Source organism: Lynx rufus, unplaced genomic scaffold (assembly GCF_022079265.1).
Source record: "Lynx rufus isolate CCGP_SWC_20201006 ecotype Redwood Valley unplaced genomic scaffold, mLynRuf1.p SCAF_10, whole genome shotgun sequence".
Classification (NCBI taxonomy): Eukaryota; Metazoa; Chordata; class Mammalia; order Carnivora; family Felidae; genus Lynx; species Lynx rufus.
Genome location: NW_025814824.1, coordinates 28,283,619 through 28,547,838, shown reverse-complemented (window position 1 = coordinate 28,547,838; position 264,220 = coordinate 28,283,619). Strand labels below are relative to the sequence as shown.

Sequence of the window (264,220 nt, the reverse complement as noted above, 5' to 3'; positions counted from 1 at the left end):
CACGAGATCGTGACCTGGCTGAAGTCGGACGCTTAACCGACTGCGCCACCCAGGCGCCCCTTGCTTTTATTTGCCCAGCATCCTCCCTCTGTCCCCTTTTTCCTGTTAACAGAATTTCCTTCTTGGGCTTCTTTCCCAAACTCAACCCATGGTCCCAGGGCCAGGCCATCACATTTTGCACAAGGCTACTCCAGGACCCATGTGGGACCAGATCCTTCTCTGGGATTTTACATACAGATGAAGGCAGAGACCAACCCCTTGCCTCTGGGTTCCAGTGGCCTTGTGCCATGTTCCTCCCCTGTGACACTCTTTTTGAAGGAGGAGAGAGTGAAGTGACCTTTCAGGATGGAGGCGACACAAAAAAAGATCGTCCACTCTTCCAGAGTGACCAAAGCTTCTATCTCAGTGCCATCCTTTCCGGGCATGTCAATGTGCAGCTTTTAGTATCATTTCATTCATTTTTGTTTTTTTTTTTTTCTCATTATAACATAGACCATTTTTATTGCAGACAATTTGGGCAAGTCAGAAATAAACAGTATTCCCAGCCCCACGGAGAAAATCATCGTTACCATCTTATTTTTCCTTCTAATCCTTTTTCCTTTCTTTAAACAGTCTTCAGGTTTTACTAAATCCAGGTTTTGTCATTGAGCGTTTCCATGCAAGTCAAAGCTGGCATTTCCAGCACATGGCCTGGGCCGCAGGCTCTGTCTGGAAAGAAGGGCAGGAGATACGAATCTTTGGCAGTAGGTTTTCTCTTGCTCCTGTGGGCTGGTCCCCGCACCTCTGTACAGACAGAAAAAGCTCCCCATGTGCCTGGCCGGCACTCAAGGACTCCAGTGGTGTTGGGTCACCCAAGGACAACGGAAGTGACTCCCTTCTTCAAGTGACAACAGTGTGAAAACCATCAGGGCTCTTCCCGCTTCCCCCACCATCCCCAGTTTTAGTACTAATGCCCCCAAATGAGCCGGGTGTTTCCACATGGGAGTTTAGGTTAACTGACTTCCTGGACTTCAGTTTGGTTTGCCCTGCCATGCGGGGTTTTGGCAATTGAAGAAAAAAGAGAGAAAAAGGATTCCTTTTGAATGAAACTCCAACAAACTAATGAAACAAGGGACGTTTTATTTATAAAAAAATGAAATAAAAGGAAAAAGAACAAAAAAGAAAAATCAGCAACTTATTGACTACATCTTATAGATTAAGTAAACTTAACCTTATTAATACACGTATATACACATACTGCATGTAGATAGATAAGTGATAGATGCTATAACATTAAAATTACACGCTTCTCAGGACAGAAGAATTAGGACGTGTTCCCTCACTTCAACCTAAAACTCCATCACTACTTAAAATCACCGCAGGAAATCTCGCTTCCTCGCCTTCTTTGTCGGACTTCACAGACAGGAAGTCATCGAACCAGGATCCACATGTGAACACCATCTGCTCCGCGCAAATGACAGCGGACTGCCACCGAGCAGGAGTCAGGGGTCTGCTGAGTCCTCCCGCAGACCTTCCTTTCCTGCAGCTGTGTCACCTTCTACCTGAGATGAGCGGGAATGATCAGCGGACACTCTGCGGGTTCCGCGTGGACGCGCAACGTTGACGTTTACACAAGAGCAGCAAGGACGTGTCTTACCATGAAAACAACACTGTGTGTGAAATCACTCTAGAAGAGGATTCCTTCCTCCCCTTTCCGTGTGAAATGAAACACAAAAATTTCTGGAAAAACCACAACTCGGGGGGAGCACCTCAGGCGGTGATCAGCAGACAGCAGGGGACAGAGAGGGAGCGTTCCCTGGATGGTCTCAGACACAGCCTCTTCTGCAAAGGCCTCACACGTTGTCTGTCAGTCAGACAGTGGGATTCCACACATGGGAGTCTGTCCTACAAATATCAAAGGGATAAGACGAGGACATGGCCTGACAAGGAAAAGACTATAAGAAACACATTTGGGATAAGTGTGCTTTTTTTTTTTTTTTTTTTTTTTTAGGACAATTCATACAGTAGTTAAAAAAATTTCATTGAAAAGTTAGGAATTCCAGTAAAATTATCAGTAAGAAGCAAGGTGCTGGCGGATGAGAGATGATCTAGGACACAGGGAGGAGGGATACTGGCTTCTCAATTGGCCAAAGGACAGTCTGCTCTGCAACTACAAAGACCATTCACACACAGTGGAATGTGTGGGAGGAGGGAGGTAGTGGCAGAGAAACTGGTGAAGCAGGAGGGAGGGCGGGGACCTTCAGGATGTGGGCACAGGGAGGGATGCCGGAATTTCTGCCGGGACTATGGGCTGCATCCCCCTGCTCTGCAGTCCGAAGACACCCTGCCCAAGCCAAAGGCTGCCCTCACCGGGACACGACGGAGCTGATGGAATTATAAGATGTGCCACTGTTACAGCTGGAGTCATAGGCCTCCTGGCCATTGCCATCGAGGTTGATTTTGAACACTGAGGATGCCTTCAGTAGAAAGTCTGCTGCGTCCCGACGCCCCAGCTCCCGCAGTTTGGACATGAGGACGCCGACCATGCTCTCGGGGTAGGAGGCCCATTCCCGGAGCAGAGCGTGGACCGGGCTTGGGAGGAACTCCTTGGAAGCCCCGTTACTGGTGTTGTACTTTGCCACAAGGTCGGGGAGACCCAAGTTCATGGCCAGAAGGCACCAGTCCTTCCCCATGGGGTCGGGCGGGTCCAGCAGACGACACAGTTTCCTCCGGGTCAGGAGGTTCAGATCTGATGCATGGATGTCCATCCCTAGGCTGGCCTGTGAATACACGTCGTGACACCCAAAGCACATGATGCTGCTGAAGCTTTCCTTGTACCCACCCATGGTGTTAGTCAGCGAGGTCTCCTTCAAGGTCTGCGCCCGGAAGAAGTCCCGTGGCTGGTAGATCATGACGGGCTCATGGTGCTCCCTCAGCTGCTGGGGGCTCAGGTAATGCTTCACTGTCAGCAACCCTGGGAGAGTGGTGGCCATGACGTTCTCCATGGTGCTGCACACGGAGTCCAGGAGGAGGCAGCACTTTATCTTTTCCGTCTCCAGCCCTCGCTCCTGCACCTCCATGCCCTGGCTGTGGTTGACCAGAAGCACCAGCAGCTCGGTCCTGCGATTGGCAATCTTGCAGTTGTTTACTTGTAGACCCTCTCTTCATCCTCCTTCACCATCTAGGAATGGTGTAGTTTGTCTGTTTTGATCAGGTTAGGGATGTCCCTCATGGTCCTGCTGCTCAGGTCCCAGGCACAAGTGTCCACGGCATCTTGGATCGGCAGCAGCTCCTCCACGTGGCTGTCAGGCACCAGGTGTTGAACATCCTCCATGGTGTGGCGGCGACAGTAAGGGTGCAGGGCCTGTGGGGTCTCCACGGAGACCAATTTTAATATAGAAGTACACATGGAGGTTTCTGAAATCTCTCCCCCCTGGCTGATGCGTGCATTTTCACTTGTCACCACCAAATGATGATGCAAAGGCAAGTGGCAGGCCCAGAGCACTGCCCCAGGGAAGGCAGCTGCCATCCACCCAGCAGGGGTGCTCTCCAAGGCTGGCTGTGTTTCTGATACAGAGAGGGTCTGAGGAAGAAGTGAGTGCGAGTTGCTCCCGTCTAGCTCTGAAGGTGGGAGAACACCGATTTTTGGAGGGAGAACACAAGTCCCTCTGTGCTCTCTACCTCCCGGGAGCCCCAAGACCACCTGTGTCCTGGTGGTCACAAAACCCTGTCTGGTCAGACCTTCCTGAAGTAACGCCTGGGAAGGGAGGAGCTGGGACTATGGTTGTCTATGCAAAATGAGCAAACCTTTTAGAATTTCTAAAGGAAAAAAAGCAAGTTTTATTGGAGCCCAAGATAGGACAACTGCTAGGAGACACAATCTTCTCAAAGAAGAGAATGCTCCCAGAAAGGAACATTTAGTGTAGGGTCTTATATATATAATATATAATAATAATATATATATTTATATGTTAAATACATATTATAAAATATATTTACATAAAGAGTTACTAATTATCATGATGAAGGATATTCCAGAAAGTTACAGACTTTATCTTATGTTTTTAGCATATGCCAATCTTCATGATTTTAATCTTATGGGAGGCAGGATTTTTATTCTTTTTCTTATTTTCATGTTCGGAATGCTTCTTTTTGGTCATTTTGCTAGCAAAGAGGATATATGCTCAGGGCAGGTGTGTGCTCGGGGCAGAAATAGAGCCTATGCTTTGAGGTTTTGCTAAGTCACTTTGACTTGGTAAATCTCAGTATAGCTTCTCTGTGAGCCCAGAAGCAGGGTCCACAAAGGTTAAAAGTTGAAAATTGTCTTTATTCCTAAATTCTGGCTCCTGCCTTGAAATATTCTCCTGTGTGTTCCCCCACTGCCTTCCCCAGGCAGGCAGGTGTGGCTGGATGCAGAGGTGAGGCTGGGGTGTGCATGGCTGTTGGCCTCTTGCAGGGGAGGATGCCAGGCTTGTGAAGAGCTGGAGAGTTGGGGGGTGAGGGAAGAAGCAGCAGGGAACTCGAGGAATCAGAATTCTAAACCAGTCCTGCCTTCCAGGAGGTCAGATAGTGTATTTATGTAAGTGGGAGTCAAAGCATGAGCTATTTCCCTGTTTGTTCACTCTAACCTTGTATTTTACGTATTTACCCAGGGATGGGGACCTCCTTTGCACTCCTGCCCACGGCTCACAAAGTATCTGAGCCTGGATAACCCCATCCAAGTGCCCTCATATCTCACTGGCCTCCAAGATCACCTTCTACCTGGCCTCTCTGGGCAGTGGAAGGGAAATTCTTCAAACCAGGGTCAGATCTTGTGCCCACCTGCTAAACCCTCCTGGACCAAACCCAATCTCCTTACCTAGGTATGTAAGGCCCCCTTCCTTTCTGATTAGATCCCCTCAGGCACCTTTCTCCCAGACCACCATGCTCAAGCCCTGGTGCCAGCACGCATCAACCCTCCTTTTGGTTTGTTTCCTGGGTGACACCCAACTCCCTACTGCCCCAGGCCCTTTGCACTCACTGTTCTCTCTGCCTTCCCCAGCCCCTCCTCTGGGTGCCTCTACTTTCTTGTCCTTCACATGTTGGTTTAAATGTCACATTTGGAGAGGGGTCCTGTGGGCAGTCAGTGGAAAGTAGCCATGGCCCCAAACTCTTTCTCTCATTTCACCCTGTTTGAATCCGTGCACTTACACCAGGCCAGCAATCCTCTCTGTAAAGTGACTGGTGTTCTCAATTGTGAATGCCATGTCTCCCAAACCACTCATAAACAATAGGAAATGAAACAGGTGTTTTTGTTCCAATAAAACCTTATTTACAAAAACAGGTGGTGGGCCAGCTTTGGTTCATAGGCCACTCTTTGCCCACCCCTGACTTCCCCCATCGGGCAGTTTTCTTATTTGTTTACAAGTTGAGTCTTGCACACTGTGGACACTGTGCTCTGTGCTCACCATGGTCTCTCCTGTGCCTGGAACAGTTGTTGGCATATAGCAGACACTGTGGTTATCTTTGAAGCCCTGGTGAATCTGTTTCTTCTACTTTTCTTTTAGTGCTTTTTCTCACTGGAAACTTAGCTCCACTTTCTCATTAGCAAAGATGACTGAACCTCAGCAGACCGACATCAGTATCTGGGAAAGCCAGAGGAGGCATGGAGAGCTTACATTGCTTTCCCCACAAGGCAGGATGCAATGGGTCCCAGCATGGAAGGAGCAGCAACTCTTAGTGATGCAAATGCAGCTTATTTGTGCTGAATTTTAAATTTGGGGCAAACTCTACACCTTGTCTTATTTTCCAAAATATTCCTGGGCACCTTTCTTCACTGTGTTGTCTTAGGCTTAGAGAAAGTAACTACTCTAACATCAGCTTGCAAACAATCTGATTAGGAGGCTAATCAAACAAAATAAAAATAAAGTAACTTCCTAATCATCCCTCAGACTAGGATGTTAAAATCAGATCGGAAGGGCACCTGTGGTGATAGTAAAACTACATGAACTCATGACATCTACCTGTACTCCCTCCTTGCCATCCTAATAAGCACCCCTCGTCTTCCTGGGAGGCAGAATTGGTCTAAGCAACAGCACACTTCTGGGCACGTCTGGGCAGCTGCACTGGCCTGGTCAGTTGTGGGGGGGCATAGAGCAGAGTCAAAGGAGCCGCTCCTTTTGTAAGAAGGTGGTTCCCACACCCCAAGGTGTGGCTGTGGGGCTCCTGAGCCCCCAGAGCAGGGGTGGGCTGCTTCGCCAGCTCGCTGGGGGTGAACAAGCCTTGATTTGCAGCACCGGCTGCTTCCTGGGATGCAAATACTGCCACCACGGCTGATTCCAAGCCCCCAGTGTGAGGGCACTGAACACGCAGGTGGGAAGAGACACGTGTCGTGGGCTCTGCGGGGGGCACCAGAGGCTCCAGCACACGGCTGCCCCCCAATCACTTCGTGGTGAACTGGGTCACAGCACACCTCGCCCAGCTCAGGCCTGTCCCGGCTTCTTCCTTTCCCCACAAGCTCTGGCCTGGCCACCCCCACTCCCACCCCGCCCAGATGCACTGGCTGCAAGGTCTCATCTCCCCAGGGTCAGCCCCCTGAGCTGTCTCAGGACCCAAGTAGCCGCTCACTGTGCTCTGGCCAGTCCTCTGCTGCCCCCTGCAGGTCAACAAGATGACTTAGGTTGTATTTCTGGAACCGGAAGCCCGTGGCTTCTTTAACCATGTTTTTTAAAGATAAATTCCTGGCTCTTCTACGTGATTAGAGGCAAAAACAAGGGGGTGTTTCTGTTGCTAATTTGGCCCACTGGGAAACCTATGGAATGGTCAGGCAATTTAAGGCCACCCCCCTCCCCCCCAAACCTGCTGTGCAGATACAGACTTCTCCCCATGAATATGTTTAGGATCCACAGGAGGGGGTCTTGACAGAGGAAACGTGTAAAATCAGTTTTTGAGTTCAATGAATGGGGGGGGGAGACTATAACTGGAGCTGCTTGGGGTCCTCATGTCCTACAAGGACAGGAAGTCCCACTGCACCCTGGTGAGAAACACTGGGAACATCAAGAAGAAATGACATGGAAAGGAAATTTGTGGAGCGCAGGTGTGGTTCTGTGGATTGAACATCTGACTTCGACTCAGGTCATGATCTCGCGGTTGTGAGTTCGAGCCCCGCGTCGGACTCTGTGCTGACAGCTCAGAGACTGGAGCCTGCTTCGGGTTGTGTGTCTTCTCCTCTCTCTGTCCCTCCCATGCTTGTGCTCTGTCTCTGTCTCTCAATAATAAATAAACATTAAAAAAAAAAAAGAAAGGAAATTGGTGACAAGATGCTCCTATGTAGAAATTGTCCTCTTCCTTTCCCTTATCCGTGGTTCCTAGTGTGATTACTCTCCCCCTCCAGATGACCAGACTTATCACTGCAAATTCATCTACTGTCTTGGCTTCTCTGCCTTGGCTTCTATTGCCTGCTCCTCCTGACAATCTACCACAAGTCCTTGCTGACGTATTCTCCAGGGTCGCTCCTGTGACCCTCAACCACTTTCAAGAACCAGATTCCAGGACCGGGTGTCCCCAAACCCCAAGCAGTTACTTATTTGGGGACTTATTTACTAAAAAAAACTAAGAATGTGGCAGCCAACTCCTCCCTTTCCGGCTCATCAGGAAGCTGAGTCTAGAACCTTCTGAGGGAATGACTGTAGCAAACAAATCACGGGTCTCAGTGAGCACGGAGTCCAGGAGACTCTGCTAAAGGGAACAGGCCCTGGTGACCCCTGGAAGGAGACTGTGGCTCACCACACAGCATGTGAGCTCAGCACGGGGGAAGGCTGGCGAGGAATCAGCACTGAGCCCACTGAAGGGCACTGAGAGACAAATCAACCCGCCTGGAAGTGTGTCCTCACAGTCAAACCTATGTTGTTTAACTGTCAACTGTATTAGAGAAAATTTGGGAAAAATACATTACCATTTAAAGAAGAAAGTGTTAATCACAGTAGTAAAATCCCAAAACACCACTGTTAACATTTTGTTCCTATGCTTATTTAAAAAAATTTTTTAACGTTTATTTATTACTGAGAGACAGAGCATGAGCAAGGGAGGGGCAGAGAGAGGAGGAGACACAGAATCTGAAGCAGGCTCCAGGCTCCAAGCTGTCAGCACAGAGCCCGACGTGGGGCTCGAACTCACAAACCACGAGATCATGACCTGAGCGGAAGTCTGACGCTCAACCGACTGAGCCACCCAGGCTCCCCCTATGCTTACTTAAAAAACATAGGTGGGATTATAATGTGCCCTTAATATTATCTTCCGCTTTGAAGCCAGGAACAACCTAAGCATTAAAGTCCTGCTGCTAAAACCTATTCAACAATATTTTAATGTCCCCAAACCATTCTATCCTGTAGCTGCATAACAATTTACTAGACATTATTGTTGGTCATCTGATGTTTTTAATTTTTGCTACCATATTATAAATAACACTGCAATGAATATCTTTGCACATAAAACTTTTTCCCCCTACATTTCTTTAGGATAGAGTTCCAGACATGGAGTTCCTAGCTTAAAGGGTGTGACTATTTTAAAGACTCTTGATACACATTCCTATGATGTGGGCAGGAAAGACACCCCTGCATTTACTAACTTCTGTCCTGTATCCTTAAACCTTAGAGTCACAGTGTTTCCTCTACTGGAGTGTATCATGTGATATCTGGGAGCTCAACACATTAAGAAGGAAAGAAGCAGTCAGCCTTCTCATTTCCTGTCTACTTTGTGGGGACGGTTATTACAGAGAGGGCGGGAGGAGGGAAACCAGGCATAACAACTGTAAGGAGGTCACATGATTTCCATGTCCAAACATAGAAGAGGAAACTGATAGGTAGCTGATGTGTTGACGCTAACTGTATGCAAACCACAGGACGGGGGTGGGGGTCTAATGCCTCACTTTGTTCATCTCATCGTTTACAAGGAAAAAGAATTTTTCACGTAAAAACCATTTCAGACCAATAAACAGAATTTCTGCCTTGCAAGCAGACCTGCTACGTGCTCGTACTGTTCTGATTTAGCCAGTTCTTCCGCTGTCTTCCCATTCTGTTGGAGAAAGAGGATTTGTTTCTTTCCTTCGCACAAGGGCTGCTTGTTCCACGCACTAGTTCTGCCTTCAGAGGCAGAAACAAGTGCAACGGGCGCTGGAAACAAAGAAGGTGGACAGAGCGTGTCCTGGATTTAAAAAAAAATTTTCTTAATGTTCATTTATTTTTGAGACAGAGACAGAGCACGAGTTGGGGAGGAGCAGAGAGAGAGAGAGAGAGAGAGAGGAACACACACAGAATCTGAAGCAGGCTCCAGGCTCTGAGCTGTCAGCACAGAGTCCCATGTGGGGCTCGAACTCATGAAGAGCAAAATCATGACTTGAGGGAAGTTGGCCACTTAACCGACTGAGCCACCTGCTTTTTTTTTTTTTCTTTTAAGATTTTATTTTTAAGTAGTGTCTACACCCAACATGGGGCTTGATCGCACAGCCTCGAGATCAAGAATCGCTCGCTCTACAGCCTGAGCCAGCCAGGACCCACCTAGATTCTGTGTATGCACAAACCTCAGCACTCATTTGAGGCTAGTTACTGGTAATAACTGTGCACTTCAAAGAAAAGGCTTAGTTTTACGGACCATTTTGACCTAAAGAGTTTCAGCGAACATAAAAGGAGGACATTAGAGTTCACAGCACCTTTCAATTAGAGAATTTTCATAGGGCTGCAGTTTCGTAGTTTCGTAGCGAGCAAATTCACTTCCATTTCTGTGCCATGAATAAGCACGACACCAGCTAACATGTACGGAGCACCTCCCGGTATCATGCGCCTGGTCCAGCTCTCGGGGCTGTGCCTGCACTGACCCTCGGGGTCGCCCTGGGGGAGGCAGGGACGGAGGCTGTTCACGTGCCCCCAAGGAGGAAATGGAGGCTTAGGAACTGCAGTTTTAAAGTCATTACAAATTCGGAAGTCAGAAATTGCAATTTCCATGCCAATAAAAGCAGTATCTTTTCAACAAGAGTTAGAAGCATCTCGGCCCCTCTCTCAATGTTTATCAGTAACAGTTAAAGTTCCATTCCCACGGAAGCTCACGGACGCCCGAATCTGATTCACAGCACATCGTTGAATTTCTCAACTCGAGTCATAATCTGAGCCATGCGCGGGGTTTCATGAGACCAGCGTTTCTCAGCCTCAGCACTGTTGACGTCTGGGACCAGATCAATCTCTACTGTGCGGGCGGGGCTGTCCTGCGCATGCGGGATGTTTAGCGCATCTCTGGCTTCCGCATCAGATGCCAGCAGCATCGCCTTCCCAAACACGTGACAACCCAAAGTGTCTTCATGAGACAATATAGGGAAAGCAAAAGGGACTTAACTCCTATAAAGCCACTGGTCTAAGGCAAGGGTTAAATGTTTCCATAGGCTTAGAGACAAAAATCTCCTTCTGGAAGGGAGAACAAGGGAGAGATAAGAGCCATTAGGGAGTAAAGGTGGTCTGGGCAAAATTAGAAGTAGCAATTTAAAGCCTCCTTGCACAAGTATTTCTGTTTTCCAGGAGTTCTAAAGGAACGTTGAACATGGGGAAAGGCATCCTGTGGTTGTCTTGTATCCACTAAAAAGTAATAACCACAAGATAATGACTGTGGGACTGAAGGATGCTTCCCCACTGCTTGCTCTCACCCTTTGGAAACGTGCCTTTATAAGCCTTGCATGCTGTCCCTTCTGGGAGCAACATTCCTCCTGCTTGTTGGCTCCCTCATACACAGGCTATCTCTAATAAGTTCTGCCTACCTACTTTCTCTCAAGTTTATGGTTGAGACTCAAAAACCTGGTCTTGGGGGTCCAGTAACAACATTCAGACATTGCCAAGCGTTCCCTGGGTGGTGCGAGATGGCCCCGGTTGAGAACCACTGCCTTGGGCCGAAGCTGGAAGCTCACGTGGGTGCTCCAGGGAGGCAGTCTCCCACCCTTCTCTCTCTCTCCCTTAAAGTCCCCAGGTGTCTCCAACGGACAGGTGAGGGCTTCTCATTTGCTTTGGGGTCAATTAGGGATCTTGTCGGACACCACGGCCCAACCAGGAATTCATGCCCAACTGCCCAGATCCTTACTGACATAAGAAAAGGCTTCAGGTTAGTGGTTCCCAAATCTGACCGCACACTGGAATCGCTGGGGTCCTTAGCAACTCCTGGTGCCTGCACATGTCCACTCCCTCTGGACACTCTGCTTCTCTATGTCTGGTTGCCACCTGGACACTGCGGTTGTAAGTGTTCACAAGTGATTCCATCGTGCAGCAAAGTTTGGGAACCACTGTCCCCATTGAAAAAATCTGAGCCTTGACTAAAGTTGTCTTTTGGTGTTTTTGGTGATAACATTTCTCTTGGAGACCCAAGATCTGCATGGTACACAGGCAGAGGAACTTCAGTGACAAAGGTCCTTCATGGAGCCTCTGCAATGACAAGAAAGCCAACATCAACCAAATGACCTCCACTTGCCCAGCATTTTATAGTTTGCAAAACACTGTGCCCTAAGAAACACTACTCAGGCTCCCAAAAGAAAGGCCTGTCAGTGTAGTGGAAAGTTTGAATTTTGGAGTCAGAGGAGTAGGTCGAACTCCTGAATGTACCCCTCACCAGCTGTGTGGCAGTCACTCGGCCTCCTGGGCTTCTTCACCCATAAGATGGAAACAGACACCCTCACAACACACATACTTGAGCAGATTAGAGAAAACCGAGTGGAAAGAACCAGCAAAGTGTCAGGCATAGAAAAAGAGGGCTGAGATTTCCCCCCAAATTCCCTGGCTTTCTGTCCAAGAAGAAAAAGAGTAGGAGCTGAATGTTTGCATTCTGGCCTTGCTCTACTGTGTGCCCCTGGGCCAGGTCCTAACTCCCTGGTAGTTTGTCATGAGGAGCAGACCATACCTGCAGAGAGGCCAAGACAATAGATGTATTTGCAGCTATAACTCAGACCATCTGGAAGAGGAGAGTGATCACAATCAGTAACCATGGATAAGGGAAAGGCAGAGGGCAATTTATACTTATTTCCTTTCCATGTCACTTTTTCTTGATATTCCCAGTGTTTCTCACCAGGGTGCAGTGGGCATTTTGGGGTGGGTGGGGCTTCCTGTCCTTATAAGACATGAGGACCCCAAGCAGCTCCAATCATAGCGCCCTCCTCCATTCACTGTGAAATCAAAAACTGATTATACACATTTCCTGACACCCTTTGGGGGAGCTACTCTCTGTAAGACCCCCTCTTGTGGATCCTAAACACATTCATGCTAGAAGTCTATATCTGCAAAGCAGGGGGGTGGCCAATAACATAGGTTTCCAAGTGGGCTAAATTAGCAACAGAAAGACCCCTTCTTCTTGACCTGCAGGGGGCAGCAGAGGACTGGCCAGAGCACAGTGAGCGGCTACTTGGGTCCTGAGACAGCTCAGAGGGGCTGACCCTGGGGAGATGAGACCTTGCAGCCAGTGCATCTGGGCAGGGTGGGGCTGGCGGTGGGGGTGGCCAGGCCAGAGCTTGTGGGGGAAGGAAGAACCCGGGACAGGCCTGAGCTGGGCGAGGTGTGCTGTGACCCAGTTCACCACGAAGTGATTGGGGGGCAGCCGTGTGCTGGAGCCTCTGGTGCCCCCTGCAGAGCCCACCACATGCGTCTCTTCCCACCTGCGTGTTCAGTGCCTCACACTGGGGGCTTGGAATCAGCCGTGGTGGCAGTATTTGCATCCCAGGAAGCAGCCGGTGCTGCAAATCAAGGCTTGTTCACCCCTAGTGAGCTGGCGAAGCAGCCCACCGCTGCTCTGGGGGCTCAGGAGCCCCACAGCCACAGCTTGGGTTGTGGGAACCACCTTCTTACAAAAGGAGCGGCCCCTCCAACTCTGCCCTGTGCCTCCCCACCACCCCCTCAACTGACCAGGCCAATGCAGCTGCCCAAACCTGCCCAGAACTCCCCCACAATGGAGTCCCAAACCCTTAGACACTTCACTTCCTGGTTCTTCCCCTCTCCGATTCAGGGGCTTATTTTTCAGGCTTTGCAATGAATATGCGCCAAAAAACTGATGTCTCTGCATCACTTCAAGGAATGTATATTTGTTCTCATCAGACTAGTTTTTGCCTTGCATGGGCATAGGCAAGGTCTGGGTAATGCTGTAACCTCTGTAGTCCTTAGCCAATGAGGAACCAGGGGAAGGACTTACATGCTAGGAGATAAATTGTCTGCTGTAACTGCCTTGAGTGTGCCTGTCTAGGAGGCACCCACTCTTGCAAGATGTTGATTAAAGCTTTGCTTCATTGTGCTCTGGGTCTTCGTGTCCCTCCTTTGATTGGGTCAGTGGGCTTATTTCTCACATTTGGGGGCTTGTCCAGGATGGACCTTGACCTGCAGTGTCCAGGTCCTCTTGTTAGAGGAGAGACACATCCCACCCCGGTTTGGGTGGTCTTTCGTGGGAGGGCCCTGTCCTCCGTGGGGTCTGTGGAGCTTGAGATTTTTTTCCTTTGGAGACAGAATAAGTGACACTGTGGAAAGGGTAAAAGGCACTGCAGCGACCTGGTAACTCTGTGCATAGACCAAGGTAGGAAAATTGGACTCTAAGTAGTGCCTTTGTGGTCAGGAAATCCTCAGGCTGAGTGTGTGTGGCTGAGATGTATCCTAGATATGAAAGGAATGCAGTGTCTCGATCTGCAGTTCCCTTCTCCTGCAAGGGAAATGGCTGGAGACAGATGAAGCAGGTTCTGGAGAATGCAAGAAACCTCCATTAAGGTGGGTTGAGGGAAACTCAGGAGCAGGAACTAGCCTGGTGGAAGATGGGGAACAAAAATTCTAGGCCTAGGGGTAAGGGAAGAGATACACAGAAAGAGGTCGGGTCTCTTTAGATTCTCCCAGAGAGTCCTCTGGGGCAAATGTTACAGTACTGGGAGGATGCTTCTTGTACAAGGAACAAGAACAAACATAAAATAATCAAATTCTGTTGCTTTGTTTGGATTAAAGACCCAATTAAAGGGCAGTCTGCTTTTTGGCTCAGAGGAAGACTGATTCTATCAGGCTCTAGTTCTTTATGTGAATGACAAAAGTTCTAGTACATTGGAGGAAAGGGGCTCTCTGCTGGTTATGATTGTCTAAACAGGCCTCCTCTGAATAAACCCAGGTTGCTGGAGTAAACACAGGGCATCCCTTATGAAGGGGACTCTGATACTCTCACTGTTCCTCCTTCCTGATAGACTCAAGTTATTCTAGCTGTATGTGGGGGCTTCTCCCTCATTCATTTCCTGGGTTAATGACTATGATAATTGGAGCCAACTGTCTCTAGTTAGTCTACTTTAAGGAATATTCCCAAGCAGCTGCCAAACTCCTTCCTTTTGTTTTGGGGAAATTCCCTGTCTTCTCTGGCCTGACATAGACTCCATATTTCCACTTTGGTAGGTAAAAAACATGGCGTCTGCTCCTCTGTCTGAGCTAACAAGATTTAGAACTGGGAATCTTCTTTCTCTGCTTTCTGCTAGCACCTCACCTCTTCTGCCTTCCCTTCCCCCTCCTCCTGTTTCTGCACCACCTAGGGTGTGGCCATGCATAACTGATTCCATACCCTCCTCTGTGCCTCAGGCACCATTGGCTGCTCCTCTCATCCTGGATGTCAAGGAGGGAAGAGCACCCAGTTGGACCGCCTACTTCAGATTCCCCCAAATGTGTCCCAGGAAAAACTGACAATGGGGAACAAGTGATTAACTTTTAAGTGGATGCAAGTGGAATATATTCAATGTTTAAACTAACTTAAGTTTGTTGGTTTAATTAAGATAAACATGTATTTAGAGTTACCAGCGTTAAATATGAGACTTACTTTCCTGGCTAGGTTGGTCAGCCAGCTGAATAAAAGTTTCCCAACGTAGACCCTAATTAGGACAATAATGATCCTGGGGACAGGATTAAGATGCAGGATGTAAGAGAGCTAATAATCAAAGAAATCAGGGAATCGGCTCCAAGATATCAGAATGTTGGCAAGCTTTTTGAGATATAGCAAGAGAAGGAAGAAACCCCAAATGTTTTCTTAGAGAGGCTTAGGGATCACATGAGGAAATATCCAGGTCCATATCCAGAAAGTCCAATGGGGCAGGGTCTCCTGAAGGTTAATTTTGCCACTAGAAGTTGGCCTGATATTGCCAGAAATTTACAGAAGATGGATGGATGGAATGAGAAGCAGATAGAAGAACTGCTCAGGGAGGCACAAAAGATAAAAGGGATGAAGAGAGACAAAAACAGAAAGCAAAGATTATGGTAACTACTGTGGAGAAGATGACTGAAAGGAAAGGGGGAAGTAGAGGACCCCCTTGGGGAGAAAAATGATGAGGAAAACAAAGGCAAGAGAAATGTAGCTTAAATAAGTCTCATTACAGCTTGCAGCCCACTGATAGACACCTGAAAACATGCAGAACGTGACCTTCCTTGAGGAACTCATGGCTGCCTTGGTGCCTTAATGTTTTTGTTTTATTACCTAGGTTTTCTGAAGGTCAAATAAGCTCATGTTATCTCTGTTGCAATTTGTTAGCAAAATGATGACTTAAAATGATGGCTTCTCGAAATTTTTATGGATGAGTAATTGTAAGATCGCTTTCAAAGTTTTTGATAGTCTGAAACTTTAAAGTATTGCTTGCATGATAAATGGGATTAAATTCATTGGATATCTAATGAGATAAATGCTAAAGCATTGATGACCAAACATAGATTTGTTTTTAATTTCTTATTGCAAAGAAACTAAGGCCATTTGGGTCTGTTGGTAAATATGCTTTGTGCTTAATAGATCCATAAATTTGCCATTTAAAAAACGCTGATGTAATAGTTCACAATTGGTAACCACTTAGTTTTCACTGGAGACTAAGGTTTCTAAGAGTTAAAATTCTGCTAAATGCAGTTAAGACCGATGGTGAAAGAGCAGACCTAGGCCGGCCGACTCCATTTTGTTCTGTGTCCTCCATCTTGAGTGACTATGTCCCCGACATGGCCACAGAAAGAAATTCCCGCTCAAACCTCAGACCATGCCTCCTCCCCTTGAGGAGGAGCCAACTGTCCTCAACAGCCAACAGTTTCCCGATCAAACCACACCCGGCACCTGTGTTATGGGACTCTGACCCTTCCCCAGCCAATCGGCTAAGGCCACGACCATTACCTACCTCACTGACTACCCCTAGACCCCTATAAAACCTTTGTGCTTTTGAAACTCGCTCTCTCTCCAGTATCTCACCGCTGTGTCAGTGCAGGTAGGGGATTGAGCTCAAGCTAGCTCGAATAAAGGCTCTTTGCTTTTGCATCGGACTTGGCTCCCTGGTGGTCTTTGGGGATCATGAATTCTGGGTATAACAATGGAAATAAGAATAGCAACTTTGTATGTAAAAGTAGATATGTAAAAATATATACATATATGTACATATATAATGGAAATACATTTTTATTGGAGGTAAAAGAAAATAATTTTGTGCTAAATGAGACTGGTTGTTTGAAGAGGAATGGCTGGAGACATGATCTAAATGCAAAGGTGTAAGGGTTAAATTGTACTGTAGGGCTAACGCTTAGCTTGAAAGATAACAACTTTGTTCTGACACTGAAGGTCAAAAGATAACAAACTTGCTTTTACTCTTGTAAATCATACTTCATACTTTTGTGAATCAGGCTTTACCCATGAAGGAAACAAAAGCTCAAAAAAGAGCTTCAGAGACAAGGTCAAGGAGATCCACTGGTTGCAACTTAGCGGCAGAAAGTCTAAAATAATCACCTCATTCGATAACTGTTTCTGACTCATCTGGTAACTGTTTCTGACTCATCTGGGAACTGTTTCTCTGTTCTGTTCCCAGATAACGATAAAACGATGTGATTGGCTTTAAAAATTCTGTACCCCGGCTGTTCGAGGCTGCACTCTTATCAAGAGTGTTGGTCCCGATCGGTCGGCCTTGCCTCTCATTGTAATAAACTTTATTGTGACTGTCACTGGTGCCCATAGCATTCTGTTTCAGGAGTCGTGTGGATGCAACAAAGGAAAGTTGTAGAATGTTTGTGAAGGGAAATCTTTGGAAAGGAATTTTATGTGTGGTCAGGATGGACTGAGGTTAAAATTTATGGATTTTAAAAGTACACGGATATAAGATTAAAATTATCCTTTACTCTCTGTTAAAAAAAAAAAAACAACTCTGTTAAAACTCTCTGTTAAAAAAAAAACAAGTTTTCTTGGATTGCTGGTCTGTTTTTGATAAAAAAGGTAAAGGGTTTTCTTTCTGCTTTGCCCAAAAAGATGGAAAGAACTATGATTTTAACCAAAAGGGCAGGACAATATGCCCTTTTGAGTTGTTTTGCTCAAGGCTTTGTTGAAAGTGCCCCCCCACCCCTTTGATCCAGAGGCTGGGGAGACGGTGGCATTGTCCTTGCTGTTGGCCTCCAAATGCTCCATATTTGTGTTGTTTCTGGAAAGCATAAGAATAGATGCCTGTGGCATATGAGGAATGGAGGACTGTGATGTATGAAGGACTCTTACTGGGATACATGGGAGCCATTTTGCTACACTCAGCCCAGTGTATGCTGACTTGTACCAATCTAGAGACCTTAAAATGGATACCCACATGGCTGGAACATATTTATGTGGGCATTGACAAAACAAGGCAGGGGAATAAACCTCGACTTTGGCCCTTTTAGTTTCCCTCAATGGCTGATTTTAGCCTTAGGAAAAAGAAATGTTTTTGCCAGCCTTTTAAAATGTATTTGTAAAGGGGCGCCTGGGTGGCTCAGTCGGTTGAGCATCCGACTTCGGCTCAGGTCATGATCTCGCGGTCTGTGAGTTTGAGCCCCGCATCGGGCTCTGTGCTGACAGCTCAGAGCCTGGAGCTGCTTCGGATTCTGTGTCTCCCTCTCTCCCTGCCCCTCCCCCGCTCATGCTCTGTCTCTCTCTCTCTGTCAAAAATAAATAAAACATTTAAAAAAATTAAAAAAAAATAAAATGTATTTGTAAAGAGGAACAGTTTGATTATGATCAATATGTAAATTACTGTTGGGCCAAAATAAAATTAATGTCTCCCTTGACAACCAAGGGAATCTTGCTTGGTCACAGTCAATACCCCCCGAAGTCCCACAGGCAGGAAATGGAGGGGTAGGAGAAACCAGGGAAGATGGTCAGCTCTCAGAGGTAGTGAGAGAGACTACTCCCAGCACTTCGAGAGACTTACAGTGCTTTTGGCTACCAGTCTATTTGCCAGTCAAAATGCAGGGCCAAGAGATGAGGCTTTTCCTGACTAGCTATAGGAAATTGAGATAAAGGATGCCTTTTTCTCCTTTTTCCTATAGATGGGCAATTCCCCAAACAAGGCCAATACTCCTTCGGTATGCATTCTGAAAAGTTGGGATGATTTTGATCCACAATCCTAAAGAAAAAGCAACTCATTTGCTTTTGCACCGAGGCTCAGCCCCAATACAAACTGGAGGAGGAAAACTGGCCACCAGAGGGAAATATCAATTACAGTGCTATGCTACAGTTTAACTTGTTTTGGAAATCTGAGGGGAAACTGGGAGAAGTCCCCTATGCTCCGTGTTTTGGGGGTCTTAAGAGAAAATTGAGATATGTATAAGGTCGATCTTGGCCTATCAGCAACCCTTTTCAAGGGTTCACAATGATGAAAGGAGGGCACCAAGGGTCCGTTGCCTGTACCCAAAGCAGACCTAGAGAAGGAGGAAGGGAAGACTTCCACCTCAACCTTCTTCTCCTTGGGTCCTAGATCTATATATATCCAGACTTAAAATATGCACTTCTGCTCCCTGCTGCTCACCTTATCTAGGCTCTCCCCGTCCGTAATGTAACAGGCATGTAGTCCCCATAAGAAGCTAGAGTGTCAGAAGGAGAAACAGAGGGAGGCAACACCATGATAAGATTACAAGTAGCTTTTTCATTGTGAGATTTAAGATGACTGAATTAGGGACTATAGTGCTACTAGATCCAGATGGATAAACAATTGCCTGCACTTATAGTAATCTGGGTATGGAAGATTGATATTTCCTTGAGGTAAAATTAAATGCACCTCATGGAGTTGTTCCTATGGAAACTGGATGGGCAAAGGAAGATTTGAGGATTGAGAACCAAAACTAGATCAAATCCTTATTTATTCTAACCAACAATATCACAAGATCCAAATAAATATGGAAGAGGGAGGAAAAACTATAGTTAAACTTAAAAAAAAAAGAAAATGACTAGACATGTCAGGTACTTTTTGGATGGCTACAATGCAACTTTCCCTTCCATGATGTTGTGACCTCCTCCTTGGAAACATTGCATTTGGAATATTAATGTTTGTTGGTCTAATATTCTATTTATTTATGTATGTATTTATTTATTTTTAATTAATTTTTATTTTTTTAATTTTATTTTTTAAAATTTACATCCAAATTAGTTAGCATATAGTGCAACAATGATTTCAGGAGTAGATTCCTTAATGCCTCTTACCCATTTAGCCCATCCCCCCTCCCACAACCCCTCCAGCAACCCTCTGTTCTCCATATTTAAGAGTCTCTTATGTTTTGTCCCCCTCCCTGTTTTTATATTATTTTTGCTTCCCTTACCCTGTGTTCATCTGTTCTGTGTCTTAAAGCCTCATACGAGTGAAGTCATATGATATTTGTCTTTCTCGGACTGACTAATTTCTCTTAGCATAATACCCTCTAGTTCCATCCACATAGTTGCAAATGGCAAGATTTCATTCTTTTTGATTGCCAAGTAAGACTCCATTGTATATATATACTATATCTTCTTTATCCATTCATCTATAGATGGACATTTGGGCTCTTTCCATACTTTGGCTATTGTTGATAGTGCTGCTATAAACATTGGGGTGCATGTGTCCCTTTGAAACAGCATACCTGTATCCTTTGGATAAATATCTAGTAGTGCAATTGTTGGTTCGCAGGGTAGTTCTATTTTTAATTTTTTGAGGAACTTCCATACTGTTTTCCAGAGTGGCTGCACCGGCTTGCATTCCCACCAGCAGTGCAAAAGAGATCCTCTCTCTCCTCATCCTCGCCAACATCTGTTTTGCCTGAGTTGTTAATGTTAGCCATTCTGACAGGTGTGAGGTGGTATCTCATCGTGGTTTTGATTTGTACTTCCCTGATGATGAGTGATGTGGAGCATTTTTTCATGTGTCAGTTTGCCATCTGGATGTCTTCTTTGGAGAAGTGTCTGTTCATGTCTTTTGCCCATTTCTTCACTGGGTTATTTGTTTTTTGGGTGTTGAGTTTCATAAGTTCTTTATCTATTTTGGATACTAACCCTTTATCTGATATGTCATTTGCAAATATCTTCTCCCATTCCATCGGTTGCCTTTTAGTTTTGCTGATTGTTTCCTTCACTGTGCAGAAGCTTTTTATTTTGATGAGGTCCCAATAGTTCATTTTTAATATTCTTTTTATATGTCATTTGTAGAAGCTGTCATATATGCCAGAAAAATAAGACATCCAAGAAAATTTTGCTAGTCCAGATGTTCCAAATACCCTCCCATTATTTTGAACCTCTGGATTGACCTCTGACCCTGCCCTGACTGCTGTGCCCCTGTTATCGCTCCCTTTCAGCAGGAAACAGTTAAGATTGGTCATCATCTCAATTCCTAACAGTAGTTAGGAGTCATGTGTTCAAAGAGGGAATATGATAAGAAAGGATGGGATTCGGTAGGCAGAAAGAGAAAGGTTAGGACCTGAGTGGAAAAAACAAACAAACAAACAAACAAACAAACAAACAAACATATTTTGCAACAATGCTGGGAGCTTCTGACCACAGCAGACTGTCTTGGGCTTAAGGTTCCTCTTAAGAAGCAAATGTCTGTGCCTTATGCTCAAAATAACCTATATATGAAAATGGAATTAATTTAGAAAACAAGAGGAGGGATTGTAAGAAGTAAGGGAGATGATTCATTTTCAGAAATACCAAATAAAACTGTTGTCTAATTAACAATAGGTTTACAGCGTATTGGAAATATGTATGAACCATGTCCCCCCACAATGGAGTCCCAAATCCTTAGACACTTCACTTCTGGTTCCTCCCTTCTCCATTTCGGGGGCTTATTTTTGTGGGATTTGCAATGAGCATGCGACAAAAAACTGAAGTCTCTGTGTCACCTCAAGGAATGTACATTTGTTCTAATCAGACTGCTTTTTGCCTTACACATGCAAAGGCAACATCCGGGTAAGGGTGTAACCTCTGTAGTCCTCAGCCAATGAGGAAACAGGGGAGGGACTTACATGCTAGGAGATAAATTGTCTGTTGTGACTGCCTTGAGTGTGCCTGTCCATCAGACACCCACTCCTGCAAGAAAGTTGATTAAAGCCTCACTTCACTGTGCTCCGGGTCTCTGTGTCCCTCCTTTGATTGGGGCAGTGGGCTTATTCCTCTGATCTGACTTGAGCATCCTAGTTTCAGGGGGTTAGGAAGTTAGCTCATTTTTGTTTTGTTTGATTATCCTCCTAATCAGATTGTTTGCAAGCTGATATTAAAGTACTTACTTTTTCTAAGCCTAAGACAACACAGTGAAGAAAGGTGCCCAGGAATATTTTGGAAAATAAGACAAGGTGTAGAGTTTGCCCCAAATTTAAAATTCAGCACAAATAAGCTGCATTTGCATCACTAAGAGTTGCTGCTCCTTCCATGCTGGGACCCATTGCATCCTGCCTTGTGGGGAAAGCGATGTAAGCTCTCCATGCCTCCTCTGGCTTTCCCAGATACTGATGTCGGTCTGCTGAGGTTCAGTCACCTTTGCTAATGAGAAAGTGGAGCTAAGTTGCCAGTGCGAAAAAACACTGAAAAAAAGGAAAAGTAGAAGAAACAGATTCACCAGGGCTTCAAAGATAACCACAGTGTCTACTATATGCCAACAACTGTCCCAGGCACAGGAAAGACCACAGCCTATAAGCAAATAAGAAAACTGCCAGACGGGGTAAGTCAGGGATTGGCAGAGTGGCCTATGTTCCAAAGCTGGCCCACCACCTGTTTTTTTTTTTTTTTTTTAATAAAGTGTTACTGGAACAAAAACACCTCTTTCATTTCCTATTGTTTATGAGTGGTTTGGGAGACATGGCATTCACAATTGAGAACACCAGTCACTTTACAGAAAGGATTGCTGGTCTGGTATAAGTGTAGGGATTCAAACAGGGTGAAATGAGAGAAAGAGATTGGGGCCATGGTTACTCTCCACTGACTGCTCAGGGGACACCTCTCTAATGGTGACATTTAAACCAACATGTGAAGGACAAGAAAGAAGAGGCAGCCAGAAGAGGGGCTGGGGATGGCAGGGAGAATAGTGAGTGCAAAAGGCCTGGGGCAGTAGGGAGTTGGGTGTCACCTAGGAAAGAAACCTAAAGGAGGGTTGATGGGGACTGGCACCAGGGTTTGAGCATGGTGGTCTGGGAGAAAGGTGCCTGAGGGGATCTAATCAGAAAGGAAGGGGGCCTTACATACCTAGGTAAGGAGATTGGGTTTGGTCCAGGAGGGTTTAGCAGGTGGGCACAAGATCTGACTCTGGTTTGAAGAATTTCCCTTCCACTGCCCAGAGAGGCCAGGTAGAAGGTGATCTTGGAGGCCAGTGAGATATGAGGGCACTTGGATGGGGTTATCCAGGCTCAGACACTTTGTGAGCCATGGGCAGGAGTGCAAAGGAGGCCCCCATCCCTGGGTAAATATGTAAAATATAAGGTTAGAATGAACCAACAGGGAAATAGCACATATCCTGCCTCTCACTTACATAAATACACCAATATGAAAACTTGGAAGGCAGGACTCGTTTAGAATTATGATCCTTGGGTTCTCTTCTGCTTTCCACTCTTCTTCCGAAGCCTGGCCTCCTCCCCTGCTAGAGGCCCACAGCCATGGACACACCAGGTCTCACGTCTGCCTCCAGTCACACCAGCCTCCCTGAGGAGCAGGGACACACAGAGGAATATTTCAACGCAAGAAGCAGAATTTAGGAAACATCATGGTCCCAGCTCCTCATTCTCTGGGTTTACTGTAGGAAGGTCTGACCAGGAGGGGCTTTTTGGCCACCAGGGTACAGGTGGTCTTGGATCTCCTGGTAGGTAGAGACCACAGAGGGACTTGTGCTCCGTCCAAAGAAATCGGTGCCTCTCACCTTCAGAGCTAGCTGGGAGCACTTCACTGTCTTCCTCAGGCCCTCTCTGTATCAGAACCACAGTCAACCTTGGAGAGCACACCTGTCAGGTGGGTGGCAGTTACTTCTCCTGGGTCACTGGTCTGGGTCCCCACCAGTCCCTGTGCCACCACCTGCAGTGGGAAAGAGATTTCAGAACCTTCTGTTGTACTTCTGCATCAAAATCTATTGCGTTCAGATTCTCCAAGTCTCTCTATAATTCTCAAAAGCCTCTTATGAACAGAGTGAGTGAGTGAGTGAATCTATGAATTATCCTGCTTCTCCCTGTAGGGCTGAGAGAGAACAGTGGGAAGTTTATGGGGTCCCCGGCCCCACCACAGCATTTGTGTTTGTATTTCCCGATGCCTCTTCTGAGCATCTGGTGCCATCACAGTGTCATGACGGAACAGGACCCCTCCACACAGAGGAGCAGGTGTCCCTGGGCTACCCTGACAGGCTGACCCTGGGTGCCTTTTAAATTGAGGGCTTCATGGGAGTTCCTCCAGCCCATTCCTGGTGTATCAAAATACTTGGACGCAGGCACATCCCTGGTGACAGAGAGCACATTGGTGGTTGCCAGGGGCCAGGCAGGGAGAGGGGGTGACTGGTTATACTACGGAGCTTCCTTAGAGGATGGAAATGCTCTGGAACCCAGTCAGTGTTGTGTGTACACACTGTGCATGTAGTAAAGCCTCAGAGCTTCCGTCCACCCTGAAATGGCTAAAATGGTCAATTACCTGTTATGTGCACTTTGCATGAATTGTTTTTGATGCAATGGGACAGAATAGAGCATATCTGCATCATGGGTAATAATCGCAGACCAGGGTACAAACCTTCAGAAATACAACAAGTAAGTCTAGAGATGTGATGTACAGCATGGGAACTACAGGTAATACTGTGCCGCGCATTTGAAAGTTGCTAAGAGCATAGACCACCAAAGTTCTCATCACAAGAGAAGAAACGTTTCTAAGTATGTGTGGTGAAAGATGTAAACTAGACTTATTATGATGATAATCCCACAATATATACAAATTATGAATTGTTATATTGCATATTTGAAACAAATAAAATGTTATATGTCAATAATACCTTTAAAAAAAGACAAAAAGAATTGTAGACCAGGAAGGAAGCAGCCAGGGATTCCAAACATGAGAATCAGCAATGACAATCTGCTAAGGGCCTTCTCTTTTTCTGTGAGTAATACACCCTCTGTCACCTGTGTTTAGGATACATACTGAGGACCCTTCGTCCAGCAGCTGAGACCCACATAGAACCTCCAATCTTGAGTCATAGTGAAGCTTCTGGGCCCTTAGGGGTCTGGGAAGACCACTCTGGGAGGATCTCTCAAGTGTGGGCTGCTGAAAACCTTCTTCAGAAGATGCTGGCCCAGACTCTCCTCTACCAGCTCTACAAGGTTCCCGCCCTCACCCCTATCATCCAAGCTGGCGAGTAGGGGCCTCCTCCCTGGCTCCTTTCTCTCCACTCCATGCTTGCTTTTGTGCTGTCTCCTGGCACAGTCTAGGAGGAGTGCTGGCTTTGTGTTGGTAGCTTGGCTCATGTCACCTGGGTCCCAATATGTTGGTGGTCTTAGGTGTGGTCAGCCCCATGGTGGGCTCTTCTTGGCCTGTAATCGAAGATGCCTCTGCAATAACAAGGACAAGGCCTCACCGAAATCACGGTCATAGTCGCAAGGGTCCAAATTGCAATGTTGCCAGTCGCAGATGGTGTTGGGTTCTTCTTGGGGACTCGGCCCCCAGAAGACACAACAAACTTGGACAGCACAGTTTCCAGATTGCACAGATCCCCAATATTGGCCCCAGGATGGGTCCTCCCCTTAGGCTTTCTTCTTGGAATTCTGGGCACATCCAGTGACTTGAGAGCAGAGAGCAGCACAGTTGGGTTCCTGTGGAAGCACGTTCCTGGGCGTCTCAAAATTGGTTGGTGGTTTTGAAAGGCTCCTTGATGATTTCACGAATGGTCCATGCACATGCATGGAGCCTGCTTGGGAGGCTGGCTTTGCTGTCTTCCCCTCCTTCTGCAGACACGATTATGGGTGGATTCACATCCAGAACTGCAGGGTTGCCCATGGATGCCTAAGAAACATCCACAGGGACCAAGAGGGAATTGTGCCACCTGGGAAGTTATTTTTCCTGAATCCCCCTAGTGAGGGAATTCCATTTTGTAAAGATAAGAATAGAGGCCTTCAGAGAGTTTCTCACACAATGTCAATTTTGAAGTTCACTCCAGACCCAACCACAGGTGGGGGTGGGGGTGGGGGGCAGTTATGAGATGGTGTGTGTGTGTGTGTGTGTGTGTGTGTGTACACACACACACACACACACACACACAGAAGGTGGGGGAGAGGGAGAGATATCTATTTAGATCTATGATCTGGACTTTTTCTAAGTCCTCATTGGGTATGAAGATTATGCCCCAGAAGCCTAGGAGTTACACTGAATCAGCTACACATCAAGTGATACGTGGGTTCCCAGGAGGGTGAGATTTTATCCCCTGTATTCATCTTCCACATCTGGAAGAATCTGGAAGTAGATTCTTGATAAAATGAGGCTCAGGAAGGCCAGATTATCAGCCAGGGTCACGGTGTATAGCAGCGTCCTTCAGGCAGTGCTGAAGGAGACTTGGTCATGGGGCTCAGTGACAGAAGATTCTGTTGAGGATGAAGTCTACTCTGGACAGCACGCGTGACGGGTCCACAAGGCCCAGCCCCAAGTAGCAGGGGTGGGGACAAGAGTGTCCTGGGAAGGGACAGGGCATGGCAAGGTGGGAGGGGCACACACACACACACACACACACACACACACGCCGCCGTGGGGCGGGGTCTCACTGCCTCCTCTCCGCCTGCAGGCTCCTTGAGCATCAGCAACCTGTACCCGGGCTGGGAGCATGTGAGCATCAGGAGTCGCAGCATGATGTTCGGGCCGGGTCTCACCAGGGGGACCCTAGAGGTGGTGGTGGCCCCGCCCCAGCACCCGCACTGCGCGGCCGATGACCAGTCCACCAAGGCCATCGACATCCAGAACGCCTATCTGAACGGTACAGTAGCCCCCCCATCGCATCGGGGAGCGCGCCCAGAGTCCCTTTGCCCGGACTGTAAATCCCCCCCTCCCAGGGGGCCTCTCCCGCTGCATGTGTCACAGCCCCACGAAGGACAGAGGAAGAGCCGCACAAAGTGACCTTGCGATGGCCCAGTGAAGCGTGGCTGGTCAATACCCCTAGTGAAACCAGACACCCTGCTGTCCTGGGCACCTAGCAAAGCCCCAGGCACACAGTAGGTGCTTAATAAATGACTGCTGAGTAAATCAATACATTTTCTAGGCAGAGCCAAACATCTACTTGGATGAGAAAACTTATAAAATATAATCCCATTAGCAGTTTGACAAATGCAAGTACGAGAAGAGTGATTCTTGAATACATCTCCACTCATGGCTGATGCTATGATACAGGCCAGGCAGTTTTTTCCCACAGGCAAAATTTCAAGTGCTCTCAATCATTTCCAAGGGGGTGAAGCTTTAAATGTTACCAGGGAAGGTTTACTATCTCCATCAACCACTGAATCCTTGGTGCTGCACCTTCCGAGCTCCCAGGAACCCCATTTGGGCCCATGTCACTTGAACACCAGCTTCTGCCATGTTGAGATGCAGTTTAGAGCAGGGATCAATAAATTTCTTTGAGACTCATCTGTGAAGACTGTATGAGTCCTTGTTTATTCAAGCACTTGGTAGAGTGTCTGGCATAGTGGAGGCATTCAGAAAATGGAAACTGGAAGCATCTTCATGATATTTTGTTATTTCAAAAAATAAAGTGGTTATCATAGGGAGACGAGGTTTGGCTCTTTTCTCTTTCGTTTGCTGTTTAATTTTCTTTTTTTCAGTTTTAATCCATATATGAGATGATGCCATAGTCCTTTCATGACTTTAGATTCTTGAGGGCTTAATCAGGCCAAATTGTTTATGAGGAGTGAGGTTATCTGATTCATTATCCCCCAGACCTTTGCTGAGCACAGGGGCACAAAGCCAGGTGACCATATGGCTGTTTACCCAGGCCCATCGTTGGGCTCAAGTCAACAGTACCTGAAAAATTGGCTCTGGGGGGTTATTTTCAAGATTGGAGCTGTATTTTGGGTGAGTTAGATCAGACTTCATCTTTGCAACCAAAGGTCACGTGCTTCTAAGAGGCTGGGGCCTCAACCCCCTCAAACCCCTCTGGACCCAGCAGCTTCCAGACAGGGGCCAGGACCGGGATGGGAGCGCAGGTCCCCGCTGAACATCCTGGAAAGGAGGGCCAGGGAGGAGCCCCTGGAAGGGGATTTTAAGGAATGGTCAGCCCCCTGTCATGGGCACCTCCGGAAATGTGTGTGTCAGGAGCGGGAAATGGCCCAGGGGACAGCTGCTAATCTCCCAGAACCCCAGCCTCGGATGCTTGCTGGTCGTGACTATTGCTCACAGGGCCAAGTCTTCGCTCGGAAAGGATGAAGAAGAGTGTGGGCATATGGAGGAGGGGCAGGAAAGAAGTTCCACAAGTTTCTACAGCAGAGGTTCCCCTGAGATGGGGCTGTGATGTGCCCTCCCTCTCAGGGCTGACATTTGGTGAGGGGGCCTGGCCGGGTGCCCAAGGCTGTGACTCCAGCCTGCGATGCTCCTGTCAGGGACACAGTGAAAGGCCTGAGACCAGCTCTGGGTAGATGATGTTCCTTGTCCCCCTGAAATCACAGAATTTACAACTGAAAGAGACTTACAGATGGTTTGCTTCAACCTCAGTCTTGGGGTCTGGAGACAAAGGGTTTAAGAGATTTAGACAAAACTGTACCATCAGTTGCTAACAATTCAGACTAAGTGTCAGGCCATCTGCCCACACCTGGGGGGGGGGCTGTTATTCTCCTGTGCTAAGTATTTATATGGTAAAGTAGTGTGTGTGTGCATGTGTGTGTCATGGGTGTACACTTATATGTGTATACTGTGAAAGTTGAGTATGCATACGTGTGCATGTGTATCTTATGTGCATAAGTGTGTGTGTGTATGTGTGTATGCACATGTGCATATGTGAACTGTGTGTGTGTGTCCCCATGGGTAAGGGTATGTGTGCCTATATATATATGTTTGTGTTTTTGTGTATGTATGTGTGTGATGTGTGTACTGTGTATAAATGTGTGTGTGTGTGTGTGTGTGTTTTCATGAGGTAAAGGATTCTCTGTCCCTAAAGACCTGTTCTCCCGGCCAAAAGCCATGACCCTCACCGATCCATCCACGAGTGCCTGTTCCCCACAGTTAGGGAGACTCACAGAGCAGGTGAGGACTGTCTTCTTCCCCCCAGCTTCCCACCATCCCCACCCCTGTGTGAGCCCCACGGGGTCCTGCAGAGCCCTCAGGTTGCATCACAGCCTATGCTGATGATAATCTTTCTGTCTTCCAAGAAGGGAAGGCCAGTCACCCGAGAACGAGGCCAGTGCTAATTCTGATGAATCATGCGAATCCGTGACTGTACTCTTGTGGAAAGGAGAGGCCAGGCATTTTTGGTGACAGTCCTGCCTCTGCAAGTCAGCAAACCAAAGTCTTTCAGTACTGGCCGTCTCTGAAGCTCAGGCAACACCCTTGGCTTTCGGGGCCCTTTGATGCAATGAAAGTTTTATCCAAGATAAAAAAAAAGTTTTATCTTTTTTTTTCTGACATATTTTCATATAACTGAAATCATGCAAAATGTACAATTATATATACCGCTTTTTTTTTTTAAACCTGACACCATGACAGCTACTTTTCAATGTTATTGGAAGCTCTCCAGAAACACCAGTTTTTATGGCACATAGGACAATGGTGTTGCCTTATCTCGATTCACGTAACTGTTCCCCACCAGGAAACACTGAGGCATATTTCCCTGTTATAAATAAAGATGGGATCAACATCTGTCTGCACAATTTCCTTTTTTGTATTTTTGATTGGACATGGAACTCCTTTTGTGTGTATGGGTTGTCGCAAGACAGTTAAAATTCAAGGAGAGAAGCATTTATTGCTGTGCACAAAATTACATGTGTGTTTCTCTAGATCTGTTTTTTTTCCCCCTGGAAAAACATTATTTTATTAGCTGTTGACCCACCTTATAATACTCTCACTACAGTTTTTTGCTACATATAACAACTTTGAGAATATCACTATTCCACCATCATCATTGTTAATATATAGTTAGTGATAGTTTTGAAAACGTTCAGCTCCAAAGCTCATTATTGGTAGTGCCATATAAATATTTAAGATTATTTTTCGATCTGGGGAAACTCTATCCAGTTTTTTAAAAATTTATAATTTTAACGCACAATGTTGTATTAGTTTCAGGTGTGTAACATAGTGATTTGACCATACTGTACATTATACAATGCTCACCACCGGACATGTACTTCACCTATCACTACACAAAGTTAATACGACATTATTGCTATATTTCCTGTGCTGTACTTTCCGTTGTGGTGAGGTATTTATTTTGTAAGTGGGAGTTTGTGCCTCTTAATCCTTTTCATCTATTTTTCCCATCCCCCCCCCCCTTTGTAGCAACGGCTGACTTGTTTTCTGTATTTATGGGCCTGTTTTGGTTTTTGGTTTGCTTGTTTGTTCATTTGTTTTGTTTTTTAGATTCCACATGTAAATGAAATCATATGGTATTTGTCTTTCTCTGCCTGACTGATTTCACTTAGCATAATACCTTCTAAGTCCATCCATGTTGTTGCAAATGGCAAGATCTTATTCCTTTTTATAGCTGAGAAATATTCCATTGTGTATATATGTCACATCTTCTTTCTCCATTCATCCATCAGTGGACACTTGGGCTGCTTCCATACCTTGGCTATTGTAAATAAGGCTGCCATAAACATAAGGGTGTATATATCTTTTTAAATTAATGTTTTCATCTTCTTTGGGTAAATACCGAGTAGTGGAATTATTGGATCATATGATATTTCTATTTTTAATTTTTTGAGGAACATCCATACTGTTTTCCACAGCGGCTGCACCAGTTTTCATTGCCACCAACAGTGCATGAGGGTTTTCTTTTCTTACCAATACTTGTTCTTTCTTGTCTTTTTGATATTAGCTATTTTGACTGGTTAGGGGTGATATCTCATTGTGGTTTTGATTTGCATTTCCTTGATGATCAGAGATGTTGAGCACCTTTTCATGTATCTGTTGCCCATCTGTGTATCTTCCTTGCAAAAATGTGTATTCAGTTCCTGTGTCCTTTTTTAATTCTGATTATTTGTGTGTTTTTTGATGTTCAGTTGTATGAATTCATTACATGTTTTGGGTACCAACTTCTTACCAGATATCTAATTTGCAAATCTTTTTTTTCACATTAAATAGGTTGCCTTTTCATTTTATTTATGGTTTCATTCACTGTGAAAAAGCTTTTTATTTTGGTGTGGTCACAATAATTTCTTTTTGCTTTTGTTTTCCTTGCCTGAAAAGACATATCCAGAGATGTGTTGCTAAGGCTGATGTCCAAGAGATTACTGCCTATGTTTTCTTTCAGGAGTTTTATGATTTCATGTCTTTAAAGCTATTTAGTTCTTTAATTCATTTTGAGTTTATTTTTGTGTATGGTGTATGAAAGTGGTCTAGTTTCATTCTTTTGCAGGTAGCTATCCAGTTTTCCCAGCACCATTTATTGAAGAGATTGTCTTTCTTCATTGCATATTCTTGCCTTTTTTTGTCATAGATTAATTGACCATATAAGCATTTCTGGGCTTTCTATCCAGTTCCACTGAATTCTGTGTCTATATTTGTGCCAGTACCATATTGTTCTCATTACTCTACATTTGTAGTGTATCTTGAAATCTGGGATTATGATGCCTCTAGCTCTGTTGTTTCACAATATTGCTTTGGCTATTTAAGGTTCTTGTGGTTCCATATAAAGTTTAGGATTATTTGTTCTAGTTCTGTGAAAAATACTATTGAGATTTTGATAAGGATTGTATTAAATCTGTAGATTTGTTTGGGTAATAGGGACATTTAAATAATATTTGTTCTTCCAACCCATGAGCATGGAATATCTTTCCATTTGTTTGTATTGTCTTCAATTTCTTTATCAATGTCTTATAGTTTTTAGAGTATAGGTCTTTTACCTCCTTGGTTAAATTTATTCCTAGGTATTTTATTTTATTTTATTTTATTTTATTTTATTTTATTTTATTTTATTTTATTTATTTTATTTTATTTTATTTTTTGGGGAGTGCAATTATAAATAGAATTTTTTTCTTAAAAATTTTCCTGCTACTTCATTATTAGTGTATAGAAATGCAACAGATTTCTGTATATTAATTTTGTATCTTGAAATTTAACTGAATCTGTTTATTAGTTCTAATGGTTTTTTGGTGGAGTCTTTAGAGTTACCTATATATAGTATCATGTCATCTGAAAATAGTGAGTTTTATTTCTTCTTTTCCAATTTGAATGTCTTTTATTTTTCTTCTCTGATTGCTGTGGCTAAGACTTCTAGAACTATGCTGAATAAAAGTGGCAAGATTGGACATCCTTGTCTTGTTCATGACCTCCAGGCACAAGCTCTCAGTTTTTCACCATTGAGTGTGATGTTAGCTGTGGGTATGTCATATATGGCCTTTATTATATTGAGGTATGTTCTTTCTAAATATAAAGAAAAGAAAAAGAAAGAAAGAAAGAAAAAGGAAGGAAGGAAGGAAGGAAGGAAGGAAGGAAGGAAGTTTAAAAGAAAAAATAGAAAAGTTAGAGTCTTAGGATAATGGACATTTCTTTCAAAGGAATAATTTAATCTCAGAAAAAAACCTATCCATTTGTCCTTATTTCTATATTTCACTGCAGTAATGACCACTTAGTTGTGGGCAGTATGGCTTTCAAGTTTATTATTGTTTTGTTTGTCCTGGCAAAGCTCTATACTGTGTATAGAAGTGTGGAGAAAGCCCCACAGGCCCCTTCCCATGAAATATTTCATGGTCGTGTGGATTCTATCCCCTGACACTATAAAACTCACCCGGTGTTCCACAGGTCCAAAGTGGCTGCACCAGTTTACTTTGCCACCAACAATGCACAAGAGTTACCTTTTCTCAACATCCTTGCCACGATTCTTAATTATTGTCCTTTTGAAAATAGTTGTTCTAACAGGTGTAGGTGATAGCTCATTGTGGTTTTCATTTGCATTTCCTGATAATTAATGATTATGAGCATCTTTTCATGTGCCTGTTGGCCATCTGTGTGTCTTCTTTGGAAAAATGTCTGTCCATATCTTCTGACCATTTTTTAACCTTTTTTTTTTTTGCTATTAAATTGTATGTGTTCTCTATATATTTTGGATATTAAACCCTTATCAGATGTGTGGTTTGCAAATATTTTCTCCCATTCGGTAGGCTGGCTTTTCATTTTGTTAATGGTTTTCTCTGCTGAGCAGAAGCTTTTTAGTTTTCTATAGTTTTCCCACTTGTTTGTTTTTGCTTTTGCTGCTTTTGGAGTCAGATTCAAAAAAATCATCACCGACACCTATGTCAAAGAGCTTGCTGCCTCTGCTTTCTTCTGGAAGTTTTATGCTCTTAGGTCTTACATTCGAGTTAGATTTTTTTAATGGTATAAGAAAGTGGTTCAATTTCATTCTTCTGGTGTGGTGGCCCAGTTTTCCCAACAGCATTTATGAGGAGATTATTCTTTCCCCATTGTATATTCTCACCTTCTTTGTTGTAAATTAATTGGCCATATATTCATGGGTTTATTTCTAGGCTTTCTATTCTGTTCCATTGATCTGTGTCTATTTTTATGCCAACAAAAGGGACATGGGATTTCTCTATATTATTTTTACAAGTGCATGTGACTCTATAATTATCTCAAAAGAAAAAGTTTAATGAAAGAAAAAGCTTCTCTGTATGTTGGGAAAGCTAAGGAGCAGTTGCTGTGTTGAACAAAGGCTATTTCTTAGGCACCAGCATCCATTTCCTCTTGTCCTGGTAGGAGCAATGCAATCTCTTCTCTTCTCTTCTCTTCTCTTCTCTTCTCTTCTCTTCTCTTCTCTTCTCCTCTCCTCTCCTCTCCTCTCCTCTCCTCTCCTCTCCTCTCCTCTTCTTTCTTCTTCTAATTTCTTTTTGAGAAATCATTATATGATTTCTCCATTATAAGCAGTCTTGCTGGGGCTATAATCAAGGTGGCATGCCTTTCTCTAGACGCAGATGGGATATTAACAGATGTTGTCTTCCAGATCTTGAATCTTGAGCAGAGTTATGCAGGATGGAAGAAACAGTGTGAATCTATTCATTCCAACAGCTGAGCCCCAACAACGCTGCTGAATATTTCCTGCAACTCAGATGCCATTGTTGCCCTGGATTCTGGTTGTTTTGGTCCTGACATCTGTTTTTCTAGCCTGAGGTCAATTCTGTGAACATCCCAATATCTCTTCCCAAATGCCTTTTAGAAGAAGTTCAATTGGTTCGGCTTACCTTTCATGTGGTCTTCAAGGAGATCTCACAACCACTTGAGCTGTTACTCAGGTTTCACTCAGCACTAACTCAAACTCAAAGATTTTTTGTTCTTTGCATACACTAAATTAGAATACCCCCCACCACCCTCCAAATTTAGATTATTGGGAAAGGGAGCAAGTGTTCAGAGGCTCTCTCACAGAGAAGTTACTATGGAAACAAATGCAGTGATATATTTTAACTATTTAACAATACTTAGCATATCATAAGTGTTGACGAATGCTACCAAGGTGGTGATGATAATGATGATTGTAGAATATCTGAATTAAAAGTTGCAAGTAACTTGTTCTTGTTGCTGATAAAGTGAAACCAAAGTGAAGTGGTTATTTTAGTAAGTCAATGATACACTTGTAATTTTCTGGTCATTGGAATGCAGGTAGTAACAATTAATGAAAAACCAGCTGCTATGACTTTACACCAGTCAAAATACATTTCCTGCCCATATCTTACCGAGGTTGGGGGGAAGTTGCCTGCTAAAGTCACAAATGCTCACTGTGAATATCTTTTTCAGTTACTGTTAAATTGTCTGGAAGTGATATTTTCCCCCTATTAATGGATCATTCTGGTGCTACTAGAAAGATGTGAAATATTTGGAAACTATAATGGATGTGATATAAAATAATAGTGTGAATTCTTAAAGGCCTTGTAATTTCCAATAATTTGGAATAGTGAACTGGACAACTACCCTCAATAAATGGTTGGCTAGACTAATACATTTTTTCCCAAGATGCATAAACATATTGTAAATCTTTGAAAGCAAGCACTATTGCAGAGTTTTTATTTTCTATAGAATGATTTAGAGCATATAGCTTAGTAGAGATGAGGTCCCTCATAGCAGAGCAGAAAAACAAACTTTTCAAACAGAAAAGTCAAATACAGAAGAAAAAACAGCTTTCCCTCTGAAGGAAAGTCAGTTCCCGTGTCTCCCCCTCTTCTGCTCTTTCCCAGCAGGTGCACACATCTTAGTTTCCCTGGGAGATGTTCTTTTTTTCTTTTTTTTTTTTTTAAATTTTAACATTCATTTATTATTGAGAGACAGAGCATGAACAGGGGAGGGGCAGAGAGAGAGGGAGACACAGAATCCAAAGCAGGCTCCAGGCTCTGAGCTGGCAGCACAAAGCCCAATGCAGGGCTTGAACCCACAAACTGCGAGATCATGACCTGAGCCAAAGTCAGACACGCAACTGACTGAGCAACCCAGGCATCCCTCCCTGGGAAATGTTCTAATGCTCTACTTTAGAAACACAGACTAAGGATCTGGAGGACATTTTTATTGTTTTACAAATAAATGTGAAATCAGTAACTAATTGTTCTCTTGCAGCTTTAAAGATGAAAGAATGGTATTTAAATCCTGTGTCAGCTGAGTATTTTAGAATAATTTACAGAAGAAGAGAGTAAGGCCTGGATGGGTGGACAGACTTCCCAGGAGCTCACCCTGAGTTTGGACCACTGGGTCTGCTGACAGCTGCCCTGTGGCTTCTGGTGAACCCAGGCTGCAGGCACTGGTGACCGGAGAGGCTGGAGGTCAGGCTTTCCTTTCCCAACTGCTTTTCCGAGGGAGGCTTACTGTCACCTCTTATTTCTACCACATCAACAAGCACAGTAATCTTACTTGGGGCATAGCTCTAAGGCCAATAGAAAGATCTTGGCTACTTTTTTATAGTTTTTTTTCTTTTCATAGAAAAGGTGGGAATCTGCTCAATATCCTGATAGAGATTTCTATTTTTTACAATGTAACTTTCCTTTTTTGCCCTGATCTCACGAATTTTATGGTAATGCAGTTTCTATTGAGGTAGAATTTAACACAGATTAAAATTAACATATCTTGGGGCGCCTGGGTGGCGCAGTCGGTTAAGCGTCCGACTTCAGCCAGGTCACGATCTCGCGGTCCGTGAGTTCGAGCCCCGCGTCGGGCTCTGGGCTGATGGCTCAGAGCCTGGAGCCTGTTTCCGACTCTGTGTCTCCCTCTCTCTCTGCCCCTCCCCCGTTCATGCTCTGTCTCTCTCTGTCCCAAAAATAAATAAACGTTGAAAAAAAAAATTTTAAAATTAACATATCTTAAGTGAATTGCCTGGTCAATCTTGACCAGTATCTACACCCATGTAACTATCCCCAGGATCACAATATAGAAATCTCCATCCTTCTAGAAAGTTCTCTCGTGCCCCTTTCCAGTCAATATTTCCCTTGCAGGTAACTGTTGTTCTGATATCTATCACCATAGATTGGTTTTGCCTGCTCAAACTTCATATACTATGTTCTTTTCATATGTGCCTTCTTTTACTTGACATAGTATTTTTGAGATTCATGTTTGCTGCTGCACATAGAGATACTTTGTTCTTTTTAAATTGTTTAGTATTAATATACTACCATGTGTTTACCCACTCTCCTTGGATGGACACCTCTCCATGTGTTTCCAGTTGGAAGTTATTATGAGTAAAGCTTCTGTGAACATTCTCACTTGGGCAGATCCTAACACTGGAATTGTTGAGCCGGTGGGCAGGTGTATAATTACCCTTATAAGAAGCTGATGAGCCCCTGTCCAGAGTGGTTTACCTTTTACACTCACTAGTAATGTCTGAGAGTTCCTGTGGTTCTGAAACTGTGCCCCATAGTGTTTATAAAGTTAAAACTGTCACCTGCAGGCACCCACTCACCCTCATTCTTCACAGGCATGTTAATCTTTTATAGGCAAACAACAGAAAGAGCTTTAGCTGGCCTAGACCACTTTGGGCTTGATCAATGGCAGACTCATATCTGTGTGGATGGACCTTGGGGTGTCCAGCAGTTACCTCTGCCTCATTATAATGTTAAAATATCCACCCAAGCTTCATTAACATAACATGTATAGGTATTTTAAGTACATCTGTGCAACCATCTGCCTGCCTTTACATGGAAAACAAAACTCCCTTTTCTGAATGCTCATCCTAACCCTACATAAAAGAAACCCTTTTATCCCCACCTAGGGACTCATGGCTTCACAAAAAGACTTCCTGTGATCTCCGTATTTGATGCAAACACAGTTTTCTTTGTGGTAACAACTCCACTTGTAATTCACTAGGGAGCAAACTCATGTTATTTCAGTTACAGTCCCACATCTCCACCCACACTTAGTATTGCACCCTTGTCAATTTCATCCATTCTGCTGGGTATGAAATGTCATCTCCTTGTAATCTCATCATTTTTAAGGAAACTTGAGCCACCTAAGCACCTTCAAATGACCTCCTAAATTCAAATAGTCAAGAAAAGCTACCTGTAATTTACAATAGAACATTATCTCTAGCATGATGGGTAAAACAGAAGACAATGAATTTTATTTTAGGTTCTGTGAGTGTAGTCCTAAGACATGTATGAGTAATATATCATTGCGGAAGCCAAATTTAAGAATATTACTACCTGTATCTTGGCTTGTAACATATAAGCTTGCTCACCACTATACTTTATGGTTCATTTCACCAATCTTGTGACCTGGCTCGTGGAAAGTAAAAAGTAAGTAGGAATTGCCTGTGTATGAAATTCTTGAATAACTGTCTTCTGAAATAAGCAAGGCCTCTGGAAAGATTTTGTCTTTGACCTCTTAAATAACAATTCAACCAAGTAAATTGGAAGATCTATATTGGCTTTATTAAATGATTCATGAATTGGGCAGCATTCCACCTAGCAAATAGAGGGAAATTCCACTGAACTAAGCAAAAGAAACATTTTAAAAGGCAGAGAGAAGATATTAAAAAAAAGAAATAAAAAAAGAAACAATCAACAAAATTAAAAGACAATCTACTGAATAGGAGAAGACATTTGTAAATGACATATCCAATAAAACGTTAATATCCAAAATGTAAAAAGAACTGATAAACTTAGCACCTAGAAACCCAAATAATCCAATTAAAAAAGGGGGGCTGGGGAGAAGGGAAGAAGACACAAAGAGACATTTTTCCAAAAAGGACATTCAGATTGCCAACAGACACATGAAAAGATGCTTAACATCAGTCATCATGGAGGAAATGCAAATCAAAACTACAATGAGATATCACTTCACACTTGTCATAATGGCTAAAATAAAAAATACAAAAAATGATAAGCATTGATGAAGATGTGAAGAAAAAGGAAGTCTAGTGCATGCACTGTTGGTGGGAATACAAACTGGTATAGCCACTGTGAAAAATAGTATGGAGGTTCCTCAAAAAATTTAAAATAAAACTGCCATATGACCAAGTGACTGCACTACTCGGTATTTACCCAAAGCGTACAAAAACACTAATTCAAAAGGATATATTCACCTCTGTGTTTATTGCAGCATTATTTACAGTAGCCAAATTATGGAAGCAGCCCAAGTGTCAGTTGGTAGATGAATACATCAAGAAGAGGTGACGTGTAGGTATGCATTGCCATTCTGGGAGGCTGAGAGTGAGTCTCTGAGCACATAGAGTTCATCTTGTCTGAGTTTCACTCAGCTTCTTGAATATATAGACACAGACCTTACACCTTCTGTTTTAAAATTACTGCCATAAAATAGGTACAAAATTTACTAGTTATAAACGCTGGATCTGGGTTTGGGTTTTTTAGTGGATGGAATAAGTTAAGGTTATTGGTCTAGATGGCTAAAGCTATTTTTTGAAAAAAATTTGTGGAGAAGAAACTTAAAATTGTATTTCTATTTGGAGGGTCAAATTTTCATTGGCCTTTCCTCCTTGTTTTTACTTGAGAAGAAATATCTTCTTGGAATTTTTATCTTAAAGAGATGGGCCATAAGGAGTTCCTGGAGAAGACCAGGCTGAAAGCTAAGTATTTACATTTGTAAAGGCACTGGGAAAAAAATACAAACACTTTCTAGAAGGACGTTTCTTCTTTACAGTACTTATAAGCCTTTTAAAATAAATAAGGAAGGTGTTGGGATTGGTAAAAAGGATTGGTGGTCTTTGAATTGTTTTTGAAAGCACACCTCTGGTCCTGTAAAGCCTGGGTTCATAAAAGAAGTATAATGGAACTAAAGAGTGTTTGTCCGCCTAATGCACTGCAAGCCAGTAAAGAAACGAACACCCAGCTGTTGCAGTGAAGAAAGATAGGCTATTTATTGGTGTGTTGTCACCCAGGAGAGCAGGGAGCTAATGCTCAAGGTCTCAAATTGTCCCCTGGTTTACAAATGAGGATTTTTAAGGGCAAGAATTATAGCCAGGGTCTCCGGGTGGAGTGGCATTCAAGGACTGTTGGAGAATGAAGTCACATTCTTAAGATGCTGTCTTCTATCCTTTGCTTACCTGTCTGATCGGGAGGGGTCTGTTCTACTTCAAAGACTGTAACTCTGCAAAACGTCTCTATTGTACGTCAGTGAGTTAATAAAATGTAGTGTACTGGGGCAATATGTCCTGTGATCTTATCGATAGTATTTTGTTACCTTACGTGATTGTGGAAGTGTTCTCTATTTATAACTACAATTATTTTAAACAACACATAGCTAAAATTCTGCCACAGTGATCAATAGTGACTTACGTGTAGCTTAACAAATCTGCCTTCTGTTCCATTCTCTGCTAGTATTTTTCCCAGTTTCACAGGGACAGCAGTGTTTAGTTTCTCAAACAATTGGTTGTTGCCTAAATAATATCAAAGGACTGACACACCCATCTGCCTGTAGAAAGCCTTCTTTTTCCTCTGAGTGCATTTTGCTTAAGGGAGAAGCTGAAAAACAAAAATCTATCAGACTCTGAATACCAGCTTTTAATTGGGCCAGATTTCTGATTATAAAGCTATTAAATTAAAAATAAATATTTTGTTGGGTTTTAGCCAAAACACAGTAAAGATTTCTGATTGTATTAAATGATTTCATGGAGCCAAGAGGTATCCTTAAAGAGGGTGTAAAAGATACTATTTTTACAAAATCTAGACCCACTCCCAAAGACGGCCAAAGAGAGAGCTGAGGCAAGTGGAAAGCCAAACCATGTTCTTAGGATGTAAAACAAAAGGAACAATAAGGAAATAGTTTTTCCCAGGAAAGAAGGATTCATAGCCAATAGGTCTGGAGTTGGAAAGGAAGGGATGATGTGAATTTTTATTTCCTTCTCTCACCTGGGCTCAGGGGGAATCTATTTAAGAATAAAACAAATAAACAAACAAATGAAAACTCTTGAGGACCCTGGCTGTGTTTATGAAATGTTTTACTGTGGGCCTTAGTTCAGTCTTTGACCAAGGATGAAAGGCTTCTCAGAAGGACCACCTGTAACCTCAGGTGGTGTCCTGTAAAAAAGGTGGGTGTCTCTTCAGGTGGAAAGGCACCTGGGATGGGAAAATGGCAGACACAGAGTTCAGGGAAAGGAGGGCTAAGGAGGTGGAGGACATAAGTCAGTTTTACAGTCTTTGGTCTTAAGCACCTCTCGTGTTTCTAATTGTTTGGTAGCCTTTTGTAGTGAATCTTTCACTGGAACTATTTTATAATCTTGAAGCCTTTTGGAGGCTTCTGCATATGAATTAAAGTAGGCACCCCACTCTGTTTATTTAGATTGGGATGCCTGACTTTCATGTACACTTCTTAAATGAACAATCTGGCCTAACTGGAAGGTTCCTCATGGTGGCCACTGTAATTCTAGGTTATTTTTAAGAATTTTTTTCCATTTTGTTAGATATCTATTGCTATCTACTGATATCTAGAAAGCTATATATCTTGCTGATATAACTTCTGGGACCATAGTTTTTAGGCACAAAATAAGCAGGTGTGCTGGAAGCTAGCACACCTGACTCTTTAGAATTGAAGGATCCCTTCAATTTGGCTTTCTCAGAGGGGAACTAATACCTAAGAGGGAAGTGCCACAGGACTGGGGATAGTGTGTGTTTTACAGGGTATTTTTATTGCATGGAAGTTTTCTTGAGCTGGAGGGTGGCCTAGTGTCCATCTAACCTATTCTATGACCAACTTATTCTATCATGGCAGACTTCTTGAGGTGGCCAGAGCTCTAGCAGCCTTTAAATGCTAGACCCTTGCCTACCAATATTTGTGGCTTTTTGGCCTCCAAGATCTTGCTAGCAATAGCCTTTATTTACACAAACAGGACAAACATGTTCCTTCATATATCAGCAGCACTGTGTCCCGTCACTAGGAAGGCCCTATGAGCACCACCATCCATTCCCTTGGGAACCTCTTGGTGAGGAATGTGGCATGAAAGGCAGGGGTTGCCTCAGGGAGACCCTTCTGTCAGCTCAGTGGAAGTCCTGGCAAACACACCAGCACCACTGGGCTCCTGGCATAACCATCTGCAGCTCAAGCTGGCCTGACCTGTAATGGATGGTTAATGGGATCAGGAGCTTCAAGGCAAAGTTAGAGACAAACAGAATGGACCTTTGACCCAGAGGAACTTACCCATAGTGTTAGGAAAGAAGGAAGACCTTGAAACCATGCCTCGTATTTCTCCTTGTCCTGAATGCTGCTAGAAGTTTACTCCAGAGCTTGTTCTTGCCACCAAATCTGTTAAACTGTACAATTCAGCCAAGTAAACTTGAAGAAGTAATTGGCTTTATTAGACAACCCATGAATCAGGCAGTATCCCATCTGGCAAGTAGAAGGGAACTCAGCTGAGCTAAACCAAAGAAAGATTTTAAAAGACAGGGCAGGGGAGTCTGGCTGGCTCAGTCAGTAGAGTATGCCACTCTTGATCTCGAGGTTGTGAGTTCGAGCCCACGTTGGGTGCAGAGATTACTTAAGAATAAAATCTTAAAAATAAATAAGAAGCAGGGGAATAGCCAAAAGAGAAGAAGGAATTTATTAGCAAGGAATGCATTGTTTGGACAAGGTAGCTCTGCTAATGAGAGCAGAAAGGCTCTCAGTAAATTCCCCAGTGTAGACCAGGAAATTGACTCTTTCAGGGTTTCCTTGCTAGGGGTTGAACCTGCAGTTGGGTTAGGTATTAAGTCTTGGTTTCCTGACTTGGGCCCTTAACCTAAGTGACACCATTTTGGGCCTGTGGATTTCTGTTCAACAGCCTTCACAAGGAAGCAGTATTAAATTAGCCCTACTGTTGCAGGGCCTGAGGGGCCCACACGGAGAGAGCTGCAGAATGGCCATGCTGGCCCAACCCTGACTCCAGGTGGTGTTCAGAATCCCTTTGACAATGGCTGTCCGGGAGCATAGAAGTCCTGAAGATGTGTGAGGAAGGTCACTAGGGTGTATCATTGACATAGGTCCAGAGAAGTAGGTGGTGTAGACCTATGGAAGCGTGTTTCTAAGGAGAGCAAAACCGGTCGTCAGACAGCAAATTCATGGTTTCCTGATAAACGCTGTTTTGCTAATTTTTCTTAAAGTTCTTAAATCTCAAGAAACCAGGTTGGATACTGAAGAGGTAAATGTAGTTTCTAGATTCTACTTTTCCTCCATTTCTTTAAACCATTTCCCCCCCTAATAAATAATACGTTACTGTTGGTTTGGAGAAAGGTTTGAGAGGGAAGAAGAATTCTTGACAGTCAGAGGTAGGACAGGAGCATTACAAAATGCCATGCCTTCCCTGGACACCCCTCCTGTCTGCCCCTTTTTCGTCCAAGGATTTGAGCCTTGTCCAATTGCGTCCTGAGTTTTCATTTCCAGTCCACTCCAGAGTCTTCCCAAACTCAGAGCATCCCTTCCTGTAACAGTGATAACACATCCGAAAGTGGGCATTAGCCACTTCGTCTACCTGCCCCACATTTGCCTGGAGTAAACAGGAACCACTAGACTAGATTATCCTGTTCTCAGTCCTCTGGGAGATTTTTACCAAAAATTCGGTGACTAAAGGACATGCAGGGTGACGCTGAAAACCCATTTAGGCTTCCTTATGAACTACTTTTCGTGAGCCACTAGCCAGCTCATGGATTCAGGGTAATTAGTTCATTCGGGTCCCCAGGCAGGCGCCATACACCACCACTGCGCCCTCCCTCCTCAGTCCTGTTCCTGGTCCCCCAGCTCTCCTGGCCAGGATACCACTGAGACGGTTAAGACCTCCCCAGGCAGGTCAAGCATGAACCCAGCCACGTAGCAAGACTGAAGTCCCAGAGCACGGAGGTCCCGCCCACATATCGGCTCAACCAATCGCGGTGGGAGCAGGTGGTGGGGGCGGGGCCCTCCAGGCAGAGTCCCAGGCCTTAAATGCACCTAGGATGCACTCTTCTCCCTGGGGAGAGTGGGAAGCCCCCGGAACCCACACCTGTGACTGCACCTGCACAGTTGCACCTGTCACAGGTGATTTTCCAGCGCAAGACCTGAGCAGGGGGTCGGGAGGGACACTCTCGGAACCAGCGCGGCCTCCAGCCTTGGGAGTCGGGAGTTTGGGGCTCCCAGGAAGCTCTATCTGCAGGTCTGGCCCCTCCAGCCGCGGCCCCCTGATCCCCGCCGGTTTTGCTGCGGGGCCCTCCCCCCTCCCTCCCTGCCCTGAGATCCAAGTCCCCCGGAAGAAGCGGAGGTCGCAGGGCAGTGTCCCGCACATCCCACATCCTCAGACTTCCTCCTTCCACAGCTCTGTGGAAATACTCGGGAGGATAAATTCAATGTTTTTACTTCACCGGGGTGGCTTTTACATCTCAGAAAAAAGGAGGTTGGTTTTTCAGACAGCTTGGCCTGATCAGATACTCATTTCTTTTCCCTTCCCAGGTTTTTGAAACATGCATCCTTTACTCTTCCTGGCTGGCCTTTGCTTGGGGGTAGCCTCAGCTGCTCCACAGCTCTATCAGAGCTTAGATGCACGATGGTCCCAGTGGAAGGCAACACATGGGAAACTATATGGCATGGTTGGTAACATCTAAACTGCCCAGTGAAAGTTGCAGAGAATGTTCCACGCTGGTGGGAGTTCATAACACAGAGTAGCTTGAGTCTGCTCTTACCAGCTCTTACCAAGGCAGTAAGCAGGGCACCTTGACTGTACACAACGTGGGCATATGTCCTGCTGTGTGGTTGCTGGAGAACAGCTCACAGAAGCATCAGGCCACCCCTGGCTGTGGTTTCTCCTCCTTGCTGGGAGCACATCCACTTGGTGCAGGTGATTTGCTTTCAAATAGAAGTCAAGATGATAAGATACTTGTTTTTCTGCAGGATGAAGTATGGAGGAGAGCAGTGTGGGAGAGGAATATGAAAATGATTGAACAGCACAATCGGGAACACAGTCAAGGGAAACACACCTTCACAATGGCAATGAATGCCTTTGGTGACATGGTGAGTGTGGCATGGATTGCTGAATGTTATGTGTGTCATCCTCACAATATCATTTATTTATTTATTTATTTGTTTGTTTGTTTGTTTATTTTTTGTTTTTTTTTATTTTCCTCACAGTACTTATAAAAAAAATCTCATGCTTGTCAACATTCTATTTCCTTTTCCTTGAAGACCAATGAAGAATTCAGGCAGGTGATGAATGGCCTTAAAATCCAGAAGCGCAAGAAGTGGAAAGTGTTCCAAGCACCTTTCTTTGTTGAGATCCCCTCATCTGTGGACTGGAGAGAGAAAGGCTATGTAACTCCTGTGAAGGATCAGGTGTGACAATATTCAGCAGGTCCCTCTCAAGAATAGAAGACAGGGGCACCTGGGTGGCTTGGTTGGTTAAGCGTCCAACTTCGACTGAGATCATGATCTCGTGGTTTGTGAGTTTGAGGCCCACAATGGGGCTGACAGATCAGAGCCTGGAGTTTGCTTCAGATTCTATGTCTCCCTCTTTCTCTGCCCCTCCCCTGCTTGTACTCTGTCTCTGTCTCTCTCGCTCTCAAAAATTAAATACAACATTAAAAAAAAAAGAATAGAAGACAAAAGGAATTAGTGTCCTTGCTATGGATGTTGAGGAAGAATATGCAGTTTGTTGTTTTAGGAAGTTTTAGATCTATGGGCAGTTGTCAAACTCTTACTATTTATTTTGTAGACTAAGAGCTTTTCAATTTTGTTTTCAGGGTTATTGTCTTTGTTGTTGGGCTTTTAGTGCAACTGGTGCCCTTGAAGGACAGATGTTCCGGAAAACTGGCAAACTTGTTTCACTGAGTGAGCAGAACCTGGTGGACTGCTCTCAGACTGAAGGCAATGAGGGCTACAGTGGCGGCCTAATTGATGATGCTTTCCAGTATGTTAAGGACAACGGCGGCCTGGACTCAGAGGAATCCTATCCATATCATGCACAGGTAAAGAGAGCTTCTTGTCTTGTTATCCAAGTTGAACAGGTTCAAAGACAACAGCTACCATATTTATATTCACATTTTAGATTGTAGACTTTGTATCTGCAGACTGTCAGAACTGTCATTAAAATTTATTAATCCGGCATAGTTCTCTGCCTTGATGGTTACCATATAGTTGCTCCTACTTCTATGTTATGTGGAGGTAAGTACAGTATACCATTCTGTATACTGGTATGGATTTCTCCAGATTGAAAAATTTCTTATGGACAAGGAGACGGAGAGTGTGTCATTGAATAGACACCTGCTGATTTTTCAATTTCAAAACAACCAATAAATAGCATTTCAGCTCCTGGGGTGCATTATAACAAATTTGTCTTGAATTCAGTAAGTTTCAAACTGTTTTGAACTCATGTTCCCCAGGAGGTGGATGGTAGTAATCAAGTCTCTTCCCCTTTACCTTTGAAAGGGAGACTCCTGCAAATACAGGCCTGAGAACTCTGTTGCCAATGTCACTGACTACTGGGACGTCCCTAGTAAGGAGAATGAACTTATGATCACATTGGCAGCTGTGGGGCCCATCTCTGCTGCTATAGATGCAAGCCTGGATACCTTCCGCTTCTATAAAGAAGGTAAGCATTTGTTCATATGGAAATTTAGGTAGAAAAATGGTACCATGACGTACCATATAATTGACTAGTAGGTATTTAGAATACAATGTAGAATTTTGAGTGTGTTGATTAACATGGATGTTCATTCTGTACATGTAGTATTTGTGCCTGTTGTTTCTGTGTGACATTACTTGAATCATATCTTCATGATTTTAAGCTTGTCATAAATATATTTAAATGGCTACAGAATTTGATTTGGTATAGCTCAATTTACGTTTTTTTAATTATCAGACCTTTCGAAATTTCTAAGGAATTGTATTAATATAATTGAAACTAGAAAAAAAAAAAACCTCTTGGCTCACATAATTTTGTATTTTGTGCTGTATCCCCAGGCTGACATCCTAAAAGTAGAATGACAAGGCATCAATAAGCGGTCATTTATGCTTCTTGGCAAGTTATTTGGAAAAGAGTTTGTGCCAACTTGTATTTCTGGTGGCATTAGATGAGGGCCTAAATCTCTAGCATATTAAAAAATCTTGTTTTTAAAATCTCTCTGGATTTATGTTATTTCAATATTTAATGTAATTTATGTAATATGTAATTTAAATATTCATTAAATATTTAATGAAGTTTGATATGCCTACCAGCATGTTTGATAAGCCACATGTCACCCCAGCATTGAATTTTACTTTTCCAGGCATTTATTATGATCCAAGCTGTAGCAGTGAAGACGTGGATCACGGTGTTCTGGTGGTTGGCTATGGTGCTGACGGAACAGAGACAGAGAACAAAAAATACTGGATTATCAAAAACAGGTATAAAAAGCCAAAAATACTTATCTTTGAAATTGAAAAGGGAATCCTTTTTGGAATTAGTGTCTGGATGCAGGTCCTCAAACCCTTGAGCATGCTGCTGAAGTCGCAGAAGTCTTTACCGCACGTGGGGGGAACACAGACATATTCATTGGATGATACTAATAAGGTACTGTCTCAAGTTTGCTAAGGTCCTTGCTATAGTTTTGGTACCACTGCATTTCTAAACTTGAAAATTTTCTTATTTCTGAAATACATCTTGCCCTGAGAGTTTCTTTTTCCTGTCTCTCATTTTGCAGTTTCGTGAAAGGTTGGGGGAATAGCTTTCTGTGCAGGTTTGGAACGTAAACCATGAACAAGAACAGCCTCTCCTGATACTTTCTGAATCTGTCTTGGCCTCTGGTGCACTGCTCAGTATCAAGTCCCATTGTTAATAAAGACAAATGTATTTGATTTATTTGAATGAAATGGCAAATGCTGTCTTCTTTCAGCTGGGGTACAGACTGGGGCATGGATGGCTACATAAAGATGGCCAAAGACCGGGACAACCATTGTGGAATCGCCTCTTTGGCCAGCTTTCCTACCGTGTGAGATGATGGTGGGAAGAAGACCTTGATTGGCAACAAGACATCCAGAAAATGAATTTTAAAGCTGACCACACTTTATTATGTGGGATAAAACACTTGAACCTTTGAGGATACAAGTTGTGATTTGATTCTGGAGTATTTTATACTGGTAAAATGTTACTACTTTGCTTATTACTGCCGTAAACAGCTTTGTATGATTGACTCGTCTAATATGTTGAAATTTTATTGTTTTAAAAGGATGTATGAAGTTTTACCTTTTAAAATAAAGCAATTAAAATTTTTCTTTATTTATTTTTGAGAGAGAGAGAAAGAGAGAGTGAGCAAGGGTGGGGGAGGGGCAGAGAGAGAGGGAGACACAAAACGGAAGCAGGTGTTAGCACAGAGCCTGACAAGGGGCTCGAACTCACGAACTTTAGGATCATGACCGGAGCTGAAGTCAGACACTTGAGTAGTAGTGAGGAGGCGGGGGGGGGGGGGGGGGGGGGAGGGGGAGGGAAGGGAGCCAAGTGATGGACATCTTATCATTTCTTCTTTTTTCTTTTCCTTTGAATAAATGTCACCTTTTGAGGCAAAATTAAAAATAAAGTGGTAGTGGGGAAGTTTCTAATAACTTTTTGTAAAGTCAAAAATGTGATTGGGCTCTAGGGATATAACTGAACGTGCCAGGGGTCCATTAGGGGAAAGGCTGGGTGGCCTCTGGCTCTTACAGTTGTAAATATGCACATCTCATGTCAGCTGCTCTGTCACTGTTTGACTCAACCCTTAAATGGGACAAAATGTGACCAATGATCTATAAAGACAAAGGTACACTATTTTAATAAGGAAAAAACTTCACATTTTAGAAAAGTAAATACACACATAGGATTTCCAAAATAAAAAAGTGCACTAGATATCATGGTCATTTGACCTTAGATGGTTACAACCCAGCTAAGTTACAGGACGGATGTCATAGAGTCAGTTTTGGGTACATTGTCCCCACTTGCTAGTGAAGACTACGTCAGTACTTTGCAGGTGAGGAAAGACCGAACACAGCGGATTGCCAGGAATTTGTGTTGTGGGTCCACAAGGATTGAGGGTAAGCCCCTAGACATAAGGGGTGGATTCAGAAATAATGCTGGGGTTTCAGAGGTGGCAGAAAGGTGACGGCATCCAAAGTGATCATCTGAGGTTGAATTTACCTAACCTCAGAATTTATTAAAAGAAGACAAATTGCTTACAGTCTGCAGGCTAAAGAAGCACATAGTTTGATTTGCTCTCTGAGTGTTCAAAAGTGTCAAGTTCCCACTCAGGAAGTATAAGGAGAAGGTGGAAGTTAAGAGACCCCGTAAGCCCTCAGGAGTGCGTGAGGTGGAGGACGGTCTCAAGCCTACAAGTCCCCCTGTTTCTTGATTCCTCTCTCTCTCTCTCTCTCTCTCTGTCTCACTCCCTCCCTGTATCTCTTTTTTTCCTTTGTTTAGTTTCTTAAATTCCACATAAGAGTGAAATCATATGGTCTTTCTCTGGCTGACTTATTTTGCTTAGCATAATAGTCTCTAGCTCCATCTATGTGGTTGCAAATGGCAAGATTTCATTCTTTTTTGTGCCTGAATAATATTCCATTGTATATATACCACATCTTCTTTACTCATTCGTCTGTCGATAGACACTTGGGGTGCTTCTTTAATTTGACCACTGTACATAATGCTGCTATAAACACAGGGGTGCATGTATCCCTTTGAATTGGTGTTTTTGTATTCTTGGGGTAAATACTCAGTTGTGTGATTGCTGGATTTAACTTTTTGAGTAACATTCACAGTGGCTGCACCACTTTACATTCCCACCAACAATGCACGAGGATTCCTTTTTTCCCACATCCTCTCCAACACTTGTTGTTTCTTGTGTTTTTGATTTTAGCCATTCTGACAGGTGTGAGGTGATACCTCATTGTAGTTTTGACTTGCATTTCATTAATGATCAGTGATGTTGAGCATCTTTTCATGTGTCTGTTGGCCATCTGGATGTCTTCTTTGGAGAAAGGTCTGTTCATGTCTTCTGCCCGTTTTTTAAGTGGATAATTTGTTTTTTGGGTGTTGAGTTGTATCAGTTCTGTACATATTTTAGATATTAACCCTTTATTGGATATGTCATTTATAAATGTCTTCTCCCAGAGAGACAATGGATCTTTGAAGAACTGAAAAAAATCAGGAAAATTTAACTCCCGGAGATTCAATCAGTAGGTAATTCTGAACAGGATTTGGACTGGGTGCGAAATTAGGAATAAGTAACAGGGTTGTTTATACAGCCTTCTGGGCTCTGAATCCCCTTCTCTGGTGACCAGAACGTCTCTGTCTCCTGGCACAGGGAGGGCGCCTGCCACAGGGAGAGTTCTTTCCTGCTTTCAGGGGAATGGGGGAGGGTCTGAGTGTCTTAAGTAATTTTTATTTATAATAATCAAAATGCCAAAGTGGCACATTTCTGGCAGCTGCCCTTGGCCCCTACACCTTCACGGCGTGACCCTGGAAAAGCCCCTCCAACATGAAGGGCCGGCCTGGCTGTTCCTGCATCAGCAGCCGCTAGATGACAGCCGGGCTGTAGAACCCGGAGGGATGTCAGGGGAAGTGAGCCTCAAAGTGGAATGCCTTCCTTGAAGGATACAACGACGACGTTTCCAGTTGCGCAAGATGAGAAACGTTCTGGAGACGGCTGGTGGTGGTGGTGCACAGCAATGCCCACGTACCGGCTGCCTCTGGGCCGCGCAGGTACATATGACTAAAATGAACAATCTTATTTCATGCTTCTTTTACCACAGTTTTTAAAAAATGAAGTCAAAAAAGATAAAGCTGAAACCTAAAAGTATCCGGGAATATTTTAGCTTGCGGAGGAATATGCAAGGTTGCCAGTTGTGTTTAGAGAATACAGCAAAGCAGGGCCCCCAAAGAAGGGGATGGGGATAGAAAAAATGATAGATTGCTGTTTTGGAAGAACTTGGTATTTCAGAAACAACCTTTAAAGTGGTTCTGTAGGAAAAGAAGGTAAGAATTTTGTTTGGCCTCTTTATCTTTTGTTTGCTGTGAATCTCCCCCCCCCCCCCCCCGTTTGAATGCATACACGGGATAAAGGCCATAAGGACTTTGGATTCTTGAGGACTTAATCAGGCCCAATTGCTTATGAGGTTGTCTGATTCATGGTCCCTAGACATTTGCTGAGCACCTATCATGGGCACCAGCCCCGGGCTCATGACAGGGGCACAAGGTGGATGACAATGTACCTGCTCACAGAGCCAGTCATGGGGCTCAACTCCACAGCTGCCTGAAAAACTGGCCCTGGGGGGTTATTTTCAGGGATTGGAGCTGTATTTTGGGTAGCCACCTGAAAGCAAGATCAGACTTGATCTTTGCAGCCAAAGGTCATGTGCTGCTGCGAGGCTGGGCCCTCAATCCCCTGAGGCCTGGGACTCAGCAGCTTCCAGACACAGGCCAGGACAGGGACGGGAGCACAGTCCTGGATGAATACCCTGGAGGAGGGAGAGGGAGGAGCCCCTAAAAGGGGATTTTAAGGAATGGTGAGGCCCCTGTCATGGGCACCTCTGGAAATGTGTGTGGCAGGAGCAGGAAATGAACCAGGGGACAGCTGCTAATCTCCCCAAACCCCAGCCTCAGTTGCTTGCTGATCATTACTGTTGCTCACAGGGCCAAGTCTTTGCTCCTAAGGAATGAAGAAGACTGTGAGCGTAGGGAGGAGGGGCAGGAAAGAATTTCCACAAGTTTCTAGAGCAGAGTTTCCCCACAGATGGGGCTCTGATGTGCCCTGCCTCTGGGGACTGATGTTTGGTGAGGGGGCCTGGCCGGGTGCCCAAGGCTGTGACTCCAGCCTGCAGGGCTCCTGTCAGGGGCACAGAGAAGGGCCTAAGGCCACCTCTGGGTAGATGATGTTCCTTGTCCTCCTGAAATCACAGAATTTACAACTGAAAGAGACTTACAGATGGTTTGCTTCAACTCAGTCTTGGGATCTGGAGACAAAGGGTTTAAGAGATTTAGACAAAATTGTGCCATCAATTACTAACAACTCAGACTAAGTGTCAGGCCATCTTCCCACACCTGGGGGCCTGCTATTCTCCTGTGCTAAGTATTTATATGGTAATGTAGTGTGTGTGTGTGTGTTGAGTGTACACTTATATGTGAATACTGTGAAAGTGTGTATGCATACGTGTGCATTTGTCTATAAATGTGTGTGCATGTGTGTGTTGTGTGTGTGTGTATTTTGTGTCTGTGTTTCATGAGTCAAGGGTTTTCCTGGCTCTAAAGACCTGTTCTCATGGCCAAGAGCTGTGACCCTCACTGATTTATCCATGAGTGCCCATTTCCCACAGTCAGGGTGACTAATAGAACACCCCGAGAACTTTTTCTAAAAATATATGAATTTGTTAATTAACTGTTGACACACTTTATAATGCTTTTTTGCTACATTATCTTACCATATAACAGCTTTTATAATGTGAAGTTTTAGTAGGAATGGAAAGAAAATTCAATCTTCCTACCATGATGAAAGACAAAAATGATTAGTCAATATTATAGTTGTTGATATTTTTGAAAACCTCCAGCTTCAAAACTCACTATTGGTAATACTGTAAGAATTTTGAAGATTTTTTTCAAATCTGGAAAACTTCTATCAAGTTAGATATTTTTTTCATATGTAAGCTTTAGAATCTTCAGACATGTGAAGATTTCTCATCTAGTGACCTATTTTGAGTGTTCATTGATTGTTGACTCTCATTAACCACTCTTATGGGGGTTTGCGTCCTTCATCTGGTTTGAGGGGCTGAGATCCTTTGCGGGCTCCCCTTGCTGGGGATGCATTTTCACTAGTGCTCTGGGCTCTTCTCCATATGAGACTCCCTTGCCACCTGGCTGAGGTCCCCGTTTCTCCAGCCTCCTCATGTCTCTGCACCTGGGAGCCTGCCATCCAGCTGGGCCCTGCCTGCACTCCCATTGGGAAATGACTGCAAGACTTTATTGGTCAACAGGGGCAGTGAATAGTGAGGACCCCACGAAAGACCCTTCCGTATAGAGAACACACAGTCCTAGGACAAACATGCAAAACTGGTTATCTTCTAGAATGTTCCGATTGTTTCTCTAGGTGACATCTAACTTACGCCCCATAAACTGGACAAAGTGCACTTACAACTTGATTAGGTGTCATTCATCATTTTGGCAAAATGCTGTCCTGAAGATAAATACAAATAAATTTTACTACCTCAATTCCCAAAGTGTGTAGTTTGAGTCTGTTTTCCAATGAAGATGAGCTTCTCATTTACTGACTCTGGAACCCTGAGCAGCTCTCCTGTGTGTCAGAGGTTCCCATACTTTGGGATTTTCATGGAATAGTAAAATTTCATGGAGAACATGGAGACTGAGACTTCGTTTTGCAAAGTAAGACTGCTTACAAAGAGCAACGGGTACCAGGGTGTGTGGAGGGCTCAGTCGGTTAAGTGTCTGACTCGATTTCAGCTCAGGTCTTGATCTCAAGGTTTCTGCAATTGAATCCCGTGTCCAGCTCTGTGTCGGGCTCTGTGCTGACAGTGCAGAGCCTGCTTGGGATTCTCTGTTTCCTTTTCTCTCTGCCCCTCCCCTGCTCCCTCTCTCTCTCTCTCTCTTTCAATATAAATAAATAAACATTTAAAAAAAAAGAAGAGCAACAATTCCTATTTCTTTTGTCATCACAAAGCATGTTTAATTTTAATTACTTAAAGTAATTAATTTTAGTTAATTATTTAATTATTTATAATGTCACTTTAAAAAAGACGAATAGATTGAAAAAATGAGGAAAGTTAGAGTCTGGGAATACTTGGCTATTTCTTTAAATTGAATAATTTAATCGTGGGCGAAAAAATAATCCAGTGGCTCTTATTTCTGTTTTCTAGATTTGTGACCAGTTTGTTCTGGGCAGTGTGGTTTTAAACTTCATTGTTAGGCTTTTTCCAGAAAAAGCGGTGTATAGAAGTACAAAGAAAGCCCCACAGGCCCATTCCCATGGAATATTTAGAGGCCATGTGGGTTCCATCACCTGATGCTATAAAACTCACCTCCTGTCCCACAGGCTGGACCTCCCTTTGGGAAGCACAGTGATTCTGGCTGCTCTTGAAACACGCTCACAGATCTCAGCGTTAGCAGGAAACCTGGAGTCATGCACATGTCAGACCACGGCCCTGTCATGAAACACAGGGGTCAGTGCGTCTCTGTTCCATAGACACGGGGATGGAGAATGGGAAGAACAGGTTTTAATCCCTGAGTATCCTGACACTTGCCGTCTAAACTTCCCATCCCTGTCCTTCCTTCCACATTACATAGAAGCCTGGAATCCTCATCCGTGATAGCCACGTAAACATTTGTTAACACAGTTATCATGCTGCTTGCTGACATCTTTCATTTCCTGAAGACGAGCACAGTGGGAGACAAAACGATTGTGAGTCGGGATGGCCTAGGTCCCACCCAGCTTCTCCTGAGCTTCTGGCATTTGGAAGGATGGTTTGTCCTTCCATAAAGCCTGGCTTTTTATTGAAAGGCAAGAGCTCAAAGCCTAAATATTTGACTCTTATTTTCATCTCTCCTTTACTACACGTCCCAAGGCAATGGATGCTTCTGGTGAATCAAGGGTGGGTTGCATAAAATAAAGTCAATAAAAATGAACACAAGCCTTCCAAAAATGTTACCCTCATCACAGTTGAAATTGGAGGGCTGGGAGGAAAGGGGAGTGGGGAGTTAGTGTTTCATGGGGGCAGAGTTCAGTTTGAGATGAGGAATGTTCTGGAAATGGATGGTGGTGAGGGTTGCAACAATGTGGCTGCACTAAATGAAAATGGTTAAAAGGGGTCAATTTTGTTATGCGTATTTCATCACAGTAAAAAGCAATTCAACTTGCTTCCCAGTGAGCAGGTGAGTGTGGGAAGTGGTTTCCCTCTCTCCTGGAAAAAGAACAAGCAACAAGTTGGGCACGATGGTGGCATGTGGTCTCAGGAGGGCAGTGCTGACCTCCTGGGGTCCAGCTCCCTGGTGCAGTCCTGTGAGTGTGACCAGCCAGCTGGGACCTTCTGCTGCCTCACCTGTCTGGATCACAAGCTCTGAGCAAGCAGGGGTGCAGCAGGCTGTGTATCTTCCCTGCAACAGCATATTTCCTGTCCGGCCCCTGGAAATGCATGTGTGGTGTGTAGATTGCCCTATGGTGCCTGGAAAGGCTGCTGTGGGCCCACATTTCACCTGTGTTCAACCCAAGCCCTGTGTGGCTGGGGCGGGATCTTCTCCTGTACAGGTGATTATAGGCACCAAGCCTGACGTTTCTAGTAACACCATTTGGCACAGCTTGGATTGGATATTGCCCAGGCTGCTGGGATTCCTCTGAACTCATTGAGCCTCCACTATGTGAATCAGGGGGCATCAACTGAGAACAGTTCCCTTTGCAACAGGAAAGCATAGAAGTCAGGTGGAGGAGACTAGAGGGTGGGGAAGTAGTCCAGACACAGGAACCCAAAGCTGAGCGCACGTGGCTGGTATGACAAAAATGTCTTAACCCATTAGAGAGTCTGACATTTTCTTTAATTGTTTGTAAACCTTTATCCTTGTTAATGGCTGAGTAGAACTAGAAGAGAACTATCATATTTCACTATTCTTCTTAAAATAAAATGTGACTTGTAAGTACTCAAGTAAAATCTAGTCTCTTTGTTTCTTTAAGGAGCTTCTCCTCCCCATGCCTGTACAAGTGTCCTGGGGTCTTAGGGACAACTGTATTTGCTGCCCTTTGTCATCCCAGGATGTGTGACCTGATCATTTTGTGGCCAAAGGCAGTGACTGGGAATCTTCCAGAGCCACCCGTTCTAGGCCCAAGCCATGCACAGCCTGAATGCAAGCAGACTCCTGCCCTTGGCCTTTGAGAACCCCCTGCCCTTTCCCAGTATTGGGGAGACACTTCTCCCTTCTCGTCCATAGACAATGGACACTTCATACCTTGATGACAGTGACCTTAAAGGACATTTTCCTTTTGGGCCCTGGGATTAGGACACCCTTTTTCTCTCTTCAAAGCTTGGTGCTCAAGACTCTTGTGGACTCAGGAATTGTATTCAGGATGTCAAATGCTGAACAGTGACTCTTCCCTCTTTTTGTTCCTGCTATTCAAATCCTGATCTTCTGTGGGACAAAGATGTCCCTGACTGTAGAGGGGTCATGTCCCCAGAAAAGAAACATAAACCTGAAAAGAACACTGACATTTCTGAAAGTATCACTGTCATGTATGACATAGGTCTGCAGGCCGCTACAGGGCCTCTCTCAACATCTGATACAGTCTCCCCTCAGCCCTGACAACCACACCTCAGGACCTACTCTAGAAGAAATAACTCAGGGGTGGAGGAGTTTTCTGCTAGGAGAAGAGAGTTGTGGCTCCTGGGGGGAGAAGGGAGGATCTCCCCATGAATCAGTGCAAGTCACAAAGGAGGCACTTTCCAGAAATGTTGAATGGACACAATGGCAGAGGGTTAGAGACTGTGCCTGGGGTAATGACATGGGGCCCCAGGGAAGACTGTGGTCCCTTGGTTGCTGTCCCCAGGATTGCAGCATAGAGCATTAGCTGTTGTCCTCTGCATTCTCTTTGATTATCTTTAATGACTGCCAGCCTTCAATCCCGGGGCTGGTACTACCGTGTGGTCCCCCTAAGGAAGGACACTATGTGCTATGTGCTGGCTAGTGCAGAATTAATTCTATGAGAGAAGGTAGGTTGCTAATATTCTATCAACATGATGGTAATTTTTATCTTTGTTTGCAAGGCTTCAGGACTCCTTCACTTAGCTCCAGAGTTCTTGACCATGATTGTGCTGTACTGGCTATCAAATATTATGCCCTCAAGTTTGATTTTAGAGGCCTTGATCATTAAACTTCTTTGTCTTCAGTGGGACTTCATGGCTAAATGTCAGCTCACCTTTCCACACATCACTTCTGAGACAATCCTGGGTGATCCTGATAGTTGTTGACCAGCAGAGTGTGACCCCAAATCCAACAACCATAATGGGGGCCTCTCAGCCCTGGCACCTCTGGCAATCAGATGATACCCATGGGTCCTGTTTCACAATAATGCTCTCAAATGTTTGAAATAAAATACATGTACTAACAAGGTAACTGGATATTGAAATATATTTATCAAAATATATCAATCAAATTGGGTAACATGATAATATGTGTACCTCCAGTGGGGGATCTTCTAAGTGTTCTAACTTCAAAATAGTGACAAGAGTAAATACTTTTATAAGATATCTAGACCAACCATAATTGATATGAAATATCTGATTTCCTATGATGACAAAGTCATGGGTACTGTAAATATTACTCTGATTTGTTGGTGACATATATAGTTGAAGGGAATGCTAATTTTTAGTCAAGAACAGTAAAAAGAATCATTTCTTCCCTACAATTCATGGCCTTTGTCATGAATTGTATTCTGCCCCAAATTCATATGCTAAAGTCTAATGCCCAATGTGACCTTGTTTGTATATAAAGCATTTTAAGATGTAATTGATGTCAAATGAGGCCATAGGGTCAGGTCCTAATATGATAGGTTGGTAACTTTGTAAGAACATGAACAGAAACAGATCTCTCTTTCTCTCTCAGTCTGTGTCTTCCTAGCTCACATAGCAAGGAAAGGCCATTTGAGAACACCACAAGAAGCTGGCCATGTACAAGACAGTAAGAGAGCTCTTACCATAAAGCCAATCCTCTATCACATTCAGCTTGAACTTTCAAGCCTCCAGAACTGTGAGAAATAAATTTCTATTAATTCAGCCACCCAGTCTGTGATATTTTGTTATGGTAGCCTGGCTAGCCAAAGACAGTTTAAGACAGGCTAAGACTAAGAAAGGACCCACCCTTATCTCCTCTCTTTGCTTCTAGACCTGTAAATAGAGTCTAGTCCCAACAGGCCCCTAAAGGTGAGGTATGAAGTGTGACCCATGAGGAGGTACACTATACTCCAAAGGAACTACTCGAGTTTTCTAACTTATGTAACCAACTCTGGGGAACATGTGTAAGAATGGATTTTAAGGGAGTGAGGCAGTGGGGAGAAGAACATATACTTGGATAAGAATGAATTCATTGATGTGAATTCATATCTCTTCTCCCTAAGAAGAGGTTCTGCATTTAATGTTGCAGCTTGGATCTAGCAGTTTGTTTGGTTGGTTGTGATACACGGACCAAAAGGTCCATAGTGAGTGAGTTGGAAATGCCGGACCTGCCCTGGTTTAATGTAGAGGCAGGGATTCACAGGTATAGGAAGGTTGGAATGTTAGATTGGATTTATCACTTAAGACATTCACACCCACACTGGGAAGATGCAGAAGACGTATTTTTACCACCTTGTGAGAAATGAATTTGTGACAGGCCCAGTGGCAACACTCAGCAGCCCAAGGCAGGGCCAGTGCCATCACTGTGATGGACAGTAGAGTCAGAGCAGCAATCAGAATTGTCTGCCTCATGCACACCTGTGGTGTTGGCTGGTTGATCACAGTGTTCCTAGAACTAAAATAGATAAAAAGACTGCTAAATTTTAATGAAGCAGAAAAATTCCAAGTCAAGTGAACAAGAAGCTACCCTGAATCACAAAACAGAAGATAATACCTCTCAATCATTTCCAGACTTGAGTCAGTTTATAGACCCAGAACCCTTGAATGAAGGGGAGTCTAGGTCCCCCTAAGGAAGGACACTGGTACACTACCAAAAATTATCCTGTTTATCTTTCTACCAGCTATCCTCAATGTACCTATGGCATTTTACCAGGATAACTCTACATTGGAAATAATTAGACCTTCTAGGGACTACTAGACACTCTGAATTGGCACTAATTCCAGACCTCAAATATCACCATGGTCCAATAGAGTATAGGCCCATGGAAGTCAGGCAATCAATGGGGTTTTGCACAGTTCCATTTCCCATTGGGCCTGATAGGTCTTGAAACCATCCTGTGGTTATTTCCCTGGTGCTAGAATGCATAACTGAAATAGATATATATAGCCATATATCTGGCAGAATCCCCACATTGGTTCCCTGACGGGAAGTGAGGATGATTATGGTGGGAGAGTCAAGTGGAAGCCACCAGAACTGCCTCTACCTGAGAAAACAACCAAAAGCAACATCACATTCCTGGAGAGGTTGCAGCAATTAGTTCCACCATCAAGTAATTTAAGGGTGCAGGTGTGGTAATTCCCACCACGTCCCTATATGCCTCTCCTATTTGGCCTGTGGAGAAGACAGATGTATTTTGGAGAACATGGGTTATCATAAGCTTAACTAGGTGGTGGCTTTAGTTGCAATGAAAACCAAATGTACTTGCATTAGTTGAGCAGATTAACACTACTCCTGGTATTGGTGAGCATCTTTGATCTGGCCAAATGCCCTTTTTCTTTTTTCTTTTTTTTTAAAAAAAAATTTTTTTTTCAACGTTTATTTATTTTTGGGACAGAGAGAGACAGAGCATGAACGGGGGAGGGGCAGAGAGAGAGGGAGACACAGAATCGGAAACAGGCTCCAGGCTCCGAGCCATCAGCCCAGAGCCCGACGCGGGGCTCGAACTCACGGACCGCGAGATCGTGACCTGGCTGAAGTCGGACGCTTAACCGACTGCGCCACCCAGGCGCCCCCCAAATGCCCTTTTTCTAATTCCTGTCATAAGACCAACCAGAAGCAGCTTGCTTTTAGCTAGAAAGGTCAGCAATACACTAAGCGTGTCCTACCTAAGGGATGTATACACTTTCCAGTCCTATGTCATAGTTTAGTTTCCTTGGATCATGATTACCCCTCCTTTCCAGAAGATACTGCTGTGATCCATTACACCTGTGACATTATGTTTATTGGACCTCTGAGCAAGAAGTAGCAACTTCTCCAGACATATTCATGAGACTTTTATGTGTTAGAGGATGGGAAATAAATCAGACAAAAAATCAAGAACCTCTACTTCAGTGAAATTTCTGGGTGTCCAGTGGTATGGGGCAGGGTGAGATATCACACCTAAGGGGAAGGATAAGTTGTTGCTTTTTTTTACAACCAAAACAGAGGTACAAGGTTACCTTTGGATTTTAGAGGCAACATATTCCTCATTTGGATATGTTACTCCAGCCTATTTGCTGAGTGACCCAAAATACTGCTTCTGTGAGTGAGGTAAGAATAAGGTTCAGTTGCTATTCAGGCTACTTGGCCACTTGGGTCGCATCCAATGGTGCTTGAAGCATCAGTGGCAGATAGGGGTGCTCTTTGGAACTTTTGCCAGTCCCCTATAGGTGAATCACAGCACAGACCCTGAGGATTTTAGAGGAGAGCCCTACTCTCCTTTTGATAAGTAGGTCTTGGTCTACCTTATCATGCCTTAGTAGAGACTGAAAGTTTAACCACAGGTCATTAGATTACAGTGGGACCTGGGATGCCTATCATTCATGGATGTTATCTGATGCACCAAGCCATAAAGTTGGACATGCACATCAACACTCCTTCATCAGATGGAAGTGGTATGTGCACAATCAGGCCTAAGTAGGCCCTGAAGGCACAAGTAGGTTATTTACCTTAGGAAGGGGCCCAAATGCCCATGTACCCAACCTCTGCCTTCTCTTTCCAACCTGCACTTATGGCCTCACTGAGATCTTTCTATAGTCTGTTGATAGAGAAAGAGAAGACTGGGGCTTAGTTTACAGTTGGTTCTCTATGATGGACAAGCACCACCCAAAAATAGACAACTGTAGCACTGAAGCTCCTTTGGGGCATATTTGAACAGTGGGGAAGGGAGATCCTATCTGTGGACAGAACTTCTAGTGGTGCATGTAGTTTTTCCCTTTGCTTGGAAGGAGAAATGCCCAGACATGGGATTATATTCTGACTCATGAGCTTGGCTGATGGTTTAGTAGGATGACCAGAGACTTGGAAGGACCATGATTGGATAAATGGCCCCAAGGAAATTTAGGGAAAAGGTATGTGGGTAAACCTCTCTTAATGGGTAGAAAATATGAAGATATCTGTGTCTCGTGTGAATGCTTACCAAAGGGTGAACTCAACAGAGGAGGATATTAATAGGAGGAGTGGGTAAGATGACCTGTTCTATGAATAGCATTCAGCTTCTTTCCCCAGCTACCCCATTCATTGCCCAACAGGCCCATGAACAAAGTGGCCATGGTGGCAGGGATGGAGGTTGTGCATGGGCTCAGCAACATGGACTTCTACTCACAAAGTAACCTGGCCATGGCCACTGCTGAGTGCCCAATCTGCTGGCAGCAGAGACCAACACTGAGTCCCTGATATGACACCATTCTCCAGGGTGATCAGCCAGCTACATGGTGGCAGGTTGATTGCATTGGACCACATCTGTCATGGAATGGGCAGTCTTCTGTTCTTCCTGGAACAGTCTGAATACAGCAGATTTGCCTTCCTTGCACAAAATGCTTCTGCCAAAACTACCATCCATGGATTTGTAGAATGCCTTATCCACAGTCATGGTATTACACACAGCATTTCTGTGTTCAAGGACCACACTTTGCAGCCAATGAAGTGCAGTATGGTCCCATGCTCATGGAACTCATTGGTATTATGTTCCCTGCCATCCAGAACAGCTGGCTTGATAGAATGGTGGAATGACCTTTTGAAGGCTCAATTACAGTGCCAACATGGTGGCAATACATTTAAAGCTAAGGTAAGGTTCTCTAGGAATTTGTATGTGGTGTGAATCAGCATCCAATATGGTGCTTTTCCCCCAACAAACAAGATAAAAAGGTCTGAGAATTAAGGGGTGGAAATGGAAATGGCACCACTCACTATTACCTCTAGTGACCTACTAGTAAATTTTTGTTTATTGTTCTTATAACCTTATGCTCTTCTGGCCTAGATATCTTAGTTTAAGAAGAAAATAGTGAAGCCACACAACAGTGAAGCTATTGGTGTGGAAGTTAATACTACCTCCCAGCCACTTTGGGTTCCTCATGCCTCTGAGTCAACAGGTAAAGAAGGAGCTCATTCGTGTGAATGTTCCTTACTTGCTACTCCGCAGTGGGGGTAAGGAAGGGTATGTCTGGAATACAAGAGATCTCTCTGGGTGGCCTATGATTAAGGTCAATGGAAAATTACAACAGTCCAATCTAGGCAGGACTAATAATGGCCTGGACCCATAAGAGATGATGGTTAGGGTCACCATATCGTGTAAAGAACCACAACTAGCTCAGGTGCAAACTGAAGGTTAAGGAAATACAGAATGCCTAATGGAAGAAAGTAGTTATAAATACCAGCTATGTAGGACCACGTGACCAGTGCCAGTGATGGAGACTGTAATCGTCATGAGGATTTCCTTTCTATTTTGTTATGAATACATTTCTGTTTGTGTATATGTGCGTGAACATAGAATATTAAAATTTAATTTAATTTAATTTTTTAGAGAGAGAGCAAGGGAGCAAGTGTGGGAGTGGGGCAGAAGAAGAGAGAGAGAGAGAATCCCACAACCCTGGGATCATGACCTGAACTGAAATCGAGAGTCGGTCACTCGACTCACCCAGACACCCCTTTAATTTTTATTTTAATTCTAGTATCATTAGCATACAGTATTATATTAGTTTCAGGAGTACAATATAGAGATTCAACAATTCTGTATATTACTCAGTGCTCATCAAGATGAGTGTACTCTTAATCCCATTTACCTATTTGACCCAACCCCCCCACCCACCTCCCCTCTGGCAACATCTCTTTGTTCTTTATAGTTAAGAATCTTTTTGGGGGGATTGCCTCTTTTTTCCCCCTTTGTTCATTTGTTTGGTTTCTTAAATTCCACATATGAGTGAAATCATGTAGTATTTGTCTTTCTCTGACTGTCTTATTTTGCTTAGCATTATACTCTATAGCTCTATCCATGTTGTTGTAAATGACAAGATTTCATTCTTTTTTAATGGCTCAATATATTATGACTTAATATATACATATCTTGAGTCATATATGTATATATATATATATATATACACACACATCCATATATATAAGTTTGTATTTATACATATTATGTATGTATATATTTATATACATATTATAAATATATATATAAAATAGAAGCAGCCCAGTGTCCACTGATAGGTGAACGGATAAAGAAGATGCAGTACACAACAGTGCATGAGTGTTTTTTTTCCTCCACATCCTCATTAACGCTGGTGGTTTCTTGTGTTTTTGATTTCAGTCATTCTGGTAAGTTGTGAGGTGATATCTCCTTGTAGCTTTGATTTGCATTTCCCTGATGATGAGAGATGTTGAGCATTTTTCCATGTCTGTTGACCAGTTGAATGTCTTCTTTGGAGAAATGTCTGTTCATGTCTTCTGCCCATTTTTTAAATCAGATTATTTGTTATTTGGGTGTTGAGTTCTGTAGGTTTTTTATATATTTTGGATACTAAGCCTTTACTGGATATGTCATTTGCAAATATCTTCTCCAATTCCATAGATTGCCTATTAGTTTTGTTGATTGTTTGCTTTGCTGTGCAGAAGATTTTATTTTGATGTAGTCCCAATAGTTTATTCTTGCTTTTGTTTCCCTTGCCTCAGGTGTCATATGTAAAAATGTCAGTGAAATTACTGCCTGTGCTCTCTTCTAAGATTTTTATGGTTCCAGGTCTGGTATCCATTCAGGACCTTAATCCATTTTGAGTTTATTTTTGTATATGGTGTAAGTAAGTGTTCCAGTTTCATTCTTTTGCATATTGCTGTCCAGTTTTCCCAACACCATTTGTAAGAGATTGTTTTTCTCATTGCAAGTTCTTGCCTTTGTCAAAGATTAACTGACCATATAATCGTGGGTTTGTTTCTGGACTTTCTTTCTTGTTCTATTGATCTATGTGTCTATTTTTGTGCCAGTACCATACTGTTTTGATTACCATACTGTTTTGATAACTACAGCTTTGTAGTATAACTTGAAATCTGGAGTTGTGATACTTCCAGCTTTAATTTTCCTTTTCAAGATTTGTTTGGCTATTCAAGGTCTTTTGTGGTTCCATACAAATGTTAGGATTGTTTGTTCTAGCTCCGTGAAAAATACTGTTGGTATTTTGATGGGATTGCATTAAATATGTAGATTGCTTTGTGCAATATGGACATTCAAACAATATTTGTTCTTCTGATCCATGGAATATCTTCCATTTGTTTATGTCATCTTCAATTTCTTTCATCAATGTTTTATAGTTTTCAAAGTAGAGGTCTTTCATCTCCTGCTTAAGTTTATTCCTAGGTATTTTATTGTTTTTGGTGCAATTGTAAATGAATTTGTTTCCATAATTTCTTTTTCTGCTGCTTCATTGTTAGTGTATAGAAATATGACAGATTTCTGTACATTGATTTTGTATCCTGTGAATTTACTGAATTCATCTATCATTTCTCTAGTAATTTTTGGTGGAGTCTTTAGGATTTTATTATGTCATCTGCAAATAGTTAAAGTTTTACTTTTTCCTTACTGATTTATTTCTTTTTCTTGTCCGGTTGGTGTGACTAGGACTTCCAGTACTATGTTGAATAAAAGTAGTGAGAGTGAACATCCTTGTCTTGTTCCTGACCTTAAGGGAAAAGCTCTCAGTTTTTCACCATTAAGAATGCTATTAGCTGTGGGTTTTTGTACATGACCTTTATTATGTTGAGATATATTCCCTCTAAACCTACTTTATTGAGGTTTCTTTTTTTTAAATCATGAATAGATTTACTTTGTCAAAGATTTTCCTGCATCTACTGAAATGATCATATGGCTTTTACCCTTTCTCTTCTTGATGTGATGTATCACATTCATTGATTTGTGAATATTGAACCATCTTTGCATCCCAGGATTAAATCCCACTTGACCATGGTGAATGAGTTTTTATGCATTGTTGGATTTGGTTTGCTAGTATTTTGTTGAGGATTTTTGCATATGTTTATAATAGATATTGATCTGTAGTTCTTTTTTTTATGTGTGTGGTGTCTTTTGTTTTGGTATCAGGGTAATACTGGCCTCATAGAATGAATTTGGAAGTTTTCTTTTCTTTTCTATTTTTGGGATAATTTGAGAAGAATAGGTTTTAACTCTTCTTTCAATGTTCAGTAGAATTCACTGTCTGGTCCTGGACTTTTTTTTGTTGGGAGTTTTTGATTATTGATCCAATTTCATTATTGGTAATTGGGCTGTTCAAATTTTCTATTTCTTTCTGATTCATCTTTGGGAGGTTATGTGTTCCTAGGAATTTATCCATTTCTTCTAGGTTGTTTAGTTTGTTGGCATATAATTTTTTGTAATATTCTCTTACAATCTTTTCTATTTCTGTGGGATCAGTGGTTATTTCTCCTCTTTCATTTCTGATTTTGTTTATTTGAGCTCTCTCTCTTTCTCTCTGTGACGAGTTTGGCTAAAGGTTTATCAATTTTGTTGATGTTCTTAAATGAACCAGTTCCTGGTTTCATTTATCTATTCTATTGTTTCCTTGTTTTTAGTTTCTATTTTGTTTGTTTCTGCTCTAATCTTTATTTTTTACTTCTTTCTACTGGTTTGGGGTTTTGTTTGTTCTTCTTTTTGTAGATCCTTTAGGTGTAAGTTTAGATTATTTACTTGGAATTTTTCTTCCTTCTTGATGTAGGCCTGTACTGCTGTAAACTTCCATCTTAGAGCAGCTTTTGCTGCATCCCAGAGATTTTGGAATGTTGTATTTTCATTTTCATTTTCTCTATGTATTTTTAAATTTCCTCCTTTATTTCTTGGTGAACCTGTTCATTGTTTAGTAGCATGTTATGTAAACTCCATGTATTTGTGGTCTTTCCAGGGTTGTTTTTGGTTTTTTTTTTTTTTTTTTGTGATCGATTTCTAGTTTCATAGCATTGTTTTCAGAGAAGATGCATGGTATGACTTTGACGTTTTTGAATTTGTTGAGACATATTTTGTGATCTATTCTGGAGAATATTCTATGTGTACTTGAGAAGAATGTGTATTCTGCTGTTTTAGGATGGAATGTTCTGAATATATCTGTTAAATTCATCTGGTCCAAGGTGTTACTTAATGCCACTGTTTCCTTGTTGATTTTTCTCTTTGGACGATCTGTCCATTGATGTAAGTGGGGTGTTAAAGTCCCCTACTATTATTAGATTACTATCAATTAGTTCCTTTATGTTTGTTATTAACTGCTTTAGGTATTTGGGTGCTTCCCTGTGGGGTTCATACACATTTATAATTGTTAATATATTCTTATTGGATTATTCTGTTTATGATTATATAGTATCCTTCTTTGTCTCTTGTTACAGCCTTTGTTTTAAAGTCTATTTTGTCTGGCTTTCTTTTTATATCCATCTGCATGATAATTGTTTCTCTATCCTTTCACTTTCAATCCACAGGTGACTTCATGTCTGAAATGAGTCTCTTGCAGGCAGTATGTAGAAGGATCTTGTTCTTTTATCCACTATGTCTTTTGATTGGAGTGTTTAGTCCATTTAAATTCAAAGTAATTATTGATAGATATGTACTTATTAGTATTTTGTTACTTATTTTATGTTTTGTTGTTGCTGTTTTTCTCTGTTCTTTTCTTCCCTTGCTCTCTGCTCTCATGAGTATTTGGCTTTCTTTAGTGATATACTCAGATTCCTTTCTCTTTATTTTTGCTTATCTATTACTGGTTATTAATTTGTAGTTACCTTTATTCTGCATATAGAAGTTCATATTAAGTTGATGGTTGCTCAAATTTGAACCCATTCTTGACTCCTCTCCCTCCACACACATTTTAGGTATATGGTGTCATACTTTACACCCTTTTATTTTGTGAATTTCTTAACTGATTTTTACAGATATACTAATTTTTTACTGCTTTTGTGCTTTCCACTACTCTTACTTTTACTTATGGTCTTTCCTTTTCACTCAAAGAGTCACCTTTAACATTTCATGTAAGTCTAGTTTAGTGGTTATGGATTCCTTTAACTTTCATTTGTCTGGGAAACTTTTTATCTTTCTTCTATTCTGAATGATAGCCTTGCTGGATAGAATATTCTTGACTATAGATTTTTTCCTTTCAGCACTTTGAACATATCATATATCATGGTATTTTTTGTTGATTTTCATTTTACTATTTACTTATCAAGGAGATAGATACATATCATTCCAGAACCTTATCTCCTCTTTGGGGAAAGGAATTAGTGCATTTTCGTTGCATCAGCTTAGTTGAGCCATGTTAGGCAGAATTATGCCTCATATTCCAGGAAGCTTTCCTGCCCCAGGGCACAGATTTGAGGTCAGGGCCACATGACCTTACAAACCTTATGCTCATTTGTGATAGACAGACGCTTATGATATTACAAACCTGCAGGAGAAACTGGCTTTGGGGACCATCTCACTCTGTGCTGCTGCCATTCTAGCCCCTGCCATCTTGATGACCCAGCTGACTGCCTACAGGCCCCCTCCTTCACTGCAGGCTCCTCTCAGTATTGGTTAAGGGGACAGAGCCTTGTGACAGGCCCATGGCAATGACAGTCTTCATGTGACTATCATTGCTGTCTGCAGATGTGGAGATATTGCTAACAGTCTGATTTCTGGATACCTCACTGGGGGGTTAATAATAAATAAGCAATAATACATTTGTGCTCACAGTTAATAATAAATAAGCAATAATACATTTGTGCTCAGAAAAAAATCATGTGATTGGGATGTGAAGGAAGAATGACACCAGTTCATATTTTCCTGAGACTGCTAGAGAGTTGTTCTTCATTGAACCTGTATACATCTAAAATAGAGATAAGGAAGAAAAGAGGAAGACTATATGTTTTCTATTCACTTAGACTGGTTTGTACATGGCCACTTGTGGCAAAAAGTGACATGCCACATGATTCTATTTTAAGAATTGATTACCCACTACAGATCATTATAGACAGTACTGATCTGTTGTTGTTTTTTTTTAAATATTAAAGACAAAGCAAAAACACTCATAATGAATTGAGTTCTACCATAGAGAAGTCCTCAGAACAATTTGAATCTGTAGATTCCCAACTAACACATCCAGTGTGAGCTAGGATGGGTGTGTGGGGGAGAACTCTCACACACTGTGTGAAGGTATAAATTGGCTTAGGATTTTTAGAGGGCAATTAGAAGATATCTGCAAAATTTTAATGGGAATACTAATTGATTTAGTATGTTCCCCAAGAATCTAAAGAAGTATCCACACACATGTACAAGAATATTTGTACAACACTTATATTGGAAAAATATCAATCTGAGGACAGGTCAACATCCCCCACCAGATATGTCCCCGTGGTAGAATTCCACATAACCATATAAAAGAACCACATAGATCTACATGTACTGACATAAAGGATGAACATGCTATATGATTGAGTGAAAGAAAGTGGCATATAAGTTTTAATCTGATATACATGAAAAAAGAAATCACACAGTTTAATTTATTCCTTCCTTAGGCAATGGATTACATAGAAAAAAAGCCTGATAAACATTGTACAGGCTTTTTTTTTTTTTTTATTTCCACTAATCCCTCTGCTGCTCCAAGTTAAGCTTTGATGTCCAGAATCCCTTCAAGTTTTTTCAGCTTCTATCCTGTCCGGTGGAGAAGAGCAGCCATCTTCACCTCTCACGCCAAACAATCCTGTTCTTGGGCCTCAAAAGGGAAGCCCAGAAGAGTAGTGTTGTCTGTCCAACCAGCCCTATGGAGGCTTGCACCCATATGTGGAAATCAGGACTCATCTCTTAGCCATGCATAAAGTCTGTCTTAGTTTGTGCAAGTGGGCTGTTGGCAGAGTACCATTGGCTAGGGGGCTTATAAAGAACAGACTTTCTTTCTCAAAGTTCTAGAAGCTGAAAGTCTGAGATGAAGGCAGTCATTGAGAGGCAGACAAAACCTGAAGTTCCGTCACCTGGGGAAACACATTTGTGCCGAGTGGCCCGAAGGAAGTGTCTATCATGGAAATTACATTCCTTTCAGATTTGGACTAAGTGTCCACCCAAATTTACTTAAAGTCTGCAGGTTTTGTTAGTGTTTGAGTTTTCTGGAATTAAATATTGAAAGGCATTTATATAATTGACCACAACTCAAAATTAACAACTGAGCACTTGGAGCAGAATTATCCAGCAACCCTGCTGATTGTGTTGTAAGACACCTACACAAGTATGTCAGCCATCATGAAGCAGGCACATAAACACCAGTGAACAGTGTACCACAGAAATGGTCTCTGCTTGATGGAAGCATTGGGACAAAACTGAGAATAGATTAATTTGAGGTGAAGTCTTTGAGTCACAGCTACCTTCAACTTTCTTAGGTGGTCAAATTGAGATTTAATTTAAATTTTGCTAAGGTGTTCCCTTCAGGGTACTTGATCTCTTCTCTGCTGCTCAGCAGGAATTGATTGTCCTGATCATGTACCCTTCATTCCAAATGATGGAATCCAGCAATTTTGCTGTACTTTCTCAGTGAATGAGCCATAAAGAGAAAAGCCGTGTGGCTGGCATTTCCATCTCACTAGACATTGCTTTAGAATAGGGAATAAATTACAAAGAAAGTGATCAAGGATTATAAGACCCCCATCGAGTGGCCAGATGACAGCATTTGCTAAGCCTCATTTGTCTGGCAAATCTATAAAGGTGGTGTGGGAGATACAGGGAATGGAGGGTAGAAGGATTACAGACACCATAGCATAGAATTGTAATCACAGTGCTGCCTTCAGAATGCACTGGGATAGGGGTACCTGGGTGGCTCATTCTGTTAAGCATCTGACTCTTGATTTCAGCTCAGGTCATGATCTCGTGAATTTGAATCTCACATCAGGCTCTGCACTTTGTTAGCTTGGAAACTACTTGGAATTCTCTCTCCCTCTCTCTCTGCCTCTACCCCACTCATGGTCTCTTTCTCTCTCAAAGTAAATGAATAAATAAACTTTAAAAATTAAAAAAATCTCTAACCTACTTACAACTCACACCAACAAATGTGAATTTAACTATGTACTAGTTGTATAAATGAAGGAAACAGCTTCAAATACCAGATTTCTGAACACTTAACATTTTTTAAAAATTCTAAAATATTCTGAGAAACAAGATTTTACTTAAAGGATTCACTATCTCCAATAATTTGGTGTCCTGGACCATATAAGTAATCTAAATAAATGGTAAACATTTTAAAGAAAAATTTCCCCAAGATGCATAAACATTATAAATCCTTGAAAGCCAGCACTATTGTGCAGTTTTTATTTTGTATGGGAAGACTTCGGTCATATAGTTCAGTAGAGATGAGGTCCCTCACAGCAGAGGAGAGAAACGGGCTTTCCAAACAGAAAAGTCAAATACAGAAGAAAAAACAGCTTTTCCCCTGAAGGAATGTCTGTTCCTGGGTCTCCCCTGCTTTTGCTCCTTCCCAGCAGGTGCACACATCTTAGCTTCCTTGGGAGATGGTCTAACACTCCACTTCAGAAACACAGACTAAGGATCTAGGGGAATTTTTTATTGGCTTACGAATAAAATGTGAAATCAGTAACGAATTGTTCTCCTACAGCTTTAAATATGAAAAAATGTTATTTAAATCCTGTGTCAGCTGAGTATTTTATAATAATTTGCAGAAGAAAGTAAGGAAGATCCTGAGCTTCACAGGAGCTCATCCTGAGTTTGGACCGCTCTGTCTGCTAATGGCTGCCCTGTGGTTTCAGGTGAACCCAGGCTGCAGGCACTGGTGACCAGAGAAGCTGGAGGTCAGGCTTTCCTTTCCCAGGTGCTTTTCAGAGGGAAGCTTACTGTTGCCTCTTATTTCTACCACATCATCAAACACAGATAGTAGTCTATTTGGAGCACAGCTCTAGGGACAATAGATTCTTGGCTACTTTCTAAAGATTTTTTTTTTCATAGAAAAGGCAGGTGTCTGCTCAATATCCTGATACAGATTTCCAATTTTTACAATGTAACTTTCATTTTTGGACTTGATCTTCACAATTTTGTGCTAACAAAGTTTTTATTGATGTAACTATCATTTGCATAGAGTAAAATCAACAGAGCTTAAATGTATAGGTTGTTAAGTTTTGATAAATGTATAACACCCATGGACCTGTATCTTCCACATCAAGGTATAAAAATCCCCATCATTCTAGAAAGTTCTGTTGTGCTCATTTCCAGCCAATACTTCCCCTGTAAGTAACTGCTGCTCTGATATCTATCACCATAGATTAATTTTGCCTGTTTAAATTCCATTTAAGAGACTTCTATAGTATGTTTTTTCTCGTATGTGCTTTCTTTTTCTTGATATAGTATTTTTAAGATTCTTCTGTGTTTTTGCATATAGAGATAGTTTGTTCTTTTTATTTTTATTTTATATTTTAACACGTATTTATTTATTTATTTTTTGTTTTGAAAGAGAGCCAGAGTGAGTGTGTGAGAGGGGAGGGGCACAGAGAGAGAGGGAGAGATTGGATCTCAAGCGGGCTCTGCGCTGTCAGCATGAAGCCTAATGCCAGGCTTGAACCCACAAACTGTGAGATCATGACCTGAGCCAAAATCAAGAATGGGATGCTTAGCCAACTCAACCACCAAGGCTCCCTGATAGTTTGTTCTTTTTAATGTTTGAATATGAATGTACTATAGTGTGTTCCTTCATTCTTCTGTGGATGGACACCTCTCCGTGTGTTTCTAATTGGGAGCTATTAAGAATAAAGCTGCTGTGACGCTGGTACAGGACAGCCCACTTACCGGGTGGTGTACCTGAAGTGATGCCACATTATGTCACCCAATAGAACCTGACCCCTGTGGGCTACAAGATCATCCTTGGAAGCCAGGCACACATCCATCCCAGTGCAGTTGATCAAAGCTTTCCCTTCTTATGGTTGCCCAGAGTGGGGCAGTGGGAGATGTGGGCTCTGCCTAACACCCCAAAAAGATGGGGTAGTCTGGGAAAGAGAAATGAGGGTTGCATCCAGGTGGCCTCTGGGCCTGCAGTGACCTTGTCTAGATTTCCCATCACCCTTTGTTCCCCAAGTCCCACAGACCTGCACAGGGTTCCCCTTTCATAAAGGATTTGGAAGTGGCCACTGCGGAGAACATCCTGTCGTATGGAGGTTTCCTGAATGTTTGTGGCGGGTAATGAGGCAGAAGGGGATAAAGGTGACAGTCCCTCCCCCACCACTAGGTACATCCTAGTGCACAGGACTAAAAGGAGGTTTGGCTGCACGTCTGATCAAACACAGGCTTTGATCATTCAGAGTCTCTTGTCCCAGGGCTGAGCGCACAGGCTCAGGGACCATGAACATGGCTGGGGCTGTCCCTCTGTAGCTGGGAACCACCCACCCCCAGATGGATGCCAAGGAGCAAGGGTAGAAGAGGTGCTCTGTCCTCTCCTTTCCCTCCCAAGGCCCCACCTTCCCACTGGGCACCCTGAGAAAAGGGACAGCCTGTGCATGTCCTCGGCAAGCTGGCAGGTAGAAAAGATGAGCACCTGTGGGGAGGCAGAGAAAGAATGGCAGCATCAGTGGTCATCGGTGGCTCCAAATGGGCCCTTTGGTGGAAAAAGACACTCAAGCAGCTTTAGAAAAAATAAAGTCAACCTCTAAATTATTCACTAACTTTAAAGAAATGCCAATGACCAATATGAAATTATAACAGAATGCACTAATAATCAAAGATGCGAACCTCAAAAGTGTTGCATTAAGTGGAAGAAGCCAGGTACAAAAGAAAACAGACCATATGAGTCCATTTATATACAATTCTAATAATGGCAAAACCATAGTGACAGAAGGCAAATCTGTGATTGCCAGGGGCCAGGCTTGCGGTTTGTGGCTGGGTGACAAGGGATAGGAGGGAACTCTGTGGAGGGATGGATGTGGTGCATATATCACTGGACACATTTGTTAAAACTCTTCAAATGCTACATTAAAATTTGGTGAATTTTACTCTTTGTACATAATATTTCAGTAAAGCTGACATTGAAAAAGAAAAGATTTTTAATTTAAGCAAACTCATTATTTTAGACATTTTAACCCTTTGAAAAGATTTGACTTCTAGTCCAAGTCCTTCCTGTTATATTCTGTAGTTTATGAATGTGGGTATGGAGGTCCAGAGAGAGAAGACGTGACTTAAGATCACATGTCCTGCTGGTGGTCAAGCCACATCTGGATTCCCCAGACCTTGTGTCTTATTAGCCTTTCTCTTCTGCCATCCTTCCCTTCACATGTAAACTGTGAGCATGTCATGTCTCACATTGTCACCCAAACAAGTCACAGGCACCATAAAATATCTGGCAGATACATAGTCCTTAATGTTTGATGTATAGTAGAAGAGGAAGATAGTATTATTATATAGTATTATTTCCATTTTTCTATTGGAAGAGTAGAAGCACAGAGAGCTCAACTTACATGCCTGAGGGCACACAAGTTAGTCACACTTCGATTTTCAATTGTACGATGGATGAGTAATTCTTACCTCATATGGTTGTTGCAAGGAGTGAATTAAATTAAATAAACCCTGTATGTGGAGTGCCTGGCGCATGAGTTCTCAATATACCATAAATGATGTTAACAGCAACATTTACGGTAATGAACATGATAATTGTGAACACTATGGTGGACGTAATAATACTTGGATTTTATGATAGTAAAGTTGAAATTAGAACACTTTCCGAAGATATGCAAATGAACTGGTTTACAAGTTGTGAGGAAATGGACATTCTCAATTACTACAGTTGGGAGTGCACATTGGAATAAATACTTTCAGCAAGTAGTTCCGTTTTAAAATTGTTTTTAAATGATGTTTGTGCACATCTACAAAGATACATGTGCAAGATATTCATTATAGTGTTGCAAAGGAAGAACAAAGATGATCTAAATGCTCATCAGGAGGTGAAAAGGAGAATGTTAAAGGAATGCTCTCTGTATTGAGCTGATGGAGAGAGAGCATGGACCAGGAAGGATGTCCATGCTACAGTACTGGATCTGAAACGGAAGAGTTTGTAGAATTGATACCATTTATGATCCTAGACATTTTGCTAATTCCTTCAGTTGTGGGTGGGAGATGGATTCTGTACCCATTATGTTCAAAAGAACATTTATTCCCCCTGAGAAAGAACTCTAAGGTGGTGATGGCGTTTGACTAAACCTTCAATGACTGAGGGGCACGTGGCTGGTTCAGTTGGTGGAGCATGCGACTCTTGATCTTGGGGTTGAGTGTGAGCCCCATGTTGGGTGTAGAGATTCCTTAAAAATAAAATCTTAAAAAGGACCTCAAAGCGTGCACCAAATGCCACTGCCTGTCCTCTAGGATCAGAATATCAGCCTCTGTTTTCTCTGTGAACACAGAGGGACCTGCAAAAGGTGAATAGTGAGGTCACCACAGGGACTCACTGGGTGGGTGAGGGGGTCAAGGAGTCCCTTCACTTGAAAATTAAGACCACACAGCAGGTAACAAATGAATGGGCTAGAGCGGAACCAGGTGGCAGACACTGGGTCCTGTGGCACATTTGATCCACGAGGGAGGGCATTACATAGCCTTGGTTGGAATGTCTTCTATTTCACGTGGTTCAGGACTTCTCTTTTTTATGATAAAATCTGGAGCCTTTCTCAGGCTCCCCCTATCACCCTATCAGGGGGATGGGATGGCTACATTGAAACCTGGGGACCCACAAAGTGAGAAACTGCCAAAATTTTAGGTCAATGCTGTGGAAAGAAAGTGTAGAGCTATATATTATCTAAAGGGAATGTTTGCCTGCTGCTCCACTGGATGCAAGCTCCCCCAGTGCAGGGAGTGTATCAGTGTTTGTTCTTCTTTGATTCCTTAGTGCAGGGCTAGACATAAAAGGGACTCAATAAGGATTCATAGAATGAATGAATGGCAAAACATCATTTCCTGCACCCAGTCATTGTACTGTCATTATCCTGAGCTCCTGCCCTTCCTTCTCCAACACTTTACGCAATATCCCCAGGAGGAACAGAGTGCAGGTCATTTGCAAAGGAAGAGATGGAGAGGGCCCCCAGTCCTGCTGATCTGGCTAGAGAGCTATTGGCAAGAGCAAGGGCCAGTTGTTTATGTCATTCTGAGGTCAGGCCTGGCACTCTTGACCCCTGCTGTGTAAATTAAGCCTCAACTCCTCAAGATCCTTGTCTCACACCTACCACTTTCCCTGGGATGGAATGGAAACATGTTTTACAATTCTGTCACCTTTTTGGGGGGATTTCAAATCCATTTACAGGTTCAGGTGAGCACTGAGGTCATAATGAGATAAAACACCGAACTCCCCAGAGCCAGGCTCTCCACTTGGACTTTGATGCTTGCGCACCTGGCATCAGGCTGAAAGGAGAAGACAGGTGAGCCATGCTGGTGCCCTCAGCTGGACCTCCACATTTTCCTGTCCCACCAGCTTCCAGAGGAGTGATTCGATATTTCTTGGCCTAATTTTAGATGTGGGGCACATTTGGTATAAAAAGAGGCCATACTGTCTCCAGTGCATTTGTATCACATTCCAAGAAAGAAGGAAGGCCATTCTTTGGAGCAGCCCCTGCCACCCAGCCTCTTGTTTGGCTGTTGCCTAGGCGTGCAGGTGTTCATACAGTGGCAGCTTAGTCCCCCTGCACAATCTTATGGAGCTGGGCTATAAGGACAACTGTAAAACCCATGTATCAGCACATGTACTTAGAGATCTTGAATGACTGAATGTGTTGAAGTCCATGGTACATTAAAAATTTTTATGCTTCTGGGATTATGTGGGGCCTGAACTTCTCCACTGGCACAGGTCTGTTCATGCCAGCTCGCTCCTGCCTCTGTGTCTGCCTCCATTGAGTGGGAGTTTGAGGAGTTGGATGCTCCAAATTGCTGGCAGCATCTGTATCTGGAAATTGGTGATGAGTCCCATGACTATCCTCATAGAGTGGCCATGTTTCCAGAACACAGAAATTGAAACATATGCAGAGATGTAAGTGCATATGATCACAGTCGTGTTAAGCTGCAAAATTCTGAAAATGATTATATTTATGGCAGATTAGTTGACATAGAAGAGGTGCGAAGGACTTACATCTCCACATAGGGTTCACTTCCTAATACAAGATCCACTTCTGGCTCATGGTTTGGTAGCACTAAAGCAGTTGTCATGCTAAACTGAGTTGTGCAGAAGGAATTGGTGAAAGGTGCATGGTACGAGCCAAAAAAAGACAACCGAAAGACAGAGTTTACATGGTGCAGTAGTAGGGAGACCCTGGGCTTTCCTCATCCCCCAAACATAGCTATATTGAGGTCAGATCCCATGGAACACCCGGGAAATATATCTGTGGAGCAGCAGAAGGATCTCCACAGTTGGAGGGAGACAGTGTGGCAGATGCAAGGTGTGGGGAGAGAAAAACAGCGGTGCCGTGGAGGGAGGAAAGCCTTTCTGTGGAGAGACAAAAGGGAGAGAAAGAGAAGAGTTGAGAAAGTGTGGCGCCAAGTTTGCACAAGAGGAAAATCTCTCTGGGCCATAGAATGGGGAGCAAGAAGTACGGAGTGTCTGCAGGGTTTTTTTGGTGTTGTTTTGTTTTTGTTTATTGTTTGTTGTTTTTTGTTTTTTTCACACAGCATTTGGAGCTCAAACTTTGAGGTTTTGGAGCATGACTTTCTCTGGAGGGGATTGTGGCATGCGCTTCTGGGGAGGAGGGAGCCAGCCCTGGAGTGTAGAAATCTAGAAATCTAGAAATCTCCGGGGTGCACTGGGAGAGAACAGTCCCCTTCCTGGAGTGCTTTTAGAAGAGGGGTTATTGCCTCCCCAGGGACAAAAGACCCCGCAGGCGCCAGCCAAAGGACTTTCATTAGCACCCAGAGGGAATACAACCTTTGCTGCTTTCAGCAGTGCTACACCATAGTTTCTGCACACTGTGCAGGTGTGGGGACAGCATGGAGGGGCTCTACTCTGGAGGAGGGGAGTGGATCCACACCATGCCAAGTTCTTTAAGACTTCAGGTTTTGAATTCCAGCTGTGGGCCCAAGAAAAAATGCAGGAGAGTTGTGGTCTGTGAGGGCTGCCTGAACAGCTGGGGGGTGGGTGTCAAGATCCCTGTTCCTGGGAGGAGAGATTGGGGTGGTGCCATTCCCCCCCCCCCCCCCCCGCACAATATCAGCATGGTGGAACTTCAGAGAGTGACACGGAGGCCCCCAGTGCAGGCAGGAACCCCCAGTGCAGGGGGGATCTGCTTACACCAAACCCTGCCCCCCACCCCGTGCCTGGCAACTGCTTAGTTACTGGGGCAAGACTGCTCTGAGCGGAGGCAGCAACACAGCGGATCTCTCCTCCAGACCAGCACAGCCAGCACCGCGCATGCCCCAACTGTGCAGAAAATCAAGTGTCTCAAAATGATACCCGCACTTCTGGTGGAAATAGGACCAGGCTTACTTTTTATTCTTTTTTTTTTTTTTCCTTTGGAATCAGGCAAATAGTTTCTTACTTTCTTTTTCTTTAAATTTTTTAATGTTTATTTATTTTTGACAGAGAGAGAGAGAGACAGAGCATGAACAGGGGAGGAGCAGAGAGAGAGGGAGACACAGAATCCGAAACAGGCTCCAGGCTCTGAGCTGTCAGCACAGAGCCCCCCGTGGGGCTCGAACTCACGGACTGTGAGATCATGACCTGAGCCCAAGTCGGACGCTTAACCGACCAAGCCACCCAGGCGCCCCTATGACCCCTTTTTAATGTAGCATTACTTTCAGGTGCAGGAAGCGTCAAGAGTTTTTAAAACACGCAAGAGACAGAAACTTAGCCAAAACGGCAAGATGGAGGTATTGTCCCCGAAAGACAACCGAGAGATGTTGTTTAAAGAAACAGGCTTCAGTGTGAAGTTCTAGTCAGAAGATGTGAAGTCCTGTTATGCAGTACAGCTACTGCAACTGGAAATTATCAATAGCGGTGAAACCACAGCAATACCTCATTGTCATTATACTACCTGGCCAGATTTTGGAGTCCCTTAATCACCAGCCTCATCTCTCAATTTCATATTTAAAGTGAGAGAATGTGGTTCCTTGAATCCTGAACACAAGCCTGCAGTAATCCACTGTGGTGCAGGCGCTGGGCAGTCAGGCACCTTTTCTCTGGTAGATGCTTGTCTTGTTCTGATGGAAAAAGGAGATGATGTTACCAGAAATAATTGTCACTAAATGTGAGAAAATATTCAGTGGGACTTATTCAGCCACCAGATCAACTCAGATTTCCATATGTGACTATCATAGAAGGAGCAAAATTTATAAAGGGAGATTCAAATGTACAGAAGCGGTAGAAAGAACTTTCTAAGGAAGACATGTCCTGCTTTTATCATTCACCGACCAAAATAATGACTGAAAAATACAGAGGGAATAGGATAAGCCTAGAAGAAAAACTGACAGGTAACAGGTATACAGGACTAAACTCTAAAATGCAGGATACTACAGAGGAGAACAGCACGAGTGTTCCACAGAAACACAGTCAAGAGGACCAAAAAACTAACATGGCTCCAAAGGTGCAGCAGATGAAACAGAGGCTAATGAGACCGAATGTAAAGGAAAAATTTTTCCCAATTTTAAAAAGAAAAACAAAGAAACAGAAGTTTTCCCTAAAAATATATTCGAAGGAAAATTCTCACTTGGAGAAAATTCTCCTTATTCTACTTACTTGGACATGGTCAGGCCAAGACGGATAGACACTTAAATGGTCGTTACTTGAGTATATTCTGCAGCTATGAATTTTGAACGATTGATGTGCAAAGACCAGAAACAGACTCCAGAACCTACCTGTAGATTGCCTCCCGTTTGCCCGTTTTCAAAGTAAACTTTACATCCAGGGAATGAAGAACACCACCAGCAGAAGACTTTGCAGAGCCCTCTAAGTGGATGTACTGGTAAGTTTTTTAATGTGTGTATGAAATGTAGAAAGATGTAAAAGAAATAAATCAGGAGAGACTACTTTGTACTGTATTGCCATTCCTACTGTATTTTTATACTTTTGGGCAGCATTAAGTACTTTTATTAAACAGAAAAAACATTTTTGAGCCTCTAGTCATTTCAATGCAATGTACTTTTGTAATCACATAAGAACTTCAGCCTTGGGGCACCTGGTGGTTCAGCTGGTTAAACGTCTATCTCTTAATTTCAGCTCAGGTCATGATCTCATAGTCTGTGGGTTTGAGCCCCATGTCGGGCTCTGCACTGGCAGCGTGGAGCCTACTTGGGAGTTTCTCTCTTTCCCTCTCTTTCTGCCCCTCCCCCACTCACGTTCCCTCTCTCTCTCAAAATAAATGAATGAACTTAAAAAAATAAAAAGAACTTCAGCCTCAAGTGTGTTTGAGGAAGAAGAGCTTCTGTTTCCTCAGAGATCTTAAAATGAAATTTTTAATGAATCGATTTTTAAAAAATCACATGGGGTTGCCAGCACATTTCAGTAGGGAAAGAATGCTCTTTTCAACAACTAATGCTGGGGAAATCGAATATCCACATACCAAAGAATGAAGTTGGACCCCCTACTTTACACCACTGCAGAAATTGATACAAAATCGACCAAAGACCCAAATGTAAGAGGGAAAATGATAAAAAACTATGACACAGACATAGAGGATGAGCTTCATGATTTTGGATTTAGTATTAATTTTTTGGACATCACTCAAAAGCACAGACAACCAAAGAAAAAATAGAGAAGTTGTACTTCATCAAAATTAAAAACTTTTGTGCATCCAGGGACACTACCAACTTGATGAAAAAGGGAATTCACAGAATTTGAGACTATCCTTGCAAATGACAGCAGACTGGAGCCCTGTCCAATGCTGATAGAAGTACCAAAGGGTGCATCCACTGTGGAACACAGGAAAAAAAATGAAACACAGAGTTATCCGATCCAGGAAAGCTACTTCTGGATTTATACCCCAAAGAATTCAACACATGAACTCAAATGTTTGTACCACAACATTGACAGCACGTTATTCAAAATAGCCAGATGTGGAAATAACCTCTGTGTTCACGCAGCAATGACTAGAGAAACTAAACAGGGCACATTCACATAATGGAATATTACTCACCTCGAAAATAAAAGAAATTTAGACACGTGACAACATGGATGAACTCTGAAGATATTGTGTTAAGTGAAAAACTCAGGCAAGGACAAATAGTACAAGATTCCACTTAAGTGTGAGGTACATGTGTCAAGTTCATAGAGATGGAAAATGCCATGGGGGTGCCAGGGACTGGTGAATGGAGAGTTATTGTTTAACTGGTACACTTTCAGTTTGGTGAGATAAAAAAGATCTAAAGATGGATGGTGGGGATGGTTGCACAGCAATGTGAGTGTACATGGTGCCATCGAAATGTACACTTGAAAATAATTAAAATGGATATTTTAATGTTATGTACATATTACCCCAGTAAAAAAATATGTATGATTATACTTCTAAAAGGTTTGTTAATTTAATCTTAAACAGAAATTAGATTCCTAATCCACATAAACTATGACTCCATTTTTATCAGAAGATTTCAAAATTTGCACAGAGAAAAAAGTGATGTGGGAAGGGATAGGAGGTCATGATGATTCTTTTTCTTATGGGTATTTTATATAATAAATCCATCTTTTAAGTAATAAAAAAGGACAAACATGTATGTTTCTGGTTTTGTTCCTTAAATTCTTAATTATATAAATTAATATTTAATGTATGTGTTTTCCCTCCATCTAAAACGTTTTCACAGATTGTCATTTAAATCTTGACATTAATCAAAATGTGTCCACATAGTACTTTATCAACGATGGGTAGAACTGTTTTTGTGTGATTGTAAAAATTCATATCTAATAAATAAAGCCTTGCTATCTAAAAAAAAAAAAGAATTTTGAATGTAATGCCACTGAGTATATGCTTGCAAATATTACAAGGATAAGCGTTATGTATATTTCTTCACAATAAAATTGTAAAAAATAAATAAATCCTGACATTAATTGTAAATTAGAGTAAAAATCATTGAAGTCGAAGTCATTAAAGCAAAGTTCTTAAATTAAATCTTTGAAAAAATACATTGGATACTGAGGAACATAACACAGAGTTGGGAGGAAAAAGCAGTTTCTACATTCTGCCTTTCCTCCTTTTATTAAGCAGATTTTTCTGTAAATAACTTGTTTCTGTCGGTTTTGAGAAAGGCTTGAGAGGGAAGAATCCGTGACTGGGCGAGGCAGGACAGAAGCATAACAAAATGCCACGCCTTTCTTGGACACCCCTTCTGCCCAACCACTTTCCTTGCGAAGATTAGGTCTTGCCCCTGGCGTCCTGTATTTTGGGGACTTCCACTCCACTCCAGATTCTTCCATAACCCAGAGGCATTCATCCTGAGACATTTGATAACATCTCCCCCTGGTGGGCGCTGCGTTCCTCTCCCTGACCCACCTTTGCGTGGAATAAACAGAAACCACTAGACTAGATTATCCTGTTCTCAGCCTTCCTAGAGATCTTCATTCCAAACTCTAGGACTAAAGGACACGCAGAGTGACGCTGAAAACCCACTTTGGACTTCTTGCAAGCTTCTTTTCGGTGAACCACCGGCAGATCCCATGAATTCGGGGTAACTAGTAAATCCGGTCCCCAGGGAGGCTCTGGACCCTCTGTTCCACCGCCTCAGTGCTGTCCTTGGTCCCCCAGCTCGACTCCCCTGAGTGCCCTGAGGCAGGCTCAGGCTGCTCGGGGACCAGGTGGAATCCAGTATGTTGGTCCTTTGATCTGAATTCCAGGGCACAGAGGCCCCGCCCACATGCCAGCTCAGCCAATCGTGGCGAAGGAATGTGGTGGAGGCGGGGCCAGCAGGGTAGAATTCCGGGCGTTAAATGGGAGGTTTAGGACCCACCATCAGGCTGTGAGACCCTCGGATCTGAGCCTGTGATTGTGCCTGTCCAGTTGCAGCTGCCACAGGTGATCTTCCCACGCCGGGCCTGAGCAGAGGGGCCACTCTGGGAACCAGCATGGCGGCCAGCCTTGAGGGTCGGGGGTTCGGGGGCTCCCAGGAGGCACTGTCCCCTGGACTGGCACCACCAGACCCGGTAGCCTGATCCCCACAGTACTGGCTGCGGGGCCCACCCCTCCCTGCTTCAAGATCCAAGTACCCTGAAAGCTGCGGGAAGGTGACAGGTGGGGAGGAGGGCAGCAGGCCCCCAGAACATCCCAAACCCCCAGCCTTCCTCCACAGCCCTCTGTAAGGCACTTGGGAGGATAAATGCAGTTCCACTTTAGAGGCTCTAACATCTCAGAAGAAAAGAGTATGGCTTTTTAGATGGTTTGGTCTAATAGGAAACTCATTTCTTTTCACTGCCTAGGTTTTTGAAACATGCATCCTTCACTCTTCCTGGCCGCCCTTTGCCTGGGAATAGCTTCAGCTGCTCCACAAGTCGATCCAAATTTAGATGCACAATGGTTCCAGTGGAAAGCGGCACATGGGAAAATATATAATGTGGTTGGTAACATCTAACCTGTCCAGGGGGACCAACAGAGGACAATCTGTGCTGGTGGCAGTTCGTAGCAGAAAGCAGCTTCTTGAGGCCGCTCTTAGGAAGGCAGTAAGCAGGGCCCCATGACTGCGCACAACGTGGGCATATGTCCTGCTGTGTGGTTGCTGGAGAACAGCTCCCAGAAGCATCAGGCCATCCCTGGCTGTGGTTTCTCCCCCTTTCTGTCAGCACATTTACTTGGCACAGGTGAGCTGATTTTAAAAAGACATAAAGATGGTAAGTTATATGTTTGCCTTTAGGATGAAGAAGGATGGAGGAGAGCAGTGTGGGAGACGAATCTGAAGATGATTGAACAGCACAATCGGGAATACAATCAAGGGAAACACAGCTTCACAATGGCAATGAATGGCTTCGGTGACATGGTGAGTGTGGCATGGATTGCTGAACGTTTTGTTCTTTCTCTTTTCAGTACTTTGCCAAAAAAATCTCATGCTTGTCAACATTGTTCTTTCTTTTCCTAGAAGACCAATGACGAATTCAGGCACACAATGAATGGTCTTAAAATCCAGAAGGGCAAGAATGGAAAAGTGTTTCAAATACCTTCGTTTGTTGGTATCTCTGTACCTGTGGACAGGAGAGAGATGGCCGATGTAAGTCCTATGAAGAATTGGGGGTAACAACTGATCAGGTCTCTCTTCAACAGTGAAGCCAGAAAGAAAGTGGCCTCTGCTATGGCACACTGTGGTGCAGTATGCAGTTTGCTGTTTTAAAAGAGTTATCAGATCAATGGGCTGTTGTCAAAGTCTTGCTATTTGGTTTGTAGACTGAGAGCTTTAGAGGGTCAGCATGGTTCTTCTTGGGCTTTTAGTGCAACGGGTGCCCTTGCAGGACAGAAGTTCCAGAAAATTGGCAAACGTGTTGCAATGAGTGAGCCATGAAAAAGGCATTTTACAAATAGATGATGTGGCACCACTTTTGTAAAAGTAAAAAAAAAACAAAACACATAATTAAGTACATGCATAGATAAAGAAAAAGGATAATTAATAGTTTCTTGGAGGGGTGCGGATAGAATAAAAGAAAGGGATCCTTACTTTATCTTTGCTGCTTGACTCTTAAAACTGTGAGAATGTGTTCACATATAAGTTGTGTACATCATTTATTAATTCAGTTGGGCAGCAGATTTTATGATGTGCCTACCCTGTGCCAGGTCCTGTCCGAGTGCTAAGGACGGAGAGGTGAACAAAACAAAGATTCATGATCTGATTCACGATAGATTCAGTGCTGCTGTGTGGAGAGACACAATAGCAGCCTGAACAAACATAATGGAACACTATGTCAGATGGCAGCCATGCTATGGGAAAAACAAATCGGGGAACGGGAGAGCAGTACCAGGACAGGTTGTGTTAATTTTAATTCTGGGAAAAGACACACTTCTTGGAGAGGGTAACATTGCAGCCAAGGTCAGACGGAGGGGTGAAGCCTTGTATACATCTTGACAGGGAAGCAACAGAAAATACATAAAAAGGGCATTTAAACTAAAAGAATGTTTCTAAACATTAAAAAATACTATATACAAGATATCAAGCATCCTTTTCTAGGATCTCACTCTCGCCACCTCTAGGAATGGTCTGACTCACACTGGAGAGGTGGGCAGGAAAAGATAAGGGGGGCTGCCCCCCTCTCTGGTGAATGGCTGGCCCCACCTGAGACTGTTTTCTGGCCTGTTCCCCAACAAAAGAGCTTCTCAAGCACAAGAGGGCTTTTTGTTTGCAAATGCAGCTCATGTCCCTGGAAGCTTCATTTGTCCTGCAAGTTAGGTTGACACCCAGGGCAGTGTGATGATCATGTGACAAAGGATCCCAGACTTCCTGGGACAATGTGGATGGTGGTCCAGGAAGTACAGGCCAGGATTACCCTCCTGCACTTGAGTGACCAAAGGAGAGCCAAGCTGCCCAGGAGACCTGACTCTGGGGGCCAGCCCTGTGGCAAGAGGACTTGTCAGAAGTCAAGATGTCAGTGACAAAAGGCCATCAGTATCCCCAGTATGAGGAGGGGTCTGGTGCCACAACCAAGACCTCCATGGTCTCCCGGGTCTCCCTCCATCTCTTTCTCATGCTCTTTTCTCCCTCACAGGGAAAAACAGGGGACACTTGATGTCATCGAGTGAAAGTGGCACTGAAGAGTAAAGAACATGTGAATAATCACAAGTTAAATAAAAAGAGAAGGAAGCAAAACATGTTTGGAGTGCATGTTTGTGTGTGAGGGAATGCTTCTCTGTCAGGTGTCCCTTGTCTCTGGTGTGGGACCCTGGCTGGGGCCTCACTGACATGGCAGAGGACTGGCAAGGGAGGGAAATGGTAGCAAACCTTCTGGAGTTCCCTTTTCTGCTTGGCAAATCCTTAAATCCACTGCTCTGGTGACACCTCTGGTAAGCCATGTGGGTTTCTTAAACTTCTCTTACCTTGGCCTGCTGATTTCCCTGGGAGCCCAGCATCCTGTTGAGCTTGTGGACTCCTGAGATCTAGGTGGACACTGTGGGGGTATAACACAACCTTGCGGCCCTGGTGGGTGGCCGAGAACCACTGTGACTGTGGGGATATAACATGGTCTTGCGTCCCCGATGGGTGGCTGAGAACCACTGTGAGCTGACAGGTGTCTTACTCTTCCCACCTGGATGTTCAGTGAGTCTACTTGTCCAGGCTGATCTTGACTGCATGAGTCCAGTTGTGTTCCTGGGTTGCTGATAAGAGCACAAGGCTCCCTGTGTAGACCAGGTATGGTCGTTTCCTGGGGCTGATGAAACAAATGACCACAAACCCAGTGGCTTAAAGTAAAGGAAATGTGTTTTCTCACAGTCTGGAGGCCAGAATCCAAACCAAAGTGTCTGCAGGGCTATAGACCCTCTGAGAGCTTCAGGGGTATCTTTGCCTCTTCAGCTCTGATAGTAAGTTTATTGTTAGGTTTCAGACAAGACTTTTAAAATTGAAATTTGTTTTCAGTGTTATTTCATGGCAGTTGGCTTCTTTTCAATGTGCTTCTATGCATGATGGCCTCTGAGACTTTTCACAAGTTTAAATAAATATAAATGTCTTTGAAAAATGCAAGAACTTCTAACTTCTGCTTAATCATTTAGACATCGGGGAGGTCTCCATGCACTCAGCAGTGGCCATTGCTAGGTTGTCCTTGTGAACAGAAGTCCATGTTGCTGAGCCCATGACTAACCTCCATCCCTGCCACCATGGCCACTTTGTCCATGGGCCCATTGGGCGATGGCAGTGGTGTCTGTGTAAACAGGCTGACGCTATTCACAGAATGGGTCACGCTACTCACTTGTCCTCTTCTGCTGAGCTCACCCCTTGGTGACATTCTCTCGGGACACAAATATCTTCACATTTCACCCATTTAGAGATGTTTATCCACATACTTCCCCCAAAATTTCCTTGGAGCCTATTACCCAATCATTGTCCTAAGTCCCTGGTCATCCTGCTAAACCATTGGCCAAGCTCACGAATCAGAATATGATCTCATGTCTGGCCATTTCTCCTTCTAAGCCAAGTGAACAGCTAAGTACACAGCTAGAAGTTCTGCCCCTGGTTAGGATCTCCATTTTTCACTGTCCTTCAGAGACGACCCAGAGGGACATCAGTGCCACACTCGTCCACTTTTAGGGGGCATCTGCCCATCGTGGAGAACCAACTGTAAGCCAGGCCCGACTCTTCTCTTTTCTCTGTCGATAGACTGTATTGATTCCCTATCAGGCCATAGGAGCAGGTTGGGAAAGAGAAGTCCAGGGTGGGGGTGGGGTGGGGGCCCCTTCCTAAGGTAACTTACCTGTGCCTTCAGGGGTTACAGGGATTGGATGGTGCACATACCACCTCCAGCTGATGCTGGAGTGCTGCTGTGTGTATCCAACTTCATGGCTTTGTGCATCAGATAAGTTACCTGCCTGATGCCGTGTGTTTGCTGTTGTTGCTGGTAGCCTGCAAACCACTCTCTGAGTCCCAGAGAAACATAAGGATTTCCCTGTGGTGGCCCCTCCTGTGACCCAGCACCCAGGAGCAGATGTGGGAGTGTCAACAAGGCAAGTGGGCCCCCTTGAGAGCCAGCGTTACAACAGCCATCATTCAACCGTCCATGTGTGGCAGGTGCTGTGATTTTACAACATCCCAAAGATGGAGACGTTCCTGCAGGAAAGCGGGGCTCAGTGAGGCTACACACACGCTCATCAGTGCAGCACCCAGAATCAGTCCTGAAATAAGAATGTCCTGTGGCCTTCAGTGGGCTCCGGGCTTCAGTGCCAACTCCTCACGAGCTGTGGGGTGGGGGTCCATCCCCGTGCTGAGCTCACCTGCTGTGCGGTGAGCCCGATCTCCTTCCAGGGGTCCACACGGCCTGCTCCCTTCAGCGGAGTCTCCTGGACTCCGTGTTCACTGAGACCCATGATTTGTTTGCTGCAGTCATTCCCTCAGAAGGCTCTAGACTCAGCTTCCTGATGAAGCAGAAAGGGAGAAGTTGGCTGCCATGTATTTCTAACCACATTCGTGTTTTTAAAAATAAATACATCCAAAGGGTGCCTGGGTGGCTCAGTCGGTTAAGCGTCTGACTTCAGCTCAGGTCATGATCTCACGGTCCGTGAGTTCGAGCCCCGCGTCGGGCTCTGTGCTGACAGCTCAGAGCCTGGAGCCTGTTTCAGATTCTGTGTCACCCTCTCTCTCTGCCCCTCCCCTGCTCATGCTCTGTCTCTCTCTGTCTCAAAAATAAATAAAAACATTAAAAAAAATTTTTTTAATAAAATAAATATATTCTCAAATAAGTAACTGCCTGGAGTTGGGGACACCCGGTCCTGGAATCTGGTTCTTGAAAGTGGTTGAGGCGTCACAGGAGCGACCCTGGAGAATATGTCAGCAAGGACTTGTGGTAGGTTGTCAGGAGGAGCAGGTGATACTTACAGAGAAGCCAAGACAGTAGATGTATTTGCAGTTATAAGTCGGGTTCTTGGAGGAGAGTGATCACACCAGGATCCGCGGATAAGGGAAAGGAAGAGGGCAATCTGTACATAGGAGCATCGTGTCACCAATTTCCTTTCCATGTCATTTCTTCTTGATGTTCCCAGTCTTTCTCACCAGGGTGCAGTGGGCATTTTGGGGTGAGTGGGACTTCTTGTCGTTGTAAGACATGAGGACCCCAAGCAGCTCCAGTTATAGTCTCCCCCCATTCATTGAACTCAAAAACTGATTTTACACATCTCCTTACCCTCTGTAAGACCCCCTCCCCTGGATCCTAAACATATTCATGGGGAGAAGTTTGTATCTGCACAGCGGGTGTGTGTGTGTGTGTGGGGTGGCCTTAAATTGCCTGACCATTCCATAGGTTTCCCAGTGGGCCAAATTAGCAACAGAAACACCCCCTTGTTTTCGCCTCTAATCACGTAGAAGAGCCAGGATTGTATCTTGTAAAAACATGGTTAAAGAAGCCATGGGCTTCCTGTTCCAGAAATACAACCTAAGTCATCTTGTTGACCTGCAGGGGGCAGCAGAGGACTGGCCAGAACACACCGAGCGGCAACTTGGGTCCCGAGACAGCTCAGGGGGCTGATCTTGGAGAGATGAGACCTTGCAGCCAGTGCATCTAGACAGGGTGGGGGTGGGGGTGGCCAGGCCAGAGCTTGTGGGGAAAGGAAGAACCCGGGACAGGCCTGAGCTGGGCGAGGTGTGCTGTGACCCAGTTCACCACGAAGTGATTGGGGGGCAGCCGTGTGCTGGAGCCTCTGGTGCCCCCCGCAGAGCCCACGACACGTGTCTCTTCCCACCTGCGTGTTCAGTGCCCTCACACTGGGGGCTTGGAATCAGCAGTGGTGGCAGTATTTACATCCCAGGAAGCAGCCGGTGCTGCAAATCAAGGCTTGTTCACCCTCAGCGAACTGGCGAAGCAGCCCACCCCTGCTCTGGGGGCTCAGGAGCCGCACAGCCACACCTTGGGGTGTGGGAACCACCTTCTTACAAAAGGAGCGGCCCCTCTGACTCTGCTCTGTGGCCCCCCTCCAACCGCCCCACCCCCCACCCCCCAGTGAACAGGCGAGTGCAGTTGCCCAGACCTGCCCAGAAGTGTGCTGTTGCTTAGTCAGACCAATTCTGCCTCTCAGGAAGACGAGGGGTGCTTATTAGGATGTTGGGGAGGGGGTACAGGTAGATGTCACGTGTGCATCTAGTTTTACTATCACTGCACGTGTCCTTCCGATCTGATTTTAGCATCCTAGTTTGAGGGAGGAGGATGAGGATTTGGCTAATTTTTATTTTGTGTGATTGTCCCTCTAATTAAATATTCCATAAACTGATATTAAAAGTAGTTACTTTTCTTAATCTGAAGATGAAGATAGTAAAGAAAGGTGCCCAGGAATATTTTGGAAAGTGAGATACAGTTGGGAGTTTCCCCAAATTTAAAATTCAGCACAAATAAGCTGCATTTGCATAATTAAGACTTGCTGCTCCTTTAGGGCAGAGTCTAACTGCATCCCACCACTTGTGGAAAGCGATGAGCCCTCCCCACTCTCTTATCTGCCTTTCCCAGATACGGATTGTCTTTCCTGCCAATCTGTTGACGTTCAGTCATCTTTGCTGATGAGAAAGTGGAGCTAAATTCCTAAAAGGTGCAGAAAGAAAAGAAACTAGTAACCAGGCTTCTAAGAGCAATGCAGTTACCAAACAATATTCACTTAAAAGATATTCACAGTGTCTAGATATGCCAAGACCTGTTCTAGGCACAGGAGAGACCAGAGTGAACAAAAGAGGCAAGATTGCTTCTAAACAAATAAGAAAAATGCCAGATGGGGTAAGTCAGGGGTTGGCAAACAATGGATTAGGAGCTAAAGCTAGCCCACCACCTTTTTTTGTGAATAAACTTTTATTGGAACATAATCACCCCTTGACTTCCTACTGTCTATGCGTGGTGTGGTATACGTGGCAGTCACAATAGAGACCACCGGTCACTTTACAAAAGGTTTGCTGCACCTGCTGTAAGTGCAGGGATTCAAACAGTGGCAGCTGGTGGAAGGCAGAGGGAATAGTGAGTGCAAAGGGCCTGGGGCAGTAGAGAGTTAGGTTTCCCAGGAAACAGATCAAAAGGAGGGTTGATGGGGCCTGGCACCAGGGCTTGAGCATGGTGGTTTGGGGAAGAATGGTGCCTGAGGGATCTGATCACAGACTTGGCTGCTTGGCCAGGTCAGGAGACTGGATTTGGTCCATGGGTGTCCTGCAGGTGGGAGCAAGATCTGACTCTGGTTTTAGGAAGCCCCTTCCCACCCCAGGCTGCCCAGACAGAGAGACCAGGTAGAAGGTGATCTTGGTGGCCAGGTGAGATATGATGGCACTTGGATGGGGTTTTCCAGGCTCACTTACTTTGTGAGCCGTGGGCAGGAGTGCAGATGGAGGTGCCCATCCCTGGGTAAACATTTAAAGTATAAGGTTAGAGTGAACAAACAGGAAAATAGCACATGTCCTGCCTCCCACTTACACAAATACACCTTCTGACCACCTGGAAGGCAGGACTGGTTTAGAATTTTGATCCTTGGATTCCCTGCTGCTTTCCCCTCCTCTTCATAAGACAGGCAGCCTCATCTGCTAGAGGCCCACAGCCACGGACACCCCAGGCCTCACCTCTGCACTAACCACAACTACCTGCCTGGGGAGGGCAGGGGGGACACACAAGAGGATATTCCCGAGCAGGAGCCAGAATTTAGGAAGCGCCATAGTCCCAGCTCCTCACTCTCTGGGTTTACTGCAGGAATGTCTGAAAAGGCAGGGTTTTGTGGCCACCAGGGCACAGGTGGTCTTGGGGCTCCTGGTAGGTAGAGACCACAGAGGGGACTTGTGAGCTCCCTCCAAAGAAATCGGTGTTCTCCCACCTTCAGAGCTGTGGGGCGGGGGGAGGGAGGGCAAACTCACTGTCTTCCTCAGGCCCTCTCTGCGTCAGAACCACAGTCAGCCTTGGAGAGCACGCCTGTCTGGTGATGGCAGCTGCCTTCCCTGGGACACTGTTCTGGGCCCCACCAGTCCCTGTGCTGCCACCCAGCGGTGACAAGAGAAAACGCGCCACCCACCCTGCAGTCCGGGAGAGACTTCAGAACTTACTTATACTTATACTTGGTTGTGTTGGGATGTGGGGGGATAGTTGACAGAGATTAACATGCTCATTTCAAAATTTCTCTGAATACAAGAGTACAATGGAAGCTTGGGGAAGAAGTATGAACCAACATGAATTTACAAATAGAATGATTATAATATTGCTAACACATATCTCAAATACTTACTGAGCACTAGCTGTGTGCCAGGAGCCCGGGACCATATGGTACGTGTGACACCTAATTTAAACCACACTACAGCCTTAAAGAGTATCTTCATCACCCTTTTACTGAGGCCGTAGGGGTCCAGTCGGCTGCCTGACGTCACACAGCTGGCGTTTCATGATGTGTCTGGCTCCCGAGCCAGGGCTTATTGAAGAGTCTTAACTCTGTCTAAGGGTATTCTCATGCACATATTTTCCATTTTCCACTGTGATTTTGATCAATTTGGGCATGTAAGATAGGTTACAGCTTCTCTGAAGCCAATTGTTTCCCGCATGTGATGATTAGGTTCACCAAGGTCGGTTTTGCAGGCAGTTTTTGGTGTCACCGCTGGAGGGAGTCAGCTCTCTTCTGCTGTGGGTCAGGGTCACTCCAGTCTCAAGCACTAAAGGAGGGAAAGTGGTGGAATGAGATGGTGTGTGTGTGTGTGTGTGTGAGAGAGAGAGAGAGAGATAGAATGAGAGAAAGGAAGACAGAGACAGAGACAGACAGGAAGACATTTGGAGAGGGGAGAGAGAGACAGAGAATGAGAGAATGAGACAGAGAGAGATCTATTCAGATCTGTGTTCTGGAATTTTTACAAGTCCTCATTGGGTATGAAGATTATGCCCCAGGAGCCCAGGAGCTACACTGAATCAGCCACAGGTCAAGTGATATGTGGGTTACATGGAAGGGATACATTCTATTTTCTGCTCAACCCTTACCCCACAGAAGTAATGTCTCCATTCATCTTCCACATCTAGGAAACTGGAAGTGGCGTCTTAATAAAATGTGGCCCAGGGTGGCAGGATTATCCACAAGTGTGGATGACTTAAAGTAATGGTTAACTTTGTCTGTCTCAAGCTTTCATGGATAATTGTCAAGATAGCTTTCAAAGTCTTTGGTAACCTAAAATGTTAAAGTTTTTGCTTGCATAATAAATTGGGATTAAATTCATTGGATATCTAATGAGTGAGATAAGAGGCTAAAGCACTAATTACTAGATGTAAATCTGTGCATTTGACTCGTTGCAAAAAACTAAGGCTATTTGGATCTGTTGACAAACATGTTCTGTGCTTAATGGATTCATAAGTTTGCCATCTAAAAAAAATTCTGATGGGCATAAACATAAAGATGGTGGTGTAGGAGGATGCTGGGCTCACCTTGTCCTGCTGATCACTTAGATTCCACCCACATCTGCCTAAATAACCCAGAAATCCACCAGAAGACCAGCAGAATGGACTCTCCAGAGCCAAGTGTAGACAAGAGGCCCACAGAAGAGGGTAGGAAGGTTGGAGAGGCAGTGCATGCTTCATGGACTGGTGGGAGGGAGCCAGGGCGGTGGAGGGGCAGCCCACTGGGCAAGGCAGAGCCCCTTGCAAGAGTGGAGGGGCCAGACTGCATGAGTTCTGAAAGCCAGGGGGACTTAACATCTGGAATGTTAAAAGTCAACAGCTCTGCTCAGAGAGCAGGAGGGCCAGAGGACACCGGGAGGGAGAGGTGTTGAGCCCGGGAAGACAGAGCTCAGCTGGGCGGGGAACAAAGGCACTGGCCAGCGCCATCTCCCTCTCCCATCCCCCAGCTGAAATCCCAAAGGGAACCAGTTCTCGTCACCGAACTGGCTTGCACTGGGCAAACACCCAATGTTGTGTCTCTGTGGATCCATCCCTCCATGGGTCTGCCTGCCTCCCTCCCGGTGCTGCAGGGCCCCTCCCACAGGGGACCACCAATGGGAAAGCGAGCTAAGTCTGCCCCTTCTGCCCCTGTGCACTTGCGGACCCACCCCGGCTAATACATCAGATCACATCAAAGCAGCACCACAAGCCTGGCAGTGTGGAAGTAGCCCAGACAGGGGTCACACCACTCCACAGTGAGTCCTGCCTCTGGGAGAGGGGAAGATAAGGTACACACCAGTCTGACTGTGGCCCCAGCGGTGGGCTGGGGACAGACATCAGGTCTGACTGTGGCCCTGCCCACCAACAGAAGTTACTCCAGACAGCACAGAGTAAGTGTCCTGCAGTTCCGCGCCACCCCAGGGATTACCCAAAATGACGAAATGGAAGAATTCTCCTCAAAAGAAACTCCAGGAAGTAGCAACAGCTAACGAATTGATCAAAAATGATTTAAGCAATATAACGGAACAATAATTTAGAATAATAGTCATAAAATTAATTGCTGGGCTTGAAAAAGCATAGAGGACAGCAGAGAATCTATTGCTACAGAGATCAAGGGACTAAGAAATAGTCATGAGGGGCTAAAAAATGCTATAAATGCGGTGCAAAATAAAATGGAGGCGGCCATAGCACAGATTGAAGAGGCAGAGGAGAGAATAGGTGAATTAGAAGATAAAATTATGGAAAACGAAGAAGCTGAGAAAAAGAGAGATAAAAAAAATCCACGAGTATGAGGGGAGAATTAGAGAACTAAGTGATGCAATGAAATGGAATGATATCCATATAATAGGAATTCCAGAAGAGGAAGAGAGAGAAAGGGGGTGAAGGTGTATTGGAACAAATCATAGCTGAGAACTTCCTTGATCTGGGGAAGGTAAAAGGCATTGAAATCCAAGAGGCACAGAGAACTCCATTCAGACGTAACTTGAATCAATCTTCTGCACAACATATCATAGTGAAAGTGACAAAATTCAAGGATAAAGAGAATATTCTGAAAGCAGCTAGGGATAAACAGGCTCTAACTTATAAAGGGAGACCTGTAAGACTAGTGCAGACCTATCTACTGAAACTTGCCAGGCCAGAAAGGAATGGCAGGAAATCTTCAATGTGATGAAGAAAAAATATGCAGTTGAAAATCCTTTATCCAGCAAGTCTGTCATTCAGAATAGAAGGAGAGATAAAGGTCTTCCCAAACAAACAAAAACTGAAAGAATTCATCACCACTAAGCCAGCCCTACAAGAGATGCTAAGGGGGATTCTGTGAGTGAAATGTTGCAAGGACCACAAAGTACCAGAGACATCACTGCAAGCATTAAACCTACAGATAACATGATGACTCTAAACCCATATCTTTCAATAATAACACTGAATGTAAATGGACTAAATGCTCCAACCAAAAGACATAGGGTATCAGAATGGATAAAAACAAGACCCATCTATTTGCTGTCTACAAGACACTCATTTTAGACCTGAGGACACCTTCAGATTGAAAGTGAGGGGATGGAGAACTATCTATCATGCTACTGGAAGTCAAAAGAAAGCTGGAGTAGCCATACTTACATAGACAAACTAGACTTTAAATTAAAGGCTGTAACAAGAGATGAAGAAGGGCATTATATAATAATTACAGGGTCTATCCCTCAGGAAGAGCTAACAATTATAAATGTCTATGTGCCGAATACGGGAACCCCCAAATATATAAAACAATTAATTACAAACATAAGCAACCTATTGATAAGAATGTGGTAATTGCAGGGGACTTTAATACTCCACTTATAACAATGGAAAGATCATCTAGAGACAGGATCAATAAAGAAACAAGGGCCCTGAATGACACATTGGCTCAGATGGACTTGGCAGATATATTTAGAACTCTGCATCCCAAAGCAACAGAATGTACCTTCTTCTTGAGTGCACATGGAACATTCTCCAAGATAGATCACATACTGGGTCACAAAACAGCCTTTAATAAATATAAAAGAATTGAGATCATACTATGCACACTTTCAGATCACAATGCTATGAAACTTGAAATCCACCACAGGAAAAAGTCTGGAAAACTTTCAAAAGCATGGAGGTTAAAGAACACCCTACTAAAGAATGGATGGGTCAACCAGGCAATTAGAGAAGAAATTAAGAAATATATGGAAACAAATGAAAATGAAAATACAACAATCCAAATGCTTTGGGATGCAGTGAAGGCAGTCCTGAGAGGAAAATACATTGCAATCCAGGCCTATCTCAAGAAACAAGAAAAATCCCCAATACAAAATCTATCAGCACACCTAAAGGAAATAGAAGCAGAACAGCAGAGACACCCCAAACCCAGCAGAAGAAGAGAAACAATAAAGATCGGAGCAGAAATAAACAATATAGAATCTAAAAAAATGGTAGAGAAGATCAATGAAACCAAGAGTTGGTTTTTTGAAAAAATAAACAAAATTGATAAACCTCTAGCCAGGTTTCTCAAAAAGAAAAGGGAGATGACCCAAATAGATAAAATCATGAATGAAAATGGAATTATTACAACCAATCCCTCAGAAATACAAGCAATTATCAGGGAATAGTATAAAAAATTATGCCAACAAACTGGACACCCTGGAAGAAATGGACAAATTCCTAAGCACCCACACACTTCCAAATCTCAAACAGTAAGAAATAGAAAACTTGAACAGACCCATAACCAGCGAAGAAATTGAATCAGTTATCAAAAATCTCCCAGCAAGTAAGAGTCCAGGACCAGATGGCTTCGCTGGGGAATTCTACCACACACTTAAAGCAGAGATAATACCTATCCTTCTCAAGCTATTCCAAGAAATAGAAAGGGAAGGAAAACTTCCAGACTCATTTTATGAAGCCAGCATTACTTTGATTCCTAAACCAGAGACAGAGCAAAAAAAGAGAACTACAGGCCAATATCCCTGATGAATATGGATGCAAAAATTCTCAATAAGATACTAGCAAATCGAATTCAACAGCATATAAAAAGAATTATTCACTATGATCAAGTAGGATTCATTCCTGGGCTGCAGGGCTGGTTCAACATTTGCAAATTAATCAGTGTGATTCATCACATTAATAAAAGAAAAGATAAGAACCATATGATCCTGTCAATCGATGCAGAAAAAGCATTTGACAAAATTCAGCATCTTTCTTAATAAAAACCCTCAAGAAAGTCGGGATAGAAGGAACACACTTAAACATCATAAAAGCCATTTATGAGAAGCCCACAGCTAATATCATCCTCAATGGGGAAAACTTGAGAGCTTTCCCCCTGAGATCAGGAACACGACAGGGATGCCCACTCTCACTGCTGTTAACATCAGCAATCAGACAACAAAAGGAAATCAAAGACATCAAAATTGGCAAAGATGAAGTCAAGCTTTCATTTTTTGCAGATGAGATGATATTATACATGGAAAACCCGATAGACTCCACCAAAAGTCTGCTAGAACTGATACATGAATTCAGCAAAGTCGCAGGATAAAAAATCCATTTACAGAAATCAGTTGCATTCTTATACACTAATAATGAAGCAACAGAAAGACAAATAAAGAAACTGATCCCATTCACAAGTGCACCAAGAATCATAAAATACCTAGGAATAAACCTACCCAAAGATGTAAAAGATCTGTATGCTGAAAACTATAGAAAGCTTATGAAGGAAATTGAAGAAGATATAAAGAAATGGAAAAACATTCCATGCTCATGGATTGGAAGAATAAATATTGTTAAAATGTCAATACTACCCAAAGCTATTTACACATTCAATGCAATCCTAATCAAAATTGCACCAGCATTCTTCTTGAAGCTAGAACAAGCAATCCTAAAATTTGTATAGAACCACAAAAGACCCTGAATGTCCAAAGTAATATTGAAGAAGAAGACCAAAGCGGTAGACATCACAATCCCAGACTTTAGTCTCTACTATAAAGCTGTAATCATCAAGAAAGCATGGTATTGGCACAAAAACAGACACATAGACCAATGGAATAGAATAGAGACTACAGAATTGGACCCACAAAAGTATGGCCAAGTAATCTTTGACAAAGCAGGAAAGAACATCCAATGGAAAAAAAGACAGTCTCTTTAACAAATGGTGCTGGGAGAACTGGACAGCAACATGCAGAAGAATGAAACTAGACCACTTTCTTACACCATTCACAAAAATAAACTCAAAATGGATAAAAGACCTGAATGTGAGACAGGAAACCATCAAAACCCTAGAGGAGAAAGCAGGGAAAAAAACCTCTTTGATCTCAGCCGCAGCAATTTCTTACTTGACACATCCCCAAAGGCAAGGGAATTAAAAGCAAAAACGAACTATTGGGACCTCATGAAGATAAAAAGCATCTGCACTGCAAAGGAAACAATCAACAAAAGTAAAAGGCAACCAACGGAATGGGAAAAGATATTTGCAAATGACATATCGGACAAAGGGCTAGTATCCAAAATCTATAAAGAGCTCACCAAACTCCACACCCAAAAAACAAATAATCCAGTGAAGAAATGGGCAGAAAACATGAATAGACACTTCTCTAAAGAAGACATCCAGATGGCCAACAGGCACATGAAAAGATGCTGAATGTCGCTCCTCATCAGGGAAATACAGATCAAAACCACACTCAGATATCACCTCACGCCAGTCAGAGTGGCCAAAATGAACAAATCATGAGACTATAGATGTTGGAGTGGATGTGGAGAAACAGGAACCCTCTTGCACTGTTGGTGGGAATGTAAACTGGTGCAGCCACTCTGGAAAACAGTGTGGAGGTTCCTCAAAGAATTAAAAATAGACCTACCCTATGATCCAGCAGTAGCACTGCTAGGAATTTACCCAAGGGATACAGGAGTACTGATGCATAGGGGCACTTGTACCCCAATGTTTATAGCAGCACTCTCAACAATAGCCAAATTGTGGAAAAAGCCTAAATGTCCATCAACTGATGAATGGATAAAGAAATTGTGGTTTATACACACAATGGAGTACTACGTGGCAATGAGAAAGAATGAAATATGGCCCTTTGTAGCAACATGGATGGAACTGGAGAGTGTGATGCTAAGTGAAATAAGCCATATAGAGAAAGACAGATACCATATGTTTTCACTCTTATGTGGATCCTGAGAAACTTGACAGAAACCCATGGGGAGGGGAAGGAAAAAAAATGAGGTTAGAGTGGGAGAGAGCCAAAGCATAAGAGACTCTTGAAAACTGAGAACAAACTGAGGGTTGATGGGGGGGGTTGGGAGGGAGGGAAGGGTAGGTGATGGGCATTGAGGAGGGCATCTTTTGGGATGAGCACTGGGTGTTGTATGGAAACCAATTTGACAATAAATTTCATATATTAAAAAAAAAAAGAACTCACCAAACTCCACACCCGAAAACAAATAATCCAGTGAAGAAATGGGCAGAAAACATGAGCAGACCCTTCTCTAAAGAAGACATCCAGATGGCCAACAGGCACATGAAAAGATGCTCAACGTCTTTCCTCATCAGGGAAATACAGATCGAAACCACACTCAGATACCACCTCACGCCAGTGAGAGTGGCCAAAATGAACAAATCAGGAGACTATAGTTGCTGGTGAGGATGTGGAGAAATGGGAACCCTCTTGCACTGTTGGTGGGAATGCAAACTGGTGCAGCCACTTTGGAAAACAGTGTGGAGGTTCCTCAAAAAATTAAAACTAGATCTACCCTATGACCCAGCAATAGCACTGCTAGGAATTTACCCAAGGAATACAGGAGTGCTGATGCATAGGGGCACTTGTACCCCAATGTTTATAGCAGCACTCTCAACAATAGCCAAATTATGGAAAGAGCCTAAATGTCCATCAACTGATGAATGGATAAAGAAATTGTGGTTTATATACACAATGGAATAATACGTGGCAATGAGAAAGAATGAAATATGGCCTTTTGTAGCAACATGGACGGAACTGGAGAGTGTTATGCTAAGTGAAATAAGTCATACAGAGAAAGACAGATACCATATGTTTTCATTCTTATGTGGATCCTGAGAAACTTGACAGAAACCCATGGGGGAGGGGAAGGAAAAAAAAGTTAGGGAGGGAGCCAAAACATAAGAGACTCTTAAAAACTGAGAACAAACTGAGGGTTGGTGGGGGTGTGGGAGGGAGGGCGTGTGGGTGATGGGTATTGAGGTGGGCACCTGTTGGGATGAGCACTGGGTGTTGTATGGAAACCAATTTGACAATAAATTTCATATTAAAAAAATAAATAAATTCTGACATAACAGAGTTCACAATTTGTTACTACTTAGTTTTCACTGAAGACTAAGGTTTCTAAGGCTTAAAATTCTGCTAAATGTAGTTAAAACTGATAAGAAAAGCAACTCTGTATGTAGAAAAGTAGGAGAAATAAAAGAAAGATATAAAAAATAGAAATATATTTTTGTTAAAGGTAAAAGAAAGTAATTTTGTCCCAAATGAAATTGGTTGGAGAGAAATGGCTTGGGACAAAATCTAAAAGCAAAGAAAAGTTGTAGAAGATTTGTGAAGGAAATTCTTAAAAAAGAAATTTTATGTGTGGTCAGGATGGACTAAGGTTAAAATAAATGGATTTTTACCTTGGTGTTGGCCTCCAAATCCTCCACAGTTGTGTTGTTTCTGTTCAGCAGAGGACTGGATACCTCTGCCGTATGAGGGACACTCCAGAGGACTGCATACCTCTGCCGTATGATCTGTGAAGGGCTTTTACTAAGATACATGGGAGCCATTTTACTACACTTATCCCATTGCATGCCAAAAATGGATATCCACATGGCTAAAACATGTTTATGTGGGCATTGTTGAAAAAGACAGGGGAATAGACCTTGACTTTGGCCCTTTAACCCCCTCCCTCAATGGCCAATGATCAATATGTAAGTTACTGTTGGGCCAAAATAAAATTAGTACATCCTACAACAACCAGAAAAGTCTTGTTTGGTCACAGTCCATACTTCCACGGTCCTGCAGGCGAGAAATGGAGGAGTAAGAAAAAAAAGGAAAGACCAGGTCAACTCTCAGAGGTGGGGTCAAGCTTGGGTAAGAATGACTACTCCTAGCACCTCCGAGATTGACAGGGCTTTTGGTTGCCAGTTGCATAGACAGCCAGGAGAAATCTCATCTCTTGGCCAGCTCTAGGAAATTGGGGTAAGGGACAACTTTCTTCCTTTTTCCTATAGATGGGTAATTCCCCAACCAGGGCCATTACTCCTTTGGAATGAATTATGATTCATTTTCTTTTGCACAAAGGCTTGGCCCCAACACAAATTGGAAGAGGGAACCTGACCGCCAGTGGGAAATATCAATGACAAAACTATCCTACAATTGGATTTGTTTTACAAATGTGAGGGGAAATGGGGAGAATTCCCCTATGTTCATTGTTACTGTACCTTAAGAAAAAAATTTGAGATATATGTAAGCAATGTAAGGTGGATCCTAATTTAATAGCAACCCTTTCTAAAGTCCAGCAATCAGGAGGGAAAACAATTAAGGGCCCCTTACCTGTACCCAAAACAGACCTAGAGAAGGAGGAAGGGAAGTCTTTCTCCTCAACCTCCTCCTCCTCCTCGGATCCTCAATCTATATATATATATAAAAATTACAGTTCAGCTCCTTGCTACTCACCTTATCCAGGCCCTTCCTGTAATGTAACAGGCATGTTTCCCTTACAAGAAGCTAGAATGCTAGAAGAAAAAACTTTTACATTACAAGATTTAAGACAGATAAAAGGAGATCTGGGTACATTTTCTGATCAGATAAGTATATAAAGGTTACGTATGTTTTTGAGTTGACTTGGAAAGATATAATGCTTTTGTTAAATCAGACTCTTAATGAGACAGATGTTTTGAAAAAATTAGGGAAATCTAAGATTTAGCCCTTAAATTATGCTAAATTAGCCACTATTTTACAAACACGAAATGAGAGCTCAATGGCCTTCCTGGAGAGGTTGAGGGAGGCTCTCATTAAATATATAGCTATCTCCCTATATATAGCTATCAGTCTTAAGGCTGAGATGATTTTAAAGGACAAATCTGTCACTGAATCAGCCCTAGATATTCAGAGAAAATGCAAAAATTGGCTCTTGGCCTTGAAGGGACCCTGGAGGAGTCATTACGAGCTGCCAATTGGGTATATTACAACCAAGATCAAGAAGAAAACAAACAAACAAACAAACAAACAAAAAAGGAGGCTTTAAAGAAAAAAAAAATCTGAGGCCTTAGTGTGGCCTTGCGTATTATGTCAGACTGGACTTCCTGAGGTCCTAGCACCAAATGCCATTTATATGGCCTTTCAGAGCACTAAAATGAGCATGTCCTCAGAGGGGACAACCAAAATGAAAACCCCATAAGCCATGCCCGTTATGTAGAGACAATCACTGGAGATCTGAATGCCCTTGGGGACCTCTATCTGTGAGGGCTCAGATAACCAATGTCCCTGGAAGGGACTAACCAGGGCCTGGACTCTTCACGGTGGCTCCCCTAAACCAACTATCAGAGACCTGGAGCCTCGGGTACTCTAAATATAGAAGGAAAACTGGTTGATTTACTTCTTAGCACCAGAGCTACATTTTCTGTCCTCCTTTCCACTCCAGGCCAACTATCCAAACACAGCATGACGATTAGAGGCATCTTCGGAAAACTTCTAACTAAATTTTTCTCTCAGCCCCTGGGAGACCAGGGGAAACCTAATTTTTTCTCAGTCTTTCCTGATAATGCCATAGAGCCTTACTCCCTTGCTAGAAAGGGACATTATAACTAAGTTAGAGACTATGGTGCCACTACCTCCAGGACAGATAAACAATTATGTGAGTTTTGGGAAATTACTGGATATTGTAGGCTATAGATACAAGGATTCAGGAAAATAGTTTGCCTGCTATATCAGTTATTAAAGGAGACTCAATCCCACTTACTCCCCCTCCCAACAAAAAAATAAATAAGCTCCAGCCCTTGGAATGGTTACAAACAGAGCAGGACAATTACTATTACCAACTCACAGAGCTAAAACATCATTAAAACACAGCATCAGACCTTTCATTTAGGGAGGGACAAAACTTATTAAATGGCCCAAAGGATGTTTACTGGAAAAAAAATTGCCAAGGACAGTTCTGCAAGTAGTATCAGCCTGTAAAGTATGTCTTAGAAACAATCCTTTCAACTACAAACTTGCTCTCCTAGACAGTCAAGGAACTGGAAACTATCCAGGAAAGACTAACAATTAGGTTTCACTCATATGTCAAAGGAATTCCAACATCTGTTGGTATGGATTAATATTTTTACTAATCGAGTAAAGGTCTTCTCCTGCAAGACAGAAAAGGCACAAAAATTAATAAAAGTTCAGCTTTATAAAATAATACCCAGGTTTGGCTTACCTAAAAATTTACAAATTAATAATGGTAAATGGCTGCCTTGACTCTTTCTCTACTAGAACCCCTGGCTCTTGGAAAAGTTTTACACCTCAAAATAAAGCAGACTGTCTGCTTATACTCAGCAAAACTCTAAATAACACCTTACAAGCATTAGATGCTTAAAAAATTTTTTTAATTCAGTTAGGGCCAAACTCTTGGAAATAGAGCAACCACGGATTACTTACTGCTCCTGCTCCTCCATCACCTGGGTTATGAGAGATTCTCTGACATATGTTGTTTACAAGGTCAGGGTCTCTCCTGGGTTGTTTGACAGGTTTGAAAACTGGGGACATTATCTTTAGATACCCTTTTGTTGATCAATATAATCTTTACTTTGTTTTTCTCTTTGTGTCTGTTCATGCCTGCCAGCCTTCCTATAGAACTATATACCTTGGGCCACTTGACCGACCCTTGGGTAGACTCTAACTGCTGTACCCCCACACCATCCCTTATCAGCTTGAAGAAGCCAGAATGGTCATTGTCCCTGTTCCCTAACAGCAGTTACAGGCCCGATTCCAGGGGAGAAATAAATAGGAAAGGGTTAACATTAGGCAGGAAGAGATAAGGGACCTTCAGGGAGGCAGACTGCAGCTACAAGTGGGAGGCTAAAGGAGCAGATGGGGTTCTGCCCCCATTATCAAGGGTATAAACAGGGGATATAAATGAGATAGACAATCTAACTCTAAGGGAACAGATGCGGGCCCTCGCTCTACCCTAACCCCCTTACACTACTGGATCAGGGAATGATTACCTGCCAATCTGACCACAGACGCTCACCCCTTTAAACCAGGAGATGCAATATGGATAAAGGAGTGAAATGTCCAACTCCTAAAATCCCTCTGGAGGGGCCTGTTCATTGTCATTTTGTCCACCTCAATTGCAGTAGCCTAAGTGGGTCCCTGGATTCACTACAGCAGAGTGAAGCCGGCATGTTGAAACTGGGAGTGCATTCCTCATCCATCAATGCCATGCAAGCTTACCATATGGGAAAAGCAACCTGCAGCTCCAGAGGCTCCAGGAGACTGTAGCTCTGCTTTAGTCACTCTGGAAGCTGACTAATCTATGCATGGCAGAAGCTTGAGAAATCGGTGGTCTTTTGAAACAAAAGACTGTTCCTTATTTTCTAGATCTGTTTCCTTACTTTGATGCAATGTCACACCTTTTTTCTCACTATTATTGTGATTCTTGGTCTACTCTTTGCCATAGGTTTGGCCAAGGCCACCCTGGCCAGCTGGAAATGTGGTGACAGGTTTCTGTTAACACTCATCTTCCTTTTGTGGATAGGATACTTTGTTGGTACCAACATGGGGAAACAATGGCGATAAGAGACTAGAAAATTAGATCCCCACAAACCTATAGTAAAACAAAATACCCCAGTACTACTACCAGGGTTTGGCTTCTCAAAAACTCAATTATTGGGAAAAACTATCTTGCTTAGTGGGGAAAAAGTTCATCATCGTCTTTGTTAAAAACTTAACGTGCCTAGGCCAAAGATTTTATAACACAACTGTCTGAAAAATCCAATGGTGGGGGCCCCAGATCACCCTGAGTCAGATCCCCACCCCTTGTCTAACTTCTCTCATCTCTGAGAGGCCTGGTACAATGTCAACACCGCCATCAAATGGCGAGCCCTAGGTGGACTATACTAGATATGTGGAAGGACAGCCTCTATAGGACTTTCCTCAGTCTGGTCAGGGTCATATGTGCTGGAAACTATTCATCAAACTTTCTTCCCGCTCCCACTTGCCAGAGGGAAACATTTGGGATACCAAGTGTATGGGGACAGGGGACTCAAAAAAAAAAAAAAAGCTGTGTGCCTTACAAATTGACAATTAAAAAGATGATAAATGGTCTCCAATGTAATCCAATATTATGGCCCTGCCACCTGGGGCTACTGCACTCCCATTTACATGCTAAATCGCATAATAAGACTACAAGCAGTTATAAAAATTATAACCAATAAAACTGCCAGAGCTCTTAACTTACTAGCCAAGCAACAAACCAAAATGCACAATGCTTTCTATCAAAATCACTTGGCCTTAGATTACCTACTTGCTTCTGAGGAAAAAGTTTGTAAAAAGTTTAATCTAAGCAACTGCTGCCTACAGATAGATAAGAAAAAAAGTCATAAAAGAGATACAAATCAAGTGAAAAAGACTGCTCATGTCCCCATCCAGACCTGGAATGGTTAAAAATGCAGGGAGTTATTTAGAAAATATTTTTCAACTTTCAGGGGATTCAAAACTCTTATAAAAATTTCCTCCTAATTGTGGGAGGTTGCTTAATCCTACCTTGCTTAACTCCCCTGATCTGTCTCCAGTCTGATCGAGGCCATGGCTTAAAAAGGATGACCACTCATGTAATAATGTTATAAAAATATAAGCCTCTAAACCAAAATGATGCTCTTTGACCCAAATTTCCCCCCTTTGGGCATCAAAGGGGGGAATGTGGTAGGGTCCCTCTTTAAGGAAAAAAAAAGACAACCTTCAAGGCAACCTGGTTATATGCATACGTGACAATATCCCTCATGACCTTGTTACATGAGACCACTTAATCAGACTACATGTCTGTATGTTACCATATATGGGAGACAAAGAAATAAAAAACATATATAAAAAGCTATGCCATGTGGTGTTCGGGGCTCTGTTCTTTGGGTACGAACCCAACTTGAGGGGTGCCGGCAGGAATAAAGAAAGAAAGAAAAGCCTCAGTGTCATGACTCTCTGTGCCAGAATTCTGCTACAATTTCACACATTCAAAATTGAGCTGGTATTGTTCCCTCTCCTTGAACCAGTCTCTTTGTTCTGACAATAGGTCAGTTCAGTTAAACTCATTTCAGGAGGTAGTGATGCAGGTGTGTTCTCAAAGTTAGGCGTATGGTTTAAATAATCAGGTTATAAATAAGAGGCATTTGTAGGAAAGCAAAAGAAAACCAGTGGTTAGTAATTGAATCAGATTATAAACAAGTTTCTGGGGGTGCCTGGGTAGCTCTGCTCATAAGTTTGAGCCCCAAATTGGGCTCCATGCTGTCCGTGCTTGGGATTCTCTCTCTCTCCCTCTCTCTCTGCCCTCCCCCACTTATGCTCTCTCTCTCTCAAAATAAATAAATAAACTTAAAAAACAAACAGAAAACCCCAAAAACAAAAAAACAAAACTAACCAACCAACCAAACAAACAAAACCCCAGTTTCTGAGGATCGACCATCAAGAAGATGTCTAGATACCAGGCTTGAAGCAACCTTCATAGAATGCAGACAGTGGCGATCTGACAGATCTGGCTTATGGTTTGAATGTCTCTGATGATCCTTTCGAGTGGCCTCCAGAGAAACATGGTCTTATATAGGAGCTCTTGTGTTAATTTCTCTGAAGAAACAACTTTTATGTTAAGTTGTTTTTATTCAGTTTGTGGGGCTTCAGGAAAAGGAGCAGTTTTAGTTATCAAATATTTCCAAGTCAAAAGGATGGGAAAAAAATGGAAAATGTTAGTTTGGAGATGTGTAACCAAATTTTGCCAAAAATTTGGCAGAAACCTCAGGAAATCAGGATCTAGTCCAGTTTATAATAAACTTTTAGAATATAATATCTATAAAAGTATGTTATTGAACATATTTTTCTCTCTATAATTACCCTACCCTCATTTTACCAAAATATCCAAATTAAGAGGAATTTGCAAAACAATTCTAGTTTCCAAAAACTTGATCTGATTATTTACGTAAGTGCAGTAAGAATAATGATTGATCGCATAGTGATTGATCAATAGTGATTGATCACAGTGATCATAAAGAATCTCTAGATTGAACTTTTAACAGCCTCTCAAGGCCAGAAGCCATGCCAAATACTTGCCATCAGATTTTGCCTGCAATACCTACAGATTTGGGTGAATTCTTGTCTTCTTGAGGTTCCCCAAATATCCTGAGGTTCCTATACCTGTCAGGAAGTGAACTTCTTTACTCACCTAGTATGGTTATCAAGCTTCTGGTTTTAGATTTTTGTTTTTTGAGTTTTTGTTGTTATTGTTTTAAATTTTTGTTAAGGGGCTTTATTGGCTCTATGAAGTCAATCTTTGTTCCTGAAAGCTGTGTGGCCACCTATCAATATATGCATGTCTTTGTGAAATATGACATCCCAGCCAAAGCCTTGGTAATGTCATTGGTGCTTTCAATTGTGTCCTGTTCCAAGGAGAAAAGATTCTTATTGCGCTTATTCAAATGAATATATTGTCATAAAATATAAGGATACTCAAGGAGAATTTTTCACTTCTGAAGGGATCAGGCAGGGAGAAAAAGATATGTTTCAATTTGTTCACAAAGGTGTAAAAGTACATTTTATCAAATTGTTGTAAGTCATACTTAGTGTAAGAGAAGAAGTTTTGTTAAATGTGGAAAAATAAAACTTTAAATTTTTTTTCAACGTTTATTTATTTTTGGGACAGAGAGAGACAGAGCATGAACGGGGGAGGGGCAGAGAGAGAGGGAGACACAGAATCGGAAACAGGCTCCAGGCTCCGAGCCATCAGCCCAGAGCCTGACGCGGGGCTCGAACTCACGGACCGCGAGATCGTGACCTGGCTGAAGTCGGACGCTTAACCGACTGCGCCACCCAGGCGCTCCCTTTTTTTTTTTAATTTTTTTTTCAACGTTTATTTATTTTTGGGACAGAGAGAGACAGAGCATGAACGGGGAAAACTTTAAAAATCAGTATTGTTTCTAACACAAATGTCATAAAAACTATAATCATCCCCCACTGTTCATTCAGTCCCATGCTATGAATTCAGTTCTACTTGAGTCCAGTTTTTCCACCAGTTCCAGAAATTCTCACCCAGTTCAGTTTTATGATCTTAAGGTAATCGGAAATCTGTATTTGTCAAATGTCCTTTTCATGAATTTCTCTGAAGATGAAACACATTTGCAGGAATCTTGTAAAAGCATCTGAATACAAGTATAACTGTTTGTAAAATGTGAAAGACTTAAAAATGGCCATGTTTAGAGATCTGATGAGAGTTCATGACAATGCAATTGACAAGGACATTTGGAAATTTCTTTGGCACACAATATTTCAAGATAATAACATAGAAGGACATATCAGATTTCAAGGAGTTTTACATAATTCTTAGAACACTTATTATAATAAATTGTATCTACACAAATATAATCATTTATTTGACAATCCTTCCCAAATAAGCCTAATTAGTTTAATTTCTCACAAAATCTTTGAAATGCTCCAGAGCTTTCTGGACAATTTCAGTTAGACTGTCATCAAAAGACTTTATTTTAGAATTTGATTTTGGGAAGTATGTCAAAAAATATGAAAAGAGTTGAACATCTCATTAAATAGGATCACAGATGATTATGAAATAATACTTAACCCAAGTGACAATAAAATATTTTAAAGGCAAATACAGGTTACATGATTGTGAACAAAACGTAGTTATTTTAGTATTAGCAAGACTCAGTTTTCTTGAATAATTAAAGGTGTGATGAAGTCAAAACATAGATACTTTGTTTTTCTAGGTAGATTACATTAAAGGTAAAGAGAAAATTTGTTCACAACTTTTTATCAAAAGCAAACCAATAATCTAAAGCAATGCTTTCTCCTTTTAACAGAAAGAAAATCCAAGTTCTAGTTTTGCACCAGTGTACTTTTGAAACTAATACTTATTTTTAAATACATTCATTATAATTTTTATCACAAGTGACCACACATAAAGTTCCTTTCAAAAGTTCTTTTTAAATAAACCTTTATAACTTACTCTTTTTTGCACTCAGATTTTATGTTTTTTTCCTCTTTAAATAACCAGACTTACTTTAGGGCAAAACTATTTTCTTTTGTCTCAACAAAAATGTATGTTTATTTCCCGTACTGTCTTACCAAAAATGTACATCTTTCTTTCCTTGCATACAGAGTTGTCTCTCTTATTATTTTAGTAGATTTGACCCTATATATGAATTTAGAATTCTTAATTCTCAGAGACTTTAGTTTCTAGTGAAAAATAAGTAGTAAGCTCTTGTGAACTGTGTCACCAGTATTTTTGTAGATTGGTAAATTTATCAATATATTTCATTATTTCTAGAAACTTGTGCTTCCTCACAGTAGAATCTTTCAATAAAGCACAAAACATGTTTGCTAACAAAACCAAATTTATTTTTAGTTTCTCTACAATAAGGAAAACAAAAGTTAATAAACCTATGTTTGATACTTAATACTTGTTATTTTATCTTATCTGCAAATGACTTAGATGTTTCATGAATTAACCACACAACATAGCAAAACCCCAAGGTTATCAAAAATATTTTGAGAAACTATTTTCAAAAGTTTACCTACAACCTTTTTTCAAAATTGACATCTATTCATTACTTCTTTTCAACAATTGTGCTCAGATCACCAATAACAACTTCAAGAGACACCACAGGAAGTCACTCATCCTCCTATGCTTTTGTTTCTGTTTGTTTATTATTATAAACTTTTGTAATGGAGATGACATCCATTTATTTGACTTTAAGTAAACCCAAACAGGATAAAAGATTTATTTTATTTTATTTTATTTTATTTTATTTTATTTTATTTTATTTTTTTAAATGTTTATTTATTTTTGAGAGATAGAGACAGAGCATGAGCAGGGAAGGGGCAGAGAGAGAAGGAGACACAGAATCTGAAGTAGGCTCCAGGTTCTGAGATGTCAGCACAGAGCCCTACATGGGGCTCAAACTCATGAACAATGAGATCGTGACCTGAGCCGAGGTCAGATGCTCAACTGACTAAGCCACCCAGGCGCCCTGACAAAAGATTTATTTTTAATGCTGATAACTTTAAAGACATGTCTAGTTTAATTAAGCCAACAGCTTTAGCTTTAATGCAAAGTGAAGGGGTTGAAAAAAGTAGGTATTGATTTTTAATGTGAACTCTGTTTAGTATTTGACTCTGTCAGTAGGTGACCACATTTCCCCTTTCAAATAGTCATTGGTCTTCCAAGTTACTGCTTCCAAAAAAAGGCTCAACCCAAAATTTTAGAATTTTATAGCCATGATATTTCCAATTCAAAATTTATCCAAAATAAAACAAAAGCTCTCTGAAAGTAACTGTCAGTTAACCATATATATTTAAATACACTGAAAACATATATATTAAATATATGTGTCCATTTCATGGGAAAGGAAATGAATCACTACAGGATAAGACAATAGTTTCAAATTTTAGGCAAACTAAGACAAATTCTTAACTAATCTCTGGAATTTTTGCCCCCAAGTAGGTAGCTGCCAACTCCCTGGCTGACAGACTTGGAATTGCATCCCTATTATGTACTGTTCATGAGAGAAGACAAGTCAAAGTTGTTCTTTTCACATGTGGATTTTTATTTTGAGCCTTTCACACTGAGCACAAAATTGCCTCTGGCTTCTGGACCTGTGATGAGCAGTTCGCTGCTGCTGTTCATGGGTGTGATTCAGGGGCTTTGCTGTTTGTTACTCATCACCACTGTTTCCATTTATCATTAACTTAGGGTCCTGTATGCTCCAGCAACTAGCTTAGGAATTGAAAGATTATGTAAGTGAACATTTCTTTCACAAGATCCCCCAAATCTTGACCCAGTGATTGAACTCATTTAATGCAAAACTAATTAAAGTAAGAGATAGCATTCTGTAACGAACTTAACAGAAAAAGGAGGAGGTGGAGGAGGAGGAGGAGGAGGAGGAGGAGGAGGAGAAGGAGAAGGAGAAGAAGAAGAAGAAGAAGAAGAAGAAGAAGAAGAAGAAGTGGGAGAAGGCGGGGGAGGAGGAGGCCGGGAGGAGCAGGGGAGGAGGAGGGGGGGAGGAAGAGGAGGAGGACGAGAAGAAGAAGAAGAAGAAGAAGAAGAAGAAGAAGAAAGGGGAGAAGGAGAAGGGGAAGAATGAGGGAGAGGAGGAAGAAGGGATGAACAGGGGACGGGGAGGAGGAGGGGAAGGAAGAAAAGAAGAAGAAGAAGAAGAAGAAGAAGAAGAGAAGAAAGAGGAGGAGGAGGAGGAGGAGAAGGAGAAGGAGGAGAAGGGGAAGTGGAAGGGAAGGGGAAGAAGGGGGGAGAGGAGGAGAAGGAGGAAAATAAATGAAGGGGAGCAGAATATGCCACTCCAAAATATGACACTTTGACATACTGATTACTTTGAATTCAAGTTACTTGAGAAACAGTCAGTACAAGGATGTTTTGACCCTCCTTTGTCCCCCAGAAAGCAGGAAATAAATCTCCCATGTGAAAGATACTGTCTGTGTACCAGGAAGAAGAGAAACATCTTTAATGCCAGAGATAGGGACTTCAGGGCCAAGAAGGCTGTATAAACAGAACTTGCTGCTTCACTAATTTGCTACCCCAAGCCCAAACTTCTTTGTCTTGTTAATTCTTCACAAATTTATTGTTTCTTTGTCTAAGAGGTATAAGAGCTGCCTGCTTTGATAACTTCTTTGAGTCTCCTGTGTACAGAAAATTAAATTTGATTTTCTCCTCTTAATCTGTCTTACATTTACTTATTAGGCCTGCCAAAGTACCTAGAAAGAAAGGACAAATGTTCTTGCCCTACAGTACAAACAATTGTTTAGTAGCTCCTTGAAGCTTCTTCTTGGCTTACTATGGTTCATGGCCCTTTTATGTTTCCCAAGCACCAGGACTTCTTGAACAATAGCAACCTTTGCACTTACTGTAAGCAGTGTTTATCTGCTGGAAAACTTGAAAACAACTTAGAAATCATTCGAAGCAATAGATCAATATACTGTAAACCTCAATTTCATTAGTCCCATAATGGAAAAAGTATTTGTTCAGAAAGAAATAAGTCAAAGGTCATGATTTTCCTCAGTGTTGGGCATAGAGGGTAAGGCATGAATCTGATTAAAATGCTCCTTTGGGCAGGTTTGTTTTTCCCCATTTAGTACCCCATCTAAGATTTCTTTGTCTAATCTAATAATTCTCTAACAGTGCAAGGGAAGACAGAAACTACTCAGGGCAGGCATCTAGTGTTTTGTGTTTGGACAGTGTTTAGGATTAATTCAGCATGGTATAAATAATGACTAGTGACAAGCTAAGGCAAGCTTCACAATAAGTACTTTGTTTGACAAAACAAATGTATAAGTTGTAAAGAATGGAACCCAAGCTAGAGTGAGTAATGGATCAGAGCTGAGTAAATACCAACAAGATCAAAGACACAAGCTGCTGTTCTCCTGAGATTTAGAAATCTGGTTGCTCAAAAAAAATTAGTTGGTAATATTTAAAACTTGGACAATCTTTCATAAACAAATAACATAACATAACATAAACCAATTTGAAAGATCAGGAAATGTTGAGTTTGTGTGGCCACAGCAGTGGCTGTCCATCAGATAAGATGTCCTCCAGGTTGTCATGGGAACTGCCATCTCTATATATTTGGGGTTGGCCTCACTTGAATTAGATACTCTCTGACCCACACATTCTGGTTTAGGAGGTTTGCAAAGCATAGGAAAGTGACTACTAGAGTCTTCTAAGGAAAGAAGGAGAAACCCGCAGCATTTAGGCTTGGATGAGACCAATAAGAGAAATTCATCCAACAAAAGAGACCGAAATGCAATAAAAAAGCAAGCACTGTAGGGGATTCCAAACACTGAATATCATTAGATGGCATGCAAAATCTGCAATATACCCTTCTAGGTAAGAACATGAGTAGTACTCTTCAGAAATTCTGTGTAAGCTCAGCTCAATTTTTCAGCTTCTTATCCATGTCTGTTACCATGAGGATACCAAAATCAGGAAGACAGTCTCTGTCCTAAGGAATTCACCAACTGAAGCAGGAGACTAGCATATATAAATGCATAAAAATACATGAATTTATAATTCTATAATAAAAGACAAATATCCCAATTAAAATAAACAGATAAAGGACTTACCTTACATCATGTAATAGATTAACTTACAGTGGATGGAAGAGGTAAACATAAGAGATAAGACTATAACACTCTTAGGAAATGTAAAAGAAAATCTTGATGATTTGGGATTTGGCAATGGTTTCTTTGATATGACACCAAAATCACAGACAACAAAGAAAATACTGATAAATTGCCTCCATCAACATTTGAAACTTTTGTGCATCAAAGAACACTACTATCAGCAGAGTACAAAACCAACCTACAGAATGGGGGAAATAACTGCAAATTATATCTGACAAGGATTAATAGCCAGAATATACAAAATAATTCCTACAACTCAACAACAATAACAAAGAACCCAATTACGAAATAGGAAAAGGATTTGAATAGACATTTCCCCAAAGAAGTTATAGAGATGGCCAATAGGTACATGAAAAGATGTTCAACATCATTAGCTATCAGAGAAATGCAAATTAGAACCACAATGAGATTTCATTTTATACCTATTAGGAAAGCTATAGTAAAAAGACAGATAGTAATGAGGGTTAATGAGGATGTGGAGAAATTGGAGCCCTTGTTAACCTCATCCACTGTATAGGAAGAAACGTTATTTTAGAGATACTAATTCTTCCTAAATCAATTCATAAATTCTGGCAATTTATGAAAATATCAATACACTTTTTGGGAAGAAACTTGAAAGAAAGGATGTTAAATTTATCTGGTGAAGTAAATCTGAACATTTGTGAAAATGAAGAACAAAGGAAGCCCAACTCTACCATATCAGAACATATCATGAATTAACAATATTTACATATTCAAATTGAAGAAGAAATGTAAACACCGACCAGTAGATGAGAATAGAGCCTGGCCCTGGGCCTAAAGATAGATGAGAAATGCATTTATGGTGAACAGGACTTTTCAATCAGCATGGGAGAGGATTATTTAGAGAACAGCACTGGGCTAGCTGCTTAGAAAAGAGGTGTGTGTAAGATCCCTACCTCATTCTTGCTAACCAAATTACTTCAAGATGGAGAGAGACTTAAAAGGAGAAAATCAAAAAAAATTAGAATAAGGCTGTCCAATGAAAATCTCTGTGATGATAGCAACATTTTTTATCATGACTATCCAACACGGCAGCCACTAACCACATGTGATTGTTGAGCTCTGGCAATGAGACAAGTGTAAATGAAAATGGAATTTTACATGTTATTTAATGTTAATTAATTTAAATTTAAACAGCCGCATGTGGTTAGCAGCTATTGAATTGGACAACACAGAAGAAGGAAACATGAATACATTACTTTTTAATTTGGTACACAAAACCCATTAGATATTAAGGAAGATAAATCTATTAACATAAAATTGTAAACATCTCTATGGCATAAAAAGTTGAGGGGCACCTGGGTGGCTCAGTTGGTTAAGCGTTCAACTCTGGCCTAGGTCATGATCTTACAGATCGTGAGTTTGACCCTATGTCAGCAGGCTCTGTGCTGACAGCTCAGAGCCTGGAGCCTGCTTTGGATGCTGTGTGTCCCTCTCTCTCTGCCCCTCCCCTGCTCATGCTCCGTCTCTCTCTCTCTCTCTGTCTCAAAAATAAATAAACATTAAAAAAAGTTGAAAGCCCACACATATTTCTAAATGAACAACAACAAAAGGTCAGCTTCCTTCATTTACTAAAAGCTTATACAAGGCAACAAGAAAAAGATAAATAATGCTAATTAAATACGTGCAAGGACAGAAATTTATCAAGACGAAAGTAGGTGTTCAATAAATACAAGGTAAACTGTACAACATAAATCATAATTGAACAAGTGCAAATCAAACCATGAGGTTCATCTTTTACCATCAGATGGCCAGAAATGTAAAAAGATTCACCACATCTAACACTGTCAGGGATGTAGGGAAATGGGTACTTATGGTCCTGGAGACTATAAATTGATGCAACTTTTCTGGGAGAATATTGGGTAACACAAATGTTAAGTGCTCATATACTTTGATCCAGTAACCCCAGTAAGCAATGTGCTGTGCACATCTACTTGCACAAGGTCATGAGTGGACACATTTGGGCATCTCCATTGCAGCTCTGGGTCTCCTGGTGGAAAATCAGAGGCAAGCAAAACTTTTCTCCATAAGGAATTAGCTCATTCTGTCCTCTCAACACTAAGGCTGGGCAGCACCTTCAGTCAATGCCACAAATCTGTCTGTGCTTATGTAGAACAATCTTCAAGTCATGAAAGAGAAAATCAGGTGAGACTAATATGCTCTACCTGATCTGCTGAAGGGGATGAGGGGTAGATATGGAGATGGATGTGCATAATCCCTCCTGCCGTCCCAGCTCAAAGAATAGAAGCAACACCGAGCAGTGGTCATCCCTGGAAAGAGCAACGTGACTGGGGGTATGGGAGGGGGGGAGGCTTTTGCTTTTAATTTTGTATATTTCTGTATGTTTTACATTTCCTCATCTTAGATCACATTTTAAAATTGAAGTAAAATGCACATCAGATAAAATTAACAATTTTAAAGTGCAAAATTCAGTGGCATTTAGTACACGTTCATAATGCTGTGCAACAATGACTGTCAGATTACAGAACATTTCCGTCACCCAAAGGAAAACCCTACACCCATTAAGTAGTCCTTGCCCTCCCCTCTCCCAGCAGGCCCTGGCAACCAGTGATCTGCCTTCTGTATTTATACGTTGACCTTGTCCTTGCATCTGGCTCCTGTCACTCAGCATAAATGTTTCTGAGATCTATCCATGTTGTGGTATGCATCAGTACCGGATTCCTTTTATGGCTGAATAATACTCCTGTGTATGGATGTACCACCTTTTATTCATCCATTCTTCAGTTGTTGGACATTTCACTTGTTTCCACCTTTGGCTATTGCGAATAATGTTGCTATGAACATTTGTGTGCAAGTTTTTTCTGTATATCTGTTTTCCATTATTTGAGGTATATACTGAGGAGTGGAATTGCTTGGTCATATGGTAATTCTGTTTAATTTTTTGAGATATATTACCTTAAAATTTTTGTTAACAAGAATGGAAATTACAGTTTTAATCAGTTAGAAACATTATAGACTCTTTAGTGTCTTCCTCTTTCTTTCTGTATTAAAAAATAGCAATTAAGAGTACTTAATAAAAGAAAGCAACAGTTTCACGCCAACACCCACCAGGCCAGCCTCTCCTGCTTTCATTTCTGCCGCTGTCTCTTCACAGAGATTTTCTGTGGAAGGGGGCGCAGATTATTTTCCCTAGTTTCCTTTTAGTCTTTTTAAGAGATCACTGCAAATTTCCACCACAGCCAGGAGGATGCCCACCCCCCTGTGGAGGGTATCCCCATTTGTACAAAATCAAAATCCTTTTGTATATAGGTGGAAATTCTAGAAACCAATTTTGGGTTTCATTGTATCTCTGTTTGTCTTATCAGTCAGAATTGGATACTCCTAACACCATCCAGAATTTTAGTCAAAATAATCGTTGTTTTTACATCAAAAAAAAAAAAAAGTCTCTCCCTGGACTCTCAAGCATTTCCTGAGAAAATTATCAAGCATTCACCCTGGTTTCCTCTTGTTAAATGTAGACTAAAGTTTCTGGGGCCAGACTGACTAATCCCTAGTCTTCAATTTATGAAACTTATAAGGGATTTTATGTAAAAGAAGCAAGCAAAACAAAAACCTCCAAAAGACAAAACAACTCCTATTCTAGGAACAGATGCATATTAAATCTCAAGTTTCATGTCAAAAAACGACTGGTGAATTCTGGAGAAATGCTTTATGTTGGGGAATATGTACTTTCCTTTGTTGTTGAGAATTCTTAATTTTTAAAAAGAGGAAAAAAGAAGGGTCTCACTTTTGAATCAGTATTGGAATATTGATTAATATGTTGGGCTCGGTATTCCAACATTTCTATGATAAGAGAACGCCGACTTTCTATTTTTAAGAGGGACTAGTCCACTGACCAAATGTTACAGGGTGAGGAGAGATCAGAATAACCTGCTGTCTAGACCATACCACACACATCCCACCTGTTCCATGTATTGGGTGCAAAATTGAGGCAGCCATTTAAGGGGTATTTGAGTAACGTTAACCTATTCTGTATCTAACATATACACTTCCCTTTATTTTTATTTCACTGTCTCCATTCTGAACCCATAGATTAATTTTATGATCTAGTGAAATGTCTACGAAGCTGCCCAGTGCAGCACTTTTTCAAAGGGTGGATAGAAATCCTTTAATGGGCCATAAAATCCATTTAATGGGTCATTACTAATATGCTTTTTTTGTTTTTCTAATGAAATGCATCTAAATAAATGGAATGGGACAGAACAGAATGAATTAGATCAGATCAGAACAGAACAGAATAGATTTGAACAGAAAAGAATGAAAAATATATCTTAGAACACAGTAGACAGGCAGTTGATTTTTGTTTTGGTGGGGCTTGTGCATGTGTGTGTGTGTGTGCGTGCTTGTGCACATATGCTCTGAATTAGATATAAAAAGCATCTGTAATTAATAGCCACAGTCAAAATTCTTCCAAATACTAGCCTAATGGATCTTTCTTATTCTTGGGAAACTGTGTAGATCCCGTAAACTTCTGCTTCTGCTCTGCTTTGTAAAGTTACAAAGTGTAGTTTTACCTTAGAATAAGTGTCTTTCTTCTAGCCAGAGAAGCTGGGCTGTGAGAAAGGATATGAGAGAAATGTATATATATTTTTAAGATCAGAGAGTATTATTTAGGAGGAGAGAAAGTTAAAATGGAATTGGGAAAGACCTTAAATATCTTGTAAGAGTTCCAGTTTCACTGAGAGGTGAAGAGGAGAGAAAGTTAAAATGGAATTGGGAAAGACCTTAAATATCTTGTAAGAGTTCCAGTTTCACTGAGAGGTGAAGGGACTGCACAGTGTCACCTGCCTGATTCCCAGTGAGACTAGAACATAGACCTGACTCTTACAGCTGGAACCCTCTCTCTGGGTGACACTGAGCCAGGAGGACCTCCCTTACTCCCAACCCCCGGGGTCTGTGCTATCCAGAAACAGGAGGGGAGGAGAGGGTGTGTTATGCCCAGAATTCGTGATCCCCAAAGACCACCAGGGAGCCGAGTCCAATGCAAAAGCAAAAGAGCCTTTATTCGAGCTAGCTCGAGCTCAATCCCCTACCTGCACCGACGCAGCGGTGAGATACCGGGGAGAGAGAGCGAGTTTCAAAAGCACAAAGGTTTTATAGGGGTCTAGGGGCAGCCGATTGGCTGGGGAAGGGTCAGAGTCCTGTTATGCAGGTCGCTGGGCGTGTTTTGATCAGGAAGTTTGAATGGATGAGAGGGAGGTTACTCAAGGGGAGGAGGCATGGTCTAGGTGAAGGACACAGAACAAGATGGAGTCCGCCGGCGTAGGCCCGCCCTTTCAGGTGAAGGGAGAAAGGAGACTTCTTTTTCAAAACAGAATGATCTATTTTCTTTCTTTTTACTTTTGGTGCAAAGGTGAATATTTATTTAAAGCAGAAAAAGAAATCACAACATTTTATAATTTTTAAAAAGCTAATGCTATATTAAACATTATAAAATCTAGAAAAAGAGTACACTATTTTTGTTAATCAACTACCTGACAGATTTTCTCTTGTTAATTTATTTGGTTGCATACTCTCTGTGTCTGAAAATGACAATGCTTTTGTAATACTTTCTATAGAGAGAATTGGAATGATCCATTTTCAATAACACATGGTCATTGCACATATTCACACAATGCAAGGATGTGAACAACCCTATAATCTCAACTTCTAGAAATCTCTATCAAGATGACACATTCCTAGAAGATGCTTTATGCATATATATACTACATATATATAGTGTATGTATACATACACACATATTTGCATGTAGTATATATACTTGAATGTATGTTTATATATGTATATATTAATATATGCATATACATATTTGTGTTCATAAATAGTCACATGTCTATGCTTGTATATATGAGAATATACTCATTCTGGAAAGCTTTTCTTTCACTCAATATTTTGTGGCCATGTTTTGCTACTGATGTGTGAAGAAGGATAAACTTTCTTTTTTTAAAATGTTTTCAGTGTTTATTTATTTTTGAAAGAGAGAGAGAGAGAGAGAGACAGAGACAGAGACAGAGTGTGAGTGTGAGTGGGGGAGGGACAGCGAAAGAGAGAGAGAGACACAGAATCCAAAGCAGGCTTCAGGCTCTGAGCTATCAGCACAGAGTCCAACGTGGGGCTCGAACTCACGAACTATGAGATCATGATCTGAGCCGAAGTTGGACGTCCAACCAACTGAGCCACCCAGGCACCCCAAGAAGGATAATCTTTCTAATGAATGAACAGCTGTGCAGCACAATATGTACCCAGAGTATCGTGGATATCCCAGAAGACATAAACCAGCCCCTATGGATGGATACTTCAGTTATTCTTCTTTTTTTTTTTTTTTTTTTTTCAACGTTTATTTATTTTTGGGACAGAGAGAGACAGAGCATGAACGGGGGAGGAGCAGAGAGAGAGGGAGACACAGAATCAGAAACAGGCTCCAGGCTCTGAGCCATCAGCCCAGAGCCTGACGCGGGGCTGGAACTCACGGACCGCGAGATCGTGACCTGGCTGAAGTCGGACGCTTAACCGACTGCGCCACCCAGGCGCCCCTGTTCTTCTTGTTATAAACAATTCTGCAACGACATACCTTTGTGCATTTATCTTTCTTTTAGTTGAACTATTATTGCCTTAGGATAAATTCCTAGGGGAATTCAGGATAAACTGCTAGGTCAAAAGCTGTGGGTATCTAATATTTGAAATCATGTTGCTAGATTGTCCCCTGGAAAGGTTGTGACATTTATATTTCCATTAACGTTTCATGAGAGTGCTTATTTCCCCCCTTCCCCATCATCAAGCATATTCATCTTTTAAACTTTGCCGATCTCTTATGCATTTCAATTTGTGTTCCCTTTCTATTAACATTTTCCCATTTGCTGGCTGGACACTTGTGTTTCTTCCCTGGCTTGTGTGGTCATTCCCTTCACTGGTTTTCCATTCGGGAGCTCATCCTGTGGTAAGATTGACAAGGGGTCCTCGTGTGGTCAAGCCTGTTCACCTGCTGCTGGTCATTCAGGGCTGATGACTTTTTCCTCCTTTGAAACCTCTCTTTCAAAGAGATTTATGGTATTTTTCATGTAGGAGTTTTATTTATTTATTTATTTATTTATTTATTTATTATTTATTTATTTATTAGTGGTAACATAAATATCTTCCTTCATGGGCTCTCCAGAAGGACTTTTTAAGCGTACAATGGAGCCACTATGAAACATCTCCAAGCTTGGAAGCATGTACATAATTTTAACTTTATCAACCTCACAATTCACATCCTGTGACTTTTGCCCTCAAGACGTCGGATGGTTTGTGTGGGATGACAAAATGCAACCCTCGGAGAGGTACAGGAAACTGCACTTTTGAGAATTTCATTTAGGAAACAAATGAAAGAAAGAAGAAACCTGTCTGAAGTTTCAGTTTGGGGCAGTAAAGGCAGTTCCCTGGATCCTGTTCATTGACTGCCACTCGGTCACATGGAATCATGAGCTCTTTCTCCTTGGAGGTGATGAGGACTTCTGGGGATGGCCAAGCTGGCACCACACCACACCACACCACATTATCCATCACAGGATAATGGTGTCAATAATGACACCCCCAGAATTTGGTGAGAGAGGGTCCCACTTGCAAACAAGCTTGTGCTCCTCTTCCAGCTTACCAGAGTTTACAAACTTGATCTGGAAATTCTTTGACTCTACTGACTGGAGTGTTTGGACTGTATTAATAGCCACATGAAGTCCAGAACATGGTAATCCTGTTGAGAGACGAAGAATGTCCTAAAGCTTGGGGTAAACACAAGGCCCTGATATTAGGGCATACAAATGGGACTTTCAAATAGAATTATTCCATCTAAAAGCAAATGTAAGTGAGTGACCAGAATCTACATAGGTGGTAGCTCAGCAAACAAATGACTCTCAGAGATTCAGGCCTGAACTTCTGAATTTTGAAAATGTGATCTGTTTTTTTAACAAACAATTTTTCCTGGGAAAAACTAGCTGGGGAATATTATCTTTAAAAAAATTTTTTTAAATGTTTACTTTTGAGAGAGACAGAGTGTGAGTGGGGGAGGGGCAGAGAGAAGGAGACACAGATTCTGAAATAGGCTCTGGGCTCCGAGCCGTCAGCACAGAGCCTGACACCTGCCTCGAACTCACGAACCAGTGAGATCATGATCTGAGTTGAAGTCAGCCACTTAAGTGACTGAGCCATCCAGGTGCCCCAGGAATATTATCTTAAGCAAGTAAGTTTTAGCTGTAAAAGATGTTGCCTGTTTATGAAGAATGGGCAGAGTCCACACTCTCATACCAACCAGAGCCAAGTGGCACCTACCTCTGTCAGCCAGGCCCCCAAAGCCACGACCCAAACAGAGACCCAGTGAGGCAGCATTGTACTGGTTCCTGCCTTAGGCTTCCTTCACTCACCTCGGGAATTTTTTTTTTCTGCACATACTTTGAAGTGGCAGCCTCAAAATTCTTGGGACCATAGGACAGAGCAAGGGCTCCCTCACTGACACACTCTAGAAACAAGTCAAACCCCACCTTCTTCATCAATCCCCAGACCTGTCCTCTACTTCTCAGAATGTTTCTGGATATTACAAAAGTTCAGGATATTGGAACCAAATTGTCCTGTACTTAAGAAAAAAAAGGTAAAATTGAAATCACAATTACCCTGAAACCTTATAGAAAGGAAAAAAAAATTACATTCTTTCTCTGTCCCTTAAAGTTATAACTCTTATTACCTTCAAAATGCAGCCCATAATCACCTGAGCCTGAAGGGGAAAAAGCGGGGGAGGGGGGAAGAGGCCTTTTTATAATACAAACTTCAAAAGGGCTTGTCTGGGAGCAAGAATTCCTTTTTCCTCAAAGGTCCTTCTAATTGGACTATGAGTCAAATTGACATGGAACAGTTCAACAGAAGAAAATCAAGTAGAATAGCATAAGTATGGGGATACACACAGATACGAAAATTCCAAAGACAGACAAAATAAGGCATATAGGTCATTCTGAACTAAGGAGAAGGAGATAGGGGACTGGGACTTCAAAGGGAAGGAATGCACTTCACAAGAAAACAAAGAGTAAGTATTTGGTAAAGAAATGTGTGCCCTGCCATATAGATGGGTTACTTAGATAAAATTTGTCTCTGGTAATAACCTTTATTCTGGAAAGATCCTACAATTTAGATTCCTCTATGTAGTTAAGGGAGAGGCAAAAGTTTCTCTTGAACCCACAGGGTCTCAGTTGCCTTCAGCTCAAAATAAATCACAGACAGAAATGGCTCATTTGGGGCAACCTGCCCTCAGCCCCTGCGGGCTCTTGGGCCCAGGCTCTAACACCTCTGAGAAGAAGCCACTATGTCCTAAGAAGTCCATCTTGGGGACAAAAAAAACTTTCTCTATGCCTTTGTGATGCAAATTTTCTACTTCTTCTCTAGAACCCAAGAGCCATTCTGTAAAATGCAAATTTTAGGGGGTGCCTGGATGGCTCAGTTGGTGGAGCTCAGATCATGATCTCATAGCTCTTGAGTGAGTTGGAGTCCTGCTTTGAGAGCCCAAGGAGACTGCTTTGGATTCTGTGTCTGCCTCTCTCTCTGCCCCTCCTCTGCTTGCTCTCTCTCTTTCTTAAAAATAAATAAACATTTAAAAAAATAAAAAATAAATAAAATGCAAATTTTAGGAAAAAGTTTCTCATCAGAGGAGAAAAAAAACAGGGGGAGGTATTTGGAAACTGGGCCTATAATGTCCTTTCCATAAATATTAGTAAAAATACTATAATATTTTTAGTTATATCTATGTGTACATATCTGTGTCCATATGTGTGTTGTAAATGTGAGATATTTGCTCTACCTCCAGATGGTATTGCTGAAATTAATTTGTAAAAGAGCTCTATTTAGTTGGTTTAAAGGCAAGCACTGTAAAGACTGGGCAATCTAAAAACTCAGAAAGCTAGAAACTAATCCAAATGTTTTCCAAGTTTGTGTGATCTGAAAAATTATTTGATATTAAGGCTAACTTAAGGTTGTTGGTATAAATAACGTAGACATGTCTTCAAAGTTATGGCCATTAAAATTAAAACTTTTATTCTGCCTGTGTTCACTGAGAGTTCAAATAAGTTCATGCTATCTCTGTTGCTAAATTTATCAGAAACAAACCTACTTAGAACAATGATTGACTTTGTCTAATATCTCATGAAGTTTTAGGGTAGTCTAAACAATTGTTAAGAATAGGTAAGTTGAAAAGATGTGAATAAAAAAAGAAGTGTTTAGGTAAATTTTACAAATAATTTCCTCAAATTCTTTTGGTAACCTAAACCACATTTGGCTAAGTAACAAGTTAGGTTGAATTCATTGAATATCTAGATTATTTCCAAATAAGATAAAATAACAAACCATTAAGCATTGAACATAGGATTATATACTTTTGTCTTATTACTGAGAAATTAATGATAAACTTGGGTCTGTCAGCAAAACATGTTTTGTGCTTTATGAAAAGGTAGTACTATGAAGAAACATCTTTCTACATTAGAAAATGTATTATAAAATGTATTTGCCAATTTAAGGAATTTCAATGTAACAGTTCACAATTGCTTACTATTTAGTTTTCACCAGAAACTGAATTTTCTAAGAGTTAAGAATTCTAATAAATGTAATTAGGACTACTAAAAGTAACAAGGGAAACAGCAGTATGCAAAGAAATGAAGATGTGTTTTTGGTAAGAAAAAGCTTTAAGGAATAAAACCACATTTTTGTTGAGGGAAAAGAAAATAATTTTGCCCTAAAGTGAAGCTAATTATTTACAGAGGGAAAGCTAAGGACAAAATTTAAAGGTAAAAAAGAAAGTTGGGGTGCCTGGGTGGCTCAGTTGGTTAAGCGCCTGACTTCAGCTCTGGTCATGATCTCCCGGTTTGTGACTTCGAGTCCCACATCGAACTCTCTGTTGACAGCCTACAGCCTGCTTCAGATTCTGTCTTCCCCTCTCTCTGCCCCTCCTCTGCTCGTGCTGTATTTCTTTGTCTCCCAATAATTAATAAATGTTTACAAAAATTTTTAAAAAGTTGTAAAATTTTATGGAAAAAAAACCTTTGGAAAATGATTTTATGAGTGATCAGTAGTAGCTAAGATTAGAATAAATTTATTCAAAATGTGTTTTAACATCAAAAACCCTGAAGCAAAATTAGAATTTGTTTTTTCTCTCTGTTAAAAGAAAAAAAGTTTTCTTAGATTATGGGCTCAGGTTTTTATTAGAAATTGTGAACAAAGTTGCTGTTTTTACCTTTAATCAGCTTAGAAAAACAAAGATTCTCAAAAAAAATTTAAAAAAAAGTGGGGGGGCGCCTGGGTGGCTCAGTTGGTTGGGTGTCCGACTTCGGCTGAGGTCATGATCTCATGGTCTGTGAGTTCCAGCCCCGCGTGGGGCTCTGTGCTGACAGCTCAGAGCCTGGAGCCTGTTTCAGATTCTGTGTCTCCCTCTCTCTCTGACCCTCCCCCATTCATGCTCTGTCTCTCTCTGTCTCAAAAATAAATAAACATTAAAAAAAAAAAAAGAAAAACAAAGATTTTCTTTTGTCTTTAGCAAAACTTTGATTATTCAAGAAGACCGAGTCTTAATATTAAGAGCTAAATTTTGTTTACAACTATATAACTTTCTGCATTTGCCTTTAAAATCTTTTATTGGGGCGCCTGGGTGGCTCAGTCGGTTAAGCGGCCGACTTTGGCCCAGGTCATGATCTCGCAGTCCGTGAGTTTGAGCCCCGCGTCGGGCTCTGTGCTGACAGCTCGGAGCCTGGAGCCTGTTTTCAGATTCTGTGTCTCCCTCTCTCTGACCCTCCCCCGTTCATGCTTTGTCTCTCTCTGTCTCAAAAATAAATAAACGCTAAAAAAAAAAAAAATCTTTTATTGTTACGAGTTAAATAAATATTGTTTCATAATGATCTGTGATCCAATTTAATGAAATGTCAAACCTTTTGATATTTTTTGACATACTTCCTAAAGTCAAATTCTAAAAATAAAGTCTTTTGACCACGATTTAACTGAAATAGTCCAGAGGGCCTATAGAACATTCCAGAAGATTTGGGTGTCCTTATAAAAGAAGATATTACCCTAATTAGGCTTATTTGTTATGCTAAATTATATGAGAAACATTGTCAAATAAGTGATACTAACACTCAAATTACATTTGTGTAGATACAACTTATTAAAATGAGTGTTCTAGAAATTGTGTAAAACTCCTTGGAATCTGGTATGTCTTGGTATGTTTTTACCTAAAAGTGTTGTGTATTACACAAATAGCCAAATTTTCTTGTCAACTCCGTTGTAGTTATCTCTCATCAGATCTTTAGCCAGGGCCATTTTTAAGTCTCTTGTCATTTATAAACAGTTATACTTTTACTCAGATACTTTTACAAAAGCTTCCTGCAAATATTCTTCATCTTCAGAGAAATTCATGAAAAGAATTTTTGACAAATACAGGCTTCTGATAACCTTAAGATCATAAAACTGAACTGGGTAAGAATTTCCATAGCTAATGGAAAAACTGGATTCAAGCAGAACAAGAATTAATAACATGGGACTGAATGAATGGAGGAAAATTATAATTTTTATGATATTAATGCTTGAAACATTGCTGATTTTAAAAATGTCTTGTTTTTCCAAATTTAAGAAAACTTTTTCTTTTAGGCTGACAGCAGTTTGACAAAATATACTTTGTGAACAAATTAAAATGTTTCTTTTTCTCCCTCCAGGACTCAGAGAGTCAAAGTGAGTCTTCTTATATTTTCATGGCAATGTATTTACTTGCATAAGTTCAATAAGAATGTTTTCTCTTTGTAACAGGACACCATTGAAAACACTGGTTATATCACCAAGGCTTTGACTAAAATCCGTATTTGCGAGACATGCACCCACTCAGGTATAACCAGACTTCTTTAAATAAGTACGGTTGACTTTATGGAGCCTATAAAGCCCCTTGAAGATGTCAGCCCAGTACCTTGCTTACAGATTTCCCAGAAGCCTTATCAGGTCCAGAGGGTCTATGGAACATTCCAGAAGATTTTGGTGTCCTTATAAAAGAAGACATTACCCTAATTAGGCTTATTTGTCCTTGTTATTGACCTTATAGAAGGTCACTTCCTGGCAAGTGCAGGAATTGCAGGATATTTTGGGCACCTGGAGAAGAGAGGCATTTATCCAAATCTATAGGTATTGCAGGTGAACTCTGATAGAAAGTATTTGGCTTGGCTTCTGCTTCAAGAGGCTTTTAAAAGTCTAATCTAGAAATTCCTTATAAAAAGATTCCAACAAAGCAGATTTAAAGGAACCTAGAGGATCCATTGCTCTTTTGCCATACTTATATAAACGATCAGGCCAAGTTTACTGAAACTAGACTCACTTTGCAAACAAATTAGTCTCAATTTGGCTATCTTTGGTAAAAAAAAATGAGGGTGATTATAGAAAGAAAAATTAAGTTCCAATAACACACCTGGGTAAATATTAGATTCCAAACTAGAGTTGATCCTGATTTCTCTCTCTCTCGCTTTTTAAGTTTATTTGTTTATTTTGAGAGAGACAGAGAGAGAGCAAGCTGGGAAGGGGCAGAGAAAGAGGGCGAATCCTAAACAACTTCTGCACTGTTAGCACAGCGTCCAAGTGGGGCTGGAACTCAAGAAACCCTGAGATCATGCCCTGAGCCAAAATCAAGAGTCAGATACTTGGCTGACTGAGCCACCCAGGTGCCCCAATCCTGCTACCTCCAGTTTCTGGAAGCAGCTCTCAAACTACTTTTTGATTATTCTCCCTGTTTTCTAACTTGGAATCATTTGAAACCAAAGCTGCCCTTTTTCTTGAAGCCCAGAAAACTAATACAAATAACTAGATATAAACTTCAGAGAAATCACAACAGCTTATGTATAGACACACTCCATGCCTGTCGCTCTGTGGGCCAGACATTTGAACTGCTACCAAGTAAAATCTGTCAGACTGCCACTGCCTGTCCTCACCGTATCTGATGGTGTTTCCTCCCTGACATGTAGACTTTTTGACTGGCTGGGTCTAAGAACTCAGAAACTGGTTTATACTTTGATCCAGTAATTAACCACTGTTTTTCTTTTGTTTCTATAGCGATGCCTCTGATTTAGTACCTGATTGCTTAAACCATAGCCCTAACTTTGAAAATACCTGCCTCACTGCCTAAAATATTGAACTAAACTGACCTTCTATCATAACTGACTTAAGAGGCTGGGTCAATGAAAAGGAATGAGGGGCACCTGGGTGGCTCAGTCTGTTAAGCGTCCAACTTTGGCTCAGGGCATGATCTCACTGTCCATGGGTTCAAGACCTGCCTCAGGAGTCTGTGCTGACAGTTTGGAGCTCGTACCTGCTTCCAATTCTCTGTCTCCCTCTCTCTCTGCCTCTCCCCCTCTCAAAAATAAGTAAACGTTAAAAAAGATTTAAAGAAGGAATGACACCAGCTCAACTTTGCATGTGTAAAACTTCTAGGGAAGTTTCAGAGGGGGAACTGTAGGGGTCAAGGCAGGCTGCCCCAAGATGGGCCACTTTGGCATATTGATTATTTTAAATAAAGTTATTTAACAGACAGCCTATGCAAGGAAGGGCACTCACTTCCCCCTCTGTTCCCCTAAAGGCAGTAAATATATTGGTCATGTAAAAAGTGCCTTCCCTGTACCAAGAGGTAGACAGAGATGACCAGAGATGGGAAATTTAGAGCCAAGAAGGCTGTTATAAATAGCCCTGTTACTTTTTGCCAATTTACCACCAGCCCCAATTTTTTTCAGAATTCCCTACTAATTGAAGCTCCCAGAGTTAAGTTTTTTATTTTTTATCCTGTATTTTTATCCTGACAGATTTATTGTCTTTGTTTACATTACTGCATATGGGATTGGTTGGTAGGGTTAGAACTAGGCAAAAAGTCCATTTATGTCCATTCTCACAGGCAGCAGGTGCTTTATCTTTTAGCTGAGGTCAGCAACAATTCTGAGAATTTGAGTCAGAAGACAGTCAGTTTCCTTATGGCTCCTGTTCCATTTGAAAGCTAGTCTTCTAGCCTAGCTAAGAAGACTCCATTTTGAATCTTCTTTGACATTAACTACATTGCAGGTGTTCGTTAGTCACATGAGGTAGTAGCTACTGTCTTACACCACAGACTACAAAACATACCCATCATCACAGGAAGTTCTATTGGATGGTCCTGCTCTAAAAAATCTGTTTCTGTCTAAAAATTGGCAGCAGTAGGATTCTTAAATCACTGTATTCCCATAAACCAAAGAGGTCAAATGCATTTTTGGATAACAAACTCTTTAAGGACAGGGCCTGGGTTGCTGAGAATGACCTTATAGAACCCCTAAATGCCCTACCTTCTGCAAAGTCTTTAATGTTTTTTGATGATGGTGTTGGCTCCCCAAAGTAGACTCTCTGGCCCCAATTCAAGTATTAGGAATGACCAGGAAATCATTCTAGGGGACTGGAACTAAAGCATAGAGTTCAATGGAGTCCCAAGTGTTCATTCTGCCATATTGGGTACCCCCGGGTCAAGCATGATGAGAGCCTTTCCTTGTCCAGTGGAAAGAGCCACCAGGTTGTACTACACAGAGGGCATAGCCCATTGACTGATATTGCATCCTGGCTACAGGACATTTTTTTTTCAAAGGCTCATCCTCTGAGGTCTGCAGAAGAGGAAAGAGGAACATGGTGTGTTATTGTCTCTGGACAGAACCCTTTGCCAGAGGCGTAGGCTTCAGATTTACTTGAACCACTGAAGGAAGTGCAGTTCTCAGGATTTTGAGCTGAAGCTCATGCATCTGGAGGGAATGAGCTGCCATGTTAACAAATGGTTCTACCTGAGCCATTTTGCAAAGGCCATTCTTGGACTTCTCCCTGGTTTCTGAACACATTCGTCTGCATCCTGCCAAGAAACCACCTAAGATGCTAAAACCATAGCCTCTCTTCATAGTTGTAAGCCATGATCCTTAACTGTTATAACAACCAAGGTCATTAAGCTCTGATTTTGTGCCGTATCTCATTGTACTACTCACCAGCCCTCCAGGTAAATATCTTTATTATCTCCATTGTGTAGATGAAACACTCAGAGTCTGAATGTTTAGATAACTCACCCAACATCAAGAGGCCTCAGAGGTGGAGTCAAGCCCAGGCAGCCTGGCCCAGGGCTCTTCCCTGTTCCACATGCTGTACCTTGAACACCTTAGTCCTTGCCTGCCCCTCACCTCCATCTTCATACCCCCCCACACTGAGCCCATGTCTACAGTTTGGAACGTTTTCTTCAGAAAGCCTCTCCCTTCGCCATGGCAGCAGTGCAGGTATGAGTGAGAATTCAGAGAGACAGGACAGGTGGGGATGCTGAGGAAGGAGCAGCGAACATTGTCAATGGAGGGACAGAGCTGCAACTGACACTCTATTTCAAAACTCACTTTCCCCAATACCTCTTGAAGGTTCCTTTCCCTCCCTACCTCCTTGTGCTCTAAAAGGCAAGTAAATCAAAACTTATGAGTCTGGAAAAATGAGTAGCAAACTTCTGGCCTTGGCTGTCAGGAGCTGAGTTGGGGTCGGGGTGGAGAGGAGTTCTTTCCCCACCTTCATCTGGGCTTCTGACTACACAGCAAAGCCTTCAGGGATGGGGGAGAATTCTGGACAAACATTCTGGAAGGCTCTGTACCCTTATATGGCAGATGTGAGGGAGCTTTGAAGGAGAGGTGAACGAGCAAACTTCAGTCAAGTTTTCAAATCAGAAAATGAAAATGGATTCAGCTTCACAGACCAGAGCCCATGGCTATGACATCTGTGACAAGTTGAGGCTCCAAGCTCACGCTTCTTAGCCCACCATACCCAAGGAGTGTAGTGCTCCATGTGCAAGGGTTAAATACAAACTGCTGGCCTCACTGCTTCTGAGTCATTCAAGTTCCTGTGTCTTGTTTGCTAGCACAGCTACCTCAGCTGTTTAATTAGATGCTCTGTTCTGATTTCCTGCTGAGCAGAAAATTCCAGAGAATTACAAAATGATGGAGGTGAACAAAATACCTTTAAAATTTTGAGGACACACTGGTGATTATGTAAATAGGAAACAGAACAATGCCCTTCTCAATAATGTCATGGAATAAGGGGCCAGTCTACTCTCTGCTAGCAATACCCTAAAAAGTTCATTGTAAAACCTAATCTTACCTTTCTTTAAGTGGCATGTTCCCTTTAATAATCTGTTATTTTCACAATGTTGCATTCTTTCTAATAGGTTTTTTTTTGGTGCAACTAATTACATTTTTATCTGACTTGGATGTATTCAAAAAATTGGCTTTATTTTCAGATTTCTGAAGAACCAGGCCCAGAGCAGATTCTTAAAGTGGACCAGCAGCATCAGTATTCCCAGGAATCTTGTCAGGGGCACAAATACTTGTCCCCCCCCCCCCGCCCCCATCTGGCCAGGCCTACAGAATTAGAAACTCTGGGCCTCCAGAGTCAGGATTCCAGGTGATTCTAAGACATGCTACTGTGGGAACCACAGCTCTAAAGCATGAGCTTGAAAGACTCTTTAGAAAAGTGGAAGGTGTTTTTTAAAAAAATTTTTTAACGTTTATTTATTATTGAGAAACAGAGAGAGACAGAGCGTGAGCAGGGGAGGGGAAGAGAGAGAGGGAGACACAGAATCCAAAGTAGGCTCCAGGCTCTGGTCTGTCAGAACAGAGCCCGATACGGGGCTCGAACTCACGAACCGTGAGATCATTACCTGAGCTGAAGTCAGATGCCTAACCGACTGAGCCACCCAGGTGCCCCAGAAAACTGGAAGGTTTTTAATTAAAATCTTTAGTCTTCACCATTAATGCTTCTGAAACAGCTCCATTCAACCATCAGAAAGACCACATTTTCTGTGTATGAAACCAGGGTTCCTTCCCACTGATTTCTCCTTGACCGGAGTTCTGTCCTTCCTCTGAGCTATGATCCTGCAGTCTCTGCATAGGGTGGCACCTGCTCCATGGCCCTGTGGCCTCTGGCCCATGGCTGGAGGAGAAGCAATCCTTCCCCCTGGCTTCACTGGCTTTTGATAACAGGTAGAACTCTCTGGTCTTAAGAAATAACCAAAATTACTTTATAAATCCCAAAACTTTCCTCCAGCCACTGCCCTATCTCTGTCTTCATGTAGATCCTGGAGTCTAGGATGCCTGTCTACAGTGACTGTCTTTCATCTCCTGCTACCACCTCAGGCTGCCAGATATGACTCCATCCACTCTATCAGGAGCACACTGTCCAGTTCTTCTGACCCTATCCCTGGGCAGTGTTGGGTCCCTTGGATACTGTCTCCTTCTTGGCATGGGTCTCCCCTGAGCATATGTCCACTTCTTTTCTGACCTGTGATATTGTGATTTATAAGAAATATGTATTTGCTCATTCAATGACCAAAATATATTTCTAATATTTGTTTGGTCCTTGTCCACAATTTCTGGCTTACAACCCCCTAAAACATAGGATTTCTGGCTTACAACCCCCTAAAACATAGGATTTCCTATGTGTTGAGAGTGATCAATGTGTCTTTTGTTATGTTAATAAGGTGACTTTTGGAAGGAGCCTAAGGATGGAGGCTAGTTGCCAATAGAGTCAGCCATCTGTTTAGAGGGTTGGAACTTTCAGCCTCGCCCTCTGACCAGAAGGGGAGAGGTGAAGGGCTGGATGTTGAATCACTTGCCAATGGCCAATGATTTAGTCAATTGTATTTATGTAATGAAACCTCCTTAAAGCCCCTAAAAGAGTTTTCCAGGTTGATTAGCATGTGGAGATTTGGGGAAAGCTGGCAGGACTAGAGAGGACAGGGGAGCTGTGTGCCCTTTCCCATAGCTTGCCCTGTGCAACCCTTCCATATGCCTATTTCAGAGTTATATTCTTTATTAAAAAACTGTGGTCTAGTCAGTAACTAAAACTGGAAGCTGCCCTAGCAAATTAATTGAACCCAAAGAGGGCATCTTGGGAATCTTTGACTCATAGTCAGTGGGTCAGAAACCCAGACAAGAGTCAGGGCTTGTGACTGGCATCTGAAGTGGGCAGGAAGGGCAGTCTTGTAGAACTGAGCACTAAACTGGGGGGTCTAATGCTATCTCTGCATAGGGTGTCTTTAATTGAGTTGAATTTTTGGATACCCCACTGGGGTCTGAGAATGGATTGGTGCTGTGTAAGACATTGAAATTGTGTCCAGGAGCCTTTCATGGCCTTCTTTCTAAGTGTCTACATGTGCCTTCTCATTTGCTTTTACAAACTCCTGTCTTTCCTATCTCAATGGCAGTGCAGGATGCTATGGGGATGCAAACAATGGGAGTTAACTCAGTCTCAGGGCCAAGAGGAAAGGTCATTTAAACACCAGCAAACTATCTAGTCAAGTTGATGCTTGAGATGTGGGTTCCTTACCATGATGCTGAACACTGAAGGTACCCTGAGAGGCCATCTAGCACTCTCTGGGTGACCTTCCATCCAATCTAAGCTGGACTCCCGCCCCCCCCCCCCCCGCTAACCACAAGGCTTCATTCACATACAGAGGCTCCTGACCAGACCTGAGAGTCAGCTTGCCTCATCACTGAACCAACAAGGAATAAACACCTAGAGCTCATACTTTCAAATCAAACCCCAAAATATCTAAATCAAAGATGCACCAGGACAACATCAGGCTTAACCCAGGGATTCAAAGTGACTCAACATCAGACAGTCCACTGAAGTCTTGCATTAGAGTAAGGCAACAGTGGTGGGGATGTAGGGGCTAGAATGTGCCATCAGAGGATGCCATGCTCTCCTTTCTTACTGCAGCCTTGGGCAGGATGGCTAGTACAACCCAATGCAGAGTTCAGGGTGAGTATAATTCAGGACCCAGGATTGTTCCTCAGCTAACTGTGGCTTGGTAGCAGTAATAGAAGCAGCAGAATTTTAATATGTACTTGGCATTTTCAGTCTTCCAAAAGGAAACATCAATTTTCTTTTTCTAGAAACATTCTGATTTTAACCAATGGGCTATTAATGCTTTATTAGAGATGTTATCTGAAATGTGCACCTCAAAGATTCCAACTGAAATCTTCAAAATTTCTTAGGAATACCTTGATTTAGTGAGTGTACAGCACTTGGTCTAAAGACTGCACAGCCATGAGGAGAAGGTTTTGCTGGAAACAGAAGTGAGAGACCGAAGGTTTTGCTTCGGTCATGGTGTGTGTTGCTTTGATGAATGTGGTGAACACTCAGGGGAAGACCCATACACCATCCATATGCCTCTTTCCTCAAGCTGAGACCCTGGGTCCCTTCAAGTGAAATCCCAAAACAGGGAGCTGGGAAGAGCTTGGGACTCCCCCACTCCATTCTCAGAGGCCACATATCAAAGATTTGAGGACATTGGTGGAATGGTGCCTGAGTGACCGTCCTTCCATAGGCAGGGGATGGAAGAACTTTTGGGATCTCTAGCCTGTGATCAGAGAACCCCTTTCTTCTTGGTTTCTCATTTCTTCCTGATCAGCTTCCCAGGGTAAATGCTTGGGTCTGTCTGAGGGGGAGTCCAGGAGTTCTTTCCATTTTCTAGCATCCCCCAAAGCACAGGGAAGGTGGGACCATTCACTGGTTTTCATTGTACTTTGGGCACATGGACTTCAGCAAGCTCATAGGTACAAAGAACAGACCGGTGGTTGCTAGAAGTGAGGAGTGGGGTGTGGGAGAAATGGGTGAAGGGTATTAAAAGGAAAAAAGAAAAAAAATAATGCTGTCACCTGTTGAATTATTTTGTCCAAATCAACTTTAGTTCAAATTGGTATAGTTTTGGGAGTGGAAAAAGACATGAAAATAATTCCAATAATATAAATTTTGAAATATTCACTAACACTAGTTTCAATTATTATGGTATACATAGAAAATATAATATTTCATACAAAATACTTATAAAAATAAAATTATTTTATATATTTTAATATATGTGTGTGTGTGTATATATATATATATATATGCTTTAAAGGAAAATGAAACACTTATAATGGTTACCCAAGCATTAAAAATAATATAAACACAGCAATTATTTCTGTTATATATTCACATAATTTCGCATTTCCTTAGCTATCTTATCTCATAGCTTATCACTGCTATTATTTCTAAGGAATATGTTTTTTCTCAATATTGACTTTGTTTTAATTTTTCATCAGACTGCCTAGAATATTTCTCAAAATTTACATTTTGTAGTCAATAAATTTGAAATTCTTGGTACTCCCAATTGACATTCTATGAAGAACACAATATTGGAGAAAATATATGGGAAAATATTCTGTCTACGAGTGCTGAGGGATGTGTGCTCAGAGCAAATTCTGCTAAATGCAGGATGGTCTGCATTTTATTTTTTCATATGTAAATGTGGAAATATTTGAGCTCAAAACAGATGTAGGTATACATCATCATGATTCCTGGGAAGAGGTGAAAATACCAACATGAGCAGGAGTTTGGAAGAAGAGGATTCCAACACTCATGGATGACTTTGAGGGGCTCAAGTCTCCAGTGGGAGGAAGACACTGCAGGCGGAGTGGAATGAGCAAGGGAACTAGGATTAGAAGTGGAGCCTGGAAATGGGACTCAAAGGCTTCAATCTCATGGTAGAACTTGAACGGATGAGGAGTTGCTTCTTATAGATGAACAAAGAACATGGTTTCTTGAGATGGAAAAGCATCTTGACCTCCTGGTGAAGATGCTGTAAAGATTGTTGAAATGGCAACACAAGATTTAGGATATTACATATCTTGAGTTGATAAAGCAGAGATAGGGTTTGAGAGGACTGACTCTAAAATTGAAAGAAGTTTTACAGTGGGTAAAGTGCTAACAAACAGCATTGCGTGTGGCAGAGGAGTCATTCATGAGAAAAGAGTCAATTGCAGCAAACTTCATTGTCATCTTATTTTAAGAAACTGCCTCTGCCACCCCAACCTTTAGCATCCACCACCCTGACCAGTCAGCAGCCATCAACATTGAAACAAGACCCTCCACCAGCAGAAAGGTCACACTTGCTGAAAGCTCAGATGATGGGTAGCACTTTGTAGCAATGAAGTATTTTTTAATTAACATCTGTACATTTTTTTAAAGATCATAAATACTATTGCACATTTAATAGACTATATAGTGTAGTGTCAACATGACTTTTATATGCACTGGGAAACCAAAAAGTTCATTTGACTCACTTCATTGTGATATTGCCTTATTGCAGTGGTCTGGAACTGAAATGGCAGTATCTCTGTGGATGCCTGTGCTGCTGTCTTTTGCCTCCATTCAGAATGGCCACCTTCAACATACTTTTACAGTTAAAACTCGTCAGTGAGCTGACTTTGGCTTTATTCTTTTGAATGGGTGACAAAATTTCTCTTGTCTCTCTTCTTTATCTATAAAATGAAAATACACTTATCTGACCTGAGTTGTGAGAAAAACGTCTAAAAAATATAGTTATCACAGTGTTAGACCCACAGTTGATAGCATCTGATCACTAACTGTATTCCAATGTGCCTTTATGACACATGTCCTCCCCATCTTATAATGACATCAATTAACTGGAGGTGGACATCTTTTTCCTTGCTGAATATGTGTATACTTGTTTTTGTCAGCTGGACCACTGTGAGCTCATTGTTTTAGTCAAACCAATTAAGGATGATTTGAGGGGGGACATGAGTCCACATGATTGTCTAGAAGTTTTTGTTCTGCTAAAAACAAGATATAATCATCAAGAAAACTTCAGAATAGAAGCGATCAGCTTGGAAAACAAAAGCAAAACAAACAAGATCACAGTGTGCCCAGCTGGTGTGGGCAGGGCCAGTGAGGCCAAACCCCAGGGCTTTAGATGGGTGGCCTTAAAGCCACTGCCCAACATCAGAGATCCCTGGGACTACACCTTCTGACGGCATCTGCACAGCTACATGATCAGGTGAGCAACCTGGTGGGGCTGGTATAATCTTTGGGTAAGTACTTGGGAGAATAAATTCAATGATTTTACTCCATCATAGTGATTTTAACATCTAGAAGAAAGGAGGATGGATTTTTAGACAGATAAGTCTAATCAGATACTTATTTCTTTTTCCTTCCTAGGTTTTGAAACATGTATCCTTTTGTCTTCCTGATCGCCCTTTGCTTGGGAATAGCCTCAGCTACTATAGAGCTTGATCAAAGTTTAGATGCACAATGGATTCACTGGAAGGCAACACATGGGAAGCAATATGGAATGGTTGGTAACATCCAAACTATCCAGGGGACCCAAAGAGAATGTCCGTGCTGGTGGTAGTTCGTAGCACAGAGTAGCATCTTGAGGCTGCTCTTCCTAAGGCAGTAAGCAGGGCACCGTGACTGTGTGCAGTGTGGGCATATGTCTTGCTGTGTGGTTGCTGGAGAACAGCTCCCAGAAGCATCAAGCCATCCCTGGCTGTGATTTCTCCTCCCCTCTGTGAGCACATCCACAGGTCAGGTGGTCAGGTGGTCAGGTGGTCAGGTGCAGGTCAGTAGGTTTTAAATAGAAATAAAGATGATAAGTCATATGTTTGCCTCTAGAATGAGGGCTGGAGGAAAGCAGTGTGGGAGAAGAATATGAAAATGATTGAACAGCACAATCGAGAACAAAGCCAAGGGAAACACAGCTTCACGATGGCAATGAATGGCTTTGGTGACATGGTGAGTGTGGCACGGATTGCTGAATGTTTTGTTCTCTCTCTCCTCAGTACTTTGCCAAAAAAATCTTATGCTTGTCAACATTCTACTTTCTTTTCCTTGAAGACCAATGAAGAATTCAGACACATGATGAATGGCCTTAAAATCGAGAAGGATGAGAAAGGGAAAATGTTTAAAATACCTTTCTTTGCTGATATCTATGTACCTGTGGACAGGAGACAGACACCTGCTATAAGTCCTGTGAGTATCAAGGATGACTAATCATCAGGTCTCTCTCCAAGATGAAAGCCAAAAAGAAAGTGTCCCCCTTGCTATGGTTTCCTGCTGTGGAAACCATATACCATGTTTGCTATATTTTAAAAGAGTTTTCAGATCAATAGACTGTTGTCAGTCTTGCTATTGGTTTTGTAGACTGAGACCTTTATAATTTGTTTCCAGGGTCGGTGTGCTTCTGGCTGGGCTTTTAGTGCAACTGGTGCCCTTGAAGGACAGATGTTCCGGAAAACTGGCAAACGTGTTTCCTTGAGTGTGCAGAACCTCCTGGACTGCTCTTGGCCTCAAGGCAATGAAGGCTGCAATGGTGGTCTAATGAGCAATGCCTTCCAGTATGTTAAGAACAATGGAGGCCTGGACACAGAGGAATCCTATCCATATGTTGCAAGAGTGAGTGGAGCTCCTCACTTGTCACCATTCCAGCTCTGCCCTTAGAGCTGAATGCTTTTGAAGAAAACAGACACCATGTTTAACATTCACATTTCCAATTGTAGACTCTCTATCTGCAGCCTGTCAGGACTGTCATTAAACGGTATTAGCCTGGCATAGTTCTCTGCTTAGATGGTCACCACATAGCTGTTTTTATTTCTACATCACATGGAGATATGCATACCTTTCTATATAGGGTACAGATTTCTCCAAGGTGAAAAACTTCTTATGGACAGGTAGACCACGAGTGTTTCACTGAATCCAGACCAATTAGCTTTGCTTTTTTTTTTAAAGTTTATTTATTAATTAATTTTGAGAGCGAGAAAGACAGAGCATGAAAGGGGGAGGGGTACAGAGAGAGAGAGAGGGAGAGGGAGAGAATCCCAAGCAGGCTCCATGCTCCATGCAGAGCACGGGACTTCATCTCACAACTGTGAGATCATGACCTGAGCCGAAATCAAGAGTTGGATACTTAACCGACTGAGCCACCCAGGGCCCCTGACACCAGTTAGTTTTTCAATTTCAAAACAATAAACGCCCTTTCACCTCCTGGGTTGCTTCACAAAAAACTTGACTTGGAAATCTTTTACCTGTAAGCTGCCTTGAAGTCGTGTTCCCCAGGAAGTGGATGGTTGTAATCAAGTTTCTTTTCCCTTACCATTCAAAGGATGGACCCTGCAAATACAGGCCTGAGCATTCTGCTGCCAATGTCACCGCCTTCGAGAACATCCCTCAGCAGGAGGAGGCCCTTATGATGGCAGTGGCAAATATGGGGCCCATCTCGGCTGCTATAGATGCAAGCCTGGATACCTTCCGCTTCTATAAAGAAGGTAAGCATTTGTTGATGTAGAAATTTAGGTAGAAAAATTGGAAAACCACCCTAAGAAACAGCAAGAGTGACACTTTGGTATGTACAACTCAATGTAGAATTTAGGGGTGTGTGGACTTAACATAGTTGTTCATTCTGTACATGTAATATTTATGCCTGCTCTTCCCATATGCCATGACTTGACATATCCCCATGAGGATAAGTATATCATAAATATATTTAAATGGCTACATAATTTGATTGGTATGGCTTACTTTACTTTTTTCTAAATATTAAAATTTTTTTTAACGTTTATTTATTTTTGAGACAGAGAGAGACAGAGCATGAACAGGGGAGGGGGAGAGAGAGGGAGACACAGAATCTGAAACAGGCTCCAGGCTCTGAGCTGTCAGCACAGAGCCCGACGCGGGGCTTGAACTCACGGACCGTGAGATCATGACCTGAGCCGAAGTCGGACACTTAACCGACCAAGCCACCCAGGTGCCCCATACTTTTTTCTAAATATTAGACCTTGATAACTTTTAAAGAATTTTGCTACTGAAATTAACAGTGGAAAGTAGCTCTTGGCTCAAGTAATTTTATGTTCTCTGCTGTTTCCCTAGGTTGACATCCTACAAGTAGAATAATAAGGTTTCGGCGGGTGATTTTTTTAATGCCCCTTGACTATTATTTTCAAAAGGGATTGTGACAGTTAGTATTTCTCCTGGTGTGAGATGAGGGCCTAAATCCCCACCCCTTCCTGCTAAACAAAAATATCTGACTTTTAAATCTCATCTGAATTCATATCAATATCACAACTGAATTTTGAAATGCCTCCCCTACTGTGGTTGATAGGCTGGGTTACTATCACATGTCACGTGGGAATCCTCACCTCAGCACTGAATATTACTCCCCAGGCATTTATTATGATCCAAAGTGCAGCAGTGAAGACCTGAATCACGGTGTTCTGGTGGTTGGCTATGGCTTTCAAGGAGAAGAATCCGATAACCAAAAATATTGGTTTGTCAAGAACAGGTATGAAAATCGAGGAATACGTACTTTTCAATTTGAAAAGGGAATGTTTTTTGGAACCAGTGTTTGGACGCAGGTCCCCCAACCCTTGAGCACACTTCTGAAATCCCAGCAGCGTTTACCCCATCAAGGGGGGAGCACAGACATAGTCATATGATGACAACATTAAGATACTGTCTCAAGCTTGCTAGGGTCCTGATATAGTTTTGGTACCACTGTATTTCTAAATTGGAATTTTAAAAAATTTCTATAACACATCTGGGTCCCAAAATTTTCCCTTTCCTGCTCACATTGCAGTTTTGTGAAAGGTCTGGAGATAGAATTCTGTGCTGGGTTAGAACTCAACCATGAACAAGAACGGCCTCTCCCGATTCTTCCTGAATCTGTCCTGGTCTCTGCTGCACTGCTCAGTATCGAGTGTTATTATTCATAAAGATAAACGTGTTTTACCATTTGTAACAATTGGAAAACCCTGTCTTTTTTCAGCTGGGGCGCTGACTGGGGCATGGACGGCTACATAAAAATGGCCAAAGACCGGGACAACCACTGTGGAATCGCCACCATGGCTAGCTTTCCTATCGTGTAAGATCATGGTGATAAAGAAAGCCTTGATTGGCAACAGAATATACAGAAAATGGATTTTATTTTAAAGTCGATCACATCTTATTTTGCGGGATAAAACACTTGAATCACCGAAGATCCAAGTTGTGATTGGTTTCTGTGACCGTTCACACTAGTGACGAAACTACTTCTTTAATCCCTGCTCTAATCAGTGGTGTGTGGTTAACTTGCTTAATAACTTTTGAATTTCATGTTTTAAAAGGTTGCATGAAAGTTTTACCTTTTAAAATAAAATTTACTGTCATATGCTGAGGTGTGATTCTGTTTTTAATACGTAAACTACTTTATAGTAAAAAATGCAAAGGTTTATTTCCTCCAGTATTCCTCCTAATTTCCTTCCTGATTTCCAAGTGGTTTAAGAATTTAATTGAGATGAAATGGGTCAATGGGAGAAAAAAAAGCCTCAAAATTTTATTACTAGGCAGGGAGGCCCAGTAATGAGTTTGAACACCAACCCCCCCCCCCCAAAATGATCAAGTTGGGCAGGGGTTTTTTTTTTTTTTTGGCAGTCTTATATATTTTAGACAAAGACAATAATTTGTGAGGAATTGACAGGAAAAAGAAAAAAGGTGTGTGGGAGTTTTAAATTGCAGGAATTCTAAGTGGAATCTGGGCTGAGGTTGTAGATGAGTAAAAAAGTAACAAGGTTGGTTTCTACAAGCTTTCTCAGCTTGGAAGCCCCATCTCTGCTGATAAGGATGTCTCTACCTCGTAGCACATGGAGGGGACCTTTCATATGGGCCACTCATTTCCTGCTTTCAGGAGGGGCATGTGACAGCCTGGGTGTTCTTGCACCGGTTGCATCCCAAGTAGCTTCAACTCAAGATAGTCAATATGCCATGGTGGCACATTTTGGGGTGGCCTCCCTGGGGCACAGAGTTTCTTCCTCTGAAACTCCCCTGGAAGTTTATATAATAAATAGCTGAGCAGATGACTGTGGAGAGAGAAGTCCAGTTTGGATTGAGCAGTAAGAAATCTACAAAGAATAAGAAAAGCATAGATCACCATGAGGATGAATGAATGGGTGAACGAGGGTGTGGGGTACAGGCTTCCAGTATGGAATGAATCAGTCACAGGAATCAAGGGCACAGCATAGGGAATATAGTCAACGGTATTTTAATAGCAATGTAGGGTGGGGGTAGCTACACTTGTGGTGAGCACAGCATAATGTATACAGTTGGCAAGTTACTATGTTGTACACCTGAAACTACGGTAACATCGTGTGTCATTTATGCTCAAAACATTTGGAAAAAAGAAGGCGAGAGGATGAATAAATAGAAGAGAACGCATTTCCCCACACCTCATGAAATGAGTCCCACAATCCTGGAAATAGATCTGCTCAAATAAATGTGTTTCATTTATTTGGTGGAAAATATTAATTCCTTTTTTAAAGTAGATTTAAGTTAGATATTATGTGCCTCATTTGGGTTAGATAAAAAGCAACATTTTCCACTGATGATTGCACGAGCTCCCCCTGCTGGGCAGTCACGGTATCTAGAACATGATGACTTTGGAGACCCCCAGAGGCTAAGCTGTTACCTTCTGACTGGAGTGTTTTCAAAGCATGCATAGTGGTATTGAACCCTCCTTGTTCCATTATCATAGACAGATTTAGGATTGCCTTTTCTAATTCACCATCTCTGAAACTTGGGAATAAGATCTTTAATGCTGAAGAGAACCTGGAATTCTGATGTATCATCCGATTTTCTATGATTCCTCAACAGGCATGTTGTGTGACACAATTTTATGAACCAATTCTGTCACAAAGCACAGTGACAGAAGAGCCAGGTATCCAAGTCCATATGGTTCTGACCATTTAGGTGGGAGCCCTTTATATGCTTTATTGACACATGAAATAAAGGAGAAGGGCACCTGGGTGGCTCAGTCCTTAAGCATCTGACTGCAGCTCAGGTCATGACCTCACAGTTGATGAGGCTGAGTCACATATCACGTGAGTTCGAGCCCCTTTCAAGTTAGCCTCCTGTCTCTCTCTCTCCCTCTCTCGTTCTCTGTCCATCTCTGCCCTTCATTCACTTGGGCCCTCTCTCAGTCTCTCAAAAAGAAAAAAAAAACAATATGGTTTATAGACAAGGTGAGGTTGAAACCTGTACTTTTCAAAGTCTGGAGTGTTAATTGATAGTGTTAATGTTCATACACCTCCATTTTTCTTGTAGTCCTGTCAGTCTTTGAGAGCAGCACACGTTTCAAAATAGCTGATTTCAGGGTCTTCTGATTGGCTCTGGCAACTACAAAGCTTGGTTTTGTCACTCAGCCAAGAAAGCCCAGATTTTTGGTCCACATTTTTAGGTGGTTCCTTCCTCTGCAACTTTCTTGGAAGATTCACGGATTCAAAGTTGAGCTGATAGTTTTATCTCCTTAATCCAGTCTCTTTGTTCTGACAATGAGTCAGTTCAGTCAAATTCATTTTGGGAAGAGGCAATGCAGGTATCTTCCTAGAGGGAGGCCTCTGCTTCAAACAATCAGGTAATAAAGAAGAAGAAATTCTATGGCAGTACAAGAAAGTTAATGTTTATTAATAAAAGGATCCAGTTATAAACCAGTTTCTGAGTTCCAAGGATAGCCAGTTGAAAGAATCTCTAGATGCTGGGCTTAAAGCATCTTTAGGCAGATAAGGTAGGTAGGTAGTGGCAGGCTGACAGACTTTCTGAGAGGCTCATAGAGGAACCGGCATGAAGATTGTCTACATATGAGTTTTGCAGTGATTTCTCAGAAGGTTACATCAAGTTGTTCATATTCCATTTGCAGGGCTTCAGGAAAAGGGGAGTTTTGGGTATCCAGTGATTCCAAGTCAAAAGGATAGAAAAAAAGTGGAAAATATTAGTTTGGAGATTGTGGCCAACTTCAGAGGAAACTAGAAGAAATTAGGATCTCGTCCAGTTCATAGTGAACTCTATTAGATTGTAATAGCCACAATGGTGTGTTATTGAAACATAATGTTTCTTTCTATAATCACCCTCATTTTTACCAAGGACAGCCAAATTAAGACCAATTGGTTTGCAAAGTGTAATCGTTGCTTTTTTTTTTTTTTTTTTAAGTTGGCCTGGTGATGAAACTGCTGTAAAGCATAGCTTATGAGAAAAAGTTTCTTAGGATTTTTTACTAATTAACAGTCCCAAACATCTGTTTTCTTCATCCTGTTAATTCATCATGAATTTGTTGTCTCCTTGTCACAATGTATAAAAACTGCCTGCTTTACTTAAAGACTCATATATAAGTATCAGGCTGTTTTTCCAATGGGCTTTATTGGCTCCATAAAGTCTGCCTGAGTTCCTTCAAGCAGTCTGGTCATATCTGTGTCTGTGCAAGTCCCCACTTGAATATGACATTTCTGTCAAAGCCTTGGTGATGTAACCAGAGTTTCCAAATGTGTCCTGTTACAAGGAGAGCAGATCCTTTTTCACCTTATGCAAATTAACATATTGTCATGAACATATGAGAATACTCACTGAAAGTTTTTGAATTCTGGACAGATCAGGTAGGGAGAAAAAGATAAGTGTCCCAGTCTGTTCACAAAGGCATGTTTTATCAAACGGCTGCTTTTTTCAAGTTAGCCTAAAACAGTTTTTAATACTGGAAAAAACATTTAAAGATCAGAAATGCTTCAAAAATATATATAAAAATGATAATCATCCACTGTTAATCCAGTCTCATGGTATTAATTCTTCTTCTGCTTGAATCCAGATCTTCCATTCATTCTGGAAATTCTTACCCAGTTCAGCTTTATGATCTTGAGGTTATCAGAAATCTGTACGCAAGAGTTCCTTCCATCGGTCTCATTGCAGATGAAACACATTTGCAGAAGCTTTCATAAAAGCATTTGAGTAAAAGTCTAACTGTCTATAAATGATAAAAGACTTAAAATATCCAAGGTTAAAGATCTGATGAGAGATCATGACAAGGCTGTTGACAAGGAAATTGGTGGTTTCTGTGACACACAACAAACATCTCAGGACATGTCAGATTTCTAGGAGTTGCATACAATTTCTAAAACACTTATTTTCCTAACATATTTCTACGTAAATATAATCTAGGGGTGTTAGTATCCATTATTTGACATTGCTTCCTATGTAATTTAACATAAGAAATAAGCCTAATTTGTGTAGTGTCTTCCTTTTATAAAAGACTAAATCTCTTGAAAACATTCCATGGATCCTCTGGAATATTTTAATTGCATTGTGGTCAAAATACTTCATTTTAGAATTTGATTTTGGAAAGTGTGTGTTACAAAAAATAAAAATATTTGAACATTTGATTAAATAGGATCACAGATCATTATGCAACAATATTTAACTATTCAACCCAAGTGACAATAAAAGATTCCTTTTTGAAGAGAAGTGAGCCTTTATTCCCTTGTTCCACAAATAAAATGGGCTGAATTGGTTGCTTTTCGGTGATTAATCAAGAGACCAACAAATCCCATATCCTCATGCAACTCATCTGACTCTTCCTATGCTTCAGCTTAGGCCAGGGCTGAGGGCAGCAGCAGGTACAGCAGTGGTGGTGATGGCTTCAGCAAGTGGGAAGCTGTAACCAGTCCATGCAGACAAAGCCAGAACCTGCTTGCGTCCATTGATGGTAGGATGGGGCAGTGAGGCAACAATCAGGTGACCTATCTGCAGACAGACACTGGCAATACTGCGGACGCCCTCCAGGAAGTGAGAATGTAGTTTCCTCTGTGATGCCAAGCACTTCACGGTTGTAGATGCTGCCATTGTCAAACACCTGCTGGTGATCATCCCAAAGGAGAAGGGGGAGTTTCTCAGCACATTCAGCTGTGTGGCCTCGCTGGCCCCCGCTTTGTCTCCAGTCTTAATCAGCTGCACGTCACGCAGGATTTCAGTGGTGCCCCTGGACATTTTAGTGGTGATGCCTAAAGCCTGGGAGAAGAAGGTCTTCTTCGGCCCCAGACAAGTGTTCTGGGCTAGTGACTTCACATGGGGCTATGGCACCACCATGGTGGCAGCTGGCACCTTAGCCAGAAGCATGTCCCTGATCTCGCTGAGGTCCTCCTTGGTGAGCACAAAGCCCACATTCACCCAGATATGAGGCAACGGTTTCTCCAGAGCTGGTTGTTCTCCAGATGCCCGCAGATGACCTCATACATCATGGGGATCATGCCACAGCAGCACCACAGCGTTCCCATGCAAACACATGGGGGCCTACTGTGTCTTCCTGGAACCCACGTTGTCTGCTCCCACAATGAAGGATGATCGTCCAAAAGATGGATGATCTTAAAGAAGTACTTGGACTTCTGGGTCACCTTGTCTTCCCTGGGCATCATGGAGATGCATATCAATGATTCCATGCAGAGTGTAAGGAAGATGTCACTCTCATGATGACACCTTGAGATAGGAGGGCCAAGGATAAAAGATTTTAAAGGCAAATGCTGCAGGTTATACAATAGTGAACAAACTTTAGCTCTTTTAATATTAAGACTCAGTTTTCTTGAATAATCTGATAAAGACAAAGCATAGAAAATTTGTATTTTTAGGCCATTGGCCATTAAAAAGAAAAAACTTTGTTTATAATTTTTTGTAATAAGCAAACTGAGACTATTTTTAAAACATTTTTTTAATGTTTATTTATTTTTGAGAGAGAGGGAGAGACACGCAGAGCATGAGCAGGGAAGGGGCAGAGAGAGAGGGAGACACAGAATGTGAGGCAGGCTCCAGGCTCTAAGCTGTCAGCACAGAACCCGACGTGGGGCCCAAACCCACGAACCATGAGATCGTGACCTGAGCCAAAGTCGTATGCTTAACTGACTGAGCCACCCAGGTGCCCCAAACTAACACTCTTAAGAAAATGTTTTGTCCTTTTTAACAGAGAAATCCTAAGTTCTAATGTTGCATCAGTGTACTTCTGATATTAAAACTCGTTCTGAAATAAAATTGATTTTGACATGGCTTCCAAGAATTCAGGACGGTTTTTCTTCTGTTCAGATGGTGGTGTAGCTGGTGAGCAGCACTTCATAAGGTCCTTCCCAGTGAGGTGACTGCACACGTCTTCTTCCAAAGATCTTGAGGTCCACCTGGTCTTCTGGTGGACAGATGTGGCCAGCCTCACCAGTTGGTGGAGGCCATGCCTCTTTTCTCTGTTGGCAAGGTGCTTCAGGTGTACTAGAGAGTCCTCATCTCGAGTTAGTCATAGCATCACATTGTCCAGCCACGGATGGAAGATTTAGAGATGCCAGTAGGCTTTGACAACCAAACACTCTTTCAAAAGGGGTCAGTCCGTGTCCCCTGTTTGGAGTATTCTGGATCCTAATAAGGCTCAGGAGCAAAGTGTTTGGCCTTTCATGGTTAATTTCTTGATATTTATCTTACAATCCATCTTATGTCTAGATTTTAATGTTCCATTTGCCCTGATAATTGAAGATAATATATGGTATGAAATTTTAATGTGTACCCCAGAGATTTTGCAAGCAGGTGGATTACACCTTCTGTAAAAAGAATTTCTTGTCTGATTCAAACCATAAGGAATGACATTTCTCCATAAGGAGAAATGGAGGTGTTAGTTTCTTTATTGCCTGCTGTGGCAGTGCCACATCTAGTCAGAGAGCATCAGCCCATCTGCTGAGCATGCAGACAGTGACCAAACAGTGAGAATAGCACAGGGCTTGGGGCACATCTATCAAATCCGTCTATACAACCACAGAGGGCAGGTGGGTGTAGGAAGCCTTCCTGGGGTGTGCTGATTTCTTCCAGAGATTTCTCGGGATTTACAAATCATTCACTGGGAAATCATTTGGTCAGGAATGTTGTGGATGCCTGGGCAAATCCAACTGTCTTTTTGGTCCTTCATTATCTTTGTGTCCAATTTGGTGGGTGGTAAGGATAAGCCACAGGGTCAAAAGAAAGGGTGCTCTAGGAAGTCCATTTGGCCCACTGTATAATCCATCTGATAGTTGTTTGACACCTTTTTGTATCTGATTGTCCTTTGTAGACTGTGGGGCATTTGCCGGGTAATGAATACTGTCAGTTAGGGATAAAGGCAGGGTTCACAACTGGGTGGAGAAAGAACAAGGGGGCCTGTTTGGGGTGCATACTTACAGCTCTGCCAACCCTATCATTTTCTAAAGATGCAACATCAGCTGTCTTAGTATGCGCTGAACAGTGAACAATGATGGTTTTAGAAGGAGGGTGAATAGTTGTAATATGTCAGCAATTATAAGCCTTTTAGCAACGGAAATAAGATGACAGAGGGTTAGTTAAAAGCACTTGTTTGTAACGGGTCTGTCATGTTGTAGAGAGGTGCTATGATTTATGAACTTGTAAGACAGCAGGCACCACGTGGGGACGCACAGGTGAATAGGGGAGCTTAATGTCAGAGTGCTGGCTTTGTCCATCAGGCAGCAGCTGTGGCCACCGCAGGAAAGCATGGGGACATACCTGATGCCACAGCGTCTGATGGGCATGAGAAATGTGCTCCTGGCTATATCTGATTGGCAAAAGGCTGTCCCAGAAAGCATGCAGCAACACCATGCCTTTCATTCAGTATAAATGAAAGGGCTTGTCAAAGTTAGGTAAGCTAAGAGCTGGGGTTTGGACAGAGCCAGTTTTAAGGCTTCAAAGGAAGTTAATGCCTCTCAAGTCCACTGATATCTGAGAGAAGAGCATACAAAGGTTTATCAAACATTGCAAATTAGGGACCCTTTGGAGGCAGTAGCCAGCTGCCCCTCAAGATTTATGTAATCGTGTTTTCATTTTGGAGAGAGGGATGAACATAATTGATTCAAGAATATTTGGAGTGAGATTTTGAATGCCCTGAGGCATGTCCTAAACAGGTCATGTCATACTAAAGAGATAACTGTTGTTCATACCTCTTGGAGTCTAGATGTAGGGCTGTATAAGCTGTCTGCCTTGTTCAGCTAGTGCCCCTAAGAGAATGAGGGAGTCCATAAGAGCTCCCAGCTTGCTTTGATTACAGAGTAAAAGGTGCCAGCAGGGAGCCTTGGGTAGAAGTTACAGTGTCTAGCTGGACTTTAAGGACTTGGGAAAATATTGCATAGCCCAGGTGAATGGTCTCCCTTTAACTGTGAAGGCACAAGAAACCAGGAGTCAGGGTGCAGAGGAATTGAAAAGGAAGCTGCTCACAGGTCATTTCTGTAAACGAGGCTGCATCAGCAGGAATGATGAAGATTATCAGCTGGATTGCGGAGCACAGGGTGCTGAGAAATTATGAAAGAGATTATGGCTTCTAAATCCTGTGCAAACTGATGGATTTGGTTTCCCTCTGAGTCACATTTGCCTTGTTTCGTTATGGGCAAGATTGGGGTGGTACAGGGTCGGGTGGTAAAGATAAGGATGCTGTGGTTCAAGAGAGACTCTATTACAGGGGTATCACTTGCTCTGAGTCTCTAGAGGGAGGGTGCTGGGCCACGAGAGCGAGGGTGGGTTCGTCTCCCAAGAAATGCACCCAGGCTCCCACTTCCTAACAACTCAACTTCAACTGTGTGTGTAGCCCAAAGACTGACTCGGGCATCTTTAAAATTTTTTTTTTCAACGTTTATTTACTTTTGGGACAGAGAGAGACAGAGCATGAACGGGGGAGGGGCAGAGAGAGGGAGACACAGAATCGGAAACAGGCTCCAGGCTCTGAGCCATCAGCCCAGACCCCGACGCGGGGCTCGAACTCACGGACCGTGAGATCGTGACCTGGCTGAAGTCGGATGCTTAACCGACTGCGCCACCCAGGCGCCCCCGGGGCATCTTTTAAAGAGCCATCCTCTTCAGAGGAATTTATCTCAGGATGAACTTGCAGTAAAGACAGCAGGACACTTGGAGCTTGACCTGAAGGTGAGGAAACAAAAATGCCTTTATTTTTTTTAATGTTTATTTATTTTTGACAGAGAGAGAGAGACAGAGTATGAGTGGGGGAGGGGCAGAGAGAGAGGGAGACACAGAATCCGCAGCAGGCTCCAGGCTCCCAGCTGTCAGCACAGAGCCAGACGCAGGGCTTGAACTCACAGACCGCGAGATCATGACCTGAGCCAAACTCAGAACTCAACCGATTGAGCCACTCAGGCACCCCCCCCCCCACACACACAAAATGCCTTTTCTTATTGCAGTTTATATTGGCATTAAATGTAGATAACAAATCTTTACCAAGAAGGTTTGCCAGTTAACATCTGGGAAGCAGCAGGGCCTGGGAGTGTGAACAGGGTCTGAAGAATCTGGGCTAGGCTGGGACATGGACAGTAAGATGGGTCGCCCCGAGACTCTGAGAGCCTGAACAGAGTCAGGTGACAGGTAGAGATCAATCTTCTGAGCAGATGGGAGAGAGAGTCACACCATTGCGACTCAAGAAATCTAGTTCCTGAGTCTCTGTTTAAAGTTATCTGGAAGTTCCTGGCATTGACTGAGTACTGGCTGACCCATCATTTAAAGGGGGAATTGTCCCTCTGGAGAAAAATGAATTTTTTCAGGGTTACGGGGATTAGGGGAAATTGTTTCTTAGACTTTCCTTTTTCTTAAGTGCAGGACAATTTCTCCCCCAATATCCTGTATTATTTGCAATATCTGCAGTTGTCTGGAGGCAAACGGGGACACGTCAGAGTGGGCTGGAGTCATTCTCCATCATGCTTTCACCTTTCCAAAGATTCAAGTTGTAAGGCAAGACTTGTTTTCTGTTCCTTTCTTTTATTCCTGTTGGCTTTCTTGTGAGCTATTTTCAAAGATGTAGGTAGCTGTCTCCATTATTTTGTTTGGTGTTTGCCCTCTCCCACCAATCACACTATCGTGGACTTATCAGGTGTTTTTTTTTAACCATATTTTAAATGTTTATTTGTATATTTTTGAGGGAGAGAGAGAGAGAGTGCGAGCAGGGAAGAGGGAGACAAGCACAGAATCTGATGCAGGCTCCAAGCTCAGAGCTGTCAGCATAGAGCCCAATGGGGGATCTGAACGCAAAAAAGGTGAGATCATGTCATGAGCCCAAGTTAGATGCTTAACCGATTGGGCCATCCAGGTGCCCCTGTTTTTAAACATCAGGGGGGAAATTTCCCACAGAAGCAGAAATTAGAAGAATTTTATGTTCTGGGGCTACCGGATTGAATACAGTGTACTTTTTAAAGTTTGTATAAAATGCTTAACAAACGCTCTTCTTCCTGAGTGTATATTTCATCCGTAGACCAATTCACTTTGGGGGAACAGGCCTCTTCCGTTGCTCCTATTAACCCTTGAACAATTGAGCCTTCTCCTGGTCATTCCCAGGAGGGCCAGAGAGAGGCTGAGGCCCTCTGTGTCCCCTGTGAGGGGGGCTGTTTGGCTGCCTGGTAACAGCCGTATACTCATGGGCTGGAAGGACTCCCTTTAGCAGCCAGTGAAGGTGTCTGTGAGTTGGGTTGTAAAAAGGTATTAATTTTTAAAATTTCTCTGTCATTTTGGTAGGATCTTCTGAGTGTAGAGATAAAGGGACTTCATAATTGAAAAGGTCTGTCGCTGTCCAGGGGACATGAATTCTTTGTGACAGGGGTGCAGGAAACACTCCTCGAGGACATCGCTCAGGAATGCCTGGAACTGGCAGAGCTTGATCACGAAGCCCTGGAGACTTTGAGCAATTGTACGGACCGCAGCATGAGCTTTGCTGCCCTTCCTGGCCACTCCTCTAGATGTACTTCTCAACACTCAGCACTTACAGGAGCAAACTGTATTTCCCAGGCCAGGAGGCCAGGCCGAGGTACTCTCTATAAATCTTGTAAAGAAACAATAGTTAAAATAAGGAGCTGGACGTTCAGGATTTTTCTGGGAGAGTTGGAGTTTTTGTATTTAAGGGAACTGGCTGAGGAGCTGGGGCTCGGTTTTGAAGGGAAAGTTTCTAGACCAGGAGCCCAGAGATCCAAAAGATCTCCTGGAGGGTCAGGGACAGAGGCTTGGGATGAAGGGGATATAAGAAGGGGGATTGATGTCAGATTTGGTTTTTGATTCTTATTCTGATTTTTGTTCTTTTATTAAGAGACTCCCTAAGGCTAGCCTTATACTGGTTTGTGTTTTCTTTTCTTTTTCTTATTTCTTTCTTCTTTTTTAAAATTTACATCCAAATAGCATATAGTGCAACAATGATTTCAGGAGTAGATTCCTTAGTGCCCCTTACCCATTTAGCCCATCTCCCCTACCACAACCCCTCTAGTAACCCTCAGTTTGTCTCCATATTCATGAGTCTCTTCTGTTTTGTCCCCCTCCCTGTTTTTATATTATTTTTGTTTCCCTTCCCTTATGTTCATCTTATTGTCTCTTAAGTCCTCATATGAGTGAAGTCATATGATTTTTGTCTTTCTCTGACTGACTAATTTCACTTAGCATAATACCCTCCAGTTCTATCCACATAGTTGCAAATGGCAAATTTTCATTCTTTTTGATTACCAAGTAATACTCCATTGTATATATATACCACCTCTTTATCCATTCATCCATGGATGGACATTTGGGCTCTTTCCATACTTTGGCTATTGTCAACAGCACTGCTATAAACATGAGGGTGCATGTGTCCCTTTGAAACAGCACACGTGTATCCCGTGGATAAATGCTTACTAGCGCAATTGCTGGGTCATAGCATAGTTCTCTTTTTAGTTTTTTGAGGAATCTCCATACTGTTTTCCAGAGTGGCTGCACCAGCTTGCATTCCCATGTGTTTTCTTTTCATTTTGATCCTCCCCTAAATGCCAAGAAGGCAGCTGCTAGGAAGGAGAACTCTCTAAGAAATGTTCTAAATATAGGACATTTTCTAATCTGAAAGATCTGCTGTCTGCTAATGGCCAGTGGGATCACCATTAATATATTTATTCTAATCGTGACTCAATCCAAGAAGCCTCTTTATGAAAGGACTCAGCGACAACTTTCCAGGATTAGAATAAGTCTCTACCATGGATGCAAGGATGTTTCTGGAGAGGGTATGGATGAAGAGGTCCCCATGATCCAAAGTTTACTCCTGAAAAGAGTCTAAGAAAACAAAGACCTTTAAGCAACATCCTAATAACAAGTGTGCCAGGATGCCCACGTGGAGCTCCAGGCTCTTATGATCTGGCCTTGGTCCCCAGGGAGACTCTGCTGCTGTACTGTATTTGGAGCCTGTCACCAGGGATGCCCAGGGATCCAGGCAAGGGCTGAGACCCCACCTCATGATGGGGAGAGGAAAAGCCACTGAGCAGAGGGGCGTGTGGGATGGAAGACAAGGCTGGTCCATTTGGAACATGCAGTCTGCCATAGTCAGTCTCTGAACATCCCCTAGAAAGGACTCCTTGTAAAAGTCATCTTGCTTCAGCATGACAGGCTCGCTCAGACTGCTGTCCACACCATCCTGGGAGTTCAGCCCAAGACTCTGAGAAATGTGCAGGTACCGATGGGACAGAAAGCGGGTAGATCTGACTGATGTGTGAACAATTCAGCAGATATTAGAAGCTTCTGTAATTTACAAGCCATTCATATTTATTTAAAAATTGGAAAATCACAAATGATCTTTCATAAAACTATTTTGAGGAGCACTTGGGTGGCCCAGTCGGTTGAGAAATAGACTCTTGATTTTGGCTCGGGTCATGGTTTCAAGTTCATGAGACTGAGTCTCATGTCAGGCTGTGCACTGACAGTGTGGGGCCTGCTTGGGATTGTCTCTCTCCCTCTTTCTCTGAGTTTTCCATTGCTTGTCCTTTCTGTTTTTCAAAATAAATAAATAAACTTAAAAATCCTATTTCTAAGAGAAGCTTATAGACATGAAATAAATAAAGCAGAAAACAAATTTTGACTCCTCTCTAAGTCTTGCATGTATTATAAAGTAAATTACCAGTGTTTCCTACATTCCATAGACCTTTATAATTTCTATCAAAACAAATTGCAAGGGAAGCAAATGATTCAGAAATTAGAAAGTGGAATTTGGACAAGTGTGTGTGTACCTACAACACTTGGTTCTTTTAGGAGCAAAGGACTCAGAAGAGTGAAGAAATCTCCATTCCAGCAGCGCATATATTTCAATCATTATCACTAAAGCTTAGTTAGAGATCACACACTATTCAAGTCCTTCTTTTTTGTTCCAACATTTTATGGTGGAAGAAAACTTTAATGGTAGTTAGGCCACGTTTGTGGGTTTCTCTAAAGAAGTTAAAATCCTAAACTGTCAGCTCACAGAGCCCAATGAGGGGCTCAATCCCTCAAACCATGAGATCATGACCTCGATTGAAATCAAGAGTTGGACACTCTCCAACGGAGCCACCCAGGCACCCCTGCAGTTGTTTCACTTTTAAAAAGTAAAATTTCATACATTTTTAAAAGAAACTTGAAAATTCAAAAGTTACTAGACTAGTCACTCATACAAAAGTATTTACAGCAGTAATGAGTGAAGTGGTAACATTCACAGTGTAAAATGTCACACAATCAAATCACAACTTGGTTTTTAAATGATTCAAGTGTTTCACCCCACACAGCAGGGTGTGGCAGGCTTGAAAATAAAACCCATTTTCTGGATAATTTGTTGCCAGTCAAGGTCTTCTTTACACCATCATCTCACACGATAGGAAAGCTGGCCATGGTGGCAATTCCACAGTGGTTGTCCCGGTCCTTGGCCATGAGTATGTAGCCGTGTTTGCCCCACTTTGCACCCCAGCTGAAAAAAAAATGGGTTTTTTCATTTATTACAGAGGAAGAAACACATTTCTCTTATGGACAATAACACCTGATACTCAGCAGTGCCCCAGAGGCCAGGACAGATTCAGGATTAATCAAGAGAGGCCATCCTTGTTCATGGTTGAGTTCCAACCCAGCAGAGAAATCTATCCCCAAAACTTTCACAAAACTGCAAAATGAGAGACAGGAAAAGGAAAGTCTTGGGTCAGATGTGTTTCAGATGCAGTACTACTCAAACTATAGCAGGACCCTTGCAAGTTTGAAACAGTAGCTTAATGTAATCAAATGAATATGTCTCTGTTCCCGCTAAGTGGGGCAAACACTTCTGGGGTCTCAGAAGTGGGCTCAAGGGTTTGATGATCTATATCCAAACACTGATTGCAAAAAGGATTTCCTTCTCAATTCCAAAGGTAAATATTTTTGGCTTTTTATACCTGTTCTTGACAATCCAGTATTTTTTGTTATCCGATTCTTCTCCTTCAAAGCCATAGCCAACCACCAGAACACCGTGATTCAGGTGTTTATTGCTGCACTTTGGATCATAATAAATGCCTGGAAAAGTAAATTTCAATTCCAAGGTGGGACATCAAAGCAACATGATAACATCTAACAATAACCGAGTCACGGCAGTAAAGGAGGCATCTCAAAATTCAGGTGGAATATAAATCCAATAAGATTTAGAAATCAGTTCTTTTTGTTTAGCAAGGCTGGGGATTTAGGCTCTCATGCACATCATCACACACACATCATCACAATCTCTTTTGTAAAGAACAGTCAAGAGGCATAGAAGAACACTCGTTGAAACTTTGTCATTCTATTCTACCATGTCAGCATTGGGAAGCAGCAGAAAAACACACAATCACTTCAGCCAAGGGGTTCTTTCCAGCGTCCATTTCACTAGTAAAACTCTTTGGAAATCTTCCAGGTCTAACAGGTGGGAAGAACTAAAGTAAGTTAAACTATACCAATCAAATTATGTAGCCATTTGAATATATTTATGAAGTGCTTGAAAGCAGGGGAATTTGGGTGAAGTCATGTCAACATGCTGAACAACAGGCACAAAATCACATGTGCTGAAGGAACAACTACGTGAAGTCCATACCCTCCTGATCTGTACACAGCAAAGTGTCTATCTTGCCTTATATGATGGTGGTTCCCCATTTGTCCTGCCTACTTTTCTATGTAGACACATGCTGACCTTTTTTATAGAACTGGAAGGAATTCAGGCTTGCATCTACAGCAGCAGAGACAGGCCCCACAGTTGCCACTGTGGTCATTAGGCCATCCTCCTTGTTTACGACACTCCAGAAGGCGGTCACGTTGGCAACAGAATTCTCAGGCTTGTATTTGCAGGATTCATTCTTTCAAAGGTAAAGGGGGAGAGGCTTGATCACTACCATCCACCTCCAGGGGAACAGGAGTGAAGACCGTTTAGCTGAATGATTTCCATGTCAAGTTTGTTATAAAGTATCTCAGGACATAAAATGGGATTGATTGTTTTGAAGTTGAAAAATTAGCAGTGTCTATCCAATGAGACACTGTTTGGGTCTACTCGTTCATAAAGTTTTCACTCTGGAGACCTGTACTGTATATAAGATGGTGTTCGTGACACCGTTTAACATAGTTGTAGGAACAGCTATATGGTAATGAGGTGATCAGAGAGCTGTGCTAGGCTAATACATTTTAATGGCAGTTCTGACCATTTGCAGGTATAGAGTCTACAATCACATACAAGAATTCTAAATACAGGATCTGTTTCTACTGAAATGCTCAACTTTGATAAAAGATAAGGAACTCCACTTACCCGTGCATGATATGGATAGGATTCCTCTGAGTCCAGTCCCCCATTGTCCTTAACATACTGGAAGGCTTTATCCATTAGGCCACCATGGCAGCCCTTATTGCCTTGAGACCAAGAGCAGTCCACCAGGTTCTGCTCACTCAAGGAAACAAGTTTGCCAGTTTTCCGGAACATCTGTCCTTCAAGGGCACCAGTTGCACTAAAAGCCCAACAAGAATGACAGTCACCCTGAAAACAAAATGCAAATGCTCTGAGCCTACAAAATAAATTGCAAGACTTTGACAACAGCCCATAAATCTTAAAACTCTTCTAAAACATAACAAACTGCATATTGTGCCTCAATTTCCAAAGCAACAACACTGATTCCTTTTGGCTTTACTCTTGAGAGGGACCTGCTGAATACTGTCCCACCTGATTCTTCACGGGAGTCACATAGCCTTTCTCTCTCCAGTCCACAGATGAAGGGATCTCAGCAAAGAGAGGTGCTTGGAACACTTTCCCCTTTTTGTGTTTCTGGATTTTAAGGTCATTCAACACCTGCTTGAATTCTTCACTGGTCTTCAAGGAAAAGGAAACAATGTTGGCAAGCATGAGATGTTTTGAAAAAGTACTTAGAGGAAGCATGAAACATTCAGCAATCCGTGTCACACTCACCATGTCACCAAAACCATTCATTGCCATTGTGAAGCTGTGTTTCCCTTGGCTGTGTTCCCGATTGTGCTGTTCAATCATTTGCATATTCCTCTCCCACACTGCTCTCCTCTGTCCTTCTTCATCCTGGAGACAAACATATAACTTACCATCTTTGTCCTATTTAAAATCTACTGCCCTGGGACGTGTGGGTTCCTCAGTCAGTTAAGCATCCAACTTGGGCTCAGGACATGATCTCGTGGTCTGGGGTTTGAGCCCAGTGTCAGGCTCTGTGCTGACAGCTCAGAGCCTGGAGTCTGTTTAGGTTTCTGCATCTTCCTCTCTCTCTGTTCCTCCTCAGCTCAATTTCTGTCTTTCTCTTTGTCTCAAAAATAAATAAATGTGAAAAAAAATAAAAAAACCTAATGACCTACACCTAGTGGATGTGCTTACAGAGAGGAGGATATCCCATACAACCAGGGATGGCCTGAGTCTTCTGGGAACTGTTCTCCAGCAACCACACAGCAGGACATATGCCCATGTTGTGCACAGTCCCAGTGCCCTGCTTACTGCCTAGGTAAGAATAGCCTCAAGAAGCTACTCCCTGCTATGAACTCCCACCCGCATGGAATGTTCTCTGCAAGGGTCCCTCTGGAAAGTTTAAATGTTACCAACCATGCTATATAGTTTCCCGTGTGTTGCCTTCCACTGGGACCATTGTTCATCTAAGCTCTGATTGAGTTGTGGAGCAGCTGATGCTATTCCCAGGCAAAGGGTAGCCAGGAAGAAGGAAGGATGCATGTTTGAAAACCTAGGAAAGGAAAAAAAATGAGTGTCTGATTAGATCAAACCACCTAAAAAGCCATTCTTCCTTCTGAGATGTTAGAGCCACTGAAGTAGAGCAAAACGATTGAATTTATCCTCCTGAGTGTTTACACGGGCGTGGAGGAAGGCTGAGGATGTGGGACGTGCAGTGATCCCACTCCCTGCCCCGTGACCTGCCTACTGGTTCCAAAGCATGTAAATGGCAGTGCAGGGAGTGAGGAGCCCTGAGTCCTGGGGGGGGGGGGGGGGGGGGGAGGGGCAAGCTGCCATGTCTGGAGGGGTCAGGTCCTCGAAGAGTGCCTCCTGGAAGCCCCAAACCCCCGACCCCCAAGGCAGCTGTCCCCAGTGTTTTCCGAGGTGGCCCACCCTTCATGCCAGTTCTGGGGATCTCACCTGTGGTAGGTGCAGTTGTGCAGCTCAGTCACACCTTCAGGTCAGGGGATGTCCAGAAGGCCTGGCAATGGTTGGGAGGCTGCCCATTTAAGGTCTGAGATTGGCCCTACCAGCCCTGCCCCCATCACCTGCGTGCCCTGCAATTGGCTGATCCATCCTGTGGGCGGGGCCTCTATGCCCTGGAGCTCTGGGCATGTGATGCCTGGGTCCCTAATTATCCCAGGGGAATCTGTGCCTGCTTTAGTGGCCCCAGGGGGAGGTGAGCTGAAGAACCAGGGACAGCCCTGTGGGGGGGGGGGGGTGGTCCTGCGCCTCCCTGGGGACCCACATCAAATAATTACCATGAATTTATGCATTGGAGGATGGTTCATGAAAAGAACTTACAGGGAACCCCAACTGGCTTTTAAGGACCCTGCCTGTTTTAGTCCTAGAATTTTTGGTTAAAATCTCCTGGAGGAACGAGAACAGGATAATCTAGTCTAGTGGTTCCTGTTTATTCCGATCGAAGGTGCAGCAGGTGACGGGTGCAGAGCCCACAGGGGGAGGTGTTATGACTGTGTCAGGATGGGATGCCCCTGGGTTATGGAAGAGTCTGGAGAGGGCAGGCAGTTCCCCAAATAGGGTATGCGCTGGGCAAGGCTCAAGTCTTTTCAGGGAAAGGGGCAGAAGGGAGGGATGTCCGGAGAAGGTGTGGCATTTTGTAATGCTCCTGTCCTGCCTCCCCCAGGTAGAGATTCTTCTTCCCTCTCAAGCCTTTCTCAAAACTGACAGAAAAGTGTTATTTCCAGAATAATATGGTTTAATAAAAGGAGGACAGGCAGAATGTAGAAACACCCTTTTCCTGCCTACTGTCTGTCTTATGGATTAGTATGTTTCTCAGTATCCAACATATTTTTCTTCAGATTTAATTTTAAAAGTTTCAGAAAGACATTTATTTCAAGCAAAAAGATATTTATTAACCTCAGTTTCCTCAGTGAAGACATAGGGCAATAATTTGGTTTTCCTTAGAGAATTCTTGTGAAGATTAAATGAGATAATACATGTGAGGCACGAGCATAGAGTAGGGCTAATTTAATACTGCTTCCTTGTGAGGTCACAGAAAATCCTTCCAAAGGTCTTGCTTCATTCAGAAAGTATTTATTTGAGAATTTGATACATAGGCAATCCCTACTGACTTCTTTTCTTCCTGTGAACCAGGTCACCAGTTTAGTGAAATGAATCATAAATTATAGTGGTTAAGTAAACCTATACATTAAAAAGCCAAGCTACATCTGGTTAACATTCTTGAATTATACTCCCAAACTGATAAATGAGGCATACATATCCTAACTATACCCACGGAACCTAAAATACAATCTATTGTCTCTCTTTTGACCCATTATGCTAGAGATGATATCACATTTTATTTATTTATTTTTTAATTTTTTTTTCAACGTTTATTTATTTTTTGGGACAGAGAGAGACAGAGCATGAACGGGGGAGGGGCAGAGAGAGAGGGAGACACAGAATCGGAAACAGCCTCCAGGCTCTGAGCCATCAGCCCAGAGCCATCAGCCCAGAGCCTGACGCCGGGCTCGAACTCACGGACCGCGAAATCGCCACCTGGCTGAAGTCGGACGCTTTACCGACTGCGCCACCCAGGCACCCCTGATACCACATTTTAAATTACAGATAGCTTTTTTTCTTTCCTATTAGAATTTAGGCAGTCATCTGAGTGTGCTAAGGTGGCTCAAGTTTTTCTACAAGCTGTTGAGATTACAACAAGATGATATTTCATACTCCTCAGGATGGATAATATTGACAAGGGTGCAATAGTAAATGTGGGTGAGGGTGTGGAACTGTTGAAACTCTCGTACATTGCTAGTGGGAATGTAGATGGTAAACCACTCTGGACAGTGGCTCACCACTTGCTTATAACAGTAACTACACACGTGACCATTAACTCAGCAATTATAGTGTTAGGATCTACCCAAGCGAGAATGTTCACATCAGCTTTACTCACAAGAAGTTCTAACTGGAAACCAGAGGAGAATGAATAAACACACTGTAGTACATTCTTACTCAACATTTAAAAAAGAACAGTATATGATTCTTTTAAAAAATTTTTTTAAATGTTTATTTTTGAGACAGAGAGAGACAGAGCATGAATGGGGGAGGGCCAGAGAGAGGGAAACACAGAATCTGAAGCAGGCTCCAGGCTCTGAGCTTTCAGCACAGAGCCTGATGCGGGGCTCAAACTCATGGACTGTGAGATCATGACCTGAGCCGAAGTCGGCCGCTTAACCGACTGAGCCACCCAGGCGTCCCCTGAACAGTATATGATTCTTAAAAACAGTATGTCAAGCAAAAGAAGGCACATGTTCAAAAGTACATATCTACGTGTATTATATGAAGTTCAAAAGGTGAAACTAATCTGTGGTGATAGATCTCATAACAGTAGTTACTTTCAGGGGAATTATTGACTGGAAAGGGGCAAAAGAGAACTCATTAAAATGTGCGAAATTCTTTTTCTTTAAGTTTCTTTTATTATTTATTTTGAGAGAGAGAGAAAGAGAGAGCAGGGGAGGAGCAAAGAGAGGGAGAGAGAGAATCCACAGCAGACTTTGCACTTGTCAGATGTGGGGCTTGATGCATAAACTGTGAGATCATGACCTGAGCTGAAACCAAGAGTTGGATTTTAACCAACTAAGCCACCCAGGTACCCCAGAATGTTGGGAAATTCTATACCCTGATCTGGGGGATAGTTCCATGGGTGCGTATATTTGTCAAGACTTAGCTATATACTTAAGATCTATTAATTTCATTTTATGTAAAATTCTACCTCAATAGAAACTTTTTTAGGATAAAATTTGAGATCAAAGCAAAAAAAAAAAAACCCACAAAGTTAAATTGTAAAACATGGATGTTTTGTCAGGATACTGAGCAAATTCCTGACTTTTCCCTGAAAAAAAAAAAATCTGTAGAAAGTAGCCAAATCTTTCTATTGACCTAGAGCTGTGCCCCAAGTAAGACCACTATCTGCGCTTGTTAATGTGGTGGAAATAAGCAGTGACAGTAAGCCTCCCTTGGAAAAGCAGCTGGGAAAGGAAAACCTGACCTCCAGCTTCTCTGGGTCACCAGTGCCTGCAGCCTGGGTTCACCTGAAGCCACAGGGTAGCTCTCAGAGGACAGAGTGGTCTGAACTCAGGGTGAGATCCTGGGAAGCTTGTCCATCCATGAGGCCCTTATTCTCTTCCTCTGTGAATTATTCTAAAAATACTCAGCTGACACAGGACTTAAATAACATGTTGAATCTTTATTTTTTTTTTCCTGACTCATTTCCTGACTCATCTGACAATTTCCATTGTCAAGTTAGCTAACATAAGGTGTATACAGGGTGCTCTTGGCTTCAGGAGTAGATTCCTGTGATCCATCACTTACATAAAACACCCAGTGCTCATCCCAACAAGTGCCCTCCTCAGTGCCTATCATCCATTTTCCCTGCCCTCCCACCCCCCACCCCGTACCACTGTCAGTTTGTTCTCTGTATTTAAAAGTCTATTATGGTTTGCCTCGCTCTCTCTAACTATTTTTTTCCTTTCCCTTCCCCCATGGTCTTCTGTTAAGTTTCTCAACTTCCACATATGAGTGAAAACCTGTGATATCTGTCTTTCTCTGACTTATTTCACTTAGCATAATACCCTCCAGTTCTATCCACGTTGTTGCAAATGGCAAGATTTCATTTTTTTTCATTGCCGAGTAGTATTCCATTGTGTGTGTGTGTGTGTGTGTGTGTGTGTGTGTGTGTGTGTATGACATCTTCTTTATCCATTCATTAGTTGATGGACATATTTGGGACATTTTTAATCTTTTAAAGCAGCAAGAGAACAATTAGTTACTGATTTCACATTTATTTGTAAAACAATAAAAGTTTCCTCCAGATTCTTAGTCTGTGTTTCTAAAGTAGACCATTAGAACATCTCCTAGGGAAGCAAAGACGTGTGCAACTGTTGGGAAGGAGCAGAAGAGGGGGAGATGTGGAAACTGACTTTGCTTCAGGAGAAAAGCTGGTTTTACTTCTGTATTTGACTTTTCTGTTCGTAAAGCCTGTTTCTCTATGTGAGGACCTCATTTCTACTGAAGTATATGCTCCTGTCATTTCATACAAAATAAAAACTGCACAATAGTGTTTGTGTTCAAAGATTTGCAATATGTTTATGCTCTGGGGGAAATCTTTCTTTAAAAAATATTACTTCAGTCAACATTTATTCAGGGTAGTTTTCTGGTTCAGTACTCCAAATTATGGAGACTATGAGTCCTTTAAAAATTCACACTTTTATATTTTATATCACGTTCATTACAGTTTCCAAATATTTTGCATCTTCCAGGTAGCACCAGAATGATCCATTCATAGAAGAAATACATCGCTTCAGGGAAATTTAACAGGAAGTAGAAGAGAAGGTCACAGTGTACACTTTTGATGTCACTGTAACAGGCCAAGTGCCCCCAACCTTTATGCAATACAAGCAGGAAATATTTAATTCACATGGTATAAAGTCATAGCAAATGGTTTCTGATTAATTGTTTGTGACTGTTGGACTACTTAGTCCTTCACAGTGTTATCCCTGGGCTCATTGTCCTTTTATCCCATTCTGAAGGAGTACCATCACCCTCACCATAATCTTTGTTTTCTGCCATTCTTTAATTGCTGACCCTAAATGGCATTTCCAGGCTCGTATCTCATCCCTGCCGCAATGCCATAAACAGTGCAGTCCATCAGCGCGCTACTCTGATGACCTGATGTTACTCTGAGGAGCTCTCCTGTGCCTCAGTGTCTTTGCCAAACTGTGTCTTCCCCCTGGAATGTTCTTCCTTTCCATTCCACCTCTTTAAATGTCTGGTGGAATCCTGCTCTTCCCTCCAGTCTCCTATGAAAAGCCAGTAAATGGATTTTTTCTTCGTGTTTCCACAGCTTCTGGACTTCAAAGCTTTCAGGGTGCCTGTTACAGTGTTTATAAGTTTTTGGTAATCCTGGCTAGGCTGAGCTCCTCAAAGTCATGTTCATGTCTATTACACCATTGAACCTAGTATCTCAATGATTGGGTCAGCAGGTGCTTGATTAATAAGAAAGGTTGCATGCTGCACTAAAAATATGGGCAGCAGAACCAAATGATGACTTTCAGTTCCTTTAGATTTTGACTTTTTTTTTATTTGCAAAGTACATCCATGCATAAAGTTGTTCTCATTTTCGTCACATTAAAAATGAATAAATGGAGCTGAAATATTCACATTTATGTTTACATATTTTTCTGTTTCTTTTTCTAACTTTAATCTGTGATAATTCACCCAAGGCAGGCGAATTATCCTTCCACACTATATATTAAGAAAGAATATCATGAATAAACTAATGTTCAAGCAAGTGCAGAAAATGTTTTAAATTATTTAATAGAAAAAAATGCTTATAACATGGTTAGTATTATTATTATCTGCATTCAGATGGCCAGATTATTACAAGTATATCAGCTACTTATTAAGATCATCAGTCTACTTGGTTTCACTTTATCAACAACAAGAGCAAGTTACTTGCAACTTTTGCTTCAGACATTCTATAGTCCAGGAAGCCAACATCATCACCATCATCGTCATCATCACCTTTGTGGTAGTTGTCAACAGCTTGTGATATGTTAGGCATTGTTACATGGTTTAAATACATCACTGCATTTCCTTTCACAGTGACTTCTGCCTGAAAGAGTCTTTGAATCCTTGTTGCACGTCCCAATGATGAAAATTTGGAGTTAGTGAACTCTAAGTTAGTCCATATGCAAAGAATAAGAAAACTGACATGATGCGAAACTAGGGTAATTGACAGCTCAGGTATTTTAAGATATCTTTGAAGAGCAAAAGACAGGTAATCCAAACCAATTATATTCTTTTTTTTTTTAAATAGAATTTTGGAGAAGATATTGGGATATTGACAGAGTTCATAGCAATGCTAAGAAACAGATGTCAGGACCAAAACACCTGGAATCCAGGGCAAATCTGGCATCTAAGCAGCAGAAACTAGTCAGCAATGTGGTCAGGGCTCAGTTGCTATAATAAAAGAATTCACATTGTTTCCTCCATCCTTGCATCCACTCTGCTTCCAGATTGAAAAACCTGGAAGACAATGTCTGTCAATATTTCATCCTGTGTCTAAGGGAGGGAAAGGCATCTTAATATAGCCCCCTCCCCCACAAGACTGCATGTGATGGGGAAGAAGAAACCACAAACGAGAGCACGCTGTTCCTACCAAGACAAGAGGAAATGGATGCTGGTGGCTAAGAAATAGCCTTTGTTCAACATGGCAGCCCCCATTTAGCTTGTCAACATACAGATAAGCTTTTTCTTTTTATTAAATGTTTTCTTTTGAGATAATTGTAGTCACATGCAATTGTAAGAAATAATACAGAGAAAACCCATGTCCTTCTTAATTAAATGAAAACAAACACATGGATGGATGGAATAGAATAGAAAGTCCAGAAATAAACTCACACATATACAGAGAATGTGAATAGATATTTTTCCAAAGAAGACACATGGATGGCCAAAAAGTACATGAAAAGATGCTCATCATTGTTAATCACCAGGAAATGCAAATAAAAATCACATTGAGATGTTACCTCACACCTGTTAGTGTTACTATTATCAAAAGGCAAGAAATAAAAAGCATAGTGAGGATGTAGAGAAAAGGACTCCTTTGTATACACTTTGTGGGAATGTAAACTGGTGCAGCTCATGTGGAAAACAGTATGGAGGTTCCCCCAAATTAAATGTAGAACTACTATAATATCCAGAATTCCCACTTCTGGGTATTCATTCATAGAAAATGAAAATACTAACTGGAAATGATATATGTACTACATATCCATTGCAGTATTATTTAAAAGACTATTATATATAAAAGAGTCAAGATATAGAAACAACCTAAGTGTCAATCAATGAATGAATGCACAAAGAAGATGTGGCATATATATACACTGACATACTGCTTAGCCATAAAAAAGAATGGAATTTTGCCATTTGTGACAATATGGATGGACCTTGAGGGTCATTATCCTAAGTGCGATAAGTCAGACAAAGAAAGGTAAATACTATATAATCTCTGTCAAATGTGGAATCAAAACAAAAAGCAAAAAAACAAAAATCAAGCAAAACAAATAAACAAAAAAAACAAAGTAAGCTAATAGATACAGAAAGTAGATTAGTGGTTGGCAGACACAGGGACTGTGGAGTGGGAGAAATGGGAAGGGGGTCAAAAAGTAAAGGATATTACAAAAAGAAAAAAAGAAGCCTGAGGGAAAAAAAAAGTTGTCGGTTCCTCCTGATATCTTACCTTCTGTTCCTTCTTTCCAACATTAGCCTGGGGCAGAGAATTTATTGCCTCTAACCCTGCAGGTAAAACAATGCATAGAATCTAAAACACCTTCAATTATTGTGCATAGAAAGAGTCTCTCTTAACAATGCTTTCTTTTCTTCTTTCTGTTTCCTGATGGCAGGAGTGCATAGAAGTTTCTCTGTAAAGGAAGTGTGTTTCTTGCTGGAGCTTCGTGCAGGGAACAAGGAGTAACCACTACACCCTACATTCTCACATTTTTCTGCCAAGTTTCCTAATATTCCAGCCTGGTTAGGTGTTGTCCATACCCCCAGGGACAATAGGTGACAGGTCAACCACCTTGTAACTGACATTTCCAGCTTCTCAGCTTACTTAGTAAGGAGAGACGTACCCTCACTGTATCCACCCTATCACAGCTCAGCCAATCCACATTGTACAGACTTTTATTTGTAAGACCCTATTTCCAAGTACCGGTTTCTCTATTAGACATCACACTTCCAGTTTCAAATGACAGAAACCTAACTCAATAGGCTTGAAAATAGTATATTGCCTTTGCATGGGAAACAGCTCTTCAAGCACAGCTGGATTCAAAAGCTTAGTAGGTGTGGGACGAACCTCCATGAATGATGTAATCACGCCCAGTGTGCGTTCCTTCCATCCATCCACTCTGACTCATGGCTGTTGGCTTCACTCAGACTTCTTATAATCACTCTTGACCATTACAGACTTATCTATTTCTAAGGATGGCATCCTCAGAAAAGAGAAAGGATTTTGTCGAATAGCATAGACAGTCTTGGAATTGTTCCACTGGCTCTAATGAGCCTGCAGCAGGTGCTCATTTTAAATACATATCTGTGACACACTGTATGTTAGTCAATTTGACAATAAATTATATTAAAAATAATTAAAATAAATACATCTCTGTGGCTTGTAGATGAAGGAAGAGATATTGGGCTTGGTCCTGGAGATAGGTTTGGTCAGTGACACCTGAAACACTCTCAAGGAGGAGGGGGTGATTAAGTCGGAGGGGGGGAAGAGTACAATTGCTGGGTCATAAGGTAATAGAATGTTTCCTTTTATTTTATTTTTTTTATTTTTATTTTTTTATTAAAAAAATTTTTTTTTCAACGTTTATTTATTTTTGGGACAGAGAGAGACAGAGCATGAACGGGCGAGGGGCAGAGAGAGAGGGAGACACAGAATCGGAAACAGGCTCCAGGCTCTGAGCCATCAGCCCAGAGCCCGACGCGGGGCTCGAACTCACAGACCGCAAGATCGTGACCTGGCTGAAGTCGGACGCTTAACCGACTGCGCCACCCAGGCGCCCCGAATGTTTCCTTTTATAAGACTCTGTTTGGGTGTAGGGGACATGGGGACAGGAAGACAAAAGGTATAAGCTTCCAATTATTAGATAAATAAGTTCTTGGCATGAAATGTCCAATGTGGTGACTATGGTGAACAGTGCTGTATATTTGAAAGTTGCTGAGAGAGTAAAATTTAAAGATCTCATCACAGGGGTGCCTGGGTGGCTCAGTTGGTTAACCCTCTGACTCTTGATTTCGGCACGGGTTATGATCTCAAGTTTGTGAATTCGAGCCCTGCATGGGCTCTGTGCTGGCAGCTTGAAGCCTGCTTGAGATTCTCTGTCTCCTCTCTCTCTGCCCTTCCCCAGCTCTCTCTCTGTCTCTCTCTAAATAAATGAAGTTAAAAAAAAGTTCTCATCACAAGGAAAAATAATTATAACTTTGGGGGTGATGGATGTTAATTAAAGTTATTGTGGATCATTTTGCAATTTATACACATATCAAATCTTTGTTGTATACTTTAATACAATGTTATATCTCAGTTACATGTCAATAAAACTGAGAAAACCAGCAAATGCTAAACTATATTCTAGAGTGGCTGTACCACTTTACATTCCCACCAGCAATGACTAAGTGGTCCAGTTTCTCCCCGTTCTTACCAGCATTAGGTGTTGCTGCGATTTGTATTTTACCCAATCTAATAGGTGTGTAAAGTGATCATCCTGGCTTAAACTGGCATTTCTCCAACGGCTGATAGTAGTGAACACTGTCTCATGTGTTCATTGGCCATCTGCATATGTTCCTTGGTGAAGATAAGAAGTCTTCCTTCGTGCACATAGTGCGCAGATGTCAGGAGCTCATTCAGAGCCAAACAAAAGGGCTGCTGTTGTTGCCTGTGTTCTGTCCAGGGTCATCCACAGGCACCCGTGCCGAAAATGGCTCCTTGATCCTGTCTGCAGATGAGTACTGGGTGTTCAGCAGTGTCATCCGATAGAGGAGTGCAGCAGAGTGTCTACTTTCTCTTAACACAACCTTGGTCGTGACTCTCATGGCTACTTTGACTAGCTTGTCAGACCAGTGTGGACTGTGGTTGTTCCTGCTGCAGGGAGGCTGTCTCTGCAGCTCTGCAGTTCTGGGCTCTGGATTTGCCCTGTGTATACTATGCCTTGTAGACAAATCCTGAGACCGAAAGTCCTCTAGGGCAAGGCTTCTCAATCTGATGTCCATTGATCTCTTGGGTTCATGGACAGACTTCAGGTGGTCTTTATTAGTCAGGGTTCTCCAGAGAAACAGAAGCAACAGGATGTATATATAGAGAATGAGATTTATGATAAGGAATTGGTCCACATGCTTAGGAAGCTACAGTTCTCAACATCTGCAGCCAACAAGCCAGAGACACAAAAGATCCCAAGGTGTAGTTCAGTCCAACTGGGACGACCTGAGTACCAAGTGTTAGACCCAGAGAGCCAATGGTTCAAGTTCCAGTCCAAATGCTGGCAGGCTCCAGGCCCAAGAGAGCCAGTGTTTCACTTCAAGTCCAAGGTCAGGAAAGACCAATGTCCCAGCTAGAAGTCAGGCAGCAGGAGGAGTTCCCCATTACTCAGGAGAGGGTCAGTTGTTTCTTTTTTAAACCTGTTTAGGCCTTCAACTGATTGGAAGAGGGTTGCCCACATTAGGGAGGACAGTCTGCATTACTTAGTATACCAATCCAATGTTATTCTCATTCCAAATCACTCTCACAAACACACTGAGAATGTTTGAACAGATGTTCAAGTATTCTCTGAACTAGTCAAGTTGACACATAAATTTAACTCTCACAATTCAAGCCCTTGTCCACTTGGCATACTCACACATCTTCTCAAACCACACTTCATCTCCAGATAAAGACAATGACAAGGTCATAATTCTGCCTAAAATGATCCAAATAAACTGTACGACCAAAAATGAACTAATGCCTTTCTCCACAGAGGAAATAAGTTTCCTTATTTACTCTTGTCCTTGATACCCCAAAACTAAAATACTATGATGTAAAATCAACAATAACTAAATACTATGATACAAAGTCAGCACATCTTATGTAATTCAATAAAGGAATAAGAGAGGGGGAAAAAGACAAAGATATTTTATGCACATACATACACATGTGTATTCATGACAAAATAGAAGGAAACGTTCATGATAATGACAACCCTCATTCTGGAAGTGGCCACATATACTACATATCTAGTATTTATAACTACTTTCTTCCACAGGCTCTGTCCCTTTCCCTGGTACTGGAGATGAACCATTCTACATTCCCTTGGCCCTCAGCAAGCACCTCAGCTGGTTATGATACTTTACCTGGTGTAGTGACCCAAACCTTCATCCTTGAAGGGTCTTAGACCAAACTAGCCTGCTGGATTGGGTTGCTGTAATTTTCTATTGGCCTTAATCGCAGGTCAACCTAAGATATCTCCTGTATTCCAGACATAGTCTCCCTTACCTTCATTGTATAGTAGCAGTCCAATTTCTCCTTGGTAGTGAGAATTATTTACCTCAGCCAGTACCATAGCTCCCTCTTTTACCTGTTGACTCAAAGGTGTGATGAACCTAAGTGGCTAAGCAACAGTCTTAACTTCCAGTTCAGTGGAATCATTGTGTATATTCTGGTGGAAGCATTTCTCCCTCTGGAACTAGGGCATCTAGAGCAGAGGAAAATAAGGTGGTAAGAACAGGAAGCATAAGTTTTACTATTGGATCACTAAGGGTAATAGTGAGAGCTGCCACTCCCATATCCACTCTTTGAATCTTAGACCTTGGAGGTCTGGCTATTGGGGAAATAGCACCATATTGGATGCTGATTCAGACCACATGCAGCCTGCTAGAAAGCCTTGCAAGAGCCTCAGTCCTGCAAGATATTGCCATGCAGCTGGTGCTGTAACTGAGTCCTCAAAAGGCCATCGCACCATTCTATCAAGCCAGCCATTTTGGATGTTAGGAAACATGAGAAGACCAGGGAATTCCATGGGCATGGGACCATTGCTGTAGTTCACTGGCTGTCAAGTGAGGTCCTGGAATATGGTAATGCTGTGTGGGATACCATAATTGTATTGAATCCTTTCAGCAAAAGGATTGCATGTGGGGAAGGCAAATTTGTATCCAGACTGTCTGTTCGATGAAGAACAAAAGGCTGCCCCTTTCATGATGGAAGGGATCCAATGTAATCAACCTGCCACCAGGTAGCTAGCTGATCACCCTGGAGAATGGTGTCATATCAGAGACTCAGTGTTCGTCTTTGCTTCCAGCAGATTGGGCACTCAGCAGTGGCCATTGCCAGGTTGCCTTTGTGAAAGCAGACCATGTTGCTGAGCCTATGCATAATCTCCATCCCTGCCACTTTGTCTGTGAGTCCTTTGGGCAATGGTGGGGTGACTGTGGAAAGAGGCTGACTGCTATTCACAGAACGGCTCACCCTACCCACTTGATTGTTAAAATCCTCCTCTGCTGAGCTCACCCTTTGGTGAGCATTCACACAGGACACAAATATCTTTCTACCCATTAAGAAAGGTTTGTTCACATACTTTCCCCCAAAATTTCCTTGGAACCACTGTAGTGCTGCAGCTGTGTACTTCCAAGTGAATGCTACCCGTTGTGCAGAACCACCTGTAAACCTGGCCTGAATCTTATCTTTCTCTGTCAATAGACTGTAGAGAACTCCTAGAGAGGCCATAGGTGCAGGCTGGGCAAAAGAAGGCAGGGTTGGGGCCATGGAATTTGGGCTGCTCCCTAGGGTAAATTACTCATGTTTTCAGGGCCGACTTGGGCTTAATGGTGTATATATCACTTCCATCTGATGAAGGGTGTTGATGTGCATGTCCAACTTTATGGCTTTGTTCATCAGATAACATCCATGCTTGCTGGGCAGCCCAGGTCATGCTGTAAACTGATGACCCGTGGTTAAATATTCAGTCTCTACTAAGGCTCAGGAGCAGGCCAAGACCTCTTTCTCAAAAGGAGAATATGGATTTCCTCCAAAATCCTCACTGTCTGTGCTGTGATTCACCTACAGGAGCCTGCCAAAGACTCCAAACAGCACCCCTATCTGCCACTGACCTCAAACACCATTGAACGTGACCCAAGCGGCAGAACAGCCACATAGCTATTGTACCTGGTGCAGAGCTTTCTCTTGTTTCTGAACCTCACTCAAAACCAGCAGTGTGTTTGGTTACTCAGTAAATAGACATGACATGACATCCACAGGAGGAATATGTTGTTTCCTAATTCAAAGATGCCAAAACCCAAAGGAAGCCTTGTACTTCATTTTTGGTTAGCGGCGGGGAGATGCTATAACATATCCTTCTCCTTAGAAGAGGTCTCTCTACCAGCCCCATACCATTGGGTGCCTAGGCATTTCACAGAAATAGAAGACCATTGAATTTTTGTCTGATTTATTTTTTTACCCTCTAACACACAAAAAAATGTCTTACCAACAATTCTAGAGTCATTGCTCTCTTGCTCATTAGGTCCAATCAGCATAATGTCATGTAATAGACCACTGTGATATCTTCTGGAAGGAGGGACAATCATGACCCTTGTGAACTAAATTATGACAGAGGGCTGGGGTGTTCATATATCCCTTACATAGAACCTGGAAGGTATATTGATGGCCTTGCCAGCTGAAAGCAAGCTGCTTCTGATTAGACTTATGGCAGAGATGGAGAAAAGGGCATTTGACCAAATCAAAGCCACACACTATTTGTTCAAGCCATGCATCCACATCTGGTCCAACACTGTCATTGATGTGACCTACTGCTTAAGCTTACGATTATCCACTGACATTCTCCAGGATCCAACTGTCTTCTGCACAGGCCACATAGGAGAGATGAATGGGGATGCAATGACAATCACCACTCCTATGACTTTCAAGGCCTTGATGGAGGCACTAACCTCTGTAACCTCTCCAGGGATGTGGTATTGCTTCTGGTTTTACTTTCCTAGGTAGAGGAAGTTCTAGTGGCTTGTACTTGACTTTTCCATCATTAATATCCCTCACTTCACACGTCAGGGAGCCAATATGTGGATTCTGCAAAACACAGGGCTCAGTAATATCTATTCTAATTATGTATTCCAGAACTGAGGAGATAACTGCAGGATGGGTTTGGAGACCCACTAGGACAACTGGGAGATGGATCTGTACTAAAACTTCAGTGATCACCTTATTTCCATAAGCCTGTACTTTGGTGGACCATCGCGACATTTTGGGTCTCTTGGAATTAGTGCTGATTCAGAGTGAGTCTCTAGTAGTCCCTGAAATGTCTGATTATTTCCAATGTATTTACCCTGGTCAAAGCCAGAGGTGCCTTGAGGAAAGGCTGGAGAGGGATTAACAGGAAAAAATGTTTGCTAGTGTACCAGGGTCCTTCCTCAAGGGGTCCTGGACTCCCCTTCATTCAATGGTCCAGGGTCTGTAGACTGGATCAAGTCTGGGAATTGATTAAGGGATGTGATTCTCATTTATGATTCAGGTTAGACTTTTGTTCACTTAATCTGGAACTTTTCTGCTTAGTAAGAATTTAGCAGCTTCATATTTGTTTGACCTCTAGGAACACTGTGATCAACTAGCCAATGTCACAGGTGTGCGTGAGGCAGACAATTCTGATTGCTACTCTGACTTTGCTGTCCATCACAGTGATGGCACCAACCCTGCCTTAGGCTGTTGAGTGCTGCCACTGGGCTCATAACAAATTCATTTCTCACAAGAGTGGTCTAAAATATGTCTTCTGCATCTTCCCAGTGTGGGTAAGAATGTCTTAAGTGACAAATCCTATCTAACATTCCAATTTTTCTACACCCGTGTATCCCTTCTTCTACATTAAACCAGGGCAGGTCTGGCATTTCCACTCAGTCACTATCGGCCACATTTTGGTCAATGTTTCACAACCATGTGAAACTGCTAGACCCTTTCTGACTCCCCAAGCTCCATCATTAAATGTAGAACCTCTTCTTGAGGAGTCCATGTCAAGAAATTCATCTTAGTAAAAGTTTATGTTCTTCTCCCCACTGCCTCACTCTCTTACTATCCTTTCTCATACATGTTCCCCAGAGCTGTTTGTTTAAGTTAGAAAACTCGAGTAGTTCCTTTGGGTATAGTGCAACCCCATACTTCATACTTCACGAGTAGGGGCCTGGTGAGAACTCAGTTTAGCTGGAGCAAAGAGGGGAAGTAGGGGTAGGTCCTCTCTTTGTTTCCTCAGCTGTCATAACAATCTTCCATTCCACCATTATACCTCCATTCCTTAGGTGTGGATGGGAGATAGTGTTCATTCATTCAACAAATACTTATTTAGGACCTACATGAACGTGATGATTGATTCACAGGCAAAGGCAGACAATAATCAAATAAATATGTAGTCATTCAGGCCACTGGTTTTGGAATTAAATAATTCTGGATTCAAATCTTGATTCTGCTTCTTACTAGTCATGTATAACCTTGGCAAGACCCTTCACCTTAAAGAGCCTCCATTTTCTCATCTGTGAAAGGGGATTAAAAATGCCTACCTCTGATTGACATTGTAAGGATGATAGAGGATACATTATATGGTGGTCAGCATACAATCCCCAGCATGTAGCTACTACTATTATTCTTAATGATTTTCTGGAATTTATTAGGGCCCTTAAACCATCAAAACACCCTCGTTGGGGTCATGCTTTTAGATATATCACTTAAGATTATAGAATTATCAGACAACACAGAAAAAGAATAGAACATGTGACAGAGATTTAAGGTCCGGGGAGGGCAGAGCACCTGAGGTCATAGGACCAGCAGAGATGGACAGAGGATTAGCAACACGAGGCCACACTCACCTGGGGCCATTCCAACACGCTGCCTCAGGTGTGTTCTGTGCTCGAGGTTGGATGGAGAGTGAAGGACTAAGGTGCCCTTCGAGTCTCTCAGTCAAACTGGCTTCCATCATCAAAGCTTTCTGCCCTGCATTTCCCTGCTTGTTGAGCCCCCAAATGTGCATGACACACTGAAATAGGTCACCTGTGGGCAGATTTTTGGGCAAAATGCAATGCTGAGTCCAGGCTTCACTTTGGTGAACTTTGCTCATCAGTGATCCATCTGGGAAGCCGGTGTTCCTTACCCCCTTTTCTTGTGTGTTGTCAGAAAAATGAAAAACAAGTGAAAATGACTTTGTAGGCTTCCAGTAGAGTCAGTCTACAACGGTCCAGGCAAACTGGACTTGCCAGGAGACATGAGTGAAGGATTACCTTAAAATTTTAGTCTCTATGTCCTGGACGTATCCATAATCTAATGGAAATGCAATGGTTTGCCATAAAAGTAAAGAGTATGTGAATGTTTCATTACCAAGTGGAACAATCAACCAAACCTGTCACCTGGCTCATGAGCAACAATGTCACACATTCCTTATGTCATGTCCCTGGGGAGGGGGCAGTAATGCAAGGTTGCCCTGGCTTGTCTCCTTCCCGTAGACCTTCATGAACAAACTGGCAGTGGCTGTTGTGAAGGATTCTCAGAGAGACCTTGACCCTTGTCCTTCCAGAGTTTCTTTGTTACTTTTTTTCCCTTCCTTCCTTCCTTCCTTCCTTCCTTCCTTCCTCCCTCCCTCCTTCCCTCCCTCCCTCCCTCCCTCCCTCCCTCCCTTCCTTCCTTTCTTCCTTCCTTCCTTCCTCTCTCTCTTTCTTTTAAGTTAAAAGACAAATAAAATAAGCAAAATGAAAAAAAAATATGCATCCAAATTCCCAGTCTACTTTCTTGTGGCCTCTTGAAGCCAGTGGACAACTGAATATAGTCACAGACACTCTGCTTTGGGTGATGGCCTTTGTTCACCATAATTCCCCTTATCCCATCTTATGGATGAATGAACTGAAGCTTGGAGAGGCTTGGCAGCTTCCTCAGCTGGTGAGCAGGGAGCCAGGGTTTGATCTCAGGAGCTGTAACTCCAGACAAGGCAGCACACAGGGCTGTACCAGACCCGGGATTGAAGGCTGGATGTCAGTAAAGATCATTAAAGACAATTGCAGAGGACAACAGCCAATGCTTTATGCTGCAGTCCTGGGCACAGCAACCAAGGTACCACAGTCCTCCCTGGGGCCCCACATCATTACCCCTGGCACAGTCCCTAACCCTCTGTCACTGTGTCCATTCAACATTTCTGGAAAGTGCCTCCTGTGTCTGTGACTTGCACTGCCTAATGGGGAGATTTTCCCTTCTCCCCCCGGGAACCACAACTCTCTTCTCCTAGCAGAAGACCTCCCAGTCCTGAGTTCTTTCTTCTAGAGCAGGTCCTGGGTGCCGTTGTCAGGGCTGAGGGGAGACTGTATCAGATTCTGAGAGACTGTATCAGATCCTGTAGCCACCTGCAGACCTGTGTCATGTGTGTCACAGGGCAGTGGTACTGTCTGAAATGTCAGTGTTCTTTTCCCGTTTGCATTCCATTTCTAGGGACTGGTCCCCTCTATGGCCAGGGACATCCTTGTCTCATGGAAAATGAGGATTTCAACAGCAGGAATGCAAACAGGAAAAGAGTCACTTTTCAGCATTTGATGTCTCATTTAGAATTCCTGAGTCCAAGGGCTCTGAAAGCCAAGCTTTGAAGACAAAATAACGAACAAACAAACAAACAAAACCAAAAGATTTCCTAATTGCAGGGAGAGAGAATACCTCCTATAATGTGTCTGTCATCAAGGAATGAAGTGTCTATTGCTTAGTGGAATGGGACAAGAGGGGAGAAGGGCAGGGGATTCTCAGACTGAGGACAGTAGCCTGCTTGTACTCATGCTATGTGAAGCTGGTCTAGAAACGATGGGCTCTGGAAGATTCCCAAGCATCCTGGAATGACCAAGGGCTGGCAAAATAGAATGTTTATAAAACTCCAGGACCCTTGCACAGCCATGGGGAGAAGGAGGGGCTCCATGAATGAAAGAGACTAGATTTTGCATGGTGGCTTTGTCACATTGATTTTAAGAAGAATAAAGGAATATGGTAGTTCTCAATAGTGTGGAGATTAATTATGCCCAAAGTCTGGGTTACAGACATAGTTGAGTATGACAAAGGCTAATTAGTTCACAGAAAATGGAAGGAAGTGGCAGGGGGTTGATGCATTCTGGGGAATTGAGGTTTAGTCTCCCTCCTTAGGCTTGTCCTAGGATTCCAGTGGATACACTTTCACTTCCAGTTCTACTCAGATACTAACAAGGATTAAGGTTAACACACATTGAAAGAAAATGCCAGAGTCTCTCTAATAGGTTAGGCCATTTTGGCTGCACCAGCCATATGTGCTCACATTTTAGTTTCTCAGTCTTAGCTGGTGAACTCCTTCCCCACACCCCACTCTCCTCCACCCTGTGTTGTATGCATTCCTGTTGCAAAGGGGGAACTGTTCTAAGGTCAGTTCCCCATGATTTTGTTAGTGGATGCTTAGTGAGCTCAGGGGAACCCAAGAAGTCTGGCACAAATCCAACAGAGACTGTGCCAAATGGTGTTACTGGAATGGTCAGACTTGGTGGCAAGGATCACCTGCACAGGAGAAGATCCCGCCCCAGGTACACAGGGCTTGGGTTGAATACAGGTGAAATGTGGGCCCCACGGTCTCCTCCTCTAGGCACCTTACAGCAGTCTACACAGCACACAAGCATTTGCAGGTAAGATACACAGCCTCCCCCACCCCTGCTGGCTCAGAGCTCAGAAGATAGGACGAGCAGGCAGAAGGTCCTGGCTGGCTGGTCACGATCACAGACTGAGGACATGGACAAGGGGAATATCCAAGGGGAAGGAGAAAAGCTGGAACCCTTATTCTTAAACGTACCTGTTTCTCTGATTCTAAAACTGGGACACTTGGCAAACAGAAATGTAAGGAAGAAAACAAAATGACTCAATTCTCAACACTATCGTAGTCCACATGTCAGTGTATTTCTCTGTAGAATGTTAGTCCGAGTCTGACAAAGTCTATGAGGTTTCAGAAGAATGAGTTTGTCCATTCCCTGTGTAATGAATCCTGCGCTGGGAACGACCATTGTCAGGAACAGACTTGTCTAGTGAACTATGGGCTCGTGGTTGCCAAGAACAGATCAGATTGGTAAGTGTCAGGTATTTCTATAGCTCACTGGTTTGCACTGTGAGGATAAAAGATTAGAGTAGAGTTTGTATACAGTATCATACAAATAATAATTTCACAGGGAAACATTGAAATCATCCTGGTAAAACATTTTTGCTAACTGCTGACCCCTAGTGGTGAAAAGTGACAGGCCTGATGGAGAAGCTACCTTTGCACCCTGGACAGAAGACACTTCCTCCCATGTGATCTCTGGGGACAGCAAGCCGTGGCCCCTGCAGGGCTCCTCCTGGACACTCGCTCCCCCTCTGCTCTGGGTATTTCCTTCCTATTGCAGCCATACAATGTGGCCAGCAACAGCTACTCAGCTGGCCCATGTCCTTAGCTCTGGGGGCTGACCTCGGGGAGGTGAGACCTTGTAGCCAGTGCATCTGGGCAGGGTGGGGGTGGGGTGGGGGTGGGCAGGGTGGGGGTGGGGGTGGCCCCGGCCAGAACTTGTGGGGGAAGGAAGAAGCCAGGACAGGCCTGAGCTGGGAGAGGTGTGCTGTGACCCAGTTCACCACGAAGTGATTGGGGGGCAGCCGTTTGCTGGAGCCTCTGGTGCCCCCCGCAGAGCCTACCACATGCATGTCTTCCCACCTGCATGTTCAGTGCCCTCACACTGGGGGCTTGGAATCAGCCCTGGTGGCAGTATTTGCATCCCAGGAAGCAGCCGGTGCTGCAAACCAAGGCTTGTTCACCCCCAGCGAGCTGGCGAAGCAGCCCACTGCTGCTCTGGGGGCTCAGGAGCCCCACAGCCACACCTTGGGTTGTGGGAACCACCTTCTTACAAAAGGAGCAGCCCCTCTGACTCTGCCCTGTGCCGCGCCCCCCCCCCCCCCCACCAAGTGAACAGGCGAGTGCAGCTGCCCAGACCTGCCCAGAAGTGTGCTGTTGCTTAGACCAATTCTGCCTCCCAGGAAGATGAGGGGTGCATGTCAGAATGGTGGGGAGGGGGTACAGGTAGATGTCACGAGTGCATCTAGTTTACTATCACCACACCTGCCCTTCTGATCTGATTTCAATATCCGAGTTTTGGGAGTGGTTAAGAAGTTAGTCTGTTTTGATTTAGTTTTATTGTCCTTCCAATCAGATGCTTCATACACTGATATCAAAGCAGTTATTTTTCTAAGCCTAAGAGAGCACAGTGAAGGAAGGTGCCCAGGAACATACTGGAAAAGAAGACAAAGTTGGGAGTTTGCCCAGGATTAAAAAGTCACCACAGATAAACTGCATTTGCATAATTAAGAGTTGCAGCTCCTTCCCTGCTGGGTCTAAATGCATCCTGCCTTGTGCAGAAAGCCTTGTCCTCTCCCTGCTGCTATCTGCTGTCCCCAGATTCTGACAGTGCTTCCCAGTCAATATGCTGAAGTTCAGTCACTTTTGCAAGGAGCCTGAAGCTACATGGCCAGGGGAAAATGTTCTGGAAAAAGGGAAAGTAGAACCCAAGATTCACTGGGGCTCCAAAGAGCAATGCAGTTACCGAACAATATTCACTTAAAAGATATTCAATGTCCAGATATGCCAAGACCTGTTCTAGGTACAGGGGAGACCACAGCGCCCAAGTGGCAAGACTCAGGCTGTAAACAAATAAGGAAAATGCCAGTCAGGGGTTGGCAGACAACAGCCTAGGAGCCACTGCATGTTTTTGTAAATAAACTGTTATGGAACACAATCACCCCTTTCATTTCCTCTTGTCTATGACTGGTTTAGCGACACATGACCGTCACGAGAGAAAACACCTGGTCTATTACAGAAAGGATTGCTGGCCTGGTGTAAGTGCAGGGATTCTAACAGGGTGAAATGAGAGAAAGGGGCTGGGGGGGCTACTTCCCACTGACTGCTCAGGGGACCCCTCTCCGCCCATGACATTTAAACCAGCACAAGAAGGACAAGAGAGGGGAGGCTGCAGCAGAGGAGGGGCTGAGGGAAGGCAGAGGGAATAGTGAGTGCAAAGGGCCTGGGGCAGTAGAGAGCTGGGTGTGTCACAGGAAACACACCAAAAGGAAGGGGGATAGGCCTGGCACCAGGGCTTGAGCATGGTGGTGTGGGGGAGAACGATGCCTGAGGAGATCTAATCAGAGAGGTAGGTGGCTTGACAAACCTACATCAGGAGATTGGTTTGGTCCAGGTGTGCTCAGCAGGTGGGAGCAAGATGGAACCCACTTAGGGAATTTCCCTCCCACTGTGCAGAGAGACCAGGTGGAAGGTCATTTCTGAGTCATGATAGCACTTGGATGGGGTTGTCCAGACTCAGTTACTTTGTGAGCCATGGGGAGGAATGCACACAGAGGCCCCCATTCCTGGGTAAATACTTGAGGTAGAAAATTAAAGCAAACAAACAGGGAAATAGCATGTGTCCTGCCTCCTACTTACGCAAATACACTCTTCTGACCACCTGGAAGGAGGGACTGGCTTAGAATTCTGATTCCTCTTGTTCCCTGCTGCTCCCACCCCCCTGCCCCCCAGCTCTTCACAACACTGGCAGCCACACCTGCAAGAGGCCCACAGCCATAGACACTCCAGCCTCACCTCTGCATCTAGCCACACCAGCCTGCCTGTGAGGGGCGGGTGGGGAAACACACAGGAGAATATTCTAAGGCAGGGGCCATCTTTAGGAAATCCATAGCCCCTGCTCCTCACTCCCAGGCGTTACTACAGGACAGCCTGCCATTCTTAAGGTTGGGCTTCATTTACTTGTTACTACTTCCCTGCCCTAAAAACTTTCAGGGAGCACTCTGGCCCAATGTCCAGGTTCAAATTAAATGCTGAAAGCTGGAAAAAGAATTTAACAAAAGCACCTGAGACCGGCAGTAAGGCCCACTTTTTGCCTACCTGTAGGCTCCATCATCAGGCGCTGCAGGTCAGACATTCTTATCCAATGTTCTTTACAGGTGTATCCTACAGCCCCACCACCAAAGAATTGGCGTCCTCTGGGCACCAACAGATCTTTTAAATTATAAAGCTTTTTGCCCTGGTTTTAAAGCCTCCTACAAGAGGGGTGCCTGGGTGGCTTAGTCAGTTAAGTGTTCCACTCTTGATTTTGGCTCAGGTCATGTTCTCATTGTTCATGAGCTTGAGCCCCATATCAGGCTCTATGCTGACAGTGCGGAACTTTCCTGGGATTGTCCTTCTGCCCCTCCCCTGCTTGAGCTCTATCTCTCGAAATAAATAAATAAACTTAAAAAAATTTATCCTACCAGCTGTGGAGAGAAGTAGAATAATGACTATTCACTATCCCTCCCCCCAACTTCACAGAGGAAACAGGACTAAAATTCCCCTAGGCCCTCCTACAAATGATCTGCAAAAGGCCAATATTCAGGGGCTAATAGAAGCCATGTTTCAGTTGGATACCCACAAAGAAGGCTTTTGTTAAAATGCTTTACACAGACTTTACAAAGGTATAAATCTTTTGATTCCCATTTCAGTGAAAAGTCTTTCTGATATAAAAAGAGAAACAAAATCATTTCATTAAAAAGATGGGCCAATCCCTTGATATTCAATCTATAATCCAGTTCTTTGGGAAATTAGAAACAACCATCTGTCTTCCAAATCTCCGCAAGACCTGAAATCCAACCCTAAAAACAAGTCCAAATCCACATGTATTTACCAAGCCTCCAAACGCACCTATTCCTCTCAAAATGTTTGTGGATATAAAAGATCAGGATATGGGAACAAATTGTCCTGTACTTCAGGAAAAAAAAATCCATTTTCATGTTTTTGTTAACATTTACTTATTTTTGAGAGAGAGAGAGAGAGAGAATGTGAGCTGGAGAAGGCCAGAAAGAGGGATACAGAGGATCCGAATCAGGCTCTGCACAGTGAGCTCAGACCCGATGTGGGGCTGGAACTCACAAACCATGAGATCATGCATGACCTGCTGAAATCAAGAGTCAGCTACCCGGTGGCTGATTGACTGATTGAGCTACTCGTGGTGTCCCAAGTAGGATCCATTTTAAATAGCAGTTATTCTGAAACTCTAGAAAAAAAGTGTACATTATTTTCTCTCTTCTTACAATTATAAATCTTGTCTTAAAATGTAAAGACAGCCCGAATCATCTGAGCCTGGTGGGGGGGGGGGGGGGGAAGTAGGGAAAGTGGCCTTTCAAAAAATTTTACTTACTTGCTTACTTACTTACTTGATTAAATTAGTGAGCTTTTTAAAATACAAACTGCTAAAAGGGCTCTTCTTCCCAGACTCTACCACCTCCGATATCAGTAAGATATGCTCTTAATTTCTACCTTGGAGAAAACTTAAAACACTCTTTCTGCAGCTTCCTGATATAAATTTTCTACCCCCATCTTCTCCAAAACCTAAAGCCATTCTTTGAAATGCAAACTGTAGAGAAAAAGGTGTCATCAGAAAAAAAAAAAGTAGGGGCGCTTGGGTGGCTCAGTGGGTTAAGCGTTCGACTTCGGCTCAGGTCACGATCTCGCGGTCCGTGAGTTCCAGCCCCGCGTCGGGCTCTGTGCTGACAGCTCAGAGCCTGGAGCCTGATTCGGATTCTGTGTCTCCCTCTCTCTCTGCCCCTCTCCTGTTCAGGCTCTGTCTCTCTCTGTCTCAAAAATAAATAAATATTAAAAAAATTTAAAAAAATAGAAAAAATAGAGGGAGATATTTGAAAAATGTGCCTAAGTCCTCTCCAGAAAATTAGTATTTTTTTACTATCTTGTCTGTGTATATGTCTGCACATGTTGTAAATGCGGGATGATTTCTGTTCCTCCAGATGGTATTGCTAACATTAAGTTGTGAAAGAGCTCTATGTAGTTTGGAGGTAAGTGCTTGTAGAAATTGGGCATTGTAAACCTCAAAAAGATAAAAAAAAACACCTGAAATGTTTTTCAAGTTCATGTGATCTTGGAAAATATTTGGTACTAAAGGTAATTTAAGGTTATTGATTTTATTAAAATAGACGTGTCTTTAGAATTATCAGCATTAAATATGAGACTTTTATTGTGTGTTTGCTAAGATTCAAATAAGTGCAGGCTAGCTCTATTGCAAAAATGGTATTAGGATGGAGATACATATTTTTATTAGAGAAAAGAAGATTTTTCTCTTAATGTGAGGCTGATTGGGGGCAAAAATGAACAAAACAACAAAAAGTTAAGACAATATCTGAATGTAAGAAGGGAAGTTGTAAAAGATTTATAGAAAAGTAATCTTTGGAGAGGAGTTTTATGTTTGGTCAGTACAAGCTAAAATTAAAATAATCTTGGGGCATCTGGGTGGTTCCATCAGTTAAGTGCTAGACTCCTGATTTCGGCTCAGGTCATTATCTCACAGTTCATGTGATGGAGCCCCACATAGGGCTCTGTGCTGACAGCACTGAGCCTGCTTGGGTTCCTCTCTCTCCTTCTCTCTCTGCCCCTCCCCAGGTGGTGCTCTCTCTCTCTGTCTCAAAAATATAGATATTAAAAAGAATTAAAAAAATAAATTTAAGTAAAAAAAATTTTTTTTGAGAGAGAGAGTGTGTGTGAGCAGGGGAGAGGTTCAGAGGGAAAGAGAGAGAGAGAAAGAGAGAGAGAGAGAGAGAGAGAGATCATACCAAGCAGGCTCCACACATATCATGGAGCTGGACTCGGGTTTTGATCCCATGATTCTGGAATCGTGACCTGAGACAAAATCAAGAGTCCGAGGCTCAACAAACTGAGCCACCCAGGTGCCCCAGAAATGAATTTTGATATTAAAAGCACCCTGGTGTAGGGTCCTACTTTGGCTCAGGTCATGATCTCATGTTTTGTGAGTTCAAGCTCCGCATTGGGCTCTGCACTGTCAGTGGGATTCTCCCTCCCTCTCTCTACGCCTCCTCCACTTGTGTGTGCGCGCTCACTCTCTCTCTCAAAATAAATAAACTATATAAAAGAAAAAGAAAAAAAAAGCACCCTAGTGGAAAATTTGTTTCTCTTTGTTAAAAGAACAAATATTTCTTGAACTAATGGTTGGCTGTTCATTAAGAATTATAAACAAAGGGGGGCGCCTGGGTGGCTCAGTCGGTTAAGCGTCCGACTTCGGCTCAGGTCACCATCTCGCGGTCCTGGTGTTGGAGCCCTGCATCGGGCTCTGTGCTGACTGCTCAGAGCCTGGAGCCTGTTTCACATTCTGTGTCTCCCTCTCTCTCTGATCCTCCCCTGTTCATGCTCTGTCTCTCTCTGTCTCAAAAAAAAATAAATAAACGTTAAAAAAATTATAAACAAAGGTTTTTCTTTACCTTCAAAGTTATCTGCTAAAAAAACAAAACAAAAAACCGGATTCTATATACCATGAAAATACTTTTCTATGTCTATCTGGATTTTGAAAACTTAAGAAAACTGAGTCTTTCTATTAAAAATCTTAACAAATTTTGCTTATAACTATATAACCTTTGACATCTTTTTTCTTTTCTTTCCTTTTTTTTTTTGCCTTTGACATCCTTTATTGTCACTTTGTTAAATGCGTAACTACTGTTACATAATGATCTATGATCCCATTTAATCAAATGTTCAAACCTTTTGATGTGTATGTGTGTATATATACATATATATACACATATATACACACATTTTATATATATATATATATAGGAACATTTAAAAGATTTTCTGAGAAATAATTTCTTGGTGTATTAAAAATGACAAAAAATTAAAGCATTGTCGAGTAAGTGATGCTAAATTCTGTTAGATTATAATTGTATAGAGATGTTATTAAAATAAGTGTTTCAAAATCGTATAAAATCGTATAAAGCCCACAGAGACCTGATGTCCAGGTCTGTTATTATATTGAAGTGTTGTGTGTCATAGAAACAATCAAATGTCCTTGTCAATTGTATTGTCATGAACTCTCACCAGTTCTTTAGCCATGGCAGTTTTCAAGCTTTTTATTATTTACAGACATTTATGCTTCTGCTCAAATACTTTTATAAAAGCTTCCTGCCAATGTGTTTCATCTTCAGTGAGGCTCATGAAAAAAATAAAACATAGAAACAAAACCAGAAACTAAACCTCTGAGTATAGATTTCTGACAACCTTAAGATCATAAAACTGAGCTATGTAAAAATATCCAGAACTAGTGGAAAAACTGGATTCAAGCAGAACAAGACTTAATAACATGGGACTGAATGAACCAAGGAGGATTGGTAGCATTTTTATGACTTCATGCTCACTTAAAAAATGTTTTGTTTTCCCAGAGTTAAGGAAACATTTTCTTTTAAGCTAACTGACTTCTAGCAATTTGATGTATTACACTGTTGTAAGCAGGATTGAAACAGCCGTCTTTTCTCCCCACTTGAACCCTCCAAAATTCAGAACCTCACTGAGTACTCTTATATTTTATGGCAATGTATTTATTTGCATACATTCAGTAAGAATCTGTTTTCCTTAGAACAGGGACACATTGGAAACACTGGTTATATGACCAAGGCTTTGAGTGGAAAGTCCTACCTACCTGGGAAAGACATGCACAGACTCAGATCTGACCAGACAGCTTTAAGGAACTAAGGTTGACTTTATGGAGCCTATAAAGCCCCAAGAAGATGTCAGAAGATGAAATCATATGTCAATCACTATTATTGCTGCACTTAGGTAAATAATCAGGCCAAGTATTTTTCAAAACTAGACTTATTTTGCAAATAATATTAATTTGACTACCTTTGGTAAAAATGAAGTGATTATAGAGAGATTATATGTTTCAGACACAGCTTTGTACATAGTAGATTCTAGTACTGATCATCATAACAACTGGATTCTGATTTCTACAAGTGTCTTCCCATGCCTGGCAACAATTCTCCAAACCATCATTTTAGGGACTGTGCCTAGGGTACTGATTTTGGGGAGGTGGTGGGGAAGGTGTGAGGTCCCTTGGCTGCAGCATGAAACATTAACTATTGTCCTTTGCAATTTTCTTCCATTATCTTCACTGATTGTCAGCCTTCCATCTTGGGTCTGGCACAGCCCTGTGGTGCTAAGTGCTTTCTGGTCTGAAATTATACCTTACAGCTCCTGAGATAAAATCCTGGCTCCCTGCTTGCTTGTTAAGGAAGTTCCCAAACCTCTCTAAGCTTTAGTTAATTCATCTGTAAGATAAGATAAAGTTTATTATGATGATCAAAGGCCATCAGTCAAAACAGAGTATTCCTTGAGTGAACCATAAATCCCAGTTGTCTACTGGTTTCATGAGGCCACAAGGAAGTAGACTGGAATTTTGGATGCTTTTTTTTTTTTTTAATCTCACTTACCAGAACTTTGTCATATTTTCAAAGTGATTACTTGTTTTTTAATTTTTTATTTTTTAACATTCACACATTTATTTCTATCCAAATTGTCTCAGAAATTAACAGTCTAATGAAGAGTAACAATGTCAGTATTTTACCTGGAATAAAACAGCTGCATGCAATGGATGTCTGATCATATCATGATAGCATTTAGATACATTTCAATGACTTGATGACCCAAAGATTTGAAATGACAGGAGATTTTCATTTTCATCTCCAGGAATAAACAGGAAGTCCAGGTACAGTAAGTAGTTAGCTTATAAAAAGTGTACAATTAAATCTTCAAATACAAAGGCTTGCTAACAACCTTCTCATCACATCTGGGGAATACTTTATAAAAAGACAAATATAGTAAACAGTTAAATGCTTACCAGTCCCATGCTCTGGGACAAGCCCACCTTGCCCAACAAAACAAAACCCCATCAAAATAAAAAGATCCAATTGAATTTATGTAATAAGCCTTTTAAAATGCAAAAGACTTGAAAATTAATGGTATGGCTGACATTTATGACTACATGGCACATTCAAATATGTTTGCATCAGTTGAGTTTTTATAATCTGAACAGCGATTAAATCCAGTCTTTACCCTTCCTATTGCTAAAGAATATGACAGTGGAGGCTCAATCTCAGAAGCAGGAGCAGCAAATGACAAGCCACGACAGTAGTGATGCACCACACTCGGCAACGATCCACCACATTTGGTAATGATGCTCACACACTTGAGTTTCATCTAAAGCATGAAAATTCCCAATTCTTGGAAGAGGGATTCCTTTGTTAAAATCCCCTTCTCTTCTAGTCTTTCTTTCTATAATTAGCCATGTGCCTTTGCAGCAAATCAGGGAAAGCTGTGTTGAGGATTACAACTTCCAGATAACCAGGTCTTCTGCTACAGAAAACAATGCACTTTTTTTGCATATATTAAGAAAATATAATTTCTGCCATAAAATGGATCATTCATTTTGAGAAAGATAATCTCCATTTTACCCACCTTCATTTAAATCAAATAAAACCATTCTTGAAGTCACCAAAGAGCAACAGGTTAATATACAGAACAAGCTGCCTTAACACCCAATATGTATAACCCCCGCCACCCACCCCCACACAACCCCTTACTTCATTTGTGGCCCTAAAAATTCCTGACCAAAATATTTAGCCTGAATAAAATTCAGCAGATAATTCCCTTTTGAGAAACAGTATTATTTTTTTAAATTTTACATTATAACCATTGTGACAGAGTATGAAATAACTTTGGAAGAGAGATGTTTTTGGTAAGAAGTTAGAAAATTTCAGACAATGGAAATGGATGATACTTTTGGACAAATCAGAACCAGTTTCAAAATATTTTCTTTACCACTTTAAGACTGAAACATTGGCTTTGTGCTCACGGATTTATTTTGAAATTTAGAAGGGAAGCTGAAATAAAGATATAACCAAAAACTCTGGACAAGGCTGGGACAGAGGGGACCAACTTTGTCATGCTCTGTAATTTAATATCACTCCAGGAACCCATTTGTCCTAGTATTGTTCTTAGTTAAGCTGAGAATGGAGAAAGTGTGTTTTTAAAATTATATATCTATGTGTAGATAGTCTTTAGATACAAAATTAATAAATATTTAAATTCCATGATAAAGAAAAAATGTGGAATAAATTCCTATTTTTATAAGTAACTGTATATACAGTGGATGTTGTCTGCCTGACTCCCAATCTTTTGTCTACTAAGAGTTCTTCAATGTGCAATTTATAGAAGGCAGTAGCTCATATTACCTTAAAGGAACCCAGTTTAGCTTAGAAATCAGCCTTCCCAGACACTCTGCTCCCTGAAAAGCCCTCACACTTGTGTGTATAAATAGCTGAGAATACAAGCAGGTGAACATGTGCAAAAAAAGTACTTGTCTAAAGAAGAGTTAATTAGATTTACAAATAAAGTCTAAAACCAAGAAAATATATTGCTATTCCCCAATCCGACAAGCACATCTAATGAAAAACTGCTAAGCCCACTATGAAAAGGTGGCAGCTGTAAACCTAACTCATTCTACGTCATGCTCTAAGCATCTAGCTGTTCTGTGAACCAGCCATCAGAACACTAAATCCCTCCGTGTTCACATGGCTAAGTGCAGGCTTCTGATTTAGCTTTACTTTCTGGTTAGAGGCCAGACTACGCAGAATAATTCTTTAGAGTTATGCTGTATCCAAACTACCTCCTACTGTTAAGAAGAAAGTGCCCACATGATAATATGAATGAAGGACTAAGGTCTTCCACCTGGATAAGTTCAAGCACTGGTCCACAGAGAGCTTTAATCAAAGGAAAATTATATGGTAACTGCGAACAGTTTGCATATTCAGAGCTGGGGGGGTAAGATGAAAAATTAGAGTGTCATTGAGGTGCTGTTAAGCATGGCAGAAAGGTGACTATATGGAAAGACTAAAGAAGCCAATTCTTTAGCTGCCCTTTGCTTTTTAAAAAAGCAACAAGTGTAGAATTTTCCCCTGTCAAAATCTGAACACTGGTGAATGCATGTTTTCTCCTACCCAATTATGAAACCCCTTCCCAACCTCTGTCATTGCCTTTTTAAGCCTAAGAGAGAAATAAAAGAAAATGGATACAGACTATCCATTCTTATTTATGAAGAGAGAGGCATATTCTAATAGTCATAAGGCAATGTATTTAAGAGCTGCACCTGAACTGGTATTCTCAAAACTGAAAATACACTTACTAATTCTACTCAACTTGCAGGATGTATCCATGTGCTTTCTAAATCATTGGTTGTCACTCAAATGGACCACAGTGACCCTATCATGCCTTAAGGCAGCACTATACTGTGTATACTATGTATTTTCAAGAAGTGACATTCAGAGGAAAAGGACAACCTTTCAAACATCAGTTCCTTATATAAGTGGCGATGGTGCTTTATGGCTCCCATTTCATCTCAAAATATCTCCAAAATTAGACAAAAGAGGGCCAGAGGCAAAGCTCCATGGTGAATTGTATCCTTCAGATGAGCTTTCAATTCACTGGCTTTTAATTTCCATTTCCTGATTTACTTGGGAGTGAAGGTGAGAATCATCCAATTGATGACAAAATAGAACAAGAAAACAGGATAAATGGCGAGGGCTTTGCGGTTTGGAGGCTGGCTATCGGCAAGAAAAGCTGTAGAGGCTGCTATAGACCAGGCAAACATCACAATCACCACAAAAAGCCGGACCATGAAGTTTATTGGTCCCTGCTCGGCCAAAAGGACCAACTGGCAAACCAGCATTGACACTGTTAAGGGAAGTATACGGTAACCCAGCACACAGAGGCTCTGGAAAAAAGATAAGTTTCCTTCAAGAAGTTTTGAGTTGAGGGTGGTGGTAACTGCACCAAACCAGACAATGACAAAGACTTCTGCAAACTGGGGCCCTCCATCCTTTTCACTATCTACAGAGCTTCTTTGAAGCATTAATGCAAGTGTCACACAAAGGATCAAAGGGCCCCATAAATCCCAATCTCTCAAAAGACTATTACTTTTTCTTGGGTACAAAACATGCATGAATTTTTTCCCAACAGCTTTTAGATCACGCATAATAGTATTCTGAACAGATTCATTTAACGTGGATCTGTCAAATTCCCGAATGTGAGATCTCATAGGAATGGTGAATTCTCCTTCTTCCACGAGGATGTCTTGTGAGATGGATATATCGGAAAGGCCTGCAAACAGGGGCCTGGGCCACGTTGTCCCTGGCTCTCCCGAAGACTCTGCTGCTTTCGCCATCTTGGCCCTCCTTCTCCCGGGTTGCTCCCTACTTGTTTTTCTTAATTAAAAAACAGAAGAAATTGCTGGAAGGACAATGGCCAAGGTCCCTCTGAGAATCCTTAAAAACACCCCCTGCCAAGTTGTTCATGAAAGCTCTAATGGGGGGAGACAAGCCAGGGAAATGATGCATTCCTGTCCCATCCCCAGGACGACCATGTAAGCAACATGTGACACTATTGCTCATGAGCCAGGTCGCTGGTTTGGTTAGTTGTTCCACTTGATAATTAAACATCCACGTACTCTGTATTTTCACAAAAACCCACTACCTTTTCCATTAGATTACAAATAGGTCAAGACTTAGACACTGACATTTTAAGGCAACTGTTGACTCATGTTTTCTGACAAGTCCAGTTTGGAGAGTGAATCCACTAGAAGTGGAGAAAGTAGTTTTTGACCTGCTGATTATTTTTCTGAGAACGCACAAGAAAAGAGGGGAAGAACACCAGCTTGATCACTGATGAGCAAGATTCACTGAGGTGAGTCCAGGAGGCAGCATTGCATTTTGCCCAAAGATCTACCCACGATTGACCTCTTTCAGTGCATCATGCCCATTTGGGGACCCAGTAAGCAAGGAAAATCTGGGCAGAAAGCTATGATGATGGAAGCTGGTTTGGTTGAGAGACTCCAAGTGCACCTTAGTCCTTTATTCTCCATCCAACCTTGAGCAGAGAGCACACCTGAGGCAGTGTGTTGGAATGGCTCCAGCTGAGAAAGTTGTGGCCTTCTGACCCTAATCCTCTGTCCATCTCTGTTGGGTCCTGTGACCTCAGGTGCTTTTCCCTCCCCAGACCTCAAGGGCTTGTCATGTGTCCTATTATTTCTGGACTGTTTGACAGTTCTCAAGTCTTCAGTGATATATCTTAAGATATGACCCTAACAAGGGTGTTTTGATGATAAGGGCCCTCTTAAATACCAGAACATCATGAATAATAATATAGCAGCTATATGCTAGGGATTGTATGCTGACTGCCATATAACTTATCCTCTATAATCTTTGCAATACCCTTCAAAAGTAGTCATTTTAAATCCAGAATATCATTTCAGCTAAGTTCCCAAACTGGTTCTTTTTTTTAATGTTTATTTATTTTTGACAGAGAGAGACAGAACATGAGCAAGAGAGGGACAGAGAGATAGGGAGGTTGAGAATCTGAAGCAGGCTCCAGGATCTGAGGTGTCAGCACAGAGACCAATGCGGGGCTTGAACCACAAACCGTGAGATCTTGACTTTGAGCCAAAGTCAGACAACTGACTGAGCCACCCAGGAGCCCCTCAAAGTGGTTCTTAATATAGAACCTAACTGCAGTTTCCACCTACCCCACCAATGTAATATTAACCTGTCAGCCAGGAATATTTCAATCTAGTCCAATGAGTCTGCCACTTGGGTCCTCTCCGTCCCTCAAAGAGGTGAGGTAGAAACCATGTTTTGTCCCCTAGAAAGAGCACTGCCAGGAGCAATCCTTTTCCTTTGCTAATAACTCTCTGGACACCCCGTTCTATAAAGTCTTCCATTTTGTACTACTCCTGGATGCACATCTCTATATGCTCAGTGGGGTCCTGCCTGATTCATGAAGCATTTCAGAAAGCCACTTAGATCTCCAAATTTATTTGGTTGAATTTTGTTAGTTACCAGGAGGAAAAATTTCCTCTGCCCTTTAAGTTGGGCTAAGAATCTAAGAGTTGCAGAAGAAAAATCAAATTTAGTTTCATACATACAGGGAACCCATGTTGTCATGGAATTCCAAAGACAGGCAACATGAGGCTCACAGGACATCCTGAGATAAGGAGAAAGGTCAGGGCTGGGGATACAAAGAGGAGGGAGACCACTGGCAAGCAGGATGTTTGGAAAACAATGTTTGTCCTGTTGTGTAGTTTAGTTTCTTAGGGAAGGAGCAATCTGTAGGCTAATGTCCCCTTCCTTCTACAGACAGAGAGTTGAGGGGAGAGGTAAAGAGTTTTTCCTGAATCAGCTGGGTTTTGGTTTCTTTTAACTCCAAAACAATCTTTTTGCCAAAGTGGCCCATCTTGGAGCAGCCTGAACTTGGCCCCTGCATCCACATTTAAAAAATTTGCTCCAAAACTTGAGATTTAATCTACTTGTTTTTAACAATTTTGTGCAGATTACTTACAAAGCTTTATTAGGCATTAGACAAAGTAAGTTTTACCCTAGGCTATTATTTTATTTATTTATTTTTTTGTGGCTGTAAGATCTTATAAGAGATAACTTATTTGGTTAGTAAACTCAGGTAGAATACAAGTCTGTTTATTTACTGTTGATAACTCTAAAGATGTGTTTGTGTTAATTAAACCATCAAACTTAAAGTACCTTATCAAGTAATTTCTTAGATCCTTTGAACTTGAAAGTATTTGGGTTGGTCTCTACCTTTTGCAGTTTTAGAATGCCCAGTGCTTACGGTCATTTGCCTTTGAACCAGGTAAATAGAGGTCTTCACAAGGGAATTTTAGCAATGCCATCTGAATGTGGAAGCGTTTACAACACATAAAAATGTGAACGTCAATGTACAGAGTCGCAGACCTTATAGCTTCTGGTGTAAAATTACTGTCATGAAATAGATATAAAACTTACTAGTTTGGGGGAGCCTGGCTGGCTCAGTTGATAGAACATGTAACTCTTGATCTCTGGGTTGTTGGTTCAAGCCTCATGTCGGGTGTAGAGATTACTTAAAAAATAAAATCTTAAAAAAACCTTTTACTTTGGATCTGTTTTTATTTTTCTGTTTGGTAGAATAAGGCCTAAAAATTAAAAATTGAAAAAAAATTAAGACAAAAAAATTCCAGCAGGCTCTGATGATCAACTTTAATTTTGGTGTAAGTTTTTCTTATAGAGTTATAAAAAATTTTAAAAATGTATTATCAGTTTTTAGCCAGGAAAACCAATAACATTTCTGGTAGTATTAAACAACATCATGGACCTGAAAGAGATCCTCCAAAAGGGTGTAAACAGTACTACTTTGACAAGATCTAGAGCCACTCCCAAAGATAGCTGAAGAGAGAGCCCCGGCAAGTGGAAAGCCAAGCCACATTCTTAGGATGTAAAACCAAATGGACAAGAAGGAAATAGTTATTCCTGGGAAAAAAGGATCCATAACTAATGAGACTGGACATGGAAAGGAAGGGATAATATGAATTTTTATTTCTCAGGAGGAATTGATTTAAAAATGAAAGAAAAAGGGGCGTCTGCATGGCTCAATTGGTTAAGCATCAGACTCTTGATTTCAGCTTAGGTCATGATCTCATGGTTCGTGAGATCAAGTCTCTAGTCAGGCTCTGTGCTGCTGGCATGGACCTTGCCTGGGATTCTCTTTCTCCCTCTTTCTCTTTCCTTCCTTGGCTCTCAAGTGCAGTCTGTCTCAAAATCAATAAATAAATATTTTTTAAAAATGAAACAAACACAGACAAATAGATAAATACATAAATAAATAAATAAATAAATAAATAAATAAATAAATAAGAAACAAACAAACTAAAAACTTTTGGGGGCCCTGCTCAGGTTTAAGAAATGTTTTACTGTGGGCGGGGCGCCTGGGTGGCTCAGTCAGTTAAATGTCCGACTTTGGCTCAGGTCATGATCTCATGGTTCCTGGGTTCGAGGCCCATGTCAGGCTCTGAGCTGTCTGCACAGAGCCTGGAGCCTGCTTCACATTCTGAGTCTCCCCTCTCTCTGCCCCTCCCATGCTCATGCTCTGTCTCTGAATAATAAATAAACATTAAAAAAAAGAAATATTTTACTGTGGGCCTCAGTTCAGTCCTTGACCAACAATGAAAGGCCTCTCAGGAGGATCATCTGTAACCTCAGGTGGTGTCCTGTAAAAAGGTGAGTGTGTGTTCAGGTGGAAAGGCACCTGGGACAGGAAAGTAGCAGATGCAGCACTCAGGGCAAGGAGGGCTGAGGAGGTGGAGGACGTAAGTCAGTCTTACAGTCTTTGGTCTTAAGCACCTCTTGTGTTTCTAATTTGTCAGTAGCCTTTTGTAGTGAATCTTTCAATGCAGCTATTTTGGAATACTGAAGGCTTTTGGAGTCTTCTGCATATGCATTAAAATAAGTACCCCATTCTGTTTATTTAAACTGAGAACCCTGACTTTCATGTATACATCTTAAGTGAATAGTTCTGTCCAACTGGAAATTCCCCATAATGGCCACTATAATTCTAGGTTATTTTTAATAAATGTTTTCATCTTTCTAGATATCTGTACCTTCTGGGACTACAGTTCTTGGACAGAAAGTAAGCAGGTGTGTGAAAAGCTAGCACACCTGACTCTAGAATTTAAGGATCCCAGTAGTTACGGCTTTGGGTTTTGTGGAGCCAAGCTAATACCTGAAAGGGAGGTGTCATGGGGTTGAGGGCTGTGTGGTGTGTCACAGGGTACCAAGTTACAGGAAAATTTTCTTGAGGCTGACAGGTGACCTGGTGTCCGTCTAACCTGTTCTATGACCACCTTCTGCCATCATGGGTGTCTCTTTGAGATGGTCAGAGCTCTAGCAGCCTTTAAATGCTCAACCCATGCCCATTGAGTTTTGTGGTTTCTTGGCTTTCAAGACCTGCTGGCAATAGCCTTTATTTACACAAAACAAGACAGGCAAATATGTACCTTCATTTATTAGCATAACTGTGTCCTGTCACTATGAAAGCCCTGTGAGCACCACCGCCCATTCCCTTGGGAACCTTGGTAAGGTTTTCCACATGGAGAATGTGGCCTGAAAGGCGGGGGGTTGGCTCAGGGCAGATCCTTCTGTCAGCTCAGTGGGGCTGCGCCTGGCACAGGTGAGGTGCAGGGCCACTCCTGAGGGGATGGGCCACTCCCAAACCAGCTTGGCCACCACCTTTTGGTTTAGAGGTTCAGAGCTCACAGAAGGTGCTGTCCTTGAGCCTGGCCCCATCATACACCCCACCTACTGGGCTGTGGATGGCCATGCCATGTGCCCCTGTCCACATGCCCTGGAAATGGAAATGGTTGCAGGGTGGGGAGCAGTCCTGCAAGTCTCCTGCAAATCCCACGTCCTCAGCCTTCCTCCCCAGCCCTGTGCAAACACTTGGGAGTATTTCTTCTCTATCAGGGTGGCTCTAACATCTCAGAAGAAAGGAGATAGCTTTTAGACAGTTTGGTTTAATTAGAAACTCATGTGTTTTGCTTTCCTAGGTTTTGAAACATGCATCCTTCTCTCTTCCTGGCTGCCCTTTGCTTGGGAATAGCCTCAGCTGCTCCGCAACTCAACCAGAGCTTAGATGACCTATGGTCCCAGTGGAAGGCAACACACGGGAAGCTATATGGCATGGTTGGTAACATTTAAGCTTTCCAGAGGGACCCTTGCAGAGAACAGTCTGTGCTGGTGGGAGTTCATAGCAGGGAGTATGTTTTTTTTTTTTACATTGATGTAATATTTTTATTTGAGCTACTATCCATATTCTGGTCACTTGACCTGATAATAGCCTATGGTAACATTTTCATGCCTTCAATACAAAGATCCAGTCTAGAGTTAGGTATTGCATTTAGTTGTCAGAATTTTTTAGCCTCTTTTAATCCAGAATATTTCCATAGCATATATTTGTCTTTTTTTTAATTTTAAAAATTTTTAAATTTTTATTTATTTATTTATCTATCTATTTATTTATATGAAATTTATTGTCAAATTGGTTTCCATACAACACGCAGTGCTCATCCCAACAGGTGCCCTCCTCAATGCCCATCACCCACTTTCCCCTCCCTCCCACCCCCCCATCAACCCTCAGTTTATTCTCAGTTTTTAAGAGTCTCTTATGGTTTGGCTCCCTCCCTCTCTAACTTTTTTTTTCCCCTTCCCCTCCCCCATGGTCTGTTAAGTTTCTCAGGATCCACATTAAGAGTGACAACTTATGGGATCTGTCTTTCTCTGTATGGCTTATTTCACTTAGCATAACAAGCAGAGAGTATCTTCTTGAGGCTGATCTTACCAAGGCAGTAAGCAGGGCACTGTAACTGTGCACAACATGGGCATATGTCCTGCTGTGTGATTGCTAGAGAACAGCTCCCAGAAGCATCAGGCCATCCCTGGCTATGGTTTCTCCTCCTTTCTGTGAGCATGTCCACTTGGTGCAGTTGAGTTGGTTTTAATTTTTTTTAATGTTTATTTATTTTTGAGAGACAGAGACAGAGCATGAATGGGGTAGGGGTAGAGAGAGAGACACACACACAGAATCTGAAGCAGGCTCCAGGCTCAGAGCTGTCAGTACAGAGACCAACACAGGGCTTGAATTCACAAGTGTGAGATGATGACCTGAGCCTAAGTCAGACGCTTAATGGACTGAGCCACCTGGGTGCCCTGAGTTGGCTTAAATAGAAATAAAGATGATAAGGGAGGGTTTAAGATGACAGAGCAGCATGGGGACCCTGAATTGTCTTATCCCTGAAATGCAGCTAGATCACCACCAAACCATTTTGAACTCCTAGGGAATTGATCTGAGGATTAGTGCAACTATCTGCATAACTTGAGCTAAAGAACTTGGCAAGTCTGCGGTGTGGAGAGGTGAAGTGGGGAGAGAAAGGCTGCGGAGGGAAGGGGGCCATTTTCATGGAGAGAGAACAGAGAGAGAAAGAGAAATGGGGAGAGTATGGCCTATCGGGATCATGCACAAAAGGCACACCCCCCCTTCCAAAAAAAAGAAAAAAGTAGCTGGAGAGAAAGAGTGAAAATACTTGCAGGAGACTGAACAAGAAATCTGTTCCCCAAATCATTTACAGGGAGAAAGAAGAGGGTTTCAATACCACCAAGATTCTATAATAAGTGAAGAGCAGAGTCCGAAATTTTGGAGCTCAGTGCCTGGTGGTGCTCTGGTGAGGAAGCAGGGCGAATCCCCAGGAACAGGCAGCAGGATCTGAGGTGTCCATGTGCCACATGGGGAGAAGCAGTTTCCCTGCTTGGTGTGCATTTAGTAGAGGCCATAAGGCCTCCCTGCAGGCAAAGGTCCCACAGGACCCCAGAGAGCAGCCACGTTTGCGGGTATTGGGACAAAGACACCAGACTGCGGCAAAACCTGGTGCCCGCTGTATGTTGTGGTTTGTCATAATCTCTGAACCTCTGCTGCTTCCCGACCACACAAACGTTTTCTGGGGCAAACCAGCACTGGCCATTGCTCAGTGAGACCCTCCCTCAGAGAGTTGGCACGGGTCCGAACTGTGGGAGTCTCTGAAGCGTGTGGTTTTAAAACAACACCCCATCTGAGATAAAACTCTGGAGGAAGGTGCCGCTGGGCAAGTGAACAGCTTGGACACAGACGGGGTAGAGGCGGGGAGTGGAGGAGGCCTGAGACAAAGAGGGGTGCTTGATTTTGGGTGAGTGAGAGCGCCAATTTCCAGTGCCAGACTGGAGAGCTGGGTAATCTATTTCCACTTGTACACTGATCCATCCCAGTAAACTAAGCAGTGTCACCTAGTGGAGAGCAGAACTATTACACCAAGCCTCACCCAACTGCGCCCTCCAGGCTAAAGCAGCTGGACCATCTTGGGTCAGGAGGGAATCCCCCGGAGGCTGCACCCCACACTCCAACAGACCCTGTTCTGGGGCCAGGATCAGGCTGGGGGTGGGAGAGCAGGCTGGCTGTGAGGCCGATTGGAGCAAGGGCAGTGAAAGCCATCCCTGACTGTGCAGGTGTAGAAGTGGGCTCTCTGGGTGCACAGAGCACCCACCCACACCATCCTATCAGAGTTCTTGTTGGGTTTGGTGTCAGTGTTCATGTGTCTGTGTCTCCTCAGGACACGGATCTGGGCCGGGTCTACACCTTCCTGTTCCCTGCACTTTGCTCAGCCTATGGGGGCCTCCATAAATGAGTGAGTGAGTGAACCTGTGAATAATCCTGCTTCTCCATGTAGGGCTGAGAGAGGACAGTGGGAAGATTACGGGGTCCTCCGGCCCCATACAGCATCGTGTATGTACTTCCTGATGCCCCTTCTCAGCATCTGGTGCCATCACAGTGTCATGAGGGAACGGGACCCCTCCACACAGAGGGGCAGGGGCCCCTGGGCCAGGCTGACAGGCTGACTCTGGTTCCCTTTTAAATTGACAGCTTCATGGGAGTTACTCCACCCCATTTCTTGTGCACCAAAATACCATGGGCGCGGGCACATCCCTGGTGACAGCTCACCGGTGGTTGCCAGGGCCCAGGCAGGGAAAGGCGGTGACTGGTTATAGCTACGGAGCTTCCTTAAGGGGTGGAAATGCTCTGGAACCCAGAGCTATGCTGGTTGTACACATTGTACATGTAGTAAAGCCACAGAGTTTCAGTCCCTCTGAAATGGCTAAAATGGTCAGTTATCTGTTGTGTGCACTTTACATGAATTGTTTTTAGATGCAACGGGACAGAATCAGACATGGGTAGCATCGCTGACCAGGGTACCACTTCCAGGTATAAAATAAGTAAGTCCCAGGATGTACTGTACAGGATGGGACCACAGTTCATAACACTCTATTGCATATTTGAAAGTTCCTAAGGGAGTAGCTCTTAAAAGTTCTTATCACAAAAAGCACAGACCAGGCAGGAATTCTGAACCTGGGGCAAAATTTAAAATCTGCTCAGGGCCTTGCCTTTTTCTGTGAGTAACACACCTTTGGTCACCTGTGTTCAGGATACGCACTGAGGACCCTTCCTCCAGTATCTGTGACCCTCCTTAACATCCAGGGTGGAATCAAAAGCACTTGTTGGGCCCCTCGGGGTCTGGGAAAACCACCCTGGTGGGATCCTTAAGTGTGTGCAGCTGAGAAACTTCTTCAGAAGACACTGTCCCAGACTCTTCTCCACCAGCTCCACAAGGTTCCCGCCCTCACCCCAGCCCTGCAAGCCAGCACATAGTCGCCTCCTCCCTGACTCCTGTCTCTCCACTCCGTGCTTGCTTTGTGCTGTCTCCTGTCACAGCCTAGGAGGAGTGCTGCTTTGTGTTGGTTGCTTGGCTCGTGTCTCCTAGTGCCTTGGTGGCCTTAGGTGTGGTCAGCCTGGCTGTGGGCCCTGTGTCCACCCCCTTCCCGGCCTGCACTTGCAGATGTCCCAGCAATAGCAAGGACAAGCCTCACTGAAATCATGGTCACAGAAAGCAAAAGTCCAAATCACAAATGTGTAAACTGCACATGGCATCGTGTTCTATTGGGAGGAAAGGTGGGACCCAGCCCTTGAAGACACAATGAGCTTCGATGAACACAGCTTCCAGATTGCACAGATCCAGCATTGGCCTCAGGATGGGTCCTTGCCTTAGGCTTTCTTCTTGGAATGCTGGGCACACCCAGTGACGTGAGAGCAGAGGGCAGCACAATTGGGTTCCTACGGAATCCTGTTCCTGTGCATCTCGAAGTTGGTGATGTTGGAATGAATGCTCCGTAATGTGGCTTAATGTTGGGATTGCGCACTCACTCACATGGAGCTTTGTTGGGATTTTATTTCTCCAGATCCCCTCAAGTGAGGAAATTACCTTTGGGAAAATAAGAATATAGCCTATCATTGATTTTCTATAACAGTTTCAATTTTGTACCTCAAATTCACTTGTGTACATGATATCACATAGTGTCATATCTGTAGCCACATCAAAAACAATGGTATTATAGATGATGTTTCTATGTGATCCCTCTCTCCATGAGGAAGGACATCTGAGTTGAATTTGTTGGGAACGGAGGACAGTTTACTGAGGTTAACATGCCCTTTCCACTTATTTTTTGTGAACACAGAAGAATTGATACTTTGGGAAGAAATTACCAAACTGGATTGATGTCTACAATGTTGCTCATACATATTGCTACTACTTTCTGAGCACCAAGTGTGTGCAGAGCACTGGACAAAATACAGTACATATGACACCTCATAGATGTCCACACGAGAGCCTACAGGGTATCTCTCCACAATTTCACTGAAGCCTGGAGGGGCCAAGCGGGCTGCCCTTGCAACGCAGCTGGCAGTTCATGAAGCATCTGGTTCTTTTGCCAGTGCCTAGTGATGACTTCAGCATAAAGGCAATCTCATACACGCATTTTTCATTTTCTTCTGTAGTTTTGATTTGATTTATAAATGTAGGATGGGTTACACCTTCTCTGCGGGCGGCAGTTTTCCTGATTTAATGATTAGGCTCAGACTCTGAATATGGACCAGGCCAGTGCTTCTAGTTGTAGGTCAAGTTCCCTCACAATTCCTGCTGTTCCCCCTAGAGGGAGCCAGCTCCCTGCTGTGGGGTTAAATTTATTCCAGTCTGAACCACAGGGGAGGCAGGATAGGATGAGAACTTGTGTGCCTGAGTGAGAGACAGAGAGAGAGAGAGACCGAGACTGAGAGAGACAGAGACAAATTTTGGTGACAGACAGACAAGGATAGGCAGGGAGAGAGACAGAGATAGAGAGACAAAGAAATCTGTTTATATCTGTCACCTGGAAATTTCATAGGTCCTCATGGGTAATGAAGATTATGCTCCAGGAGCCTAGGAGTTACCCTGAACCAGCCGCACAACAAGTGACACATGGTTCCTGGGGAGAGAGAAATGTTATTTGCTACTCACCCCTCACCCCTCAGAAGTCATGTCTCCATTCATCTTCCTTCTCATCGATTGTCCCTAACTTGAAGAATCTGCAAGTAGATTCTTGATAAAATGCAGCTCAGGGTGGTGGGATTATCCACAAGTGTCACTGTGTGTGGCAGCATCCCTCAGCCACTGCTTAGGGAGACTTGGGACTTGGGGCCTGGTGACAGAAGGTTCTGTCAGGAGGATGTGCCCTTTGGACCCAGGAGCCACCCCAGCTGCAATCAGCACAGAGATGCAGCGGGTCTCCCGGGGAGGCTGCTGACCTGGTCCAGGTGCCACACATGTGTCACCTCACCGGATTCTCTGGACTTGGTGAGCTTGTGTGATAAACCCCCTTCGGGGAGAAGTAACCCGGGGCTCAGAGACATAATGTGCCTGTGACGAAGGCAGAGGCTGAAACCCAGGGTCTGGCAGTGCTGTGCACATGGGTGAGGGAGGGAGGAGGAAAACTGGATTTGCTGCCACCATTCACACTTGAAGAGATGTCACTGGACAAGTTGGGTATTTGGGCCTCTTGCAGAGGCTGCTGCCCTCTGTCCCCAGAGAGGAGAACAAGGGAGGGTCTTCTGCCCAGCTTGCAAAGGGGCTTCTCCATCAGGCCACTAGGGGCCAGCAGTTAGCAAAAATTAATGTTTTCCCTCTGTAATTTTAATGTCTCCACATGAAATCATTATTGTTGTAATACTGTGTACAAGCCTGTCCCAATCTTTTGTCCTCCCGACAAAAAATTCCTGCAGCAGGTACCGGAATGCCTTTCATTTGGCAAATCTGGTCTGCTCCTAGGAAGCCGGAGGCCATGGTGCCACTGAGACAGTCCATCCCTGACGGTGCTTGTCCAGGACACAGGTTTGACGCCACGGGGAGTGGACAGACCCCTTCTCGGGAAACCCGAGAGCCTTCGCCACTTGGACTAAGAGTCTGCAGAGAAGCACACTGCGACGGGGCCCACGTTGCCACTGAGGGTTGCGTCATTTCTTCTTTACATTTCTATTGGCCAAGTGTCCTACTTGTATAATGAGAGAGACCTATTCACTTAAGAGTAACTGTTCCTGCTTTTCTCCTTCCTGCCTTGAATTTTCCCATTGGGCTTGTCCTCAGTCTGAAATCTTTGCTCTCATACAAGGGCTCACTTGGTGTATCGCTCACCGACTGTGAAAGCCAGGCAGCCCGGGGGAAATGGTCAATTCTTCAGGACTTTGCATTGTGTGTTACTATTCCCTGCAACCTAAGGTGCTAACTACAGCTGTATCTCAGCTCCCCGGGTCCCTCCCCCAGTGCACTTATGGGGAACCACCTCTCACCACCCAAGTCCCAGTCCTGAGGCAGACAGACTAGCTCTGCCCTCAGGACAATGGAGGAGAGACAGGCAGACGTGCTAGTAATGGGGCCGTGGGTCCATGGGCACCACTCCTGAGGCCCCCAGGCTCTAGGTACAGACGCAAGGGACCCAAATCGTGTTTCCAGCTAACCTCACAGGTCTCACCATACATGTTCATGAGATATTTCAAAATTGATCCATTATTTCCATTTACTAACAGACGTGGACTTGAAAAGTGGATCGTTAATATCCTTCCCATAACGGAAAAGCACTATTGCTGCCATTGATAGAAATACTGCGTGAACCGCCAACCACGGGGCTGACATCTGGTACGTGCAGTTGCTCAGTCCTGCTTTCTCAGCAGGGGAGATTAGCCGGGATGAACTTCAGGCCACAAACCAAGACCTGCCCCTAGAGCGACCGAAAGCCCTGGAGGGGATTCCATAAAGGAAGACCTTTCTCACTGTGACACTCAGTGGCACCGAAAACCACGGACAGCCCCTGTGTGCACTTATTGTTGCCTTTGACACAAAACGGTCTCTCGGACCTGAGTGGTAGTGCTTGATCCACATCAGTCAGGGTCCTGGTGGGGACATTAATGAAAGGCAGAGTCATGGGCAAAATTCACAGGAAGACCCAAGAGACAGTGAAGCATGTGGAGGCTGGGACAGAAGGAAGCCATTACCTCCCCTGGGGCAGAAAGACACAGGGATAAATCCTTTCCTGGGGAAGCTGGAGCCCAGGGGTGAGGCTGCTCAAGAATTTAGAGTCACAGACACACAGCTGGAGTCAGAGAAGCAGCACTGAGTGATGGGGGAGGAAACACGTGAGCCTAATCTCCCCCAGCCCGTGCAGTGCCCCCCATTAGCCGACCCTAAGTAGAAGCCCAATGACAGGCAAGCCTGGGAGACGCCGTCCATGGGGTCCACCTTTCGGGGCGTCCCTTCCTTAGAAGAGTGGATGCTCTTTTCTCATGGCAACATTCTCCTGAATGGCCACGGCTCTCTCTCTTGCTTCAAAGAGACCCTCACGTACAGGGATGTGGCACCACACTGCCCGAACCCAGAAGTCAGGGTTGTCTCTGTCTTTCTCTGTGTGCAGAGCTCCACAGAAGGTTCTGACTGGTCCAGCATGGGTTCTGGAGTGGGCCCACATAAACATCAAGGGGTGGGGAGATGGAGTTCCCTGGTGGTCTGGCCCCAGGGCCCCAGGGCCCCAGGGCCCCGGGGCGGTGCTGGGAAAGGAGCCATCCTCCCCATGGGGAGAGTTCTGTTAACAGGGAAGGGGCCAGAAGAGCTCTGGGCAAAGAAAAGCAAAGGATGGCAAGAGTCTGTCTACTTTTCTCAGATGCAGGTGCCAGGACTGGGCACATGTTCATCAGGATGTGGGGCTGCCTGGGCTCCGGGAATGTTAAAGTAAAACAACGAGGCGTATAACCCAAACCCGAAGGGCTTAAGGACCACTGCGCTCACTGCCCCATCCTGGGAAAGCCCTCCGGGGAGAGGCCAGGGGGGCCTTCAGGGTGTTCTGTTCCTGAAATCAGGTGAGGTGGGAACTGTCTGGTGAAGTCCCACCATGCGTAGCTGGCTCCACCCCCTGCAGGAGGAAGAAACCAGAACATGGCTCAGCCCCTGCAGCCAAATGAGACTCATCAACGTCCAGAGTCCACGGGGCTGTCACTAAACCTGGATGGCGTGACCCTGGGAGAGCCCCTCCAACACCAAGGGCCGGCCTGGCTGTACCTGCGCAAGCAGCCGCTAGATGGCAGGCAGGCTGTAAAACCTGAGGGAGGTTGGGAGACCTGAGGCTGAAAATGACTGTCTTTGTGAGGAGTAGTTTCCAGGTTTGCAAGATGAGAAACGTTCTGGAGAAGGCTGGTGCTGAGGGTGCACAGGATTGGCTGCTCCTGCACCCCGCAGGTAAATGTGCTAAAACGACCAATTTTGAGGTTTGTCTCTCTTACCACAATTTCTTAAAAACAAAGTAAAAAGACCCATCAAGCTGAAAGTTAAAAATAACCAGGTAAGAGAAAAGTTTGCAGAGGAGTGTGCAAAATTGCCCACTGTGTTTAGAGTATGCAGAGAAGCTGGGCTCCCAAAAAGGGCTGAGATAGAAAACATGATCCAATGCACTTTGCAAGAATTTGAGATGTGTTACTTTAGGGAAACATCTAAAGTGGTATCAGAGGAGGAAGAATTAAAAATTTTGTTTGACTTTTTTCTCTTTTGTTTTTCCATTTTTCCCCCAGTTTGAATCATAGTCTTGTCCAGACTTTTGATTCTTGAGGACTTGAGCCAAACTGTTTATAAGGTGGGCAGTTATCAGATTCATTGTCTAGAGACCATGGCTGAGCAGCTATGGTGAGTGCCAGCCCCAGGCTCACAAGAAGGCACAGAGTCAGGTTCACTCATGTGCCTGCTTATCCAGGGAGGTTACCAGGGTCAAGTCAACAGTGCCTGAAAAATTGTTTCTGGGTGTTATTTCCAGGGATTGGAGCTGTATTTTGGATGGCCACCTGAGAGTAAGATCAGACTTCATCTTCGCAACCAAAGGTCATGTGTTGCTGACAGGCTGGGGCCTCAGCCCCCTCAGCCTGGAACTCAGTAGCTTCCAGACACAGGCCAGGACAGGGGTGGGAGCACAGGTCCCCACTGAATACCCTGGAGGAGGGAGGGCCAGGGAGGAGACCCTGGAAGGGGATTTTAAGGAGATTCCATGGGCACCTCTGGAAATGTGTGTGACCAGAGCGAGAAATGACTCAGGATAATGCTGCTAATCTTCTAGAACCCCATCCTCAGATGCTTGCTGGTTGTGACTATCGCTCACAGGGCCAAGTCTTTGCTCCTAAAGAATGAAGAAGAGTGTGGGCATGGGGAGGAGGGGCAGGAAAGAAGTTGCACAGGTTTCTACAGCAGAGGTTCCCCCGAGGTGGGACTGTGATGTGCCCTCCCTCTTGGGGCTGATGTTTGGTGAGGGAGCCTGGCCGGGTGCCAGATGCTATGACTCTACCCTGTGGGGCTCCTGTCAGGGGCACAGAGAGGGTACTTAGGCCAGCTCTGGGGAGGATGATGTGCCTTGTCCCCCTGAAATCATGGAATTTACAACTAAAGAGACTTTCAGAGGGTTTGATTAAGCCATTCTCTCTGTGACCTGAAACAAAGGGTTTAAGATGTTAAATAGAATTTTATATTTAATTATTATAATTCAGAATAATTGTCAGGCTGTCTGCCCACACTTGGGGGCCAGTTATTCTCCTGTGCTAAGTATTTAAAGTATAATATTGTGTATGAGCAAGTGTGTGTTATGAGTGTATGTATATATTTAGATACTGTGAAAGTGTGTATGCATACATGCGCATGTGTTTGTGTGTGCATATGTATATATGTGCACGAATGAATGAATGTATGTAACTATATGTGTGCCTATGTGTAAGTGTATGTGTGTATATATACGTATATATACACATACATATATATACACACATACATGTGTATATATACATATATATGTAAGTTTGTGTTATTATGTGTGTATGTTTTTTAATGACGTAAAGGATTTTCTAGCCCTAAAAACTTGATCTCCTGGGCAAGAGCCTTGAGACTCACTGATTTATCCATGAGTGTCCATTTTCCACATTCCAGGGACTGAAAGAGCACGCTGAGAACTTTTCCTAGAAAAATATGAATTTATTAATGAATTTTTGCCATACCTTATAATATTTTTTTACAACATTGTTTCACTAAATATAACAGATTTTATGTCACGTTTTAGCATGAATGGAAAGAAAATTCAATCTTCCTACCATCATGAGAAACAAAAATGTTGGTCAATATTATAGTTATTAGTAGTTTAGAAAACCTTCAGCTTCAAAACTCATTATGGATGCAGTTTTAAGAGTTTTTTCCAAATCTGGAAAACCTCTATCAAGTTAGATATTTTTTATTGAAACGTAAGTTTTAGAATCTTCAGACATGTGGAGTTTTCTCATTTGCTGACTTATTTGAATGCTCGTTGAATTGCAACAATATTAGCCAGTCTCTGGGGGTCTGCATCCTTCTCAGTCTGGTCTGAGGGGCTGAATTCCTCTGTGGGCTCCCTTCACTGGGGACATAGCCTCACTAGCACTCTGGGCTTTTCTCCCTGTGAGGCTCCCTGCCACCTGGCCCAGGTCCCCACTTCTCCAGCCTCCTCACATCTCTGCGCCTGGGAGCCTGCTGTCCAGCTGGGGCCCTGCCTGGCCTCCCATTGGGAAAGGCTCCCCCTGACTGGGGGAACTTATCAGTCAACAAGGACTGTACATAGCAAGGACACCACAAAAGACCCATCATGTGGGGAACACCCAGCTCCAGGGCCAACATGCAAAATTGGTTATCCTGTAGAATGTTCTGATTTGTGGCCTTACCTGATTGTTTCTCCTGGTGACATCTAACTTATGCCCCATAAACTGGACAAACGTGGACTTCCAACATAGTTCGTTTCCATTTATCATTTTGGCAAAACGCTATTCTGAAAATAAATAAGAATAAGCTTTACTACCTCTGTTCCCAAAGTAGTTTGAGACTGTTTTTAACATAGACGAGCTTTTCATTTGCTGACTCCAGAACCTGAGCAGCCCTACTGTGTGCCGGAGGTTCCCACACTGTGTGAATTTCACGAAGAACATGGAGACTGACACTCTGTTACACAGAGTAAGACCACTTAGAAACAGCAACAGCTTCCCAGCGCAATCACCAGTCATGGTAAAATAGTTTTAAAACATTGTATTGGCTATCAAGAGAAACAGAAAGAAAGAAAACAAGCATTTAAAACAAAGAAATCTGAAATCTAAGAGAGTCAGAGCCTCAGAATTGTGGACATTTTTTCTTTGTTCTTTTTTTTTTAATTTTTAACATTTATTTATTTTTTGAGAGACAGAGTGCGAGCAGGGGAGGGGCAGAGAGAGAGGGAGACACAGAATCTGAAGCAGGCTCCAGGATCTGAGCTGTCAGCTCAGCTTGTGGCTCAAACTCACAAACTGCGAGATCATGACCTGAACAGAAGTCACATGCTTAACTGACTGAACCACCCAGCTGCCCCTGGACATTTTTCAATTGAATAACTTAATCTTAGAACAAAAGCATCCTATGGTCCTATTTCTTCTCCATTTCACAAGACTAGTGACCACATTGCTGTGGGCAGTGTGGCTTTCAGGTTTATTGCTGTTTTGCTTGTCTAGAAGCATTTGTTCTGTGCTGTGCATAGAAATGCAGGGAAAGCCCCACAGGCCCTGCCCATGAAATATTTCGTAGCCACATGGATCCTGTCCCCTGACACTGTAAAACTCATCCTGTGTTCCGCAGGCAGGGCCTCCCTTTGGGAAGACCAGTGATTCTGGCTGTACTTGAAATGTGCTCACAGATCCCAGCGTTAGTAGGAAACCTGGAGTCATGCACATGTCAGACCACGGCCTGCCATGAAACACAAGGGTCAGTGCATCTCTATTCCATAGACTCTGGGATGGAGAATGGGAAGAGCAGGTTTTACTTCATAAGAGTGTTCATGTTCCCGCCTGAACTTCCCATCCCTGTCCTTCCTTCCACGTGACAGAGAAGCCTGGAATCCTCATCCACGATAGCCATGTAAACATTTCTAAGACAACTAGTTATGGTGCTGCTTGTGGATTCCTTTGTCTCTTGAAGACGTGCACAGTGGAAGACAAGGTGATTGTGAGTCGGAGATCCTCAGTGCCACCCAGCTTCTCCTGAGCGTCTGGCATTTGGAAGGACAGTGTATCTATCTATAAAGCCTGGCTTATTATTGAAAGCCTGGAGCTCAAAACTCTGGTTTTGCAAGTTAAATCCTGAACATTTGACTTTTATTTTCATGTCTCCTTTACTACACTTCCCAAGGCAATGGATGCTTCTGGTGAATCAAGGGTGTGTTGCATATACGAATGTGAATCAAAAATGAACATAAGCCTTCCAAAAATATTATCCCCATCACAGTCAAAATTGAGTGGCTGAGAGGAGAGGGGAGAGGGGTGTTAGGGTTTCATGGGGACAGAGTTCAATGTGAGATGAGGAACATTCTGGAAATGGATAGTGGTAAGGGTTGCAACAGTGTGACTGCACTAAAGTAAAATGGTTAAAAGGGTCAATTTTGTTGTGCATATTTCACCACAGTAAAAAGTGATTCACCTTGCTTCCCAGTGAGCAGGCGAGCGTGGGAAGCTGTTTCACTCTGTCCTGGAAAAAGAGCAAGGAACACATTGGGTAAGATGGTGGTCTGTGGTCTCAGGAGGACAGTGCTGACCTCCTGGGGTCCAGCTCCCTGGTGCTGTCCTGTGAGTGTGACCAGCCAGCCGGGATCTTCTGCTGCCCACCTGTCTAGATCATGAGCTCTGAGCAAGCAGGGGTGCAGCGGGCTGTGCATCTTCCCTGCAACAGCATACTTCCTGTCCAGTCCCTGCAAACGCTTGTGTGCTGTGTAGACTGCTACAATGTGCTTGGAGGAGGGGGCCGTGGGGCCCACATTTCACCTGCATTCAACCCAAGCCCTGTGTGGTTGGGGTGGGATCTCCTCCTGTACAGGTGATTGTTGGCACCAAGCCTGACCTTTCTAGTAACACCATTTGGCACAGCCTGTGTTGGATTATTGCCCAGACTGCTTGGATTCCTCTGATTCAAGTGCTCACTGAGCCTCTAGTGTGCAGATCATGGGGCAGTGACCTTAGAACAGTTCCCCTCTGCAACAAGAATCTACACAAGTCAGGTGGAGGACAGTGGGGCGTGGGGAACGAGTTCCCAGCCAGGACGCAGAACCCACACCTGAGCACACATGGCTGAAAAATGTTTTCCTGTGCTCTTAAGATCTCTGGTCTTGGGGCGCCTGGGTGGCTCAGTCGGTTAAGCGGCCGACTTCGGCTCAGGTCATGATCTCGCGGTCTGTGAGTTCGAGCCCCGCGTCGGGCTCTGTGCTGACAGCTCAGAGCCTGGAGCCTGTTTCAGATTCTGTGTCTCCCTCTCTCTGACCCTCCCCCATTCATGCTTTGTCTCTCTCTGTCTCAAAAATAAACGTCAAAAAAAAAATTAAAAAAAAAAGATCTCTGGTCTAACATGAGATTAAACTGACATAAGGCAAATTCATCAGAGGAAGCATCCAAGTGTATTAAATTTTTATATTGACATGGGGGCCTTCACAATCGAATTAAATACCCCAAGGGGTGACCACAGCTGGAAGCTTCTATAACTTTAGAGGAAGTCTTGATAAATTTGTAAAGAAATGACAAGACAAAGCACAGTAAGTTGTGGGGAGTGACAAGGAGATACTTTGGGGGGCAGGGGACAAAACTAGTGGAAGAACAGGATTATTTAGGAATTGTTTGCATAGATGCGTTCGGTGTTGACTCCCAGCCTCCGTTGGTCAGGATTCTCTCTTGCTGGATCCTTTCTCAAGGGAGAACACCTTTCTCGGGGAAATTTTATGACCTGCTTCTGGAAAGGGGATGTTAGAGAGCCCTTCCTGCATCTGCTGCTTCTCAAGTGCCTGCAGCTCAAAACAACCAATATGCCACAGTCGCTTACTTTGGGGGAGTGTGTCCCAAACCCCTGCAGCCTCAGCGAATAGTAGAATGTCTTAGGAACAAAACTGAGGTTTCTGCGGAAGAAGGAATGCTGCATCTAGACTGTGACACAGTGTGTGTGTGTGTGTGTGTGTGTGTGTGTGTGTGTTTACGTGGGGTGGAGGGCTTAAACTCTGTTCTGTTTCTCTGGGGACCTCAGACTGATACACAGACCCATCTTATAGACCCACCCACCATCTCCTAGCATATCTTTCTCATGCCTTTTTCCCTTCTTTGCAATTATTATTATTATTATTATAGAAAGTGGTTAGTTTCATTACAGGAAGTGAATAGAGAGTCAAGACGGTGTTAATTGTCATCAGGATAGGTGGAAGCAAAAGGCCTTACTTAGCATGGCACCAATATATTTCTTTTCACATTCGTCTATTGTGATGTCCCTTGAACCAGGTAAGGGATTGATTTCCAAGCTCATAAAAGCTGGAGCGGGTTTCTAAGTAATTCCCAACTTTCTCAAACCACTGAAGAGCTTTCCACAGTCAACCATCTCCCTACTGCTGGACACTTCGATCCTTCCCATATTTTTGCTCTTACAGACAATATGTAACTTTAGAAAGGCTCATCTAGGTTTTCCTGTTGACCCGCAGGTCAGAGGGCCTGCTTATCTAAACTTCTCAACGTCCACAGAGCTGCCACGTTGCTGTCCCGTGGCCGTCCTGTGATCTGTCTCTCCATCAGGCAGAAGAGGGCCGTGTCCCAGCACCTGAGGACATCTGAAAGGATCAGTCGCTACTGTTTATTGTGCATCTGCTAAGTGAGAACGGATGGGCCATGTTCTTCTGATTTCCTGATCCTCAGGGAGGCTCACCGTCTCCCATGGCTTCATCTACTATTTGTATTTTCTCTTCACAAACTGTAGTCTTATATCCTTAGTTTATCTCTCTGAAGTGATGTATCTTTTCCCTCTTAATAGGTATGATCTTTGATGTGCACTTTGTGTTACATGTTACAAACGTTTTTCTCCTGTGCTGTGGAGTGTCTTTTAACTTTGTTCGTGGGGTGTAATTCCCATTTTGACGTAATCACATCTATCTTTTCTTTACACTTTGTGCTTAGTGTCTTTGGTCCCGTGTAAGGTCATAAATACATTTTCTTTTATGTTTTTAATACTTTCATACTTTTGTTTTTTTATGTTGAATTCTGGAATCCATCAGTAATACGTTTTGTGGATCTGCTTCTAATTTTTCCTAGATGACTAGCTATTTATTGACCGTTCTCTTCCCACTGATTTGAAATAGCATGTTTCTTTTTATTTTTAAAAAGCATCTATTAAAATAATCATATGGCTTTTCTCCTTTTGATCACTTAGCCTTCCAGTTGCTGAAGCCTATTTTCCCAGAGTCCAATGCAACCCAGTGAATGCTCCCACGTTCCCCAAGTAGGGCCAGAGCTCTACAGAGTACTTTAGGGGATGCTAGAAAATGGAAAGCACACCTGGATTCCCCCTGAGACAGGCCCAAGCATGTAACCTTCCAGTGGAAAGGCAATCAGGAAAGAATGAGAAACAGAAGAAAGGGGTTCTCAGGTCACAGGCTAGAGATCCCAATAGTTCCTCTGTCCCCTGCCTATGGAATGACGGTCACCCGGGTGCCATTCCACCAGTGGCTTTGAATCTTTGATATGTAGCCTCTGAGAATGAAATAAGGGGAGTCCCAAGCTCCTCCCAGCTCCCTGTCCTCAGATTTGACATGCAGGGACACAGATCACTAAATCACCACTAAATATATTTCAGTGTGCCTTTAATACACACTTTTTTCATATCTTATAATGGCATCAACTAAATGGAAGTTTAACATTATTTTCTTTGTTGAATAATCATCAACTTTTTCTTTTGGACCCTTAGCTGGACCACTGTGACTGCTCTATTGTTTTAGTCAAACCAGTTAAGGACCATTTGACAGGAAAGTGAGCCCAGACCATTGTCAACAAGTTTTTCTTCTGTAAAGAACAAGCAATTATCATCAAGAAAACATCAGAATAGAAGTCATCAGCTTGGGAAACAAAAGCAGATCGGGAAGATTACAGTGTACTGGGCCATATAGATAGGGCCAATCAGGCCAAACCCCAGGGATTTAAGTGAGTGGCCTCAGAGTCACTGCCCAGCACCAGAAAGCCCTGGGGCTACACCTGCCGAGAGCATCTGCACAGCTGCATGATCAGGTGAGCAGTGTTATCCTTCTGTAAGTACTTGGGAGGATAAATTCAATGTTTTTACTCCACCATAGTGGCTCTAACATCTAGAAGAAAGGAGGATGGATTTTTAGACAGATCAGTCTAATCAGATTCTCTTTTTTTTGCTTCCTAGGTTTTGAAACATGCATCCTTTTGACTTCCTGACTGCACTTTGCTTGGGAATAGTCTCAGCTACTATAGAGCTTGATCAAAGTTTAGATGCACAGTGGATCCGGTGGAAGGAGACACATGGAAAACAATATGGTGTGGTTGGTAACATCTAAAATCTAAACTATCTAGGGGACTCACAGAGAATGCCCGTGCTGGTGGGAGTTTGTAGCACAGAGTAGCATCTTGAGACCACTCTTACCAAAGCAGTAAGCACAACACCATGAGTGTGCAGAGTGTGGGCATATGTCCTGCTGTGTGGTTGCTGGAGAACAGCTCCCAGAAGCATAAGACCATCCATGGCTGTGGTTTCTCCTCCTCTCTGTGAGCACAGAGAGCACAGGAGCACAGAGAGCACAGGTTTTAAACACAAATAAAAATGATATGTTATATGTTTGCCTGTAGGTTGAAGAATGCAGAAGAGCCGTGTGGCAGAAGAATATGAAAATGATTATGCAGCACAATAGGGAATACCTTCAAGGGAAACATAGCTTCTTGATGGCAATGAATGGCTTTGGTGACATGGTGAGTGTGGCACAGATTTGCTGAAAGTTTTGTTGTTTCTCTCAGTACTTTCCCCCCAAAATCTCATGCTTGTCAATATTCTACTTTCTTTTCCCTGAAGACCAATGAAGAATTCAGGCACATGATGATTGGACTTAAAATCCAGAAGAATGAGAATGGGACAGTGTTTAAAGTCCCTTTCCCTGCTGGTATCTCCTTACCTATGAATAGGAGACAGACACCTGATATTAGTCTTGTGAGTATCAAGGATGACTACTCATCAGGTCTCTCTCCAAGAGGAAAGCCAAAAAGAAAGTGGCTCGCTGCTATGGTTTCCTGCTGTGGAAAAATATATTGTAGTTATATTTATTTATTTTGTTTAATGTTCATTTATTTTTGAGAGAAAGAAAGAGTGAACGAGTTGGGGAGGGGCAAAGAGAGAGGGAGACACAGAATCCAAAGCAGGCTCCAGCCTGAGCTGTCATCACAGAGCCTGATGCAGAGTAGATGAAGGTAGACCACAAGCCTTGAGATCATGACCTGAGCCTGAAGTCCGACGCTTAACCATGAGCCACCCAGGCACCCTGCCGTTGCTATGTTTTAAAGTTTTCATATAGATGGACTGTTTTCACTCTTGCTATTTGTTTTGTAGACTACGACCTTTATAATTTGTTTTCAGGGTCGGTGTGCTTCTGGCTGGGCTTTTAGTGCAACTGGTGCCATCGAAGGACAGATATTCCGGAAATACGGCAAACGTGTTTCCTTGAGTGTGCAGAACCTCCTGGACTGCTCTCAGGCTGAAGGCAATGAGGGCTGCAATGGTGGTCTAATGAGCAATGCCTTCCAGTATGTTAGGAACAACAGAGGTCTGGACACAGAAGAATCCTATCCATATGTTGCAAGAGTGAGTAGAGCTCCTCACTTGTCACCATTCCAGCTCTGTCCTTAGAGTTGAATGCTTTTGAAGAAAACAGACACCATGTTTAACATTCACATTTCCAATTGTAGACTCTCTATCTGCAGTCTGTCAAGACTGTCATTAAACGGTATTAGCCTGGTATTGTTCTCTGCTTAGATGGTTACCACATAGCTGTTTTTATTTCTACATTACATGGAGATATGCATACCTTTTACACAAGGTACGGATTTCCCCAGAGTGAAAAACTTCTTATGGACAGGTAGACCATGAGTGTTTCATTGAATCCACACCAGTTAGTTTTGCTTTTTTTAAAAAAGGTTTTTTTATTAATTTTGAGAGAGAGAAAGAGAGGGAGAGCATGAGAGTGGAAGGGGTCCAGAGAGAGAGAGAGAGAGAGAGAGAGAGAGAGAGAATCACAAGCAGGCTCCATGCTCCGTACAGAGCCCAACATGGGTCTCGATCCCATGACTGTGAGATCATGACCTGAGCCAAAATCAAGAGTTGTATGCTTAACCTGCTGAGCCACCAATTAGTTTTTTAATTTTAAGACAATAAATAGCCTTTCACCTCCTGGGTTGCTTCACAACAAACTTGACTTGGAAATCTTTTACCTGTAAGCTGCCTTGAAGTCATGTTCCCCAGGAAGTGGATGGTCATAATCAAGTTTCTTTTCCTTTACTATTCAAAGGATGGACCCTGCAAATACAGGCCTGAGTATTCTGCTGCCAATGTCACTGCCTTTCAGACAATTCCTCGGCGGGAGGAGGCCCTCTTGGTGGCAATGAAAAACATGGGATCCATCTCTGCTGCTATAGATGGAAGCTTGGATACCTTCCGCTTCTATAAAGGAGGTAAGCATTTGTTGATATAGAAAAATTGGAAAATCACCCTAAGAAACAGCAAGAATGACACTTTGGTATGTAGAATTCAATGTATAATTTTGGGGTGTGTGGATTTAATATAGTTGTTCATTCTGTACATGTAATATTTATGTCTGCTGTTTCCATTTGCCATTACTTGGCCCAAATCCCCACGAGTGTAAGTATATAATAAATATATTTAAATGACAACATAATTTAATTAGTAGAGCTTACTTTACTTTTTTCCAAATGTTAGACCTTGATAACTTTTAAAGAATTTTGATACTGAAATTAACAGTGGAAAGTAGCTCTTGGCTCAAGTAATTTTATGTTCTCTGCTGTTTCCCTAGGTTGACATCCTACAAGTAGAATAATAAGGTTTTGGCAGGTGATTTTTTTAATGCCCCTTGACTATTATTTTCAAAAGGGATTGTGACAGTTAGCATTTCTCCTGGAGTGAGATGAGGGCCCAAATCCCCACCCCTTCCCACTAAACAAAAATATCTGACTTTTAAATCTCATCTGAATTCATATCAATATCACAACTGAATTTTGAAATGCCTCCCCTACTGTGGTTGATAGGCTGGGTTACTATCACATGTCACGTGGGAATCCTCACTCAGCATTGAATATTACTTCCCAGGCATTTATTATGATCCAAAGTGCAGCAGTGAAGACCTGAATCACGGTGTTCTGGTGGTTGGCTATGGCTTTCAAGGAAAAGAATCCGATAACCAAAAATATTGGTTTGTCAAGAACAGGTATGAAAATCGAGGAATACGTACTTTTGAATTTGAAAAGGGAATGTTTCTTGGAACCAGTGTTTGGACACAGGTCCCCCAACCCTTGAGCACACTTCTGAAATCCCAGCATCGTTTACCCCATCTAGTGGGGAGCACAGACATAGTCATATGATGACAACATTAAGATACTGTCTCAAGCTTGCTAGGGTCCTGATATAGTTTTGGTACCACTGTATTTCTAAATTGGAAGTTTTTCAATATTCTATATCACACCCAGGTCCCAAGGGTTTCCTTTTCCTGTTCACACTGCAGTTCTGTGAAATGTCTGTGCTGGGTTAGAACTCAACCATGAACAAGAACGGCCTCTCCTGATTCTTCCTGAATCTGTCCTGGCCTCTGGTGCACTGCTCAATACTGGATGCTATTGTTCGAAAGATGTATGTTTTCGGTTGTTTGTAATAGTTGGAAAACCCTGTCTTCTTTCAGCTGGGGCACTGACTGGGGCATGGGTGGCTACATAAAAATGGCCAGAGACCGGAATAACAACTGTGGAATCGCCACCAGGGCCAGCTTTCCTATCGTGTGAGATGATGGTGATGAAGAAGGCCTTGACTGATAACAGAATATCCAGGAAATGTATTTTATTCTAAAGTTGATCACATCTTATTTTGTGGGGTAAAACACTTGAATCACTGGAGATCCAAGTTGTGACGAATTCTGTTAGTGTTTACGCTGGTGACGAAACTACTTCTTTAATCCCTGCTCTAATCAACAGTGTGTGATTAAGTTGCTTAATAACTTTTGAATTTCATGTTTTAATTTTTTAAAATTTATTTTTGAAAGAGAGACAGGCAGACAGGGGTGACTGGGGGAGACCAGAGAGGGAGACACAGAATCTCAAGCAGGTTTTGGGCTCTGAGCTGTCATCCCAGAGCCCAATGTGGGTCTCGAACCCACAAATCATCAGATCATGACCTGAACTGAGGTCAGACACTCAGTGAACTGAGACACCCAGGTGCCCCTGAATGTTCATGTTTAAAAGTTGCATGAAAGTTTTACCTTTTAAAATAAAATTTACTTTCATATGTTGAGGTGTGCTCTGTTTTTGATACATAAACTTCTTTGTAGTAAAAATGCAATGGTTTTGTAGGGAGGAAGAAATATCCTCATTCCTCCAAAATTCTTCCAACTGGTTTAAGAATTTAATTGACATGAGACAGGTTAACAGGAGGAAAAAAAAAAAAACCCTCAAAGTTTTATTACATAGGCAGGTAGGCCCACTAATGAATTTAAGCCCAAAGAAATGGCCAAGGCAGACAGGTTTTTTTGTTTTGTTTTGTTTTGTTTTGTTTTTTTGCAGTCTTATATATTTTGGACAAAGACAATAATTTGTGAGGAATTGACAGGAAAAAGAGAAAAGGTGTGTGGGAGTTTTAAATTGCAGGAATTCTAAGTGGAATCTGGGCTGAGGTTGTAGATGAGTAAAAAAGTAACAAGGTTTGTTTCTACAGCTTTTTCAGGTTTGAAGCCCCATCTCTGCTGATAAGGATGTCTCTTTACCTCATAGTACAGGGAGGGGACCTTTCATATGGGCCACTCATTTCCTGCTTTCAGGAGGGGCATGTGACAGCCTGGGTGTTCTTGCACCGGCTGTATCCCAAGTAGCTTCAACTCAAGATAGTCAATATGCCATGGTGGCACATTTTGGGGTGGCTTCCCTGGGGCCTCACAGTTTCTTCCTCTGAAACTTCCCTGAAAGTTTATATAATAAATAGCTGAGCAGATGACTGTGGAGAGAGAAATCCAGTTTGGATTGAGCAGTGAGAAATCTACAAAGAATAAGAAAAGCATAGATCACCATGAGGATGAATGAACAGGTGAATGAGGGTGGGGGGTACCTGGTATTCATTCATACCAGGTATGGAATGAATCAGTCACAGGAATCAAGGGCACAGCATAGGGAATATAGTCAACGGTATTTTAATAGCAATGTAGGGTGGGGGTAGCTACACTGTGGTGAGCACAGCATAATGTATACAGTTGGCAAGTTACTATGTTGTACACCTGAAACTATGGTAACATTGTGTGTCATTTATACTCAAAACATTTGGGAAAGAAGAAGGCAAGAGGATGAATAAATAGAAGAGAACACATTTCCCCACACCTCATGAAATGAGTCCCACAATCTTGGAATAGATCTGACCAATTAAATGTGCTTCATTTATCTGATGGAAAATATTAATTCATTTTTTAAAGTAGATTTAAGTTAGATATTATGTGCCTCATTTGGGTTAGATAAAAAGCAACATTTTCCACTGATGATTGCACGAGCACCCCCTGCTAAGCAGTCACGGTATCTAGAACATGATGACTTTGGAGACCCCCAGAGGCTAAGCTGTTACCTTCTGACTGGAGTGTTTTCAAAGCATGCATAGTGGTATTGAACCCTCCTTGTTCCATTATCATAGACAGATTTAGGATTGCCTTTTCTAATTCATCATCTCTGAAACTTGGGAATAAGATCTTTAATGCTGAAGAGAACCTGGAATTCTGATGTATCATCCAATTTTCTATGATTCCTCAACAGGCATGTGGGTGTGACACAATTTTATGAACAAATTCTGTCACTAAGCACAGTGACAGAAAAGCCAGGTATCCAAGTCCATATGGTTCTGACCATTTAGGTGGGAACCCCACATGCTTTGTTGACACATGAAATAAAGGAGAAGGGCACCTGGGTGGCCCAGTCCTTAAGCATCTGACTTCAGCTCAGGTCATGACCTCATAGTTGATGAGCCTGAGTCACATATCAGGTAAGCTCCAGCCCGGTTTCAGGTGAGCCCCTGTCTCTCTCCCTCCCCCTCCCTCCCTCCCTCCCTCTCTGTCCCTCTGTCTCTGCCCTTCATTCACTTGGGCCCTCTCTCTTTCTCTCTCTCTCTCAAAAAAAGGCAGTGTGGTTTACAGACAAGGTGAGGTTGAAACCTGTACTTTTCAAAGTCTGGAGTGTTAATTGATAGTGTTAATGTTCATACATCTCCATTTTTCTTGTGGTCCTGTCAGTCTTTGAGAGCAGCATACGTTTCAAAATAGCTGATTTCAGGGTCTTCTGATTGGCTCTGGCAACTAGAAAGCTTGGTTTTGTCACTCAGCCAAGAAAGCCCAGATTTTTGGTCCACATTTTTAGGTGGCCTGTCTTTGGTCGATACAATTCCTTGCTCTGCAACTCTCTTGGAAGATTCACACATTCAATGTTGAGCTGTCTTCAACATTGACCTGTCCTCAGGGTGGTCCGAGTGGATGCCTGGCTGGCTTCTGGCAGGTGGGCCAGGTTTCTGCTAGATCTGTGCCAGACATGGGAGACTGGTGTATTTTGTATATATTGGGAGAAAAGAAAACCCTTAACTGAAGATATAAAGAAAAGGCAGCTCTTCCACTGACAACTTGGAAGGAAATAATTTCCCCTTATTTAGCCTTAGAAGACCAGCTCATTCTTCAAGTCTTCTGAAACAAAATTAAAGTATGACTGAGAAGGACCAAGATGGCAGAACAGTATGGAAGTATTTTTTGTGTCTCTTATCACTTAAATGCAGCCAGATCACCACTAAACTCTCTCACACACCTAGAAAACTGATTTGAGGATTAATGCAACAATCTACACAACCTGAACCCCAGAACTTGGCAGGTACGCAGAACGGAGAGGTGAACTGGGGGAGAGAGAAGCCGTTGAGGGCAGGGAGCTGTTTTTGCTTGTGGAGAGAGGACAGAGACAGGGGTAGAGTACCGGAAAAGCATCCCCTTCCCCATAAGCAGCTGGAAAGAAAGTGGAAAAATGGAAACAGCAGCAGGGACTGAACAAAAAAAGGGAGAAAGGACAAAAGAGAGAGTTTAAACACCATCAAGACTCTATAAACAGGGGGGGAGCACACAGTCTGAGGCTCCTCAGCTCAATACTTGGTGGGGCTCTGGTGGGAAGGGCGAATCCACAGGGGCAGAGAATGAGGTCTGAGGGGTCCGTGGGCCACACGGAGAGTGGCAGTTCCCCTGTGGGGAGGACATTTGTTACAGGCTGTGCAGCCTCCCCACAGGCAAAGATCCCAGTAGACCCTGGAGAACAACCACATTTGCTGGTGCTGGAATAAGGATGTTGAGGGGGAAGCCTGGTGCTAGATGTGTGTTGTGATTTTCCATAAACCCTGAACTGCTGCTGCTACAAGATCACGTGAACTTTTTCCGTGGCTGGCTGGCACCCAGCCACAGTCTCTGTGCACCAGCAGCAGCGTGGTATCCTGAACATTCCCGTGGACAGGCTGGCACCTGGCCATTGCTCTGCAAGACCCTCCCCTAGAGGAACTCAGTGGGTCAAAGCCCCAGTTCCTCAAAAGGGAGGCGTTGAAGGGAGGGGCCAACATGGTAGAGAAGTAGGGGGATCCGAAGTTCTGTCCTCTCCAACAAAGCCATGTTGAGGCCAAAGGACCTTGAACCCCAAGAATCCGGGAGGAAAAGAGGCAGAGTTGCTTCCAGGGACCCACCTGGACAACCTGACAGGCCATAGGAGGAGCGCTTCAGGGAACAGACATCATGCCCACAGTGGAGGCGGGACCTGCCTACATCAAACCTCCCCCCTCCGTGCCTGGCAACTGCGTATCTACTGGAGTGGGATTGAAGCTGAGATAGCCCCTCCTCCAGAGCAGCGCTTTTGCCTTGCCTGGTTTAATTCACGGACAATTCTTATTATATCGATCTATTCTTCCTTCCTTTTCTTATTCTTATCTCTTCCCTCCTCTAGTCTGGTTACCCTGGTTTTTGGCCTATTTAAGCAGACATGTTTAATCCGTTCTCTTGATACATGTTCTATACCTCCTTCCTTATTTTCCTTTCTCTCCCTCTGGATTAAGCCATATAGTTTCTTTGATCAAGTTTATTTTCTCTTCTTTTTCCCCACCCCCTTCTTTACTTTTGTTTCTCTGTCTCTATTAAGCCTAATAGTTTCTCTGTCTGGACAACTTTACCTTCTTTTCTTTTTCCCTGCCTCCTTCTTTATTTTCCTTACTCTCTCTCTGGATTAAGCCTATAGTTTCTTTGCCTGGTCAAGTTTTATTTTTTTTTCTTCCCCAGCCCTGTCATTTCTCTTTTTGTATGGGATAAGGCCTCTTCCATCAGCACTGCCTCCACCCCATTGTTTACTTGTAGCTGGTGTTTCTGATTTTTTGCTTTTGGTTTTGTGTATGTGTATGTGTGTGTGTGTGTGTGTGTGTGTGTCTTTTCTGTTGTTTTTTTTTGTTTGTTTGTTTGTCTGTTTGTTTTCCTTTCCAGGACTACTTCAATGAACAAACCAAAGCACACCTGGTGGAGGGTCCGAAACATTACTACAAGCAGGGAGATAAAGTAACCAAAGTAACAACAACAGAGAACAAGTAACTCTCTGAAGAACACCTCCTGAAAGGCCAGGCCTTGGACAGCGTATGATCCCTCTTTAATATAGTAGTGTTTGCAGGTGCAAGACATATAACGAGCATTTAAAACACATAAGGGACATGGGGCGCCTGGGTGGCGCAGTCGGTTAAGCGTCCGACTTCAGCCAGGTCACGATCTCACGGTCCGTGAGTTCGAGCCCCGCGTCAGGCTCTGGGATGACAGCTCAGAGCCTGGAGCCTGTTTCCGATTCTGTGTCTCCCTCTCTCTCTGCCCCTCCCCCGTTCATGCTGTGTCTCTCTCTGTCCCAAAAATAAATAAAAAAAAAACGTTGAAAAAAAAATTAAAAAAAAAATAAATAAAAATAAAACACATAAGGGACAGAAAACTAGCCAAAATGATGAAACGGAAGAATTCTCCTCAAAAGAAATTCCAGGAGGAAATGACAGAGAATTGATCAAAACTGAACGAGAATTTAGAATAATAGTCATAAGATTAATCACTGGGCTTGAATAAAGCACAGAAGACAGCAGAGAATCTATTGCTGCAGAGATCAAGGAACTTAAAAATAGTCATGATGAATTTAAAAATGCTGTAAATGAGGTACAAAATAAACTAGAGGTGGTGACAGCAAGAATTGAAGAGGCAGGGGGAAGAATAGGTGAAATAGAAGATAAAATTATGGAAAAAGATGAAGCTGAGAAAAAGAGAGATAAAAACATTCTGAATCACAAGGGGATAATTAGAGAAGTAAGTGATTCAGTGAAATGTAACAATATCCGTATCATAGGAGTTCCAGAAGAAGAAGAGAGAGAGAGGGGCCAAAGCTAAGAACAAATCATAGTTGAGAACTTCCCCAATCTGGGGAAGGAAACAAAAATTGCAATTCAGGAGGCACAGAGAACTCCCTTCAGAGGTAACTTGGATTGATTTTCTACATGACATATCATAGTGAAACTGGCAAAATACAAAGATAAGGAGAGAATTCTGAAAGCAGCTAGGGATAAATGCCCTTAACCTACACGGGTAGATACATGAGGGTAGTAGCAAACCTATCTACTGAAACTTGGCAGGACAAAAGGGAATGGCAGGAAATTTTCAATGTGATGAACAGGAAAAATATGCAGACAAGAATCCTTTACCCAGCAAACTTGTCATTCAGAACAAAGTTGAGCTGATAGATGGTTTTATGTCCTTAATCCAGTCTCTTTGTTCTGACAGTGAGTCAGTTCAGTCAAATTCATTTCAGGAAGAGGCAATGCAGGTATCTTCTTAGAGTGAGGCCTCTGCTTCAAATGATCAGGTAATAAATAAGAGGCAATTCTATGGCAATACAAGAAAGATAATGGTTAATAAAAGGATCCAGTTATAAACCCGTTTCTGAGTTCCAAGGATACCCAGTTGAAAGGATCTCTAGATGCTGGGCTTAAAGCATCTTTAGGCAGATAAGGTAGGTAGGTACTGGCAGGCTGACAGACTTTCTGAGAGGCTCATAGAGGAACTGGCATGAAGATTGTCTACATATGAGTTTTGCAGTGATTTCTCAGAAGGTTACATCAAGTTGTTCATATTCCATTTGCAGGCTTCAGGAAAAGGGGAGTTTTGGGTATCCAGTGATTCCAAGTCAAAAGGATAGAAAAAAAGTGGAAAATATTAGTTTGGAGATTGTGGCCAGGCTTCAGAGGAAACTAGAAGAAATTAGGATCTCGTCCAGTTCATAGTGAACTCTATTAGACTGTAATATCCACAATGGTGTGTTATTGAAACATAATGTTTCTTTCTATAATCACCCTCATTTTTACCAAGGACAGCCAAATTAAGACCAATTTGTTTGCAAAGTGTAATCGTTGCTTTTTTTTTTAAGTTGGCCTGGTGATGAAACTGCTGTAAATCATAGCTTATGAGAAAAAGTTTCTTAGGATTCCTTACTAATTAACAGTCCCAAACATCTGTTTTCTTCATCCTGTTAATTCATCATGAATTTGTTGTCTCCTTGTCACAATGTATAAAAACTGACTGCCTTGCTTATAGACCCAGATATAAGTATCAGGCTGTTTTTCCAATGGGTTTTACTGGCTCCATAAAGTCTGCCTGAGTTCCTTCAAGCAGTCTGGTCATATCTGTGTCTGTGCAAGTCTCCCCTTGAATATGACATTTCTGTCAAAGTCTTGGTGATGTAACCAGTGTTTCCAAATATGTCCTGTTACAAGGAGAGCAGATTCTTATTCAACTTATGCAAATTAACCTATTGTCATGAACATATGAGAATACTCACTGAAAGGTTTTGAATTCTGGACAGATTGGTAGGGACAAAAAGATAAGTGTCCCAGTCTTTTCATAGAAGCATGTTTTATCATACAGCTCTAAGTCATAGCTTAAAACAGTTTCCTTAATACTGGAAAAAAACATTTAAAAATCAGCAATGTTTCAAAAAAATTTGTAAAAATGAGAATCATCTTCCATTCATCCAGTCTCATGTTATTAATTCTTGTTCTGCTTCAATCCAGATCTTCCATTCGTTCTGGAAATTCTTAACCCAGTTCAGCTTTACAATCTTAAGGTTTTCGGAAGCCTATAGAAAAGAGTTCTTCCCATCAGCATCATTGCAGGTGAAACACATTTGCAGAAGCTTTTGTAAAAGCATCTGAGTAAAAGTCTAACTGTCTATAAATGATAAAGATTTAAAATGTCCAAGGTTAAAGATCTGATGAGAGATCATGACAAGGCTGCTGACAAGGAAATTGGTTATTTCTCTGACACACGACAGTAACATCTCAGGACATATCAAGTTTCTAAGAGTTGCATATGATTTCTAAAACACTTACTTTATTAACATATTTCTACATAAATGTAATCTAAGGGTGTTAGTATCCCTTATTTGACATTGCTTCCTATGTAATTTAACATAAGAAATAAGCCTAATTTGTGTAGTGTCTTCCTTTTTATAAAAAGACCAAATCTCTTGAAAATGTTCCATGGATCCTCTGGAATATTTTAATTTCATTGTGGTCAAAATACTTCATTTTAGAATTTGATTTTGGAAAGTGTGTGTTACAAAAAATCAAAATATTTGAACATTTGATTAAATAGGATCACAGATCATTATGCAACAATATTTAACTATTCAACCCAAGTTGACAATAAAAGATTCCTTTTTGAAGAGAAGTGAGCCTTTATTCCCTTGTTCCACAAATAAAATGGGCTGAATTGGTTGCTTTTCGGTGATTAATCAAGAGACCAACAAATCCCATATCCTCATGCAACTCATCTGACTCTTTCTTTGCTTCAACTATGGCCAGGGCTGAGGGCAGCAGCAGGTACAGCAGTGGTGGTGATGGCTTCAGCAAGTGGGAAGCTGTAACCAGTCCATGCAGACAAAGCCAGAACCTGCTTGTGTCCATTGATGGTAGGATGGGGCAGTGAGGCAACAATCAGGTGACCTATCTGCAGACAGACACTGGCAATACTGCGGACGCCCTCCAGGAAGTGAGAATGTAGTTTCCTCTGTGATGTCAAGCACTTCACGGTTGTAGATGCTGCCATTGTCAAACACCTGCTGGTGATCATCCCAAAGGAGAAGGGGGAGTTTCTCAGCACATTCAGCTGTGTGGCCTCACTGGCCCCCGCTTTGTCTCCAGTCTAATCAGCCACACGTCACTCAGGATTTCAGTGGTGCCCCTGGACATTTTAGTGGTGATGGCTAAAGCCTGGGAGAAGAAGGTCTTCTTTGGCCCCAGACAAGTGTTCTGGGCTAGTACAGTGACTTCACATGGGGCTATGGCACCACCACGGGCGGCAGCTGGCACCTTAGCCAGAAGCATGTCCCTGACTCGCTGAGGTCCTCCTTGGTGAGCACAAAGCCCACATTCACCCAGATATGAGGCAACGGTTTTTCCAGAGCTGGTTGTTCTCCAGATGCCCGCAGATGACCTCATACATCATGGGGATCATGCCACAGCAGCACCACAGCGTTCCCATGCAAACACATGGGGGCCTACTGCGTCTTCCTGGAACCCACGTTGTCTGCTCCCACAATGAAGGATGATCTTCCAAAAGATGGATGATCTTAAGGAAGTACTTGGACTTCCGGGTCACCTTGTCTTCCCTGGGCATCATGGGGATGCATCAATGATTGCCATGCAGAGTTTAAGAAAGAAGTCACTCTCATGATGACACCTGGAAAGGAGGGCCAAGAATAAAAGATTTTAAAGGCAAATGCTGCAGGTTATACAATAGTGAACAAACTTTAGCTCTTTTAATATTAAGACTCAGTTTTCTTGAATAATCTGATAAAGACGAAGCACAGAAAATTTATATTTCTTTTTTTATATCCTTTTTTTGAAAATTTATTTATTTATTTGTATTTTAATTTACATCCAAGTTAATTAGCATATAGTGCAACAATGATTTCAAGGCTAGTTCCAGTGACTCATTCCCTATGAATACCACCTACTGCTCATCCCAACAAGTGCCTTCCTATTGCCCCTTACCCATTTAGCCCATCCCACCTTCTGTCTCCTCCAGCAATCCTTGTTTGTTCTCTATATTTAAGAGTCTGTTATGTTTTGTTCCCCTCTCTGTTTTTATATTATTTTTGCTTCCCTTCCCTTATGTTCATCTGTTTTGTCTCTTAAAGTCCTGAGTGAAGTCATATGATTTTTGTCTTTCTCTGACTGATTAATTTCACTTAGCATAATACCCTCCAGTTCCATCCACGTAGTGGCAAATGGCAAGATTTCATTCTTTTTGATTGCTGAGTAATACTCCATTGTATATATATACCACGTTTTCTTTATCCATTCATCCATCGATGGATTTTGGGCTCTTTCCATACTTTGGCTATTGTTGATAGTGCTGCTATAAACATGGGGGTGCAGGTGTCCCTTCAAAAAAGCATACCTGTATCCCGTGGATAAATGCCTAGTAGTGCAATTGCTGGGTCGTAGGGTGGTTCTATTTTTAGTTTTTTGAGAAACCTCCATGCTGTTTTCCAGAGTGGCTGCACCAGCTTGCATTGCACCAACAATGCAAAAGAGATCCTCTTTCTCCACATCCCCGCCAACATCTGTTGTTGCCTGAGTTGTTAATGTTAGCCATTCTGACAGGTGTAAGGTGATATCTCATTGTGGTTTTGATTTGTATTTCCCTGATGATGAGTGATGTTGAGCCTTTTTTCACGTGTCGGTTGGCCATCTGGATGTCTTCTTTGGAGAAGTGTCTGTTCATGTTTTCTTCACTGGATTATTTGTTTTTTGGGTGTTGAGTTTGATAAGTTCTTTGTAGATTTTGGATACTAACCCTTTATCTGATATGTCATTTGCAAATATCTTCTCCCATTCTGTCGGCTGCCTTTTAGTTTTGCTGATTGTTTCCTTCTCTGTGCAGAAGCTCTTTATTTTGATGAGGTTCCAATAGTTCATTTTTAGTTTTGTTTCCCTTGCCTCTGGAGACGTGTTGAGTAAGAAGTTGCTGTGGCCAAAGCCAAAGGTTTTGCCTGCTTTCTCCTCCAGGAATTTGGTGGCCTCCTGTCTTACATTTAGGTCTTTCATCCATTTTGAGTTTATTTTTGTGTGCGGTGTGAGAAAGTGGTCCAGGTTCTTTTTTTTTTTTTTTTTTTTTTTTTTTTGCATGTCTCTGTCCAGTTTTCCCAGCACCATTTGCCGAAGAGACTGTCTTTACTCCATTGGATATTCTTTCCTGCTTTGTCAAAGATTAGTTGGCCATACGTTTGTGAGTCCATTTCTGGGTTATCTATTTTGTTCCATTCATCTGAGTGTCTGTTTTTGTGCCGGTACCATTCTGTCTTTACAGATTTGTAATACATCTTGAAGTCCGGGATTGTGATGCCTCCTGCTTTGGTTTTCTTTTTCAGGATTGCTTTGCTATTTGGGGTCTTTTCTGGCTCCATACAAATTTTGGGATTGCTTGTTCTAGGTCTGTGAAGAATGCTGGTGTTATTTTGATAGGGATTGAATTGAATATGTAGATTGCTTTGGGTAGTATCAACATTTTAAAAATATTTGTTCTTCCCATCCAAGAGCATGGAATATTTTTCCATGTTTTTGTGTCTACTTCAATTTCTTTTATAAACTTTCTATAGTTTTTAGTGTATAGATTTTTCACGTCTTTGGTTAGGCTTATTCCTAGGTATAATGTGGTTTTTGGTGCAATCATAAATAGGATCATTTCTTTGATTTCTCTTTCTGTTGCTTCATTATTGGTGTATAGAAATGCAACTGATTTCTGTGCATTGATTTTATATCCTGTGACTTTGCTGAATTCATGGATCAGTTCTAGAAGTTTTTTGATGGAATCTTTTGGGTTTTCCATACAGAGCATCATGTCATCTACAAAGAGTGAAAGTTTGACTTCCTCCTCGCCGATTTGGATGCCATTTCTTCCTTTGTGTTGTCTGATTGCTGAGACTAAGACTTCCAATACTATGTTGAATAGTAATGGTGAGAGTGGTCATCCCTGTCATGTTCCTGACCTTTGGGGGAAACCTCTCAGCTTTTCCCCGTTATTCCAAGTATTCTTGAATCAGTTATGTCCATCCCTCTCCCCAAAATGAAAACACGGTTACATAAATCTTTAGGGGCAGCTGGCTACTGCCTCCAAAGGGTCCCTAGTTTTGCAATGTTTGATAAACCTTCGTATGCTCTTCTCTCAGATATCAATGGACTTTAGAGGCATTAACCTCCTTTGAAGCCTTAAAACTGGCTCTGTCCACACCCCAGCTCTTAGCTTACCTAACTTTGACAAGCCCTTTCATTTATACTGAATGAAAGGAATGGTGTTGCTGCATGCTTTCTGGGACAGCATTTTGCCAATCAGATACAACCAGGAGCACACATCTCATGCCCATCAGACACTGTGGCATCAGGTATGGCCCCATGCTTTCCTGCGGTGGCCACAGCTGCCACCTGATGGACATAGCCAGCACTCTGACATTAAGCTTCCCTATTCACCTGTGCGTCCCCATGTGGTGCCTGCTGTCTTACAAGTTCATAAATCATAGCACCTCTCTACAACATGACAGACCCGTTACAAACAAGCGCTTTTAACTAACCCTCCGTCATCTTATTTCCGTTGCTAAAAGGCTTATAATTGCTGACATATTACCACTATTCACCCTCCTTCTAAAACCATCATTGTTCACTGTTCAGCGCATACTAAGACAGCTGATGTTGCATCTTTAAAAAATGATAGGGTTGGCAGAGCTGTAAGTATGCACCCCAAACAGGCCCACTTGTTCTTTCTCCACCCAGTTGTGAACCCTGCCTTTATCCCTGACTGACAGTATTCATTACCCGGCAAATGCCCCACAGTCTACAAAGGACAATCAGATACAAAAAGGTGTCAAACAACTATCAGATGCATTATACAGTGGGCCAAATGGACTTCCTAGAGCCCCCTTTCTTTTGACCCTGTGGCTTACACTTACCACCCACCAAATTGGACACAAAGATAATGAAGGACCAAAAAGACAGTTGGATTTGCCCAGGCATCCACAACATTCCTGACCAAATGATTTCCCAGTGAATGATTTGTAAATCCTGGGAAATCTCTGGAAGAAATCAGCACACCCCAGGAAGGCTTCCTACACCCACCTGCCCTCTGTGATTGTATAGACAGATTTGATAGATGTGCCCCAAGCCCTGTGCAATCTCACTGTTTGGTCACTGCATGCTCAGCAGATGGGCTGATGCTCTCTGACTAGATGTGGCACTGTCACAGCAGGTAATAGAGAAATTAACACCTCCATTTCTCCTTATGGAGAAATGCCATTCCTTATGATTTGCATCAGACAAGAAATTCTTTTTACAGAAGGTGTAATCCACCTGCTTGCAAAATCTCTGGGGTACACATTAAAATTTCATACCATATATTATCTTCAATTATCAGGGCAAATGGAACATTAAAATCTAGACATAAGATGGATTGTAAGATAAATATCAAGAAATTAACCATGAAAGGCCAAACACTTTGCTCCTGAGCCTTATTAGGATCCAGAATACTCCCAACAGGGGACACGGACTGACCCCTTTTGAAAGAGTGTTTGGTTGTCAAAGCCTACTGGCATCTCTAAATCTTCCATCCGTGGCTGGACAATATGATGCTATGACTAACTCGAGATGAGGACTCTCTAGTACACCTGAAGCACCTTGCCAACAGAGAAAAGAGGCATGGCCTCCACCAACTGGTGAGGCTGGCCACATCTGTCCACCAGAAGACCAGGTGGACCTCAAGATCTTTGGAAGAAAATGTGTGCCGTCACCTCGCTGGGAAGGACCTTATGAAGTACTGCTCACCAGCTACACTGCTATCGGAACAGAAGAAAAACCCTCCTGGATTCTTCCAAGCCATGCCAAAATTGATTTTATTTAAGATTTTTTTTTTAAGAATGAGTTTTCATATCAAAAGGATACTGATGCAACATTAAAACTTATGTTTTCTCTCTGTTACAAGGGACAAAACATTTTCTTAAGAGTGTTAGTTTGCTTATTATAAAAAATATAAGGTAAGGTTTTCCTTACCTTAATGACCAGTTGTCTAGAAATACAAACTTTCATGGAAGGGCTGAGATGGTGGAACAGCATGGAAGTTTTTTTTTTTTTTTGCATCTCTCATCGCTGAAATGCAGCAAGATCAACACCAAACCATCTGGCACACGTAGAAACTGAGTTGAGGAGTAACACAATGATCTGCACAACTTTAACCACAGAACTCAGCAGGTATGCAAAGCAGAGGGGTGAACTGGGGGAGAGAGAAACTACTGAGGGCAGAGAGCTGTTTTTTCTTGCAGACAGAGGACAGAGATGGGGGAGATTAAGGGAAAACACCCCCCCAAAGCAGCTGGAGAGAAAGAGGAAGAGTGGAAACAGATGTAAGGGACTGAACAAAAAAGGGAGAAAGGAGAAAGGAGAGGGTTTAAATTCCATTAAGACTATATAAACAGGGAGGGTGTAGAGTCTGAAACTCCACAGCTCAACATATTGTGGTGCTCTGGTGGGAAGGGAAAATTCCAGAAGGAGAGAGCAAGGTCTGAGTGTCCTCGGGCCACATGGGGAGAGGTGCTTCCCCTGCTGGGATGACATTTGGTAGAGGTGATGTGGCCTCCCCAGAGGCAAAGGTCCCATTAGACCCCAGAGAGCAGCCACATTTGCTGATGTTGGAACAAGAATGCTAAGGGTGGAGCCTGGCACCAGATGTGTGTGGTGATTTTCCATAATCCCTGAAATGCTGTGTCTACACGATTGTAGGAACTTTTTCTGGGGAAGACTGGCACAAAGCAGCAGTCTCTGGGCATCGGCAGCAGCACTGTCATGCAAACGTTCCTGGGGGCAGGCCTGCACCTGACCATTATTGGTGAGACCCTTCCCCAGAGGATCTCAATGAGTCAAAGCTGCAGGACCATCAGAAGTGAAGGGTTAGGCAACAGCCCCATCTGAGATAAATTTTGGGAGGGAGGTGCCACCTTGCAAACTGATGGCTTATTCACGGACAGTGTAGAAGTGGGGAATGGATGGAGGTGGGAGACAAAGGAGGGTTGCTTCATTGCTGGTCGGGAAGAACACAGAGTTCTGATACTAGAGACTTGGTAGCTGAAGGATGCCATTTTCACCCCTCCAGCACATGCGCATACACACCTACGCTCACCACAGCAATGAAACCCAGTAAGTAAGCAGCACCATCTAGTGGAGAAGAGAGCCATTACACTAAACCCCACCCAATTGGGCCAATAGCACTCTTGAACACCACAAGTCTCTCCATCAGCTTAGTTTATGGACTCTAAAGTTCTTCATAGTTTACTTCTAGGGGAAACTGGATGTAATTTCAATAGTGTTTCATTCTGTTCACTGTTCTATCTATTCATTTTTTTCTTTTTATTTTCTTTTCTTATTCTTGAATACAGAAAGAGAAAAACGTTATTTTTATTTTCTGGTTTTATAAGAAAGAATTTCTTTAATTTTTCTACTATATTTTTTTGTAATTTTTTGAAATTCTATTTTACTTTCAACATTTCATTTTATTCTATCTTATTGTATTCATTTTTTTTTCAAATTTTCAAACGTTTTCTTTTTTTCCTTTTTAAAAATGTTCTCTTATTTCCCTTTTTCTCTAATCTATCAAGCTTCCATCAACAGCCAGACCAAAACACACCTAGGATCTAGCATCCTTTATTTGATTTTTCGTGTTGTTTTTAATTTTTTAATTTTTTTTACCTTATTAATTTATTTTCTTCCTTTGAAATGACAAAATGAAGGAATTCACCCAAAAGAAAGAACAGGAAGAAATGACACCCAGGGAATTAATCAACATATATACAAGCAAGATATCTGAACCAGAATTTAGAATCACGATAATAAGAATACTAGCTGGGGTTGAAAATAGCATAGAATCCCTTTCTGTGGAAATTGAAGTAAAAGCTAGTCAGGATGAAATTGAAAAATGGTATAACTGAGCTGCAATCTCAAATTGATGCCACAGTGGCAAGGATGGATGAAGCAGAGCAGCAAATCAGCAACCTAGAGGATAAACTTTTGGAGAATAATGAAGCAGAAAAAATGAGGGAGACTAAGGCAAAAGACCACTATATAAGAATTAGGAAACTCAGTGACTCATTAAAAAGTAATAACATCAGAATCATAGGGGTTCCAGAAAATGAAAAGAAAAAAGGGTAGAAGACTGTGGTGAGTGAATTATAGTAGAAAACTTTCCTAACCTGGGGAAAGACACAGACATCAAAATCCAGGAAGCACAGAGAACTCCCATTAGATTCAACAAAAACCAATCATCAACAAGACTTATGATAGTCAAATTCACAAAATACTCAGGCAAGGAAAGAATCATGAAAGCAGCAAGAGGAAAAAAAGTCCTTAACCTACAAGGGAAGACAGATCAGGTTCACAACAAACATATCTACAGAAACTTGGCAGGCCAGAAAGGAGTGGCAGAATATATTCAATGTGTTGAATCAGAAAAATATGCATCCAAGAATTCTTTATCCAGCAAGGCTGTCATTCAAAGTAGAAGGAGAGATAAAAAGTTTCCCAGAAAAGCAAAAATTAAAGGAGTTCGTGACCACTAACCAGTCCTGCAAGAGATATTAACGGGGACTCTTTGAGGTGAGAAAAGAGGGGGAAAAAACACAAAAGACCAAAAGTGACAAAAATTACAAAGGACCACAGAACACCACAAGAAACTCTAACTCTACAGGGAACATAATGGCAATAAATTAATATCTTTCAGTACTCACTAAATGTCAATGGATTGAACCCTCCAATCAAAAAACATAGGGTAACAGAAGGGATAAGAAAACAAGATCCATCTATATACTGTTTACAAGAGACCCATTTTAGACCTAAAGACACCTTCAGATTGAAAGTAAGGGGATGTAGAACCCTCTATCATGTTAATGGTCACCAAAAGAAAGCAGAATAGCCACACTTATATCAGAAAATCTAGATTTTAAAATAAAGACTGTATGGGGCACCTGGGTGGCTCAGTTGGTTAAGCATCCAACTTCAGCTCAGGTCATGATCTTGCAGTTTGTGAGTTCAAACCCTGCATTGGGCTCTGTGCTGACAGCTCAGAGCATGGAGCCTGCTTCAGATTCTGTGTCTCCCTTTCTCTGTTTCTCCACCCCCCCCCACTCTGTCTCTCTCTCAAAAATAAATAAGCATTTTTAAAAATTGAAAATAAAGACTGTAACAAGAGATGAAGGACATTATATCATAAATAAGGGCTCTATCCACCAAGAAGATCTAAAAATTTTAACATTTATGCTCCAAACATGGAAGCACCCAACTATATAAATCAATTAATCACAAACACAAAGAAACTTATTGATAATAATACCATAATAGTAGGGACTTCACTACCCCACTTACAGCAAATGGACAGATCATGTAAGCAGAAAATCAACAAGGAACTAATTACTTTGAATGACACACTAGACCAGAGGGACTTAACAGATATATTCAGAACATTTCACCCTAAAGCAGCAGAATACACAAATTTCTCAAGTACACCTGGAACATTCTCCAGAATAGATCACATACTGGGACACAAATCAGCCCTTGATAAGTACAAAAAGATCAAGAACATACCTCTCATATTTTCAGACCACAATGCTATGAAACTCAAAATCAACCACAAGAAAAATTTGGCAAGATAACAAATACTTGGAGACTAAAGGACCACCTACTAAAGAATTAATGGGCTAATGAAGAAGTTATAGAGGAAATTACAAAGTACATTGAAGCCAATGAAAATGATAACACCACAGTCCAAAACTTCTGGGAAGCAGCAAAGGCTGCTATAAGTGGGAACTATATAGCAATCCAGGACTTCCTAAAGAAGAAAGAAAGGTCTCAGTTGCAGAACCTATCATTACACCTTAAAGAGTTGGAAAAAGAACAGCAAATAAAACACCAAAACAGCAGAAGACAGGGAATAATAAAGATTACAGCAGAAATCAATGCTATCACAACCAAAAAAACAGTAGAACAGATCAACGAAACCAGAAGCTGGTTCTTTGAAAGAATTAGCAAAATTGATAAACCCCCAGCGAGTTTTATCAAAAAGAAAAAGGAAAGGACCCAAATAAATAAAACAGAGAATGAAAGAGGAGAGATCACAACCAACACAGCAGAAATAAAAACAATAATAAGGGAATATTATGAGCTGTTATATGCAATAAAGTGGGCAATCTGGAAGAAATGGACAAATTCCAAGAAACACATAAACTACCAAAACTGGAACAAGAAGAAATAAAAAAGTTGAACAGACAATAACCAGTAAAGAAATAGAATTACTAATCAAAAATCTCCCCAAAACGAAGAACCAACACCAGATGGTTTTCCAGGGGAATACTACCAAACATTTAAAGGAGAGTTAACACCTTTTCTCTTTTGAAGCTGTGCCAAAAATAGAAATGGAAGGAAAACTTCCAAATTCTTTCCATGAAGCCAGCATTACCTAGATTCCAAAACCAGATGAAGACCCCACTAAAAAGAACTACAGACCAATTTCCCTGATGAACAGGGATGCAACATCCTCAAGAAGATACTAGCCAACTGGATAAATAATACATTAAAAGAATTATTCACCATGACCAAGTGGGATTTATATCCGGGATGTAGGGTTGGTTCAATATCAGCAAACAATCAATGTGATTCATCACATCAACAGAAGAAAGGACAAGAACCACATGATCCTCTCAATAGATGCAGAGAAAGCATTAGACAAAATACAGTGTCCTTTCTTGATAAAAACTCTACAGTAAGTAGGGATAGAAGGCTCATACCTCAAGATCATAAAAGCGATATATGAAAGACTCACCAGTAATATCCTCACTGGGGAAAACTGAGAGCTTTCTCCCCAAGGTCAGGAACATGACAGGGATGACCACTCTCACCATTACTATTCAACATAGTATTGGAAGTCTTAGTCTCAGCAATCAGACAACACAAAGGAAGAAATGGCATCCAAATCGGCGAGGAGGAAGTCAAACTTTCACTCTTTGTAGATGACATGATGCTCTGTATGGAAAACCCAAAAGATTCCATCAAAAAACTTCTAGAACTGATCCATGAATTCAGCAAAGTCACAGGATATAAAATCAATGCACAGAAATCAGTTGCATTTCTATACACCAATAATGAAGCAACAGAAAGAGAAATCAAAGAAATGATCCTATTTATGATTGCACCAAAAACCACATTATACCTAGGAATAAGCCTAACCAAAGACGTGAAAAATCTATACACTAAAAACTATAGAAAGTTTATAAAAGAAATTGAAGTAGACACAAAAACATGGAAAAATATTCCATGCTCTTGGATGGGAAGAACAAATATTTTTAAAATGTTGATACTACCCAAAGCAATCTACATATTCAATTCAATCCCTATCAAAATAACACCAGCATTCTTCACAGACCTAGAACAAGCAATCCCAAAATTTGTATGGAGCCAGAAAAGACCCCAAATAGCAAAGCAATCCTGAAAAAGAAAACCAAAGCAGGAGGCATCACAATCCCGGACTTCAAGATGTATTACAAATCTGTAAAGACAGAATGGTACCGGCACAAAAACAGACACTCAGATGAATGGAACAAAATAGATAACCCAGAAATGGACTCACAAACGTATGGCCAACTAATCTTTGACAAAGCAGGAAAGAATATCCAATGGAGTAAAGACAGTCTCTTCGGCAAATGGTGCTGGGAAAACTGGACAGAGACATGCAAAAAAAAAAAAAAAAAAAAAAAAAAAGAACCTGGACCACTTTCTCACACCGCACACAAAAATAAACTCAAAATGGATGAAAGACCTAAATGTAAGACAGGAGGCCACCAAATTCCTGGAGGAGAAAGCAGACAAAACCTTTGGCTTTGGCCACAGCAACTTCTTACTCAACACGTCTCCAGAGGCAAGGGAAACAAAACTAAAAATGAACTATTGGAACCTCATCAAAATAAAGAGCTTCTGCACAGAGAAGGAAACAATCAGCAAAACTAAAAGGCAGCCGACAGAATGGGAGAAGATATTTGCAAATGACATATCAGATAAAGGGTTAGTATCCAAAATCTACAAAGAACTTATCAAACTCAACACCCAAAAAACAAATAATCCAGTGAAGAAAACATGAACAGACACTTCTCCAAAGAAGACATCCAGATGGCCAACCGACACGTGAAAAAAGGCTCAACATCACTCATCATCAGGGAAATACAAATCAAAACCACAATGAGATATCACCTTACACCTGTCAGAATGGCTAACATTAACAACTCAGGCAACAACAGATGTTGGCGGGGATGTGGAGAAAGAGGATCTCTTTTGCATTGTTGGTGCAATGCAAGCTGGTGCAGCCACTCTGGAAAACAGCATGGAGGTTTCTCAAAAAACTAAAAATAGAACCACCCTACGACCCAGCAATTGCACTACTAGGCATTTATCCACGGGATACAGGTATGCTTTTTTGAAGGGACACCTGCACCCCCATGTTTATAGCAGCACTATCAACAATAGCCAAAGTATGGAAAGAGCCCAAAATCCATCGATGGATGAATGGATAAAGAAAACGTGGTATATATATACAATGGAGTATTACTCAGCAATCAAAAAGAATGAAATCTTGCCATTTGCCACTACGTGGATGGAACTGGAGGGTATTATGCTAAGTGAAATTAATCAGTCAGAGAAAGACAAAAATCATATGACTTCACTCAGGACTTTAAGAGACAAAACAGATGAACATAAGGGAAGGGAAGCAAAAATAATATAAAAACAGAGAGGGGAACAAAACATAACAGACTCTTAAATATAGAGAACAAACAAGGATTGCTGGAGGAGATAGAAGGTGGGATAGGCTAAGTGGGTAAGGGGAATTAAGGAATCTACTGAAATCATTGCTTCACTATATACTAACTAATTTGGATGTGAATTTTAAAAAATAAAAAAGAAAGTTAAATTTAAAAAAGCAAAAAAAAAAAAAGAAAGAATATTTGGAGTAAGATTTTGAATGCCCTGAGGCATGTCCTAAACAGGTCACGTCATCCTAAATAGATAACCGTTGTTTACACCTCTTGGAGTCTAGATGTAGAGCTGTATAAGCTGTCTGCCCTGTTCAGCTAGTACCCCTAAGAGAATGAGAGAGTCCATAAAAGCTCCCAGCTTGCTTTGTTTATAGAGTAAAGGGTAACAGCAGGGAGCCTTGGGTAGAAGTTACAGTGTCTAGCTGGACTTTAAGGACTTGGGAAAATATTGCATACACCAAATATCCTTGGGGTATGCAAGCCCAGGTGAATGGTCTCCCTTTAACCGTGAAGGCACAAGAAACCAGGAGTCAGGGTGCAGAGGAATTGAAAAGGAAGCTGCTCACAGGTCATTTCTGTAAACCAGGTTGCATCAGCAGGAATGATGAAGATTATCAGCTGGATTGCAGGGCACAGGGTGCCGAGAAATTATGAAAGAGATTATGGCCTCTAGATCCTGTACAAAATGATGGATTTGGTTTCCCTCTGAGTCACATTTGCCTTGTTTCTTTATGGGCAAGATTGGGGTGGTACAGGGTCGGGTGGTAAAGATAAGGATGCTGTGGTTCAAGAGAGACTCTATTACAGGGGTATCACTTGCTCTGAGTCTCTAGAGGGAGGGTGCTGGGCCACGAGAGCGAGGGTGGGTTCGTCTCCCAAGAAATGCACCCAGGCTCCCACTTCCTAACAACTCAACTTCAACTGTGTGTGTAGCCCAAAGACTGACTCGGGCATCTTTTAAACATCCATCCTCTTCAGAGGAATTTATCTCAGGATGAACTTGCAGTAAAGACAGCAGGACACTTGGAGCTTGACCTGAAGGTGAGGAAACAAAAGTGACTTCTCTTATTGCAATTTACATTGGCATTAAATGTAGATAACAAATCTTTACCAAGAAGGTTTGCCAGTTAACATCTGGGAAGCAGCAAGGCCTGGGAGTGTGAACAGGGCCTGAAGCATCTGGGCTGGGCTGGGACATGGGCAGTAAGACGGGTCGCCCCGAGACTCTGAGAGCCTGAACAGAGTCAGGTGACAGGTAGAGATCAATCCTCTGAGCAGATGGGAGAGAGAGTCACACCAATGTGACTCAAGAAATCTAGTTCCTGAGCCTCTGTTTAAAGTTTTCTGGAAGTTCCTGGTGTTGACTGAGTACTGGCTGACCCATCATTTAAAGGGGGAATTGTCCCTCTGGAGAAAAATGAATTTTTTCAGGGTTATGGGGATTAGGGGAAATTGTTTCTTAGACTTTCCTTTTTCTTGAGTGCAAGACAATTTCTCCCCCAATGTCCTGTATTATTTGCAATATCTGCAGTTGTCTGGAGGCAAACGGGGACATGTCAGAGTGGGCTGGAGTCATTCTCCATCATGCTTTCACCTTTCCAAAGATTCAAGTTGTAAGGCAAGACTTGTTTTCTGTTCCCTTCTTTTATTCCTGTTGGCTTTCTTGTGAGCTATTTTCAAAGATGTAGGTAGCTGTCTCCATTATTTTGTTTGGTGTTTGCCCTTTCCCACCAACCACATTATCGTGGACTTGTCAGGTATTTTTTTAACCATTTTTTAAATGTTTATTCGTTTATTTCTGAGAGAGAGAGAGTGAGAGCAGGGAAGAGGGAGACAAGCACAGAATCTGATGCAGGCTCCAAGCTCAGAGCTGTCAGCATAGAGCCCAACGGGGGGTTTGAACGCACAAAAGGTGAGATCATGACATGAGCCAAAGTTAGATGCTTAACCGATTGGGCCATCCAGATGCCCCTGTTTTTTTAATATCGGGGAGGAAATTTCTCACAGAAGCAGAAATTACAAGAATTTTATGTTCTGGGGCTACCGGATTGAATACAGTGTGCTTTTTAAAGTTTGTATAAAATGCTTAACAAACGCTTTTGGATGTTCCTCTACTTCCTGAGTGTATATTTCAACCATAGACCAGCTCACTTTGGAGAGACAGGCCTCCTCCATTGCTCCTATTAACCCTTGAACAGTTGAGCCTTCTCCTGGTCATTCCCAGGAGGGCCAGAGAGAGGCTGAGGCCCTCTGTGTCCCCTGTGAAGGGGGCTGTTTGGCCTGCCTGGTAACAGCCATATACTCATGGGCTGGAAGGACTCCCTTTAGCAGCCAGTGAAGGTGTCTGTGAGTTGGGTTGTAAAAAGGTATTAATTTTTAAAATTTCTCTGTAATTTCGGTAGGATCTTCTGAGAGTGGAGGTAAAGGGACTTCATAATTGAAAAGGTCTGTTGCTGTCAGGGGACATGAATTCTTTGTGACAGGGGTCCAGGAAACACCCCTCGAGGACATTGCTCATGAATGCCTGGAACTGGCAGAGCTATATCATGAAGCCCTGGAGACTCTGAGCAATTGTATGGACCGCAGCACAAGCTTTACCACCTAACAGGCCACTCCTGCTAGATCTACTTGTCAACACTCAGCACCTACAGGAGCAAACTGTATTTCCCAACCAGAAGGCCAGGCCGAGGTACTCTCTATAAATCTTGTAATGAAACAATTGTAACAATAAGGAGGTGATCGTTCAGGTTTTTTCAGGGAGAGTTGGAGTTTTTGGACTTAAGGGAACTGGCTGAAGAGCTGGGATCGGTTTTGAAGGGAAAGTTTCTAGACCAGGAGCCCAGAGATCCAAAAGATCTCCTGGAGGGTCAGGGACAGAGGCTTGGGATGAAGGGGATATAAGAAGGGGGATTGAAGTCAGATTTGGTTTTTAATTCTTATTCTTAGTCTGATTTTTGTTCTCTCATTAAAGATTCCCTAACACTAGCCTTATACTGGTTTGTGTTTTCTTTTCATTTTGATCCCCCACTAAATACCAAGAAGGCAGCTGCTAGAAGGGAGAGCTCTCTAAGACATGTTCTAAATATAGAAAATTTTCTAGTTTGAAAGAATTGCTATCTGCTCCTGGTGAGTGGGATCACTGGTAGTATGTTTATTTTAATAGTGACTCAATCCAAGAAGCCTCTTTATGAAAGGACTCAGCGACAACTTTCCAGGCTTAGAATAAGTCTCTACCATGGACACAAGAGACGTTTCTGGAGAGGGTATGGACAATGAGGCCTCCATGATCCAAAGTTTACTCCTGAAAAGAGTCTAAGAAAACAAAGATCTTTAAGCAACATCCCATGAACAGGTGTGCCAGGATATCCCTGAGGAGCTCCAGGCTCCTATCACCTGGCTTTTGTCTCCAGTGAAACTTGCTGCTGTATTGTATTTGGTGCCTCTTGCCAGATGGCCCAGGGACGTGGGGAAGGCTTGAGACCCCGCCTCGTGATGGGAAGAGGAAAGGCCACTGAGCAGAAGGGTGTGTGGGATGAAGACAAGGCTGGGTCCATTTGGAACATGCAGTCTACCATAGTCTCTGAACATCCCCTAGAAAGGACTCCTTGTAAAAGTCGTCTTGCTTCACCATGACAGGCTCGCTCAGACTGCTGTCCACACCTTCCTGGGAGTTCAGCCCAAGACTCTGAGAACATGCGCAGGTACCAATGGGACAGAAAGTGGGTAGATCTGACTGATGTGTGAACAATTCAGCAGATGTTAGAAGCTTCTGTAATTTATAAGCCATTCATATTTATTTAAAAATTGGACTGTTTCCGATTCTGTGTCTCCCTCTCTCTGCCCCTCCCCCGTTCATGCTCTGTCTCTCTCTGTCCCCAAAATAAATAAACGTGGAAAAAAAATTGGAAAATCACAAATGATCTTTCATAAAACTATTTTGAGGAGCACTTGGGTGGCCCAGTCGGTTGAGAAATAGACTCTTGATTTTGGCTCGGGTCATGGTTTCAAGTTCATGAGATTGAGTCTCATGTCAGGCTGTGCACTGACAGCGTGGGGCCTGCTTGGGATTGTCTCTCTCCCTCTTTCTCTGAGTTTTCCACTGCTTGTGCTTTCTGTTTTTCAAAATAAATAAATAAATAAACTTAAAAATCCTATTTCTAAGAGAAGCTTATAGACATGAAATAAATAAAGCAGAAAACTAATTTTGACTCCTCCCTAAGTCTTACATGTATCATAAAGTAATTACCAGTGTTTCCTACATTCCATAGACCTTTGTAATTTCTATCAAAACAAATTGCAAGGGAAGCAAATGATTCAGAAATTAGAAAGTAGAATTTGGACAAGTGTGTGTGTACTTACAACACTTGGTTCTTTTAGGAGCAAAGGACTCAGAAGAGTGAAGAAATCTCCATTCCAGCAGCGCATATATTTCAATCATTATCACTAAAGCTTAGTTAGGGATCACACACTATTCAAGTCCTTCTTTTTTGTTCCAACATTTTAAGGTGGAAGAAAACATTAATGGTAGTTAGGCCACGTTTGTGGGTTTCTCTAAAGAAATTAAAATCCTAAACTGTCAGCTCACAGAGCCCAACGAGGGGCTCAATCCCTCGAACCATGAGATCATGACCTCGGTTGAAATCAAGAGTTGGACACTCTCCAACGGAGCCACCCAGGCACCCCTGCAGTTGTTTCACTTTTAAAAAGTAAAATTTCATACATTTTTAAAAGAAACTTGAAAATTCAAAAGTTACTAGACTAGTCACTCATACAAAAGTATTTACAGCAGTAATGAGTGAAGTGGTAACATTCACAGTGTAAAATGTCACACAATCAAATCACAACTTGGTTTTTAAATGATTCAAGTGTTTCACCCCACACAGCAGGGTGTGGTAGGCTTGAAAATAAAACCCATTTTCTGGATAATTTGTTGCCAGTCAAGGTCTTCTTTACACCATCATCTCACACAATAGGAAAGCTGGCCATGGTGGCGATTCCACAGTGGTTGTCCCGGTCCTTGACCATGAGTATGTAGCCGTGTTTGCCCCACTTTGCACCCCAGCTGAAAAAAATGGGTTTTTTCATTTATTACAGAGGAAGAAACACATTTCTCTTTATGGACAATAACACCTGATACTCAGCAGTGCCCCAGAGGCCAGGACAGATTCAGGAAGAATCAAGAGAGGTCATCCTTGTTCATGGTTGAGTTCCAACCCAGCAGAGAAATCTATCCCCAAAACTTTCACAAACTGCAAAATGAGACATAGGAAAAGGAAAGTCTTGGGTCAGATGTGTTTCGGATGCAGTACTACTCAAACTATAGCAGGACCCTTGCAAGTTTGAAACAGTAGCTTAATGTCAACAAATGAATATGTCTCTGTTCCCACTAAGTAGGGAAAACACTTCTGGGGTCTCAGAAGTGGGCTCAAAGGTTTGATGATCTGTATCCAAACACTGATGCCAAAAGGATTTCCTTTTCAATTCCAAAGATAAATATTTTTGGCTTTTTATACCTGTTGTTGACAATCCAATATTTTTTGTTATCCGATTCTTCTCCTTCAAAGCCATAGCCAACCACCAGAACACCGTGATTCAGGCATTTATTGCTGCACTTTGGATCATAATAAATGCCTGGAAAAGTAAATTTCAATTCCAAGGTGGGACATCAAAGCAACATGATAACATCTAACAATAACCGAGTCACGGCAGTAAAGGAGGCATCTCAAAATTCAGGTGGGATATAAATCCAATAAGATTTAGAAATCAGTTCTTTTTGTTTAGCAAGGCTGGGGATTTAGGGTCTCATGTACATCATCACACACACATCATCACAATCTCTTTTGTAAAGAACAGTCAAGAGGCATAGAAGAACACTCGTTGAAACTTTGTCATTCTATTCTACCATGTCAGCATTGAGAAGCAGCAGAAAAACACACAATCACTTCAGCCAAGGGGTTCTTTCCAGCGTCCATTTCACTAGTAAAACTCTTTGGAAATCTTCCAGGTCTAACAGGTGGGAAGAACTAAAGTAAGTTAAACTATACCAATCAAATTATGTAGCCATTTGAATATATTTATGAAGTGGTTGAAAGAGGGGAATTTGGGTGAAGTCATGTCAACATGCTGAACAACAGGCACAAAATCACATGTGCTGAAGGAACAACTACGTGAAATCCATACCCTCCTGATCTGTACACAGCAAAGGGTCTATCTTGCCTTATATGATGGTGGTTCCCCATTTGTCCTGCCTACTTTTCTATGTAGACACATGCTGACCTTTTTTTTATAGAACTGGAAGGAATTCAGGCTTGCATCTACAGCAGCAGAGACAGGCCCCACAGTTGCCACTGTGCTCATTAGGTGATCCTCCTTGTTTATGACACTCCAGAAGGCAGTCACGTTGGCAACAGAATTCTCAGGCTTGTATTTGCAGGATTCGTTCTTTCAAAGGTAAAGGGGGAGAGGCTTGATCACTACCATCCACCTCCAGGGGAACAGGAGTGCAAAACTGTTTGCAACTGAATGATTTCCAAGTCAAGTTTGTTATAAATATCTCAGGACATAAAATGGGATTCTTTTGAAGTTGAAAAATTAGCAGTGTCTATCCAATGAGACACTCTTTGGGTCTTACTCATTCATAAAGTTTTCACTCTGGAGACCTGTACTGTATATAAGATGGTGTTCGTGTCACCGTGTAACATAGTTGTAGGAACAGCTATATGGTAATGAGGTGATCAGAGAGCTGTGCTAGGCTAATACATTTTAATGGCAGTTCTGACCATTTGCAGGTATAGAGTCTACAATCACATACAAGAATTCTAAATACAGGATCTGTTTCTACTGAAATGCTCAACTTTGATAAAAGATAAGGAACTCCACTTACCCGTGCATGATATGGATAGGATTCCTCTGAGTCCAGTCCCCCATTGTCCTTAACATACTGGCTTTATCCATTAGGCCACCATGGCAGCCCTTATTGCCATGAGTCCAAGAGCAGTCCGCCAGGTTCTGCTCACTCAATGAAACAAGTTTGCCAGTTTTCTGAAACATCTGTCCTTCTAGGGCACCAGTTGCACGAAAAGCCCTACAAGAACAACAGTCACCCTGAAAACAAAATGCAAACGCTCTTAGCATGCAAAATAAATTGCAAGACTTTGACAACATCCCATAAATCTTAAAACTCTTTTAAAACATAACAAACTGCATATTGTGCCTCAATTTCCAAAGCAACAACACTGATTCCTTTTGGCTTTACTCTTGAATTGTCCCACCTGATCCTTCACGGAAGTCACATAACCTTTCTCTCTCCAGTCCACAGATGAAGGGATCTTGGCAAAGAGAGGTGCTTGGAACACTTTCCCCTTTTTGTGTTTTTGGATTTTAAGGTCATTCAACACCTGCTTGAATTCTTCACTGGTCTTCAAGGAAAAGGAAACAGAATGTTGGCAAGCATGAGATGTTTTGAAAAAGTACTTAGAGGAAGCATGAAACATCCAACAATCCATGCCACACTCATCATGTCACCAAAGCCATTCATTGCCATTGTGAGCTGTGTTTCCCTTGGCTGTGTTCCCGATTGTTCTGTTCAATCATTTGCATATTCCTCTCCCACACTGCTCTCTTCTGTCCTTCTTCATCCTGGAGATAAATATTTAACTTATCATCTATATTCCCATTTAAATCCTAGGAATGACCTGGGATGCCTGAGTGGCTCAGTCAGTTAAGCATCCAACTTGGGCTCAGGACATGATCTCGTGGTTCCGGGGTTTGAGCCCAGTGTCAGGGTCTGTGCTGACAGCTCAGAGCCTGGAGCCTGTTTAGGTTTCTATGTCTTCCTCTCTCTCTGTTCCTCTCCTGCTCAATATCTGTCTCTCTCTTTCTCTAAAAAATAAATAAATGTTAAAAAAATAAAAATAAAAAAAGCTAAAGACCTACACCTAGTGGATGTGGACCTACACCTGGGTGTAGGGATGGCCCAGGGATGGCCTGAGGCTTCTGGGAATTGTTCTCCACAACCATACAGCAGGACATATGCCCATGTTGTGCAAAGTCCCAGTGCCCTGCTTACTGACTTGGTAAGAGCGGCCTCAAGAAGCTACTCCTTGCTGTGAACTCCTACCATCATTGAATGTTCTTTCAGGGGTCCCCCTGGAAAGTTTAAATGTTACCAACCATGCTATATAGTTTCCCGTGTGTTGCCTTCCACTGGGACCATTGTTCATCTCAGCTCTGATTGACTTGTGGAGCAGCTGACGCTATTCCCAGGCAAAAGGTAGCCAGGAAGAAGGCAGGATGCATGTTTGAAAACTTAGGAAAGGAAAAGAATGAGTGCCTGATTAGATCAAACCACCTAAAAAGCCATTCTTCCCTCTGAGATGTTAGAGCCACTGAAGTAGAGCAAAAAGATTGAATTTATCCTCCTGAGTGTTTACACAGGCCGTGGAGGAAGGCTGAGGATGTGGGATGTGCAGTGCTCCCACTCCCTGCCCTGTGACCCGCCTCCTGCTTCCAGAACATGTAAATGGCAGTGCAGGGAGTGAGGAGTCCTGAGTCCTGGTGTGTGGGGGCAAGCTGCCATGTCTGGAGGGGTCAGGTCCTGGAAAAGTGCCTCCTGGGAGCCCCAAACCCCGGATCCCCAAAGCAGCTGTCCCCAGTGTTTTCAGAGGTGGCCCACCCTTCATGCCAGTTCTGGGGATCTCACCTGTGGCAGATGTAGTTTTGCAGTTTCAGTCACAGCTTTAGGTCAGGGGATGTCCAGGAGGCCTGGCAATGGTTGGGAGGCTGCTCATTTAAGGTCTGAGATTGGCCCTACCAGCCTTGTGCCCCACCTGCCTGCACTACAATTGGCTGATCCATCCTGTGGGAGGGGCCTCTGTGCCCTGGAATTCTGGGCTGCTGGGGCATGTGATGCCTGGGTCCCTAATTATCCCAGGGGAATTTGTGTCTGCTTCAGTGGCCCCAGGGGGAGGTAAGGTGGAGGACCAGGGACAGCCCTTTGGAGGGGGAGGGTCCAGCATCTCCCTGGGGACCTACATCAACTAATTACCATGCACTTATCCGTTGGAAGGTGGTTCATGAAAAGAACCTCATAGGAAGCCCCAGGTGGGTTTTCAGCATCACCCTGCCTGTGCTTTAGTCCTAGCTTTTTTGGTGAAAATCTTCTGGAGGGATGAGAACAGGATAATCTAATCTAGTCGTTCCTGTTTATTCTGATCAAAGGTGGGGCAGGTAAAGGATGCAGAGCCCACAGGGAGAGGTGTTATCACTGTGTCAGGATGGGATGCCCCTGGGTATGGAAGAATCTGGAGAGGGCTGGCAGTTCCCCAAACAGGGTATGCACTGGGCAAGGCTCAAGTCATTTCAGGGAAAAGGGCAGATGGGAGGGGTGTCCGGGGAAAGTGTCTTATTTTGTAATGCTCCCTTCCTGCCTCCCCCAAGTAGGGATTGTTCTTCCCTCTCAAGCCTTTTTCAAAACCAACAGAAAAGAGTTATTTACAGAATAATATGGTTTAATAAAAGGAGGACTGGTGGATTGTGGAAACAGCTTTTCCTCCCCAGTCTTTGTGTTATGGATTATTATGGTCCTCACTATCTGACGTGCTTTTCTTCAGATTTAATTTAAAATGTTTCAGAAAGACATTTATCTCAAGCAAAAAATTATTTATCAGGAGTCTATGATTTTCCCCTCTAACAACTGGTTATGCTCTCCTTATAAACAGGATTCCATATGTCTAAACAGTGAGTGGTTGACGACCTCCTTTCCCAGACCTACTACATGCCTGAGACACCCAAGTGATCTTCCTCACATGTTGTTTCCAGCACTCTGTACTCTGGGAGCGCAGTGGTCAGAGGGATTCTGTACAGGGGTTTGGAGTCAGGGCTGGGCCTGCATGGCCATTATACAGTTCTCTTGGTGTGGGTCCCCGGTAGGTTCCCCAGTGTCCTCAGCCTCAGTTTCTTCAGTGAGGACATGGGGCAATAAAAGTAGATTTTCCTCAGAGGACTCTTGTGAAGATTAAATGAGATAACACACGTCAGGCATGAGCATAGAGTAGGGCTAATTTAATACTGCTTCCTTGTGAGGTCACAAAAAATCCTTCCAAAAGCCTTGCTTCATTCAGAAAATATTTATTTGAGAATTTGATACATAGGCAATACCTACCGATTTCTTTACTTCCTGTGAACCAGGTTACCAGATTAGTGAAATGAACCATAAATAAGTAAGCCTATACGCTAAAAAAGCCAAGCTACATCTGGTTAACATTCTTAAATTGTACTCCCAAACTGATAAATGAGGCATACATGTCCTAACTATACCCACAGAACCTAAAATACATATTGTCTCACGTTTGACCCATTATGCTAGAGGTAATATCACATTTTAAATGTTTTATTTTGCGTGGTGTAAAGTCATAGCAAATGGTTTCTGACTAATTGTCCGTGACTGTTGGACTACTTAGTCCTTCACAGTGTTATCCCTGGGCTCATCCTTTTATCCCATTCTGAAGGAGCACCATCACTCTCATCATTATCTTTGTATTCTGCCATTCTTTACTGCTGGCCCTAAATGGCATTTCCAGGCTCATCTCTCATCCATGTCACAAAGCAATGAATGGTGTGCTCCGTCAGTGGGCTACTGTGATGACCTGATGTTGCCCGAGGGGCTCTCCTGTGCCTCAGTGCCTTTGGCAAGCTGTGCCTTTATTACCTTTATTTACCTTTATTAAAGAATGCTCTTTATTACCATTCTACCTCTTTAAGTGCCTGGTAGAATCCTGTTCTTCCCTCCAGTCCCCTAATGAAAAGCCAGTAAGTGGATTTTTTCTTTGTGTTTCCACAGATTCTAGACTTCAGAGTGCTCAGGTGCCTGTTACAGTGTTTATAAGTTTTTGGTAATCCTGGCTAGGCTGAGCTCCTCAAAGTCATGTTCATGTCTACTACACCATTGAACCCAGTATCTCAATGATTAGGTCAGCAGGTGCTTGATTAATAAGAAAGGTTGCATGCTGCACTAAAAATATGGGCAGCAGAACAAAATGATGACTTTCAATTCTTTTAGATTTGACTTTTTTTTTTTATTTGCAAAGTACATCCATGCATAAAGTTGCTCTCATCTTGGTCACATTAAAAATGAATAAATGGAGCTGAAATATTCACATTTATGTTTACATATTTTTCTGTTTCTTTTTCCAACTTTAATCTGTGATAATTCACCCAAGGCAGGCGAATTTTCCTTCCACACTATATATTAAGAAATAATATCATGAATAAACTAATGTTCAAGCAAGTGCAGAAAATGTTTTAAATTATTTAATAGAAAAAAATGCTTATAACATGGTTAGTATTATTATTATCTGCATTCAGATGGCCAGATTATTACAAGTATATCAGCTACTTATTGAGATCATCAGTCTACTTGGTTTCACTTTATCAACAACAAGAGCAAGTTACTTGCAACTTTTGCTTCAGACATTCTACAGTCCAGGAAACCAACATCATCACCATCATCATCATCATCACCTTTGTGGTAGTTGTCAACAGCTTGTGATATGTTAGGCATTGTTACATGGCTTAAATATATCACTGCATTTCCTTTCACAGTGACTTCTGCCTGAAAGAGTCTTTGAATCCTTGTTGCATGTCCCAATGATGCATGTCCCAATGTTGGCGAACTCTAAGTTAGTCCATATGCAAAGAATAAGAAAACTGACATGATGTGAAACTAGGGTAATTGACAGCTCAGGTATTTTAAGATATCTTTGAAGAGCAAAAGACAGGTAATCCAAACCAATTATATTCTTTTTTTTTTAATAGAAATTTGGAGAAGATATTGACAGAGTTCATAGCAATGCTAAGAAACAGATGTCAGGACCAAAACACCTGGAATCCAGGGCAAATCTGGCATCTAAGCAGCAGGAACTAGTCAGCAATGTGGTCAGGGCTCAGTTGCTATAATAAAAGAATTCACATTGTTTCCTCCATCCTTGCATCCACTCTGCTTCCAGATTGAAAAACCTGGAAGACAATGTCTGTCAACATTTCATCCTGTGTCTAAGGGAGGGAAAGGCATCTTAATATAGCCCCCTCCCCCACAAGACTGCATGTGATGGGGAAGAAGAAACCACAAACGAGAGCACGCTGTTCCTACCAAGACAAGAGGAAATGGATGCTGGTGGCTAAGAAATAGCCTTTGTTCAGCATGGCAGCCCCCATTTAGCTTGTCAACATACAGATAAGCTTTTTCTTTTTATTAAATGTTTTCTTTTGAGATAATTGTAGTCACATGCAATTGTAAGAAATAATACAGAGAAAACCCATGTCCTTCTTAATTAAATGAAAACAAACACATAGATGGATGGAATAGAATAGAAAGTCCAGAAATAAACTCACACATATACAGAGAATGTGAAGAGATATTTTTCCAAAGAAGACACATGGATGGCCAAAAAGTACATGAAAAGATGCTCATCATTGTTAATCACCAGGAAATGCAAATAAAAATCACATTGAGATGTTACCTCACACCTGTTAGTGTTACTATTATCAAAAAGATAAGAAATAAAAAGCATAGTGAGGATGTGGAGAAAAGGACTCCCTTGTATACACACTTTGTGGGAATGTAAACTGGTACAGTTCATATGGAAAACAGCATGGAGATTCCCCCAAGTTAAATATATAACTACCATAACATCCAGAATTCCCACTTCTGGGTATTTATTCATAGAAAATGAAAACACTAATTGGAAATGGTATATGTACTACATATCCATTACAGTATTATTTAAAAGAGTCAAGATATAGAAACAACCTAAGTGTCAATGAATGAATAAATGAATGCATAAAGAAGATGTGGCATATATATATATATATATATATATATATATATATACTGACATACTGCTCAGCCATAAAAAAGAATGGAATTTTGCCACTTGTGACAATATGGATGGATCTTGAGGGTCATTATCCCAAGTGCGATAAGTCAGACAAAGAAAGGTAATACTATATAATCTCTCTCAAATGTGGAATCAAAACAAAAAGCAAAAAAGAAAAACAAACAAAACAAAAATCAAGCAAACAAATAAACAAAAAAACAAAGCTAATAGATACAGAAAGTAGATTAGTGGTTGGCAAACACAGGGGCTGTAGAGTGGGAGAAATGGGAAGGGGGTCAAAAAGTAAAGGATATTACAAAAAGAAAAAAAAAGAATCCTGAGGGGATAAAAGCTGTTGGTTCCTTCTGCTATCTTACCTTCTGTTCCATCTTCAATTCCAACATTAGTCTGGGGCAGAGAATTTAGTGCCTCTAACTCTGCAGGTAAAAAGATGAGCAGAATCTAAAATGTCTTCAATTATTGTGCACAGAACTAGTCTCTCTTAATAAGGTCTCCATGGGGCGCCTGGGTGGCGCAGTCGGTTAAGCGTCCGACTTCAGCCAGGTCACGATCTCGCGGTCCGTGAGTTCGAGCCCCGCGTCGGGCTCTGGGCTGATGGCTCAGAGCCTGGAGCCTGTTTCCGATTCTGTGTCTCCCTCTCTCTCTGCCCCTCCCCCGTTCATGCTCTGTCTCTCTCTGTCCCAAAAATAAATAAACGTTGAAAAAAAAAAATAATAAGGTCTCCTTCTCTTCCCTGTTTCCTGATGGGTGTTGTGCATAGAAGTTTCTCTGTAAAGGAAGTATGGTTCTTGCTGGAGTTTAGTGCGGGCAGCAAGTAGTAACCACTACATCCTACATTCTCACATTTTTCTGCCAAGTTTCCTAATATTCCAGCCTGGTTAGGCATTGTCTATACCCCTAGGGACAATAGGTGACAGGTCAACCACCTTGTAACAGACATTTCCAGCTTCTCAGCTTACTTAGTAAGTTTCTCTTCAAGCACAGCTGGATTCAATCAGAAGCTTAGTAGGTGTGGGGCGAACTTCTGTGAGTGATGTCATCACCCCCAATGTGATGACGCCCATCCACTCTGATTCTGGCTATTGGCTTCACTCTCTGACTTCTTATACTCCTCTTGACATTACAGACTTATCTATTTCTAAGGATGGCATTCTGAGAAAAAAAGAAAGGATCTTGTTCAATAGCATAGACAGTCTTGGAATTGTTCCATTTGCTCTAATGAGCCTGCTGCAGGTGCTAATTTTAAATACATGTCTGTGGCTTGTAGATGAAGGAAGAGATGTTGGGCTTGGTCCTGGAGATAGGTTTGACACCTGAAACACTCTCAAGAAGGAGGAGGTGATTGAAAAGGGGTTAAAAAAAAAGTGCAATTGCTGGGTCATAACATAATAGAATGTTTCCTTTCATAAGAAACTGGTTGGGTGTTGGGGACATGGAGACAGGAAGACAAAAGGTATAAGCTTCCAGTTATGAGATAAATAAGTTCTTGGCATGTAATGTCCAGTGTCGTGACTATGGTGAACAGTGCTGTATCATATATTTGAAAGTTGCTAAGAGAGTAAAACTTAAAGATCTCATCACAGGGGATCCTGGTGGCTCAGTTGGTTAAGCCTCTGACTCTTGATTTTGGCTCAGGCTATGATCTCACAGTTCGTTAATTCGAGCCCTGCATCAGGCTCTGCGCTGACACTCGGAGCCTGCCTGAGATTCTCTGTCTCCTCTCTCTCTGCCTCTCCCCAACTCTCTCTCTGTCTCTCTCTAAATAAATGAACTTTTTTTTTTGAGACAGACAGACAGAGCATGTGCAGGGGAGGGGAAGAGAGAGAGGGAGACACAGAATCGAAAGCAGGCTCCAGGCTCTGAGCTGTCAGCACAGAGCTTGATGCGGGGCTTGAACTCACACACTGTGAGATCATGACCTGAGCTGAAGTGAGACGCTTAACCAACTGAGCCACCCGGGCACCCCTAAATAAATGAGCTTTAAAAAAAAGTTCTCATCACAAGGAAAAATAATTATAACTTTGGAGGTGATGGATGTTAAAGTTATTGTGGGGATGATTTTGCAAGTTATACACATATCAAATCTTTATGCTGTACACTTTAATACAAGTTATATCTCAGTTATATGTCAATAAAACTGAGAAAAGCAGAAAATGCTAAACCATATTCTAGAATAGCTATACCATGTTGCATTCCCTCCCGCAATGGCTGAGTGGCCCAGTTTCTCCACATCCTCACCAGCATTAAGTGTCATCACTCTTTGTATTTCACCCTATCTAATAGGTGTGTAAAGGTGATCATCCTGGCTTAAACTGGCATTCCTCTAATGGCTGATAGTGGTGAACACTTTCTCATGTGCTCATTGGCCATCTGCATATCTTCCTTGGCGAAGATAAGATGTTTCCATCACTCTTACCTCATGCACATAGTGCACAGATGTATGGAGCTCATTCAGCACCAAACAAAAGGGCTGCTGTCGTTGCCTATGTTCTTTCTGTCCAGGGTCATCCACAGGCACCCGCGCGAAAATGGCTCCTTGATCCTGTCTGCAGATGAGTACTGGGTGTTCAGCAGTGTCATCCGATAGAGGAGTGCAGCAGAGTGTCTACTTTCTCTTACAATCTTGGTCATGACCCTCATGGCTACATTGACGAGCTTCTCAGACCCAGTGTGGACTGTGGTTGTTCCTGCTACAGGGAGGCTGTCTCTGCAGCTCTGCGGTTCTGGGCTCTTTGTGGCATTTAGCGAGAGGAGGCATTGACGTTGCTCAGAAATGCATAAGGGTTGTATTAAAACATAGCCCTTCTGCTATACTAGCAAGCCACTTCGCTTTATTTGAAGCAACAGGAAAGCTCTAAAGGTTTCATGCCAAGGTTTTACAAAATGTTTTGTGAAAAATGCACCACGAGCATGGAGATAGTAGACTGCTGTTCCAACAAACTCCAGTTTTCTGATTCCACTGTCAGGGGCTTTGTTTACAGTTTATTTATTTACTAATGGCTGCTTGTATAAAACCATCACCCTCACAGCTTCACTGGGTGATGTCAGCACACATTAGTCGCATTCTCTAATAACACGAGTCTCTTTCACGACTTAGCTGTGGTCACGACTTGAGGTGGTGAGAGGCTAGTAAGATCGTTCTTTCCTCCCAGTTCTAAGCTCCACAGCCGGAGTTCAGATCACTTCTGTCTGTGAGGCCAGAGCCTTTTTTCAGGGCTGGTCATGTCAGCAGGATGAGGACGCCCCAAATCCCTGTTGTGGCTAAGTACAGCTGTGCCGCCTGACACACCAAAAGCATGCCTGAAAACAACAGTCGCTCACTGGTTCTCTCAGGTCCGTGCCTTGGCCGAAGGTTTTCTGATCCAGGCTGGGTCAGTGGGCTCTGCTCCATGCATCTCGCATCCTCCTGGTCTCCATGTGGCAATGGCAGAAATAGGAGAGAGTGAGTGGAACACCCGGCTTCTTAGGGCCTGGGCTCAGAACTGGCACACTGTCCCTTCCATGTAATTCCATTGGGCAAAGCAAGTCACACAGACAGACCCAACTGCATCTGAGCAGAAAGGTCCACCCTGTTGAGGGAATGAATATTTCTGAATAAGAATCCACCTGGCAGCTGGGATCCGGGAGCACGTGTCCCCATAGCAGGGTGGAGGAGTATGGCATTTTTATGCTCCAGTCTCAGAAGACTGTTCTGTTTCTGGGACAGTTATCAGATTCCACCGGGTTCAAGAAGAGGGGACATAAGAGGAACTGGGCGACTCAATCGGTTAAGTGTCTGATGTCGACTCAGGTCATGATCTCATAGTCTGTGAGTTCGAACCCTGTGTCGGGCTCTGTGCTACCAGCTCAGAGCCTGGGGCCTGCTTCGGATTCTGTGTCTGCCTCTCTCTGCCACTCCCCACTCATTCTCTGTCTCTCTCTGTCTCTCTCTTTCTGCATCTGAAAAATAAACATTAAAAAAATTTTTTTAAAGAAGAGGAACATAGACCCCATCATTCAATGCAAGGTGTGACAAGGTCATTTGGTAAAAAGACCACATATAATTGGAGATATTGATATGGATATCCCTGGAAAATGCTATCTGCAAAACAAAACAAAACAAAACAAAACAAAACAAAACAAAACAAAACAACAAAACAAACCCACAATAGTGTTTCAAAGAGACCAGCCCTGTCTTGGCACTCCGTGCTTTGTGTGCTGCAGCACACTCTCAGAATCCTGAGTGGCGGTGGGTACCATTTCGTACGCAGAAGAAATTATTTCCTCCAAAGGGAATGAGCTCCAGGTTTCCAGAGTGTAACTTTCTACCTGGACACTGAGATCTGTCGTGGCTTTAAGGGCCTACATTTCTTTCTGGGAGCCCTGACTTGCCAGCGAACACGTGTGGTGGGCAGTGCTGATAACATGGGGCCTCCTACAGATCACTGCAAGATCACCCAAAGCCCATGGCTGCTTTCCCAGGCAGGTGAGGGGGCGAAGTGAGAAGAGTGTGCAGATTCTGGTGTAGGCTGCCAGCTTCCCAGGGTGTGACCGTGGGCTCCACTAGCTTCTCTTGGTTCCAGTTTTCTTATTTTGCGAACCAGGAAGGCGAAGCTTGTTCTGAGGGGTAAGCTGGGCTCATGCATACGAGGCACTGGAATTGGCTCTGGGAAAGCTCTCCACACATACGGACTCATATAAAGATGGTGGTGGCTGATAGGCATTGGGATGGAGACAGAGCAGAGAACCACTGGGCATTTGCCATAGACTAAAGGCTTATGCCTCCACCAATTCATGTATGGACACCCTAATGCCCAAGGTGAAGGCATTAGGAGGCGGGGTGTTTGGGAGGTGATTGGAGCCCACAGGCCTGGGATTAGTGCCCTTACAAAGATAGTCCCAGGGAGCTCCTTAACCTTTTTCTGCCCTGTGAGGACACAGTCAAAAGATGGCCACCTATGAAGAAGAAATAGCCCTTTGTCAGATTGTGGATTTGCTGGTGACTTGATCTTGGGCTTCCAGCCTCCAGAACTGTGAGAAATAAACTTTCTGTTGTGTACAAGCCCCCTGTCTATGTTGCTCTGTCATAGCAGCCGGGACATGGCAAAGAGCTGAGTCCTGATTTCCACACGTTGACACAAGTCTCTGTAGGGCTGGGTGGACAGATAACATTTCTATTCTAGGTTTCCTTTTTAAGGAAACTGGGTTTCCTGTTTTGCCTGAGAAGTGAAGATAATTGCTCTTCTCCACTGGACAGGGTAGAATAGAAGGTATTTGAAGTGATTCTGGATACCAAATATTTATTTGGAGTAGCAGAGAAATTACTGGAAGATGAAAATACTTTCTACAATGTCTGAAGCTTCTTTCTATGTCATTTATTGCCTAAGTAAAGAAAAGCTAAACTCTATGATTTCCTTTTTTTATGTATATCAGATAACATTTTATATACTACTTCCTTTCACTCAAAGTATAGCAATTCATCCTTTTATGTCAGTACATGTAGATCTATGTGGTTGTTCTCATGGCTGTATGGAATTCTACCACAGGGACATATCTATAGAGGGACATTTGGTCTGTCTTCGGATTGGCTTTAATTTTTTCCTATGAAAAGTATTGTATGATTATCTTTGTACATTTGTGTAGATATTCCTCTAGATTATTTGGAAACTTAACACACCCATTAGTATGGCCATCAAAAGTTTTGTAGATATTTTCAAATACCCTACAAAAAAACTAAGCCAACTTATAGTCACTCAGTGTTTGAGAATTCTCCCCCCACCCCACACACACCCATCTTAGCCCCACTGGATATATCAGTTGAGAATTTACAGATTCAAATTGTTATGGGGAGCTCTCTATGGTAGATATCAATTCTTTATGATAGTATTTGCTTTTGTCTTTAGTATTAGGAAATACTTTAGTACTGTCTGCAATAATCTGTAGGGGTAATCATATAAATAGAATCATGTGACATTTCAGTTTTTTTCCGTGGGTAGCCATGTACAAATCAGTTTAAGTAAATAGAAAAAAATTTTCCCTTTCTTCTGCCTTATCTCTCTTTTATTATATATACAGGTTTAATGAAGACCAATTCTTTTTTTTTAATATAATTTATTGTCAAGTTGGCTAACATACAGTGTATATGGTGTGCTCTTGGTTTTGGGGGTAGATTCCTGTGATTCATTGCTTAAAACATCCAGTGCTCATCCCAAAAAGTGCCCTCCTCAACGCCCATCATCCATTTCCCCCTTCCCCAGCCCCACTGTCAACCTTCAGTTTGTTCTCTGTATTTAAGAGTCTCTTATGGTTTGCCTGCCTCTCTGTTTGAAACTATTTTTTCCCCTTCCCTTCCCCAAGGTCTTCTGTTAAGTTTCTCAAGTTCCACGTATGAGTGAAAACATGTGATATCGGTCTTTCTCTGACTGACTTATTTCACTTAGCATAATACTCTCCAGTTCCATCCACATTGTTGCAAATGGCAGGATTTCATTCTTCTTCATTGCCAAGTAGTATTCCATTGTATATATAAACCACATCTTCTTTATCCATTCATCAGTTGGTAATTTGGCTGTTGTTGAAAGCGCTGCTATAAACATTGGGATACATGTGCTGCTATGTATCAGCACTCCTGTATCCTTTGGATAAATTCCTAGTAGTGCTACTGCTGGATCATAGGGTGGTTCTATTTTTAATTTTTTGAGGAGGCTCCACACTGTTTTCAGAATGACTGCACCAGTTTCCATGCCCACCAACAGTTCAAGAGGGTTCCCATTTCTCCACACCCTCACCAGCATCTGTTGTTTCCTGAGTTGTTGATTTTAGCCACTCTGACAGTGTGAGGTCGTATCTCTGTGTGGCTTTGATTTGTATTTCCCTGATGATGAGTGACATTTAACATTTTTTCATGTGTCTGTTGGCCATCTAGATGTTTTGGTTGTAAAAGTGTCTGTTCATGTCTTCTGCTCATTTCTTCACTGGATTATTTATTTTTCAGGTGTTGAGTTTGGTAAGTTCTTTATAGATTTTGGATATTAACCCTTTATCTGATATGTCATTTGCAAATATCTTCTCCCATTCTGTCAGTTGCCTTTTAGTGTTTTTGATTGTTTCCTTTGCAATGCAGAAGCTTTTTATTTTCATTTTTGTATTTATTTCCTTTCCCTCTGGAGACATAGAGCAAGAAATTGCTGTGGCTGAGGCCAAGAGGTTGTTGCCTATTTTCTAAGGTTTTGATGGTTTCCTGTCTTGCATTTAGGTCTTTCATCCATTTTGAGTTTATTTTTGTGTATGGTGTAAGAAAGTAATGAAGACAAACTCTTAAACTCTCTCAAGAAAATATTAGCTGGGATCATTTTTCCAGATATCCCAAACACATGATATAATTGGTTTTTTATTTTACTCCCCCAGTGATGTCTCCACAAATCAGATTGTCAGCAGTAACTCCACATCTGCAGGCAGCAATGAGAGTCACATGAAGACTGTCATCACCATGGGCCTGTCAAACAGGTTCTGTAACCTTCCCAGATGCTAGATATGGAGCCTACAGTAAAGGAGGAGACTGGGAGCTGTCAGCTGGGTCATCAAGTCGCCAGAGGATAGCATGGTGGCAGCACAGGATGACATGGTCCCCAGAGCCAGTTTCTCTGCAGCTTTGTAACATCATAAGTAAGCATCTGCTGCCCCTGTGGAGCATTAGATTTTTGAGGTCATGTAGTTCTGACCTGAAATATGTACCCCACGTAGGAGTGCTGCTTGGACTATGAGGAAAGGTGGTAAAAAAAGGAAAGCTGGTAAAGGCTATGTACACAAACAAGATCAGGACAAAATAACATTGGGTCCTGAAGACTTGAGACCAGATTTGTTCTGTGTATTCTATGCCTTGTAGACAAATCCTGAGACCTAAAATCCTCTAGGGCAGGGCTTCTTAAAATGATGTGCATTGATATCTTGGGTTCATGGATAGACTTCAGGCAGCCTTTATTAATCAGGGTTCTCCAGAGAAACAGAACCACAGGATGTATATATACAGAATGAGATTTATGACAAGGAATTTGTCCACATGCTCAGGAAGGCTGAGAATTCCCAAGATCTACAGCCAACAAGCTGGAAACACAAAAGATCCCAAGGTGTAGTTCAGTCCAACTGGAAAGACCTGACTACCAGGTGTCAGACCCAGAGAGGCAATGGTCCAAGTTCCACTCAAAATGCTGGCAGGCTCCAGGCCCAAGATGAGCCAGTCCAAAGTCAGGAAAAGACAACGTCCCAGCTAGAAGTCAGGTAGCAAGAGGAGTTCCCCATTACTCAGGAGAGGGTCAGTTGGTTTTTTTAACCTATGTAGGCCTTCAACTGATTGAAAGAGGGTTGCCCAAATTAGGGAGGACAATCTGCCTTACTTAGTATACCAATTCCAATGTTATTCTCATTCCAAGTCACCCTCACAAACACACTGAGAATGTTTGAGCAGATGTTCAAATATTTTCTGACCTAGTCAAGTTGACACATAAATTTAACTCTCACAATTCAAGTCCTTGTCCACTTGACATACTCACACATCTTCTCAAACCATACTTCATCTCCACACAAAGACAATGACAAGGTCATAATTCTTCCTAAAATGATCCAACTAAGCTGTTACAACCAAAAATGCACGAATGCCTTTTCCCATAGAGGAAATAAGATTTAAAAATTTTTTTTAAGTTTATTCATTGTTGAGAGAGAGAGAGACAGAGCATGAGCAGGGGATGGGCAGAGAGAGAGAGAGAGGGAGAGAGAATCCAAAGCAGGCTCCAGGCTCCAAGCTGTCAGCCCAGAGCCTGATGTGGGGCTCAAACTGCAAGATCATGACCTGAGCTGAAGTTGGACACTTAACCGACTGAGCTACCCAGGTGCCCCAGAGGAAATAAGGTTCTTGGGTCATATTTACTCTTGTCCTTGATACCCCCCAAACTAAAATACTGTGATGTAAAATAAACAATACCTAAATGTTATGACCCAAAGTCAGCACATCTTATGCGACATGATAAAGAAATAAGAGAGGGAAAAAGACAAAGATATTTCATGCACATACATACACATACGTATTCATGACAAAATAGGAAGAAAACGTTCATGGTAATGACAGCCCTCATTCTGGAAGTGGCCACATGGTACTACATATCTAGTATTTATAACTACTTTCTTCCACTGGCTCTGTGAATACTGAAGATGGACCATTCTGCATTCCCTTGACCCTCAGCAAGCACCTGAGCTGGTCATGATTCTTAACCTGGTACAGGACCCCAACCTTCAACCTGGAAATTTCTTAGGCCATAACTAGCCTGCTAGATTGCATTGCTGTAATTTTCTCTTGACTTTAAACACAGAGAAACCTAAGGTATCTCTTGTACTCCAGACATACTCTCCTTTACCTCCATTGTGGAGTAGCAGTACAATTTTTCCTTGGTAGTGAGGATTATTCACCTCAGGTTGTACTATAGTTCCCTCCTTTGCCTGTTTATTCAAAGGTGTGAAGAACCTAAGCGGTTAGGCATCAGTCTTAACTTTCAGTTTAGTGGAATCATTATGTATGTTCAGGCAGAAGCATTTCTCCCTCTGGAACTAAGGAACCTAGGGCAGTAGAGAATAAGGAGATAAGAACAGGTAGCATAAATTTTACTAGTGGATCACTAGGGGTAATAGTGAGAGCTGTCAGTCCCATATCCACCTCTTGATTCTTGGACCTTGGAAGTCTGGCTATTGGAGAAATAGCACCATATGGATGCTGATTCAGACCACATGCAGCCTGCTAGAGAGCATTGTCTCAGTCCTGCAAGATATTGTCATGCAGCTTGTGCTGTAACTGAGTCTTCAAAAGGCCATCACACTATTCTATCAAGCCAGCTGTTTTGGATGTTAGGAAACATGAGAAGACCAGGGAATTCCATGAGCATGGGACCATTGCTTTAGTTCACTGGCTGTCAAGTGAGGTCCTTGAATATGGTAATGCTGTGTGGGATACCATAATTATATTGAATGGGTGGTAGTTTTGGCAAAAACATTGTATAAAGTGAAGGCAAATCTATATCCAACTATCTATTGCAAGAAGAACAAATGCTGCCTCTTCCATGATGAAAGTGGTCCAATGTAATCAACCTGCCACCAGGTAGCTGGCATATCTGAGACTCAGTGTTGGTCTTTGCTGCCAGCAGATGGGGCACTCAGCAGTGGCCACTGCCAGTTTGCTCTTGTGAAAGAAGCCTGTGTTGCTGAGCCCATGCATAATCTCCATCCCTGCTATCATGGCCACTTTGTCCATGAGTCCATTGGGCGATGGCAGGGGTGGCTGTGGAAAGAGGCTGACTAGTATTCACAGAACGGGTCACCCTACCCATTTGATTATTACAATCCTCCTCTGCTGAGTTCACCCTTTAGTGAGCATTCACACAGGACACAAATATCTTCACACTTTCTACCCATTAAGAAAGGTTTGTTCACACACCTTCCTCCCAAATTTCCTTGGAACCACTTATCCAATCATGGTCTTTCCGAGTCTTTAGTCATCCTGCCAAATAATGGGACACAGCTCATAAATCAGAATATAATTGCATATTTGGCTGTATCTCCTTCCAAGCAAAGTGAACCACCAGGTCTATAACTGGAAGTTCTGCCCCTGGGTAAACTATCTCTTCCCCACTGTCTTTTTTTTTTTTTTTTTAATTTTTTTTTCAACGTTTATTTATTTTTGGGACAGAGAGAGACAGAGCATGAACGGGGGAGGGGCAGAGAGAGAGGGAGACACAGAATCGGAAGCAGGCTCCAGGCTCTGAGCCATCAGCCCAGAGCCTGACGCGGGGCTCGAACTCACGGACCGCGAGATCGTGACCTGGCTGAAGTCGGACGCTTAACCGACTGCGCCACCCAGGCGCCCCCCCACTGTCTTTTACAGAGGTCTCAGATAAGACTATAGTGCCACAGCTCTACACTGTCAAGTGAACCCTATCCATCGTGCAGAACCACCTGTAAACCTGGCCTGAATCTTATCTGTTAATAGAGAACTCCCAGTGAGGCCATAGATGCAGGCTGGGCAAAAGAAGGCAAGGGTGGGGGCCATGGACATTTGGCTGCTCTCTAAAGTAAATTACTCATGTCTTCAGGGCCCACTTGGCCTAACTGTGCATATAGCACTTCCATCTGATGAAGGGTGTTGATGTGCATGTCCAACTTTATGGCTTTGTTCATCAGATAACATCCATGCTTGCTGGGCAGCCCAGGTCACACTGTAAACTGATGTCCCGTGGTTAAATATTCAGACTCTACTAAAGCTTAGCAGCAGGCTAAGACCTCTTTCTCAAAAGGAGACTATGGATTTCTTCCAAAATCCTCAGTGTCTGTGCTCTGGTTCACCTGCAGGGGCCTGTTAAGATTCCAAAGAGCACCTCTATCTGCCACTGACTTCAAGCACCATTGAATGTGACCCAAGTGGCAGAACAGCCACATAGTTATTGTACCTGCTACAGAGCTTTCTCTTGTTTCTGAACATCACTCAAAACCAGCAGTGTGTTTGGTTACTCAGTAAATAGACATGACATGACATCCACAGGAGGAATAGGTTGTTTCCAAAATCAAAGATGCCAAAACCCAGAGGAAGCCTTGTAACTCTTTCTCGGGGTTGGCCAGGGGAAGGAGGCCAGATGCAATAAGGTATCCTTCTCCTTGGAAGAGATCTCCCCACCAGGCCCACATCATTGGACACCTAGAAATTTCACAGAAATATAAGGCCCTTAAATTTTTGTGTGATTTATTTCTCACTCTCTAAAACAAAAAATTTCCAATCAGCATAATGTCATCAATGCAATAGACCACTGTCTTTGCTAGAGCAAAGAGGGGAAATAGGGATAGGTCCTCTCTTTGTCTGCTCAGATGCCATAACAAAATACCATAGACTGGGCAGTTTAAAGGACAGAAATTTATTTCTCCCAGTTCTGGTGGCTGGAAGTTCAAGATCAAGTTGATGGTTGTTTAGGTTTCTGGTGAGAGATCCCTTCCTGTCTTGCACATGGCCACCTTTCTGTTCTGTCTTAAAATGGCCATTCCTTGGTAATGTGTTTGGAGAGAGACAGAAAGAGACAGAGATCAGTATCTCTATATCTTCTTATAGTGCCACCAATTTTATTAAATTAGGACCCCACTCTTATGACCTCACTTTAATTAATTCTTAAAACTCTATATCCAAATATAGTCACACTGAGGGTTAAACCTTGAACACTGCTGCTGAAAGTGAGGACTAACATTAGTTTTCTGCAGGAGAAATAGTGTTAACCATGTTTTTCAGACTTATATTTTACCCAGGAAATTTCCCCTGTGAGGCGAGAATTAGTTTTCTCCTGATGAAAAATGTTTTGCTCATGTTTTCTTCTTAATTTAGTATTCCTGGATTTAGAACAAGAAAAGTGGTCTGATTTAGCATGTAAAATATTTAGCATTCAAAATATCTAGCATGTAAAAATTTTAAAATATTTTAAAAAAAATGTTGGAATCCTGCAAAAGTCTCAACACAAAGTGTTTCTGGAGTGAAATGAGGAATTCGCACTTGTGCACCAGGGTACCACAGAGCTGGCTGGGGCCACAGGCAACTCTGATCTTTCAATAAACTACAAACAAAACAATGATCTGCCATTCCACCATTATGCCTCCATTCCTTAGGTGTGGACGTGAGATAGTGTTCATTCATTAAACAAGTATTTATTTAGGAACTACATGAACGTGATGATCGATCGGCAGGAAAAGGCAGACAATAATCAAATGAATATGTAGTCATTCAGGCTGCTGATTTTGAAATTGAGTATTTCTGGTTTCAAGTCTTGATTCTACTTCTTACTAGCCATGTATAACCTTGGGCAAGTCCCTTCACCTCGTAGAGCCTCCATTTTCATCAGTAAAAGGGGATTAAAAATGCCTGTGTCTACTGGTATCGTAAGGATGATAGAGGATACATTATATAGTGGTCAATATACAATCCCTAGCATGTATCTACTACTATTATTCTTAATGATGTTCTGGAATTTATTAGGGCCCTTAAACCATCAAAACACTCTCATTGCGGACATGTTTTAGATATATCACTGAAGATTATAGAATTATCTGACAACACAGAAAAAGAACAGAACATGTGACAAGGCCTTGAAGTTTGGGGAGGGCAGAGCACCTGAGGTCATAGGACCAGCAGAGATGGACAGAGGATTAGCAACACAAGGCCACAAACACTCACCTGGGGCCATTCCAACACGCTGCCTCAGGTGTGCTCTGTGCTCGAGGTTGGATGAAGAGTGAAGGACTAAGTTGCCCTTCGAGTCTCTCAGTCAAACTGGCTTCCATCATCAAAGCTTTCTGCCCTGCATTTCCCTGCTTGTTGAGCCCCCAAATGTGCACAACACACTGAAATAGGTCACCTGTGGGCAGATTTTTGGGCAAAATGCAATGCTGAGTCCAGGCTTCACTTTGGTGAACTTTGCTCATCAGTGATCCATCTGGAAAGCCGGTGTTCCTCCCCCCTTTTTCTTGCATCTTGTCAGAAAAATGAAAAACAAGTGAAAATGACTTTGTAGGCTTCCAGTAGAGTCAGTCTACAATTGGTCCAGGCAAACTGGACTTGCCAGGAGACATGAGTGAAGGATTACCTTAAAATTTCAGTCTCTATGTCCCGGACGTATCCATAATCTAATGGAAATGCAGTGGTTTGCTATAAAAATGAAGAGTACGTGAATGTTTCATTACCAACTGGAACCATCAACCAAACCTGTCACCTGGCTCATGAGCAACAATGTCACACATTCCTTATGTCATGTCCCTGGGGAGGGGGCAGTAATGCAAGGTTGCCCTGGCTTGTCTCTTTCCATTAGACCTTCATGAACAAACTGGCAGTGGCTGTTGTGAAGGATTCTCAGAGGGACCATGGCCCTTGTCCTTCCAGCAGTTTCTTTCTTTCTTTCTTTCTTTCTTTCTTTCTTTCTTTCTTTCAGAAGACTAATAAAACAAGCAATCATTATGAAGACTTTATAAAGTAGAGATAAGCGAAATGGAAACAACATGTATCCAAAATCGCAGACTACTTTCCTGTGGCCTCTTGAAGCCAGTGGACAACTGAATGTAGTCACAAACACTCTCCTTTGGATGATGACCTTTTCACCATAATAACTCCTATTGCATTGAAGAGATGAATGAACTGGAACTTGGAGAGGGTTGGCAACTTCCTCAGCTGGTGAGCAGGGAGCCAGGGTTTGATCTCAGGAGCTGTAACTCCAGACAAGGCAGCACACAGGGCTGTACCAGACCCGGGATTGAAGGCTGGATGTCAGTAAAGATCATTAAAGACAATTGCAGAGGACAACAGCCAATGCTTTATGCTGCAGTCCTGGGCACAGCAACCAAGGCACCACAGTCCTCCCTGGGACCCCACATCATTACCCCTGGCACAGTCCCTAACCCTCTGTCACTGTGTCCATTCAACATTTCTGGAAAGTGCCTCCTGTGTCTGTGACTTGCACTGCCTCATGGGGAGATCTTCCCTTCTCCCCCCCGGGAACCACAACTCTCTTCTCCTAGCAGAAGACCTCCCACTCCTGAGTTCTTTCTTCTAGAGCAGGTCCTGGGTGCCATTGTCAGGGCTGAGGGGAGACTGTATCAGATGCTGAGAGGGGCCCTGTAGCCACCTGCAGACCTGGTACTGTCTGAAATGTCAGTGTTCTTTTCCCATTTGCGTTCCATTTCTAGGGACTGGTCCTCTGTATGGCCAGGGACATCCTTGTCTCATGGAAAATGAGGATTTCAACAGCAGGAATGCAAAGAGGAAAAAGAGTCACTTTTCAGCACTTGACATCTCATTTAGAATTCCTGAGTCCAAGGGCTCTGAAAGCCAAGCTTTGAAGACAAAACAACAAACAAACAAATGAACAAACAAAACCAAAAGATTTCCTAATTGCAGGGAGAGAGAATACCTCCTATAAGGTTGCTGTCATCAAGGAATGAAGTGTCCATTGCTTAGTTGAATGAGACAAGAGGGAGAAGGGCAGGGCACAAGACCACAGAAGTACAAGGTGTAAAGAAAAGATAGATGTGATTGTGTCAAAATGGGAATTACCCCCCACAAACAAAGTTAAAAGACAGTCTACAGCACAGGAGAAAATGTTTGTAATATGTAACACAAAGGGCACATCAGGATCATACCTATTAAGGAGGAAAAGATAAAACACCCCAGAGAGATGAACTAAGGATATAAGATTACAGTTTGTGAGGAGAAAATACAAATAGTAGATGAAGCCATGAGAGACGGTGAGCCTCCCTGAGGATCAGGAAATGAGAAGAACATGGCCCATCCATTCTCACTTAGCAGATGCACAATAAACAGCAGCGACTGATCCTTTCAGATGTCCTCAGGTGCTGGGACATGGCCCTCTTCTGCCTGATGGAGAGACAGATCACAGCAGGGAAACCTAGATGAGCCTTTCTAAAGTTACATATTATCTGCAAAAAGATGGGAAGGATCCAAGTGTCCAGCAGTAGGGAGACGGTTGACTGTGGAAAGCTCTTCAGTGGTTTGAGAAAGTTGGGAATTACTTAGAAACCCGCTCCAGCTTTTATGAGCTTGGAAATCAATCCCTTACCTGGTTTTATACAAAGGCATTCTTCACATCACAATAGAGAAATTGAGGAAGAAATAAATACATTGGCTCCATGCTGAGGCCTTTTGCTTCCACCTAACCTGATGACAATTAACACTGTCTTTACTCTCTGTATTCACTTCCTATAATGAAACTAACTACCTTCTATCATTATTATTATTATTATTATTATTTGCAAAGAAGGGAAAAGGCATGAGAAAAATATGGAGGAAAGTAGGAGATGGTGCGTGGGTCTCTAAGATGGGTCCGTGTATCAGTCTGAGGTCCCCAGAGAAACAGAACAGAGTTTAAGTCCTCCACCCCGTGTAAACACACACACGCACATGCACACACACACATACACACACACACACACACACACACACACACACACACTGTGTCACAGTCTAGACGCAGCATTCCTTCTTCCGCAGAAACCTCAGTTTTGATCCTAAGACATTCAACTATTCAGTGAGGCTGCAGGGTACTGGACACGCTCCCCCAAAGTAAGCGACTGTGGCATATTCGTTGTTTTGAGCTGCAGGCACTTGAGAAGCAGTAGGTGCAGGAAGGACTCTCTGACATCCGCTTTCCAGAAGCAGGTCATAAAATTTCCCTGAGAAAGGTGTTCTCCCCTGAGAAAGGATCCAGCAAGAGAGCATCCTGACCAATGGAGGCTGGGAGTCAACACCTAACACATCTATGCAAACACAATTCCTAAATAATCCTGTTCTTCCACTAGTTTCGTCCCCTGCCTTCCAAAGTATCTCCTTATCACTTCCCTAAAACCTACTATGCTTTGCCTTGTCATTTCTTTACAAATTATCAAGTCTTCCTCTAAAGGTATAGAAGCTTCCAGCTGTGGTCACTCCTTGGGGTATTTAATTCGATTGTGAAGGCCTCCATGTCAATATAAAAATTTAATACAACTTGGATGCTTCCTCTGATGAATTTGCCTTATGTCAGTTTAATCTCACATTAGACCAGAGATCTTAAGAGCACAGGAAAACATTTTTCAGCCATGTGTGCTCAGGTGTGCGTTCTGCATCCTGGCTGGGAACTCATTCCCCACGCCCCACTGTCCTCCACCTGACTTGTGTGCATCCCTGTTGCAGAGGGGTACTATTCTAAGGTTGCTGCCCCATGATTTGCACAGTAGAGGCTCAGTGAGCACTTGAGTCAGAGCAATCCAAGCAATCTGGGCAAAAATCCAACAGGTGCTCTGCCGTGATGTTACTAGAAAAGTCAGGCTTGGTGCCAACAGTCCCCTATACAGAAGGAGATCCACTCCAGGTGCACAGGGCTTGGGTTGAATGCAGGTGAAATGTGGGCCCCACAGCCCCCTCCTCCAGGCACCTTATAGCAGTCTACACAGCACACAAGCATTTGCAAGGCCAGACAGGAAATATGCTGCTGCAGGGAAGATGCCCAGCCCTCTGCACCCCTGCTTGTTCAGAGCTCATGATCTAGACAGGTGGGGCAGGCACAGGGTCCCTGCAAGCTGGTGACACTCACAGGACTGCACCAGGCAGCTGGACCCCAGGGGTCAGCACTGTCCTTCTGAGCCCACCCACCACCATCGTGCCCAACTTGTTCCTTGTTCTTTTTCCAAGTAGGGGTGAGAAATCTTCCCACACTCACCTGCTCACTGGGAAGCAAGCTGGATTACTTTTTACTGTGGTGAAATATGCATAACATAACAAAATTGATCCCTTTAAATATTTTCATTTATTGCAGTCACACTGTTTGTAAACCTCACCACCACCCACTTCCAGAATGTTCCTCATCTCACATTGAACTCTGTCCCAATGAAAACCTAATACCCACTACCCTCACCTCCCAGCCCCTCAATTTCAACTGTGATGAGGATAATATATTTGGAAGTGTTATGTTCATTTTTTATTCACATTTGTATAGGCAACACACCCTTGATTCACCAGAAGCATCCATTGCCTTGGGAAGTGTAGTAAACGAGACATGAAAATAAAAGTCAAATGTTCAGGATTTAACTTGCAAAACCAGAGTTTTGAGCTCCTGGCTTTCAATAATAAGCCAGGCTTTATAGATAGATACACTGTCCTTCCAAATGCCAGACGCTCAGGAGAAGCTGGGTGGCACTGAGGACCTCCGACTCACAATCACCTTGTCTTCCACTGTGCACGTCTTCAAGAGACAAAGGAATCCACAAGCAGCACCATAACTAGTTGTCTTAGAAATGTTTACATGGCTATCGTGGATGAGGATTCCAGGCTTCTCTGTCACGTGGAAGGAAGGACAGGGATGGGAAGTTCAGGCGGGAACATGAACACTCTTATGCAGTGAAACCTGCTCTTCCCATTCTGCATCCCAGAGTCTATGGAATAGAGATGCACTGACCCTTGTGTTTCATGGCAGGCCGTGGTCTGACATGTGCATGACTCCAGGTTTCCTACTAACGCTGGGATCTGTGAGCGCATTTCAAGAGCAACCGGAATCACTGGTCTTCCCAAAGTGAGGCCCTTCTTGAGGAAAATGGGATGAGTTTTATAGTGTCAGGGGACAGGATCCACGTGGCCACAATATATTTCATGGGCAGGGCCTGTGGGGCTTTCCCTGCATTTCTATGCACAGCACAGAACAAATGCTTCTAGACAAGCAAAACAGCAATAAACCTCAAAAAAATAAAAACGTGGTCACTAGTCTTGTGAAATGGAGAAGAAATAGGACCATGGGACGATTTTTTCTAAGATTAAGTTATTCAATTGAAAAAACGTCCATAATTTTGAGACTCTGACTTCCCCAGATTTCAGATTTCTCTTTCTTTCTTTCTTTTTTCTTTTCTTTCTTTCTTTCTTTTTTCTTTCTTTCTTTTTCTCTTGATAGCCAATACAATGTTTTAAAACTATTTTACCATGACTGGTGATTGCGCTGGGAAGCTGTTGCTGTTTCTAAGTGGTCTTACTCTGTGTAACAGAGTGTCAGTCTCCATGTTCTTAGTGAAATTCACACAGTGTGGGAACCTGGGGCACACAGTAGGGCTGCTCAGGTTCTGGAGTCAGCAAATGAGAAGCTCATCTATGTTAAAAACAGTCTCAAACTACACACTTTGGGAACAGAGGTAGTAAATCTTATTTTTATTTATTTTAAGGACAGTATCTTGTCAAAACGAAGAATGGAAGAATCCAGCTGGAAGTCCACATTTGTCCAGTTTATAGTGCATACGTTAGATGTCACCAGGAGGAACAATCAGATATGACCACAAATCAGAACATTCTATAAGATAACCAGTTTTGCATGTTGGCCCTGGGGCTGGGTATTCTCTACACAGAAGGGTCTTTCATGGCTTCCTTGCTATGTACAGCCCGTGTTGACTGATAATGTCCCCCAGTCCTTTCCCAATGGGAGGCCAGGCAGGGCCCCAGTGGACAGCCGGCTCCCAGGAGCAGAGATATAAGGAAGCTGGAGAAGTGGGGACCTGGGCTGAGTGGCAGGGGAGCCTCACAGGGAGAAGAGCCCAGAGCACTAGTGAAGTTGTGTCCCCAGCAAGCGGAGCCTGCAGATGATCTCAGCCCCTCAAACCAGATTAAAGAGGCAGACCCCCACAGACTGGCTAATATTGTTGCAATTCAACAAGCATTCAAATGAATCAGCAAGTGAGAAAACTCCACGTCTGAAGATTCTAAAGTTTACGTTTCAATAAAAAATATCTAACTTGATAGAGGTTTTCCAGATTTGAAAAAAATTCTTAACACTTCACCCATAATGAGTTTTGAAGCTGAAGGTTTTCTAAACTAATAATAACTAATATTGACCAACATTTTTGTCTCTCATGATGGTGGGAAGATTGAACTTTCTTTCCATTCCTGCTAAAATGTGATATTATAAAAGTTGTTATATGTTGTAAAAAAGTATTACAAGGTATGTCAACAGTTCATTAATAAATTCATATTTTTCTAGGAAAAGTTCTCAGGATGCTCTTTCTATCCCCTTGAATGTGGCAAACGGGCACTCATGGATGAATCAGTGAGTCTCAAGGTTCTTGCCCAGGAGATCAACTTTTTAGGGCCAGAAAATCCTTTACCTCATGAAAAACAGACACACATACACACACAATAACGCAAACACACACACACATATATACATATATACACATATATATATACACATATGCACTTACACATATGCACACATACAGTTACATATATGCTCACATGCATATATATATACTTATGCACACACACATGCGCACGTATGCATACACACTTTCACAGCATACAAATATACATGTACACTCATAACACATACATGCTCATATACTATATTATACTGTAAATACTTAGCACAGGAGAATAACTGGCCCTCAAGTGTGGGCAGACAGCCTAACAATTAATCTGAATTGTAATAATTGAAGGTAAAATTCTGTTTAAAATCTTAAACCCTTTGTTCAGGTCACAGAGAGAATGGCTTAATCAAACCCTCCGAAAGTCTCTTGATTTCAGGGGGACAAGGCACATTATCCTCCCCAGAGCTGGCCTAAGTACCCTCTCTGTGCCCCTGACAGGATTCCCGCAGGGTGGAGTCACAGCCTAAGGCACCCGGCCAGGCCCCCTCACCAAACATCAGCCCCAAGAGGGAGGGCACATCAGAATCCCACCTCGGGGGAACCTCTGCTGTAGAAACCTGTACCACTTCTTTCCTGCCCCTCCTCCCTACACCTACATTCTTCTTCATTCTTTGGGAGAAAAGACTTGGCCCTGTGAGCAATAGTCACAACCAGCAAGCATCTGAGGCTGGGGTTCTGGAAGATTAGCAA

General features: G+C 42.6%; 5 protein-coding genes, 1 long non-coding RNA gene and 4 pseudogenes across 16 annotated transcripts; 4 read left to right on the top strand and 6 right to left on the bottom strand.

Moving 5' to 3' along the window:
* Positions 1–43,214: 43,214 nt before the first annotated feature.
* LOC124525380 (procathepsin L) lies at positions 43,215–46,716 on the top strand. Of its 4 annotated transcripts, XM_047097765.1 has the most exons (8): positions 43,215–43,340; positions 43,379–43,381; positions 43,642–43,761; positions 43,933–44,079; positions 44,487–44,711; positions 45,172–45,334; positions 46,011–46,128; positions 46,617–46,716. In XM_047097765.1, exons 1-8 carry the CDS (start codon positions 43,215–43,217, stop codon positions 46,714–46,716), a joined length of 1,002 nt encoding a protein of 333 aa, XP_046953721.1. The 4 variants fall into 4 exon arrangements, with proteins under 4 accessions (XP_046953721.1, XP_046953735.1, XP_046953728.1 ...); XM_047097779.1 differs by lacking the exon at positions 43,379–43,381 and having other exon boundaries at positions 43,933–44,067; XM_047097772.1 differs by lacking the exon at positions 43,379–43,381.
* A 2,656-nt stretch (positions 46,717–49,372) lies between these two features.
* Positions 49,373–80,697, top strand: LOC124524184 (tyrosine-protein phosphatase non-receptor type 2-like; annotated as a pseudogene).
* A 275-nt stretch (positions 80,698–80,972) lies between these two features.
* Positions 80,973–137,227, top strand: LOC124525344 (procathepsin L-like). 5 transcript variants are annotated; one of them, XM_047097736.1, is made up of 8 exons: positions 80,973–81,098; positions 81,393–81,515; positions 81,618–81,766; positions 89,142–89,148; positions 134,538–134,762; positions 135,469–135,631; positions 136,527–136,644; positions 137,128–137,227. In XM_047097736.1, the coding sequence occupies exons 1-8, from the start codon at positions 80,973–80,975 to the stop codon at positions 137,225–137,227; spliced, it is 1,011 nt and encodes a 336-aa protein (XP_046953692.1). The 5 variants fall into 5 exon arrangements, with proteins under 5 accessions (XP_046953692.1, XP_046953680.1, XP_046953700.1 ...); XM_047097724.1 differs by lacking the exons at positions 81,618–81,766; positions 89,142–89,148 and adding an exon at positions 134,205–134,339 and having other exon boundaries at positions 134,511–134,762; XM_047097744.1 differs by lacking the exon at positions 89,142–89,148 and having other exon boundaries at positions 81,618–81,760; positions 134,534–134,762.
* Positions 137,228–141,728: 4,501 nt separating this feature from the next.
* Positions 141,729–142,561, bottom strand: LOC124525328 (60S acidic ribosomal protein P0-like; annotated as a pseudogene).
* An 8,212-nt stretch (positions 142,562–150,773) lies between these two features.
* Positions 150,774–154,125, bottom strand: LOC124525302 (procathepsin L-like). 2 transcript variants are annotated; one of them, XM_047097723.1, is made up of 7 exons: positions 153,996–154,125; positions 153,349–153,464; positions 153,118–153,252; positions 152,698–152,922; positions 152,092–152,254; positions 151,328–151,445; positions 150,774–150,873 (listed from the first exon to the last, which is right to left on the bottom strand). In XM_047097723.1, exons 1-7 carry the CDS (start codon positions 154,123–154,125, stop codon positions 150,774–150,776), a joined length of 987 nt encoding a protein of 328 aa, XP_046953679.1. The 2 variants fall into 2 exon arrangements, with proteins under 2 accessions (XP_046953679.1, XP_046953678.1); XM_047097722.1 differs by having other exon boundaries at positions 153,106–153,252; positions 153,349–153,471; positions 154,000–154,125.
* A 30,450-nt stretch (positions 154,126–184,575) lies between these two features.
* LOC124525276 (protein YIPF6-like) lies at positions 184,576–185,316 on the bottom strand. 2 transcript variants are annotated; one of them, XM_047097720.1, is made up of 2 exons: positions 185,230–185,289; positions 184,576–185,109 (listed from the first exon to the last, which is right to left on the bottom strand). In XM_047097720.1, exons 1-2 carry the CDS (start codon positions 185,287–185,289, stop codon positions 184,576–184,578), a joined length of 594 nt encoding a protein of 197 aa, XP_046953676.1. The 2 variants fall into 2 exon arrangements, with proteins under 2 accessions (XP_046953676.1, XP_046953675.1); XM_047097719.1 differs by having other exon boundaries at positions 184,576–185,316.
* Positions 185,317–190,498: 5,182 nt separating this feature from the next.
* On the top strand, positions 190,499–210,804 carry LOC124525250 (procathepsin L-like). 2 transcript variants are annotated; one of them, XM_047097717.1, is made up of 8 exons: positions 190,499–190,624; positions 198,503–198,522; positions 207,575–207,677; positions 207,778–207,912; positions 208,336–208,560; positions 209,264–209,426; positions 210,079–210,196; positions 210,665–210,804. In XM_047097717.1, the coding sequence occupies exons 1-8, from the start codon at positions 190,499–190,501 to the stop codon at positions 210,762–210,764; spliced, it is 990 nt and encodes a 329-aa protein (XP_046953673.1). In that variant the 3' UTR covers positions 210,765–210,804. The 2 variants fall into 2 exon arrangements, with proteins under 2 accessions (XP_046953673.1, XP_046953674.1); XM_047097718.1 differs by lacking the exons at positions 190,499–190,624; positions 198,503–198,522 and adding an exon at positions 207,128–207,253 and having other exon boundaries at positions 207,558–207,677.
* A 7,259-nt stretch (positions 210,805–218,063) lies between these two features.
* Positions 218,064–224,228, bottom strand: LOC124525234 (60S acidic ribosomal protein P0-like; annotated as a pseudogene).
* Positions 224,229–235,880: 11,652 nt separating this feature from the next.
* Positions 235,881–239,216, bottom strand: LOC124525207 (procathepsin L-like; annotated as a pseudogene).
* Positions 239,217–242,823: 3,607 nt separating this feature from the next.
* LOC124525223 (uncharacterized) lies at positions 242,824–246,474 on the bottom strand. Its single transcript, XR_006965443.1, has 3 exons — positions 246,231–246,474; positions 244,171–244,230; positions 242,824–242,933 (listed from the first exon to the last, which is right to left on the bottom strand). It is a non-coding gene; the product is annotated as an uncharacterized LOC124525223 (long non-coding RNA).
* Positions 246,475–264,220: the final 17,746 nt, after the last annotated feature.

Excerpts from the sequence above, each read along its gene's own strand:
- LOC124525276 (XM_047097719.1), bottom strand. The coding sequence starts at position 185,289 with ATGGCGAAAGCAGCAGAGTCTTCGGGAGAGCCAGGGACAACGTGGCCC.
- LOC124525302 (XM_047097722.1), bottom strand. The coding sequence starts at position 154,125 with ATGCATCCTTCCTTCTTCCTGGCTACCCTTTGCCTGGGAATAGCATCA. Across the intron at positions 153,472-153,999 it reads ACGGGAAACTATATAGCATG|GATGAAGAAGGACAGAGGAG; the intron begins GTTGGTAACATT and ends GTTTGTCTCCAG. Across the intron at positions 150,874-151,327 it reads TACTGGATTGTCAAGAACAG|CTGGGGTGCAAAGTGGGGCA; the intron begins GTATAAAAAGCC and ends TTTTTTTTTCAG.
- LOC124525250 (XM_047097717.1), top strand. The coding sequence starts at position 190,499 with ATGCATCCTTCTCTCTTCCTGGCTGCCCTTTGCTTGGGAATAGCCTCA. Across the intron at positions 190,625-198,502 it reads ACGGGAAGCTATATGGCATG|AAAAGCAAAGGATGGCAAGA; the intron begins GTTGGTAACATT and ends CTCTGGGCAAAG. Across the intron at positions 198,523-207,574 it reads AAAAGCAAAGGATGGCAAGA|AGCCGTGTGGCAGAAGAATA; the intron begins GTCTGTCTACTT and ends AGAATGCAGAAG.
- LOC124525344 (XM_047097724.1), top strand. The coding sequence starts at position 80,973 with ATGCATCCTTCACTCTTCCTGGCCGCCCTTTGCCTGGGAATAGCTTCA. Across the intron at positions 81,099-81,392 it reads ATGGGAAAATATATAATGTG|GATGAAGAAGGATGGAGGAG; the intron begins GTTGGTAACATC and ends GTTTGCCTTTAG. Across the intron at positions 136,645-137,127 it reads TATTGGTTTGTCAAGAACAG|CTGGGGCGCTGACTGGGGCA; the intron begins GTATGAAAATCG and ends GTCTTTTTTCAG.
- LOC124525380 (XM_047097765.1), top strand. The coding sequence starts at position 43,215 with ATGCATCCTTTACTCTTCCTGGCTGGCCTTTGCTTGGGGGTAGCCTCA. Across the intron at positions 43,762-43,932 it reads TGAATGCCTTTGGTGACATG|ACCAATGAAGAATTCAGGCA; the intron begins GTGAGTGTGGCA and ends TTTTCCTTGAAG. Across the intron at positions 46,129-46,616 it reads TACTGGATTATCAAAAACAG|CTGGGGTACAGACTGGGGCA; the intron begins GTATAAAAAGCC and ends GTCTTCTTTCAG.